Below are 205,000 nucleotides of genomic sequence, written 5' to 3'. Positions count from 1 at the left end.
TTTTTAGTTTTTTTACCTTTTTTTAGTTTTTTTTAGTTTTTTTAGTTTTTTAGCTTTTTTACTTTTTTTTTATTAGTTTTTAGTTTTTTTTGTAGTTTTTGCCTTTTTTTAGTTTTTTCAGTTTTTTTTTAGTTTTTTATTGGTTTTTACCTTTATTTTAGCTTATTTTTCAGTTTTTTCCTTTTTTTTAGTTTTTTTAGTTTTTAGTTTTTTTTAGTTTTTTTAGTTTTTTACCTTTTTTTACCTTTTTTTAGTTTTTTTAGTATTTTAGCTTTTTTATTTTTTTTATTAGTTTTTAGTTTTTTTTGTAGTTTTTGCCTTTTTTTAGTTTTTTTAGTTTTTTTAGCTTTTTTATTAGTTTTTAGTTTTTTTTTGTAGTTTTTGCCTTTTTTTTAGTTTTTTTAGTTTTTTAGCTTTTTTATTTTTTTATTAGTTTTTAGTTTTTTTTGTAGTTTTTGCCTTTTTTTAGTTTTTTCAGTTTTGACGTCACCTGATCCAGTTTTTTCAGGTGACGTCACCTGATCCACACATCCACAGACAGACAGACAACTTATTTTTATATATATAGAAGATATATATATATATATATATATATATATATATATATATATATATATATATACTAGCTGTTGGGGTGGCGCTTCGCGCCACCCCAACACCTAGTTGGTGGGGGCGCTTCGCGCCCCCCCAAGCCCCCCCGCGCGCGTAAGTCGTTACGCGCCATAATAGTTACGCGCCATTGTAGTTGTGTCCCTATGTCCCACCTGTGAATATAGATATATATATATATATATATATATATATATATATATATATATATATATATATATATATATATATATATATATATGGTTTTAACTACGTAAAACTTGCGAATATACAACATTCTTTGCTGTCCCATTGTCTTTGCAAATAAATAGATTGTCAGGTTTACCGACTCTTGAACATGCAACATATAATGGTCCATGGGAAAACAATCTGTATTCAGATCTATACCTCATGATTCTAATGATTGCCCTTGAGCTTTGTTGATGGTGATTGCTAATCGACCATTCCCTGTCCCTGGTGTCCCCGGTCGTCATTTACATCCCCCTGTTTCCCCCGGTGTCCCCGTTGTAGTTGTGTCCCTGTGTCCCGGTCGTCATTTATATTCCCTGTGTCCCGGTCGTCATTTGTATCCCGGTGTCCCGGTCTGTATATACATTCGTTTTTTAGTTTTGTTTTTCTCCTTTATTTTTTTCCTTTTTTTTTAATTTTTTAGCTTATTTAGATTTTTAGATTTTTTAGTTTTTTTATTAGTTTTTAGTTTTTTTTTCTTTTAGTTTTTTTGTCCCGGTCGTCATTTATATCCCCCTGTTTCCCCCGGTGTCCCCGTTGTAGTTGTGTCCCTGTGTCCCGGTCGTCATTTATATTCCCTGTGTCCCGGTCGTCATTTGTATCCCGGTGTACCGGTCTGTATATACATTCGTTTTTTAGTTTTGTTTTTCTCCTTTTTTTTTCCCTTTTTTTTCTTTTTTAGTTTATTTAGATTTTTAGATTTTTTAGTTTTTTTATTAGTTTTTAGTTTTTTTTTCTTTTTAGTTTTTTTGTAGTTTTTACCTTCTTTTTAGTTTTGTTAATTTTTTTTTTTACTTATGTCCTGGTCGTCATTTATACTCCCTGTGTCCCGGTGCTTTGTTGATTGCTAATCGAACATTCCTTTTGTCCTGGTCGCTTTCTCTTTGAGTGTCGTCATTTATTTTTTTCTTTTTTAGTTCTTTTAGGTTTTACCTTTTTTAGTTTTTTTTAGTTTTTTAGATGAAAATTTTTATTAGTTTTTTCCTTTTTTTCTTTTTAGTTTTTTATTGGTTTTTACCTTTATGTTAGCTTATTTTTCAGTTTTTTCCTTTTTTTTTAGTTTTTTTTATTTTTTATTTTTTTTAGTTTTTTACCTTTTTTTAGTTTTTTTAGTTTTTTTAGTTTTTTTAGTTTTTTAGCTTTTTTACTTTTTTTATTAGTTTTTAGTTTTTTTTGTAGTTTTTGCCTTTTTTTAGTTTTTTCAGTTTTTTTTTAGTTTTTTATTGGTTTTTACCTTTATTTTAGCTTATTTTTCAGTTTTTTCCTTTTTTTTAGTTTTTTTTTAGTTTTTAGTTTTTTTAGTTTTTTACCTTTTTTTAGTTTTTTTAGTTTTTTTTAGTTTTTTAGCTTTTTTATTTTTTTTATTAGTTTTTAGTTTTTTTTTGTAGTTTTTGCCTTTTTCTTAGTTTTTTTAGTTTTTTAGCTTTTTTATTAGTTTTTAGTTTTTTTGTAGTTTTTGCCTTTTTTTAGTTTTTTTAGTTTTTTAGCTTTTTTATTTTTTTTATTAGTTTTTAGTTTTTTTTGTAGTTTTTGCCTTTTTTTAGTTTTTTCAGTTTTGACGTCACCTGATCCAGTTTTTTCAGGTGACGTCACCTGATCCACGATCCACAGATCCACAGACAACTTATTTTTATATATATAGATAGTTTTTTTTTTACTTATGTCCTGGTCGTCATTTATACTCCCTGTGTCCCGGTGCTTTGTTGATTGCTAATCGAACATTCCTTTTGTCCTGGTCGCTTTCTCTTTGAGTTTTGTCATTTATTTTTTTCTTTTTTAGTTCTTTTAGTTTTTACCTTTTTTAGTTTTTTTTAGTTTTTTAGATGAAAATTTTTTTTAGTTTTTTCCTTTTTTTCTTTTTAGTTTTTTATTGGTTTTTACCTTTATTTTAGCTTATTTTTCAGTTTTTTCCTTTTTTTTAGTTTTTTTTTATTTTTTATTTTTTTTAGTTTTTTACCTTTTTTTAGTTTTTTTAGTTTTTTTAGTTTTTTAGCTTTTTTACTTTTTTTATTAGTTTTTAGTTTTTTTTGTAGTTTTTGCCTTTTTTTAGTTTTTTCAGTTTTTTTTTTAGTTTTTTATTGGTTTTTACCTTTATTTTAGCTTATTTTTCAGTTTTTTCCTTTTTTTTTGTTTTTTTTTTAGTTTTTAGTTTTTTTAGTTTTTTACCCTTTTTTAGTTTTTTTAGTTTTTTTAGTTTTTTAGCTTTTTTATTTTTTTTATTAGTTTTTAGTTTTTTTTGTAGTTTTTGCCTTTTTTTAGTTTTTTTAGTTTTTTAGCTTTTTTATTAGTTTTTAGTTTTTTTTGTAGTTTTTGCCTTTTTTTAGTTTTTTTAGTTTTTTAGCTTTTTTATTTTTTTTATTAGTTTTTAGTTTTTTTTTGTAGTTTTTGTCTTTTTTTAGTTTTTTCAGTTTTGACGTCACCTGATCCAGTTTTTTCAGGTGACGTCACCTGATCCATCCACAGACAGACAGACAACTTATTTTTATATATATAGATATATATATATATATATTATATATATATATATATGTTTTTAACTACGTAAAACTTGCGAATATACAACATTCTTTGCTGTCCCATTGTCTGTGCATATAAATAGATTGTCAGGTTTACCGACTCTTGAACATGCAACATATAATGGTCCATGGGAAAACAATCCGTATTCAGATCTATACCTCATGATTCTAATGATTGCCCTTGAGCTTTGTTGATGGTGATTGCTAATCGACCATTCCCTGAGTCGCCATCGTCATTTATATATCCCCCTGTGCACCCCGGCGTCCCCTTTGTAGTTATGTCCCTGTGTCCCGGTCGTCATTTATATTCCCTGTGTCCCGGTCGTCATTTGTGTCCCGGTGTTCCAGTCTGTGATTTCTCTTTGAGTGTCCCGGGCGTCATTTATATTCCTTGTGTCCCGGTGTCCCGGTCGTCATTTATATCCCCCTGTGCCCCCTGGCGTCCCCATTGTAGTTGTGTCCCTGTGTCCCGGTCGTCATTTATATTCCCTGTGTCCCGGTCGTCATTTGTATCCCGGTGTCCCGGTCTGTATATACAATCGTTTTTTAGTTTTGTTTTTCTCCTTTTTTTTTCCTTTTTGCTTTTTTTTTCTTTTTTAGTTTATTTAGATTTTTAGATTTTTTAGTTTTTTTATTAGTTTTTAGTTTTTTTTGTAGTTTTTTACCATTTTTTTTACTTTTTTATATTTATTAATATTTTTTAGTTTTCTTTTTCTCTTATTTTTCAGTTTTTTCCTTTTTTTTTTAGTTTTTTCTTTTTTAGTTTTTAGTTTTTTTTTGTTTTTTACCTTTTTTTAGTTTTTTTAGTTTTTTTAGTTTTTTAGCTTTTTTAGTTTTTTTATTAGTTTTTAGTTTTTTTTAGTTTTTGCCTTTTTTTAGTTTTTTCAGTTTTTTTTAGTTTTTAGTTTTTTTACCGTTTTTTAGTTTTTTTTTAGTTTTTTAGCTTTTTTAGTTTTTTTCTTTTTAGTTTTTTTTGTAGTTTTTACCTTTTTTAGTTTTTTTTCTTCTTTTGTATTAGTGTGAAATAATTCAGACGTCATATGCGGACAAACACGACGTCACTCGACAGACAGACAGACAGACATAACCCACAATCAACTTATTTTTATATATATATATTCATATTTTTTTAGTTTTCTTTTTCTCTTTTATTTTTCAGTTTTTCCCTTTTTTTTAGTTTTTTTCTTTTTTAGTTTTTAGTTTTTTTTAGTTTTTTACCTTTTTTTAGTTTTTTAGTTTTTTAGCTTTTTTAGTTTTTTTATTAGTTTTTATTTTTTTGTAGTTTTTGCCTTTTTTTTATTTTTTTCAGTTTTTTTTTAGTTATTAGATTTTTACCTTTTTTTTAGTTTTTTTAGTTTTTTAGCTTTTTTAGTTTTTTTTTCTTTTTAGTTTTTTTTGTAGTTTTTACCTTTTTTAGTTTTTTTCTTCTTTTGTATTAGTGTGAAATAATTCAGACGTCATATGCGGACAAACATGACGTCACCTGATCCACAGATCCACACACAGACAACTTATTTTTATATATATAGATAGATAGATAGAAGATATAATGTGGCGTAACAGACAAAGTGTAACAGAGTTGTAAGTGTAAGTTGTCTGTGTGTGGATCTGTGGATCAGGTGACGTCATGTTTGTCCGCATATGACGTCTGAATTATTTCACACTAATACAAAAGAAGAAAAAAACTAAAAAAGGTAAAAACTACAAAAAAAAACTAAAAAGAAAAAAAAACTAAAAAAGCTAAAAAACTAAAAAAACTAAAAAAAGGTAAAAATCTAATAACTAAAAAAAACTGAAAAAAATGAAAAAAAAGGCAAAAACTACAAAAAAAATAAAAACTAATAAAAAAACTAAAAAAGCTAAAAAACTAAAAAAACTAAAAAAACTAAAAAAAGGTAAAAAACTAAAAAAAACTAAAAACTAAAAAAGAAAAAAAACTAAAAAAAAGGGAAAAACTGAAAAATAAAAGAGAAAAAGAAAACTAAAAAAATATGAATATATATATATAAAAATAAGTTGTTTGTGGGTTATGTCTGTCTGTCTGTCTGTCGAGTGACGTCGTGTTTGTCCGCATATGACGTCTGAATTATTTCACACTAATACAAAAGAAGAAAAAAAACTAAAAAAGGTAAAAACTACAAAAAAAACTAAAAAGAAAAAAACTAAAAAAGCTAAAAAACTAAAAAAAACTAAAAAACGGTAAAAAACTAAAAACTAAAAAAAAACTGAAAAAACTAAAAAAAGGCAAAAACTAAAAAAAACTAAAAACTAATAAAAAAACTAAAAAAGCTAAAAAACTAAAAAAACTAAAAAAACTAAAAAAAAGGTAAAAAACAAAAAAAAACTAAAAACTAAAAAAGAAAAAACTAAAAAAAAGGAAAAAAACTGAAAAATAAGAGAAAAAGAAAACTAAAAAATATTAATAAATATAAAAAAGTAAAAAAAATGGTAAAAACTACAAAAAAACTAAAAACTAATAAAAAAACTAAAAAAATCTAAAAATCTAAATAAACTAAAAAAGAAAAAAAAGAAAAAAGGAAAAAAATAAAGGAGAAAAACCAAACTAAAAAACGAATGTATATACAGACCGGGACACGGGGATACAAATGACGACCGGGACACAGGGAATATAAATGACGACCGGGACACAGGGACACAACTACAATGGGGACGCCGGGGGGCACAGGGGGATATAAATGACGACCGGGACACCGGGACACAAGGAATATAAATGACGCCCGGGACACTCAAGAGAAATCACAGACTGGAACACCGGGACACAAATGACGACCGGGACACAGGGAATATAAATGACGACCGGGACACAGGGACATAACTACAAAGGGGAAGCCGGGGTGCACAGGGGGATATATAAATGACGATGGCGACTCAGGGAATGGTCGATTAGCAATAACCATCAACAAAGCTCAAGGGCAATCATTAGAATCATGAGGTATAGATCTGAATACGGATTGTTTTCCCATGGACCATTATATGTTGCATGTTCAAGAGTCGGTAAACCTGACAATCTATTTATATGCACAGACAATGGGACAGCAAAGAATGTTGTATATTCGCAAGTTTTACGTAGTTAAAAACATATATATATATATATATATATATATATATATATATATATATATATATATATCTATATTCACAGGTGTGACATAGTGACACAACTACAATGGCGCGTAACTAATATGGCGCGAAACGACTTACGCGCGCGGGGGGGCTTGGGGGGCGCGAAGCGCCCCCACCAACTAGGTGTTGGGGTGGCGCGAAGCGCCACTCCAACAGCTAGTATATATATATAAATAAGTAGTTTGTTTGTGTATGTCTGTTGACTGACGTCATGTTTGTGTGTCGACTGATGTCATGTTTGCCGACAGACGTCATTATAAGGATTTAGCTGTATGTCGTCTTGAAGTTGTTTGTCGACTGACGTCATGTTTGTCAACTGATTAAATTACAGGCCGGGACACACATGACGACCGGGACACCAGGACACAAGGAATATAAATGACGACCGGGACACTCAAAGAGAAATTACAGACTGGGACACCGGGACACAAATGATGACCGGGACACAGGGAATATAAATGACGACCGGGACACAGGGACACAACTACAACGGGGACGCCGGGGGGCAAAGGGGGTATATATAAATGACGACGGGGAGACAGGGAATGTTCAATTAGCAATCACCATCAACAAAGCTCCAGGGCAATCATTAGAATAATGAGGTATAGATCTCAATACGGATTGTTTTTCCCATGGAGAATAATATGTTGCATGTTCAAGAGTCGGTAAACCTGACAATCTGTTTATATGCACAGACAATGGGACAGCGAATAATGTTGTATATTCGCAAGTTTTACGTAATTAAAACATATATATATATATATATATATATATATATATATCTCTATTCACAGGTGGGACACAGGGACACAACTACAATGGCGCGTAGCTAATATGGCGCGTAACGACTTACGCGCGCAGGGGGGGGGGGGGCTTGGGGGGGGGGGGGGGTTGGCGCAAAGCGCCACCACCAACTAGGTGTTGGGGTGGCGCGAACCGTAGGAAGACTCTATACCATTCACCCCAATCAACATGAATGCTTCTTTCTCCGCCTGCTTTTGGTGAATGTTCCTGGTCCGACGTCCTTTGAGTATTTGAGAACTTTAAACTGTACTATGCATGACACTTACCGTAGTGAATACCAAGCTCTGAATTTATTGGAGAATGACCAACACTGGGATAACTGCATCAATGACGCGTGCAAAACGTCAACTCCAAGTCAAATTTGTGCATTGTTTGGAGTCATACTAACAACTTGCTCTCCGTCAGCTCCTACAGAGTTATGGGAATAATATAAATCGAAAATGGCCGATGATATGCTCCATCGAAAACGGCTAGAGATGTCAGATATGACTTTTGATTTTACATCAGAAATTTATAACTACACTTTAGTTGTTATTGAAGATTTGTGCGTATGTATGGCAAACAAACCTCTTCAGGATTTGGGAATGCCTTCAACTAATCGTAACGCTGCTGTTTCAACATGTGTAGAATTGGATGGTGATCAAAGTTAAAGCACGAGTGATCTATTGTCGTATGTACAAAATAACATTTCTAAGTTAACGTCTGAGCAAAAGGACATTTATTATAAGATAATGCATTGTGTCGATAACAACTTTGGAGAAATCTTCTTTTTGCATGCGCCAGGAGGTACTGGTAAAACATTTGTGATAAAATTGATTATGGCATCAATTTGATCAAAAAATGACATAGCGTAGGAAATTATGTCGTCCGGAATAGCCGCAAAGTTGCTGCCTGGTGGAAGAACTGCTCATTCTGCTTTGAAATCGCCTTTGAATTTTTGTTCTACAGAAACTCCCACGTGCAATATTTCCAAATCATTTGGGATGGGTAAAGTATTGCAGCAATGCAAACTTATTATTTGGGACGAGTGCACAATGGCACACAAAAATCGCTCCAGGCTCTGCATCAATCATTACAAGATTTGCGAGGAAATTCGAAGCCCTTTGGCAGCAGATTTATATTCCTTGCGGGAGATTTCAGGCAAATATTACCTATAATACCTAGATCAACCCCTGCAGACGAAACGAATGCTTGCCTGAAAAATTCAAATTTATGGGCACACGTAAAGGCATTAAAATTAACTACAAATATGCATATCCGATTACAAAACGATGACTGTGGTCAAACATCTTCAGATCAATTGCTGGCAATTGGAAACGGAAGGCTCCCAGTAGACTCAATGGTTGAAAAAGTATTTCCGAATATTCTAACCAATTATAAAAATCATAAATGGCTAACTGAACGAGCGATTCTAGCAGCTAAGAATAAAGACGTCCACGAAATCAACAATATTGTTTTGACCAAGATTCGAGACCAGGCAGTCCTTTACAAGTCAGTCGACACAGTTCTGGAACCAAATGAAGCAGTTAATTATCCATCTGAATTTTTAAATTCTCTGGATCTCCCAGGGTTTCCACCACACGTGCTACAACTAAAAATAGGCGTACCAATAATACTGTTACGAAATATCAACCCACCAAAGCTTTGCAATGGCGCGTGACATGCCGTAAAAAAAGCAACAATGGAAAACATAATAGAGGCAACAATCTTGACAGGGCCTTTTGAAGGTGAGGCTGTTCTTATTCTTCGCATTCCCATGATTCCAACGGATCTGCCTTTTCAATTTAAAAGATTGCAATTCCCAATTCGATTAGCATTTGCAATCACCATCAACAAAGCTCGAGGTCAATCATTAGAAAAATGCGGTATAGATCTTAATACAGATTGTTTTTCCCATGGACAATTGTGCGTTGCATGTTTGAGGGTCGGTAAACCTGACAATCTATTTATATGCACCGACAATGGGACAGCGAAGAATGTTGTATATTCGCAAGTTTTACGTAGTTAATTTGTATTGTATATGTATATCAATCTAACTATCTATCTATATAAAAATAAGTTGTATGTATGCATGTTTCTTTGTTTGTAAAAAGAGCGTTTGCATATGACGTCATTATAAGCATATGAGGCTTTGTATATGCACAGGCAATGGGGCAGCCAAGAATGTTGTATATTCGTAAGTTTTACGTAGCTAAAAACATATATATGTCTATCTATATTCGCAGGTGGGACACAGGGACACAACTACAATGGCGCGTAACGACTAACGCGCGCGTTGGGGGGGGGGGGGCTTGTGGGGGGTGGCGGGGGCGAAGCGCCCCCACCAACTAGGTGTTGGCAAAGTAAACCAACAGCTAGTTTACTATAGATGTCGGTACCAGACCAAGTCAACGGGAAGCAACTACTCGTTCTATTTTGTCCTAGCCTGTATCACTGTGCACTTCCATCACAGGGTTTATCTGTATTCTCTTTATTTATCATGCTTGCCCTTTTGCAATATTTTTACAATATTTGCAATATTTTGCAATATTTTCCGGGGTTAATTGATTACGGCTGAATTTTCTGCCAACGGAATGGTTCACGAGAGGGGGGGGGGGGTATTTTGTGGAAGGAACTGTCCACGATGAGAACTTTTTTTGGGGGAATCAGCATAGAGCAAAATGGTAAAGAGCGGAGAAAATATAAAAAGAACGATTATTACCAGTTTTGATTTTGATGCGCTAAAATTTTAATAATAAGAAAAAAGATTCCAAATAATTACAAAGACAAATTACAAAGACAAAATTCTCTGCTATTGGAATTAATAGAAGTGCAGTAATTTTCCGACCAAAGTAACCACTTTTTGCCTTCGTGAATAAGATGCAAATATTCCATTATGTGGATTGACATTGAGTTTTCATGCTTGAATAATAACCAACAGCATTTTGTGCTGCTTGTTTGAGAAAACTTCGAACATGTTTAATACTTATGCCTTTTTGTTTCTTTTGTAGTTACTGCAAGTTTTTATTTTTCAGTCTCTTAAAGCTTTTAAACCTTTACCGCTTGGAAGATCTGAAAGAAAAGTGGTGGACAGAAAATCCTAATAAAGCAGAGTGTCCTCCAGACGTTTCTGTTACCGAAGGAATCTCTATTGAAAATATAGGTAAATATGAGTTTGTTTTTTTTTTAAATCAATTTTGCGCATTAAGCTTTATGCTGTGGCTGCTGTTATGCTGTTTTCTGTTTTGTTTTTTTTTACATACAGAATGCCTTTTTTTTGGTATTTTCAATAGGAAACATTGAAAAATAACAAATTCAACCCTCCCTAAATTTTGAAAATACGTTTTGTCACCACCCTCAAAATCTTCATGAATTGACGCCTCTGACGCTAGGCTGCGTCAATCAATACAAACAAAAAGATAGACAGGGGTGTAGAGTATAAGCAACATACTCAAAAGCCTAATTCCTTTTCCAAATTAGCTGTTGGTAGTAACAATATTTTTACTAAACCTCATTTGCTTCCATGGCCCCTGAAGCGATATGTTAGCTGTATCCTATCTCTGGGTTTGGTTCTATAAATAATTTTTCTTCATGGCAAATTACAATACCCTTAGCAAATTGTCTCTATTAATTGGAGCACAGTATCGTTGAGACAAAGTGTGCAAAGTAATTATTCTTCAGAGAAGGGCTAGTGCTCATTCAGCCTAACACTCATGGGTAGAATGCGAGGTCTTTTATTGCATTGCTTCCCTGGAAATTTCCAAGAACTTAATGTATATTCCCCATCATTCCCATATGCAAAACATGGATACACTGGCTTTGTTTTAGGAAATGAGATTTACCCCCCCCCATTTAACTGGGCTTTTTGTTGTTGTAGGTAGAGCTATATGTTTGCAGCCTAAAAATAGATACAAATGAGTGCTATAGAGCCTTATCAAACATTTACGTTAAAATGCACGACTTCAAAACTTTTTTACGGTAACTCGAGCCTCCAATTCCCACAAAGTTTGCATCTAAACATCAGACTGTTAAAATAATCGTCTAAACAACTTTCCGCAATAGAAATTTGTGGATTGTGGACCTTGGATGCCATCCAAGGTCCAAAATAGGATTGACGCTAGACTAGTTTTTTTTAAGACTCCAACATTTGTGGATCTTGAAAATTACTAAACAAAGCTTCAACATTTAAGATCACCGTCTAAGCAACTTTACTGCACTTTAGCCATCTAAGGATACAAACATAATTAATGTTTAAACAAAAGGGTTCCCTGACAATCCAAGCAATTGCGGCTGTTGGAGCTTTTGGATAACGAAAGTAGGTTGTTTACACCTACGTTTCAGGCTGTTAAAATCATCTTCCAAGTAACTTTTCCGCACTGGAAATTCCTTTAGCCATCCAAGGTCTCAAATGAAATTGACGCTAGACTAGTTTTCTCACGACTCCACCAATTGTGGATGTTGAAAATTGCTCAACATAGCTTCGACATTGCTGAAGCTTTCAGAGAACAAGAATAGACAGTTTGCGCCTACGGTTCAGACTGTTAAGATTACTGTGTAAGCAACTTCACTGCACTGGCAATCCGTGGCAATAAACGAGAATATGCTGTTTGCACCTAGAGTTCAGACTTAAAATCACCATCTAAGGAACTCTGATGGACTTTTAAGCGTTTAAATTCTCAAGCATAATTGATGCTTAAACATAAGAGTTCTCTCATGAATCCGGCAATTGTGGCTCTTGGAGGTTTTGGAGAACGAGAATTGGCAGTTTGCACCTACGGTTCAGACTGTAAAAAAATCACCGTCTAAGCAACTTTCTAAGCAACTTTACTGCAATAGCAAAGGGTCTAGCCATCTAAAGTATGGTCCCGAAAAAAAATAATGATAAACATTTTCTCACGTCTCCAGCAATTGTGGCTCTTGCAGTTTCTAGAGAGCAAGAATAGGTAGTTTGCACCTACGGTTCAGATGGTTAAAATCAACGTCCAAGCAACTTTACCGTAGTGGCAATTCGTTCAGCCATCGAAGGTCCTAAAATTAATTGATGCTTAAATATAAGAGTTCTCTCATAACTCCTGCTATTGTGGCTTAGCACTTTTTAAAGAACGAGAATAGGCCATTTGCACCTATGAATAAGACCTTTGAAATCGCCATCTAAGCTGCTTTACCAAAATGGCAATTTGTTTGACCATGTAAAGTCACAAAAATAATTGATACTTAAATATAACACCTCTCTCACTACTCCGGCAATTGTGACTGTTTAAGCTTTTAGAGAACGATAGAAGGTAGTTTACATCAACGGTTTAGAGTGTTATAAACACCATCTAAGAAACTCTACCGCACTGGCAATTCATGTAGCCCTTTAGGGTTCAAAGCATGATTGATAATCAACATTCTCTCACGTGTCCTGTGATTGTGGCTGTTGCAGCTTTTAAAGAGCGAGAATAGGGTGTTTCTATCAACGGTTGGACTGTTACAAACACCTTCTGAGAATCTTTACCACACTGGCAATTTCACTAGCCCTTTAGGGTCCCAAACATAATAAATGATAAACATTCTCTCAAGTCTCCTGTGATTGTGGCTGTTACAGCTTTTAGAGAACGAGAATAGGCTTTTTGCACCAATGGTTCACAGACTGTTAAAAACAACGTATGAGCAACTTTACAGCACTGGTGATTTGTGTATCATTCTAAAGTCCCAAACATAATTAATGATAAAAATTCTCTCACGTCTCCTGTGATTGTGGCTGTTGTAACTTTTAGAGAACGAGAAAAGGCTGTTTGCACCAACGGTTCAGACTGTTAAAAACAGCGTCTGAGCAACTTTACAGCACTGGCGATTCGTGCACCCCTCTAAAAAAAGAATAAAGATCCTCCAGAGCCATTGCTGGCAGATAGGGCGTCGAATCGAAGTTTCAGTTGCGTGTACCCCTCTAGAGTCCATAAAATAATTAATAATAAACATTCTCTCACGCCTCCTGTGATTGTGACTGTTGCAGCCTTTAGAGAACGGGAATAGGCTCTTTGCACCAATAGTTCAGACTGTTAAAAACATTGACCGAGCAATTTTACAGCACTGGTGATTCTTGTATCCCTTTTTGGGTCAAAAAATAATTATTAATAAACATTTTCTCACGTTTCCTGTGATTGTGGCTGTTGCAGCTTTTAAAGAACGAGAATAGGCTATTATCGGGCCAATATGAGAGTTAGCGTCATAATCAGATATCGGAAATAAATATCAGTCATCAACTGGTATATTTTTTTCCGCAACTTGTCATGAAGATAGCACTGGATTCCTCAGATAATTTTTTGCTTGCCCAGTCCTTGGGGGTGGAGCCACTAGCTAAGTCTGACCATGATGGAGCGAGCAGCTTAGGCGTGTCAAAGTATATTTGTTGCAAATACATGTCAATACACACCCGATGTAGCTCTGATGTTCTGAATGTATGGTCGCTTCAAGAATGTACCTTCTCTATCAAAACAACTAAAAAGAATACAATAAACTATACATTTTGTTTAATGAATGTTCACTAGCGTGAGGGAAAGATCCTAGATTCAATCGGGTGAAACCATGATATCCAGTTTGGGGTGCAGATAAGGAGGAGAGGGGGTGTTTTAAGGTGGGGAGGGGGAGTTTCAAGGTGTTGCCGCAGCGTGACAACACCTTGAAAAAATAGCTTGCGTGTCTGCATTTGTCAGTATTCTGGATGATTTAGTCGACATATTCTTAAAATCGAAACTTAAAACTCTAGTTTCATCCCTGTAATCAGTGTGCCTAGCCTGGATTCGTCAGTAAGAGACCATATCATATGAATGTAAAATAATGTTTTAACATTAACATGTGAACAATTAAAATTCAAAGTCCCACTATTGAAACTTGGGTTTTGAATAATCAATTTCAATAAATATTTTATGCTGTATCTATGATAAATATCTATTTGCTATCCGCAAATATCTGCCATTTCGTTTTTGTGCTCAGAAGCTGCTGATCAGAAAAGGTAAAGAAAATCAAACAGCTCTTGTAAATGGCCTAATTTTCAGAATCCACAGTTAATTATTGAGGCTGTTCTTTGGTTCAATAGACTAGGAAGAAACATATAAGTATGAATATGAGCAGAGAATGGTAGGCTTAAACTTTAGTTAAGGTTTTTCTCCGGAGGGAAATTTATCGGCAAATTACTTTGTATCGTGTCGGTACGCTACCTATATATCGGCATCGGCCTCAAAAATTCATATCGGTCGCACTCTGCTAGAGAGTAAGTAATTATTATCTCAAGATAGTTTCTTATTATTAGTCAATGGCTCTAGTTTGTATGTCTATTTCGTTCTATTAATATATGTAAAAACCTTAAAAGGAAAGTCACTAAAGTCCGTCTTTTAAAATTACCTAAACTGTGGGAACTTTTTCCGCGTGATTTCCTATTAAAAAATACCTTTGCTATTTTTCTTAATAGCTTTGCATAAATGAATAGCTTTATCACTATCAAATGAATCTCTGTGCTACAGCGATTTTTATCTACCTGGTGTAATTGATCTCTGCGTTGCATTATATTTGAGTATATTGATCTCTTATGTGGAACTAGTGTTTCGTCTAATAAGCTAAGAGAAGCTCTTTGACAGAAAGGTTTTTGTTGTTGCAAAATATGCGTTTCAACTTCCCCTCCTCCTCCTCATTCTTACTCGCTTTCACAAAGCTAAGGTTACAGGTATACTGGACTTTACTTGGACCCAGTCTTGGTTGTTACCAAGGCACGAGGCAGCAAAAGTTTTGCCATAGGGCAAGTTTAATATACACAACAGGATAAACCTCTCCCCCAACATCACTCTCTCTCAAAGTTTTAGGCCCCAAAAAATTTAAACACAGAGTTTCATGTTCATCAATAAAAAAGAGCGTAGAAACGACATATCTAATCACATTTGCTGGTATTTACTGAATCAATATTTTTTCCCTCATCCTCAAATTCAACCTTAAAAAAGTCAAATTTGTGAAAAATTTAGAGCAGCAAATTCTTTAGATTTGGAATCAGCACATATATTTTGCTCGGGTAGAGAAATAATCATTTATATAGCAATTTGTTTGAGGTTGACCACTTTTTTCACAGTTTTCCTAGACTAGAAATCCGCTTTGTTTGATAAAAAATTTCACTTTGCAACGTTTTCAATAATGGGTAAATTTTACGGACAACTACCTAAATTATAAATTCAATAGCCACCATTGTTATTTTAAAACAAGTATTTTCTCAGGCTCCAATTAAATTGTTTTTATGCGATTGGAACTCATCAGAATGTTGAGAGGGATGTTGAACGAAGAGTCTCTACTACTAACTACTACTACTAACCCCTATTACTAGCTACTACTAACTACTACCTATTAGCCACTACTACTTGTATTAACTACTATTACTAACTACTACTACTGACTACTACTAACAATTACTACTACTAATAACTACTGCTACTTATTACTACTACCAACTAATATTACTAACTATTGCTGCTAACTGCTACTACTAACTACTAATACTAACTTCTGCTATTAAGTACTGCTACCTATATAAATAGCAAGTCAAAATCTTGATTTTTAAAGAAATAAAAAAAAATTCTTTTATTAATCAATGAAAAATATGTCAACAAAAACGAACAAAGTTACTTTCCACAAATGAAGTTTTTCAAAGAAAAGTAAAGAGCTATATTAAATCCAATACGAGCCGGAATAGAACTCAATTCAAGTGTAAAACAAACGCAAGTCATTTTCAATAAATAAGTAAAACCCATAATAAACAGAAATTGCAATAAATAATTAAGTTAAAATTGAAATTAATAGAAATTACCGAAAGCAAATATAGGTCTGACGGATCGCTACCTTGTAAAGACAAACACGTCATTAGTGGCCAAGACTCTCATGAATTAACATCAATGTATATTAAACTCTACATCCGGATTTCATTGGATTTTGTCGTTAATCCTGTTAATATGGTTATTTCTTTTCTTTTTGTCATTGATGAAAAATAGTAACTCTCAGCTCTCAAAACATAATTGTTTCTTGCAATTTGCAAGTGACGTTCCGGTTTTTAAAAGGCATTGGGGGCACCAGATCTACTCCTGTTCATGATAATTTCCGTCGGTTTTAATTTTAGCTTCGGTACTTGTCTTTTATGCAAAACACGCTCGATAAGTGAAATTTGGTGACAACAAAATATAATGAAAAAAGAATACTTTATTAGCAAGATTGTGAAGGTCAATTATGAATTATTAAATTGGGAGCTTTGACGTCGGCTGACCATCTCAAAGACAAAGTAAAGACAACAGAAAAACCGTTTGCAGACAGTCAACAGAAACATTTTGCTAATAATGAATTATATTTTCATCATATTGTTTTTTTTTTATTGGCATTAACAAACTTCACTTCTCGAGTGTGTTTTATATAACAGACAAGTACCTCAGCTTCATGATTCATTGTAATTCCTGCTCATTTATGGTTTCAGTTGTTTATTGATAGTCATTTATGTTGTTTTTACACTTGAAATACAATCTGACTTCAGTTCCACTCGTCCTAGGTTTAACGTAGCTCTTTACTTTGGTTTGCAAAAACTTCTTTTGTAGAGAAAGTTTTTAAAGTAATTTAGGGATAAGGCCAATTAATCCTTGACAGATGAAAGCATTACGAAATACCATTTTATTCTGTCTTTCTAAGGATATTTTTCAAAAATCAACTAGTGGCGAGCCTAATGAAAAAATAAAGTAAATCTACCGTCTGAGTTTTTGGACTATAAGAGTTAACTAATATTGAAATAGATGTATCCAAGCCTGTTAAATACTCATAAAGTAGACCAGGTCATTTTTACGGAATCTCATTTTGATTTACCACTTTTAGGTCGAGCTCAAAGAGTACAAGAAACCAATAATTGAGGAGTCTTAAGCCTTTAACTCAGGTTCAATTGAGATTAAAGTATTAGAATGCTTCTTACTGTGGAGTTCCCGCCATCCAGACAAGAAAAATTCAAAAGAGTTTAGTTTAATAAAATTTTAAAATAAAAATGAAAACTAATATTTATTCTGCTTCTTTGTAAAAAATAAATTTGTAATTTAATAATTACAGAAAGATATAAATTAAAGTTTTAACTATTAATGGAAATTTTAATTTTACTTTGTCACTTTGTTGGTCAGCAATTGCATACCAAAGATGGTAATTTAGATGTTTAATTTTTTCAATTAGCTTTTATTATACCTGATTTTCGTAGTTTTAAATCCATGCTGGTTAAATGACTTTTCTCAATCTGCTCTGATTAAACTCAGTGTTTTGGAATGGTTTTAGTAATATTTAATAGACTCTTTCCAACAACTAAAGATAGTACTACATATATCAGATTTACTACAGATATCATTGAAGGAGTTAAGTTGACTGTCTTAGAAAGAAAAGTACCATCAGAAACTAATAATAATCCTCATCAACCTCATTACAGACATGTTTGTAAAACTTTGACAAACCAAGCTGTCTAACAATTCTAAATAAGAAAATGTTTATGTTTCACTTTCCATTTTAGGTGGAGTGTTCGTCATCATTTTTATTGGAATTGCTCTATCTATAATCACTTTGATTATTGAGTACATATATTATAAGTACTTTTACAAAGAGGATAAAAATGATGACAAATCTGCTGTCAGTGCATCTACGGTAGTTGCCACTTCGAGTGAAAAGAAGAAGAGCAGCCATTTTGACCAAAAAATCACGTAAGATAATCACGTATTTGTTTATCTAGATTAACAAAAATGTATTAGATTCCTGAATATATTCCTGAATATGCTCCTGAGTATATTCCTGAATATATTCCTGGATATATTCCTGAATATGTTCCTAAATATATTCCAGAATATGTTCCTGAATATTTTCCTGAATGTATTCCTGAATATGTTCCTGAACATATTCCTGAATATGTTCCTGAATATATTCCTGGATATATTCCTGAATATGTTCCAGAATATATTCCTGAATATGTTCCTGAATATGAGAAATATTGCGTGTCATTTAACAAAGGTAAACAGTAGAAGATCATGTACAGAGAGTTTGCAACAAAACTTTTTTGTCATCTCCTTTTTGTCATTGATGTTCTTGTCAATGTCCAAAATGCTGTTACAAAAAATTAGCCTCTGACTCTGTAATTAGATAAAGTGCCCTTGTTTTTTCACGTTAAAATGTCATTGTTCTTATCTTTCATTGCGAGAAGCATCATCGTGTTTTTCTCATTAGACACAGTGTCACTTTTTTAAATTTTTTTTCATCACAAAAAGTGTCACTTTGAATTTCCTTTTCTTCGAATTTTGTTTTCGAGATTATTCATCTGTATGAAGCTTCCGGCTGATAACGGCATGCCACCTGTTCCTTGTAGTAGATTTGTTGTAGTAAAGAAGGGGTCAATCAAGGACCAGTCACATCACCGGGATTTTTCAATAACTGCGTTATCGACACTATGATCTTCGCTCAACCTCACTGATTTTATCCTCCGTCAATATGTCTTTGGTACACTATGCGAAGACATTTTGAGTATAAGCTGGATCATCCAATGGTTAACAAAAACTTTCAAAACTCTTCAAGCTGAATGCCACAAAGTTGGTTGAATTGGAAAACCAAATCCAGTTTTATATGTAGATTTTGGGAATAGCTGCATTCATCCAGTTGACCGACTTATTTATTTTGGCCTCCCCATATTGCTTCTTATCCGCCACACCCATTAAATTCTTCTTAATCTGCTCAAATGTCCAATTTCAGTACTTTACATATTTGGTGTTTCATGTCAAACTTGGGTTAACTGGGCGCTTCTTGCTAGGTTTCAGAGTGTTTTTATTTCCTCGCGTTCTGTGTACCCCTCCCTTTTGGAAATTGTTAACAACAGCAGATCCTATCAAAATAAGATCAAGGTCTTTCCAATTTGATAAGTATCTGCTTCGCCTCTCTCCATGCTTTGCTATGGCCAACGCGGTACAATCGTATCGTTTTTTGTACAATTTAGAGGTCCTGGTACAATGCGGTATATTTGGAACTTGTTTCGTAAAATCCAAATTTTTCGTCAGATATTGGTTTCATTTGGTTCTTTCTGAATTGTAGGTCTGGTCATGTTTATCGAAAGTTTTCGAAAAAAGGCTTCTGTGCTTCTTTTAGGGATTTTTGAAGAAACACAACGAGTCATTCCAGACGAGTCTGTTAGTGGGCTCGAAGTTTTCCTTTCAGTGCATATTATACTGTTCCATACAGAACCCGAAATGTCTCTTACCGCTATCAGTAGAAAAAAGAAAATGAATACCAATTCATACCTAACATAAATGTATACTTTTCATCATTACTACAGAGTAACTTGAACTTCAATCCTCCCTCTCCAGAGGAGAGATACATAGCCTCCATAAACGTAGCTGAAATCCTGTTGGCACTTGCATCTGACAGTGATGAGAAGACAGCATAGCATCCCTGATCTTTTGATGGAAGACAATGAATAGGTAAACTAACCAGCTTCTCCCTAGGGATATCAAAAGGACTGTTTTTCTTTAATCCAAATTAGGTTCCACATCCTTTTTCGTCAGCAAATTCAATGGACAAGCTATGGTGGTAAAACTAGTAACGTATTTTCAGAACCACGAAAATAATCCTTACACAGCTCTCAGTTCCTTCAAATTAGGCGGGTATTGCAAATCCTGGACAGACAAATTGTTTTGAGGGGTTGATTTGATAATACCCTCCTCCAAAACATAATTAGAAATGAAATAGACATTGCCAAAAACTTGTATTTTAAAGAACACAACTGCAAGCCAGAGTTTTGAATTCTAGAAAAGACCTCCTACAAAACTACGAAAACCGAATCATAATCCCCAGTATACGACGTAACGTCATCCAGAATAACCCCTAAGATATTGTGCCGTAATGGGTAGAAAATTTCCTCTATTGGTATCGTTCAAAAGACGACAGCATATTGTAAAATCAAGATAAAATCTACCATAACTGCAGAAAAAATCTATCTTATTACGGTCAGACTCCTTCACTAACATATGATAATATCCTGGTAAAAATTATTGTTTTCGTTTTTAATAAGGATGACTGACGAACCAAAGGGACCTTCACCCTCTTTTACGATTCCAGCCTGTAATAACGAGCTGTATTTTTCCCTTATAGTCAAGGCAAACTAGAGTTTGACCCCAAACAAATTGCAGTAGAAATAATTTTTACACCATGTTGTAGATAAAAAAAATTTGAACAACACATCCAAAGTTGCACATTCTAGGTCGAAGCAAAACCAGTTTTGTTGTATATCGCGTCAGTTTTCTCATTTCCTAACAAAAAATTAAGCTCCGGTAATTGTTCGTTTTTCTTGAACTGAATTATTATTCCGATGCATAAAGACAAAATGAGCGCAAAAATGTAGTGAAATTTGGTGTACGGTATGTAAAAAAAAGTTTCATAGTCATCAATATCAGAATTTTTTTTACGCTTCTCGTCGTTGTGAACCACTTTTTTTTTACCAGACCATCTTTTGCTGGCTAAATTGTCGGTTTTGGTGTCTAATAATTAGTTAGCCTGAATCTGATCATTTTTGGCTCTATCAGCCAAAACAAGTGATTGCAAGATGTTTATTAAAACATGCAAAATATTAGAAAAGGGAAATCATCTATGAAACTAGTTTAAAGTAGCTGACATTTAAAATCACTCTTAGAATAAACTATTATCAGCGAACTGACAAGTATTCACAACTAATAAAATTAACGTATCAACTTTATGAATATTTGAAATACATAATCAAACTCCAACTAATATTCACAACTTATTCTCATGATTACCTTAGATATATGAAATATCTCACGGCACATTTTACACGTTGTCTTGCAAGTTAAGCCGTTTTTAAAGCAACTGCATCTAATTGAGCTACATTCCAGATAGCAGAAGCACTTCACAATTTTCAAAAGTAGACGAGGGGATGGTGGGACGTCAGTATTTAATGTATAGGGGTTTATTTTTATAACCCCTTTCCTCGGCTTTAAGTTCAGAATAAGGATCTCCACTCCATACCTGGACATGGTAGAAAACCCTGTAACTGTGGAATTTAGCCACATCAGAAGTTGGTGGTAATTGTTCTGGGTGCACAAACGTGTTAACAGTAGTCACCTTCTTTTTGAAAACTTCTCTGTGGAGTTCATTTAGATTTCCCCATTTTGCTGAGCCATATATCATGAGCAGAGAGTCTTCTCCAGCAACCCTTACTTCCTCCTTAGAAGCTGAATTCAGCATGAAAACTGCAGCTGATTTGCGAGAATTGGAATCTGCCATTAGCTTCTTCAGAGCTTGGTCTTTTCCCACTCTGTGGATCCGTGAAGTAGAGTCACAGCCTGGGATGGCGTGAACAAAAAGAATCAGATGGCTTGTCTCTTGGCCCAGCTTTTCTTTCAATTTTTGAATATCCCATATTCGTGGAGCTTTGTTGAACTTTTGCTAAGGTGAAGAGAATAGTTTTTTGCTTGATTGGTCACCATGTCCCGGATACGTCCCTGATGCCTATACTTTGTCCTTGATTGCCAACTCATCTTTACATAAAGTTCACATGATGAATGCTATTCATTCTAGTTTTTCAGTCATTTCAATTAAGACTTGGTTCAGAAGCTATTTGTAATGGTGGTAGAAGAAATCCAGACATGTGAATGTTATCATTTTCTGAATGTAGGAAGGATGTGAGGAAGACATGGTATTTAATTAATTCAGTTCTTAGACCTACTCCCCCTCTGCCTTCAGTTCCATCAATGCTGAAAATCGATGGTAAGACCGTCCAAGAAGATGTAGATGTTCAGCTAGAGCTTACCTCTTATTTTGATAATATAGGAAAGGTAACTGCTTCCTCTGCAAACTGTGCAACTTCTCGTTGCGATTTCAGAGCCTTTCTTGGACCCTCATGTTTGAAGTCGTGGTCTTGAATTCTGTTTCTGAGTTTGAGGTAGCTCGTATCGTGAACGCTCTTAAGGGATTATCCTCTTCAGGACCAGAAAAAATTCCTACAAGGGTTTTCCGTGCCATTCTGCCTGCTATTCTGTCACCACTGACTAAGCTCGCCAATCTGTCATTCGAGAAAGGTATTTTTCCTGAATTTCTTAAGCGAGCTAAAGTTATAGTACTCTATAAAGGTGGTTCTCGGAGTGATCCTGCTAATTATAGGCCGATTTCTCTCTTATCTGTTTTCAGCAAAATTTTTGAGAAGGCTATGCTATCCAGGCTTCATAGTTTTCTGGATGCAAAGGATTTTTTGCATGATTTTCAGTTGGGATTCCGAGCGAGTCACTCTACGGAGCATGCTTGTGCAGCTTTATCGAATTTCATTCCTTCTGCTATAGATTCTGGTCATATCCCGGCACCTTTATTTTTGGATGTTCGTAAAGCTTTTGATTCCTTGACTCATCGGATTCTTCTTTGGAAACTATCACGTATTGGTATAAGATCAAACGCTTATTCTTGGTTTGATTCATATCTTTCTGGTAGGCTTATTTCAATTGATCCACTTTTCCGGAGCCCTTCTGAAGTATATTATAGCGTCCCGCAGGGATCTGTTCTTGGTCCCATTTTATTTTTGATTTATTTTAATGATCTGATTTTGGCTGTGGAAAACACCAAGCCTCAAGCATGTTGCAAGCTGTGTCAGTGTTCCAATAATCGTTTTCCAATACTTCTTCCAATGAAGATTTTCTTGTTGCTTTTACTGATGATACCACTCTTGGGACCCTTGGGAAGACCGAATGTGATGTCAAGTCTAACCTTGTGGCACTATTCGATAGAGTTATGTCATGGTTTAATGCCAATTACTTAGTCTTGAATGTTGGTAAATCACATTTTCTTATTTTTTCTCGAATTGGTATAGCTTTCCCTCCACTTACACACCTTCAGGTGTCACAAGGCTCCTTGTGTAGACCAGAGAATCGGGTGGTCCGGTTTCTTGGTATCCTGCTTGATGAGAACCTTTCATTCAGAAACCATGTAGCCATGATAAAACAGTTCGTGGTAACGAACTGTAGTAAGGAGCGATCCGGCTCAATAGTAACAAAAACTCTAGAAAATTTAATTTTGATATCAATAGCTACATCAAAAGAATCGCATTTTAATGCTGATTTTAAATATATAAGTTTCATCAAGTTTAGTCTTAGCCATCAAAAGTTACGAGCCCTAAAAGTCGTAGGATCTTAACGAAAATGACACCATCAGATTCAGCGTATCAGAGAACCCTACTGTAGAAGTTTCAAGCTCCTATCTACAAAAATGTGGAATTTTGCATTTTTTGCCAGAAGACAAATCACGGGTGCGTGTTTATTTGTTTGTTTGTTTTTTTTTTTCCCAGGGGTCATCGTATCGACCAAGTGGTCCTAGAATATCGCAAGAGGGCTCATTCTAACGGAAATAGAAAGTTCTAGTGCCCTTTTTAAGTGACCAAAAAAATTGGAGGGCATCTAGGCCCCCTCCCACGCTCATTTTTTTCCCAAAGCCAACGGATCAAAATTTTGAGATAGCCATTTTGTTTAGCATAGTCGAAAATCATAATAACTATGTTTTTGGGGATGACTTACTCCCCCACAGTCCCTGGGGGAGGGGTTGCAAGTTACAAACTTAAACCAGTGTTTACATATAATAATGGTTATTGGGAAGTGTACAGACGTTTTCAGGGGGATTTTTTTGGTTTTGGGGGTAGGGTTGAGTGAGGGGGCTATGTGGGAGGATCTTTCCTTGGAGAAATATGCCATGGGGGAAAAAATTCAATGAAAAGGGCGCAGGACGAATCTGGTCACGTTAGAAAAAAACGTCAAATTAAGAGCTTAATATACAATGCTGGGTGTTCGGAGCCTCTCTATTATGGAGTATAATTTGAAAATAAAACAACTATACGAGCGATAAAGCATATATACCACAACCATAACTCAACTAACGAAAGAACTGCTAAGAGATAACACAACTATAAAGCGAAAACAGGTGAAAACTAACGGGAAAATAAACGAACTAAGAGGTGGAAGGGGCCCAGAGAAAAAATATAATCCTTTTTCAATTTTGAGCCTAACTTCCGCAAAGGAGTAATAATGTCAGAAGCCCCGAAATACCGAATTATTTTCTTTTCAAACAGTTCGTGGTAAGGAACTGTAGTAAGGGGCGACCCGGCTCAATAGTAAACGAAACTCTAAAAAACGGAATTTTGATGCTAAAAGATACATCAAAAGAATCTAATTTTTACGCTGATTCTAAATATATAAGTTTCAATTAATTTAGTCTTTGTCATCAAAAGTTACGAGCCTGAGAACATTTGCCCTATTTTGGACAAAAGGGGGAAACATCCCCTAAAAGTCATAGAATCTTAACGAAAATCACACTATCGCATTCGGTATATCAGAGAACTCTATAGCAAAAATTTCAAGCTCCTATCTAAAAAATGTGGAATTTTGTATTTTTTGCCAGAAGACAAATCACGGGTGCGTGTTTATTTGTTTGTTTTTTTTTTGTTTTTTTCCCAGGTGTCATCTTATCGACCAAGTGGTCCTAGAATATCGCGAGAGGGCTCATTCTAACGGAAATGAAAAGTTCTAGTGCCCTTTTTAAGTGACCAAAAAAATTGGAGGGCAAATAGGCCCCCTCCCATGCTCATTTTTTTCCAAAAGTCAACAGATTAAAATTTTAAGATAGCCATTTTGTTCAACATAGTCGAAAACCATAATAACTATGTCTTTGGGAATGACTTACTCCCCCACAATCCCTGAGGGAGGGGCTGCAAGTTACAAACTTTGACCAGTGTTTACATATAGTAATGGTTATTGGGAAGTGTACAGACGTTTTCATGGGGATTTTTTGGTTTGGGGGGTGGGGTTGATGGGAGAGGGCTTTGTGGGAGGATCTTTCCTTTGAGGAATATGTCATGGGGGAAGAAAAATTCAATGAAAAGGGCGCAGGATTTTCTAGCATTACTGTAAAAAAAACAATGAAAAAATAAACATGAAAACGTTTTTTCAAATGAAAGTAAGGAATAGCATTGAAATTTAAAACGAACAGAGATTATTACGCAGTCCCACGCTCTTTACGCTACAGTTTTAATTGTTTTAAAAAGTAGAATTGTGGCAAAGAGTCAAACTTTAGCGTAAAGAGCGAGGGACTGCGGAGGGGACAACCCATTTCATATACGGAGTAATTTCTGTTCGTTTAAAGTTTTAATGTCGCTCCTTACTTTCAGTTAAAAAAACTAGTTTTTTTTATTTAATTTCTGAACGTTTTTGAATCAATGCATGTTTTGATTTTGGCTCTCCGCAGAGAAATAATCAAAACGAAATTTGCATTTTTTTTTAAATAAAATATATTTAAGGCTTCATAATTTTTTACGCAGAGGAATAATCAAAACGAAATTTGCATATATTTTTTTTTTGGCTCAATGGCTTTCTCATAATAGCCTTCGGTCTTCAAATAATATCTACTTTCCGCCTACCCCTACTATTCGATCAGATTTCAATCCCCACATTGCTTGTCAACAGGTATGGAATTCACTATCTTCTTCAGTGCAGAAATTCCACTCGTTTGGGACTTTTAGAAGGATTCTTAAGGATCATTTAGTAAAGAATCAAATAGATTAATTTTTTTTCCTCTGAGGAGTTGATGGCCCCTGAGTTTTGTTAGTGGTGTGTGGTTTTCCTCTCTGCACTTTGCTTCTAGGCCTCAGGTATGTTCTCTATGTTTTTTTTTTTTTTTTTTTTTTTTTTTTTTTTTTTTTTTCTCTTTCTAGTCGTTGCTTATATTGTATCCCCAATAAATATATTGCCTGTGAACTGCTATATGTGATTTCCTATATTGAATTTATTGCTTGTATCCCTGGCCATGGAGCCTTTCGAGGGGAGTTATGTGGATTGTAATTCGATTTTGAATTGTATTTTGTATTGTCTTCCATTTAATATTAATAAACTTCTCTCTCTCTCTCTAAGTCATATAAGCCGCCTTTACGATGCTGAAAAAATACCTAAAAAGGCGTATCTGTTCAGAAGTTGGTGGTAACTGTTCTGGGTGCAAAAAAGTGCTAACAGTAGTCACCTTCATTTTAAAAACTTCCCTTTGGAGTTCGTTGAGATTTTCCCCATTTTGATGAGTCATATATCATGAGCAGAGAGTCTTCTCCAGCAACACTTACTTCCTCCTTAGAAGCTGACCTCAGCATGAAAACTGTATCTGATTTGCGAAAATCGACATCTGCCATTAGCTTCTTCAGAGCTTGGTCTTTTCCCACTCTATGGATCCATGAGGTAGAGTCACAGCCTCGGATGGCGTGAGCCAAAAGAATCAGATGTCATGTCTTTGTTGAATGAGCTTTGTTGAACTTTGGCTAAGGAGCAGAGAATAGTTTTTTGCTTGATTGGTCACCATGTCCCAGATAAGTCCCTGATGCCTATACTTTGTCCTTGATTGACAACTCCTCTTTACGTAAAGTTCACATGGTGAATGCTATTTATTCTAGTTTTTCCAGTCAATTAAGACGTGGTTCAGAAGCTCTTTGTGATGGTGGTAGAAGAAATCCAGGGATGTGAATGTTAGTCACATAAGCAGCCAATACAATGCTGAAAAAATACCTAAAAAAGGCGTATATGTTCCCAAGGGAACCAAAAGAACCCCAATAGAACCAAAAGATGAGTATCATCTCCAGTGACGGCAGTGTCATAATACTGGGAAGAATCAACAGCAGCTTGCTCATTTGGGACATCTGCATCACCTTGTACCTGGACTACAACGAAGCCATTTGATCGGTGATAAACAGCCGACGCGCGGATCAACATGGCCTTGTTTTTCATGCAGAACACCAACTCATTATTTTTTACCTTCAGCTGCATATCTGATGCGAAGAAGATTTAACAGCAGATTATACGACTTCTCTTCGACTGGGCCATATCCTTCATGGTGGCTCCACCATTGTAGCCGTCGAACACAATAGTGAGAGATCGATGCTTTTGGTCACGTAAGTAGCATAATGGTCATTGATTATGGAGTATTGTTCGTTCTTGGCCCATGGGATTCTGAGAAGAAGAGCTCCACCGTCGATGATATATCGAATACCTTTGGGAAGGGGAGTAGAGCACTCCTCAAGATTACAAGCTTGTGCCTATAGCCTTGGCCAACTCTGGCTTGTTCGGACACCGGAGCATGCAAGAACTGTGAAAAGTGATCTCAGGTAGGAACACAGTTCGTATTGAAAGTACTCAGACTCCGTATGATTGATCCTCTTTGCTGAACCTCTGAAAAAGGAGATTGGGGTCCAGTCTTTTGAAATCTCCACCTGGATTTGGCTTTGTAGTAATTTAAACTGTCTGTTGTTATTGTCGAAACACAAAATCAGCGACCAGCTTTCCAGACATGGATTCAATAATTTTTAGGGCCTAAATCTCTAGCAAAATCAACATTGTCAAATTCGTCGGCTGTCAGACTATTGGTGATATTTCTTAGTTGAAGATCCCCATCAAATGGAGATTCTTTTTCTAGGAAATTGATAAGGATCTGGGTGTCTTTACAGTCTCTTAGCTGCCTCTGCTCAGACATTTCCTTATATTGTCCACTAGTTCCCTAAAAACTTGTGATGTATCCTACATTGGAAGATTTAGAGAAAAGCATACTGGTCGAGACACAACCCATAAGAACCTTTGAACCTCTGTCATACCAATTCCGTTGGTAGGGCCACCAGCTGTCTGAAGACAACGCATGAGCTCCTGATCAATGACAAGATCCGTGGAGAGGCCAGCCCAGAATCTATTAGAACGCCTGATCATATACATCCCATTCTGGAAGGCTTTATAAATGGCAGGATGGGTTTCATGGAGCTTGATTAATCGCTCAAGGTAAAGCTCACCTAATTTTTTGTAATTGTTTTGCCCAGGTGCCGCTAGATAAGGTAGCATGTCAGAGGTGGATTTTAAGTGGAGATTCCATGACCCAGATCTTTCGGCTCTTAAAAAATTTCGTTTGGCTCTTCTAAACGACTCAACTATAATTTTTCAACCCGCTTATTTTTTTTTACAATCAATCGACAAATTGGTGGACAATAAGTGATACGAGAAACATATCAAATAAAAATAAATAAGTGCAAATGGATGAATACGAAACGGGTTTTCTAGTAGACACTACATCAAGTTAATTTGATTTTGGGCTCAGCTCATCATTTTATGTCAGAATAGTTGCCTTCTGATAGTTTGGTGACAAAGAGGTCACAATGATGAAAACGGTAAAATCATATATTGATGATAATGATAATTTTTCTGTTAAATTTTACATCCAATTTGCTTTCATTTTTGGGCTCAGCTCTTCATTTTACATCGAGACAGTACTTCATACACAGAAAAACTAACATTTACCGACAATTCAAATTTTTAGAAATAACTGAGAAAATTGACGCGAAAAAAAAAAACAACAAAAAACTAGTTTTACGTCGACCTAGAATATACAACTTTAAATATGTTTTTAAGTTTTTTTTTCTCCAAAACATGGTATAAAATTATTTCTGTTGCACTTTGTTTGGGGTAGACCCATATTTTTGGCCCGTTCGCCTGTACTAGTAATACTGGCTATAAAGCATGGGAACAATTATAGGGACGACTACGGACCAGAGGAGAAGCACTTGCGTTTACTTCATGCTTAATTAAATCCCAATTACCAAAATGTGCTTCATGTGTTGCCAATAATTTGCAGTATTTATAAGAAAAGTCTAAATGTTGTTCCCTCAAAGAAACAGGCACACTCACACACACACACACACACACACACACACACACACACACACACACACACACACACACACACACACACACACACACACACACACACACACACACACACACGCACACACACACACACACACATATACACGCACACACACTTGATTATTACAGTTGATTTGTTGTAAACTGATTCAACCAAGCCAAACTTATTCAGTTTTTAATTTAAGTAAAAATCTAATTTCTTATAATTGATATATTTTTTCTTTTCAGGAGAGATGAAGTTTACCCAGTAACAGCTTGGTAAAAAGAAAACAAGCTTAAGAAGCTTTTGATGTAGTAAAGAAAAATGCTTATTTTTTAGCTGAAGAAGTATAGCTACCCCACTTCTTGTGTAATCTTATATAATAAAATGATGGTAAAAATAATTGCTTCAAAATCATTCTTTATTTAAATGCATCGCTTCTGTCATCCCATTCGTTGTTGGAACCATCTCTGGTTCGAGATGACCTTGATAGTTGTGGTTATTCTTTTTGGGTTGTTGCTTCATCCTTTTCTCTCCTTTTATATTAAACAACTACGTGATAGAACACTGATTAGAAAAATACTTTTGAATCGCGCAGTATCGTGACTGAAAGTTTTTTTGGTGTTTTTTTTTAAAGGGTCCACAATATTGCGGTTTCCTTCATTATGGGTTTTCGTAATGCTCCCTAATTGTTTAATGGATGAGCTCACCTTTTATGTGAATTTTGTATACGGAAAAAAGTATTAACACGAAAATGCTTGTACACATTAAAGTACCTCCTCTCGCCACCCTAATCAGAAGTTCAAAGTTCACCTTTTTATGAAACAAGCGTCGCTGTGTACTTGGAGGCATAATGGAACAGAGGAATGCTACGTGTCAGAAAAAGGAACAATTAAAAATTTAGCTTTTCTCAATTTTTAAAAACAAATACTCAAATTAAAATAAATTATAAAAAATAATAAAATATATCAATTATTCCTATTGTTTGAAATTTGTATTTCAAATGCCTTAGTAATACAAAAAAAAATATAAAATACGAATAAAAAGAAATACCAAAAAAGACATTTATTTCAAATCTAAGGGGGATAGGGAGAACATCGTGTTTCGTAAATACTCCCTAACTTTACTATGGATGAGCTTTATTCTTATACCAGTTACGTATGTGAATAGAAATATTAACACAAAAATCTTGTAGACATTAAGGCCCCTGCTCCCCCAAAAATGAATGTGGATTGACAGTTTAATATAAGCACCGATATTCATCTTGAATGTCTTAATAATTCTGGATTTATTAAGGATAACAAATAGAAAATGTTGAAATTTTTTTGAGTTTTAGTAAAGTGTAACTTTTTTGGGGGTCCTTATGAGACGCGGAGGTGGGGGGGGGATTATCACTACTACTTCTTGTGTCAGTTTCTCCTCGTTTTAAGCTTGACTTGGCTATTTGTTGCAATTACTGTTCCTTCTTGGTTTCTCTTATTTATTAATGGTGATTTATGGTATTGTTATTTAAAAAAAATTATTGGACTTTTTTTGCTCATCTTTGGTTTAATGTAGCTCTTTATTCTTCTTTGAAAAAACTTATTTGGTTTAAACAGTTTTAAAATCACCTTCTATTTGTTATTAAGTGACATAGTATTTTTCATTTATTACAACTAGAATATTTTAAATCATTCCGGTTTTCCTCTATAAGAATCAAGATTTTGGCTTACTATTTATACACGAGACAAACTTTGAAACAATGCTTAATAATTCCAATATAATGATAGGGATTGACGGCTATGGAAAAACGTTCAAGTACTTGGGTTGGAAATCTGAATAGTCTTTGGGACTCTGTAGGACCGATGAAATTCTGATCCCCATTACTTTTCAACCCTGAGTATAGATACGTATTATTCAACTATCATCCTACACATGTCATGAAAGTTTCTACTTCATTCCCTTAACATTTCCTAAGATATCACAGATACATCTTTTTAACATCCTTAGCAACATTTTGATTTGGTTCAGTTTCCTACCAAAAAGGCCCTAACAATTTTAATTTGCTACCATTAGCCATTCCTGAGGTGTCACAGATACATCCTTTGGATAAACCTTATCTATACCATTTCGACAGCCTGGATACACTTAAACTCTTTTGATTTAGTTAAATAATAGCATTAGAAGTAGAATTCAGATACATCCTGCGCAAGGTGTCTTTTTCTGTAGGTTAACATCCAAAAAGCACACCCCGAACGTCCAGTATAATACCACTAGTTTCTTCTAGGATAACGCACAGACACTCTTCTGACAATCTTATGCACACAGTTTATTTTGAAATAGTTTTACGTCCCTTCCAGCTTTCACTAATAATTAAAACTTAATTACCTATTCTATAACTGAGTTATTACATCTATGCCATTTTGACAACTTGGATACACTTAAAATCTTTTGATTTAGTTCAATAATAACATTAGAGGTAGAATTAGAAGTAATATCCGTACCTGTAGTAGTAGCAAGTATCAGTAAGTAGTAGTTAGTCAATACGGACGACGGGAACAAAATTTGCCTATACTCCAAAATAAACGCCTGAGGCTCTAAAGATCTTAAGCGAATACGAGTGCTCATGTGCATATTACAGACGGTAACCCCCATTAGAATATTACAGAGAGTATATCTCATTAGCATATTGCGGCTGATATATAATGTCTATATTCCAACAGGCAAAAAATTTACACATTTAAACGGGGACATAATTTACATATACCCGAGAGGTCCTATCAACCACCATTAGCAACCACATCCAATATAAGACCGGATTTTAAATATATTTTTTACTAATAAGAAAGTAGAACTCAGAGAGAGAACAGTTTGAATATACTCTTTTTCATCGAGTTTTATTTGACAAGACATAATAGAAAAAACGAGTGGCTTGTTTACACTATTGGAAGTTGATAGTGGAGTTGGCAGCAAAAAAGGTACAAAGACAAGACTGCCAAACGCGGCAGTAGAAATTACAAGGGGATGTCGACTAAGCCTTGAATCGGATGAGATGATTGCGAGATATGTGATATCAATGAGCAAACTCAAATTGAAAGAACAGTTATGTTTTTCAGCAAAAATTAACATATTGCTTATACATTGACTTCAAGTTTCTTTAAATGCAATAGTGAAACACATTGACGACAATAACTTAAATCAGTATGTGAAAAATTAGTTATTTATATGAGTGATTGAGTGATTTGTGATGAAAATGAGTGATGAGTGATTAATGTGAAAAAAAATTGTTTGTCAATCGAAATTTTTTTCTTGTTAAATATTTTTATTAGGTTACCACTCCTATCTCTAGGTATACCTCAAAATATAAAAAATAATTGGATTCGTTATTTAGTCTGTAATCAACTGTAAGAGTGTTTTGGATAAAAAATGGATCGATTTAGGAAACATAAAATCATGTGGAATCTTCTGATTTTGGAAAAATGCTTGAATCTAAATGATCAACTTCAAAAGTTAATAGTGTAAAAGAATATATTCTCTCAAAGAATGCTTAACGATATAATGAAATATCAATCTCCAGCTTTTAATTATTATAAGATACTTAAGAGTCGTGGTTCAAACACACATTATCAATTCTCTAACATACTAATCGAAACAAAGCAAAATGTTATTATGGATTTTCTTTTTAACGGTATCTTAGATATTCAATTATGATTTAAAACTCTATCCAAATGATTTTTCAATCCATGATTTTTCATGACACTAACAAATAAGTAGACAGTTTAGAAAAACCTGTCCAAATGGATTTAGTTGATTTGGAGAGTGATGTCTCTCGATTACCCCTCCTTTTTCTCTAGAACTAGAAAAAAACACTCTTTTTATCGATCGCAAGTCAGTTTCCTTTTGACAGTGAGAGAGTCAACTTTGAATAAATGTTCTCTACATGTCCACAATTTATGTGTATGCTTTGGGCAGCTCGTCATCTTAGGAGAATTGTACAATTTTTGACAAGTATGATGAACAGCTTAGATTATGGAATCCATGTATATTAAATAGAGGATATGCAACGCAAATTAAAGACTGTAACTCTTGTATTGAAGAGATTTGTGACTCTCACACTAGACGATTCCTATGCTCCAATGGTCAATATGATAAATGTCATTAGCGGGAGAAAACCTATCCTGGTATAATTGGAAAGAACCCTAAACAGGATTTTAGTTTATTTATAAAAGACTGGCATCGTCGTAGTTTTAAACTCATTCGGGAGGAAGAATCAGGTCTATTCTTAAACTGCGGGAATGACAATAGGATCTGATTTCTATGACATCGCTATGAAAACAATTGCTGCTACTATGACTATAAAGTTACTGATTTTTATTCGGCTGTTACAGAAAGGGAATCTGTGATATTGCACATTCTGTGAGCCAATTGAAACACTTAAATTTTACAATATGAATGTAAAGTGTAGCTGTGACATAACAAAGAGATACAATAAGAGTGAAGTTACTTTTTACTGTAGAAAATGTGACCATGACTTTGTGCATCAAGATCAATACACAGTGAATTCAGATAATCTTCTGCCCTTGGTTGTTCTTGATGGCTACCTAACTCTGAAGATGATATGTCAAGAGGAAAAAAGCCATTCTCATGTATATACATTTTTATATAAACAAACAAATCCACGAAAATTATAAGAAAATTTTATTCGTAGGGCCCTAAAATTAATATTATACAGGTATGAAAGTGTATTCTCCACAAGAAAGTCATTGAGGCGAGGGTTGTCTATGTAAATGTTGAGAAATTCACTGTAAGTATTACCACGACGTTGGAAAATGAAATATAATAGTTCATGAAAACCACAGCTTTTAGTTGTTAAATCCTGCTTTCTCTTCTGGTTTTGAATAATAGATTTACCACTGCTTTTAATAAAGGTGTTTATGTGCGGGGCTTAGAATGTGTATGATATCCAAAGAAGATCAAAAGATTTATATTCTTTGTTGTTTGAAAGATTTATAGCCAGTGAACTGTCCTTACCTTTGAAAAACTGCTATTAACAATGATAAGGATATTGTAAAAACTTTGAATTTGTTCAAGGAAAGTCAAGGGTATACAAAAGGACCTGCATTTGGAAATGTATGGATCCAAATTAAACACGTTCATGGTGTTCATCGTGTGTAGTTTGTTTTAGCATTGCCTTAGGGGGTGATTTTCCAATAAGTTTTAAATTAATTTAACAATATTAAATCATTAATCTCAGCTAATGGCTCGGCAAGAATTTACTATAAACGTGCACTTCCTGTTCGTAGAAAAATTACATCTTGAGTGCCAGATAAGTCCATTGTAATGATACCTTAAGCTTTTGCAAACATTGTGTTGGTTATACCATTTTCAAGTAGTTGTGGGTCTAGATTTAGCAGCTGATTAACCACTCATACAGTGTCCTATAGGATTTATTCTAGGATAAACAGTAGAATGGGATAACATTTACTTTACACAAAGGAGAGGAAAGTCCAAACATTTCAAATTTGTCTTGGGAACTTGTCCACGATCTTATAGCACTAGGACTTTTTACAAATGTCAATGCAATTTTTGATGGAATTTAGCCAATGTTAAATGAAGAGTCAGTGAAGGTGCGTAAACCGTGGCAATATGAGGCTGGTTGGTGATAGTATGAGGAACAAGTAGTTTGACAGTATTCTAACTAACTCCAAGTTTTTTCCCCTGCCAGAATAAGAGAAATAATACCAAATTTATTTCGTGCATGACGTATTACCAAGGTGAGAGACACTGTTACGTCAGGTGCTGTAGTAAATATCTTTCGCAAAGTAAAATCGGATGAGAAAAGCGTTAATTTTATGTCCAAACTAATATTGGGGTGGAAGCTATTAGGGTATATTGAATATATCATGATTTATTTTCCCAAATAAATATAATTCCATAGTTGTAGCATTACTAACTGTATTGGTCTGTCTTTTATTCATAACCCTTGACTAAGCCCCTCAATTCTTTATATGAATTTGGTGTCATCAACATATACTGAATGTATCTCGTATAATTTGAGAGATTGTTATCACTCCTTAATATTGGGGTGGAAGCTTTTGGGGTGTATTAAATATCTCATAATTTATTTTCCCAAATAAATGTAATTCCCTAGTTGTAGCCTCTCTAACTCTATTTGTAGACTCAGTATCTGTCTTATATTCATATCCATTGGCTAAACCATACCATTCCTTATTCGACTTTGGTGTCATCAACATCAACTGAATGCAGCTCGTATGAGAGATAGTTACTAGTACTCTCCAATGTTCCCTTTATGTAGACACTGACTTGTCTAAATTAATAATACCATACACAATATTCATAGGATACTCCATCAGTAGGACTTGACACTTCACCCTCAGATTTCTTTACTAACAAATGTAAGTCTATAAATGTGGAAAACGAATCCAAGAATTAATCTCCATTGGAATAAATTTGGAAATTGATGTTTTCAGAGTGTGGTTGTTGTGGGTAGAATTGATCTTAGTAATCATATTTTACACTCACATCAACATTTTCTGCATTGGAAAGATTTAAAGATGAAGTGTTTGACGGATAGGATTCCTTGTGTGGTAGAAATGCTATTTCGCCCTAGGAGAAGAAATCTTTTTTTGATCTAAAAATTTTCTTCCTTTGTGTCCTTGATTTCTTTTTCTTTTACAAGAGTGATATCTTTTGCTTCTGTCCTGAGTAGAGAATGATTAGTGAGGCAGCATTTTTAACTTTTTACACCTTTTCAACTTTATCAAGATTTCAATCACTCGCCAAGGGATCGTTTACTGGACCTGCTATTTTTCGACAATACTTTTATGAATTCTTGCCAGGGCCCAAATCGCGTAGAGGATGGAAAATCCACATCATCCGGTAAAACATATTTTTAGCCGAAGGTAGTTCAGAGAGAAATAACTTAGCAAACAAACCGCCAAAAGCATAGGCCGACATTGATGAACAACCTTTATAATATTCTTTTCCATGACCCATCTGTCTTAGACCAAGAGTAGGAACAGAGAAATCAATATCAGGACAAACGAATGACATCTTGTTATTCGGTTGAAATCTTGCGAATGGGTTGAAAATGACATGACATTACAGCCAAGACTTTTGTTTTTACTAAAAGATCACCTAATTCAGTCTTATAATTAACTGGCAGAGTTCCAAATAAGAAGTGTTTGCAGCGATATAATTGAAGATGCTTTAGATTGTGATGATGAATGTGATATTGATTAGTTTTTCGTTCAAAAACACGTAGGAGAAGAACGTCGCTATTGCCAACTCTCGATGCTTCGACGAATGAAGTTTAAAGTAATATACAACTGTCCGAATAGAATCCCGGGGAATAGTCGATGAAAATAACACGATCCTTGCTACTGGTGCTTCCAGCACTTGTACCATTAATTATATTTTATTTAAAACCCCAAAAAATCCCTTTGACTATCATTGAGAATAATCTTTTCATTTTCAACGGGAGAACTAATGTAGATATTGCCCTATTCCGTTGATTAGTTAAATTCAATGGTACCATTTTTACGAGCGGAGGTTCTTCTGTTACTAGAACGAAACAAATCGTTTATTCTAGCAAATTCGTTGTATGGTAATGTGATGAAGACATATTCACCCGAGTTAATTAACTCCATACATTCCTCGGTAATGAGTGGTGAATCATGTGGTCTAACTTTTATGTCAAATGTATTTTCTTTTCTCAGAATATCATAGTTTCAAGAATACAATCGACATGAGCATCTTCATAATCCCTATCGAATATGATGGTATAAGGGTTTTGTCTAAAAGTCACTTGTTTGATTCAAATCATTGTAGGGAGGATCAAAGACATTGGACATGAATTTCACATATAAATCATTTGTCATTGTATATGTTTTCAAATGCTACTCAAGAATCAAAATCAGAATTATATCCTAGTCAATAAACAAGCAACTGTATCTGGCCCCTATGTGTACGACTCTTTAATTTCTTTTCAATTTGATAGATTTCACTGTTATTTTCAACTTTTTGAAGTTCTTAGTCATAAAACTGTCGTTACGGGTATAGTGTCTAGGGTTTTTGAAACTTTAAAAGTTTACTGGACAATAAGTAATTCCCCTTTTCAAAAATGTTTTCAAAAAGTAGTTTGATCTATTTGAACTGTACCACCAACATTGAATTTTTTTTCTTCTTCACAATATTTTCACTGGAATATTGTTTAAGAAAAGTGTCTAGTGTGTCATGATCTCCTCGATGAACTTACTGTAGGCTAATGTTGTACAAAGATTGTTGGGGGCGCTGATTATAAATTTGCATGATTTTATCTAAATCTTAATCATTCAGCCAATGCAGCCTTTATGAATATGATAGAGCATTGTGCTATATTATCTACAATACCTTCTTTACATATGGATTAACAAATTCACCACCTCGATTCGTTTAAATTTTTCTAGAAAAATATTGATATACTTCCTATACATTTAGTAACTTCAGCACCTATCTTTGTCCGCAATGGAATAGCATATGAATAGCGACTAAACACACTGATTGAAATTAGAATATTTTTTTAGGGTGTACTCTGACGTCTTTGAGTCTCATCTAGCGTTTAATAATCTGCTTGCATTATATGCAGTGGGAAAAGGCCTTAGTGTTCTGATAATGATTATCAAGAACCCTATGATTTCGATATATAGTGTAACTTGGTTGATTTTGTAGATGCTATCTTGTGAAATCTTTTTAATGTCCAGTGACTTGAAAAAGTGTAGCGGGGGAACTTAGACTTCCCACTTCACCAGAATTTTCATGAACACGTTTCAAAACTTCACCTATTTTGAACGCAAACACGTTGCTTAGGGTCCACTACCCTTTTGCATACTAGTGGGTTGTGAGGATGGTGATGCGTTAATATCAAGAGGTTTTCGCTTTTGTCTCCCCACCAATGGTGTCATCAAAACATTGTTTTCACTACTAGCAGCGGTAAGTGTGCTAGTGTTTTCCAAGATAGGCTTAAATTCGTCTTTTTCTTTTAATGTTAGACTGCTGCTATCTTCTAAAAATATTTTTAGAATTTGGTATTAAAACTTTTCAGAAAGTTTAATATGATTAAAACGTTATATAGATGTTAATTATTGGGAAATCTTAAACGTCCTTTATGATTTGTAACCATATCGTATATTAAATCAAGTAGATTAAAACTTTTCCACTGAATTATAATTCAATGCCCTGTACTATCAACTTGAGTGTGTTCACTTTCCATGGAATATATAAAGAGTCATTTACTTTACTCACGATATGAGCATTATAGTATGTTTTCAACACTTGAGAAAACATTGGACAATGTTGAATCTTCCTCTTTTGGTTGTGTTGCTGTTGTTCCAGAATTTTGAGGCGTTTCCTTTTTATCAACGACGATTACATTGACCGGTCTCACATTATTGGGCTTAGGTTTGTCCATTCGTCGAAGTGCATCTTGCAGCAAGAGTAGGTTTTATCGTCACCTTTTCTTATTAAATTTATTAATTTATCATAATTAATAAATTTACTGAGATTGTCCTCAAGACGTTCCATTGTCAAAAGGGCGAGTTCTATTAGAATTGATTTGTGGGTTTTAGCCATTTTTCGAGAGAAAAGTTTTTACAAATCCCACAATTATTGGTAGTAAAAGTTAAAAACGCTACCGCCCGCTTGGAGAAGACGTTTTTTAAAATTTGAAATCTGTTTCTTTAGGAGGGCTTTTTTAGGGCACTTATAATTAAACGATGTTGCTTTTCCTGCTGCTTCACTACTTCTGGCAATCCAACATTGCCCTCGGTTAATTTAAACAAAGTTCAGATGAGAGGTTAATAAAATTCTTTTTCAACGCTTTGTTTGAGTATGACTTTCCTAAGTGCCGGTTTTGAAATGCTTAGGACCGAAAATAAATGTTTATTTTCATATAGTTTGTTCTGTGTCATGATGACAACTAATGACCTTTTTTACTTTCGACTGGAAGATATACGATACTTTTATTGTCAAAAATATATGTGACTAAACGCAAATCCTCGGGTTTATTCTGATTAAGATTCAATAGAATATAAGCAAAGGATTAACTTGTTGCCTGATAGTGTGTTCAAAGTAGAAATATTGGAGCACTGGGATATATTTGTTTATTGAGAGCTATTAGAGAACAGGAATCACAAACAACCCTGTAGATAATATAGTAGGTTCAATACAAAGCAAGTGTTATCATACATGTGTTTTGATGGAAGAGATTGAGAAGGAATATTGTTACGGAGACTTCCTCATGATGCAAGCGGATAGTAAACAATTATAGTATCCCTTGAGATCATTGTTCAATGGACCCTCATCAATTGCTTCATTGTTTCATTGAGATCATTGTTCAAGCTTAATCATCAATAATAAAGCAAGAGTTTGGTTGAATAATGTTGAATACATGAAGTCCTATTGCTGAATTTGTGTCTGGTGCAATCGCCTTTATTTTATCATATGATTCTTGCCAAACACTAGTAGCAATGTAGATTTTTAGTGGCTTTAAAAAAAAAAATCTGATTACGATTTTGAGTTATTTTGTATATTTTTATTGCTGCAGTCAACGTCTTCAACACCTGGAATACAACTAACAGTAAAATGTTGTTTTATAATCAATAAATAATAATTTCTCCATCAGTCCTACTTCTACGATATTCAGAAAAAATTAGAATCATATATTTTCTTTTATTTTACAGTAAATACACAACATTTTCAATCAACATTTTACAAAAAAAATCTCAGTTTAAAAAATAATTAGAAAAGGGTCCTCTTCACTCCCCCCCCCAGAAAAGCAAAGCTGTCACTAGAGGCGGCCGGCCAGTGACCGGATTCAACTGCTTTCCGGGCCGTGCGTGAGCGTGGGGATTCAAGTAATTTAAAAAACGATTTTATTTTAAAAGTGTATAAATATACATTGAAAATATAACAATACAACAAAAATATAACAAATACATTGAAAATATAAAATATAACAATAATTAACGAAAAAAAAACGGAAAATAGGGTTGAAAATCTCTCCCACTTCCCACCTACTAATATTATTGAATTTAAAGGATTTTCTCCAAACGGAGACGTTGTCTTTATTCTTACGCATGCGTCTTGATCTGAAGTGAGACAGTGCCTATGATAAAATACCTTCACACCACCTCACATTCATAGACTTCATCTGATATGTCTGACATGGAATTTTCTCTACTATAACCGTGTAATTTTTATATTTTAAAGAAAGAATCACCATGACTTTCACTCTTGGAACCAAACTACTTTCCACAAGGTTTCTATAAACTTTTCCACAAAGTCTCATATCAAAATTATATTTAACATAGGGAGGAGGCACCCACTTGCAGAATTTTTTGATATTCTCATTCAGAGTTTGCACATAGTATGCCCTGGGACCAGCAAGTAAACTATTGGATATCAAGTCACTCCCCGTCTCAGATTTTAGATATTATAATTTATTTGGGCCTGGCACTTCAACAGCTCTGGATAAATTATTAAAATCCCAATGGGTAAAATCAATTCGAGAGCTATTATGCTCACCATTTTCCAAATCATTTAATAAATTGTCACTTTTAACTTTTAACAGGAGTGAATCAGTGTCTCCATAATACACTTGTTACCATCAACAATATTTTTTGAAAATATATCTTTTTTCTTATGCAAAACAACCATTTTGAAGTCTATTAGGGTGGGCTATGTATAATTGGGATCGGTAATGATTCGAGCACATTCTTTTTGGTTGGTTAAAACGTCACAACGACTGCTACTGTGCACACTCTCCCACATTTTACCGAAGGCTGAATTTAAAATGAGCTTAACGATTCCTTTTTCAACCTTCTCTTTTGATTCTGAATGTTTACTGACCAAAATGTCAATTCACTTTTTCATCTATGCATTTTGATCAAATTGGAGGTTTCTATAGATCTTTGTGACCCTGAAACCGTTGGCCACCATCAATAGCAAGAGATCATGGTGAAAAGAAGTATTCTGTTTCGGATCAAGGTCGGAAACGAGTTTTTGTTTTGAAGGTGTCCAGTGCATACCCCCATCATCTACAATAGAAATATTATGTGGACTGAAAGAGGCCTTAGTCATCGGTCTGCTTATGCACAGAAAAACGAAATCCTTTACCAAGTCATGTAGTTTCAAAGGTATTTCACCATCAATTTCAAAAAAACAATCCTTGTGGTCTATTCTCTTCAACGGTGGTAATGAAGGAGAAATTTGAAGCACAAGGATCGTAAGACCATTTGTAATTACCACGCAACAGAGAGTATTGAGACATTGCCGACGGATAAACAGAATTCCTAACTAGACAAAATTCATCCGACTTGTCACCGGTGCGTTGTCCAGTAGGGCATGTTTCTAAAAATATGATCCTCGTGAAAAAATTCCCTCTTTTCATCAATCTCTCTACAACTGGAGGCTGATTGACGTCGGCAATAAAACCAATTTCTTGTTTACTTATTTTTAAAATTAAATCCATCACCAGATGACGAGTTGAAAAATAACACCCCAAATTCAGACCTGATTCCTGAGAGATTCTCTCCGTGCTTTTAAAATATCCATCAGCGTCCATACAACACTTGTCAGCCAAATTTCACTATAATCCTATCCATTTCACACTCTCCCTTTGGCAAAACTTTTTAGCAAACTAATACTCACTCAGTCCTGAACTAACGTTCATTCAGTAAATATCGGTATTTGCACTATACAATTTTTATCCGGATTAACTCTGACAAGTAAATTCTTTGATATTTTTTCAATGAATACGGAGTAGTAGCATCATTTTTACGAGCACTGTACACAATTGGATGTGAATCATCTTGGGCGTTTGTTTGTCTAGTTTTTGAAGATTATAAACATTATTGAATATAAATATGGTTAAGAAAAGTGGGAAGCGATCAAACCAAAGTGACTTAGAGGATTCAAGAGGATCCACGGAGTCGACTAATAATATCTCAAAGTCAGATAAAATCCTTGACATAGTCGAAGCAACTAAAAATGATGTCTTAGAAATAAAAACGGAAATTGTTGACATTAAATCTGGTTTAGAGTCCTTAAATTCTCGTGTGGAAGATCTAGAATTAGCAAGAACGGCCGAAGAAAATGAATTATATATTGGCATTACGAAAGCAAATTGAAAAGGAGCCTAGTTAGGGTGAATTAGTATCTAGATTCCTTGTGTTAGAAAACATGAATAGAAGAAGGAATGTTATTATATGGAACATTAAAAGTGAATCTAAATCAAGGGCTAAAGTCCATGTTGATACTTTACTTTCCCACCTTGGATTTAATATCCAATTTGAGCTACTTGAGTTTACGGATAGATTTATCAAAATCCAGTTTCAGGATGATAAGGACACATTCTGTATGCTGCAAGGAAACAAGAAATTACGTGAAAATCCGTTTGAAAGAGGAGCCGGACGTGAATCCCCTTATATGTTTTTGACAGATGATGGGTGAATTGCATAACATATAACTCTTGCCACAAGGGCCTTGGAGGGGATCTTCTCCAGAGGCGTAGCTTCTGAACCTTTCAATTATGATCAGTAGGATAGTTATCTTAAAATCTTGATTGGAGGTCTTTTGGGGAATAAGTGGTTTAGGGAGGGGGTTGCTTGATCTCCAATTACTTTTGTCTCTTAAATAAGACATTAGTTCTTTCAATTTCAATCGATTAAACCCCCCTCCAAATTTTCTACGGCAATTCCTTCATACGAAGTGCCTTGGTGAAAAAAATATGATACTTCCACTTCGGTCATTACTTAGGCAGTGCTATTGCGCTACCTATGATGAGTATTGCTGTTTACTGGTAGGCATAGTCGAATGGGGGATAGCTCAATGTAAGAAAAAGGAACCATTGAAAATTTCTCTTTTTTTATTATAAATACTGAAATGAGAAGAAATTATAAAAAAGAATCATGCATATCGATAACTCCTTACACTTTCAAAGTTGAAAGCTCTGTATCAATGTGTTAGTTATCAATAACAAAAATAAAGAGAATATGTCTTAGTCAGTGATATGAATTCGCTAAAATGTAGCCCCGTAATTTTGTTTTGTATTGGTGCCCATATTTTGACAATATATTTTTTAAAGTCTTGCGAGAAGTGATTTTATTCCTTTTTCTTTAGTGTTTTTTCAACTAAAATGCCGAAATAAGGCATCTTCAATGATAATACCAGGAAAAGTATTCTTCAAATCTTAAGGAAATTGAGGGAAATATAGCGGCAAACACCCCTCTATGGCCCAATTGGCGCTACTGCACTGAATATATTCCAATCTCTCTATATTTGTGTATGGGCAGTATACATTTCGTTCAAACGTTAGTTTTAACTATAAAAGAACCTGAACGATAAAAATCTAAATTTCTTGAGCACATCAAAATAAAAATGTGTATATCTTTAGTTCTGGGCTTTCCAATTAATTGGTGCATCTTACTTTTTTGTTTGACTATTCGATACTGAAAAGTGCCTGTTAGTTCTATGGCCCACTAGGAACTAGTTTTCTTATACACATGTCAATTTATATGTTTATCTATCTGTAAGCAATGCGTAGTATTGCATAATAACCTACAACAATTTCTGCTAATTAGAACACCGTCTATTTAAAGAGTCAAGAGAACTTAAATTTCAGGACGAACACTTTATTTTTACCTTCGGGTGCATATTATCCCACTAGGCGATCTAATGAAGACTAACACTCATTCCAAACAAAGCCAGATTTGAAATTGAAAAGTATGTGGGAAAGTGAATTCTCTTATATACAGCCCGCGTTTCCCTTATAAATGTTACTTCTAGATTTATATACGATAACTAATATAAGAAAATACGTAAGAAAATGAACAATTTAATAAATTAACTGCTCAATTTAAGAAATAAAATATTAAGTAATAAAGTAAAAAAAGAAGTAATTTATGACTTTAATTAAGAAACAATTTAAGGAAGTGAGAAAACAAATGAAGGAGACATCTATCTTGGTTCATGCCAGGAATATTTAAGCTAGAATTTAGCCTATCAAATAAACCCGTAGCTGACTCCACTTTATCCCAACATAAAGAGGAAGCGAGAGGTTCTCCACAAGTTTGGTTTTCAGGTGGAATTTGTTGACAGATGGCCAAAAAATAACCAATAAGAGAAGCTGTTATCTTTAAAATTAGCCAATAACGAATTAGCCAAAAAGCCAAACAAATTATCTAATAACAAAACATTATACTGAAGATGCTTCTACCGCACTTCCATAGATACTAAAAATGATGTTTCTAGGAGTGCCTGAGGTCGAACCAATTTAGTTGTACTTAATGCATTCAGAAGACAAATAATTTATAAAATGTGTATTTTGAAGAAACTTAGAGTGCTTTTACTTTGCATTACTTTGCATTTATTGCATTTTATTTTGCATTACTTTGCATTTAAAAACACCGCTTACAGTGTCGTCTTTAAATGCAGTATTTCTGTACTCAAAAATTTATAAAAATGAGAAATTGTTTATTTGCAAAAATATAAAAAATTGGTGGGGAAGCAACAGAGAATTAATTGGGATGGGCCAAAATAGCCTTTTCCCATCCATATGTGTCTAACTTTTGGGGTTCTTTCCATTTACTGGATTTGGTTCTTTCGTAAAAGGTAGTAAATTTAAACAGGAAATCAAGTATTTTCTTACAGTTTACCAGAAGCTTAGTTGAAAAATTATTTTCGGCAAGATTACTCTCTTTTAGAAATTTTTGCTAATCATAAACTTACTTTGGGCATAGTTATTAATGCTCTTATTCAAGAAAGCTTAGTGATTTCCTGCTTCTTCCTTATGATCAGTGTTAGCATCAATTGTAAATTAAAATTTATAAAAGAAATATGTTGCTCAAATTTCCTACAATTTCTTAGCAATTCAGTAAAAAATTAAATAAAACAAGTTTTTGCAAATGAAAGTAAGGAGCAGCTTTAAAACATAAACAAACAAAAATCATTTCTGTATACGAGGAGGGTTGCCCCCTCCCCAATCTCTTGCTCTTTATGCTAAAGTCTTATAGTGGTTTAAAAATACTTACCATTCTGATTCAATGGCCCTTGTTGTTCAGTGGTGTCAAAAAGCAAAACTTTAGCGTAAAGAGCATAGGAATATTTTAAAGCAAAATTTAATATTTTTTTTAAGAAAGAAAAAAGTCTTCTGAAATAAGCAGGAAGGTATCATCCTGCAGTATTTATATTCAGGCTTAATGTTGACTAAAAAAAAAAAGAACGAGAGAGAGATAGGGATGGCCATAGTAAACCTCTTGCAGCCATATAAATTGTTTGTTATTTTAATTAAATTTTTGCTCCTTTATCCGGTTAACCCATGCATGCTAGTTTTCCAAAAAAAAGTAAAAATTGAAGTAAAAAAGAAGAACTATATAGATATTTAAAGCCTGGACTGCAGTGATTAGTACGGGAGTAGTCATTCTTCAAATTTTTTACTCTACTTATCACATCTAATAAAGAGTGACAGTCATATCATAGTAAGCTTAACTCTAAACCAAATATACGAATGAAGGAATACACTGTAATAAATAAAACAGTGTTAGTGTTAATTCCATTGATTAATTTTTAACATTCAAAAAATTTAGAACTTTGTTGAAGCTGGAAACTAAAAAAAAAAAATACAAAGCATTCAGCAAGTATAGGGCCCTATAATTGGCTGTCTTTGGTTCTGTGCTGGAAATATTTAATAGGAAAAAAATTCCAAACAAGGACCGAAATTTCCTATATTGTACAAGTAAACAATTAGGCTTTGCTATATAGTTTTCTTCCTTTAAAATCTTTCATCGTAATTTACTTCTACCAAGCTGTTACGGGGTAAATTTCATCTTTCCTAAAAAAAAGAAAAGAAGATTAGATTTATTTATAAAACGTATTTTCAATTGTTACATTTCCCCAGTGGACTCTAAAAGCTTAAATTCCAGAAGTTTTACCAGACAACATGTTCACAATAAAGACTCAACACTAAGTTAGACTTTGCCGTCGAAGAAGCAAAAGGTATTTATTCTACCAGTGATGTTAAAGCTTAATTCTGTCAGTAAATAGCAACTACTGTTGTACATCAAAATCAAACAAAAACAGCATTATTGAGAAAAACTATGTTTTTATTTTTATTTTCGGTAACTAGTCAAGATTTTAACACTAAGAAAATACTTAGCTCTTATTTTTCCAAAAATATATTGCAGCACATGTCATATTAAAAGTGCACAATATGCCACTAGTTCCTCAAATTAGCCAGACTATATCGTTAGTTTGTATACATCTGCTATACTTTCACAGAAAGTAGCCAACAACGCCAACCGAGACTGTTTTTTAAGTACTGTTTCCTATATGTTTTATCCTTTAGATATTAAGAGAAAACTATCCTACCTTTTCTGTCTTGAGGTCTTGTCAAACAGGCCACATGGAGGAAATCTCGTCGAAAGAAAATGAGCAGATATACCTGCCAAGGGAAGTTGTTAAGAAAAAAAAAGTTTGCTGGTAGTGAAAGACGTTTGCACACTGTAACTTGAAGTGGGTAATTGTAATAGGTCTTACGCTTTTTTTCGTAGGGCAATCAGAGCGATGGACTACTGGATGGAATAAGGTCTCTCGAGTAAAGAATCATTTCCATTTTTCTATTTCAGGAGGATCATATCCTATTATGGCTGACGCAAAAATTACATGAAAGATGAATCCCCAATAAACAAGTTTTATCAAAACACAATTGAAAATAATGTTATTTAATAAAACTTGGAGTTTAAGGAAAACTTTAAAAGATTTTTTTAACAGAAAATCAAAGATGATTACACGCGATTTTCCAGAGACAGATACGCAAGTCGTTCGGGTTGAGGCTCATATACTTTTCTATCACATTTACATAACAAACTAACTGTACAAATATCTGGCAGAGAAACAAGTTTGTCTTGCATAGATAAAAAAAGAAATAGATGAATCTTCAGTCAAAATGAAAGATATGATAAACAAACAAGGAAAACAATCAATAAGCTTAAAGGAAATTAATCACCACACCAAAGCAGAAACCCCACCGTACTAAAGATAAAAAAATTATACCAGCAGTGAAACAAGAAGAGGGAAATCAAGAATCAAGAGAATCCCCTAATAATAATAATAAAAATAATTAGAATTAATACTAACTACCCAAAAGGATTTGATTTTATTTTTCAAATTTCCAAACGATACATCAAAATTGAAAGTTCCTTGCTGCAACCACTTAATCTCGTAGAGAAAAACGGGGACTTTTTTTGAAATTATAAACAGTTTAAGCAGTTTGACTATATTGCGAATTAGACGTGGAGATGAGAAAGCGAATGGGAACAACTTAAATGAAATGAAATAACAAGGCAGTGTCAAGATATTGCGCTTAACCTTGAATACAAACAAATATGAACCCTTTGCAGAAGACTTACTGAGAAAAGATGCTGGGGAAGAAGAAACACTTTTCAAAATACGAGTCAACTAGTAACAATGGCAATCAAAGGGGTAAAATTACCTTTGACTAGCCGCCCACTTAATTGGACAATCTGTCTTGGCTTTTTCTACAATTGGCCATGACTTTGACTTTTCCCACAACTATTCCCTTTTTTTAATTCAAAAATCAACGGATTTTATTAAATTTCATTTCTTTGGAATTGAAATTTAACGGAATATCAAAATAAAAAAATTGAATTTTGTTTTGATTTTTGGAATATACGGAAGATATATTATGTTTGAGGGCTTATCAGGAGCCTGATATTGTGAAATATCTTTTATTTTAGGAGAATGTCTGTTTAGTCTACAGTAAATTTTACTATTGAAAAAAGGAATGGGGTATCCGTTTCCAAAAAAAATATCTCTGATCAAATTTATTTCTGCATTTATATACCAATCGGAGCCAATATTCAGGGTACGATCATTGAGAGAAATTACAACTGCTCTTTTAACTAAAAGGGGTGATTTGAATTAAAATGAAGATATCTTTTGTTTTGCGCTAGTTTTATAGATAGTAAAATCCAGTTTATCAGCATTTCGGATAATTAACACGTCTAAAAACGGAAGTTTGTTTTCAACTTCAATTTCTAGGATAAACTACTAATTTCTATCATAAGTATTAATATGATCTAAGAAACTCCGAAGTTCAGTTTCCCCATAATTCCAAAGCCAAATTACCTCATCCATACAGTAGCCCCAATAGACGTGTTTAAAAAAAGAAAGCATTTAATACCCAATTTCCAAGATTATCGACAAAAATATTTTCTAGTAGCCTGGATAAACGTGCTCCCATAGGTAGCCCATTTATTTCTTGATATTTTTTTTTGGTGTTGTGCTGAAGATGGCCCTTTGACATAGGGCAAAAATATTCACTGAATTTAATTCCACTGTCTTGAGAAAATTTCTCTATTGCATCTAAGTTGTTCTTGTTTGTTAGTAGAAGATCTGTCAGTTCCTTCTTACTTTCCATTTTTGAGTTAATGAAGTGAAAGCATCAATTCAACAGACGACAGTGTGTGAGGTATATGGATCTTTCAGTTGAGGAGAATAAACTTGAATGCTTTAAAAGAAGTTTGACTTATCTAATTACTATTTGATAAATATTTTCAACACAGCCTGTTCTTTGATTGGATCGCCCTAAGTAATCCTCCTGTAACCTAAGGCTTTTGGGTGTCATGCAAGGTCTTAAACGGGTTGAATATATGGGACAACCCAGACTAAGTTATGTGAGGAATTCGTTGACAAAATACTGTGAAGCTTTATTTGTATACTCACAGTCTGTCTTTACAATTGATAGCATAATTGGATCCAGTGATAAGGATTTGATAGTGGTAAGAGAGTAGGCGTAAAAGTGTTGTTTGTTCTAATATTCCTTTTTTACGCTCCCATCTTGAAAATCACCTTGAACGCAGGTCCATATCTATCTTAACTCTGGAAAGACTCATGTTCCTCTGTAACTCTGACTTGAGCATGCTTTTCTTTAACTCAAGGTCTTGTAAAGAAGATTCTAGTGACCTGATGATGATCTAAGATCAATTACGGTTATTACCGATTTTCGGAAAATAAAATCGGTATCTTGGGATACCGATATCTTGGGATCGCATACAAAAAATGATCTAGATAAGTCAGAAGGCTGAGAAAATTCGTTAAGAGCCTTAATTTTTGGTTTTGCAAATGTAGTCATGTACTATGTTAGTATATGTATATTAGTATATGTATGTTAGTATATTCGTACTATGTTAGTACACGTACTATGTTAGTATATAGGCATTTCTTATGACATCATATCCGACATCGTGTAAGAATTTTCTTACACGATGTCGATATGACATCGTGTAAGTTTCCAATACAATAATACAATGTATTATTGTTGAGTTTATTGTATTGAGTTTCCAATACAATAATACAATGTCTGTTGGAAGGCCCAAAAACCAAAGATTTGCAGTTACTATAAATAATGATTCTTTGGAATCCAAACCTCAACTATCAAACTTAATAAGATGTAGAAATCGACAACCTAAACCATTAATCGCGAAAACACCAATACGGGCAGCTAAAGCAAAGGCCATTACTAAATAGTCTGAAGTAACCATAATCCATAATGATTTCGAAAATGAAAATTACGAGCAAAGGCACGGTTCATTAGAAGATATGCGAAAACTAAAGCGTGTCAAAATGAAAATGAAGAGCAAAGACACACGCGGTTAGTAGAAAAGCGACGGCGTGTCAAAAATGAAAATGTCGAGCAGCGACACACGCGATTAGAAGACATGCGAAACCGAGTAAGTGAGCAAGTCAAAAATGAAAATGAATAGCAAAGATGCACGCGGTAAGAAGACATGGGACACCGAACATGTGAGCGAGTCAACAAAAATCAACCTGGATAGCCAGTATCAAAACGTATTAAAATTGAAAATGATAGCGATGATGATTGGGTTTGGGATTTTGACATGGATAAGGTCATTAATTAATAGTTTTGTTTCAGAGTTCAATGCGTGAACTGCTAAAATTGGGTATTTTATGAACACTGCTAAATCAGTGAGTTTCTTGTCAAGTGAATTAATTTAACATTTCACAATATTTGGTTTGGGATCATAGAGTCTTTTAATCCTGACCTAAGCTTCATAATTAATTCAGTGACCTTGTTATTTCGCAACAATTGGCTTGGTATCATAGAGACTTTTAATCCTGACGTATGCTTCATAATTAATTCAGTAACCTTGTTATTTCGCAACAATTGGCTTGGGATTGTAATGACATATAACAGTGACCTATATTTATAAATTGAACGGTTTAAATGTTTGGTGGTTGAAAACAGGTGCATTGAAAAGATGCCAAGTATTAGCGAACAATCGGAGGATCTGAATGACTTTGAACTTATATATTTGCCTGTGTTAAATTTTGTCCAAAGTAATTGGCTGAATTCGATTTCTGAGAAGGAAATTATTGAAATGGAGTGGATTATTTTGCTTCACCAAAAATAGTTGAAACTAAGGCTGATTTATGGTCGAAACTTGCGCCTGATGAAATTCCCCCTCGCTGCAGTGGTGCAAAGTCTGCAACCAGTAATAATGAGGACATGCTCGATCTTTTGAAGAAGTGTGATGAAGCTAGCATCACTATGCCAACTTATGGTATTAAACTTCCAACTGAAGTTCCAGTGTTGCCGGCTGTGGCCTAATCACAATTAGCCTCTAAAGTTTCCAAAGTTCATCAACTTGTTCAAATTGTGTCAGCAAAGTTGGACAATTATAGCCTCAATTACCCTCAGTTACCAAAACCTGTAGGCTCTAATCGCCAGTCAACCACTATTGTCGTTTCTCAAGTGCCGTATCATCTATCAGATCCTATTAAAAGGAAAGACGCTATTGATAAAATCAGTGGCCATGAACTTGTATCCAGTATTCGCCCTGTTCACGATAAGTGGTATGCAAATATTGATAAATCTGCTGCCGAAGACTTCCGTGCATCTGTTCCCGTCATTCTCGCCGGTACGTCAACCAAAGAAATTTCTAAGAAATATTCGGCCATTATAAAAGGTGTTCCAGAGGATTATCCGATTCAGTCTTTCACAAATTGTAGCGGTATTGTTGCTGCCAGAAGGCTGGGCTCTTCGAAAACAGTTAAGCTTGATTTTGTGGATTCTTTTGCTAAAGCTGCTTATTTCAAAGACGGTGTACGAATTTGTTATGAATTCTTTAGACTGAGCGAGTTTAAGGAAATTCCAAAGTATTGTTTTAAGTGCCGATCGCCCCATCACTTCTAGTCTGCTTGTCCCCAGTCCTGCGCCCAAATGTGCTTGTTGTGCCAGCCCTCATACTTGTACAAAAGAAAATCCATGCAATGCCTCACCAAAATGTGCCAATTGCAATGGTGAACACGTATCCTTTAGCATGTCATGCTCCGTTCTCCGTGGTTTTGCTAGTCAACAAACCTCTAAATGACTTTACAAATTTCAATCATATCGCACAATATCAATGGCACAAAAAATAAAGATGCTTATATTGACGATCTGTACGAGATACTTTAAAAAAAAAGTATTTATCTTTCGAACCCATCCCTTTTTTATTCGGATAAGCACATTCTTGCTGTTAGAGTAAATAGTACTGTGTTTGCTAATGTTTATCTCCCACATAAAAATAACACAGTGGAGTCAATAAATAAATTTGCTATTACATGCAAGTCTTTAAAGTCCGTGATGATTCGTGTCAAGGAAAATAAACTTGATTTTATAGTACTTGGTGACTTTAATACGGATTTGGATGAACAAAGTTATCGATCTCAAGAAATATTGGAGTGCATGCCCTCTTACGTGATTCTGAAGAAAGATTTATCATACTCCTACATCCATCAATCTGGTAGTGTTTCTAATATTGACCATATAATCAGTTCGTCATAGCTAGAATGGTCGATTATTCATGTTGATATTGAGTCTGATGACATTGACCATCTATCGCTTTCATTTACTACTAAACTGAAACGTAACCTTTGCAATGTTGCCCCTATTGGGAATTCTAAATGGTTTAAATTTAGTAATTGGAAAAGAGCCGATATTGCTTTATATATATTGTCTTTATCTACACTGCTTAATTGTATTCGTGTGCCTTATCATCTACTCCAATTGCAAGTAAAGGGTAGTAAGCGTGATCTTGATAGATATTATGATGATATAATTAGATGTAGGAAAGAAGCTGAAAAAATTGCGGTTCCCGAAGAACGTATTCGTATAAAAACGTGGAAATCTATATGGGCTGCCGATCCTGAATTAAAGAATTTTAAAAATAAGGCAAAACTTTGGCTTCGAATTTGGGTTGATTGTGGTAGACCTACAACGGGGTCTCTTGCGGATATAAAGCAGAAAACAAAGAATGATTATAAAAAGTTCCTTAAATCTATTCGTTATAAGGGTATGGAATTTCCAGCCTCTAAAAAGGATTGGTCTAAATTGATCAATTCTGAGATGCTGGATAAAAGTGATCTTTATAATAGTGATTCGATTTCTAGTTCAACTTGGTATGTTTACTATTCGGGAATTTTTTCCAAAATTAATTTTTTCGTGCAGTCACATTATTCTCAGTTACTTTCTAAAATTCTTCCACCTTCGCTTCATCAAGGCCATATTATTCCAGTATCAATAACTGCTGTTGAAAATGCAATTAAGCAACTGAAATCTTCATCCATTGATATTGATGGTATTAGTATAAATAATATAAATCCAAAGTGTGTTGTTCTTTTATTTCACTTGCAGTTGTTGTTCCAAATGTGTTTAACATCTTCTCTAGTTCCAGATAGCTTTCTTTGTGGAAATGTCACCTCAATTCTAAAGCGGGGAAAACTCCCTTCTCAATGTTCATCTTATCGCCCTATAACCACTACGTGTATCTTGAGTAAAATCCTTGAATATATTTTAATTCCTCATTTAAATGAAAATATGAATTTCGGATCGAATCAATTCGGGTTTCAATCTGGTATTGATTGTCAACATGCACACCGTGTTCTTTCTTCCGCCCTTAAGAATAACATGGCTGAGGGGTCGCCACTTTATATGTGTACTTTGGACCTTTCTAAAGCTTTTGACAATGTAGTTCACAGTCAAGCTTTTTTCCCCTTTTTAATAATGGTGTAAATCTTTCAGTCATTTTTCTTCTTCGTTTTTGGTATGAGAATTCTTTCCTCCGAATTAATAAATCTGGATCTCCATTTGTCCGTTTATGTCAAGGTGTCGAGCAGGGAGGGGTTTTATCACCTAGTATATTCAAAATGTGCATTTCTGGTATTTTAGATGAAATTAGATCAAATTATTTTATTGGACTCTCAGATGTTTCTTATCTTGCTTATGCAGATGACCTTTTACTTTTGTGTAAAAATAAGCAAGGTCTCTCGTTTATGGTCTCAAAAGTTTCACGTCTATTTTCTAATATTGGTCTTTCTCTTAATGTTGAGAAACGTGAATTTCTAGTTTTTAATGGTCCGACTTCCTCTAATGGTCCCTTAGCTTGTCGCGGTTTTTCTATACCCTTTGTTTCCACCTTTCGGTGGTTGGGTATTATTGTTACGAATTCAATTTCTCGCCTACGGCAGTGCACTGTTCGTGATGTTCAAAAGAAAATTCAATTGGGCTACTCTAAGATAGTTGCTAATAGAGGGAAGTATAATAGACGTGCACTCGGTAGACTATATGCTACATTCTGTGATCATTCTGTCCTTTTATCTTTCTGATCTTTATCCCCTTCTAAAGAAAAAAGATATTAATCAGATTAGAACTTTTTATTTCAGATATGTAAATTTTTACTTTATCTCCCCCCTTGGTATAGCAACGGGAAGATAATTCGTAAGTTTGATGTCCCTGATATAAAAGTGCCATAGCTTGTTATGATGTGGGTTATAAATAAATTACTATTATTATTATTATTATTATAATGACGAAACACAAGCCAAGATAAAACGAACCAAACAAATTGAAAATGATAGCGATGACTATTTTTCCAGGAACCCAGGCAGGGTAGGAAAAGGCTTCACGAGAAATACCGACGTTAGTATATTGACAGGAGGGTCCGTTTACCCTCTAAAGAGATATCTAAAGATATTAGGGATGACCCATGTGGTGGCACCCTTGGCCTAGAGTTTGGCCCCTTTAATCGTTCGATCACTTTACCATACTCTGGAACAGGGTATACAGTAAGGGTATTACCATACCCTATATTTACGGTACAATAGTGGTGGCGGCGGGGATTTCCACTCCAATAAGTGTGACCAGTGGCATTAACCACTAATACTTGGTGGCATCCAGCTAAGGAAAGTTATCAGAACATAGCTAAAGGAATCTGCGTTTCCAGAAGATATGATTAAATTTAGTGTACGCAGTAGCCTTATTTGAGTACATATAAACAACTGTGGGAAAAAGATGATATTAATTAAAAATATAACGAAAATCTGAATGGGCGTTGCCTAGTTGGAGTAAAATAAAATTTTAAGATTTAATATATCTAGCAACTACGGGTGGATTTAGCCTAGAAGTAATAGGCTTTAAAAACATTATGAGAATCCTAATGGGGGTTGCCTAGTTGAAATATAGAACAATTATACGAATCAATATATCAGGCAATTAATGAGCTTGAATAAAGAATCAGTAAAGTGAGCCATAATAAGTTTCACGAGACTAGGGAAGTTTGACATTCGAGAAGGATTCTCGTTTAGATTGAGGAAGTATTTTGATTTTACCTGAGTTTTTAAATAATTGCGGATAGACAGAAGATTCACACAAGGTCGGGAAAGGAACATGAATTAATGTAATTTAGAAATTAGTTTGAGAAAAGCTACCGCGGTGAGTCAGAAAAAATCGTATTCAGATTCAAACTTTTATGCGACTCCTGCTAAACGTCCCCTTGGGAATTCACCATCAACTGGAACCTTATACTTTTCAGGGGGTGAAACAGACATTTTTGACACTTGTAAAGGCGGACCTTCAACACCCGTTCAAGAATAGGACGATCTCTAGTACGAACCGTAGAAGGAGAAAAGAATATACTGCAGACTCAAAAGGAATGATTCTCAGATAGAGAGACCCAGATAATGGAAACAGAACTGGGAGCAAAAAAACAACAACAACAACACAATCGAAATGGAGCACACCCGGTAATATGAGAAAACATGAAATAGAAACAGTCAAAACCATCTCACCCCTCAGATGCTATGCAAAATGAAGGGGAGTTGCAGGTAAGATAAAATACGAATAGAGAACGAACAGACTAAGAGAGAAACAAAGTGGACCGAGTAGCAGGGGTAGTAGGAGCTCAATGTCCAGCAGGGGGTCATAAAAAAGAAATCATATTCATATGACACAATATATACTAAATTTCTTGAAGAAAGAAAGAATAGCTACAGAAAAAAATGGAGGAGGGAGATAGAAAAGAGAGAGAGAAAGAAAGAATAGCTAGAGAGCAAAAAGAGGAGAATATTAGAATAGCTACAGAGCAGAAAGAAGAGGCTACTGAGAAAAAAAAGAGGAGGCTGAAAGAATGGCCAGAGAACAAAAAAAAAGAGAATGATAGAATAGCTAGAGAGAAGAAAGAGAGATCTCACCGAGAGTTTAAGAGAACCATAATAGGCCTAACAGAAGCCTGCTGGGGAATTCCAGAAAGTGAGATTTTATCACAACTAACATCTAGGCTATTGGATGCCCATAATGATTTGTGTAAGGATCAATTGAGTAAGTGTAAAAATTATCAGACATTAAATGCTAAGACTGAAAACATACTTCTTCGTTGACTATGCGGGGAAGTGAACTAGCCAATAAAACAAAATGGGAGGCTAAGCCACCCTGTAAAAAAAAAAAAATGAAATGCTTGATACTCCAGTTCATAATCTTGATAATCCGCAAAAATGGGATGCAGAAGCGGCTAAGTAACATAATATTGACAACAAGACATGTGAAATTGATTTTGGGTGAAATTTTCCGAAAATAGTAGACTTCAGAACACTTTTACGGAAAATTAGACAACGACAAGTATATACCAAATTGAAACCATCATTGTGCAGAAACAAATGAGATAACATTTATTGTACGCGCTTTGCCTCGTAAAATTCGAGAAATTTTGGTGCGATATTGAGAACCAAATATCGGAATTCAGTTCCCATTTGATGACGAATTATTTGTCTCGGCCGTAAAAGTAAAGAAAACTTAAAGTTAGAAAAAAGACACAAAGAGAAACTACAATTTAAGAATTCAATTTAAATTTAGCGATTCCTACTACGACAAAAGAAAATTCCTACTACGACAAAAGAAAATAAAAATAAAAAGCAGAATAGAAGTATTAAACGGAAGATTTGATGATGATTCGTTTTGCGCAATGGCAAAGTTTAGAAAAGATGAAAAGAAATAAGTAATACAAAAACGAAACAGAATTTGCGGATTCAGCCTGCAGTGGCAAAAAATTAAAAATTAAGAGAAGTGCAAAATGACGAGAGCAAAAAAGAGCTTAGGAGACAGGAAAAAGCTTAGACAGGAAAAGACAACGATAAAGCTTAGGAGACAGAAGTAGATCATGACCTATTAAGAAAAACTATAGATACTTTTAATATAAAATATAGACTACAGCGGGTTGCGGAAAGATTGAGAGATAATGAATTTCGGGTTGGATTGGAAAAACTCGGGCAGGAATCTGAGATTAATCCCATCCTAACTTTAAAGGAGATTTGATCTATTTTTTTTGGGGGGGGGGAGGAACCCATTTGGAGAATCATGAATGATGGACGATTCGCTCAATTTACAACTGGTGTGTAAGTTGTGACCCAGTTTTCGAGATTTTATTTCTCTGATCTGGAGTCTGTGGTTTTCAGTTCTTGGTTTTTTAACCCTATTCACGGTTTTAACACTTCACGGGGATCGACAATTATTTCCTGAAAACCTTTATTCGTTGAGCAAAGTATCCAAATTATCTCTTCATTTAGTATCAATGCCAATTCTTCATTTGATTATCCCAGGTGAGGGGACCCAAAATGAACTGATTAATGATTCACCCAAACTTTTAGCTGTTTTCCCTGTACCCTTATTGTTTTCAAAGGCCTTTGTATTTTCATCCATGGGTTATTTCAAATTATACCAAGGGGCAATACGCGTTTTAATTGAGATGTGGTCTTCTCTCCATCGATGGAGATTAAGAGGCGAGTTCAGCCAATTTTTCATGATGACTGCCATCACCGAATGGAGAACCTGACCCTACGCTCCTCTAAAATGTAAAATTGAGAGAACAAGAATATCTTTGTTTAATCATACTAACCACCATTATTGTCTGCTAAACTTGTGGACTTTAAGTTTGCCCATATTATCTAGCATGGCGGTTCTACAGTAGAGACGTGTAGATGGCGACAGATCCAGAGCCAAGTGGTGGAAGCAGTAGCTAGTAGCAGTGGTGGTAGACGCTGGTGAAGAACCAGCGTGACGAAGGTGGACCAGCGTGGCACGTGGGTGGTGGGGGACTATCTAACTACCTTATTTCTGTTTCCCTAAGAATGACACATGGACGGATAATAGATAGACTTATCTATTAACAAATGAACTAATACCGTTTTTATACAATCCTAATAAGGGGGTTAATGCCAGATTTGCCTCTCACTCAATCGGACCATCTATCTTGCCTTTTTCTACAATTATCTATGGCTTGATGACCGCAACTACTTGATTAGAATTAAATTTTAACTCTTCTTGAGTTTCTTTTCTTTTCCAGATAAATGACTCGTTTTTGTTTCCGTAATTACATTTGCTTAAATTTGGCCATGGTATAATTTTCAATGATACGTTAAGTTCTCATTGCTCAACTATAGTTGTTTTACAATAAATAAGCTTTAAAGCTAAATTCCATTTTTGTCTTCCTGATCAGGGCCATTGGAAGATAATATTATTCAAAAGCAGCCTGTCCTTTGAACTTAATTTAGCAGATTGGCCAGGGCCAATCTAAGGTTCACCCTTACAGAAAGTGCTTGGTACACAAGTGGTGTTTTTGTTTTTAGTCTGAATTGAGGCCTCGTTTAGGGACTGTCTTAAGAGTTTATGAATGTTATGTTTTGTTAAAATATGTGGAAAGAATACAAGTGAGTAATTTTCTACAACCGTGTTAGATTATTTTTCCAGGAGCCAAGGCAGGGTAGGAAAAGAGTTCGTAAGAAAAATCATCATTAGTATATCGACGGCGGGTTTGTCTACCCCAAAAAAAGATGGCTAGAGATATTAGGGGTGACAAAGGTGGAGGCACCCTTGGTCTAAAGTTTGGCCGTTTTGGTTGTTCGATCACGTTACCATACGCTGGAACAAGGCATACCTTGGAAAGTTATGATCATACCCAATATTTACAGTACAGTAGTGGTGCCTGCGAGGCTTTCTACTCCAATTAGTGGGACCAGGGGCATTCCAAACCAATGAATATATATATATATATATATATATATATATATATATATATATATATATATATATAGCACCACCCCAAAACCTAGTTGGTGGGGCGCTTCGCGCCCCCCCCCCCCAAGCCCCCCCGCGCGCGTAAGTCGTTACGCGCCATATTAGTTACGCGCCATCGTAGTTGTGTCCCTGTGTCCCACATGTGAATATATATATATATATATATATATATATATATATTTATATTTATATATATATATATATATATATATATATATATATATATATATATATATATATATATATATATATATAAATAAGTTGTCTGTCTGTGTGTCTGTCTGTCTGTCAGGTGACGTCATGTTTCTGTGTCGACTGACGTCATGAAGTTAGTTGTCGTCATTTTTGCTATGACGGTGACGTCATTAAAGATATTTAAGACATGCGTTCACGGAAAAATGTTTAATTGTAAAATGACTGAAGAACCTACAATGGCAACAGCCGAGGAAGCTGCTCAAAGAGTCTATGCCAAAAAACTTGCTGCTGATAGAGAAAGTAAGAAAAGAAAGCGTGCCGAGGAATCACAAGAACAGCAAGAAAACAGGCTTGCAGCTGATAGAGAAAGTAAGAAAAGAAAGCGTGCCGAGGAATCACAAGAACAGCAAGAAAAAAGGCTTACGGCTAAAGAACGCAAAACCGCGCAGTTAGATGAAAATCCACCTGGAAAGCGAGAGTCAAAACATATCAAAACTGAAAATGATAGCGATGATGATTTGTTGGGGTTTGGGATTTTGACTTGGATAAGGTCATCAATGCCTACCAGATTTAAGTTAAAAAACAAAGGTTTGGCGATATGTACTTCATAGTGACGCTGAAAAATAAAGAAGAAAAAGTAAATGACGACCGGGACACAGGGACACAACTACAACGGGGACGCCGGGGGCACAGGCGGTATATATAATTGACGACTGAGACACAGGGATTGTTTGAATAGAAATTACAGACCGGGACACAAATGACGACCGGGACACTGGGACACAGGGAATATAAATGACGACCGGGACACTCAAAGAGAAATTACAAACTGGGACACCAGGACACAAATGACGACCGGGACACAGGGAATATAAATGCTATTTATATGCACAGACAATGGGACAGAGAAGAATGTTGTATATTCGCATGTTTTACGTAGTTAAAAATATATATTTATATCTATCTCTATTCACAGGTGGGACACAGGGACACAGCTACAATGGCGCGTAACTAATATGGCGCGTAACGACTTACGCGCGCGGGGGGGCTTGGGGGGGCGCGAAGCGCCCCACCAACTAGGTGTTGGGGTATATATATATATATATATATATATATATATATATATATATATATATATATATATATATGTGTGTGTGTTTTTAACTACGTAAAACACGCGAATATACAACATTCTTCGCTGTCCCATTGTCTGTGCATATAAATAGATTGTCAGGTTTACTGACTCTTGAACATGCAACATATAATTGTCCATGGGAAAAACAATCCGTATTCAGATCTATACCTCACTATTGTAATGATGTGTCCCTGTGTCCCGGTCGTCCTTTATATTCCCTGTGTCCCGGTCGTCATTTGTGTCCCGGTGTCCCAGTTTGTAATTTCTCTTTGAGTGTCCCGGTCGTCATTTATATTCCCGGTGTCCCGGTCGTCATTTGTGTCCTGGTGTCCCGGTCTGTAATTTCTATTCGAACAATCCCTGTATCCCGGTCGTCATTTATATATCCCGCCTGTGCCTCCAGCGTCCCCGTTGTAGTTGTGCCACTGTGTCCTGGTCGTCATTTATATTCCCTGTGTCCCGGTCGTGATTTGTGTCCGGGTGTCCCAGTCTGTAATTTCTCTTTGAGGTTCCCGGTCGTCATTTATATTCCCTGTGTCCCGGTCGTCATTTGTGTCCCGGTATGTAATTTCATCAGTTGACAAACATGACGTCAGTCGACAAATAACTTCATGACGCATACAGCTCAATCCTTATAATGACGTCAGTCGAAAAACATGACGTCAGTCGACACAAAAACATGACGTCACTCGACACACACAGACAGACAACTTATTTTTATATATAGACTAGCTGTTGGGGTGGCGCTTCGCGCCACCCCAACGTCCCACCTGTGAATATATACATTGTAGTTGCGTCCCTATGTCCCACCTGTGAATATATATATATATATATATATATATATATATATATATATATATATATATATATATATATATATATATATATAATATATATATATATATATATATATATATATATATATATATATAAATATATATATATATATATATATATATATATATATATATATATATATATGTTTTTAACTACGTAAAACTTGCGAACATACAGCATTCTTTGCTGTCCCATTGTCTGTGCATATAAATAGATTGTCAGGTTTACCGACTCTTGAACATGCAACATATAATGGTCCATGGGAAAACAATCCGTATTCAGATCTATACCTCATGATTCTAATGATTGCCCTTGAGCTTTGTTGATGGTGATTGCTAATCGACCATTCCCTGAGTCGCCATCGTCATTTATACATCCCCCTGTGCACCCCGGCGTCCCCTTTGTAGTTATGTCCCTGTGTCCCGGTCGTCATTTATATTCCCTGTGTCCCGGTCGTCATTTGTGTCCCGGTGTCCCAGTCTGTGATTTCTCTTTGAGCGTCCCGGGCGTCATTTATATTCCTTGTGTCCCGGTGTCCCGGTCGTCATTTATATCCCCCTGTGCCCCCGGCGTCCCCGTTGTAGTTGTGTCATTTATATTCCCTGTGTCCCGGTCGTCATCCCGGTATAAATTCGTTTTTGAATTGGTATATGATGAAATAAATTTTTAATTTTTTCCCTTTTTTTCCTTTTAGTTTTTTTTATTGGTTTTGACCTTTTTTTAGGTTTTTTAGTTTCTTTCTTTTTCTTTTTAGTTTTTTTGAAGTTTTTATCTTTTTAGTTATTTTACTTTTATTTATATTTTTTTAGTTTTCTTTTTCTCCTTTATTTTTCAGTTTTTTCCTTTTTTTAGTTTTTTTTTTCTTTTTTAGTTCTTTTAGTTTTTACCTTTTTATTTTTTTTTAGTTTTTTAGATTAAATTTTTTTTTAGTTTTTCACCTTTTTTCTTTTTAGTTTTTTATTGGTTTTTACCTTTTTTTTAGCTTTTTTATTTTTTTTTTCGTTTTTCTTTTTACTTTATTTTTAGTTTTTATCTTTTTTATTTTTTTATGTTTATTTTTAATTTTATTAGTTTTCTTTTTCTCTTCTATTTTTCAGTTTTTTCCTTTTTTTTATTTTTTTTTAGTTTTTAGTTTTTTAAGTTTTTTCCTTTTTTTAGTTTCTTTAGTTTTTCGGCTGTTTTATTTTTTTATTAGTTTTTATTTTTTTTGTAGTTTTTGCCTTTTTTTAGTTTTTTTCAGTTTTTTTTTTAGTTTTTAGTTTTTTACCTTTTTTAGCCTAACCAGGATTTGAACCTGGGACCTTCATTCTCCGTTCTGACACCCTCTCTCACCGAGTGACTACTCCAGCATGTTCATTTTGGTGTTTTAAATGGTATATTATTAACCAAATTAATGTGTTTTACAATATACTAAGCATCGTCATAACAAAAATGACGACAACTAATTTCATGACGTCAGCCGACACAGAAACATGACGTCACCTGATCCACGATCCACAGATCCACAGACAACTTATTTTTATATATATAGATATATATAAAAATAAGTTGTTTGTGTGTCAACTGACGTCATGTTTGTCGACTGACGTCATTATAAGGATTGAGCATCATGCCGTCATGAAGTTGTTTGTCGACTGACGTCATGTTTGTTAAGACGTCAAAGGCTTTGTATATGACGTCATTATAAGTATATAAGAAGGTCTTTCAAAGATAAATTTTTAATATAGATCTTAAAATGACAGAAGAACCTACAATGGCAGAAAAAAAAGCCGAGGAAGCTGCTCAAAGAGCTAATGCCAAAAGGCTTGCGGCTAATAGAAAAAGTATGAAAAGAAAGCGTGCCGAGGAATCATAACATCATACGGCTAGAAAGGTCAGATATGACCTTGGACTTTACAACAGAAATGTATAGCTGCACTTTAGTTATGATTGAAGATTTGTGCTTATCTATTGCAAACAAACTTCTCAAGCATTTGAGAATGCCTTCACCTAATCGTACTGCTTCTATTTCTACAAGTGTAGAATGGGATCGTGAACAAAGTTAAAACACAATTGATCTATTGTCGTATGTTACACAACAGGACAACGGGACACAAAAAATATAAATGACGATCGGGACACTCAAAGAGAAATTACAGACGGGACACAAATGACAAGCGGGACACAGGGAATATAAATGACGACCGGGATACTCAAAGAGAAATTACAGACCGAGACACCGGGACACAAATGACGACCGGGACACAGGGAATTTAGATGACGACCGGGACACAGGGACACAACTACAACGGGGACGCCGGAAGGGCACATAGGGGATATATAAATGACGACAGGGACACAGGGAGTATTCGATTAGCAATTACCATCAACAAAGCCCAAGGGCAATCATTAGAAAAATGCGGCACAGATCTGAATACGGATTGTTTTCCCATGGACAATTATATGTTGCATGTTCAAGAGTCGTAAACCTGACAATCTATTTATATGCACAGGCCATTGGACAGCGAGGAATATTGTATATTCGCAAGTTTTACGTAGTTAAAAACATATATCTATCTATATTCACAGGTGGGACACAGGGGCACAACTACAATGGCGCGTAACTAATATGGCGCGTAACGAATTACGCGCAGGGGGGCTTAGGGGGCGCGAAGCGCCCCACCAACTAGGTGTTGGGGTGGCGCGAAGCGCCACCCCAACAGCTTGTAATTAAATAAAGATACAAAATTTTATTTGACACCAATATCCTCCTGTGCCCCCCGGCGTCCCCGTTGTAGTTATGTCCCTGTAACCCGGTCGTCATTTATATTCCCTGTGTCCCGGTCGTCATTTGTATCCCGGTGTCCCGGTCTGTATATACATTCGTTTTTGAAATGGTATATGATGAAATAAATTTTTGTATTTTTCCCCTTTTTTTCTTTTTAGTTTTTTTTTGGTTTTACTTTTTTTTAGTTTTTTTTCTTTTTTCTTTTTAGTTTTTTTATTTTATTTTTTTTTTAGTTTTGTTTTTGTCCTTTATTTTTCATCTTTTTCCTTTTTTTTCTTTTTTAGTTTTTTCAGTTTTTTAGCTTTTTTAGTTTTTTGTATTAGTTTTTAGTTTTTTTTTTCTTTTTAGTTTTTTTTGTAGTTTTTACCTTTTTTTAGTTTTTTTTTAGTTTTTTTTTTTTACTTATGTCCTGGTCGTCATTTATACTCCCTGTGTCCCGGTCGTCATTTATGTCCCGGTGCTTTGTTGATGGTGATTGCTAATCGAACATTCCTTGTGTCCCGGTCGCTTTCTCTTTGAGTGGCCCGGTCGTCATTTATATTCCCTATGTGCCGGTGTCCCGGTCTTCATTTGTGTCCCGATGTCCTGGTCTGTAATTTCGTCAGTCGAAAACATGACGTCAGTCGACACACAAACATGACGTCACTCGACAAACACACACACACACACACAGACAACTGGTTTTTATATAGATAGATAAATAAGTTGTCTCGGTGTGTTTGTGTCGAGTGACGTCATGTTTGTGTGTCGACTGACGTCATGTTTGTCGACTGACGTCATTATAAGGATTGAGCTGTATGCGTCATGAAGTTGCTTGTCAACTGACGTCAGGTTTGTCAACTGATGAAATTACATACGGGGACACCGGGACACAAATGACGGCCGGGACACAGGGAACATAAATGACGACCGGGAACCTCAAACAGAAATTACAGACTGGGACACCCGGACACAAAACGACCGGGACACAGGGAATATAAATTACGACCGGGACACAGGGACACAACTACAACGGGGACGCCGGGGGCACAGGCGGGATATATAAATGACGACCGAGACACAGGGATTGTTCGAATAGAAATTACAGACCTGGACACCGGGACACAAATGACGACCGGGACACAGGGAATATAAATGACGACCCGGACACTCAAAGAGAAATTACAAACTGGGGCATGTTTTACGTAGTTAAAAACATACATATATATATATATATATATATATATATATATATATATATATATATATATATATATATATATATATATATATATATAAAGGTAAAAAAAAATGTAAAGGATACGGCATTAGACTTTACAGTCCCTACCGGCGGTGCTGATCTCCGTTTCTTGGCCCTTCAGCCAGGAAGTGCAATGGGGGGTTGGGGGCCAGCCATCCTGTGCTTTCACACACCCTTCCTGTTTACCTTTCCCAGATTTCTCCAGGTACCCATTTAGAGCTGGGTCGACTCTGGCTAAGCTTACAGAGTCACGCCACTGACCCCCGTCCCAACTGAAGAATTGGGTACACTGGGATTCGAACCCGCGTCCTCTCAGACAAAGGATCCCGAATCCAGCGAATATATATATATATATATATATATATATATATATATATATATATATATATATATATATATATATATATATATATATATATATATATATATATATATATATATATATATATATATATATATATATATATATATATATATATATATATATATATATATATATATATATATATATATATATATATATATATGTGTGTGTGTGTGTGTGTGTGTGTGGGACACAGGGACACAACTACAATGGCGCGTAACGACTTACGCGCGCGGAGGGGCATTGGGGGGGCGCGAAGCGCCCTACCAACTAGGTGTTGGGATGGCGCGAAGCGCCACCCCAACAGCTAGTTATAAATAAACTTAAAACCTATTGTTCTGGTTTTAAAAAAATTTCGAATTTTAATCCATATTGGAGTGCTAATAATTCACTGCAGGTGATAGATTCTTTAACAATGGTTTCAGCTAAAAGAATTGAGTCTTTCGATTTCGCGACACTGTATACTAATTTATTACGTAATGTAATGTTAGATAATTTAAAAACGGTTATCAAGAAATCTTTCCTCTTATCTAGTGAAAGGTTCTTAAAAATAGACACTTATAATAAAAAGCTATATGGACAAATTGCTTTAAGACTACAGTTAGCTTGAGATGTTACAGCTTGGATATGATTTTTGAGTTATTAGAATTTGTTTTATACAATACTTATATAAGATTTGGTGGTGATTTGTACAAGCAAATCGTGGGAATTCCCATGGGGGGGGGAATGCCAGCCCATTTATAGCTGACTTGTTTTTAAGTCAACTAGAATATAAATATATGATGGATAAGAATAATCCAAGTAATTTAAAACATGTTTTGTCAAATAATAAAAGATATCTAGATGATATTTTGGTCTTAAATTGCAAGGATTTCATTGATATTTCTAAAAATATATATCCATCAGAGCTTACTCTTGAACCTAGTCATGGCGCTTGTCTTGAAGATCATTTCTTAGATTTGAATATTAATATTTCTGATATTCGGCGTTTTTCTCACAGTTACTTCGTTATACAAGGATTTGTAGTAATTATATTGATTTTAAAAATAGATGTAAAATCTTAAGCCAAAAATTGATATTAAGAGGTTTTTCTGCAAATAAATTAACTTGGCAATTTAAAAAATTTAGTTTTCATTATAAATAATTTTTAAATAAATACCAAAAAAAAAAATATCTGGAAATACTTAGGGAAATTTTCGGCTAATTTCGGAAGTTCGCGAAAAGTTGATGCAGCGCCATTTATTTTGAATTGTGTTTCTAATAGAGCGGATTTTTCAAAAATAGCCACATGGTAATGATGAATTCTATATTTGTTTAGTTTATTCAGGTTTTTTGTAAAGAGTTAATATTTGTGATTTGGTAAATTTTATCACATATAGTTTACCTATTGTTGCTAAAAAGAGGAGTATATTAACAGGATAAGCTTGTTTTGGTGTTACTTGGTTGTTCTACATTTGCTGTTTTTTTTTCATAGGCATGTATTTTGGGGGTGATACCTGACACGGGGATGCCATGGATATTCTGTGGTAGGCACAACACTTGACTGGGTAGAGAATTTAAAGTGCCGAAACCCTATAGGCAAGTGTATTCTCCTGTTGGGTTTGTTGCCTTTGAATTATTTGTCTTTACTGTTTTATTGTTTGGTAAAGACGACTTATACTTATTGACGACATGACTGCCTGTCCATGGATTATTCTTTATGGTTGATTGTATATGGCTATGCTGTTTGACCTATGTGGTTGTATGGATGAGTAGGGTTAAGGCCTCATTCAAGTGCTGATCTATATTAATCATTAATTTAGGAAAACAGTTTTCCCCTTCTCCTTCTATCTTCTTTCTTTTTTTTCTTTTTTTTTAATGTGTTTGTGCTGTTGCATTGATGATTTCTCTTTTCGTTATGTAAGGCATGCGATTCAAAGATAATATTTAGTATAAATCCTAAAATGGCAGAAGAAACAGCCAAGGAATCAAATCGTGCCGAGGAATCAAACAGGCTTGCGGCTCAAAGAGATAATGCCAAACAAGAGCAACGTAAAAACAGGGTTGCTGCTAAAAGAGAAAGTAACAAAAGAAAGCGTGCGGAGGAGTCACAAGAGCAACGTGAAAACAGGCTTGCAGCTCAAAGAGATAATGCCAAAAGAAAGCGTGCCGAGGAATCACAAGAACAATGTGAAAACAGGCTTGCGGCTCAAAGAGAAATTACCAAAAAAATCGTGCCGAGGAATCACAAGAGCAACGTGAAAACAGGCTTGCGGCTCAAAGAGATAATGCCAAAAGAAAGGGTGCCGAAGAATCAAATGAGCAACGTGAAAACAGGCTTGCGGCTTCAAAGAGAAATTACAAAAAAAATTGTGCCGAGGAATCACAAGAGCAACGTGAAAACAGGCTTGCGGCTCAAAGAGATAATGCCAAAAGAAAGCGTGCCGAGGAAACACAAGATCAATGTGAAAACAGGCTTGCGGCTCAAAGAGAAATTACCAAAAAAATCGTGCCGAGGAATCGCAAGAGCAACTTGAAAACAGGCTTGCGGCTCAAAGAGATAATGCCAAAACAAGGGTGCTTAGGAATCACATGAGCAGCGTGAAAACAGGCTTGCGGCTTCAAAGATAAATTACCAAAAAAATCGTGCCGAGGAATCACAAGAGCAACGTGAAAACAGGCTTACGGCTCACAGAGATAATGCCAAAAGAAAACGTGCCGAGGAATCACAAGAACAACGTGAAAACAGGCTTGCGGCGAACGGGACACCGGGACACGGGGAATATAAATGACGACCGGGACACAGGGACACAACTAAAACGGGTACGCCAGGGAGGCGGCACAGGGGGATATCTAAATGACGACGGGGACACAGGCAATATTCGATTAGCAATCACCATCAACAAAGCTCAAGGGCAATCATTAGAAAAATACGGTATAGATCTGAATACGGATTGTTTTTCCCATGGACAATTATATGATGCATGTTCAAGAGTCGGTAAACCTGACAATCTATTTATATGCACAGACAATGGGACAGCGAAGAATGTTGTATATTTGCAAGTTTTATGTAGATAAAAACATATATATATATATATATATATATATATATATATATATATATATATATATATATATATATATGTGTGTGTGTGTGTGTTTGTGAGTTTATGTTTATATTTAATGTTTAAAAATTTTTCAATATATACTAATTTAAAATTTTGATTTTTTTTTTACCATGGGCTTTTAATGAGCTTCTGTCACACTGTTCATTTAAGGCATTTAAGGCATCCTATACTTTTTGTTAATTTAGGAAACGTAGAGAAATGAACAAATGGATATCTTAGAGAATACTGACTACGATAGAATTATTTCTTGTTAAAATTTTCAATTGTTCAGATCAAATCGGAGCAATTAAATAAGGGAAGTTTGTATATCCCCTAAGTGAAACTGCAAAAGAATTGTTCTGTACATTAAATATCTTTTCTTTTCATTTGATTTCTGAAGGAACAATGAACATAAATAAATAAATCTTACATAATTTTACTATTCCAATCATTGTTTTTCGTCTTATCACTGGGGCTGGCAACTGCTGTAGATGTGCTGGCAGCATACTCATCATCTTCACCATCCTCTTTGTGATAGTACTTGTAATATATGTATTCGATAATCAAAACGATGATCGATAGAATAATGCCAACAAGAATTACGATGAAAACTCCACCTAAAAAACAAAGCTAAAATGACGTTAACGATGGAAGTTGAAAACGATAGGCACAAGAAAAAAACAGCCAAATAGACTCCAACTAGAAAGTAAGAAAAACACTGAAGATGAGGAACAAAAAGGACAATAATACACCCAAGAACGATGGATGTTTTCTCTAAAGATAAAAGTTTAAGAGCTTTGTAAAAGAAATGACACAGACAGTGGAAGTCACTTCAATATTATAGGCCAAAGGGGCAGCGAAATCAAAAAGTAAAAATGACAATGAAGGACAAAATAATGTATCATTTTTAGGTGCAAAAATTTATGACAAAATGAAAATTACAGTGAAAAAAAAGAAGACAAGGAAAACTCAACTTAAAAACAGCAGTCAAAACTGCACTAAACAAATTACAATACTAACTTAAAAATAAAACTGAAGATGACAAAGAACAGCAAAAATGATAATAAAACTCCACCTAAATATATAAATTCTTCTTCAAAACGGTGGAAAATGGTTGAATTTTTAACGTAGAATGCAAGGATCAGTTGCAACGTAACAGCGAGCTTTAAAAAAATAACTTTCCATTAGCCTAATTTATTTCTGGTCATTTGCACCTTTTGCAATAACTGGGACGGATTTACACTGGATTTCATGGAAAATCTCAAGGTTGATTGAAAAGAGTTTGTAAAACAATTTTAAATTAATTTCAAAGCTTTGAGGAAAGCTAAAGCTAAACTACGAGGTACGATGGAAAAGCCATTCAACCCAAATAAATTTAAAACCTAATTAAGCCTAAGAAAATGCTCGGTATAAAGTTCAAAATTTTATACTGCCGTTCCTAGTGTATGATCCATATTCCAGATGAATGTTAAAGGCACCATGAAGACTTAGGCCATTCTCCCTATTGTAAATTCAAAGATAACTTCGAGGTAGAAATCTATATAGCACTTTGGATTGTTTTAAGCAGTCCCAATAATAACTAATTCATTTAGAGTGTTCATACTACCCACAGAGACTTATCCCTTTTGAATTGAAAACATTTGGATGTCTAAAAGGAATGTAGTTCACAATATTCACGACATAACTATTTCTTGGTAATTGGCACCTTTAGGTTCATTACAATGTTTCATGGAGAAATAAAACCTTTGTACGGAAACCTTAGCATCCATAATTTCTTTATTGATATTTGTTTCACTGGTACACACATTGGGTTTAGGAGAGTACTTAAGCTTAGAAACTTATCAAATATTATTCAAAGATCTTACGTATTACAAAGGGACTTGTAATACGTGGACTTCCCTTGGACTTCTATTTTGGGTCGCTGGAGATAAACCATACGTCTTTTACTTGAATTTAATCTCGCCCGAGGCTTTTTTTTAGATGTACTAACTAGTCGAAATCATTGTTCTTGATGGTTAGACCAATTCTAAGTAGACAGAGATGAAATACAATTGATTTATAAACCAGAAAGACAGAAAAAAAATATATATCCTTCAAGCTAGCAAAGAGCTAAGCTCGAACAAAAGATTTTCTTAATACTAATATCTCAGACTATCTATTAGGCTTCACCAAATGTCTACACAACATGGGCCAACGTGTTCCTCGTGTTCCTCCGACAATTTAATTGTTGTGGATTGAATAACGCTCCACACTCGCTTAGATTGGATCGGACAATGCTCAGCCTGCTCAATGTCATTTAAGAAGCCCAATCATCGGATCGAATGGCTTATGTGGTTTGCAAAATATTGAAGTGAGGAATATGTGAAAGCATCAACAGTCTCTGTTAATATGACAAAATTCGGTCAACCTCTAAAACGCAAAGATAAAAAGAATTTTAGTGAAATAAAATGACAAAAGAGGCTATCTGGCATGGTAAAGATAATTTTTGGGATATTATAAAATGAAAATAAAACCTGTCATCAAGGGCAAGTAACAAATTCTACTACTTTCTCAACAAATTAAATACACTATTGTTAAATGAATCACTTTAATAAATTGAAGAAACGTCTCTGATTAAATTTAATGGCTTGGATTTTATTAAATTTATTAGTTTCTTCTTTAATCATTAAAGGATATTCAAACGCTGAAATTTGGGGTTATGTCTAAACTTATCAACTTTAAGGAGGACATAGCATTCATAAGACGTTCAATATTCAACAAAAGTTTTGTGGAACCCCGAAGAAAGGCTGGCTGCTTTTCCTTAAAGACATACAGCAGCTAGCATAACTAGGCTCTCAGATATTTTTCAATCCTTTGAGTGATTAACCTTTGTTAACTAGAGAAATACCAGCCACCTGGGTAAGGTGTGAGCAGAAGTACTTCGAGGTATTGTAACTACCACAAAGACTTGTGTAAACGCCACAACGTGTCCTAAGAGAAAGGGCTTGACTGATTTCTTGGTTTGGACGCTGTTGATTCTAAGAAGGGCCTTTGAAAGCATAGTTCGTTTCATTATAAAAATATGTATTTACAGCACTTGGACACAGAGTTAGCACTCCTTCACAGTGGGGTTTCAGGTTTTGTAGGTCAGGAATAGCCCATTATAGCTGTCTTACACGTACCAAATTTTCTTATGCAATTGAGAATAAACAAAACAATTGAATGTATAGTTACCAATGTTTTCGATAGAAATTCCTTCTGAAGTAGAGGCTTCTGCTGGACACTTTGCTTTACTTGGGTTTTCGGTCCACCACTTATCTTTCAGACTTTCTAAGCGACGAAGATTCAGGAGCTTTAAAATGCTGGAAAAACAAGAGTATTTTATAAACAAAATATAAATTTTCTCGTAAACTTATTTTATTTAAAATAGCTGCATTGAGGTGTGGAAATTTTTAGGGAAAAATGTTACAATTTCACAAATATACCGGTTCTACGGAGGAAGGATGACAGATTACCGAAGATTGTCCTTTTTGGCCAACCGTCTGGGGCTACACGGAAAGCAGGTCGTCCTTGTCTGGGTTGGGAGGATGTCATAAATAAAGATTTAAAGGAAATGGGAACTTCCTGGGAGGGTGTAAAGAGGGAGGCTTTAAATAGATTAGGTTGGAGGAGGAGCGTGCGTAGCTGTGTTGGCCTCAGGCGGCTTGGTGCTTCAGTGAGTTATTAGTAGTAGTAGTAGTAGTAGTTTTGACCTTGAGATATAACTTTCTAAAGATCGAAAAATTCTAGAAAGCCTTTTTGACTCCCTCCCCCCTTCTGTCTTTGTATTTTGTCCTAGACAGGGTGGGAAATAGGTTTATCTCATGGTGACATAGATCTACCAGTAAAATGAATGAGAAATAAAATTATAAAAATATAAACAGCTAGATGGAAAAAGCAATCGTAACAAACAGTTACGCTAACTTTTTAATAGTAGTTGAAACGGTTCATGGCAGTGAGCTTTTCATAGACTCTTTTAAAAGGGAAACCAAGACTGAAAACAGCATTTTGATCGTAAGATATGCAAAAAACAATTGACTTTTATTCTTACTGATATACATAGCTTTTTAATTTTAATTTCACCGACAAAAAAGTTGATAACACCAGACCATTTTCATAATTCTTAGAAGTGAGTCCCCCCTCCCCTAAAAATATGTACTCTTGATGAATATTACACCGTCAATAAAATATTTGTCTGCAGATTGTCTAGAAATTAGGTTTCAAGCCTCTATATATAAAACACAGAGTTTGATATTTTTCTTTGGAAAGATGATCAAGATATGTTTTTTTTCTTGGATGTTTGTGTCCATCCCCTACTTGAAATATTTCAAGTAGTTTTAATGGTGAATGGGTATGAAAAAATAATAGAAAAAAAACTTTTGTATTGAAAAAACTCAGGTACTAGGAAAATTCCGAAGGTTTTAGTTGCTTATTGAGCATAAAAATTCTAATAAAAGCACTTTTTACGACAATAAAATGAGGGCTTCGATAAATTCCGAACGTTGTGGCTGCTCTCTGAGTACCAAAAAAATCAATAAAAGCACTTTTAGCTGTAACAAAATCAGCTACTTCGTAAATTCCAAGTCTTTTAATTGATAACTGGGAATAAAAATATTAAAATAAACATTTTTTGCATGGAGCAAACTTGGATGAAAGGTGAATTCTGAATACCTTAGTTGCTGAATGAACATCAAAAATCAAACAAAAAAAAACAACTTTTGTTGTAGTCAAAAAAACTTTTGACTACAACAAACTGAACGGACTTGATAAATACCAAGCATTGCAGTTACTGAGAGAAAACCCAAAAAATAATAGAAAAGCACTTTTGCATGGAAAAAACTCAGCTAACAAATAAATTACGAAAGTCTTAGTTGCTGACTGCACACCAAAAATCTAATAAAAGCACTTTCAAATACAAGAAACTGATGGAGGTGATAAATTCCGACTCTTTTAAGTAGTGACTGAGTTAAAAAAAAAAAAAATCAATCAAAACACTTTTGCATACAAAAAACTCAAGTACTCGGTAAATTCGAAGTTTCTTAGTAGCTGAATGGGTATCAAAAATTTAATAAAAAGCACTTTTTACTATAATAAAGTAAGGTTGTTGATAAATTCTGAGTGTTCTAGTTACTGGATGAGTACCATATAAGAGCAGTTTTGACTACAACAAACTCAGCTACTTGGTTAATTAAAATCCTTTAATTCGTGACTCGGTATCAAAAATTTATAGAAGAGCACTTTTGCATGAAACAAACTCAGATAGCTGGTAAAACCCGAATTTCTTAGTTGCTGACTTAATATAAATATCAAAGAAGCACTTTTGAGTACAACAAACTCAGCTATTAGGTAAACTCTGAATCTTTTAATTCGTAACTGAATATCAAAAATTAACAAAAAGCACTTTTGCATAAAACAAACTTAGCTAGTAGGTAAATTCAGAGTGTCTTAGTAGCTGACTGATTATCGAAAAGTTAATAAAACGACTTTTGACTAAAATAGACCAAGGTAGTTGACAAATTCTGAATGTTTTAGTTGCTGGATGAGTACCAAAAAATTTAATAAAAGTAATTTTGACTAAAACAAACTCAGCTATTAGGTAAATTCCAATCCTTTAATTCGTGACTGGGTATCAAAAAATTAATAGAAAAGCACTTTTGCATGGAACAAACTCAGATAGTAGGTAAAACCCAAATTTCTTAGTTGCTGACTTAATATAAAATATCTAATAAGCACTTTTGAGCACAACAAACTCAGATACTAGGTAAACTCTAAATCTTTTAATTCGTAACTGATTATCAAAAAATTAACAAAAGCACTTTTGCATACAACAAACTCAGCTAGTAGGTAAATTCAGAGTGTCTTAGTAGCTGAATGATTATCAAAATATTAATAAAACTACTTTTGACTATAATAGACCAAGGTAGTTGATAAATTCCGAGTGTTTTGCCTTATTTTGCCTTAAATTTTGCCTTATTTTGGAAAATAGGGGGAAACACCCCAAACCTTCTTTTCTGGCTATGAAACCTTCGAGGAGATCAGTGCTTTGTATTTATTAAATGATTTTGTTTCCAATCAGTTCGTGTTTTGATTCGAAACTTAAAATAAAAAACATAATTTTGACAACAATAGACACATAAAAAACAAGAGCTAAAAGCTCATATGGCACTTTTGACGAGGCTGGAAGAGCCAAGAGCTCATATGGTATGAGCTCTAGCAAAATTCTAAGAATCTATATATTGATTTAAAAGGAAAATCAGAGGCTTAATGCCGGCCGGGAATTAAAATAAGAGCTCTGAGTAACGAGGTCCTTCTAAACATCAAAATTCATTAAGATCTGATCACCCACTCGTAAGTTAAAAATACCTCGATTTTCTTATTTTTCCTTTCCCTTCAGCCTCCCAGATGGTCGAATCGGGGAAAACGACTTTATCAAGTCAATTTGTGCAGCTCCCTGACACGCCTACCAATTTTCATCGTCCTAGCACGTCCAGAAGTACTAAACTCGCCAAAGCAATGAACCCTATCACCTAACTTCCCCAAAGAGAGCGGATCCAGTCCGATTACATCAATTATGTATCTAAGAGATTTCTGGTTCCCCCCTCCAACTCCCCCAAATTTCAACAGGTCTGGTCGGCATTTGAAATAAGAGCTCTAAGACATGAGTTCCTTCTAAATATCAAATTTCATTAAGTTCCGGTCACCTGTTCTTAAGTTAAATATACCTCAATTTTTCTAATTTTTCCAAATTAACAACCTCCAGCTCCCCCAAAGAGAACAGCTCCATACCGATTATGTCAATCTAGTACCTATAGCTTGTGCTTATTCTTCCCATCAACTTTCATCCTAATCTCTCCACTCTAAGCGTTTTACAAGATTTTCGGTTTCCAAGATTTCTGTTTCCCCCTCCAACCCTCTATGTCCCCAGATCCGATTCGAATTAAAAATTGAGCATCTGAAACATAAGATTCTTATATATATCAAGTTTCATTAAGATCTGATCGCTCATTCGTAAGATACTTCGATTTTCACGTTCTCCAGGAATTCCGGTTTTCCCCTCCAACTCCCTTCAATGTCACTGAATCTGGTCGGGATTTATTATGAGAGTTCTAAAGCACAAGATCCTTCTAGAAATCAAATTTAATTAAGATCTGATCACCCTTTCGTAAATTACAAATACCTAATTTTTTCTAATTTTTCCGAATTACTCCCCCCCACTCCACCAAAGAGAGCAGATCCGGTCCGGTTATATTCTTTCCACCAAGTTTCATCCTGATCTCTCTGCTTTAAGCGTCTTGCAAGATTTCCCCCCCCCCTAATGATACTGGATCCGGTCGGGATTTAAAAAAAGAGATCTGACATTCGAAGTCCTTCTAAATATGATATTTCATTAAGATACAATCTAATTTTTTAGAATCAACCCCCCCCCAACTCTCCCAAAGAGCGAAGATCCGTTCCAGTTATGTCAATCCCGTATCAAGGACTTGTGCTTATTTTTCCCATCAAGTTTCATCCCGATCCCTCCACTCTAAGCGTTTTCCAAGATTTTAGGCCCCCCCCCATTAACCCCTTCACCAGATCCGGTCGGGATTTAAAATAAGAGCTCCAAGACATGATATCCTTCCAAACATAAAATTTCATTAAAATCTGATCACTCCTTTGTAAGTTGAAAATACCTCATTTCTCTAATTTTTCAGAATTCACCCTCCCCCCAACTCCCCCAAGGGGAGCAGATCCGTTTCGGTTATGTCAATCACGTATCTAGGACTTATAATTATTTTCCCAATCAAGTTTCATCCCGATCCCTCCACTCTAAGCGTTTTCCAAGATTTTAGGACCACCCAACCCCCCACCCCCAATGCCACCGTATCCAGTTAGGATTTAAAATAAGAGCTCTGAGACACGATATCCTTCCAACCCTCAAATTTCATTAAGATCCGATCACTCCTTCGTAAGTTAAAAATACCTCATTTTTTCTAATTTTTCAGAATTAACCCCCCCCCCCCCAACTCCCCAAAACAGAGCGGATCCGTTCCAGTTATGTCAATCACGTATCTAGGATTTGCGCTTATTTTTCCCACCAAGTTTCATCCCGATCCCTCCATTCTAAGCGTTTTCCAAGATTTTAGCCCCCCCCCCACTCAATTCTCCCCAATGTCACCGGATCCATTCGGGATTTAAATGAAGTGCTCTGAGACACGATATCCTTCCAAGTTTCAAATTTCATTAAGATCGGATCACTGCTTCGCAAGTTAAATATACCTCATTTTTCTAATTTTTCTGAATTACCGCCCCCCCCCAATTCCCCCAAACAGAACAGATCCGTTACGGTTATTTCAATCACATATCTAGGACTTCTGCTTGTTTTTCCCACCAAGTTTCATCCAGATCCCTCTGCTCTAAGTGTTTTCCAAGATTTTAGGTCCCCCCTCCAACTCCCCCCAATGTCACCTGATCTGGTTGGCATGTAAAACAAAAGCTCTGAGACACGATATTCTCCCAAACATCAAATTTCATTAGGATCCCATCACCCGTTCGTAAGTTAAAAATACTTCACTTTTTCTATTTTGTGCGAATTAACCGGCCCCCCACTCGCCCCCCCCCCCCACATGGTCAAATCGGGAATACGACTAATTTTAATTTTATTTGGTCCGGTCCCTGATACGCCTGCCAAATTTCATTGTCCTGGCTTACCTTGAAGTGCCTAAAGTAGCAAAACCGGGACAGACAGACCGACAGACAGACTGACAGAATTTGCGATCGCTATATGTCACTTGGTTAATACAAAGTGCCATAAAAATTGGCTTTTTACGCCAATTCCAAACCTAAAGATTTCATTAAGTTTAACGTTACTCATCAAAAGCTAAGAGCCTTAGATTCGAAAAAAGGAAGGGGGAAATAACCCCAAAAAGCTATTTGATCTTAACGAAAAACTCACCATCAGATTCAAAATAATGGAAAAGCCTAACTAGAAATTTCACGCTCTTATCTACAAAAATGTAGAACCTTATATTGTGACAGGAGAAATATCCCAAATAAGTGTTTACTGATTCTTTTCCCCAGAAAAGTTATTGTAGGTTATTGTATCGCAGGTTATTGCATCAAACTAATGGTCCTAGAAGATCGGAAGATAGCTCATTCAAGCGGTAACAAAAAGTTCCAGTATCTTTTCTAAGTGACGAAAAGATTTGAGGGTAGCTAGCCCCTTATCTCGTCCATGTTTTCTCAAGAGACATTCGGTTGACATTTTAAAAAAGCTTTTTATTTAAGCATAGTCAAAAGATCCAATAACTATGTTTTTGTTGATGACAGAACCCTTCATATTCCCCGGGAAAAACGGTTTAAGTCAGACTGTTTACACATATTGTTCACATATAGTATTTGTTATTGGGAAATGTACGAACCATTTTCGGGATAATTTTATGCGGGGAGGAGGGATCTCCTACGGAGAGAATTTTCTATGAGAAGAGAATTTTCTGGGATATTTACAGGAGAAAAATTACATGGAGGACTATTAAATTCGAGTTAAAAATCAAGTAGTTGTGGGCATAAAGCCATGGATAATTGTTTAAAAAGCCAAGACAGATAGTCCGAGTGAGTACTCGGACTTAATAACTCGGACATAAGCACTTTTTAGGATCGTATAAAAATGATGTCAGTTCATTTATTGATAGATGAGTCCATCTATCATCCGTTCATGCGTCATTCCAAGGGCAAAACTAAGGTAGATAGTCATAAGACTAATTGATAAAAGAAGAGGGATGAAGCGTCGAAATTCAATTAAAATCAAGTAGTTGCGGGCATCAAACCATGGCTAATTGTAGAAAAAAGCAAAGAAAGATGGTCCGAGTGAGTGAGAGTGATCTGGCATAAGCCTTTTTAAGGATTGTAAAAAGACGTCAGTTCATCTATTGATAGATTAGTCTATCTATCATCCGTCCATGCGTCATTCCTAAGGCAGAACCAAGGTAGATAGTCATAAAACTAAGGTCATGAATTAGATCGTTCATTTTAAATTAAAATCAAGCAGTTTTGGGCATCAAACCATGGCTAAGTGTAGAAAAAACCGAAACAGATAGTACGAGTGAGTGAGAGACAAATCTGGCATAAGCCCTTTTAGGATTGAATAAAAATGATGTTAGTTCATTTGTTGATAGATAAGTCTATGTATCATCAGTCCATGCATTATTCCTAGGGCAGAATTTCCTAGCATTTGAAAAACAGTCAGAGGGCAAAAAAAACAATTTCTTCAAATGAAAATAAGCAGCAAAATTAAAACAAGCAGAAATTGATACATGAGGAGGACTACCACTTCCTCAACCCTCGCTCTTTGCGCTTTGTTTTGACTTTTTGACTTTTTTTTCTGGTTCCTTAGGAAAATTACTCAAAGACAAGAGCCCTTAATTCTGAATGGGAAGTATTTTTAAAGAGCTTTAAGACTTTACCATAAAGAGCAAGGGTTGAGGAAGGGGCACCCCTCCTTCATATACTAAATAATTTCTGTTGGTTTTCAGTGAGTTCCAAAGGATTTTATTGTCATTTAAATTGTTTGTTCTGGAATTTCGGATATTAGGTTTTATGAGGTAACATTTAATTGACAAACTGTTGTTTCATTTGCAGAGCCTTTTTGTGGAGTCGGAATTTAAGTGTTCTAAATTACTTTTAAAGTTACGGCTAACTGGAAGGAAACTAATTTTTATTTTCCTAATTTTTCTTCCTTTTAATCATCTTTAACTCCGTGTCTATAATTAAATTGTTTCTAGCATTTTTTAACGGGATTGCTTCATTTGAAAGGACCAGAGAACCTAGCGAGCAATCCAATTTGGAGAACCTAGTCCAGTCTTAAACTTCTCTACATAACCTAAGATAAAACACAAAATTGGCTAAAATGAGCATTGCCTATTTCACAAGCCTATATTTTGGGTCAAGATGGAAATTTCTTAGAGACAAAGAGCAACATTAGAAACGGGGTCATCCGTGAGTTTCAAAACGGGACTAGCGGCTATTTGCAAATGGTAGTTCACCCCCACCCACTTGTTCTCGAGGGTGTACATCAAGTAGACTCTATATATTTTTTGTTCTTGTTCGTACTCGCAGAGTTGAAAGTTCCATATACTCACATCTTCATAGGATTTTTTTTCATGGCTTTAGCTTATGGAAGCCATGACATATCACTTTATCCCCTTTATCATTTCAGCACTTTAACTATCTTTATCCCCCCATATCTCCCTATCTTTAATTAAATTGTTTCTGGAATTTTTTAAGGGTATTGCTTCATTTGAAAGTACCAAAGAACTTATCGAGAAATCCAATATTGAAAACTCATTCCGTTCTCAAACTTCTACGCATAACCTACGAAAAAGCATAAAGTTGGCTAAAATGAGCACTGTCTGTTCCAAAAACCTATGTTTTGGCTCAAGATTCAAATTTCTTAGAGACAAAGAGCAATATTAGAAACGGGGTCATCAATAAGTTTCCAAATGTAACCAACGGCTATTTTCAAATGGTAATGCACCCCCAACCCACTTGTGTTTAAGGGTTTATTTTTAGTAGACTGTATATCACTTTTGTTCTTGTTTGTTCTAGTAGAGTAAAAAGTTCCATATCCTCACATCTCCATAGGATTTTTTTTCTTTCATGGCCTTGGCTTACGGAGGCCATGACATACCATAAGTTACTCCAGCAGCGATTTTGCTATACTAGTTTTTTTGCGACTATCGCTATAATGTAATTCAGTCAGAATAAGGAACTGGGTAAATTATTATTGAATTCATGTCAAATACTTTGCCACATATATTTCAACCATCTTTTGAGTCTAACTTCAACAGAAACTCTCCAAAGCCTTTATAAGTAACCAAATTTTCTTGCGTTTTGTTTGGTTTTGCCAAAAACACAACCGAACGGTTTCTTAAATTCTTGATTAATTTTTAGATGTTTATTTTTATTCCTTTTGTTTTTTCTGAGTTAAAAACTTGTGATTTTTTATTGAGGTTTGAATCGGTTAATCAATTTTCCGATTTTTTTTGCATTTTTTGGTTATTCTCAACCTCACTCTCTTATATCTCCCTTCTTGGCCCACTCTTGCCCCCTCTCTCTCAGTTAGATCATTTATATATATTATTTTAACAGGAGTTTTACGCTTCATTTAGTTGGTCTTTCAAGGGTGAGCCATCCTGGACGGCAAGAGCATAAGGTCTTCTACTGAATTCCTCACCAACCATCACCAAGTCACAGTTCTTCATAACCAAATAGCGGATGTCGGTAGCGTCACCTACAATAAAAGGATTGGGCTTTAAATATGGATCCAAAATTTAAAATTAAAACATATAGATTTAGTTCTTGAGCAATTAAAAAAATCAAGAGTAAATTTCATGAAAAGTTTGCCCCTTTTGGGTTTCTTGTACATTATCACTTTAAAAAACTTTCCGTAAAAAAAGTTTCCAAAGAAAAATAAAGAGCCATATTAGGCCAAAGACCAGTAGATGTAAAATCCTGTAATAATCGAAACTCAAAACGATCATAAATAACTATTTAAAAACAAATGAAACCCAAAGGAGCATAGATTAAAATAAAAGATCATAGCAAACATAAAGAAAACAGGTACTAGTATAAAAGAATCAATAAGTCTTAAAAGGAGTAAAAATTAAATTAAATATGCAAGTCAAACCTAAAATGAACAAAAATTGCCACAAACAGGAGTTTGGCTACTGCACAGATCCCCCTCCCGTAACCGTAAAAGTCCAAACTCTATTGCGTCAGTAGTGTTTTATTGAAAACTGTATGTATTTTGAAGAGTGTGATATAGTTTTTCAAAACATCGACGACAAATAAGAAAATTATGATAATCGAAACGACTGGAAAGAACTTATGAAAACAATTTGAATATTTAATATATAATAATATTGATCTATGGAATCTCAGTAATTCAAGGTTTTATTTTTTTTTCAATTTTTTAAGCATAAAAGAAAATATTTTTTAATTTTAATTATTTTATATTACAGGGACACTAGACCTTTCAATTTGCAATAGAATGAGCCCCTTCAAAGTTTATAAGACCTGTCCTTCCATATGGATTGGCCCTTGGAAAATAATTATAATAATAATAATAATAAATAAATAGTAATACAGAACCCTTATGGCTCTTTCAAACAGTTCGTGGTAACGAACTGTAGGTAAGGAGCGAACCGGCTAAATAATAACCGAAACTCTAAAACACAAAATTTGATACCAATAGATACATCAAAAGAATTAGATTTTTATGCTAATCTCAAATATATAAGTTTCACCAAGTTTAGTCTTGCCCATTAAAACTCACAAGAAAATTTGCCTTATTTTTGAAGAAAGGGGGGAAAAGGACTGAGGGATAGTAGGAGAGGTTAAAAAGGATAAATAAAGTTTTTACGATATAAGTACATTCTTTAGTGAGACAACACTCTAAATATATAATTATAAAATAAAATCAAACCGCCTTTTTTTCTGTTGTGGTCTAGTTTACCCAAAATATCTTCTGCATTGACTGGAATATTTCTGATTGTGGCTAATAAAGCCAATCCTTTAAGCCGTTCCTGACCTGAGGCACTCACGGAACAAGATTTAATTCTTTTGAGGGTGTAAAAAGAACGGTCGCATGTAGTTGTAGTGACGGGAATCATTGTACCAATCATCAAATTATTCGTTGAGGGAAATACAGTGCTGAGGAAGTGAGTATTGCAGTGACTCCAGAAACCGCCTGTGGCTAAGAAATTACCGATGCAGCAACTGCAGCAAGTAGACCATAAATACGATAAACAAAGAAAGTTGGTAATATGTCTCAGGATTCTCCTACGCTGTTGCGTAATTTTCCCTATATTTTTGTTTTGGAGCACATCTCGACACTCTAATACTGATTTCAGCATCTGGACACAGTTCAGCTACTTCAGTAAAGAGTGGAAGAAACATAGCTTCACTCCTCTCTCTCATGTCTCAACTCCACTCTTAAGATCGTCAGCTTAAGTTTAAAAAAATATACGTGATCTATAGTTTCTGATTGTATAGATGTCGATACATTGTATAACAGACTAAAAACTTTACTGACAGTAACTGTAGCTGCAGAAAAACAAAACTGTATCCTCACAGCCTTACAGATAACAATAAACATCTCTTTAAACGAAATTATTGCTTTTAATTCCTCCACCTTTCTAATCTCACAAAATTTGTTCAGTCTTGTTCTTTTTGTCCCTGTGATAGGATTACTTTCTTGAAGAATTTCTTTGAAAATTGCAAATCGTTTAGGTGAAATTCTAAAGAAATCAGTGACTTCCTTCAAAGTTCTTAGACAATTTTTATTACAGGTATGTTGTACAAATGACACATGCCACAGGGCTAAGATTAAGTCGTGACTTGCACAATGAACATAGACTGCACGGGAAAAACTTTCACGGACAATAGCAGCACAACCTTGAAACTGGCCACTCATAGATTAAGCTCCAACTTAACCTTGCTCCTTAAGTATTTTATTTTGATTCCTATTTCATATAAAGTTTGCATCAACAAACTAAGGTCTGCTATCAAACAACTGTTTCTTTTTGAAAAATTCCATTGATTTCTGAAAAAATTGTTGATTTCTGTTTTGAAATGATGACGACTAATTAACAAACAGGGGCGTACACTTCTATATGAACACTGGAAAAGCACACGCGTGATTTAAATGAAGTTTAACGATCTTAGGAGCCCGAGGCTATAACAGCACGTGGCTAACTTGGTGGAAACCTGGCATTGTCCCAGCTGCATTTTCGCAAAACAAAACTCTCACGTGGAGATCGTTACAGATTACCTACTTGTTGTGCATACATTACTTTGTGTTAATTTGATTAAAAACCGTCATGACTTTGTTTATGTTTTGAGACAGTTTCGTTTTAAGTCTTATTTTGTAAAATAGACAAATTATTCATTTTCTTAACCTCGTCACACTATGATTTGTGGCGTACATTATCCTTTCGTATTAGTTAAGATCTATAAGAATGTCAACCCTATAAGAAAATATTTCAGAATTTTGGCGGGGGAGAAGGGGAATGTATCATTTTCTTAACCTCGTCACACTATGATTTGTGACGTACATCATCCTTTCGTATTAGTTAAGATCTATAAGAATGTCAACCCTATAAGAAAATATTTCAGAATTTTGGCGGGGGAGAAGGGGAGTGTATCCCCGTTATCCCTCCTAAGTTAGCCCCTGAACTCACCTAAGAAGGCAAATCCACGACCATCAGGAGACATATCCCGAACGCGATCCAGAGCTTCGCTAATGTTTATTGGCATTTGATTGTCTTGAATTGTCTGCCACATTTTTGTATATTTGTCGCTGACAGGGTAATCCCAAACAGCTAGCTCGGACTTTTCAGATTCTGGCATACTATCGTCAAAACTCAAATTTTTCCATATTCTAAAATAATATGAAGGAAGTGCAAGTATATTTCAGCCTAATATTAAACGAATGAAAACCCTACAATGAACTGAATAGCCAGAAAGCAACTTGAGTTTACGAAATAGAAACATGGAAGTCACGTTTTAAATATACAGCGTGTACCAAAAAGTAATACCAGAGTCAAAATCACTAATAACAACACCATTATCAATGGCAACAACACAATTATCAACGGACGAGGGCCACCAATAGTTTACATTGTACATAATTCACCCAGAAACATTTTGTACCCTAGATGCATAATTTACGTGATATTCTCCCCTTGTATAGCTGATTAGCGCTACGTTGACAACAGCAATGCAGAGGCAAAACTGTTTATAGGCAATTAGATCACGCATCCAAAGTGAACTACTGTTTTGCTTCAAGTCCGTTATTATAAGTTTTACGATGAACAGTTTTGTTTTAAATTGGATGTGTTGGGCGATAATTTGATTAAACGATATATCGATGTTTTTATTTTCTGTATTTGTTATAATGATTTCGATATCTCCGATCATTTTTTTTTGCTCAAATTAAATTAACTCTTCGCTTTGCCCAAGTTCAATAATAAAAATTATAATTAAAGAGTATTTTACACAATTTTTTTTTCCAAGCATTGAATATTATAAAAACAGGCTTTGATGACATAAATGCTTACCATAGAAATCTATGTTTAAAATTACACGGGCTCAGCCTCAGGATAAAGCAAAAATAAACTACTGGCTATTTTTGGCTATTCAAAATATGCGGCATTTCAATGGTTTCTCCTGAGAATGGTTTCTGCCTTTTCGAGATTAAACAAAAAAAGGAGGTTTTTCAACTGAAAGTAAGGATCAAAAGTTAAAAATTAAACGAACAGAAATTATTACGATACGGGGAGGACAACCCCTCAACAATACCTTGCTCTTCCCGCTAACATCATTTAGAGTGCTCAAAAAGCTATCTAATTCTAATTTACCTAACCTTGTATTTTACTTTTTGATCGTAAAGGATTGGGATGCAAAGCCATACTTTAGCGTAAAGAGCAAATTATTTAATAGGGGGGCATCCCCCGCATCCCACTTTTGAAAATTCCCCCAGAGAAAATTCACCTAACGAAAAATGTCTGTTTACTTCTCAATAACAAATGCGATGTGTAAGCAATATGCAATAGGCTTTTCTTTTTTGAATTAAATAAAAAAAACAAGCTTTTGAAATGAAAGTAAGGAACGACACTAAAACTTAAAACGAGCAGAAGTTATTCCGTATATGAAAGGTGTTGTTCCCTCCTCGACGCCCCACTCTTTACACTAAGGTTTGACTCTTTGTCACAATTCTACTTCATAAAACAATAAGAAGGTAATCCATAGCAGATAAATTAGCTATAAAGATTTTTCCGCCTGAAAACACCCACCAAAACAGACCAAGCCCAGAGGAATTGTCCATTAATTAGAATCCTGTGTTACTGATGTTTCATTTATTTCACTACAGTAACCTTTTTAGTAAATTAGATAGAAAAAACAAGTTTTTTTAACTAAAACTAAGAACCTACATTACAAATTTAAATTAAAGAAATTTTTCAATATATGAGGGGGCTTCCCTCTCTTCAGTCCCTCTCTCTTCACGCTAAAGTTTGACTTTTTTCCAATTCCTTTAGAAAGACTTCATAAACATTAGGACCTTTTAATTAGAATAAAAAGCTTTGTAAAATAAATAGAGACGTTAGTTTGATGAACATGGGATTTAGGAGTGTATAACCCCACTCATGTACCGACTAATTTTAGTCTTTTTTAATTTGTTTCTGTACTTTAAGTTGAAAAAAAGTGTTTTCAAAAATTTAATCAGATCAAGCCGGAAAATCTGGCTCCCTCCCCCAGTAGTTTCAGGCACCATCCCCCTTTCCCCACTCCGCACCCACCCACACTCTTTCATGACAGGTGATTGCAAATTGATAAAAAGTTTTTTATTCCTATTAAACGGCCATTGTGTTTTAGGAGTCACTCTTAAGGAATTGGGACAAAAATTCAAAACTTTAGCGCAAAGAACAAGGTTTTGAGAAGGGGGGACCCTTTCATATACGCAATAATTTCTGTCCGTTTAAGTTTTGATGTTGCTCCTTACTTTCAGTTGAAGAAACTTTTTTATAATTTAATTTCTGATCGTTTTTAACAAAACGAGAAATCTGACTCCCCCCTCAACGAAAAATTCCTTTACCCATGGAAAAATCCACCTTGGAAAGATGTTTTCACTTAAAAACGGCCTCCCCCTTTTACAAGGGAATTTCCCCAAGACAAATCCATTCTAGTTGAAAATTCCACCCAGAAAATTTCTTGCAGATGATCTGGGGCGAAAAATTTTTCTTAGCACACTTTCATTTGAAAAGGGTTTTAATTTCTGATTGCTTTTAAAATCATGTCGGTAATCCCCTTTTTGGTGGAAGTTTCCCAGCTAAAAGGCAATAGGCTAAAGGGTGTTTTCCAGCAAAGGTTTATTAGGGCTGAGGGGTACAAAAGAACCTATAAAAACGCATCAAAAATGTGAAATCGATATCTACTTCCTTACGATTTCTAGGAACACTTCTGGTCTATGCTGTTATTATGAAAGTAAAGAATAACACTAAATTCCCGAAATAAGCAGAATTCATTCTGTAGAGGAGGAGGACTGTCCTTTCCTCGTCCACACCTCCAACTCAAGATCGCAGAAACTTGGGAGTGTGCTCATTGGATCAGAAATTGAGAGTTCTAGTCCTTTGCATGGGGGTGGAATTTTTCGGGTGGATCCGTGGAGGGCTATTTTCTGGGGGAGGTATTTTCTGAGGGGGGTATTTTCAGCAAGGGTGGGCATTTTACAGGTGGGTTAACGCCGTCTACCTAAAAAGGATAAGTAAAGATACAAAAAGAACGCTAATTTTTTATTCAATAAAAATTAGTCTACGCGTTAAACGAGGTATGTTTAATGCCGATAAAAACCAGAAAAGGACAGAAACGACTAGCAATCAGAAAAAGAGATTGCGAGTAATTAAAATCTAACTTGTATTAGGCTGGACTCTTATTACCTGGATTTGGTTGGAGTAGCTTAAATACATTTGGTTTGCTTTTTTTGCGGCAGGGGGGGGGGGGTAGCTGTTTTTGGTTTTTCTTTTAGAAAAATGTTGTTTCTAGTTTTCTTATTTCTTCTTGCATTATTCTTGTTGTTCCATTCTTCTGGTTTAATATTCCTTTTGTCTTTATTCTTTTGTTGTATTAAAAAAAAAAAAAAAAAAAAATGAATAAATAAATCTTAAAGCGAGTATAGCTTGAATTGAATGTGCAAATCAAGCTTAAAAGGAACACAAATATTTTACTATTGCAGCATAAATGAAACCCAAAACGTACAGAAACTAAATAAAAAATCATAGCAAATAAACATACCATGTAGTAATATAAATGAAGAAATAAACCTTAAAATGGATACTTCTTTAATTAAACATGCAAATCAAGATTAAAACGAATAAAATTCAATTCAAAAAAGAGTATGGGTCCTTCCCTAACTATAAAAGTCTAAATCCTATTGCGTCATTGGCGCTTTACGCTAAAGTTTGACTCTTTCTCTTAACTCTAATTCTTAAAACAGCGTAAAGAGCGGGCCGTTGAAGAGGAAAAGCCCCTTTCGTATACGGAGTTATTTCTGTTCGTTTTAAGTTTTAATGTCGCTCCGTACTTTCATTTAAAATAAAATTGTTTTTTTTTTATTTAATTTCTTTACGTTTTTTAATTAATGCATGTTTTGATCTTGGCTCTCCGCACATAAATAATTAAAACGAAATTTGCATATTAACTTTTTTTGCTAAATGGCTTTCTCATAGTTTTAATCGGAAGATTTTGAGAAAAAGGAGCGAGGGAGGAAGCCTAGTTGCCCTCCAATTTTTTTATTACTTAAAAAGGCAACTAGAACTTCTAATTTTTTACGAACATTTTCATTAGTAAAAAATATACGTAATTTACGAATTAACTTACGTAACGAACTTCTATATTGGTATGTTTTATTGCGTATATGAGGGGGTTCACCCCTCGTCGATACCTCTCTCTTTACACTAAAGCTTAAATTTTGTCCTTATTCCATAAGAATGACCCTTGAATCATAAAGGCCGTAGAATAAATAGTTGAAATTACTAAAAATACTTTAGCGTAAAGAGCAATGTATTACGAGGAGGTAAGCCCCTCGTATGTGTAATAATTTCTGCTCGTTTAAAGTTTTAATGCTGCTCCTCACTTTCAGTAGAAAAAAACTTTTCATATTTATTTTTTCATTGTTTTTTTAAATAATGCTAGAAAAACCTGCGCCCCCTTCATTGAAAGTCTCTTCCCCCATGAGAAGTTTTTCCATGGAAAGATCCTCCCACGTAGCCCCCCACCTCAAGTCTCCCCCCCCCAAACCAAAAAATACCCCTGAAAACGTCCGTACACTTCCCAGTAACCATTACTATATGTAAACAGAGGTCAAAGTTTGTAACTTGCAACCCCTCCCACGGGGACTGCGGGGGGAGTAAGTCGTCCCCAAAGACATCGTTATTAAGTTTTTCGAGTATGGTGAATAAAATGGCTATCTCAGAATTTTGATCTTGTGACTTTGGGGAAACATGAGCGTGGGAGGGGGCCTAGGTGCCCTCCAATTTTTTTGGTCACTTAAAAAGGGCAATAGAACTTTTAATTTCTGTTAGAATGAGCCCTCTTGTGACATTATAGGACCACTGGGTCAATATGATCACCCCTAAGAAAAAAAAACAACAAAAAAACAAATAAACTCGCATCTGTCTTCTGGCAAAAAATGCGAAATTCCACATTTTTGTAGATAGGAGCTTAAAAATTCTACAATAAGGTTCTCTGATACGCTGAATCTGATGGTGGGATTTTCGTTAAGATTGTGTCACTTTTAGGGGGTGTTTTCTCTATTTTCCAAAATGAGGCAAATTTTCTCAGGCTCGTAACTTTTGATAGGTAAGATTAATCTTGATGAAAGTTATATATTTAAAATCAGCATTAAAATACAATTTTTTTTTATGTAACTATTGGTATCAATATTCCATTTTTTTGAGTTTCGTTTACTATTGAGCCGGGTCGCTCCTTACTACAGTCCGTTACCACGAACTGTTTGAAAAATATTTCATTCAGATGGTAACTGGTAGAGATATTTTAGCCCACTACTTTACTGCGCGTGTGGGTGGTTCTAGCAGACAACAAGCTAATCGTAATCTATGAAACCAGGTTCCAATCCAGGTTTTTAGCCTGTTGTTACAATAGGTTCTGACCATAACCGATTTGAGGCTGTTTCTGACCTTGAAAAGGAGCGGACCGGCTCAACAGTAAACGAAACTCTAAAAAACGGAATTTTGATGTTAAAATATACATCAAAAGAATCGGATTTTTATGCTGATTTTAAATATATAAGTTTCATCAAATTTAGTCTTTGTCATCAAAAGTTACGAGCCTGAGAAAATTTGCCTTATTTTGGAAAATAGGGGGAAAAACCCCGTAAAAGTCATAGAATCTTATTATCGAAAATCACGCCATCGCATTCGGCGTATCAGAGAACCATAGAGCGAAAATTTCAAGCTCCTATCTACAAAAATGTGGAGTTTCGTATTTTTTGCCAGAAGACAAATCACGGGGGGCGTGTTTATTTGTTTGTTTTTTTGTTTTGTTTTTTCCTCAGGGGTCATCGCATCGACCAAGGGGTCCTAGAATGTCGCAAGAGGGCTCATTCTAACGGAAATGAAAAGTTCTAGTGCGCTTTTTGAGTGACCAAAAAAATTGGAGGGCATCTAGGCCCCCTCCCACGCTCATTTTTTCTTCAAAGTCAACGGATCAAAACTTTGAGATAGCCATTTTGTTTTGCATAGTCAGAAACCATAATAACTAAGTCTATGGGAATGACTTACTCCCCCACAGTCCCTGGGGGAGGGGCTGCAAGTTACAAACTTTGACCAGTGTTTACATATAATAATGGTTATTGGGAAGTGTACAGATGTTTTCAGGGGGATTTTTTGGTTTGGGTGCGGGGATGAGGGGAGGGGGCTATGTGGGAGGATCTTTCCTTGGAGAAATATGTCATGGAGGAAGAGAAATCCAATGAACAGGGCGCAGAGTTTTCTAAAATTACTATAAAAAAAAGAACAATGAAAAAATAAACATGAAAAAGTTTTTTCAATTGAAAGTAAGGAGTAGCATTGAAACTTAAAACGAATAGAGATTATTACACAAATGAGGGTTTCTAAAAATACTTTAGCATAAAGAGCGAGGTATTTAGGAGGAGATAAATACCTCGCTTTTTATGCTAAAGTATTTTTAGTAATTTCAACTATTTACTCTACGGCCTTTCTGATTCAGGGGTCATTCTTAAAGAATTGAGACAAAACTTACGATTTAGTGGAAAGAGCGAGGCATTAACGAGGGTACAAACCCCCTTATGTACATAATAAAAATATAAGAATATAAAAGTTTGTTACGTTATTTAATTCTTAAGTTACGTATATTTTTTACTAATAGAAACGTTCATTAAAAATTAAAAGTTATAGTTGCCTTTTTATGTAACCAAAAATTGGAGGGAAACTAGGCCTCCTTCCCCACCCCTTATTTCTCAAAATCGTCTGATCAAAACTAAGAGAAAGCCATTTAGCAAAAAAAGGAATTAATATGCAAATTTCATTTTAATAATTTATGTGTGGAGAGCCAAAATCCAACATGCATTAATTCGAAAACGTTCAGAAATTAAATTAAAAAAATAGTTTTTTTAACTGTAAGTAAGGAGCGACATTAAAACTTAAAACGAACAGAAATTACTCCATATATGAAATGGGCTGTCCCCTTCTCAACGCCTCGCTCTTTACTCTAAAGCTTTTAATTGTTTTAAAAAGTAGAATTGTGGCAAAGAGTCAAACTTTAGCGTAAAGAGCGAGGCGTTGAGAAGGGGACAACCCATTTCATATACGGAGTAATTTCTGTTCGTTTTAAGTTTTAATGTTGCTCCTTACTTACAGTTAAAAAAACTAGTTTTTTTATTTAATTTTCATTATGCACCAAACAGTATGTACATTTAAAACCAAGTTATCCTAATTATATACTGATTCTGTCAAAAGACACAGTATCAATGAATTATATTTCCAGTAGTGTCAATTCATGGAAATTTAGTGGAAGGAAAGGGGTTGTTGTGCGAATGTAAGTTTCAAAATCTAGGCGGAGGGGGGTGCAGATTTGTCAGTTTGTTGAATATTTTTAGTTAAAACAAACAAATTTTTTTAACGAAAAAGCACCCGGAATATACATTTTTTTTTCAAATTTAACGCGGAGGCCATAATTTAGGGTGTATATACCCCACTAACCCCTTCTTTTTCCATTTGACACCACTGAGCTTTTTCTACTAAGTTCTGCCATTCGAAATTTTCACTTCCGTTTAAAAGAATATTTAAATCAGTAAGCCTTGGTCTTATTTTGGCAGAAGCGGGAATGACATTGCTTGGGCATCATCTTGATGATGCTAGATATCTTGAAAACCACCATTTTTATATGAAAATCATACTTCTCTCTTGAATTACTTCTTCTACATCTACGATTAAACAGTCTGAAACTATATTTTAACAGCGTCAGCGTTTAAATCGAAACACAGAGACCAATTAATAGGTTTCCCAAGCTCACTTATATAGTGGTGATCAATATTCAGAGCACAATCTCTGGAAAAAATTAATTGAAGTTAGAAATCACTAGATTACATGAGAAATGATTAAACTAGTATAAAAAATTAAAGAGGATATTTGTCACTTCTGCAGGTTCAGCAACTAATAGATCAGAGCGAATAGTTGGATATGCCACATGATACCCAAGGTTTGCTTTGCAGGGAATGTATTTAGATATTCAGTAACCGATATACCAAATTACTCAATAAGGCAGACAAAAATCTTACTCATAAAATCTATTTTCTATTCCGGCCATTCTTTCAAAGTATGCCATTGCAGATGATCCTTCAAGAGGAGCATATTTGATTTTGTACTGGGTGACAAGGTCATCTAGCGATTTGACTGGAGTTTCTAATCGAGAAACAGTCAAAAATGCAGCCAAATTTGCAGTATAAGATGATACTATGATAAAAGCGAATAGCCACCATGTGGCCGAAACAAGGCGTCCGCTTAGGTGCTTAGGAGCTTCACCACCGCCCTGTGGAAGAGAAAACATATATAAAAATAGAGGATTCAGATTTAAGTTAGCTTTACCTACAGAGTATAAATGCTAAGTATCTGACCCAAACATATATGTACATATATGAGTTAATTTTTACTCCATAGAATAGTCACCTCTTCTTCCCTCTCTTGTGTATCTTTCTTGATGCCAAGCAAAACAATCTGCACCACAGAGCCTTATAGATCCCCTTAAACCGCACTAATTGTCCCGAAAAAAATATGATTTAAGGTTTATTTAAATTGATGGACACAAAAAAAGACATCAGGAATCTAAATAAGATTGAATGATGGCTGGTGCAGAGTTTTGGAAGTGTGACTAGACAATATCACCCTCAAATTCGTGCCGTGTGGCAGCGTGTATTGTCTTAGATATTTGTCATTGATTATAATTTCATTATCATCCCACTTTGTCCAGTCTTTCCATCTACTATCACAAATACTCTCTCAACTGGTGACCATAATTCAAATTTTTTGAATTTTAATTACATCTCATTTGACGTTTAATGTTGTAGATCTAGTGCTCTAGCGCGCATACTATCATCGACTTCTTTCCTGTCCTTTCTTAAATGTTTTCTTTTTAAAATAAATTAAAACTACGTTCTGGACATGATTTGGTCATTCCAGGCCTCTTGGGTATCACCAATGTCAGAACTGGTCAGTATAACGTGAAAATCTGACTGTATAACTTTGCTGAATGTTTCCATTTCGAGCAAGATAAACAGACAGCAGCAGCAAGGACGCAGCTGCTATAGCTTTTCTTGGCAAAACCAGCCATCTATCACTTCTAACCATCCCGCCCTTTCCCTAACCTAGAAAAATAGCTCCATATGTGCATTGCATGGAATCTATAAAATATTAGTAAAGCACGGAACGTATACTCGAATGGCAAAAACATAATTAAATATTAATAGTTTAATATTCTTAACACGACATTTAAAGCAAAAAACATTAACTAAAGCCAAGGCCAGGAGAGTCGTTGGGGGAGGGGGTAACTGTCCCCAATAATTTATAGAAAAATTATTATATAGCCTGTGCCCCTTGATTCTCCCGATGTAGACCCCTTTTGCCCCCTTTCCCGAACAAAAAGCCTGGAGTTGCCTCCCTGGCTGTGGCATTTGTGATAGAATTTGTAAAAGTTCTCGGCTTAATTTATGTGCTTTTGGCAACTCGTACAGAACAAAGAAACACAAAAACAAACTCATGTATAGAAACATATATAAACATAATAATATACAGAAACTTGCTGGACACTGTGCATTTTCTAAGAATCCTTCTAAAAAAATTGAATCCATATTACATTCCACCTCGTTTCTGAATCAAATGATTTATGCCGTCCTGGTGAAATTAATTTTTCAGTTAGTATAATCTGTTCTTGAATAGGAAATCTGTTGAAAGTTTTTTTTTTATTATGAAAGTTTTGTTCCTTTCAAAAAAAAACCTGCGGCAGTAAACTGCATTATCAAACAGTTCGTGGTAACGAACTATAAGTAAGGAATAACCCGGCTAAATAGTAATTGAAACTCTAAAACACAGAATTTTAAAACCAATAGATACATCAATTTTATGGGAATGTCAAATATATAAATTTCGTCAAGTTTAATCTAGCCATCAAAGATATGAGCCAGATAAAATTTGCCTTATTTTCGAAAAAAAGGGGGAAATACCCCTAAAAGTCATAGAATTATAAAAATCATATCATCATATTCAGCGTACCAGAGAACTCTACCGAAGAGTTTCAAGCTTTTATATGCAAAAATGTGGAATTTTGTATTTTTTTGCCTGAAGAAAGATCACAGATGTCCGTTTATTTTTTTTCCACAGGTGAACGTGTCGATCCAGTGGTCCTCGAATATCACAAGAGGGCTCATTTGAAAGGAAATTAAAAGTTATAACGCCCTTATTAAGTGACAAAAAATGGAAGGCAACTAGGCCTCCTACCACGCTCAGTTTTGCCAAATTCAACTGATAAAAATTTTGAGATAGCCATTTTGTTCAGCGTAGCCAAAAAATCTAATGACTATGTTTTTCGGGGATAGCTTAACCCCCAAATTCCCGGTAGAAGGGCTGCAAGTTGTGAATTTTGCCTACTGTCTACATATAGTATTGGTTATTGGGAAATATAAAGACGTTTTCAGGGGGTTTTCTTGGTGGGGGGCTAGGGGAGGGGATTACATAAAACAATCTTTCCTTGGAGGAAGTTTTCATGGGGGAAGGGAATTTTCTATAAAGAGGACACCGGATTTCCCAACATTATTTAAAAATCGATCAGAAATTAAATTTAAAAAAAGAAGTTTTTCAACTGAAAGTAAGGAGCAACATTAAAACTTAAGACGAACAGAAATTATTCAGTATATGAGGGGGTTTGCCCCCTAGTCAATACCTTGCTGTTTATACTAAAGTATTTTTAGTACTTTCAAAGGAGATATTTTTTTGAATTAAACTGCCTTTGTGATTCAGGGGTCATTCTCAAGGAATTGTAACAAAATTCGGACTTTAGCGTAAGGAGTGAGGTATTGACTAGGAGGTGAACCCCCTCATATATGTAATAATTTCTGATCGTTTTAATTTTAATGTTGCTCCTTACTTCCAGTAAAAAACCTTGATTTTTATTTAATACTTATCTAGGACTAGTTTGTTCTTTTTAATTTATTTGGCTAACATTCGATAGACAAAGATTTTGTCAGAAATTGTCGATGTTAAATAGATTTGGACCTGCGGGAAATTAGAGATGCATCTTAATCCCTTTCGAGCTAGAGTAAAACAACTTGGCTTTTTTCCCCCAAGGTGAATTGAATGTCTACCCTCCCCCCCCCCAATAATTCCAATTTCCTTCAAATACTTCTTTGTGATCCCCTCCCACTCCACTTGGGGACGATATGCTTATAGTTTGACCCTAGATGGTTTGCTGATAAGGATATCTTTTGCAGCATTCCGTTCTTTATCTGCAGAGCGTGTCCGAGTTAGCCTATCCTTTTTCTCATTATAGCCCTAAAAAGCAGGAGAGAAATACATTTTCATATAGTTTACGGTTTTAAGTACAATTAGTCAGACGGTTACCCCAACAATCCGTTCCGGAAAACATTCAACCAATCCTCTTCCGTCTTTCGGAGCACCCAAAGAAGTTTCAGAACTATACTTGGTACTTGTATGTTAGCCAGTGCACAATCAAGAATTTACGTCTATGCAAACAAACAAAAACCGGTTTATTGCTGATTTGTCCGGAGACAATTAGCTTCGACTTCCTATAAATTTCAGAGGGGGGTCATTCGATCGGAAAGCGGAAATTCTAGTGCCCTTTTCAAAAGTCAAAATGGTCGGAGGGAAACTGCCCCCCTACACCCTTTCCCCCAAAAGTATCTGATAAATTTATGAGATAGCCATTTTATTAAAAATAATTAGTCAAATAAAATAAAAACTCCAATGTCGACACAAACCCTCAGGGCCCAAGGGCAGGTTTTCGAAATTTATGCCCTGGGGGCATGCATGGTTCTTATGGAAGGGATGCTCATATAAACTTCACAAAGGGCTCATTTGATTGCTTTTTAGATCTAATTCACTTTTTAAGAGTAAAAAATGATCAGAGAGCAGCTAGCCCCCCCCCCACGCCCTTTTTTCCACAAATGCATCAGATAAAAATTTTGAAATAGCTATTTTGTTAAAAATAGTTCAAAGTTAAGATAAAAGGTTAAAAGGTTAAACATCATATAACAAAAACTCCGGGTCAATACAACCCCCAAGAGCCCATGGGCAAGAGTTTTAAGCTATGCCCTGGGGGTGTATAAAGTTTTTATGTAAGAGGTGGTCATATACTTTTTGAAGGTGGCTCATTTTATTGCAAATTGAAAGTTCTAGTTACCCTTTTACGATTCAAAAGTGAACAGAGGTCATCTACCCTCCCCCCTCTTACACACACATTGCCCTTTTCCCCCAAATTCCTCCAATGAAAATTTTTGGATAGCGAGTTTGTTTGAAATAGTCCCAAAATCAGATAACAAAAACTTCGTTGCCCATACCCCCCAGTGCCCGAGGAAAGGTTGTAACTTTTGCCAAGGGTGCATATAAGGTTCTTATGGACAAGCGGGTCGTATAAACTTAGGAGGGGACTCAAATGATTAGAAAATGAAAGTTCTAAATCCCCTTCTAAGAGTCAAAAGTGATCTGATGGCGACTAGTCCCTCCCCCAGCCTTGAATTCCCCAATTGCGTCTAATCGAATTTTTTATTTAGCCATTTTTTACTAAATAGACCAAAGATAATATAACAAAAACTCCAGGGATAAAACAGCCCCCCCCAGAATCTGGTCGCAGGTCTTGTAAAATATGCGCTGGGGGGCATATAAGGTTTTTATGGAAGGGATAGTCGAATAAACTTTGGTGATGGCTCATTCGATTTTAAATCACAATTTTTAGTGCCATTTTAGAGTCAAAAATGACAGAGAGCAGCTAGCCCCCACCCCAAGGACCTTTCCCCCAAATACATCCAATTAAAATTTCGAGATAGATATGTTTTAAAAATAGTTGAAAGATCATATACCAAAAATGCAGGGTCCACAAAACCCCCTAAAGCCCGGGGGAAGTGTTGTGAGCTATGTCCCGGGGGCATATAATTTTTCATTTAAAAGGTGGTTTGTATAAACTTCAGAGATGACTCATTTTATTGGAAATTGAAAGTTCTAGTTGCCGTTTTAAGTATCATTAAAAGTTATTGGAGGGTATCAAACCCCATCCCCCTCACTTCTTCCCCAAATGCATTCGATAAAATTTTCGATGCAGCTATTTTATTCAAAATAGTCCAAGATTCAAATTACTATAGCTTAGGGTTGAGAAATACTCCATAGCACCCGGGACAAGAATTATAAATTATTTAAGTCGTTAGTTTTTAAGAATCGAATTCGACCAAAAAGTAACAGGCCTTGTGCCTTTTGTCTCCAAATGCAGCTTATCAAAATTTTGAAATAGTTTTTTTGTTCAAAGTAGTCCCAAAGTCAAATTATTATAACTTAGGGGTTGAAAAATCCTTCCTAGCCCCCCGGCAAGGATTGTAACTTCTGTAAGTTGCAAATTGTTAAAATATAAGGTTTCTGTGGAAGGGGTGGTCGTATTAACTTTGGAGGGGGCACATTTGATCGGAAATTAAAACTTCTAGCTCTTTTTTAAGAGTCAAAAGTGATCAATAGGCAACTAGCCCACGCCCAACTTTCCCAATGGGCATCAGATTAAAAATTTGAAACAGTCATTATGTTCAAAATAGTTCAGAGTCCTAATAAATATGCTTACTGGGTTGACCCCCCCCCAAACCCGGTAAAAGGGCTCTGAGTAACGGAACTGTGATTCAGGGGTCATTCTTAAAGAATTGGGATAAAATTTAAGCTTTAGTGTAAAAAGCGAGGTATTGACGAGGGGGCGAACCCTTTAAAATACATAACAAAAATATACGAACATAGAAGCTCGTTACTTAAGCTAATTCGTAAGTTACGTATATTTATCACCAATAAAAACGTTCGTAAAAAAATTAAAAAAGTTCTAGTTGGCTTTTAAAGGAATCGAAAAATTGGAGGGCAAATAGGCCTCCTACCCCACCCCTTTTCTCTCGAAATCGTCCAATCGAAACTATGAGAAAGCCATTTAGCCACAAAAAAAATTAATCATTTATGTATTAAATTATGTATCATATTTATGTATCATTATGTATTTATGTATTAAATTTATCATTTATGTGCGGAGAGCCAAAATCAAAACATGTATTAATTCAAAAACGTTCAAAAATTAAAAAAAAAAACAAGTTTATTCAACTGAAAGTAAGGACCGACATTAAAACTTAAAACAAAAAGAAATTACTCCGTATATGAAAGGGGCTAGTCCTTCCTGGACATCCCGCTCTTTACGCTCAAGTTTTTTAACTGTTTTTAAAAGTAGAGTTGTGACAAAGGGTCAAACTATAGCGTAAAGAGTGGGGCGTTTAGGAAGGACTAGTACCTTTCATATACAGAGTAATTTCAGTTCGTTTTAAGCTTTAATGTCGCTCTTTACTTTCAGTTGAAAAAAACTTGTATATTTATTTAATTAAACTTAAGATCAGAAGAAATAGAAAAATACAATAACTCATACTCAAAACGACCATAAACTACTATTAAACAATAAATGAAGCCCAAAATGAACAACTTCTGATCTTAAGTTTAATATGACCTTTACGTTTCTTTAAAAAAAACTTCTTTTTCAGAAAGTTTTTTAATTAATTTTAATAAATAATTAGTTGTCATTTTGGTTAGGTTACATTTTGCATACAGCCCCGCATAGCTTAACTCCCAACCCCTCCCCTATTATAAAAATATACAGCCTAAATTTTATATATATATATATATATATATATATATATATATATATATATATATATATATATATATATATATATATATATATATATATATATCCCAAACGTCTCAGGGGTTTCCACCCCGTACCTACACATTAAAATTCTCGAGTGTGTACTGGGTAAGAGATAAGTATCTTATACTTGACCACTGTCATTACTGTAGGTTCTAATATTCTAAACTTAGCTCCCAGACCCATCTTCCTATTCTTCCAAAAAAAATTTCACCCGTTAGATTAAATAGCATAAACGCAAAAATTATTGTTTCTTTTAGGTAAAGCTGTTAATACACAAATTGGTTCAGTTGGACAAACTGTAATGGCTTTTACTTGTTTTATGTTTTATTTTGATAATCTGTTGTGGCTTCTTTAAAACAGCAGAGTATTTACATAGGAAGAAAAATATTTTTGCGTGTTTTTTTTTCCATTCCTTTACTCGACTGTCACGTATTATAACACTGAAGTTGCTTGTTTCGTATTTATTTTTACAGCATTACTTCGTTTTAAAGCAGAAATTACTCAATACAGCACAGAGAAAAACAACCAGAGATCCAACAATGCAAAAGAACACAGGCAATCTAGATGTAAGAACACTAATCAATCTAGATGTAAATTAAATAAAAAAACTAGTTTTTTAACTGAAAGTAAGGAGCGACATTAAAACTTAAAACGAACAGAAATTACTCCGTATATGAAATGGGTTGTCCCCTCCGCAATCCCTCGCTCTTTACGCTAAAGCTTTTAATTGTTTTAAAAAGCAGAATTGTGGCAAAGAGTCAAACTTTAGCGTAAAGAGCGAGGGATTGCGGAGGGGACAACCAATTTCATATACGGAGTAATTTCTGTTCGTTTTAAGTTTTAATGTCGCTCCTTACTTTCAGTTAAAAAACTACTTTTTTTATTTAATTTCTGAACGTTTTTGAATTAATGCATGTTTAATTTTGGCTCTCCACATATAAATTATTAAAATGAAATTTGCATATTAATTCCTTTTTTGGCTAAATGGCTTTCTCTTAGTTTTGATCAGACGATTTTGAGAAATAAGGGGTGGGGAAGGAGGCCTAGTTGCCCTGCAATTTTTCGGTTACATAAAAAGGCAACTATAAATTTTAATTTTTAACGAATGTTTTTATTAGTAAAAAATATACGTAACTTAAGAATTAACTTACGTAACAAACTTTTATATTCTTAAATTTTGTTATGTATATGAGGGGGTTTGTACCCTCGTTAATACCTCACTCTTTACACTAAATCGTAAGTTTTGTCGCAATTCTTTAAGAATAACCCCTGAATCAGAAAGGCTGAAGAATAAATAGTTAAAATTACTAAAAATACTATAGCATAAAGAGCGAGGTATTTATCTCCTCCTAAATACCTCGCTCTTTATGCTAAAGTATTTTTAGCACCCCTAATATGCGTAATAATCTCTGTTCGTTTTAAGTTTCAATGCTACTCCTTACTTTCAATTGAAAAAAACTTTTCCATGTTTATTTTTTTTATTGTTTTTTATAGTAATTTTAGAAAATCCTGCGTCCTTTTCATTGAATTTCTGTTCCCCCATGACATATTTCTCCAAGGAAAGATCCTCCCACATAGACCCCTCCCCTCGACCCTACCCCCAAAACCAAAAAAAAATCCCCTGAAAACGTCTCTACACTTCCCAATAACCATTATTATATGTAAACACTGGTCGAAGTTTGTAACTTGCAGCCCATCCCCCAGGGACTGTGGGGGAGTAAGTCATTCCCAAAGACATAGTTATTATGGTTTTTGACAATGCGGGACAAAATGGCTATCTCAAAATTTTGAACCGTTGACTTTGGAGAAAAAATGAGCGTGGGAGGGGGCCTAGGTGCCCTCCAAATTTTTTGGTCACTCAAAAAGCACACTAGAACTTTTCATTTCCGTTAGAATGAGCCCTCTTGCGACATTGGAGGACCACTTGGTCGATACGATGACCCCTGGGGGAAAAAAAAACAACAAATAAACACGCACCCGTGATTTGTCTTCTGGCAAAAAATACGAAATTCCACATTTTTGTAGATAGGAGCTTGAAATTTTCGCTTTAGGGTTCTCTGATACCCGAATGCGGTGGTGTGATTTTCGATAATAAGATTCTATGACTTTTACGGGGTGTTTCCCCCTATTTTCCAAAATAAGGCAAATTTTCTCAGGCTCGTAACTTTTGGTGACAAAGACTAAATTTGATGAAACTTATAAATTTACAATCAGCATGAAAATCCGATTCTTTTGATGTATATTTTAACATCAAAATTCCGTTTTTTAGAGTTTCGTTTACTGTTGAGCCGGGTCGCTCCTTTTCAAGATCAGAAACAGCCTCAAATCGGTTATGGTCAGAACCTATTGTAACAACAGGCTAAAAACCTGGATTGGAACCTGGTTTCATAGATTACGATTAGCTTGTTGTCTGCTAGAACCACCCACACGCGCAGTGGAGTAGTGGGCTAAAATATCTCTACCAGTTACCATCTGAATGAAATATTTTTCAAACAGTTCGTGGTAACGAACTGTAGTAAGGAGCGACCCGGCTCAATAGTAAACAAAACTCTAAAAAATGGAATATATATACCAATAGTTGCATAAAAAAAAATTGCATTTTAATGCTGATTTTAAATACATATCTTTCATCAAGATTAATCTTACCTAACAAAATGAGGAATTTCGCATTTTTTGCCAGAAGACAAATCACAGATGCGTGTTTATTTGTTTTTTTGTTTGTTTTTTTTTGTTGTTTTTTTTCCTAGGGGTGATCATATCGACCCAGTGGTCCTAGAATGTCAGAAGAGGACTCATTCTAACAGAAATTAAAATTTCTATTGCCCTTTTTAAGTGACCAAAAAAATTGGAGGGCACCTAGGCCCCCTCCCACGCTCATTTTTCCCCAAAGTCACCAGATCAAAATTCTGAGATAGCCATTTTATTCACCATACTCGAAAACTTAATAACGATGTCTTTGGGGACGACGTACTCCCCTGCAGTCCCCGTGGGAGGGGTTGCAAGTTACAAACTTTGACCTCTGTTTACATATAGTAATGGTTACTGGGAAGTGTACGGACGTTTTCAGGGGTATTTTTTGGTTTGGGGGGGGGAGAAACTTGAGGTGGGGGGCTAAGTGGGAGGATCTTTCCATGGAAAAACTTCTCATGGGGGAAGAGACTTTCAATGAAGGGGGCGCAGGTTTTTCTAGCATTATTTAAAAAAACAATGAAAAAATAAATATGAAAAGTTTTTTTCTACTGAAAGTGAGGAGCAGCATTAAAACTTTAAACGAGCAGAAATTATTACACATATGAGGGGCTTACCTCCTCGTAATACATTGCTCTTTACGCTAAAGTATTTTTAGTAATTTTAACTATTTATTCTACGGCCTTTGTGATTCGAGGGTCATTCTTATGGAATTAGGACAAAATTTAAGCTTTAGTGTAAAGAGCGAGGTATCGACAAGGGGTGAACCCCCTCATATACGCAATAAAAACATACCAATATAGAAGTTCGTTACATAAGTTAATTCGTAAATTACGTATATTTTTTTGTTCGTACAAAAATTAGAAGTTCTAGTTGCCTTTTTAAGTAATCAAAAAATTGGAGGGCAACTAAGCTTCCTCTCTCGCTCCTTTTTCTCAAATCTTCCGATTAAAACTATGAGAAAGCCATTTAGCAAAAAAAACTAATATGCAAATTTCGTTTTAATTATTTATTTGCGGAGAGCCAAGATCAAAACATGCATTAATTAAAAAACGTACAGAAATTAAATAAAAAAAAAACAATTTTTTTTTAAATGAAAGTACGGAGCGACATTAAAACTCAAAACGAACAGAAATAACTCCGTATACGAAAGGGGCTTTTCCTCTTCAACGCCCCGCTCTTTACGCTGTTTTAAGAAGTAGAGTTAAGAGAAAGAGTCAAACTTTAGCGTAAAGAGCGGGGCTTTGAAGAGGAAAAGCCCCTTTCATATACGGAGTAATGTCTGTTCGTTTTAAGTTTTAATGTCGCTCCTTACTTTCATTTAAAAAACTTGTTTTTTTTATTTAATATATTACAAGGAGGAACATCTAATTGCCACAATGTATTGAACGCATTTAATATGCATTTAGCGTTTAATATATTATAAGGAGGCTCATGATTTAATTCTAGTTAAATAAATAAAATTGAAAAAGTAAAATTCTTTGTATAATAAATAAAATTGAATAGGTAAAATCTGAATAGCGTAATATGTATTTTCATTTCAATGCTATAATACCTGGAAAATAGAATATTTTTAATATGATTCGCTTTCAGTGAAGCGCCAATGGCGCAATGAGCTTTAGACTTTTTAAGTTATGAAAGGAGGCAGTAGCTAAATTCTTGTTTGTAGTGGAACCAAATTTGTTGTGAACGGCCTCGGGAAGAAGTAAGGTTAAATTAAATATTTGATATTTAGTGATATCAACTGCTGAAAAGCCAATCAGTTCAAATTTTGCTTTTACAGTAATTTTATTTTTCAATGTTGTAATAACTAAGTATGAAAATATTTGTAAAGCGCCAATGACGCAATAGGATTTAGACTTTTATAGTTAGGGAAGGACCCATACTCTTTTTTTCGCAATTAGCAAAGCGCCAATGACGCAATAGGATTTAGACTTTTATAGTTAGGGAAGGACCCATACTCTTTTTTGAATTGAATTTTCTTTGTTTCAATCTTGAATTGCATGTTTAATTAAAGAAGTATCCATTTTAAGGTTTATTTATTCATTTATATTACTACATGCTGTGTGTTTATTTGCTATGATTGTTTATTTAGTTTCTGTACGTTTTGGGTTTCATTTAAGCTGCAATAGTAAAATATTTGTGTTCCTTTTAAGCTTGATTTGCACATTCAATTTAAGCTATACTCGCTTTAAGATTTATTTATTCATTTTTTTTTTTAATACAACAAAAGAATAAAGACAAAAGGAATACGAAACCAGAAGAATGGAACAACAATAATAATGTAAGAAGAAATAAGAAAACTAGAAACAACATTTTTCTAAAAGAAAAACCAAAAACAGTTGACCCCCCCTCCTGCCGCACCAAAAAGCAAACCAAATGTATTTTTGCTACTCCAACCAAATCCAGGTAATAAGAGTCCAGCCTAATACAAATTAGATTTTAATTACTCGCAATCTCTTTTTCTGATTGCTAGTCGTTTCTGTCCTTTTCTGGTTTTTATCGGCATTAAACATACCTCGTTTAACGTGTAGACTAATTTTTATTGAATAAAAAATTAGCGTTCTTTTTTATCTTTACTTATCCTTTTTAGGTGGACGGCGTTAACCCACCTGTAAAATGCCCACCCTTTCTGAAAATACCCCCCACAGAAAATACCTCCCCCAGAAAATAGCCCTCCACGGATCCACCCGAAAAATTCCACCCCCATGCAAAGGACTAGAACTCTCAATTTCTGATCCAATGAGCACACTCCCAAGTTTCTGCGATCTTGAGTTGGAGGTGTGGACGAGGAAAGGACAGTCCTCCTCCTCTACAGAATGAATTCTGCTTATTTCGGGAATTTAGTGTTATTCTTTACTTTCATAATAACAGAATAGACCAGAAGTGTTCCCAGAAATCGTAAGGAAGTAGATATTGATTTCACATTTTTGATGCGTTTTTATAGTTTCTTTTGTACCCCTCAGCCCTAATAAACCTTTGCTGGAAAACACCCTTTAGCCTATTGCCTTTTAGCTGGGAAACTTCCACCAAAAAGGGGATTACCGAGATGATTTTAAAAGCAATCAGAAATTAAAGTCTTTTTCAAATGAAAGTGCGCTAAGAAAAAATTTTCACCCCAGATCATCTGCAAGAAATTTTCTGGGTGGAATTTTCAGCTAGAATGGATTTGTCTTGGGGAAATTCCCTTGTAAAAGGGGGAGGCTGTTTTTAAGTAAAAACATCTTTCCAAGGTGGATTTTTTCATGGGTAAAGGAATTTTTCGTTAAGGGGGGAGTCAGATTTCTCGTTTTGGTAAAAACGATCAGAAATTAAATTATAAAAAAGTTTCTTCAACTGAAAGTAAGGAGCAACATCAAAACTTAAACGGACGTAAATTATTGCGTATATGAAAGGGTCCCCCCTTCTCAAAACCTTGCTCTTTGCGCTAAAGTTTTGAATTTTTGTCCCAATTCCTTAAGAGTGACTCCTAAAACACAATGGCCGTTTAATAGGAATAAAAAGCTTTTTATCAATTTGCAATTACATGTCATGAAAGAGTGTGGGTAGGTGCGGAGTGGGGAAAGGGGGATGGTGCCTGAAACAACTGCGGGAGGGAGCCAGATTTTCCGGCTTGATCTGATGAACAACCAGATATTAAATTTTTAAAAACACTTTTTTTCAACTTAAAGTACAGAAACACATTAAAAAAGACAAAAATTAGTCCATATATGAGTGGGGTTATACCCTCCTAAATCCCATGTTCATCAAACTAACGTCTCTATTAATTTGACAAAGCTTTTTATTCTAATTAAAAGGTCCTAATGTTTATTAAGTCTTTCTCAAGGAATTGGAAAAAAGTCAAACTTTAGCGTGAAGAGAGAGGGACTGAAGAGAGGGAAGCCCCCTCATATATTGAAAAATTTCTTTAATTTAAATTTGTAATGTAGGTTCTTAGTTTTAGTTAAAAAAAACTTGTTTTTTCTATCTAATTTACTAAAAAGGTTACTGTAGTGAAATAAATGACACATCAGTAACACAGGATTCTAATTAATGGACAATTCCTCTGGGCTTGGTCTGTTTTGGTGGGTGTTTTCAGGCGGAAAAATCTTCATAGCTAATTTATCTGCTATGGATTACCTTCTTATTGTTTTATAAAGTAGAATTGTGACAAAGAGTCAAACCTTAGTGTAAAGAGTGGGGCGTCGAGAAGGGAACAACACCTTTCAAAAGCTTGTTTTTTATTTAATTAAAAAAAGAAAAACCTATTGCATATTGCTTACACATCGCATTTGTTATTGAGAATTAAACAGACATTTTTCGTCAGGCGAATTTTCTCTGGGGGAATTTTCAGTGGTGGGATGTGGTGTAGGGTTCTTTGCTGTAGGGTTCTTTGATACGCTGAATGCGATGATGTGATTGTCGTTAAGATTCTATGACTTTTAGTGGGTGTTTCCCCCTATTTTCCAAAATAAGGCAAATTTTCTCAGGCTCGTAACTTCTGATGATAAAGATTAAATTTGATGAAACTTATATATTTAAAATCAGCATGAAAATCCGATTCTTTTGATGTATATTTTAGCATCAAAATTCCGTTTTTTAGAGTTTCGTTTACTATTGAGCCGTGTCGCTCCTTACTACAGTTCGTTACCACGAACTGTTTGATATGATTTCACAATACAAATGTTAACCAATACATGGACACATACACTGTGTTATCAAACATACCTGAGGCGTTAGAGAAGTCATGCAAAACCAGAGTGATTCTTTTATATTAAATTTTCTTTTTTCTTCATCATCAACATATCTTTCAGGATCATTTGTGTAAGAATATGGGCTAAAGCGGTCGAACAGCCAAAGAATACTCCTGGAAACAAATTTTGAATGCAATTGAGCCAAAAATGGCGATATTTCGTCATGAAAATATCATAACTTGCGGACAAAGAAATATATAGTTACCATCTCATATAATATGCTTTAAAAAGCCTTTTCATCCAAACGAAAGAAGAAAATGACAATCAAATTTTAACAAGTATCATTTATCCTAAATAAGTAAAGGTACTTGTATGATAAACCCCCTACCGCTCAAGTTGTTCATTCATTGACCCATTATAGAACTGTTTGTTGTTTTTTTTTCGTTACTTTCTTTCAGCTTAGCGTGAGACAAGAGAAAGAGAACTGACGGAATAGATGGAAAATAAATAATTTGGGCTATATATTCACATTAGGGGAGGGGGGGATAAAGTATTTGGACAGTTTGAAGCAAGAAAACAATTCTTACTACATAATATACAGAATAATTGTACCTAACACACTAGGCATTCAAACCCACAATACATTACCCCCCACCAACCCCCACCTAATGTACAAATGTATAGTAAAATTTTGTTTCTGAAGTATCATATTTTTATCTTCCTTTGGCATATTTCATGAGGATTGAGTGTCAGAGACAAATATTAGAAAAATATTATGTAGGAGGTATATCATACAAGTACTTATATATATATATATATATATATATATATATATATATATATATATATATATATATATATATATATATATATATATATATATAATGATGGCAATTGTTTTATCTTAAAGAGCCAAATAACTGTTTTACGGCTGTAAAATATTCAATTAACACCCTCAATTGGGTGTTAGTTATTATCCAAGTAAATGTTTGGATTACTTAATTTGTAACCATCTATTTTAGTTGAAAATATCTATTCAAAATCGTGTATAAAACAAAATATCAAACATTTAGTTTAAAAAATAATTTGTCATAATTATTTTCAGCCTAACCTTTTTTTTTCGTTTAAGTTTTATATTGTTAGGCATGAAACATTTATGAGTACACTTGTGCTAGAGAAGTTGCTGTTACAAAATTGAGAATGAAAAATTTGAAGTTTAGCGTTAAACAGCAGCGGTTGACAAAGGATCCCCCCCACCTCAGACGCAAAATAATTTATGTTAGTCTTAATTATAAGTTTATTGTCACTCTTTATTTTCATTTAAAAGAAACCTATTTGCATTAATTTTTGTTCGTTTTTAATATAATATCCAGGAATGCCCTAAGTGTAAGAAAAGCACCGCTCCCTCTAATCCGACCGTTTAAATCGAAGTTTAGCTTTTGGAGACACAATACTCCAAAATTAGTGCCTCATGTAGAGTATTTGGTTTTGGAACAAAAAACCGAAAAAAATAAAAAAAAACTCGCTTATACAAGCTTGTTTCAAATTAAATAAAACAAAAACAAGTTTTTTTTCTATTTTAAGTAAGGAGCAATATTGAAACTTAAAATGAACAGAAATTATTCCGTATATGTAAAGGGCTGTCCCCTCCTCAACACCTCACTCTTTACGCTAAACTTTTTTAGTGTTTAAAAAAATAGAGCTATGAGAAAGAGGCAAACTTTAGCCTAAAGAGCGAGGCGTTGAAAAGGGGACAGCCCCTTCCAAATATGGAATAATTCCTTTTCGTTTTGAGTTTTAATTGCGCTCTTCACTTTAGCAGAAAAAACTTGTTTTTTTTAAATTTCTGATCGTTTTTTAAATATTACTAGGAAATCTGACCCCAGCTCAATGGAGAAACCCCCCTCACTATGGAAATCTCCTCTAGGCAATTCAATCCTGGTGATAATTTACCCAGGACAATTACTCTTAACTACCCTGCGCGTAAAATTGAGATGGAAAAGAGAAAGCAAGATATATAAAAACAATTATGTATAAAAATTCCCGTGGCGTATAAAATAAATCTGACAAGTTCACTCCCTGGAAACTTCCTTCCCCATAGAAAATCCCCCAGTGGAAGAGAAAATGTGTCCTTCCCCCACCCGAAAATGTATGAATGCATCCCAATAACAAATACTTTGCGTAAAGAATCGGCAATTGTTATAACTTAAAGACATTTCCCCTGGGGCTGCGGGGAGGGGGTCATTTTGTGTCCGACGGCATGGTTATTCGGCCTTTCAAATATGATGAACAAAATGGTTATCTCAGAATTTTGATCGGACGATTTTGGGGGGAAAAGTGGCAGGGGAGGTGGCCTAGTTGTCCGCCAATTTTTTTGGTTACTTATAAAAGGCACTAAAATTTAATTTCCATTCTAACGAACCCTCTTCTAATATTCTAAGACCTCTGGGTTGATAAGATCACCCCTGGGTAAAAAAAAACAAAACAAATGAAAAAAACAGATAGGAGCTTTAAACCTATACAGTTGAATTCTCTGATACGCTGAGTTTCTCCCTTTTTTCGAAAATCAGGAAAACTTTCTCAAGCTTTTAACCCTTGATAGGTAAGACTAAACTTAATGAAATTTATATATTTGAAATCAGCACACAAAAGCCAATTCCCCCGGGGGAATCGGAAGCTGGGGCCCCCGATGAAATTGGATTCTAGGGCGCCCATGGAAGTGAATGTTAGGGGGTTGTGGAATTGCTCACTACGGGTCCGTTGTCTTGAAGGTCCCCACTAGCGGGCCCTGAAGGTTTTTTCCTATTCTTCGCGGGTTATTAAGAAAAAACACTCTATTATGTAACAACCAAGCCCTATTTCATAAAACCCAAAGAAATCCTGAAGTAAAGAAGCCCCTGAAGATTTTTTTTAAAGATTCTCTATTATTTAACAACCACGGTAATGCTGCAGCAAGCTAGCCCTGGCTCTCATAGATTTTTTAAGAAACCAACGCTTGCGTCTCCTAGAAAGCATTCCCTATGACATAACAGACACCTATTTTCTTTAGAAATTAGTAACACCTTCGTCTTGAGAGGTCGCCGTTCAACTTAAATCATTAAAAGAAGATAGGAATAGCGGCTTTGGACCATTTTAAAACCAGTGAGGCCTCACTACTTTTATCAGACCCACTGCTAAATATAGATCCCTGCTATATGCTGTATGCGCTATATGTGTACTGAAGTAAGAGTACTTGAGCAAGAGCTTCATCCGGTGCTGCGCTGGAACGATTTGGAACGATCTTCCTTGGGATGTTGTTCCTGCTAATCTTTCTGTTCACTCCTTGAGAAGAAGCTTCAACTGACAATTGAAATCTCTCAGAACGAGGTAATTGAATAGCGGCATATCAGATATCCTTAAGCGGCCGACGCCGTGAATATAGGAATTATAATAAAAAAATAAATTGTTTCAAATTCAGAATAAAAAAAGTATGAACAAAGTAAAAGGGGGAGCAACAAGAGGGAAACTCCAATTTCTGAATTCTTGGCTCTATTTAGAAACAATTCCCAATTGTTTCTACTTTGTGTTTGTTTGGCTCTATTTTAGAAGTTCACAGCACCATCTTTTTTCTTTATACATGAATGATTTACTAGGAATCTCGATTACTATTTTTTTAATCTCAATTCAACTAAGTGGCAACTTGGTGTTTTTTCTGGAAATTCTCAGTTACGATTTCTATATTATGGCCTCATTTTTGTAACTCTCGAAATAAAATTGCTTGATATGTGGTTATTTTTTTACTGGTATTTTTGGCTTCTATTCTCTCTATCTCAGTTCCGTTTTTACATTCTCGGTGAAAGTTTTTACAATCCTCGGTTATAATTCCTGGCTCCGTTTTTGTAATTCCTAATAAAATGTTTCTTAAACATGCAATTTCTCTTTTTACTGGGGATTTCGGCTACATTACTTGTAACCTCAGCCCCATCTCTTTTATTCTCGGAGGCACTGCTTGGAATTATCTGAAACAGTTCCTACAATATCGGTTCTAGTTTGTGCCCTCTTGTGCACAAGATTTCTGGCCTTGGTAACATGTAGGCATTTCTGGGTATTTTTTTTCACAAAAAATTCTAGGCTCATAAAAGGCTATTCTTGGCTTCGAATAATAAAATATTCGTTTCGTAATAAAACCCGGGTGATGTAAGCACTAATCTTGGTTAAATTTTGCGTCTCGACGGCCATTTGCATTCCCAGCTCTTCTTTGCCCCATTTTGACTAAAAGGAATAGCATGATGTATAGATGTCTCTCTGTGTTTCGTTAACTGACCTGAGTTTTTTCTACATCGAGCATCTTGGGATGAGGTGCTGAATATGAAGTTACTCGTATTAATTTTTCTCTGTTGAATCTACCGCGCTCCCTTATCTCTTTTTTTTAATTTTGTGAATGGAGTTACCTGACTGGGATTCTACAGCATTACACACAGTTGAATCAACTCTCAGATTTCAGTGTTCGTTCGCTCCTTTTAGTTGTTAGTGTTGATTTTTCTGTTATTGTAGAACTGTGCGTGGGTAAGATGGTTTTGCTGGAATATTAGTAAGCATGAATGAGAGTGGCAAGTGAGGGCGAGTGTGATTGAATGAAAGTGTTATTGATTACTATCGAGATTGATGAATAAATTTCTGAATAATCCAGATTCAACAGCTGCATAAATGTTTGTACAGGCAGAGCTGGGGATGACTCTGATTCATAACCAAACATGACTTTGATTTCAGCAAGGTATAAGATTTCGAACTTTTTGCAAAAGCTTGTTTATAATGCTCAGTTTTTGAATGGGGCTATGCAAATAGCTTTGGAACCTCATGTTGAATTGGCGCACATTATATTACTCCTGGAAGCAAGGTTTTGACACTTTTTGACTGTTATAATTGAAATAAAATGGCCAAAAAAACAACGTTGACATTCTCTACTAAGTGCAGTATATCTCGAAAACTATGACCATAAAACTGCGCTGACTAGGTCTGTACGAAATCTGTTTGAATAATGAAACCACAACTGGACACTTACGAGCTTACTTTAGATTTGCCTTTAAAAACTTTTGCCCTCTTATGTTCAGAATGCAGAAAAAGGGGACTGGTATGTTGGCCGATGAAACAGCTATAAGGAAATGCGATGAGCCACCCCAAATGTTATAATCTGATTTACATTAAACATATAGGTGTATATAGCGTTCTATGCTAATATCAATATCTGAAACTAAAGATTGGTATCAAAGATTGGTTAGCCCCAGATAGCTAAACATAGCAACAAGCTATATTGGCAATGGTAGTTGTAAATACACAAACAATACTGATGGATATTACCCCTAGTACTCTTGTGTTTGTCTCATATTTCATAATTTTAGCTTGCGAAGATACACAATGAAAATATTCCTATAATATCGTAATTAATCACACATGTAAAAAGCTTTAAGTCTGTCTCCCTAACTAGTACTGAAATTGTATTGACAATACCTTCCTCATGTCGTATATACTTCACATCTTAAATAGTGCATTTCTTGGCTGATGAAACAGTTTAATAGAAGGACAGAATAGTGTGCAATATGCTAATTTTATGGACTTACGAGGTCAGAAAATATGCTCCAAGAATACAACCCCAGACTTCATTTTCTAAGACAGTCAAAAATTTGAATAATGAAGTTGGAATAATTGGTTTCTTCATGAGAATCGTGATTCCTACAAGATCATAGTAGGGTATTGTAAAATCGATGACCGTTTCTCTTTCTGCTGTTACGGATAATGCTCCAAGTGCAATGTCAGCTTTCTGGAAGTATATTTTTCAGTTACTTTAATTTATCACTAACATTAAAAGCCTACTTTAATGTCATTGGCAGTAAATTCTCTGACAGCTTCAGTAAAAAAGAAAACAGAACAGAGCACTAAACGATGTTTTCGACAATGTCTTTGTTTTAGCCTATGATATTTTTTTTATCCCACCCTTTCTGTTTTGTTTTTGACATTAATCGCATAAAGTTCATTTTATTTCTTGTACTTTGACCGTTTTTCTTTTTCATTTGCGTTAAATTTTTCTTGATCATTTTTATTTTCTACTTTTGTTCTGCTGTTTTAGTTGTTTCTTTGTTTTGGCTTTTCTTTTTGGACTTGTGAAACGAATTCGGCTCTATTAGAGCTTGTGATAGCCATTTTGAAAATAAATACTATCTTATAAAACGATATCTTGGTTACAATTATTTTTTTTTATATTCGACATAGTCCAAACATTACTAAGATTAAAATTTATTTTTGTGGAAGAGACAATTGTAAACTTTTTCAAAGTGAAGTATGTGTTCACTTTTGTTTCAGAATTATTCTTTTAATCAATTCAACCATTTTTGTTTGTAGAAATTTCATCGTTCTCAAAAATCATGTCAACTTCGAGAATTAGAGACAGCCATTACATTAGTGCTGTTATTGGCAAAAACAATAAATCTCAAGGTACGTTTTTACATTTCTTGTGGCACAAAAATTGAATGAGAAAAAAACATGACTTAATGGCATAGATCGCAAGGAAAACTTTGCGCACTAAAAATTTCTTATCGATAAGAATTTCTTCTTCCTTCTTCTCGTCTTCTGTCAAAAAATTTCTTCTTTAACATTTGTACATTTATAATAAGAGGTAATATCTCTCTGAAATACTTGTAAACTACTATATGCAGTTTTAAGAATCAACTTATTTCGGAGGTCATCTAGTTAGGTTGTGGGGAAGAAGAGAATTACCCGATGCTTCTCTAATTTCAAGGAATATATCTATATTAAATATTAATATAAAACGTTTTGATAATACAATAAAAACGAATAATCGGTATATTAACACACTTCTTTGTAAAATGAAAGAAGAAACTTCCAATGCATTTGATCGCGATCGTAAAGTCAATGCATGACAAGACTTGCCATGTGAAATTTGTGAAACGGCAGATGAGCTCAGGAAGCCTTGAATAACACCGGGAATTCCTGAAGCATTAAATTTAAGAAATCACTTGTATATGGACTACTTAAATAGTAAGTGTGTCAAGAAACTAGGAGAATTCAAAATGATAGGCAGCATAGCAAACTTGATGAGAAGAACAGCTTATAAAACACCAAAGCAAATAAATGCCAACGTAGCGAATCAATTGAGTTTAGATAAGGATAATACTAATGGAATTTTGGAAGGTTGTTAATGACGAATTGGAAAAGAAAAGAAAATCTCCACCCAGTTAGCTGATGATTTAAGCAGAAATTGTTAATGAGAAAATGATTAATACTAATAATTCTCTGATTTTTCTTTTCAAGTATAGTTTAAAATATACAGGTGGAAGGGTAGAAAATTTAAATAGGGGTTTTTCCGAAAGATGAAATTTTGAATGACAGAGGAATTGGAAATGAAATCAAGTTTCCGGCGTGAACTAGAGGTGAAGTTTAAGAGGTTGAGAAAACGATCAAGTCTAAATAAGAAGGGACAGATGGCATTAATCTAAAGTCTTTCAAAATAGCGATATTTTATTTACTACTATTTTTCATCTACAAATACAATAAGTCCTCTCGAACCGTTGTATTCCCTGGCACACTTAAAAGGAAAAAATTCATTGCCTTTCGGAACAGTAGTAGTAAGATAGATGTTGTGAATTATAGACCCACAACAAACCTTCCCCATGTCTCAGAAAATGTTTGTGCATAAAAAGATTCATAATAACTTTGTAAAAATGTGGATGTTGAGATCCAGCTTGAATTTAAAAAAGGCCACTCAATGCCCAGCGCCGTACATTGTCTTTTTGATACTATAAATGAATATTTCCAATTTAGTGAAATTCTTTTGATTTTAGAAAGATCTTTGATAGAGTGGATTTTAAAATTTAACTCAAACGTCTACGATCTTTTAAATTTCATAGTATCTATCTAAAGTGTTTTGATAGTTTTCTACGTAGTGGATCCATTCAAATTGGACTAAACGATATTTTTTCCTCTCCTTTTCAAGTAAAGTGTAGACTACCTCAGGGCTCTGTTTTGACATCTCACACTCTGTCTCTGTCTCTCTCTCTCTCTCTCTTTAGTTGATTTATAGTATGATGTCACTCGATTGCTCTCTCTCTCTCTCTCTCTCTCTCTCTCTCTCAAATGATTTTTCGACCTATATTTTTCTTGAGAACAACAAATAAGTTTTTATCTCTTTCTGTCTCTCACTCTCTCTCTCTCTCTCTCTCTCTCTCTCTCTCTCTCTCTCTCTCTCTAGTTGATTTAAATTATGATGTCACTAGATTACTCTCCCCCCCCCTCTCTCTCTCTCTCTCTCAAATGATTTTTCGACCTATACTTTTCTTGAGAACAACAAATAAGTTGTTCTCTCTCTCTGTCTCTCTCTCTCTCTCTCTCTCTCTCTCTCTGTATGTCTGTCTGTCTCTATCTCTGTCTGTCTGTATGTCTCTCTCTCTCTATCTCTCTCTCTCGCTCTTTCTCTGATGTCACTAGTGACATCAAAGTGTGATGTCACTTGATTTCTCTCTCTCTCAATTTATCGTTCAAATGATTTTTCGACCTATATTTTTCTTGAGAACAGCAAATAAGTCGACAATTTATCAAATCCAGCCCAAACAGCTCTCTCTATCTCTCTCTCTCTCTCTTCAGTTGATTTAAAGTATGATGTCACTAGATTGCTCTCTCTCTCTCTCTGTCTGCCTGCCTGCCTGTCTGTCTGTCTGTCTGTCTGTCTGTCTGTCTCTCTCTCTCTCTCTCTCTCTCTCTCTCTCTCTCTCTCTTTCTCTCTCTCTCAAATGATTGTTCGACCTATATTTTTCTTGGGAACAAAAAATAAGTTTTTATCTCTTTCTGTCTCACTCTGTCTCTCTCTCTCTCTCTTTAGTTGATTTAAAGTATGATGTCACTCGATTGCTCTCTCTCTCTCTCTCTCTCTCTCTCTCTCTCTCTCTCTCTCTCTCTCTCTCTCTCTCGTTCTTGCTTTTGAACACTACTTAGAAATTCAGTGAGGATTTAAGACTCTATTCAAATGACTTTTCGACCTATATTTTTCTTGAGAACAACAAATAAGTCGACAATTTATCAAATCCTGCCCAATCAGGTTTAATTGATTTAAAATGTGATGGAGAAAGAGAGAGAGAGAGAGAGAGAGAGGGAGAGAGAGAGAGAGAGAGTGAGAGGGAGAGAGGAGAATGCGAGAGGGGTAGAGAGAGAGAAAGCGAGAGGGGTAGAGAGAGAGAGGTTTAGTTGATTTAAAGTGTGATGTCACTAGATTACTCTCTCTCTCTCTCTCTCTCTCTCTCTCTCTCTCTCTCTTTCTCTCTCTCTCAAATGATTTTTCGACTTATATTTTTCTTGAGAACAACAATTAAGTTGTTCTCTGTCTCTCTCTTTCTCTCTTTTCCTCTCTCTCTCTCTCATTCTAGTAAGATCAGAGGATTCTCCTTGTGTGCAATTGGTTATCATGTAGAATGTATTAGCCGAATCATTAGAAAGACTTGTTGGTCCTAATGTCCAAGGCAGAAATCCATTGACGGGGAATCCATTTTGAAGTGTATTGGAGCCAAAAATCGTTGTTAATATAAAGGTTCCCTGAGAAAAACCCCTTGAAAGAAAATGAGATTTCCTAAAGAAAAAACCCTGAAAGAAAAAAAAACGCCTTGAGAGAAAATGAAATCTCTTAAACTGTTTTTAACATTCCGCGCGAGTGCCCTCCACAGTTAAAATTAGGGGTTACCCTTGGTGCCTGAAGAAACAAGTTATGTGTGAATACATCATCCTCAACATTCGTAAACATTCCCCTATTACATAACAACCAACGACATCTTGAAGCGTCTTGAAAAACGTCTTAAAAATTCTTAATAAGTTCCCCAGCTTCACTAGTGGACTCTAACACATCCTATTACGCAACAATGAAAAAAAAACTATGATATAACTTCCAAACCCTATTACATAAAAACCAAAGTAAACATTCCCTGTTATATAATTAACACCTGCACCTCTTTGAAAAGTTTCCCTATTACGTAACATGCACCTGCTTCTCTGAGAAAACATTCCTTATGACTTAACATCCAAAGAAATCCTGAGGTGAAAAAGCACTGAAGGTATTTTTAAAAAGAAACTATTACGTAACAGACAGTGTATGTCTTATAGAGAACATTCCCGATGATGTAACAAGCAGACCCTATTACGTAGGTATAGTATGCACTTGCGCTATAGTATTGCCCAGGTGTGCGTAATAACGTCTTGAGGAAAAAGTAGCTCCAATAGTTAACCCCCTATCTGTGTTGTTAAAAGAAGAGAGGCATCACTACTGACCCCAAGCTAGACCTTGGAATGACAGCCTCAGGGAAACCGCAGGAAGGGTTGACCAAAAAACACCTTGCTTCACATATATAGACGAGACCTGTCCAATATTCAAACGACGATACAACCTCAATGGGTCGATGTTTTGGCGGTTGTGCACATGCGGGACGACTGGCGGTTCTTCGTGGATACTTTAGGTGTTTCTGCCGGCACAGGAGGATTTAAGGTCTAAGGTAAGGACTAAAATAAATTCTAACTGAATTTCTACATCTGCAGGTAAATCACGATGACCTACGCCATCATTCCAAGAATAAGGCTTTCCCACTTTTCTATTAATTATTTAATCTGAAATTGCCCAAAACTTTTCTGTCTTCATTTTTTAGCTTAATCAACTTCAACCCGAATCTACGCATCAAAATAGACCTACGTAGAATTATTGAAAACAGCTTATATTCCCCTTTGGAATCTGCAAATGAGTTACCTGATGTAGTCCAAGCGCTTTTTTATATTATTAAATATATAAATATTTTTTAACTGAAAGTAAGGAACAGCGTTAAAACACAAAACGAACATTAATTATTCCGTATATGAAGTGGTTGCCACCCTTCTCAATACCTTGATGTTCACGTTAAAGTTTTTAGCACTTTCAGAAAAGCTTCCTATGCTAATTAAACGGCCCTTGTGTCTCAGATGTCCTTCTTGTGTTTCATCGGAAACACAGTCAAACTTTAGCGTAAAGAGCAAGGTATTGATGAGGGGGATAATCCCTTCATATTCAGAATAATTTCTGTTCGATTTTAGTTATAATGTTGCTTCTTACTTTCAGTTGAAAAAAAAACCTGTTTTTGTATTTAGTTTCTGATCGTTGTCAAATAATGCCGGTAGATCTGTCTCACCCTCCATGAAAAATTCCTTTACCTAACAAGAAACACCTCCGTGGAAAGTTCCTCCTACGTAAGGTAAACCCCCTGTAAAATTCCTTCCAGGCAATTTCATCCTCGCTGACAATCCCTCCGCCCTCACCAAAAAGTTTCTTGCAGAAGATTATGCCCAAAAAGTTGTTCTTTACATATTGTTTTTTTTAAAAAGACTTTAAGTTCTAATCTTTTTTCGATCACTCCGGAAACCCCCCTTTTCCTGGAGATTATTTGCCGGAATCCAAACACGCAAAAGACTTCCCAGGGGAACTACACATGCAAAACTGAGTAGGCAAAGAGAAAGTGCGATAATCAAAAAGAATTTCGTATGGTATTTCTGTCAAATCCACCCTGTGTAAAATTTTCCCTATAAAGTTTACCTGGAAAGCTTTCTCTACACGGAAAATTATCCAAATGGAAACCCATCCCAAGCACAAATCCCCTCCACTCTCTTGAAAAATTTGCATAGCTTCCCAATAACAAATACTATATGAAAACAACGGGCAAATTTTACAACTGAAAAACCTATCCCCAGGGGAGGGGGAGTTCATGTTATCTCAAAAGACATAGTTTCAGAAATTGATGTAATTTAGGGTTTTGCGTACTTCTAATAATCGTCAAACTTTTAAAAATTGCTGATATGACAACTTTTCTTTATGAATTACCTCAGAGACATGAATATTGTAGTACCGATAAAAATAATCACGACTGTTGGCTTGTCAATTTTTGTTAAAACCAATGGATTCCAATTTGTTCCTAGTTAAGGCCTCTAGATAATAATTCTTTTAGTTCTAACACAGTTTTCGGCAGTTCAATTTATAGTTGTTCCAGTTTTTCATAATCTATTAGGCAACATTGAGCGACCGTTAAGAATTTGTTTATGCAACATGTTGCAGAAAAGGGGGGAGGGATACTATTAGATTCTAAAATTAAGTACTTCCGTTTTTAAGACATCACCCTAGTCTATCTTGAAGAGCGTCTTTGGACAATTAAAAAAGAGAAGGATGGTAAGTGGAAAGTAAATATTTTTTTTTTAGTTTAGCCACTATTGTTGTAGATTGCTCGCAGACACTGAAACAAAAGGGTTTTGTTAGAAACCTAGCCATCCAAAAAAAAGGACTGTATTACTGAGAGTAAGTATATGGGCTAGAGAATTCGTTCCTAATACCCTAGAAAAAAACCCTAAACCCTATCTAAAACTCCTAATACGTGGGAGACGTAGTGCACATTGCAGGAAACGATAGTACAGGGCAATACTGCGTCGCTACTAATTCGGGAGAGAAAATAAGCGAAGAAAGACTGTTTAAAAGCTGACTAACAATGTGTTGGAATTTTAAGAGAATATTCCTATTTCCCCATTATTTTTACCCTTTCTCAAAAGGAAAAAAATTGGGGTCTTTTGATACAATACCTTTTTTTTAACAATACCTAAAACCTTTGTTCTTTATTTTTCAAAGGTTTCTAACTACACTTTTTGACCTTCAATTTCGACTGTTTTGTCTCTACTTTTGTTTCTGATTTCATTCTACTGTTTCTACTAAACAATTAGCTATTTATAATGTTTGGTACAAACCTTTTCCATAACTTCCTTTATCATTCCACTCCAAGACCCGTTTTCAGCAAGAGAGCCGTATAGACCGTCAGGAGACTCGTACACTTCATATTCAAAACCTAAGAAAATACAAAAAAAAGGAGCTTTCCACAGAAAAAGCGTAAATTTAGATTTTCTCTACCTTTTCCACCAAGTTTCTAATTTTGCTGCTAAAATATAATTTAGTTGTTGAAATACGTAAAACACAAAAAAGTGTGTAAGATTTTAAAAGAGGGATGGTTTCCATTATCCAATTATAATTTCAGCTGATTTTCTTTTGTCGATACAATTTTAGAAGTTTCTGTACAAATCCAACTGCATAATTTCAGCTCGTTTCTGAGACAGGACGAAGTTTTAAGAAAACGAGAAAATTGTAGCAAAAAACTTTTGATTTCATGAGAAATTTCCAACATTCCTTCTGAAAATGTAGGGAAAAGCTAAATTAATGCATAGTAGAAGAAAAAGTATTAAGCTTGAGCTCAAAAGAAAAACATAAATTAAAAAAAAAATTTTTTTTTCTTACAAGAAATTTCTTAGAAAGAAATTTCGGGGAAAAGTGCATATAATTTTTTTTTTGGGGGGGGGATAAAATATTGGCAAACACTGTGCACTAATGGGCTGTATTAGGGTGCCTTATTGTCTAAGTATTATGGAATTCAGCCTTTTATCTTTGCATAATTTCAGTCTTCTAAGACTGAGACAACTGCCCCGTCTCCCATCTCTTGGAATCCCTCCTAATAAATTTTGTCTCCAATAAAAAGAAAAAAAAAGAAAAATGGGTTTACGATAAATTGGGTGTTGAAGCTGACTGTATTGTGTAGGTTCAAGAAGAATTATGAGGGGTTAAAACTGCGTGGACGCCAATATTGGCTACAACATAATTTATTGTAGAGTTTGAATTTTTTTTTCGCTCATGAAATAGAAGTAAGAATATGAAATAGAAATAGAATGAAATAGAAGAAATAGAAGTATAGAGCTCGGACTTTTTTTGTGCGTTTTGATCTTTCAGGGGACGTCGCTGTATCTTTTCACCCTATCCCCTTTAGTCAAGCCTTTTATTCAGTAGAATAAAAATTAAACAGCGTTAGCTATATATAGTACTGAAGTTGATTACATTGTCTAAATTTGAATGAAATTGAGTTGCGTGAGGTCTAATATTACCACAGAGCGGGGAAAACGAAATAAATCCATATTAATGTTGTCTGCTGCTCGATAATTCTGCTATCCGAGAGGAATTGTACTAAGTGGGCATTTGGATTTTATGTCAAATGATAGAGTTATCGAATAAGAATATTTTATGGAAAACTACTTTTTATTGCTTGTTTTTATTTAAATGTCAATTATCTTACCTCCTAAATGATATCCTACAAAGTATTCCACCTCCTAAAAGATATTCAATAAAGGAAATTTATTGTCAGTGTTCAGAGGTCAGATATTGTCACAGAAATTTGAAAATCAAATTAAGTCACTTGGGTTATCATCACTGTTTCTTGTTGTTTTTTATCTTTATAATTTAAAGGAAGATAATTTTTGTGCAAGAAGGTTATATGTAAACTATCTTACCAAGACGCTCCTGTAGTTCTTTTAGCAAATCAATGCAATATCCTTCAAAAGTATCTGTTCCGTTGGGACTCTCTATTTTCACCACAAACGGAGCTTGCTAGAACACAATGTACAAAATTAACAATAATTAAAAGGGTGATCAGAAAAGGGTATCTTGCGTACTTTTCCATAAAACATTATATGGAAATAGATGGCAGTAAAACAGTAGTTGTCAAGTCAAAATTTTTAAAATCATTTTTGTTGCATGCTGACGAATGGTCCGCATAGCGCAGGTTTCGATCTAACGATTTTCTGACTTCGGTCAGAAGTGCTATGCGTGGTTGGGGAAAATCATATTTTGTTGAGCAGTATTTTTAGATACGCGAGAAGCTGCTCCTTTTTCGGATCTTACAAAATACAACAAATCCCCCCCCCCCCCACCAAAATGTCTGTAAACTTCCCAATAATAAATACTATATGTAAACAAGGGGCAATTTCCATGGCTTACAGGCATTTGTACTGTATTAGATCTTCAAACTATACTGAAGAAAATCGTCATGTCAAAATTTTGATCAGATAACTCCGGGAAATACATTGGCGTGAGATGGAGGGCCAGTTGCCTTCCAATCTTTTTCTCATTTAAATAGACTACTAGAAACTTTAATTTCCGTTTGAACAGGCCCTCTCCCAATCTTCTAGGACCATTATCTCAATACAATCATGAGGAAAAAAACAAATTCTGCCAAAATTAAAAAATTCCACACTTTCGTATAAAGGAGCTTGAAACTTCTTCAAAAAGGTTTTCAGGCACGCTGAATCTGATGGTGCGGTTCTTATCAAAATTCCTTGACTCTTAAGAGGTGTTTTTTTTTTATATTTCAAAAATCGAACAAATTTTCTCGGGCTTCTAACTTTTGATGGGTAGAACTAAACTTAATGAATCTTATATATTTAGATTCAGCATAATAATATGATTCTTATAATGTATCTATTGATATAAAAATGAGCATTCAAAGGGGGCTATCTTAAGGGGTTTTGCCAAGCTTTCATTTTGTTGAGCAGTTTTTCTGCTTTCGAAAAGAAAGCTTGACTCAAGCAAGCTGCGGGCAGTCCAAAACTTAAATATAAAAGTGCTTAAGGTTAGCGGCGGCTCCCTGGACCCATTGCCAAAATAGTTTCTTTGTAATCTAAACAGAACAATTTTAGAGATCCAAAAAAGGAGCAGCTTTTCGCGTATTCGAAAATACTACTGTCAACTATTCAATAGCCTTTTCTGTTTGGAATTAAATAAAAAACACAAGTTTTTGTAACTGAAAGTAAGAGCAACATTAAAACTGAAAACAAACATACATTATTCTGTGTATGAAGGGTTGCCACCTCCTTAAAACTTTGCTCTTTACGCTAAAGCTATTAGCACTTAAAAAAAGTTTAAAGTAAAAAGTTTTCTATTTAATTAAATGGCGTAAATAGCAAGGTATTGAGGAGGGGCAACTCTTCATATATGGAATATTTTTCGTTTGTTTTGAGTTCTAATGTCAGGCCTACTCCTTATCTTCAGTTAAAAAAACTTGTTTTTCTTCTCATTTAATTTTTGTTTGTTTTTCAAGTAATGCACGTAAATCTGGCTCATCTTCCATGAAATTTACCCCCCCCCCCGTCACGGGAAACTCCTCCGTGAAAACTGAATCCAACTTAAAGTGCACCCACTCCCCGTCAATTTTTCTCCAGACGCACGATTCAGCCTGAAAAATCATCCACAGCATACTTTAATTTGAAAAAGACTTTAATCTTTAATCGATCTCTTGATCGCCTCAGAAATAACCCTTCGGTAAATTTTTTTCTGAATATCAAAACTCGTAGAAAATAAGCCAGTTATTTCCTCTGAAACATATTCACATGCAAAATTGAGTTGGAAAAGAGAATGTAAGACAATTAAAAGATTTTCACATTGGATTTCCTTCAAAATTGAAGATGCTATGCTTCAAAACTGAAGATGATATGCAAATCGACACTTCCATAAATCAATTGAGTTTAAACACTATTTTAATCAAGAAAATGTCTGAAAATGCTTTAAGACTGATGAGGGGTCCCAGACGGTACCACGGGGTAAATCATAGAGTGGCACAGGTTTGTTATTAGCAGAAAATAATACCAACAATAAATGAACAAAATATCAAATGAAGTCTCATTTCTTGTGTCCCCTTGAATATACCTCTAATAACTTACCCCCTCTCTCCAACGGATCTAGATTCATCGATTAAAAGCTACTTTTTTCATACGGTTTTATATTTTTGATATCGTGGGTATACTTACTGCAAATTCCTTTGGCTTACAAAAAAAATAGATTTAATGTATTATATTTGTTAGGAAAATATCTTAAAAATGGCTTAGGAATGATAATATGTGCCAGATGGTTTCATTTGCCAGCCATAGTATGAAACATTTTGCAAATTACCAGAAAATTCTACCAACAAAAAATGAACAAAATAGGGAATTAAGTTGAATGTCACGTGTTACCTTGAATTTACCTTTAATAACTCACCCCCTACACCACCTTGAATCTGGATTTATTGATAAAAATTTGTGAATTCCATGCAGTAATATATTTTGGTGTCGCTGGTATACTTACGGTAAATGTCTCTGGTTTGTGAAAAAAAATGTATGGATTTAAAGCATAATTTTTATCAAGATAATGTCTAAAAAATGCATTAAGAATGACAGTGTGTGCTATAAGGTGCCAAAGGTAATCCAGAGAGTGTCACTGGATGGGAATTGCCATTTACTATCTAATGATAAAGTGGTATGTTCCTATTGTTCAAATAAAACATATCTATCAGGATATTCAAATGTCAGAAAAGGCTTAAATCATGACGACAGGTGCCAAAGTTTGCCATCAAGCAGCCAATTTCTACAAAATCACTTGAAATAAGGAGAAAGCTTATCCAAGAAAATATTTTAAATTCTACGTCCTTTTTAATGATGAGGAAATAAAAAATTAATGTAATAGATAAAATGTACTAGATAAAATGTTTGCTAAAGGTAAAGAGCAGTGTTAAAACTTAAGAGCAAGATCTAAAATGCAAGGAAGGGGTTACTCTGTTTTTAGAAGGCGTTTTCTTTATTTTTTGAAGGCTTTAGTTTTACAGAGAAAAATTTTGAAACCACTGGATGAACAGAATAAGGAAAAGGTATATTCAAGAAAATGTTTAATGCATTATATGGTTTATACTTGTTCTCGTTGGATTACAAAGGTTTTCAGACCAAATTTGAAAGCGAGTACAAGATTTATTGATTAAAAGTAACATTTTTCATGCAGTATTATATTTATGAATTCGTGGATATACTTATGGCAAATTTCTCAACATTTATGCAGACAAACCTCGATTGAACGATTTTCTAGTTCTTTCTAGAAAATATCTCTTTTCGGCCTGTATAATATAAGCCTCGGTGCATTAAGAATAATGTGTTTCAGTAATGTTTGTGAATTTGTCTATTACCAAAACTTGTATGAGCAACAAAAGTGTTCATCTTTTATCATGTTTCATCTTCCATCAAAGTGTTCATCTTTTATCATGTTTCATCTCACTGATTCAATACCCAACTTAACCTGTCTAGCTGACATCAAAAAATAAAGGCCATGTAACAGCCAGGGTGCTTAATAAATTAATAACATTGTTGGAGTCTAGTACGCTCAGGAACAATTGATGCAAAACAGCAATCCATAGCTTGTCGACTCAGAAACTTTACAAATAATTCTCCGAGCGGGGAGACATTTTATCTCATAGAATTTATTTCCTGGAACTTAACATTATAAATGAAGTTACTCTTCCAGGTGCTTAAGGCACCGTTCCATAGGGAAAATCTCTGGTCTTGGGTTCGATTCCTACAGCAGACAAAAATCTTTGATGATGGATTTAAAGGTTCCTTGAGGGAAAAATCATGAAGAAATTATCTCGAAGAAAAAAATCTTTAAGAAAAAATTGAAGAAAATGAAATCTCGAAAAAAAACTCCACGAAGAAAAAAATACCTTCATAAAAAAAAAAATCTCGGTCTTAATGTTTCAAACAAAAAATATCTTGAAGGAAAAGGAAATATCGACGAAAATGTCTTTTAAGAAACGCTTTGAAAGAACAAAACGCCTGGAAAAAAAGTTTTGAAGGAAAAACCGCCTTGGAGGAAAATATCTCTTAAACTATTACGAAGCACCCACGTATGCGCCATCCCAAGTTACAATCGAGGCTTCTCCACTTGACTGGTGGGCCCTGATCCCTAACAAGTCATGCGAGACTGTGTCATCCTCAATGGACAAGTCACGCAACTCCTATTATGTAACAAACACCTGCATCTTGAGTGAATCCCGTTAAACTTCTTCATAGACTTAAACCATTTAAGAAGCAACGAATAGCGGCTATGGCACCTTTTAAAGCTATCAAGACTCCACTACCAAATTGAAGTCAAGAAAATCAAATAACGCTCACCGGATCAACTTTTGGATTCTTAGAATAAACTTGGGCACATTACGCCTTTTTTTCAACCAGAATCGTACAAAGATTTTTACCAAAATCCCCTCCACCTCCAACTTTATAGCAGAAACATATTATGTTAGACCCTGTTTCAAGAAAAGATTCATAATATGTATTAACTGAGGCATAATATTGGATCATAACCCCTCCAACAAGCTCCCTTCTACTTACCAACTTTAAGCAGAAAGTTGGCACCTCGCATCATGTTTAAAGTGATATGATATGGGGATTATCAATGCGTATTGATGAAAGCAAAGATTGGGCCTTCTGATTATTCAATACTCTCCCCCTAGCCCCTTACAATGCAAGTTGTTTAACAGAATGGTAGGCACTTCTTGCTTTTGTTGGAACAGAATCATGCAAGACATTTTCTTCAACTGAAATATTAGTGTAGAATCAAAGTGGGGCAGGACCTAATTAAGCCCCCCTCCTCTTTCACTTCCAACTTTAAATTGAAGAATCAGGCATCTTGGACCTTCCTTGAATGAAAAGTGTAATGATCTAACTTATAAGATTTCAGGCAAAAAGTGAAATATGTGGTCCTTCAAAGTTTTCTTTCCCTTCGGCGCAAGCCTTAAATCGTGCAGACCCTAAGCAATAAGACATGAGAATGACATAACATTTCCTTCCCTGACCTCTAATATGCTTTAAACTTATGGGACACATACTTCTGGGCCCAAGGGAGAGAGCTCTGAGGACTTCTGAGGCAACTACCACTTCTGAGCCTCACCTACCATCCATACCAAATTGTTCGCATTCAAATAAAACTGCAACCAGTGAGACTTAAATCCAGAAACTGCAGGCCGTTAATCTTCACAATTCTATGCTGACAGGCTAAAGAAAGAATAAATATCCAGCTTACCTCAACAACTACCACACGATAAATGAGAGCTGCTCCATAAACCGTTAAGTTTGTTTCATTTTCTGCTACCCATTCATTGTTTGACCATTTCCCCACTTCTTCTTTGTTTATTTTGCCATCAGAAATGTTGTATCTCTCCAAAATCATGCTCATTCCGACCTTAAAAAAACAAAGGAAATATAAAAATAACTTAAAACTTGATAACTGTCACCTGCTGTCACTTGATAACTGTCACCTGCTGTCAGATATTGCATATGTGGTAAACAGCCTACTTGTTAGAGGCTTAATCTCTAGGTTTTAGCATAGAAATGCCTTTTGACCAAGACCCGCATATATAAACCATGGTATTTGTAGCAGGGACTTAGAAAAACAATAGATTTAACATAATAAATTCAGGTGGAGATAGAATTTATCTAAAAACGTGTCAAACTAGAGAGGTCAAGTCAAGTGCTTGGGCGGGGGGGGGACACCAACTGGCCATAGACACATTAATTTATAATTTACTAAGAATCAAATTTGTTTTCTTGAGCTCCTTGTTGTATTCTCTTGTATCACCGGTAGGACTTCCCTAAGGTTTGTTTCCAGGTGTTTACCATCACTTCAATGCGCAAAGATTTGCTTGTCTGATCATATAGACTTATTTACTATAAATGTGTTGCCATTATTATTATCAAATGCCTGATAGGTGTTCGCCTGCTCCCTTTTTGTAATGTTTTTTCTATGTCATCTTGTATCAAACAGTTCGTGGTAACGAACTGTAGTAAGGAGCGACCCGGCTCAATAATAAACGAAACTTTAAAAAATAGAATTTTGATACCAATAGTTACATCAAAAGAATCGAACTTTAATACTGATTTTAAATATATAAGTTTCATCAAGATCAGTTATACCCATCAAAAGTTACGAGCCTGAGAAAATTTGCCTCATTTTAGAAAATAGGGGGAAACACCCAGTAAAAGTCATAGAATCTTAATGAAAATCACACCATCAGATTCAGCGTATCAGAGAACCCTATTGTAGAAGTTTCAAGCTCCTATCTTTTAACAGTTTTAATGTTGCTCCTTACTTTCATTTAAAAAAAACCTTTTTTTTTTATATTTAATCTGTTTAAGATAACTCTTTGCAGAATTGAACTTGTTGTGCGAGTGATGACCTCTGTTTAATTTCTATGCACATCCTTCTATTTTTTCTTTGCCTTTCGCTGCTTTTTATCGTTTTTCATGTGCTATTATTTATCATTAGTTACGAAAATGCCATTGGGTGATTAAGATTGGCTCCAACTCTATTCTGTCTGCAAGGTTGTCCTTTCCCTATGTTGGAGAAAATTTGAGCAGCAAAATAGCCCAGTCAATAATTTGACAGTACCCAACAAGCCAGTATGGATCCTTTTTTTTAGGGAGGCAGGGGTCAATGACCACCTAAATTACCCCGCCTTTCTTTAATTTTGAAAAAAAGTGGTATTTTCATTGAAAGTTGGGGCCTATATTTTACGGGCGTGTTGAAAGTATATCTTTTTTGTTATTTTCATTGGAAACAAACTAAAAAAACCTACAATAATGACAACCTTAGGCTTTGAAAAATACATGCCCTTACCATATTTTTCGTGAACTAAAGCCCCTACTAAAGAATAAAAGAGTCGCTCAATTTTATAGAACTTTGATTAATTTATATCCTTCATTCAATATTAGCTTTATTTTAAATTAGAGACAAACAGCCAAGAAAACATTACGTTTTAAAGTGTTATACCAGGAGACGGTCTTTCAGAGAATCTTAGAGAGGGTGTGAGGTGTACGTGAAAAACGTATAGAAATTGTCGAACAAATTATTTTGGCCACCTATATCATGCATAAAGTCTCATTTCTTTAGTAAGTACCGGCCTCTGTTTTGCTTTATGACAGCCATTTGCCATTTTTCTTATGAGATAAATATGCATCTCTATGCAGTCGTCGACATAAAGGCGGTACGTTCATTAATTAATTGTGTTGATAACTTTAATTAATAACTTTAATCCTATCATACCCCCACCAAAAAAATCCATACAGATACACCAAATATAGTGTATTCTGCTTCGTAAGAAAAAAATAATCTCAAATAATCCATCAATCCTCAACAACGCATGCAAATAAAGTATCCGTCAGTTCTGTGAAAAAGGCGAAAGATTTAGTAGATACTTCACCCATATTCTAATTCTTAACAAAAAATCAATGTATGGCAAGCCCCAAATCCAGTTTAACTGAATACTCAAATACCTGAAATAGATGGTCCGAATCATTTGACCTTTCGAAGGATTTGTCCTTGGCCATTTTCTCAGAAAACTCATCCAGCATCTTTTTAGCCTCTGCTGGTGCAGCTGAAAAGTTCCCAGTTGAACATACATTTGAATTCCACGGAAGCTTAGTAGATCCCTTAGCTTTTGTTGATCTAACAAAAATAGATAGAGAAACACTAAAATGGACAAAGCCAAAAAAAAACTTTCAAGATGAAGGGACCCAAAGCTAAGTGACTGATTAAATCCTTTACTGTAGCTATATTTAAGACCAGTAAATGATAGTAAAACCAATTTTCTAACAATAACTTCTAATAATACTCCTACAAACCATTAAAGCATTAAGTCGCCTGAGAGTTACACATTCAAGGATATTCCTTCTTCATAAAATTGTGTCCCAAGCTTGGGCTTCAGCAATTTCTCGGGAAAATGCCCAATCTAAAACGTTGTTTATAAGTCATCGTAGTCTAGCCTGGTGCACAAAATTGTTGACATTATGTTCCTGAGATAGGTAAGAGCCTTATAACTAGTATTGGAGACGTATAATGGAGCCAAAGTGGCACAGAGGCTTTCACTCCACTCCCTAAGTAAAACAAACAATTAAAATTACGACTAGTATGATTGTATTCTTATAGCCTCTGGAAGCCTTCCTAAAGGAGAAGAAAATCTTGTCTTTGGAAATATTCTTGTGACTTCTCTACTCAGTGCTTACTTCAGGCCACCGCAATCGGTACAAGGCTCGAAAGGGGGGGATGTCCCTAAGGTATAACAGAACTAGTAACATTATCCATACTAAAAAAATCTTGGGACTATTTTATGACATAGGAAAACCTCGCAAAAATAGGAGACAATTTCTCATGAAGCAAAATATTGTATAAAAACCATGAGGTCAAGGTAAATGCAGGCAGTATAAAGTGTAAGAAACTTACTGTTTGTCTTCTTGTAAATATACATCACATAAGAGGTATATACAAGTAGCGAAGTGTTTCCCCAAACATGACACATGTTTCATTGCGCGTAATTCAGAAATTGTCCGGACCGTCAGAGCAATAGATTCAGTTGCTACTTGGTTTTCCATCGAAAATATTTGTCATTGTGCTTGCGCGAAAGCGGGGTCATGAAGCTTATATGGGTTTAGATATGTGTCAAAAATTTTCAAAGGAGAGCATAGTACTTTTCACTACTGTATATTACCTCTACTGCAATACAAATATGAAATACATTCAAAGTATAAAACAAAGAAAAAACAAAAGGCCCTGTATCTCTTCAAGGCGGCTTCCTTTTGACATTCCGGCCAATCACGGCAGTTCGGACTAAGATTTTAGCTACGAAACTCATTGAATTTTCGATAGAAGCTTAAATACATCTGGTAATGCTGTATTGCAACCGTTATGATTTACAGATGAACCAATGGCATTCATTGGCTTGTCTTAATAGCTTTTTCCTTCGAGATGTAAAATATTATCACGGAAACAAAGCCAAAAAGAAAAACGAGCTTAGATGGGCTTAATGAAGAACAAAAAATACTTTTAACCAAATTAGGGTGAGGGAACCAACAACGAGTTTAGACAGACAAAATAAGTCACAATGTATCTGATAATTAAAGCTAGGGGCCCAACAACTAGTCAGAAAATTTTCTGATAAATCTTCGAACCAAAACAAAACCAAATCCGAGGGAGTTTTTTCCAATGTTACTTGGAGAGCAAGTCAAACCTAGGATATTTATATCACAAACTTGAGTTAGAGTCGAATATTCATTATAGTTTAAGCAAATTTAAAACCATACCGGAATACATCAACAACACTATTGGCAGCCTGGTTCCAGAAAGCGATGTCCACCGGATTCATTGTGTCTGATAAGCCGAGTTGTTTGTCATCGGTGAGGAGTGTTTTTTTCAAATCAGCTCCAGCATATAAGAATTGAGCCTCCTCAACCTTGCAATTTGGTAACTGTCGAACCTGGAATTTTTCAGAATTTACCACAACTTTTATGAATATTTTAAGCCGTAGGAGCCTTTGAAAGAGTTAATGTCTAGACCACACTTTTTACTTAAAGGGAATGTCCATATCCCCCGCTTTATCTAAATGTGATATCAAATACCAAGAGGTTTATTGAAGATGCATAGAGCAAAGATAAGGCTTGCTTATTGGGGATTATTTTCCTACAGAAATAGTGATCATTATAGCTATTTCGTTTTTGATATTGCTGGGTTTCGGTTGAAATCATTCACGATTTCGCAACAAAAAGTACATTATAATTCATACTCGTTTACATTTAGTAAGCACAGGTCAACATATTTGATACATCCCCTATTACACTCACCAAACAACCGATCTCATCTCCCACCACTCTTCCCATAAAATAGTTCTCTTTCTTAACAAATCTATGATATGTACCCATGACTCTAGTGACTGGTCTAAACTATTTTCTCATACCATATTAGAATGTCTTGGCTCCAAAGCCTCTCTTTCACTCTTTCCGCTATTACATTGGCATACTCGTTCAAACGCACGTCTAAGGGTTCGTATTTCACGCAAATGACATCAATCATAAAGCATAAAATCGAAAAGACAGAAAGATAACGATGACAATAAACGACCAGTGAAATAAATCGAAAGATTATGCAAATGTTTCAGTAAAGGCCTCTGCTTGATCGTCTTCAGTACAGAAATAGAACTGATAAAAATAACAAGAGCTAAGGGCTCATATGGCCCTTGTGACGAGGTTGTAAGAGCCACGAGCTAAGAGCTCGAATGACATGAGCTCTAGCAAAATTCTAAGAATCAATAGATCGATTAAAAAAGAAAATCAGAGGCTTAATGCCGGTCGGGATTTAAAATAAAAGCTCTGAGACAGGAGGTCGTTCTAAATATCAAAATTCATTAAGATCCTATCACCCATTTGTAAATTAAAAATACCTCATTCTTTCTATTTTTCCTCTCCCTTCTGCCATCCATATGGTCGAATCAGGGAAAACAACTTTATCAAGTCAATTTGTGCAGGTCCCTGACACGCGTACCAATTTTTATCGTCCTAACACGTCCAGAAGCACCGAACTCGCCAAAGCACTAGACCCTCCCTAACTCTCCCAAAAAAGCGGATCCAGTCAAGTTACGTCAATCTCGTATCTACGACATTTGCTTGTTCTACCCACCAAGTTTCATCCCAATCTCTCCGCTTTAAGTGTTTTCCAAGATTTCCCACTTTTTCCTCCAACTCTCCCCAATGTTACCAGATCCCGTCGGGATTTAAAATAAGAGCTCTGAGACATGAATTCCTTCTAAATATTAAATTTCATTAAGCTCTGGCCAGCTGTTCTTAAGTTAAAATACCTCAATTTTTCTAACTTTTCCGAATTAACACCCCCTCCCAACTCCCCCAAAGAGAGCAGATTCAGTCCGGTTGTGTCAATCACGTATGTAGGACTTGTGGATATTCTTCCCACCAAGCTTCATCCTGATCTCTCTACTCTAAGCGTTTTACAAGATTTCCAGCCCCCCCAACTCCTAATGACGCTGGATCCGTTCAGAATTTAAAATAAGAGATCTGAGTTATGAGATCTTTCTAAATTTGAAGTTTCATTAAGATCTGATCACTTCTTCGTAAGTTAAAAATACCTCATTTTTTCTAATTTTTCAGAATTAAACCTCCCCCAAATTCCCCCAAAGAGAGCGGATTCGTTCCAGTTATGTCAATCACGTATCTAGAATTTGTGCCTTTTTCTGTTCAGTTCAAATTATGTGCAAAAATGCTCGGTTTAACGAGATTATGTTTAGTAAATTCATTTATCAATTACAGCGAAAAAGATAGAGAAAAAAGAGATAAAGAGAAGTAAAGAGAGATAGAAAGAGAAATAAGAGAAATGAAAAATTTTGTACTTTTAATAAGAAAGCTTACCTTTGAAAAGATAGCCCATGAAAATCGGCGGGTGAACATGCCCAGATTTTCTACGGCTCGCAAAATTGGACACACTGACAAAGGATGCGCAAAGATGATGAAGTTCCTAATACTCAAAGACGCAAGAGTTTGAAATTGACTTTCTAAATCAAATAATAATAAAGATTAAAACCTTGGATTTAAGAAATTGACATATCCAGATATCCCTTCTCAAAGGAGGGGGATTAAAATTCTTGAATCTTTTCAATTGTCAAGTTGTCAGATTATAGACTCTGAAGCGATCAAATAAAAAAAATTAAAAAAATAAGAAAACAAAAAAACAGGCCTTTTGAAGCGAAAGTAAGTAACAACATTAAAACTTAAAACGAACAGTAATTATTACTTATGTGAGGGAGTTCGCCCCGTCAATATCTCACTGCTTACGCTAAACTTCAAATTTTGTTTCAATTCTTTAAGATTGACCCTTGAATCAGAAAGGCCGTTTAATTTGAATAAATAGCTCTTTAGAAAGTACTAAAACAAACTTTAGCGCAAAGAGTGATATATTGACAAGGGGTTCATCCCCTCCATATACATAATAATATCTGTTCTTTCTAATTTTTAATGTTGCTTCTTACTTAAACTCGTTTTTTTGTTTAATTTGTGATCTTTTTTAAATAACACCGGGAAAACCCGCGCCACTTTCATGGATAATTCTCTTTTCGTATGAAAAGTTCCTCCATGGAAGGATCCTCCTCTTTAACACCCTCTCCCCGACCCCTCACCCACCAGAAAAAATCTCTCTGAAAACGACTGTGTAGTCCGCAGTACCTTACACTATATGTAATCGATGGGCAAAGTTCACAACTTGCAGCCCTTCTTCCGGGAATTGGGGGGGTGGGTGGGTGATTAAGCAATTCTTAAAGACATAGTTATTCGACTTTTCGACTATGTTCAACAAAATGGCCATCTCAAAATTTTGATCGGGTGATTTTGGAAAAAAATGAGCTTGGGGGGGGCCTAGATTCCTTCCATTTTTTGGTCACTCAAAAAGCACATAGAACGTTCAATTTTCGCTTGAACAGGCCCTCTTGCAATATTCTAGGCCAACTGGATCGATAGGATCACTCTTGGGAAAAAAACACGCATCCAAGATCTTTCTTCTGGTGAAAAAATACAGAATTTCACATTTTTGCAGATAGGAGTTTGAAAGTTTTACAATAGGGTTTTCTGATAAGCTGAATCTGATGATATGATTTTCATTGAGATTTTATGACTTTTAAGGGGTGTTTTCCCCTTTTTTAGAAAACGAGGCAAGTTTTCTCAGGCTCGTAACTTTTGATGGGTAAGACTAAACTTGAAAAAACTGGTAAATTTGATATCCGAATAAAATGTGATTTTTTTAATATGTCTATTGATACCAATCTATATATATAAAAATAAGTTGTTTGTTTGTGTATCTGTCCGTCTGTCCGCGTATGACTTCTGAATTATTTCATCATATACCAATTCAAAAACGAATGTATTCAAGCCGAAGTAGCTGAGTTGGTACAGCGTTATGTTCCAGGTTCTAGGTCCGAGTGGTTCCAGGTTCGAACCTTGGCTTTAGCATTAATACAAAAGAAGAAAAAAACTAAAAAAGGTAAAAACTACAAAAAAAGGTAAAAACCAAAAAAAAAACTAAAAATAAAAAAAGGAAAAAAACAAAAAATTTATTTCCTAAAAAAACTAAAAAAGCTAAAAAACTAAAAAAAACTAAACAAAGGTAAAAAACTAAAAACTAAAAAAGAAAAAAACTAAAAAAAAACTAAATGAAAGGTATAAACTACAAAAAAAACTAAAAAGAAAAACAAAACTAAAAACTAATAAAAAAAACTAAAAAAACTAAAAACTGAAAAAGAAAAAAAAGAAAAAAAGGAAAAAAACTGAAAAATAAAGGAGAAAAAGAAAACTAAAAAAATGAAAAAAAAATAAAAAAGGTAAAAACTACAAAAAAACTAAAAAGAAAAAAGAAAAAAAAACTAAAAAAGCTAAAAAAAAAGGTAAAAACCAAAAAAAAAAAAACTAAAAAGAACAGAAGGAAAAAAACAAAAAATTTATTTCATCATATACCAATTCAAAAACGAATGTATATACAGACCGGGACACAGGGAATATAAATGACGACCGGGACACTCAAACAGAAATTACAGACTGGGACACCGGGACACAAATGACGACTGGGACGTGTGTGTCGACTGACGTCATGTTTGTGTGTCGACTGACGTCATGTTTGTCGACTATAAATGACGACTGGGACACAGGGACACAACTACAACGGGAACGCCGGGGGCACAGGGGGGATATATAAATGACGATGGGGACACAGGGAATGTTTGATTAGCAATCACCATCAACAAAGCTCAAGGGCAATCATTAGAATAATGAGGTACAGATCTGAATACGGATTGTTTTTCCCATGGACAATTATATGTTGCATGTTCAAGAGGCGGTAAACCTGACAATCTATTTATATGTACAGACAATGGGACAGCAAAGAATGTTGTATATTCGCAAGTTTTACGTAGTTAAAAACATATATATATATCTATCTATATTCACAGGTGGGACACAGGGACACAACTACAATGGCGCGTAACTGATATGGCGGGTAACGACTTACGCGCACGCGGGGGCCTGGGGGGCGCGAAGCGCCCCCACCAACTAGCTGTTGGGGTGGCGCTTCGCGCCACCCCAACAGCTAGTATTCTATATTTTAGAGTTTTGATTACTACTGAGCCGGGTCGCTACTTACTTACAGTTCATTACAATGAACTGTTTGATAGAAATAATATCTTAGATTTTATATCTAGGTAACAGATAAACAGGCCTTGCAGAAGCCAATATGACCAAGTTCACTATTTTTTTCAACGGATTATACATTCTGAAAAAATAATCTCGAAGGTAACATATACAGATTACAGAAGACAGATTACAGATCTCAGTGGTCTTGAAGCAAAAAAATTAAAATAAAATAACTCATGGTAAATGACAAATGTAACCCACAAAGTCAATTTTTACTTATTTGGCAAACTGTCAAATAATAATATCTGAACAGAGATTAAATAAAAAGAAAACTAAGGCTACATGTATGAAACAGTTCGTGGTAACGAACCTTAGTAAGGAGCGACCCGGCTCAGTAGTAACCAAAACTCTAAAAAATGGTTTAAAAAAAACGAAATACGTCAAAAGTTACGAGCCTGAGAAAATTTGCCTCATTTTAGAAAATAGGGGAAATACCCCCTAAAAGTCATACGATCTAACGAAAATCACACCATAAGATTCAGCGTATCAGAGAACCTTATTGTAGAAGTTTCAAGCCCTTATCGACAAAAATGTGTAATTTCGCATTTTTTGCCAGAAGACAAATCACGGATGCGTGTTTATTTGTTTTTTGTTTTGTTTTTTTTGGTTTTTCTTTTCCCCAGGGATGATCGTATCGACTCAGTGGTCCTAAAATGTCGTGAAAGGGCTCTTTCTAGCGGAAATTAAAAGTTCTAGTGACCTTTTTAAGTGACCAAAAAAATTGGAGGGCACCTAAGCCCCCTCCCAGGCTCATTTTTTCCCCAAAGTCACCTGATCAAAATTCTGAGATAGCCAGTTTATTCACCATAGTCGAAAAACCTAATAACTATGTCTTTGGGGCAAGTTACAAACTTTGACCTGTGTTTACATATAGTAATGGTTACTGGGAAGTGTACAGACGTTTTCGGGAAGATTTTTTTGGTTTGGGGGGAAAGTTGAGGGGGGGGGTCACGTGGGAGGATCTTTCCATGGAGAAACTTCTCATGGGGGAAGAGACTTTCAATGGAGGGGGCGCAGGATTTTCTAGCATTATTTAAAAAAAAACAATGAAAAAATAAATATGAAAATTTTTTTTCTACTGAAAGTGAGGAGCAGCATTAATACTTAAAACGAACAGAAGTTATTACGCATATGAGGGGTTTATCTCCTCGTAATACCTCGCTCTTTACGCTAAATTTTTCTTAGTAATTTCAACTATTTATTCTACGGCCTTTGTGACTCAGGGGTCATTCTTAAGGAATTGGGACAAAATTTAAACTTTAGTGTAAAGAGCAAGGTATCGACGAGGGGTGAGCCCCCTCATATACGCAATGAAACATACGAATATAGAAGTTCGCTACGTAAGTTAATTCTTAAGTTACGTATATTTTTTACTTATGAAAACGTTAGTAAAAAATTAAAAGTTATAGTTGCCTTTTTATGTAATCAAAAAATTGGAGGGCAACTAGGCCTCCTCCCTCGCTCCTTTTTTCTCAAAATCTTCCAATTATAACTATGAAAAACCCATTTAGCAACAAAAAATTAATATGCAAATTTTGTTTTAATTGTTTATGCGCGGAGAGCCAAGATAAAAAAAAATGCATTAATTTAAAAACGTCCAGAAATTAAACAAAAAAAAACAAGATTTTTTAAATGAAAGTAAGGAGCGACATTAAAACTTAAAACGAACAGAAATTACTCCGTATATGAAAGGGGCTTTTCGCCCTCAACGCCTCGCTCTTTACGCTAAGGTTTTTAAAATTTTTAAGAAGTCGAGTTAAGAGAAAGAGTCAAACTTTAGCGTAAAGAGTGAGGCGTTGAGGACGAAAAGCCCCTTTCATATACGGAGTAATTTCTGTTTGTTTTAAGTTTTAATGTCGCTCCTTACTTTTATTTAAAAAAACTTGTTTTTTTTGTTTAATATCTAAAGGATTGAGTCTAGTGAATGTCTTTGACTCTATCAATTACAATTAAAAAGTAAAAATTGAAATGTTCGTATTAACTTGTGAAGGATTCAGTTATTTATTGCCATGATTTAAAATTTATTGAGTTTTTAATAAGGCATGAACCCTTTAGTTAATGCACTTGCCAAGCCGCTTGCTATGAGTGGTGTCCAAGGTCAAAGTGGTTACGCAATCATTTCGTTTGCTTTTCTTGAGTAAATTTTCTAGAGTAAAAGGTTAGCTTTGAGTTTCGTTAGTTGAGTCAGATTTCACAAATCTTTTGTACGATACAGTCATAAAAGTTGAACGAAATTATTCCCAGTATTTGCGTCTGATTATTGTTTCACACGGAAAGGGAATAAAAACTGTAGTTTAGATTTGGTCTATATTTAAATAAATAACCTCAAGAGATAGTGGCTTACTTTCTAAGGAATTAATTCTGTTACGTTAGGTATCAAGCAGTTCATGGTAACGAACTGTGAGTAGCCCAAGGAGTGACTCGGGTCAATACTAAACGAAACTCTAAAAACGGAATTTTTGTATAAATAAATCCACCAAAAGAATTGAATTGTTGTGCTGATTCCAAATATATAAGATTCGTTATGTGCAGTGTTACCCATGAAAGTCTACGACCCTGAGATAAATTGCCTGATAGGGGGAAACATCCCCTAAAAGCCAAAGAATCGTATTGAAAATAACACAATCAGATTCAACGCATCAGAGAACCCTAATGTAGAAGTTTGAAGCTCCTATATACAAAAATGGGGATTTTGCATTTTTTACCAAGATTGGATGCGTCTTGTTGTTTTTATGGCACTTGGTATCTTCCAAGTGACATATAGCGATCGCAAATTCTGTCGGTCGGTCTGTCTGTCTGTCTGTCCCGGTTTCGCTACTTTAGGCACTTCCATGTAAGCTAGGACGATGAAATTTGGCAGGCGTATCAGGAACCAGAACGCATTAAATTAGAAATTGTCTTTTCGCCTATTCGACCATCTTGGGAAGGAGAAGGGGATGGTTAAATCGGAAAAAATAGAAAAAAAGAGGTATTTTTAACTTACGAAGGGATGATCGAAACTTGATAAAATTTTATGTTTGGAAGGATATCGTGTCTCAGAGCTTTTATTTGAAGTCCCGACCGGATCCGGTAACATTGTGGGGAGTTGGTGGGGGAACCTATAATCATGGAAACTTGAGTTAATGAAAACTTGAGTTAATGAATTTTGATATTTTGAAGGACCTCGTGACTCAGAGCTCTTATTTTAAATCCCGACCAGCATTAAGCCTTTGATTTTCCTTTTAAAGCAATCTATTGATTCTTAGAATTTTGCCAGAGCTCATACCATATGAGCTCTTGGCTCTTGGCTCTTCCGACCTCTTCACAAATGCCGTATGAGCTCTTAGCTCTTGTTTTCAGGGGTGATCGTATCGAGCTAATGGTCCTAGATGATCGGCAGCGAGTGCATTCGAAATGAAATGAAAAGTTCTAGCATCCTTTTTAAGTGGCCGAAAAGATTCGAGGGCAATTAGCACCCCTTTCTTGCCAAAGTCGTCTTATCAAAATTTTGAGGTAACTATTTTGTTCAGCTTAGTTGAAAGATCCAATAGCTATGCCTTTTGAGTTAGCTTGACTCCCCCCCCCCCCAGCCCATGGGGAAAGGATTGTAAGTTATGAAATTTACCCATTGCTCGCGTATATTATTTGTTATTAGGAAATATACAGACATTTTCTGAGGGGATATTTCGTGCTTTGTGTGGATTTCCATGGGAAGAATCTTTTATGTAGAGGGAAATATCTGAGGTGAACTTTCCGGGGGAAATTTTACACTAGGGGTTTTTGACAGAATTCCTATAAGCAATTCTTTTTATTTGCCCAACTTTCTCTTTGCCAACTCAATTTTGCATGTTGAGATGTTTCGGGGAAATTTTCTAGGGAAAATGTTCAGCTAGTTTGGATTTCCAAGACAAAATTCCACGGAGGGGGGATTTTCGGCGTAATCGGAAAAATAATTAGAAATTAAAGTCTTTACCAAATGAAAGTATGGTAAGCAGACTTTTCCGGACAGAATCATCCGCAAGAAATTTTACGAAGGGGTTTGAAATTTTTAGCGAGGATAGAATTGTCCGGAGGGAATTCTACGGGAGGGTGTATTTTATTTAAAAGGAACTTTCCAAGGAGGAGTGACCCGTTTCCGGGTTCTTTTTTCAACATATGTATAGAATACCTTAAAGGATCACCCAATCTCTTCCTTTATAGACTTTGTTGGTTTGCGCGATATGATATGTGAAATATTTCCTCGGTATCTCTTAAAAGTTGATATGTGAAAAGCGTTTCTCCTAATGGAAAATATTAAAAAGGAGCTATAGATTTTGCTGTGAATACTTACATTAAATCTGATATTCAAGATGCAGTAGCATCTGGTCTTGCATCATTTGGTTCTCAAATCAATGCATGTTAACAAAACATTTACAGTATAAATCAACAAATTAAGTCAATTTGTCTAATTACACGTAAGAGGAAGGATCATTTTGTTAGCTAAGTCACATATAAGGGTAAAGAAGGATGAAGAGCTTAAGCCAGTACTCTTTACTAACATAGTTACTAGTATAGGTAGTTGCAAAGAACGAAGTGGCTTCAATACAATTCTTTTCTTTTTACCTTAAGTATAAACCAACTTCAGGCAGAAGAGTCACTCAAATAATGCATCACATCCCAGAGAAGGAATTTTGAAATGATAGCCTACATGTCTTATTTTGGTTTCCATTCAAATGAACTCCCTCTGAACTTTTTATAATGGTTCCATCCATTTGAAATGGTCATGTCAAAAAAAAAACAGAAATTGAAGCCAAAACGATCTTTACTTGGGTAGCACTATTGTAATGCCAATGACTTTCACTTGGCTGTGGCTAAGTTACCTTGTCTCCTCCTCCGATAAAATTGTCTATATAGAATCTAAGTGGTTCAAATGGTAAAGGTAAACATAATTTGTTGATTTACGTCATTACTGCCTAATGCCAAATATAAGAAAACTGAGAAGTAATTTGCAAATACCTGCTGTTTCCACGGCCTCTGTTGCATTAGGCTTTCGATAAACTGTCGAACCGAGTCGTAAAGCGAGGTATTTAACAGGCAGGTCCACCAAAAGAAGGTCTGCAGATGTATCAAGTGTGTCTAAATTGTATTTTTTAAATTAATTTTATAAAAGGAAAACTCACCATATCGTAAATTATTATGATGCGACAAACTATGACGCAATGGTTTTTTCAGGGTAACATAAAAATTATAGATGAAGTTAAAACCATTGTAACATCAAGTATACTAACAAAATTTGAAATAAATTTGACAGTTATAAATATATTGTAAACATTAAAGATATAATCGTTTAATGAAACTATACTGAATAATTGACGAAAATCATGCCTAAGTGTTTCTTTTCTCTTTGCTGATAAAATAGGAACGAAATGTTTGAAAAAAGTTACACGTTGAAAAGTTGAAAAGTTAAGAAGAAGAGGTTGTAATTTTCAAACGAGCCAAAAAACATTTGATTGTGCAGCAATACCTTGAATGCAAAATGGTTTGGCTTGACGTGCTGCCATCACAGTTGTAGTAGTTGCTGCAATCTAGTTAAGAATAATGACCCACAAAGTGACCAAAAATAAAAAGAAACACGTAAAAAATCTGGTTAGACCGAAACAATTGTCAATTGTTGCTAATTTAGGAATGGTAACTATTATTTCGATTACATCTTAGCAGAAAAACTTTTATTCGAAAATAAATTTATCGGATCATTTTTAAATGGGCTGAAACCCATGAAAAAAACCCGTCAAAACGAAACAATAAATGCAAACTGGAATGACGATGGATTAAAATTTTATTCAAGAAACTCAAAGTCACCTGGCTTAAACAAGAAGGAAAATCCCATGTTTTGCAAGGGCAGCCCTGACTACTGAGGTGTCGTCTTTTTTCTGTTTGTCTTTCTCCACTGCCAGCAGGGCAGTAGAACATAGCATTTAGATGAAAATTTCAGGAAGTGTTGAAGTGGAATTTGAACTAAATTATACCACTTCATAAGTAGTAAGCTACTTTGGGTGAACATACGCTGATAGGGCATATCGGCAATATCACGGCAATGGCTAATCGTATGAAGTTGAAACTTCCTGGGCTTGATGATGGGGATGTTCAACTGACGAAAAGCCACCCCATTAGGACTAGTGCTGCTACTAACAATTGTCTTAATACTGTTAATACCAATAGTAGTCCTATAACTAGCACTACTAGTAACCCTACTATTACTACTGTGACTACTATTACAACTATGGCTACGTGTATAAAAGTGAAATTTTCAGGATATACTAAAATAGGAAGTTGAGCTGAATTAAATCATATTGTCTGCATGTAGATCGTCAAAAAGGTACATCAGCAACATCTTAGGAGCGCCTTGGTGTGTGAAGTTGAAACTTACAGGGCTCTTTGTAGGGGATGGAACTAACCAAAATGCAATATTTGCATCTTACTACTACCACTAATGCTATTAGTACTACTGCTAGTGCTATTACTACTGCTACTGCAGCCAAGGCTATAAGTACTAATTGCGCGTACAGATTGTCAAGAAGTGATATCAGCAATGCCTCAGGAACGATTTTTGGCATTAAGTTTAAAGTTTCAGCCTGTGTTATGGGGGATTCAAACAAAGGTGTTGTGTGCATACTGCTATTAATGTCACTACTACTACTACGACAACTATTACTATATCTAAAGATAGGGGTATTAAGGTGAAGCTTTAAAGGATAGTTTAGGTGGACTTTCAACAAAATCAAAACGAAATATGATCATGTATATTGTGAAAATACTAACACACTGAAACCTTTCTTTGTCTTAAACTGCATGGAGAGAGGGATTTTTTTAACTTAATGAGCTCCTAATTAATGAAGTTCAATAGTTGTTAGATTCCAGTGACGTAATTTCTACAACATCCAGTGAAATTGTAGAAATAAATAAGCCAACATGCATAGTGGAATTTTCTTTTCAGGCACCAAAAATACTCGATGTGACCCCTAGTTTTTGACATTTCAAAATCACTAGGTTTTTTTTTAGCATTTGTCAAAAATTTTCATCAGGGAGTCAACAAGCGGCTTTAATTCAAACTTTCAGAAGACTTAAGGAGGAGTAAAAATAAATTAAACAATACTGTGTGTGTTGAACCTTAGACCAAAAAAGGCACAATGTGAATATCATTACTGTTTGCTGCTAATGTTACTACTTCTATCACTAATGCTGCTACTACTTCTGCTAGGGTGTAGAGTGTAGATTAGGACATAAAGTAGAAACATTCGCAGAATGTTTATGTTGTTTCAACACTAAATCAAAAGCCACTATGTATGTACTGGTCTTGCAGTCTTGCATTATTAAATTGGAACTTTTATTGTACGTTGTAGCGGATTTTGAACTAACCAAATACCCTATTTGTATCCCACTAATGCAACAATTACGATTGCTTTAACTAATGAGATTAATGATATTAGGTGATATTTCTAGGTAGTGTTCAGGGGAAGTTCAATTGAACAAAAAAAATACATGTTTGTAGGTTTTCAAAAGGGCACATAAGCAATATCATAGACAGCAGAGGGCTATCATGTTTTTTTACGAGTCAAAAATGATCGAAGCAAGAAGCCCCCCTCCCAAGTCCTTTGATTCTCCAAACACATCCATCAAAAATTGAGAAAAATTTTTGCTTAGTATTGCTGAGACGTCAAGTAACTATGTTTCTGGAATGCTGTACTAGACCAAGAAAAGGCAAAATGTGAATGTCATCTCATGTGAATGTCAATATCTCATGAACGAATAAGGATATTAAGTTGAAGCTTTTAGGGTCACAACTATTACTACATCTATTCTTACATTTGAACAAATCAAAAGAGTTTAAGGGTATCCAAGTTGTCAAAATGGCATTGATCCAATGTTTTGGGAATAGGATTTATTTTTATTATTTTCGTTAATTTATTTTTTTTTACCAGGCGCTTCGTATAGAAGATTTTGTCGTAGAAAAATAGCTCAAAAATACGAAAAAGGCTCATTCAATTGGAAACTGAATGGACTAGTGCTATTTTTCATAGCCAAAAGCGATTAGAGGACAACCACCCCCCTCTTACGCCCATTATTTCCCCAAACGCGTCCAATCAAAATTTTGAGATAGCCATACTATTCAGCGTAGTTAAAAGGTATATAGATTACATCTTTGAGGTAGAAACCCCACCCCCGAATCCCTCAGGGCAATAGTTATAGGTCATGACATGGGGGTATATAAGTTTTTTATAGAAAAGATGGTCCTATAAACTTCAGAGGAGGCTCATTGAATTGGTAATCAGAAGTCTGAGTGCTCTTTTTAAGAGACGAACTGAACGGAAGGCAGCACTTCCCCCCTCCAACATTATATTTTCCAAAAATACATCTGATAGAAATTTTGAGCCAAACATTTGTTCAAAACAGCCCAATAATCACGCAATAAGGCATTTTCGGTTGACGCAACACCCCAGAATCTGGGGGAAAAGATTGATAGACATACCCCAGGTGCATATAAATTTTTTGTGGAAGGAGGAGTCCTGTGGGAGGTGAAACGAAACTATATAATAATAGGTGGGAGTTTTGAGAAAGGAGGAATCCCTGTGGAAGAAAACTATATTTAATATCCTTCTTCTCTTGAAGCTCTTTAGGTCTGTCTCTGTTAGTTCAGCCATCTTGCTACAAAAGTGCTACCAATTGTTGGTGACCACCCTATTAACTCAGTCTGTTACCCTCTCTATGGCAGTAAGCCTCCCGTGTTTCCCTACCTTAGGGTGGATTCAACGTGGTTACCTCACCACACCTAGTGGTCGTAACCCTTTCCCTTTATTACATCTGCTGGTTACAGCCTGTTTGCCTTACCACAAAACTCAAAAGAAGCAGAAACTAAGATGGGAAGAGCTGAAACCCTCCGTCAGCCCTGCTTCATTTTTTTATGAAAAAAAGCCAATTTTGAAATCTGATCAACCATGCTTTCGATGGATAATTTTTTCTTCCAAGATAATTTGTATTAAAAAGAAAATAATTTGTAGGTTAATAGCTAAAAGTTGTCTTTGCTACGGAAGCGCCATCATGCCAAAGATTCTTCCAGTAGATACCCCTCTCTCTCTCCCATAAAAACAGTAGCTTAAAAATATACTTTTCCGGATTTTTCGCCCTAATAAAAATATTCTTAATATCCTACTTATCCTACTTAATATCCTACTTAATATCCTAGAAAAATCCAGAAAAAATGATGCTTGGGTAGTCATAATTTTATGAAGTTGTTGTCCACTGCAGTTTTCTGTTTTCCTGAAAAATGTTTTGCAGGAAATAAAGTAATTCTTATGTTGATAATTTAAAGCTATCATCACTGGCTATAACTGCTTCTATTATTGTTCTACTTACAATAAGAATCATCATACAAAATAGCTGCATCTGTTATGTTCATATTGCTAACAAGATCCCTCATTGCAATTCCTTGGACATCACTAGGGGATTGGATTGTAACCACAAAATTTCCTTTGACCCTCGGAAGCCTGAAAAATAAAGCCAAATGAGATGCTTTCTTTAAAAATTACTATGAGATTAAGTCTGTTATTGATTAGATTGTGGCAGATGCAGAATTCTTGATTTAGTCTTCAAAGCAGCAGACAATATAGACACTAAAATTAATATTTCTATCACTATTAAGAGTTTTAGAGTTAACCCTAGTTCCTTTCTAAGCACTGAAATTGAAAAATTGGCCCACCTCAAAGAAATTTATTTTTGAACAAAGAAAGCTACAATTTTTCTCAAAATTCTAATCAGTAGTCCTTGAAGAGCTGATGAATATGCATTACATCAAGCTTTTGCGGCAAAAAAAATCGTTCGTTAGATAAATAATTCGAAATTTTCCACGGCGTAACAGCTTCATTGCTGTTGCAAAGGTCGGAAATAATGGAATAATAACTGCACAAAACCAAACTAAGTTCAGATTCGATGCTAAATAGCCTGAAGGAATTGAGTATATTAGCACTCCCTCCATCCCCTACACCTGTCAACTTTTTATCAGAATTGTAGGTACGTATTGCCTTACTTAAGGCAAAATCATAAAAGCAACTTCAATCTGTGCTATTTGAAATGTAAAGCTCTTGCTTTTCATCAAAATTGGTTCTGTCGATAAAATTGTCGATCGTCTACATGTCACTAATAATTTAACATGTTTGAACTGGAATCATGCAAGACTTTACAATATACATCACTTGGCAGTCAATGAGGAGCTATGGCCCCTTCAACACTCACCACCATTTTTATCTCTAGCTTTTTAGCTGAAAATTAGGCAAGTTGTACTTTCATTTAGCAGAAACACTCGATGTTTTTCAATCTGATGAAACTGAAAATCGAATCTTCCTTCATAAAGGAGCAGTTACCAAAAAAAATAAAAATCCAAACCAAACTCTCTCAAAAAATTTTCCAGTCCCCTTAAGTTTTGCCTATCCTTACTTGGTTGAGATGCTCAGTGTTTTCATTTAACTAGTTATAGCCTATGAGACCTTAAACTTCCAAACGATACTTACTCAATTTATTCAGATAAAGTGGCAGCCAACGTAATGAGTTGCATGTCGAGAAGCATAGTGAGTAATCTTGCCATTTGACAAAACCCTCAATCCTCAAAATAATACTTACTCAATGTGTTCAGATAAAGTGGCCGCCAGCGTAAAGAGTGGCATGTCAAGAAGCTTAGTGAGTAATCTTGCCATTTGACAAAACCCTCAATCCTCAAAATAATACTTACTTAATTTGTTCAGATAAAGTGGCCGCCAGCGTAAAGATTGGCATGTCAAGAACCTTAGTGAGTAATCTTGCCATTTGACAAAACCCTCAATCCTCAAAATAATACTTCCTCAATTTGTTCAGATAAAGTGGCCGCCAGCGTAAAGAGTGGCATGTCAAGAAGCTTAGTGAGTAATCTTGCCATTTGACAAAACCCTCAATCCTCAAAATAATACTTACTCAATTTGTTCAGATAAAGTGGCCGCCAGCGTAATGAGCGGTATATTGAGAAGCTTTGTGAGTAATCTTGCCATTTGAGTTGAAACATGTCCAGTATCAAGCACCACGGGGACACTTTTCCGTTTATTGACAAGCAAACTACATACTGAAATTGAATAGTGACATTGAAAATTTACAAATTTACATATATGTCAAAATTTAAAGGAGTAGGGTCAATTCCTTGGTATACGAAAATTTCCATCGTTCTAAATAAGCAGTGAAAGAATTTTCGTAATAGGCTAGTCAGGCTAGACTAGCCAAGCATTAAAACATTCCAGGTTTAAACTTTTCATGTCATAAATTATTTAAGTGATAAGCCTAGTTTAACTGCTTTATTGTTTGTAAAATTCCCACGATTTGTTTTAGTGTTACATGAAACAAAAGTTGATCAAATTTAAAATGTATGATTTTTACTAGCAAGTGGAAAGTTAACTAAAAATATTGAAGTCATGTGAAAAGTAATTATTTTAAAGCAAGTTTATGCTTTAAAACTGATTCTGGTAGCAATTGTGACAAAAAGGCAGTAAAAAAAACTTGGCCTTCGTTACCCGAGCCCTTACTCCTTTAGATCAAGTTGACAGTTTCTAACTTTGGGACTCAAAGGTGTTTAAAGTCGAAATAGCAGCTTGCTTAGTCGGATAATAGCATATAATCATTATATATATATATATATATATATATATATATATATATATATATATATATATATATATATATATATATATATATATATATATATATATATATATCCTATGCAATCCTATACAATTCTAAGTAATAATCTCTGTAAATTAGATAGGAAAGCCATCAATTCTTTCAAGCTAGAAGATAGGAAAGCCATCAATTCTTTCAAGCCAAAAAAGAGCCAGCCCAGCAGAACAATAGTTCCACTCATTAGTTTTAGCTGAAAACTTGAAAAAATTGTAGTAACAAGGGATTGTATAAGTCAACTAATGGTAACCATATAAGAAAGGCTGCTTTGTTGATTGAACAAATCCTTAGAAGGAACAAAAGACTTTGTATTACTTAGCTCCAAGCATCAGTATAATTAAACTGGCTACTCCAAGATGACTTATTTGCATGATAAGAATTGTCGAGTCGTATTTTTCTTTCTCGCTGTGTTTTAGCTCCAACTCAAGTTAGAAATAATAGCAAGGATTTGCACAACAGAGGTACATTCCTCCTGCAAAGAAAAGACGCACGGCGAACATTTAATATAGCTAATTTAATGGTTACATTAATTTAAGGTCTTTGCAGGGTATCCACACGGTAAAGCTAGAGCCAGAGCTTCAGTCTCCGGGTTGGGCCTCAATAGATCTAAAATTTGGACAGTAGCTTACTAATTTCAATACCTAAAAAATTGAAACTTTCTAAAATCGAGGTCACTAATTTTGCCGTTCAGAAAAATCAGTAAACTATTTTGAATAGTATGATTTGCATACGACGGGTACCGAAAGGGCTATTACATTTGAAAACTGTTGGAATAGGAAAACGTAAGTCAATATTGTCGATGGTGAAAATAGTGAACAAATATCAATTATGCACTACCTCCACCTCCCCTTAAGAACAAAAATTGAGAAGACCTGAGGATGAAAATCTTTTTCGTCTAGTAAGAAGTGTCTAAAGTTTCTCTCACAGAGGAAAATCACAGGCAAAAACATCCTAACCAAGATAATTGGCAGAAGGGTTTATAATTGCGCCCCCTAGATATAGGGAAAAAAATTTTGTCTCTTTATTTCGAAGAGATCGAAATAATTCCTTGCCCTGAACGCATTTTTGTGAAGTGGTGTCACTGTTAATAATCAAGTTATAAAAACAAGTCGGTAAAGATTTAGAATATTGGCTCTCCAAAAGGAGACACGCTTAAAGAAAAAAAAATTAGATTGTTAATTTTGTCATTTTATGGTTTACGGGTCTCATATAGCTCTAACTATATAAAAAAATCTAACCAAAAACTGATAAATTCTTATTTTATTGTAAACACTTTCAATTCAGAGGTAAAAGTGTAAACATCAAAATTTTATAATGTATGGATTAATAATTCAGCAAGTAGCGTTGAAGAAAACAAAAATTTCGCAATAGAGATCAGTGATGTATAATTCTGACATATTGTTATTGACCAGTATATGTGTCTACTGATCTAATGACCTAGTTTCTGAACATTTATATATATATATAGTTAGAAATGTTTTGAAGAATCTTTAGAAGAATACTTATCTGTTTCAATTGAAGTTATTCGACAACACTGTTTAGCTAATTTGGTGCAAATTTCAAAGGTGCTGATTGTCATAAACAGGAAACGATTAATTACGACTCAGGAATCTAAACAATCTCACTACTGAAAATCTGCGGGTTTTTTTGGTGCCACAATTTCCTGTGTGCGCACTTTCACTGTTGTACAAGAAAGATTTATTTCACGATCTTCAGGACATTTATTCCCACCAGAATCATTTTACACAGTGGCGTCAGAGTTTTCTTTGTGTCATTTGCAATTATCCGCTGAACCTCCTCATCACCCACAGCGGGAGTTATTCTGTCCAAAGGAGTCAATGTTTATGCCTTTTACCGGAAATTGTGATTATGTCGAATAAGCAGAAGCATTACTGCCCTGAATGCCGATCACTAGTAACATCGAACGCCGTCCAGTGCCAATAAGGTTGTGGCAGGTGGTATCATGCCGGTATTAATAGGTGCGCACGTATAAGCCTTAGTGAGTACACAGCCCCACCCAACTCCACTGCCCCACCCAACCCCGTTTCTCAGACTATGCTCAGAAGTGATAACGATAACACGCTATCCTAAATCTGCTGCGAAATCAGAAATCTAAAGAACGATATTGACAATTTCAGAATTGAAATTCAGGCTAAGGACGCGACAATTGCGCAGCTCCATGAACAAGTGCTGATACCTTCACCAAGTGATTTAGAAGTAAGTGAGATCACAATGTTACAGGGAACAATCAGCTCGCTCAAAAAGGACCTCTCAGTAGCTCAGGCAGAAATTGTCATAATACAGACGGACCTTGTTAATGCAGGATCTCACAATAAGACTTTGGAAAATCACTTTGAACTTAACGAGTACCTCATTAGTAACCTGAAAAAACTGCCAGTTACTGGACAACTTTCTTCCTCTAGTGCTACAGTCGACTCTCAAACTCAAACATCAATTGTTCCACTCTCAGAAGTTTCCAACCCCTCGCAATCAAAAATGAACCGGAAAACTGTTACAGTGCAAATCGTCGAACGTAAGCCCAATTGCAATGATCCTCCGCTAGCCGAAGCAACTTTTAGTGTTGTAAATACTGCATTGCAGAGCGCAGGTCATGTTGCAATCACCTGCGATTGTGAATTGTGCTCAAATCTTTTCTCTGATGCAAGCGTTCATAAGGCTACTGACCTAATGCAAGCAAACCATGCAATTAGTGCGACTGATGCAACTGACAATTAGGCTGGAAGCCTTTCAGTTAGAGGAAAAAGTGCCGTTTCCTTAGAAAAAGCTCATGAGAGAAAAGTGATAAGAATGACGTTCCTGCGCCAAGCCCAACGAACGAACACCAGCATAGTAAAAAGAATGTGAAAGATGCTTCCAAATTTAACACGATATGTCGGTGTTTTAATAAAAGTGGTCTCTGTAAGCGCAGAAAAAAGTGTCGTTTTTGCATATATGTCCGCGTTTTATTTCGAAAGCATGCAGTAATAATGAGTGTAATCTTGACCACGTTGATTTATGTTGTGTTTTATAATGTACTGACAAAGAATGTGTTTTCGTTCATGCGTATTGCGGTACATCAAAAAGACGTAGCTCCAGTCATACAAATCGACAGGAAAACGCTTTTCTGAATCCGAGCACGGCATTAAAAAACAAAGATGGATGGGGGTTACAAATTGACACACACCACGGACACACCTCTCGTGCACCTGCGAGGCCCCCCTTGCCAACAATCCCTCCCGCACATCAGCAAACCCCCAACCAAGCGTGTGTTGCACCTTCTCAGTCGGTCGGAATGTTTTTTTCGGATCTGTTACCTCAGAAGCATCAACTTTTCCATCCCCCACAAAATAAAACGTCCCCAAGCCCCCCAACAGTGCTTTGAATCTTCTTACCTCCCCCTTCTGTCAACTCTTGCAGCCCCCACTGGCGAGGACACAATTTCTAGGTTTATTTACGCAAATGCTAAGAGTTTACATTTTGATAAAATGGATGAGTTAGGAAGTCTAGCTCAGGCAACAACCGCATCTGTCTTAATGGTTTCTGAAGTTCATCGACAAAACTCGGAACTCCTGAAAATAGGTGTTTTGATGAATTAATAAAAATGCGACCTGATGACCACCCACTGGGGAAAAGGTGGTTGAGCTCTTATTTATGTCAATGAAATTTTAAGAAAAGCTAGACATGATGTCCTTTTTTTAACTCAGTATAACGAAATAATTTGGGTCATTCTAAAACCACAACGTCTCCCCCGGAAATTCACTGGTATTGCTGTCTACGTGTATTATTACTCGCCGGGTCAGGCGAGTGAATACCGCCAAGTCTTCGTAGAAAAGCTGCAACTCAGTTTGGATTTTGTTTTGGGCAAATACCCATCATGCGGAATTTTCATGATGGGCGATGCCAATGAATTAAAGCTTAATCACCTGGACGCCGGAATCGGCCTGAAGCAACTCGTCAATTTTCCCACAACCAAAGGTGGTCTTAATGGAATCTTAATTCCATTAAGATTGGCTACGCTACAACTGTAACTATCAGTCGACCAATCACAGAGGAGGGACTTCTGACTTTTGGCCAATGATGAAGCTGCAAGAAATGGGAAAAATTTCAAGATGCTAAAAGTAGTAATGAAAAAGCTACTATTTTCCAAGAAACTTTGCTTCAAAATTACAAGGCCTGTTTTCCTGAAAAGTCAACAAAACGTTTCTCGTCAGATCGACCATATATTGCACAAGAAGTTAAGACTATGGTAATGGAAGAAAGATGGCTTTTCCGTCATGGTAATACCCAACAAGCCAACAGGTTGAAAAACAAACTAAGAAAAGTCACTCGAAAACATGCGAACAAATATGTTGAATGTGAAGTCAATCATCTGTACGAGTCCAAACCAAGCCAGCTGTACGACCGACAATCAAAACGATGACAGGCAAGGTGGAAAAACGAGTCGATTTTGGCATTGATGAAAAAGACGTTGTAACAGCCAACTCCCTTAATAAACATCTTGGTAACATTGTGCAATCCCTCCCGCTTTTTCTGAGCGAGGAAGTACCCGCCCCTTCTCCTGAGTCTTTTGATTTCCCTTTAATATCAGAGGCTTAAAAGAGCAAGCTTTACCCATGTAGATATTCCCATCGATCTCATCAAAGCATTTCTAGATTATCTTAGTGGCCCCCTAACACTCCTGTTTAATCAGGTGACAAAAACAGGTGAGTATCCATCAATTTGGAAAAATGGATTGATCGCACCAATACTAAAAAAAAGATGTGCCTACTGATTTTTCGGGCGTCCGACCGATCACCATGACAGCCATTTTTTCCAAGTGTATGAGAGTGTTGTTGCAGCATTGTTGATGCAACGTATTCTGGAGAAAATTGATCCGAGGTAGTTTGGAAATATGCCGAACACCTCTACATGTTATTACTCAGTAAGTATAATTGAAAGTATTTTACAAAAACTCGATGGACCAGATTCTTACATTCATCTTATTGCAATAGACCTAAGAAAAGCTTTTGATTCAATTTGCCCCAATATTCTTGTAAAAAATAACTTCTTGGACTAGGTATACGCTCATTTCTTCTGCGTTTAATTGCTAGTTTTTTTTCTGGTAGATGTCAAAGGACAAAATATAGTCCACCTACTCCGACCCACTGCCCATTTTTTGTAGAGTTCTCCTAGGTACCTTCTTGGGACCACTTTTGTTTCTTGTCATGATAAATGAGTTGGCAACAATACTGGATGACCGCTGGAAGTATGTCGACGATCTGTCACTCATTGAATGTTGTCGAAATAACCTCCCAAGCACAGCAGGTTCACTGATAAATGATATATGTCAAGAGGCAAAGGTAGGCAAAATGACTGTCAACTTTGACAAATCTGTAATTCTAACCATTTCTTTTTTAAATTTTATGCCAGTATTTAACCCACTTATTCCCAGCGCCAGTCACGTGACCAAAATTAAACTACTTGGTGTTCATATCACTTCTGATGTGATGTGGAACAAACGCGTTTATGGCATGTTAAAAAAAGTTAATTTGGCCATCAAGTCTCTGAGGTTGTTGGCTCTCCATGGAATCCCTGCACCACACCTTCTAAGCATCTATTTTTCTTTTTTATTCGTTCCACACTTGAGTATTGTTGCCCTGTATGGCTAAGGAACAGTCGGACCGAGTTGAGAGGGTGCAATACCGTGCCCCCCTAGTGATCTCAAAAGCCCCAAAAATACCGTATTTCCCTCCTTAATCAGTTTCAACTTCAAACCCTTCACTCCCGTAGTTTAAAACTCACCCTATCCTTTGGTAATAAAATCCTGTCCTGCCTTATACACCGAAATATCCTCCTGCCATCAACCGGCACGAGTAAGGACAATCAGGTCCGTTGCAGAGCCTGTACCGAAACTTCAACCAGTGACTGTGTCACATGCTCGTTATGAGCTTAGTATTGTGCCCTCGTTTGTTAAGCTGTTTAATACCGGGTCGACTTTTTAATCCAGATTATTGTTGTTAATTGTATCTATATATATATAAATAAGTTGTATGTTTGTTTGTTTGTACGCATATGACGTCATTATAAGTATATAAGGCTTTGTATATGAAGTCATTAATTTTAGTATAAATCCTACAATGGCAGAAGAAACAGCCGAGGAAGCGGCTCAAAGAGTTAATACCAAACGGCTTGCGGCTAAAAGACAAAGTAAGAAAAGAAAGCGTGCCGAGGAATCACAAGAACAACGTGAAAACAGGCTTGCGTCTCAAAGAGAAATTACCAAAAAAAAATCGTGCCGAGGAATCACAAGAACAACGTGAAAACAGGCTCACGGCTCAAAGAGATAATACCAAAAGAAAGCGTACCGAGGAATCACAAGAACAATGTGAAAACAGGCTTGAGACTCAAAGACAAATTACCGAAAAAAATCATGCCGAGGAATCACAAGAACAACGTGAAAACAGGCTTGCGGCTCAAAGAGATAATGCCAAAAGAAAGCGTGCCGAGGAATCACAAGAGCAACGTCAAAATTATCGCCTGGCATTCAGGTACAGCCCAGTCGATGATTATAGCTTGAGTAGATGTGTTCAAATCGGGACTATGTCTAAAATTTGTCCCTATTGCAAGGCCTTGAAATTTAATGGTGAAACAATGGGAGTGTGCGCCTCAGGAAAAGTTAAACTTTCTCAACTGGCTGCACAACCAGAGCCATTGAAGACTTTATGACGTTACAGACCGGGACACCGGGACACAAGGAACATAAATGACCACCAGGACACTCAAAGAGAAATTACAGACCGGGACACCGGGACACAAATGACGACCGGGACACAGGGAATATAAATGACCATCGGGACACTCAAAGAGAAACTACAGACCGAGACACTGGGACACAAATGACGACCGGGACACAGGGACACAACTACAACGGGGACGCCAGAAGGGCACAGGGGGGATATATAAATGACGACGGGGACACAGGGAATATTCGATTAGCAATCACCATCAACAAAGCTCAAGGGCAATCATTAGAAAAATGCGGTATAGATCTGAATACGGATTATTTTCCCATGGACAATTATATGTTGCATGTTCAAGAGTCGGTAAACCTAACAATCTATCTATATGCACAGACAGTGGGACAGCAAAGAATATTGTATGTTCGCAAGTTTTATGTAGTTAAAAACATATATATATATATATATATATATATATATATATATATATATATATATATATATATATATATATATATATATATATCCACAGGAGGGACACAGGGACAAAACTACAAAGGCGCGTAATTAATATGGCGCTTAACGACTTACGCGCGCGGGGGGCTTGGGGGCGCGAAGCGCCCCCACCAACTAGGTGTTGGTGTGGCGCGAAGCGCCACATCAATAGCTAGTACATTATAATTTTGTGTGTGTTAATTTTGACTTGTCGACTGATTTTCGTGTGTATATGACAACAAAAACTAATCTCTAGTTTTATAACTAGGCTAATCGGCTCTGTCCGTCGCATTTTTTTGAATAAAGTGAATTGAATTGAGTTGTTACTTCATTAAGTTTTGCGAAAATCATATCCCCATGTCGGATAGAGTATCCAGTTTATTGTGTTGCGAGAGCAACACTTAACCTATTTTGTTTTTACGAAGAGTGTGGACCTCAGGCCAGATTGATGACATAGGCATTACATTTTGGAGAGCTCTGCAGAACTCTTGCCTGGGGCCAAAAAGGACGGTTTTTGCTTGTCCACAAGCCAGAGACTATGACGTGCGAAGTGAACTGGAGTTATACAGGCTATGTCAGAGAGGAGTATCTGAAGTTGTGCAGCCAAGCTTTTGTTTCATCCAACCTTGTTTCTGCTTTCAAGTGGAAAGCTCCATTCTAGCAGGCAAGCAGGCAGGCACCATTTTCAAATTGAAGATGGGACTAAAATCTATAAGTGTTAAATATATGTGGCAGTTACCGGGCCCCACAGCCAAAATATCTTCTTTGAGTGATAAATAGAAAAACTGACAGAAGCAAAAAAGTGGCATTTTCCCAAGGGTCCGAAAGTGCTGCCATCTATTGTTTCTACCCATTTCTGTTCGTGATTTCGGCTGGGTTTATCATTTGGTTTTTCGGACTTGGGATTGAGGTAGAGAAATGTTATCAGATGTACCTCTTAAACTTTAAAAGTTCTGTCATTGCTAAAGAAATTGGAGCTTATCCTTTGCTCCTTTCTAAGTGGTGACGATAGAAAGTTGGCCTACGGCAAAAAAATCAACTTTTGAAATAGGACAGATAGACTTTATTTCGATGGCAATCGATAGCTCTTGATGAGCTGATCAAAGAATATGTCATCCATTTTTTGGTACAAAAATTTCTGCATGAGATATACTAATTTGAAAGTTTCAAGGGGTTGACAACTTCAGTAGTAGGGTACACACTGAAGCCAAAAATAGGCCGATACCAAATGTAAGACAAGTAGAGGACTTGTAAGCAAGAGTCAGCTGTTAGACAATAATTATCTTCGGCAATAAGGGGTTTGCAACTTTGGCTAGTTGATGTACCTATTATTTGTTTCCGGTGTATTTGATGGTAAGACCAATTCGGTTCCAGTGATAAGACATGCAGGGGACTTGTAAGCAATAATTGTATGTTAGGGTACAATCATCTTCGGTGAAGAGGGGTTTGTAACTTTTGCCAGTTGGTGTAGCCTATCCATACTCACTGTAACCTAGAATTAAGTGTTTACGCAACGGGTACAAACGATAACGTAAAACAACGAGGCAGTTTCGTAACAATTAATAGAGTGTCATCTATGGTATTTTGATCATGAAAAGTTACGGGTAGCTTTATAATACCAACTAGATCATATAAGATACTGTTTCAAGTTTTCATCCGTCACGATGTCTACGATTGGTAAGGATAACGTTCACCTAGCTGCAAAGTCAATTTAGTCCCTTCTTTCGGTATTATCGATAGCTCGTGATGAGCTGATAAGAAATATTTCATAGTAGTTTCTTCATAATTAATAGCGTCATATATTGTATTTTGATCCTGAAAAGTTACAGATAGCTTTATAATACCAACTGGATTTAAAGATTTTGTTCTAAGCTCTCATCCGTCACGATGTCTACGATTGAAAAGGATAAAGTTCAACTGGCTGCAAAGTCAATTTAGTCACTTCTTTCGATATTCTTTTGTTATTGTTGTTTTTTCAACGCTGAGGAAAAGCCTTTGATCATGTGATTACTGATTGCGTTCTTCTTTGAATACAACGTTTTAAAAGGTTCGATATGCAGACAACTTCAGCGTTTAACCGATAGCAATGAAACAAAACCAAAGTGTAACTCTCGCAACACTTTATTCGGCGAAGCCGGACAAAGGTTGCTGCAACACTTCACGTTACTCAGGCAACGTAGGCCTACTTACCTTTGACATTGACCCCTAAATACGCTCCATTTTGTTTCAGTTAGGGACAGTCTAAGTGAAAAAGTTCCTGTAACCTGTATATTACCGAACAAGAATTTGAACTATTTGAAAAATGGAGATTTAAACAGTAAAGTTAATATTAGTTTTATCTTTAATATTATAGTGAATGCTGCTTGATTGTGGTATCTAAACTATCTTTTTACTTTTTTCATAAGAAGTGTAAACTTATGCTTGCTTCTAAAATTTGGTATTCACTGCTTAATGTCAGTATTGTCAGTAAACCTGGTATTCACTGCTTAATTTGCTAAAAGTCAACTTTAGCAAAAAGCTGAAATAAAGAAGTTAAAATAAAGAAAAAGTTTGGATTCTTACTCAATCTTAGATATTTAGCTAGTTCGAAGCAACCTTTAGATCTACTCACATTTATCTAGGTCCACAACATGATTAGCATCATTTACAGTGAAATTGTTGATGGTATCATCATTATTTCCAATCTTTGCAAAAGATCTTCTTAGTGTCTCCAGAGGAGGGCTGTTTTCAACTCCGAAAATGACTAAAAACAATCGAAAAAAATGATTAGTTGGAACACATCTATCATTGCAATAGGCTAAGCAGCTCTTCGTGAAGGGCGTGTTTTTCTAGTATTACTTCAAAAACGTTTTCCCCGAAGCAAGTTTTTCAAAGAATGGCAAAGAGCTCCATTAAGACAAAAATGAGCAAAAATAAATTAAAATTATCTTCCAAGCATAAAATTACCACAATCACCATCAATAAACAAATGAAACCCAGAACGAACAGAAATCACGATAAATAACCGATTCTAACTTAAAACGGCCAGAAATTACATGAGTAGGGCTGACAACTCCCATGCTTTCTCAAGAACAGAATATAATTTGCACTTTATTGAAATAAAATATTTTTAAAATTTTTCCACCTTTTTAACTTTAATAAATAAAAAATATCAAAAGTTTAAGGAATAAATATCAGTATATGTATATTAAACTAACAATCTACGGTCATCTGTTTTTTTTTCAGTAGAGTGAAAGTTATATTCTGGCAAATTTTGATAGGATATGTTTGGCGAAATGATGGACGTGGGGAAGGGGGCTGGTTCCCCTCCAATAACTTCCGGCTACTAGAGAAGGCACTAACCCTTGTAATTTTCAATCGAATGAGCCCTTGTCAAAGTTTTTACGACAACTTCTTTAGGATGCACCCTAGTCTAAAGCTGAAAAATAAATATATAAGTAAATAACACGTTGTACCAAATCAACCTCATTGAAAATATCATAGATGGACGGTTAAAAAAAAGTAAATCAGGAAAATAGTGAGCCCACCTCCTTCATTCAGTTACTTCGGTAATTGAAAACAAAACTTTCACCACAAATACCATACATCTTGAAACTCAGAGACAAACATGCAAAATTTCAAAAAAATAACGTAATCTCTCTGTTTTTCCAAAACTAAACAGAAGTTTGAATATTTTTTTAACTCGAAAAAGAATAAAATCGACCTCATACTGGGTAGTGGTGTCTAAAGAGTATCGTGTTCATGGGGGGAGTTTTTGGTAGAACCCATCAACAACTGGAGAACGATTGCATAAACACGAAATTTCAATAGATAAGTCCTTGGGGTTCGAAAATAGGAATGAAGACTTAGATCCTGCTTTAGCCCTCCATATTTTTGAAAACCCTGATCATTTAGTTATTTTTGAAGAGGTAACTTTAATATATGCCGTAAATGGCCTACCACAATCTTTTAGAGAGACAACTGAGTTCAAAAATATATAAATAGACATTTCGCTTTTCAATTGTCTCACATTCTCTTTGCCAACTCAATCTTGCATGTGGAGATGTGCCGGGGGAATTGTTTTGTTCCGGGCTATTTTCCACTTGTTTTGATTTCCAAATTGTTGTTGAAGGGGGCTTTTCCAGAGTGATTTTAAATTCCCCGAGAAAGAAATTTAAAGTCAAAATTACACAGGAGGCTAAACTTTAAGTTGGATGATATTTCCACAGAGTAGTTTCCTGTGAAGGGGGGTATATTTCATGGAGTGTGAGCCAGATTTACCGGCATTATTTGGAAAACGATCAGAAATTACACAAAAAAACAAGTTTTTGACTGAAAGTAAGGAGCAACATTAACACTCAAAATAAACAGAAATCATTCCGTATAAGAAGGTTTACCACCTCCTCAATACCTTGCTCTTTACGCTAAAGTTTGACTATTTGTCCCTATTTTTTAAGAACGGCTACTGAAACGCAGGGACCATTTAATTAGAATAAGAAGTCTTTTTAAAAGTGCTAACAGCCTTAGCGTAAAGGGCAAGGTATTAAGGAGGGGGCAACCCTTCATACAAGGAATAATTTGTGTTCGATTTGAGCTTAAATGTTGCTCCTTAGTTTCAGCAAAAAAAAACCTTTTTTCTTATTCAATTACGGTTAAGAGGGACATAAATAAAACAGTATTACTCCATAATCGAATTTGAGTGAATTATTTTTTTCACTAGGCTCTTATTTTCAGAATGGATATATTGGTTGTCAATTAGGTTGAATGGTTGGGAGAGTATATAAAGAAGCGAATCTATAAAACTCTAATTAAGTATTCCAGATAAATGAGATCATAATGATATCCTTTCTATACTCCTCAGTCTTTCAACTCAAGAAATGGCACTAAAAGTCCCATTTAGAAAACCAAATGACATTTAGTTATAGCGTTTCTCAAAACAAATTTAAAAAATACGTTCATTGATCAAAAACTTTGAAATGAGAAATAAACGATGACCGAAGAAATTAATTGGAGCTTACTAAGGAGGTTTGGATGGGGAGTACACAAGAGGGAAATTATAAGCCTCTTTTAAAGGTTTGTTTTATTATGGATACTTTGATAGCACCCTTTTTATGCTTACCACCCTTTCCTAAGAAAATGGCACCAAAAAATGGCACCTTCGGTGTTAAATAGTACTTACCAATGGTGTTATCAAGACAAATCTATAAGAAAAAAGAAACTTAAACGTGAGCAGGTGCCTACAAATAGGCTATTAAACATATCTCTACATTGTTGTAGTAGCCTACTAGCCCTACGAGAATAAAAAAAAAGAGACACATCAGTGCTACCCATGCAAAACCGTTATTTCCCCCGTTGTTCAAGCTGAGGGACTGGCATTTCCTTTACGATGTTTCCGACCATGTTGATTTTTATTGTGCATTTAAAATTTTAATTTAAAGATAATTTCGAGAGGTATCAATATCTTGTTTGGAATACCAATAAACATTATTTTCATAGTAAAGTGTTACTAATAAGAATCAACGAAAGAGTAGCCGCTAAACATCAATCAGCTTTAATTGGCAACTGTATCGTACGGACAGGTTTTTTTTTTTTTTTCAAAAACAGTTCGTGGTAACAAACCATAAGTATGGAGAGACTTGGGCTAATAGTAACGAAAACCTTAATTTAGGGAGTTTTTATATAAATTAACACAAAAAATGGCTTTTGATGCCTATTTCAAATATATAAAATTTATTAAGCTTAAAGTTAATCGTCGGAAGCTACAAGGCTCAGGAAAATTGCCTGATTTTCAAAAAATGTGAAAATACTTCCAAATGGTAAGCAAGTCTGATGAAAATCGCGTGATCTAATCGGGAATATTAGAGAACGCTACTGCAGATATTTCAATTTCCATATAAAAATGTAGAATTTTGCTATTTTTGCAACCAGTTCGTGGTAATGAACTGCAAATAAGGATCAATGCAGCTAAATAGTAACCGAAAATATAAGAAACACAGTCTGTATAACAATGAGTGCATCAGAAGAGTCAAATTGCAACGAATTTTCAAAATATATAAAATTCATTAAGTTTAATGTTATAATATAGTATTGACTATTGGAAAGTATACAGATTTATTTTCAGGGGGGTCTAGATGTCGGAGTTCTTACACATTAGGATATTTCCATGGATAAATTTTTCGTGCAAGAAGGGAATTTTCCATGGAGGGGAAACTGGATTTGAATAAAAAATAAAATTTTCAACTAAAACTAGGGAGTAACATTAAAACTTAAAACGAACAGAAATTATTGCGTATATGAAAACAGCTTTCCCCTCCTCAATCTTTCGTTCTTTACGCTAGATTTTTTTCTCGAACTTTTAATAAGGCTTATTATTCTAATTAAACTGCCCTAGTGTTTTCAGGAAACATTCTTAAATAATTAGAACAAAAATTCAAACTTTAGCATAAAGGGCCAGGTATTAAGGAGGAGAAACCCCGCCATATACATAATGATTTCTGTTTGCTTTAAGCCTTAATGCTGCTCCTTACTTTCAATTAAAAAAAGGATGTTTTTTTTATTTAATCCAAAAGAAAGGTCATGGATGCGTCCTTTTTTTTCCTGTGGGACATAGTTATCGAACCAGTGGTCCTATAAGATCAATAAAAAGCTCATTTTGAGCAGAAATTGAAAGTTCAGTTGCCTATATAGGTAGTCAAAAAAATTGTTCCATGAGAGTGGCGTTTTTGACATTTTTTTAAACCAAATTAAAATTTACCACAAAGATGGTCAAATTGTTGAAAAAAATCTTGCAATCTTTAATAAACGTTTTGCAATAGAACTATAAAAGTTTCTATAGAAAAATAAATGCTATTTTAGGTGATTCAGGAATTTTAATGATTGCCCCACTTTTTTCAATTTTTCCCTTCACTGCTAGCTGGGCACTGGAACATCATATAGAGCTGTCGATAGGCCTTATTTTAGAGGAAGTTACTATATCTAGTGCCTTTTGTAAAAAAAAAAAAAAAAAATATTACTGCAATGATAATTGTAATGACGGTAATTGCAAAAGGTACTAGATATAGCAATTTCTTTTTTTGGCTTAATTTATTGATTCATAGTAACCTCAGTTCGTTTTAAGTTGTATTTATTGTATTACTTGAGTATTTCTCTGCTTGGGCCTTAGTTACTCTTCTTGGCCTTGTTATTTTCCTTGAAAAACATTTTTAGGGAAACATTTTTCAAATAAACTGATGGTTGTTTTTCGATGGGATGCTTCTCAAGTTAATTATAGGAGTATTTGTAAAAAATTTCTCAGTTTATCGGCCTAAGAACTAAATGTTTGATTGTGCTATTGAATTTTTGGCAAAACTATACATTCAGTAAAATGTCCGATCATCTGCGGTTTTCTTTATTAATGCTTTAATGATATTGTAGCTTTGAATTCTATCAACTATGGCAGGGAATTTAATCATATAGATCGAAGATATTTGTAATAAGCCCTCTTTCAACATTAAATAACCATTAGCTTAATACAACCACCCTTGGAAAAAACTATATGGTCACACTTAGAATAGATTTGAACTTCTTAAGATAGGGCCTTCAAACTCCTCATTTGATTCCTGTATATTTTGAACTCGATGAAATAAGATCAGAAGATTTTTGTCATGGGGGCGGGGATCCCATTGCAAAACAATACATTTTCTGTTAGACACTTTCAATTTTTCTTGTTCAATTGTTTTTTTTCTCAAGAATATCAGGCGCAAGCCTCAAGGGGAATACCCACCAGTTTCCATATGTCCGCCAGAGTGATTTAAAGACTCAGATGCTACAGTTACATGTAACGTATAAGAGTACTTACTATAGTCCAATGTAAGACAAAAATGTAGAAGACTTCCAAAAACCAGAGTTTTTATTGGAGATATCATTTCCGCTCCTTCAATAGAACTTCTGAAACCAAATCAAAAAGAAAACAATTTTCGAGAAGGTTGAACATTAAATATTTACTTCGTTTTCCATTTAATTTTTCAGGACATTCTCCATAATTGATAAGAACTGTAATCTTCGTTCTGATTTAGATCATGCGAAAGAATCAATTAATTTTGTATGGTTTATGTGGTCTATATTGTATACCAGTACTGGTCTAATTACCTACAGGTTAGGGGTACTAATGACCCCTGGGTTGTCTTTGACTTTTTAATGAGCCAACAGTAAGTTGTGCATTACTAAAAAGCGTTCGTCTGGAAAATCCAGTTCTACCGCAAAGGAAGTCAATGCCTACATTTGCTGTGTAAATCCATTTTCCATATCATATTTTTCTCATTTTGCTTTCAATCAGTTTGAGTGAACACTTCAGATAAAAATCCCAGAGTCCAAGAACAAACAATCTCGAGTGCCGACGAATGTTCACTTGTGATTTGTCACACTTCTTGATTTCAAACATTTCGTTTCATCCAATCTTTTCTAAATTTAATTTCAATTTACTAATAGGGCTTATTTAAAAAAAAAACAACAACAAAAAAGAAAATACCAAAAAAATAAAACAAAGCAATTAGCCCTTCATAAGCTTTCGCATGCTTAGAGTAGCCCCTGAAACATAGGAATAAAATTTGAAAAAGGTAAGAAAAGAAAGAAAGAGAAAAAAACTGAAAAATCTGCACTTTCCCTACTCCTGTTCGCGATAACCCTTCAAAACAACTCATTCCACCTTCCAATACACTAAAAAGAATCCCGTTTCCATCCAAAAAAAAAAGAATTAAACAATTTTTTTGAGAGCTTGAGATTGAATGAAATTCGATCTAACTATTCTTCAAAATCAAGGAGCTGCAGACAACCTGTTTTAAGATGTCTATGGAAATCGCACACACTTGCCGACTTTTTAAAAAATTCGGACGAAATATTCCCAACATTTGGCCCAACGTATTTAAAAAAAAAAAAAAATCTAGTTCTAACAACTTGCGGTGTCCTCACATTATTAGCATACAGTGTATGAGTATTGGGTATTTCTTCACCAGAAGCAAATCAATTTAGGAAAGACTTTCCTAGACCTGACACAGGGATAATATTTCACGCTACATATTGAGATCTAACAGATGTTCCTTTAGTATCTCTAGTCAACACTTAGAGTGCCGTGTTCTGCATCACATGTAGTTACTTCTAGTGAACTCAAAACGCACTAGAAATATTCTCAAAAATATACCAACTGTGGGTGGACTAAACAGACCTAAATTAATCTTGCCACAAAGTTCTAGAATAAATTCTTTAGCTTTCTCATACTTCCAACATTTCTTATTTTACTACTAATAAGACCTATATGATTTTTAAAACTAAGGCATTCATCAACAATACTACTACTACGATTATTACTACTTCCAGCAACACATCGTAGTACCAGGCCGCCTGAGGTCAGCACAGCTAGGCACGCTCCTCCTCCATCTCTATCTATTCAAAGCCTCCCTCTTTACACCTTCCCAGAAAGTTTCCATTTCATTTAATCTTTAAGACATCCTCCTATCCCAGACGAAGACGACCTGCTTTCCGCTTAGCCCTAGCGGTTGGCCGTAAAAGACTATCTTCGACAATCTGTCATCCTTCTTCCACAGAAGGTGATCTAGCCATCTCAACCTTTCTTTCATTATAGCCCTAAGAAGTGGCATTGAATCACATTTTTTGTACAGCCTACTGTTTGAAATACAGTCTATAAGCTGGGTACCAAAAAATCCGTAGGCATTTTTCTGGAAAATATCTAGTAATTCTTCATCAGCCTTTTCGAAGCGCCCATGCTTCAAGCCATATTTGACCACCGTCATCACTCTACCTTCCAATATTCTAATATTGGTTTGCAGACTTATCTTACTATTCTTTCCAGTTTTTTTTAACTGTCAAAAAAAAACTTAGCCTTGGCTGTTCTACTTTTAACATCTTCACTGCTTCCACCGAGTGGGTTGGTGCGCTGGATTCGGGATCCTGTGTCTAAGAGGACGTGGGTTCGAACCCCGGTGTACCCAATTCTTCAGTTTGGGACGGGGGTCAGTGGCGTGATCCTGTAAGCTTAGCCAGAGTCGACCCAGCTCTAAATGGGTACCTGGAGAAATCTGGGGAAGGTAAACAGGAAGGGTGTGCGAAATGGCCTGCTTCCTGGCCGAGTGGGTTGGTGCGCTGGATTCGGGATCCTGTGTCTGAGAGGACGTGGGTTCGAATCCCGGTGTACCCAATTCTTCAGTTTGGGACGGGGGTCAGTGGCGTGATCCTGTAAGCTTAGCCAGAGTCGACCCAGCTCTAAATGGGTACCTGGAGAAATCTGGGGAAGGTAAACAGGAAGGGTGTGCGAAAGCACAGGTTGGCTGGCCCCCAACCCCCCATTGCACTTCCTGGCTGAAGGGCCAAGAAACGGAGATCAGCACCGCCGGTACGGACTGTAAAGTCTAAATGCCGCATCCTTTACCTTTTTTTTTTTTTACCGTCTTTACTAATAATACTACAAAGGTAAGTGAAGCTGCCCACCTGATCAATCTTTTTGTTACCCAACGTCACCTTTTCATCTTCACTTATTCCTAGCCTTGATCACTTCATCTTGTAAACATTAATTTTCAAACCTATTCTAGCACCCTGAACTCCCAAAACGTCTAAAGGTTATTTTCCTCAAACTTTCACGTAGGATACTAAAAATCATCAGCATAATCTAAGTCCAGTAAATTTGTTCCTCCCCATTTTATTCCGTGGTCTCCCGTCGCCATTCCTAGGCTCCGTAAGACAAAGTCTATGAAAATCTTCCATATATAGGGGAATAGAACACACCCCTACTTAACTCCTGATTTAATACAAAACCAGCTGCTAACCTGCTGCCTAACCGCAGCGGTATTATTCTCATACATAGCACTAATCACATTAATGTATTTGTCTAGTATACCATACAAGGATAAGACCTTTTCTGAAGCTCTTCTACCAACAGAATCATACGCTTGCTCATAATCCATAAGACTGGGGACCAAAGGTGTTTGGCAACTAAGGCATTTCTCAAGTATTAACGCTAGAGTAAAAATTGAGACGACACATCCTCTACCTTTTCTTAAACTGCACTGTTCTTCTCTTAAAACTTCATCCACAGTATTTCTCAGCTAAAAAGTATCATATTACTAAGTAATTTCCTACCTACAGAGACCAGACAATGCCTCAGTAATTACGACACTAACTCTTATCACCTAGTGGTTTAATTAAGGTTTTCTTAAAATCGTTAGGTACTCCCCCTTTTCAAACTATTCCAACCATCTTCCACATTGTCAAATTTGAAACTCCCATGTTAAATATTCAACTGTTCCTAGAAAGTTTCTCTCGAATTCTCACCCTTGAGTCTACCAACATCATAACTTCCCGGGAGGTAGTTAACCTTCCGAAATTTCAGCTTTAAATTGACCCTAGACACAACTGCGTGGTGATCTTTCTATTTAACATTATTAATAGAATAGAATAGAATAGGTTTTATTTGCACAATCTCTCGTAGTCATAAAACTAAATGGCGCTTGTGCTTACAAAAAAGAAAAAAGGATTAAATCAAACGACAAAAAAAAATCAGAAGACAAATAGTTTAAAATCAACAATTGTTATACTTTGATACAAAGAAAGGGATGAATGAGTTGGAAAAACGATTTGTGCGTGAAGGAGGTGCTGCTAATCTGTCAAATTTCTTCAACCTAGTACTTCGATGTTTTACTAAAACTGGTGGTAGTATCGATCTGTATTTATCACTTCTGAGAAGATATTGGCCAAATTCAAGGATCAAACTGAGACGACGCTCTTGAAGAGAGGGAATTTGTAAAGTGGATAATGCTAACTTATATTCGGTAAAAGCATCGCACAATATTACTTTGACTGCTCTTTTTTGTATTGACTCAAGCTGGTCACTTAGGTAAATAGTGTTATTGACTTGTGGGCCCCATACAGGACATGCATACTCTAAAATTGGTCGAATGTAAGTAAGATAGGCTATCCTTAGTTGCGTCACTGAAAAACCAAATCGACGCATTAGTATAAGTGTCCGCATCGCACTATTTGCCTTTTTGATAATTGTATCGACATGGAGGCTGAAAGAGCAGTCGATGCTAAACTTGACACCAAGCACTACTGCCGAAGATTCACTAGGATAAGGAGGAGGAGGGCACACTAAGTCTCTCTTCAGGGATTAAAGCGAAGGATTTTAGTCTTTCCTTTGTTGATTTGGAGGCTGTTTGCAGTACATTCATCTTTGAAGTTGTTGATTATTTCGTTACAGAATTGGGGGACAGCCTCAGACTTCTCAACAATGTACTTCAGTAGGACTGACAAGTCGTCTACATACTTAAATCTTTCTTCATAGCCGGAAAGAATGGAATTTATCACTGCCAAAAACAGTAGACTAGCGAGCTTAGTACCTTGTGGGGCTCCGCATGTAAGCTCGACCCATTCGGAGTCGGTATCTCCTGGGAAAAGACTGTAAACGCACTGATAGCGGGCTTGTAAAAAATTGATCACTAAAAGGAGAATATGTTTTTGCGCACCCATGGTGCGCAAAAACAGGAGAAGGTCGACTATAGCACTTCCTCGGTCGAGCCACTCGACAATGAGATGGTACATCCGTACTAAATAAACAGTTGTGCTGCTGCCTCTTAAGCATCCATACTGATACGGGTCTAGATGTGCAGAGACCTGTGACATAAGTTTGCGGTAAACAAACGTTTCTGCAACTTTAGAAAGGTTCGGAGTTATTGATATAGGCCGGAGTTGATCACAAGATTTTGGACACCTTACTTTTGGAATAACACGGACATATGCTCTTTTCCAAGCACTAGGGAATACTTGCTGAAGGAAACATTGGTTGATTATAGAAGAGAGTGGCTTAGCAAGAAAAATGGCGAATTCACGTAACAGCTTTACTGGTAGTTCACCTGGGTAGGACGCACAGTTCGCTTTCAGTCTTAGGAGTTCCTTATAAACAGTGAATTCAGAGACCTCACATACGTCCTCAATCTCTGCACCAGCAATGATAGTATCAATTTCTGATTTGGTGATTGATGGAGATGAGGTACAAATGTCAGCAAAAAAAGAATTGACTTCATTAGCTGAGGTTAAGGTACCGTCCTCTTTGAGGAGCCTTAGATCTCTGAGTGTTGTCTTACCGGTAAGTCTTTTTACTGAGGAATGCCATTTGTGGGGGTCTATTGTGAGTAAGGGAGTAATTTTATCCCTCACATACTGCCTCTTGGCACGCTTGTTCAGTTTAACAATATGATTAAGCAACTTGGCTGAAGCTACGGTATCACCAGCGATATGAAGGCGACAACGGGTTTTTATTAAATTCTTTAGATCATTGGTTATCCACGGTTTATCAGTGTCACTCACAGTAATGACTTTTACGGGAAAACAAGTCTGAAATTGCTCCTGAAGCAGAGTATTCAGCTTATTGACTTTAATATTAATATCCTGTTCAGAGCAAATGTCCTCAAACTGATAATTACCGATCCAGCGACCAAATGTAGATATCGAGTCCTCAGTAAGTGGTCACACCGTATATTTGACTCGTTTTGGCTTCGGAATTGCCGAAATGGCTCCCCAGAAGATGATAAAGTGATCAGAATTCAGAAGGGGTCCTAGGGATCTCGGTGCGTAATAAAAGTCTGTCAAGTTTGTAAAAATCAAGTCAAGTATGCTGCCACTTTGATGGGTAGGTATTGTAACGGCTTGTCGCAAATCTAAAATATTTGAAACCCATTGCCTATTAGTTTGATTGTAGTCTCCGGCAATAACAAAGCCAGGAGAGACATTCTTGCGGCGCATTTTGTCTACGAAAAACTGAATGTGTTCAATCAAGTCTTTCCTGTTTTTAGCACTTTCAGGATAATAGACCGAAGCAACAATTAAACATGAAAATCTTTTTGATAAGCGTGCAGGTTTGCATTCGGTCCATAATATTTCGTGGTCGGAGTCAATAGGCTCACTTACCAGCCTTGAGGATAGGTCATTACGAACCTAAAGTCCAACGCCTCCTCCTCGACGATTCAAGCCACGATCGTGACGCGTATTAAAGTAGCTTGAGTAACCTTTGATGCGCGCCGATTCGTCAGAAGTGTCCCAACATTCGCTTATTATTATTATTGAGGCGTTGTTCTGCCTGACAATAACTTCAAGTGCATCAGTTTTGTTGTTCAAAGATCTAGCGTTACACACAAGTATATTTGGCAACTTACTTTTAGCTAAAGGACGTTCGGGCTTAAGAACAGGCGGGCTATCCTGGATGGGGCACAAGGGAGTTTAGTCAAATCTCTTCAGACTTGGTATTTTAGGTGCTCTGGATATCTTGATTTTCACCAGGTTTCGCTCAAACCCTTGTTTTGGCAAAGAACAATAGTCCCGGCTTGTCACTAGTACCGAAATAGCACACCCCGTACGCCTTCTCCTTTCATTTTTCTTTGCCCGACATCCACGTTTCTTTCCTGTCGGATTGTTTCCATTGGTAGACGATGCGCCACCTGTGACTTCTCGCAGTAAGTGCAATGCAGTTAGCGTAGTCAAGACAGATGGCGCCAAAAAGGTAGAATGGAAACGCAACTTTATTAAGTCATTTTTTGGCACAGCGACGGCTTCAACAGGAGTGATTCTGGTACTCAAAAATAGAGCGAAAAAAACTGCATAGGTCAATATCATTCTCACCATGAAAAACCAACTTCCGCGCACAAATAAAAAGGTAAACTATGGTAGGATGTTTTGCTAGCCGGACGGCGCAAGTGACTATATACCTATATACCTTAGTATCTTGTATAGATCCTGCCAGTCTTCGGTTTATTATAACATAATCAATAAGGTTTGTTGTCCTACTATAACGAGAATACCATGTGAACTTATGGGCCATTTTATGTCCAAAAACTGTATTAATTATAAGTAGATTGTTATATCTAAGAAATTATAAAAGTCTGTAGCCATTACTGTTTTCTAATCCTACACCAAATTTACCGAGGCTAGGATATCATCGATCCCAACTTCTACGAGCCTGGGTATTAAAATCTTCTAGTAATAACACCGTGTTTCTACCTGGGACTCCTGGGTACTGTTACTGTAAGTAAAATTCATCTGTGTCCCTAGTATCTCCGGCAGTCAGTTCAACATGGACATATACTACTATAAACAATACCCTGAAGTTTTTAGTCATATATGAGCAATGAGTATTCTGTAATCAATATTTTCCCAGGCTTAACAAGACTTAGCAGTTTCCTTATTCCTCATGAGCCCTACTCCCTGTTTATGTACCCCATCCTTTCTGCCTCAGTAAACAAATTCTATATCACCTAATTTGATGCTTCCTACCCCTGAGATATGAGTTTCTGAAACTCTTAATAAATCTAGCTCGAATCGTCTGAATTCGTCAGTCAAAATTTCGATACGATGGTCATTTTTTAACGTCGTAACATTCAAAATTCCAATTTTCATGTTCTTTCAATCATTGATATTCTTTTGGCCAAAGAAAAGCAATGATCCCGGATAAAGTGCATGACGGGGATCAACAGATCTTCTTAAGTCTTTACCAGAGCACTTAAGATGGCTTCGAAATGGACAGCAAGAAGTCCCTGGGACCTCCAGTATGAATGGAGGCTCTGTTTAATCCTTGGCCCATCTTTGTTACAATATGTTTTTCAGCACTTGGCAATGCTTTTCTATCAACAAAAGTCAAAATCCTTCACAGACAGTCCCAAGCCTACTACCTCCGACTCATTATATATTCATACCTGCAAATATTATGCTACTACGAGGAGGCAACTCATAGTAGATATATTAGCTAGGAAGAGGTTTTTTAGCCCGAGAACTCCCGTCAAAACAGACCAAGCCCAGGAGAATTATCCATTATTCAGAATTCCATTCAAATGCTGTGTCGTTTACTAGGCCATACTTTCCTTGACGGGTGCCACCCCTCTAGTGGGAATAGAATTTACCATAAGGTCCCCAGTCTTGCAGGTACTCCCCCTAAAGGGTTGAGGCAGCCGTTTTTAGAGGTCGTTGTCCATAGATTATGATCTTACACCCTACCTCAGTTTTCCTCCTATATAGGATCTTCCAACGATGGTGTTCTGCGTCACCACGTAATTTAACCCATTACTGGGAAAAGTTTTGTAACTCATGGGGCCTGTGAAAACGCCTGTGGACCCTGTTGAGTGTGAATTTGGGGGTCCCTCTTCGTCCTTCATCCGTATTTATTCCTCCGGGCGAGATTGCCCCGGTTTCTATTATGGAGCCCTAGGGACAAGGTTCCTTGGTCAGTGCTTCCTATGGAGGTACCCTAAATGTCTGTAGGACGTTTCCCTATCGCCACCTTGGAAAACACTGAGTGGCTTGGGAAGGCCCCTAAATAGCAGTAGACTCAGAAAGTTTTTTTTTGAATAGAGGAAATTACAAACACATCGATGACATCATTTTTAGCTTTTTGTCTTTATGTTTATTATTCTCTAATTTTTTAATGGAATATCGAAGAATAGCCTGAAACACAAGAGATTATCAAGGGCGGGGCTGCAATGTTGGCATCCCTCCCCCCAAAAAACATCGCCCCGCTCGTAAAAGCGGGGCAAAAATAAATAGAAACTAACATTTGATACGTTTTTGAATTGAATTTATTTATAACCCGTTATAATACGCATGAAAAACGGAGTATAATGTGATTAAAAGAAAAGAGGAAAAATAAAATGACCTAACAAACTAAACAACACTTCACCTTACTTAAGAACAATTAAAACATACAAAATCAAAACATTCATTGAATCAAAATTGCGCTCCATGGATGCCGACCAATTCTACTATTATAAGCTTCTATGCTTTTTCTGATAGAAGCATGCGGGTCTATGATGCCGTATCTTTTAATGACCCAGGAATTGCTTGACCGTAGTGGAAGGGCAAGCAGGTATTTGGCGTACCGGAAATAGATTCGCCGAGGCTCTTTCGTCTCGGTTATCGTAAATGTACGTCAAAAAGGTGCAAGGTATAGGAAATTTGGGAGTGCAGAAGCATTGTACAGTTTCGCTAGCAGTTTGCGGTAGAGTCGAAGTTTGTTTGCTACCAAGCATCCGTATGCAGTTGCTGTTTGATGTTGAAATGAAGGATCAAGAGCCTTCTAGTTGCTTTAAGAGTGTCACCGATAGGAAGCCCTAAATATTTCATTTGTGAATTTGAGGAAATTGGTGCGCCGTTGAGAATAATAGTGAATCCTGCTCGAGTTTCACCCCAGTTGAACAGAACCACGTCCGATTTTTCTCCATTGAATGTAAGGTTAATTTTAGCATATTCCTTACTTAAAATAGCAAAATTTATTTCGAACGACTGTACTGTTCGACTGGGGTTAAAAATATCATATGCATAAGCGATAAGTGACACATCAATCCCATTTAAAATTAAATATAAAAAAACAAGTTTGTTGAAATGAAAGTTAGGAGCGACATTAAAACTTAAACGAACAGAAATTACTCAGTACATGAAAGGGGCTTTTCCTCCTCGACACCCCGCTCTTTACGCTAAAGTTTTTTATTGTTTTAAAAAGTAGAGTTGCGAGAAAGAATCAAACTTTAGCGCAAGGAGCGGGGTGTCGAGGAGGAAAAGCCCCTTTCATATACGGAGTAATTTCTGTTCGTTTTAAGTTTTAATGTCGCTCCTTACTTTCATTTCAAAAAACTTGTTTTTTATTTATTTAATTTCTGAAAGTTTTTGAATTAATGCATGTCTGATTTTGGCTCTCCGTACATAAATTATTAAAATGAAATTTGCATATTAATTCTTTTTTTGGCTAAATGGCTTTCTCTTAGTTTTGATCAGACGATTTTGAGAAATAAGGGGTGGGGAAGGAGGCCTAGTTGCCCTCCAATTTTTCGGTTACTTAAAAAGGCAACTAGATCTTTTAATTTTTAACGAACGTTTTTATTAGTAAAAAATATACGTAACTTAAGAATTAACTTACGTAACAAACTTTTATATTCTTATATTTTTGATTATATATATGAGGGGGTTGGTCCCCTCGTTAATACCTCGCTCTTCACACTAAATCTTGTTTTGTCCCAATTCTTTAAGAATGACCCCTGAATCAGAAAGGCCGTAGAATAAATAATTGAAATTACGTAAAAAATTTTTAGCATAAAGACCGAAGTATTTATCTCCTACTAAATACCCCGCTTTTTATGCTAAAGTATTTTTAGGACCCCTCATATGCGTAATCATCTCTGTTCGTTTTAAGTTTTAATGCTTCTCCTTACTTTCAAATGAAAAAACTTGTTCATGTTTATATTTTAATTGTTTTTTTTTAATAGTAATGCTAGAAAATCCTGCGTCCTTTTCATTGAATTTCTCTTCCCCCATGAAATATTCCTCCAAGGATAGATCCTCCCATATAGCCCCCTCCCTTGAGCCCCACACCCAAACCAAAAAATCCCCCTGATAATCATTGCTGGTTATCAGTAACCATTACTGGATGTAAACATTGGTCAAAGTTTGTAACTTGCAGCCCCTCCCTCAGGGACTGTGGGGGGTAAGTCATCCCCAAAGACATAGTTATTATGGTTTTCGACTATGCGGAACAAAATGGCTAATTTTGATCCGTTGACTTTGGGAAAAAATGAGCGTGGGAGGGGGCCTAGGTGCCCTCCAATTTTTAGTCACTTAAAAAGGGCACTAGAACTTTTCATTTCCGTTAGAATGAGCCCTCTTGCAACACTCTAGGACCACTTGGTTCTAGGAAAAAGAAAATGCTATAACATTGATAAAATTTATTTATCCAATTTAATTGTAGAAAATCTGTGCTTGTGGATAATATAACATTTAAACAATGGATTATAATGAAACAGTAAGTTTGAGTCCAATGTTTTAAAGTCTGAGACCAAAGTTTTAAGCCTATTTTATACCCCATAATTAGGTAATTTTTAAGAGGTCAAAAAGTGCTTAAATCTGAATTTCCAGTAGAAGCAATTATTATATTTGTAAAGAGCATAAAAAAGGCATCATGTGGTATATTCACTTTATACAAAATCTAGTAATTCTGTTTGCTATAAATTTACCAACATACTTTAGCCTGTAGACACAACCCTGAAAGTTTCATTTTCCTAACTTAACCTCTTTCAAAGATAGCCAAAAGTAGCTAAAGCAAAATTTTACCCCACTTTACCTTACAAATCCAGTTTAAACAGTAATCTCAACAAATATAGACTATAGGTATTGACCTAATCATTCTAAAAAAAATTTCAACTAAAAATTATAGGATGGCTTAGAAACTAGGCTTGTTTGAATTGGTAATATGTGACTAAATCACTAATGTGATAGCTGCCTTCCTAAAAACAAACCTTTTTAATAACCAAAAAACTTTTCTCCTGACTCCTTATTATGCTTAGTTGATGCAAGACGGGCCTAGAACACCAAAAACCCTTTAGATCCTCAGGAATATGCATAAGATTACTTACAGGTCACTAAAAAGCTAAGATTATTTCCACTATTTACAGCTTCCTTGTCTTTTCTTTAGACTTGACGATTTCACATGTTTATCCATTTTTTTTTTTTAAATGTAATCTTCAGTAATCTTTTTTATTGGGGTTAGCAAGTCCACGGACAAATAAAGCGTTCGAGGGCAATCTGACTAATTCACTCGAAAAAGTTAACTTAAAAGTTAACTTTTTCCTCTGCTGCCGTTTTATTTAGTAATAAGAAGTTGACCTAGCAAGTCAACAACAGATTTGCCAATCGAACGCTTCACTGGAAAAAAATTATAAGTATGAAATCGTTTAGTCTAAAGAAAAGACAATGAAAGTGTTAATAGTGACCATAGTGTTAATAGTGAAGTGTTTTCAGTGACCCTTAATTAATATTGTGCATATTCCTTAGGATTTAAAGGGTTTTTGGTGTTCTAGGCCCACCTTGCATAGGCTAAGCTTAATAAGGAATCAGAAGAAAATTTTTATGTTGTTAAAACGTTGGTTCTTAGGAAGGCAGCTATCACATTGGTGAGTTATTCAAATATTACCAAATCAAACAGGCCTAGTTTCTAAACCAACCTATAATTTTTAGTTGAAAAAAATTTAGAATGGTTAGGTCAATGCCTATATTATATAGTCTATATTCATTGAGATTGCTGTCTAATCTGTATTTTTGACATAAAGTAGGGGTAAAATTTTACTTTAGCTACTTTTGGCTATCTTTGAAAGAGGTTAGGTTAGGAAAATGAAACTTTCAGGTATGTGTCTAGAGGCTAAAGTATGTCCCAGGAAAGTATTTAAAGTACCTACCTCCACTTCTTTTCCTTCTAGAGGGTCCAACAATGATTTTGTTGGACACAAATGATTTTGCTCGAGTGAGCTAGTGGAAAACAAATAGAACATATAATTTTTCTTTTTTTTTATTTCAAGACTAGAATATCACAAAACTGAGCATTCATATTGCTAATTGTATCCTAAGTAAATACAATCCCTGATGGGAGTTTTGTTGATACCTGTCTCAAAATTAATTTGTCTAAATAAAATAGATATTGTTTATGGGACAGCACTGAAAAATGGTAGGAACTATGACTGAGTTGTTTTTTTTTACCAATATTTTCTTTTTTCAAATAATTTTTGTTTTCTGGTCACATTTGTGTTCCTTCTTAAGTGGCTGGCACTCTAGGTTGAGAATACTTTGTCCAAAGGGCACAGGTTTAATTCCTGGCATTACCAGTTTATTTGGTTTGGGAAAAAGGTCAGTGATGTGACTATGTAGGTTCAGCCAGAACTGGCCCAACCTTGAAAGGTTACCTAGAGAAATCTAGGGTCAGTAAGCAGGAAGGGCTTGCAAAAGCATAGGATGACTGGTCCCCTGCGTCTTATTGCACTTCCTGGCTAAAGGACCACCTGGTTTTTTACTGTGCTTCTGACTTAGCCATAGAAGTTTTCTTTTAAACCCATTAAATAAGAATATAAAGGAAAAAATGCCAGTAAGGTGGGCCTTCCTTTTCAATGAATTGTTGATGTATAGACAAGAGTGTAGGTCATAAGAAATGGCTTGTGAATGTTTTGCAAGGTTTGAAAATTTAGGACAATTCCTCAGGTTGGCAACTGAGCACAAAAGTAAAATTTTGTGAATGATTTTTCTTTGTGACTGTTATATTTATGTATTGTCAAGTGTTTTAAAGTTTATCTTCATTGTTTTGTTTTAATTGCCATGGCCTTGGAAATTTAGTGTATTAAAACCTATTTATGTCCATTTATTTTTTTTTAAACAGGCAGGATTTCTATGTTTCATAGCTTCAATAAATGTATATGCAATTTTGAGACCAGGGGTTAAAAAGTAGGTCAAAACTTGCAAATGGAACTGTGGTGTGATTAATTAATTTGTAAGAAATGTATATCAATTCAAAGATTCAAAAAAACAATCATGTAGAAAACAAACAAGACAAATAAAAAAAAGTATCCCTTTACAACCATTTAATGAAGTGTCACAAATGTAGGTCACCCTTAAGATTGAAATTAACAAAGCTTCAATTATGAATCTGTTTTCTTTAAACAGACTGAAGGGGCAAACCTCCAAGCTATGACAAATTCAATCTCACTTTTGGGCTCTTTCCTTTTCAATAGGAACTTTCTTTGGATTTTTTTTCCAACCAAGTAAAAACAGTAGGGACACAATCAGGTGTAAGTGACCTTCCATTTAGCCTGTATACCCAGGAGAAAACCATGCAACTCTTTACTAATAATTGGTAATTTTTTTGTTCTTCATATATTTGACTTATAAAGTGAACATACTCCTTGATGCCTTTTTTTATGTTCTTTACAAAGATAATAAGTGCTTCAATTGCAAGTTCAAATTTAAGTGCTTTTTGAGCTCTTGACAATGACCAAAATATTTCTAGTTTTTGGGTATAAAAAAAAGCTTAAAACATTGGTCTCAAACTTACTGTTTCATTCTTAATCCATTTTCTAAATGTTATATAATCCAAAAGCACTGATGTTCCACAATTAAGTTGAATTAATAAATTTTACAATATTATGCTATTTTCTTCTTCTTTGATGCCAAATTTTGAATTAAAGTATGTATTTTTGGTCATTTTTGACAAAATAATATAGGTTTTTCACTGTCAAAATTTGTTAAGTTAGGTCAAAAAGTGCTTGAATTCGAATTAGCAATATAAGCAATTATTATATTTGTAAAGAACATACAAAAAGGCATCAAGTGGTATATTCATTTTATTTTTAAGTCAAAATATGAAAAAAAAAAATTTACTCCCAACCTGCCAAATTTGCAAATATATAGCCCAAACTATATATTTTCAATGTATTCTGCCACCTTTTAGCCTACTTGTTTTTCCAGTTCTCATTTTGCCACAGTTGCTTCAGTTATCAGGTACTAGGGTTGAGGGATAGATTGGCAGAATCAATAGAAAATATGTAATTTCAGCTTTAGATTTCCATTTTAGGAGGGTTGTGGCTAAAGTAAAGCAGGGCTGCATGTAGAACATGTTACCTATAATTTTTATGTAAATTATAAAGAGTCACCTTTTTTAACAGGTTTTCTTCTATAGGCCTACAGGTCCTTTGGAATTTTACCACATCAGCGATTGTATACCCAGAGAAGAATAAGTAGCAACAAGCTATATATAGGCTACATAAGCATATGTTATCTAAAAATGACTTCTTTAAAGCTTAACTATGAACCCTTAGTAATATTGATAAGAAATGAGTAACAGCAAAAATGAAATTTAGGCTAAATGACAATCAGGAATTGGATACAGGCTAAAGGAGACAAAAACAGGGGCCCCTTTCACTTTTTATACAGTGATAAGAAATATTTATACAGTGATAAAAAATCACTGTATACAAGTGATTTTTTAGTGAAGTAAACACTTCCCTTGCTAATTTAGGACTCTAAATTGATTAGCCTACTGAAATTTTCCTATCCTATGCAATTGAAGTATTTTCCCTTTTCAGAGCATTAAGACAATCTATCAAAATAAAAAAAAATTATCCAAAGCATCTTGAATGGAATGACTAAAAGAAGACAAATGAAAATCACAATTTGCAATCTAACAATTAAACTTCTGGCCCCACAAATTGTATTAAGATACCCAGCTCTGAAATAGTTGCTCAAGTAGCTTAGTAGTAACTTTAACTAGGCTAATATTGCAATAACTTTATAAGATTTTTGTTAACCATTTTATTATCTACCTATCCCATCCACCCAGTAAAAGAAAAAACCCACCCATCCACACAAGAAAAAAGCCAGTTTCAACTAGGCTAATAACATAGTTTAGTGCAACCTACCCAACAACAAAAAATCAAGCTCAATAACTCACCACACTGGTACACAAAAGTGGTGCCTTCATCTTGGATTCATCTGAAGATATACTCCATGATTAGCTATAATTGAAACTTCTGCCTTCTTTCCGAGTTAACTTGAGACGAACGTACAAAATGTAAAAGTTGTTAAAAGTGAACTTTTCATTAACTTTCAGTCAACTTTTACAAATCGAACGCTAAAAGTTAACTCAGAATCGTAAATAAAACGTCGGAATGCTGGTTTGAGTCAACTTGAAAAGTGAATCAAACGCAACTCAACGTCATGCGCATCTCATAAAACATTGGGATTAGTCGGATAAGTAATCGGACAAGTAAAAGACCTCGGGTAATCTGTTGCTAAAGCAAATAATTTTGAATTGTCAACTCGAGAGAAAAGTAATTTTGTTTTCCTATTTAATTTCTAGGTCCAAGAATGGGTAATATTGAAGTTTAGTGACTTTTTGCTAACTGCAAGTAGTAGTGTTCTAAATTTTGGGCTCTTTTCTATCCCAGACAGTAGGCTAGTCTGAAATGTTCAAGAATTAATCCAGAGCCTAAACTAGAGGCCTTTTTTCGCGTCAACCAAAGAGACTGTTTGAGCTCAACCACTCGGTGTGGTTGAGCTCAACCGCTGTTTTTGCGTGAAACAGTGACAAACCAGGTTGTCATGAAAAGTGATTTTGCGTGAAACAATTGACTGGTTGAACTCTAATTTAACCAGAACTGTCATTGTTTTTAACCGTAGGGTTCTACCATTCATAATTGTTGGTTGACCTTTTCAGGCGTAGATTTCGAAAAGAAGAATTCGTAGGCTATAAATAAGTCTATATAAAATAAGAATTATAAGCTGACAAATAGAATTCTAGCCTCGCAAAAGTAAGGTTTAATTTTTTTTTTTTTCATATTAGGGCTATTTGGATAAATGTTGGGTTATATCCTGCAATTTGATTCACATAGGCCTTAAGACAGGAAGTCAAGAGTTTGAATATGCTTTTGAAAACTTATGTAGATACTTGAAAATCTTTGTTTCATCCTTTTGATGCCCTAGGCTTGACCTTAGCTTGGTAATTTGGCTTCAGAGATAAAACCTTGATGAAGCAAGACCCTAGTGGTTATAAAGCATTGTTAATCCAATTACTATTCTTACTAGATGCTTCAAGATGTGTTGCATCTTTGTCAGAACTTTTTACATTTCAGCCTTACCCTATAGGGCCATGGATAAATTTTCAGGTCAAACTCTAGTTTGGCTACTGTTTGCTATCTTAGAAATGGGTTAAGTCAGGAAAATAGAACTTCCAATAATGAATCCAAAGCAAAAAATACGTAAAATTCTAGTTTAGCTAATTTTCATTATCTTGGAAAGGGAATAGGTTACAAGAATGAAACTCAGTAATTAATCCAGGGTCAAAAACACTCTGGGAAGGTGCTGCCAGGCTTCTATGTCAACCCTTTTCTGATTTCTAAGTCTTAGATAATTGCTTACTCAAAAGGTCTGTACCTATACTATTGAAATTTTGACAAAACAAGATTTACCTTAATTTTTAATTATCAGTTTCTTTTACTCTGGCTTTAGCTCTTAAAATGCAATTCCTTTTATTTAAGTAGCATTTTAAGCCATATCAATATTTTTTTTTCAAAATTTAGGAAATGTCTTTGCATATCTTTAAAACCTTATAAAGTGGATTGAGGAAAGCTGTGAAACTGTTTCTTTGTACTCCATGTAAGCAGACCTTCCCAGAACATACTTTAGCCTTTAGACCCATCCCTGAAAGTTTTTTTTCATTCTCACCCCTGGTGCTCTTTTACACATTGTATAAATTGTGAAGAAATGCCTGCCCCCTTGCTAAGAGTCTTAGAAGTATCTTATATCAAAATACACCTGATACAGTTTAATTTTTTAGAGATAACACAGAATAGCATTAAAGCTGAGTATTTGCTTTGCAAGAAATGTGTCCCTTCTGTTGTAAAGCATTTTGGATAGACACTAATCTAACCATGGATGTATTGCTGTTGCAAATGGTTTTGCTTAAAATGGTTTGGAAAACAAATAGCAAATGTAAATTTGCTTTTTTATCATTATTTAAGACTAGAATATCACAAAGCTATGCAATCACATTGCTTGTTGTATCTTAAGTAAATACAATCCCTGATGGAGTTTTGTTGATACCTGTCTTAAAATTAATTTGTCTAAATAAAATATATTGTTTATGGGACAGTAGAGAAAATGGCAACAACCATGAATTGAGTTTTTTTCAATATTTCTTTTTTCAAATAATAGTTCTCTGGTCACATTTGTGTTCCTTGCTAAGTTGTTGGCACTCTGGTTTGGGAATCCTTTGTCCAAGGGGTACAGGTTTAATTCCTGGCATTGCTAGTGTATTTGGTTTTTACCAGCTAAGTATTCACCATGCTAGTTTGTATCTTAAGTAAAGCAATCCCTGCTGGAGCTTTGTTGACACCTGCCTTACAATAACTTGTCTAAGTAAAATACAATGTGTATTGAAGATTAGTGAAAATGGCTGCAAATCCATCTTGTTTTTTTTTTCAATATTTTTTTTTTTTTTAATAGTTGTTCTACTCTGGTCGTAATAATGTTCTTGGCTAAGTGGAAAGCACTCTTAGTAAGAAATCATTTGTCCATGGGGTACAGGTTTGATTCCAAGTATTGTCTGTTTATTTTATTTAAATGGGGGTCAGTGATGTTAGACAGATCTAAACCAGCTCTAAATAGGCAAATGGAGAAATATGCAAAAGGTAAGCAGGGAGGGTGTACAAAAGCACAAGATTTCTGGCCCCCAGCCCTTAATTGCAATTCTTGGCCAAAGGGTCACAAAGTGGAAATTAGCACTGCCAGTTTAGACCTTGATGTGTCAGTGCTGCCATATTTACTTACTTGCATATTGGTGTTGAGTTTGCCCACATTTTATCTTCATTACTATCTAAAATCATTTAGACATTCAGCAAACTGTCTCAAACCACAATTAGTATCGAATAGTTTTTGGGCCTTACTGACTTTTCCTTTATAGCAAAGGTTTATTGTTGTGTATAATGTAGATATTTTAAAGTAATCAATCATTAAGAAGTCCCTTTTAGTTTTATCAAGTTTTTGAGTAATAAACCTTTTTAATTACCTTAAAATATTTATTCAGGTCCTTTACTATTGGCTGCCCTTTATATTACAATAATGATTGAAATATATTGTGGTAACTAAAAATTTGGATAATCCAACCTATTTTACCATCTTAAGGTTGTTTACAAAGGTGTATGAAATATTTAAGTACTGACTTAGCTACAGAAAACTTCTAGATATAATAAAATCTAAGCAAGATGGCTCTTACTTTGACCATATCTATGGAAGCACTAATGAGAGAGTGGGTCATTTGATGCATTTGTAGGATTGAGTGAGATGAGAAATGAAGTGTAGGTTTGATGAGAGATGGCTGGTGAATGTGATGAGGGATAAATGTTTTGCAAGATTTTAAAATTTTGGACAATTTCTCATGTTGACAGCAGAGTGCAGAAGTAAAATTTTATAATTTTTCTTCTTTGTTTCTGTTATGTTAGACAATGTTGAATATTCTAAAGTGAAGTTTCTTTTTTGTTTGGAATTGTGATGGCCCTAGGGCTTTAGTGCAATACAAATTACTAATGTTTATTCACTTTCTTTAAACAAACACAAGGTCTATGTCTCCTAGCTTTAACAAAGTCAAGTGTAATTTTAAAACCAGGGATTTCAAAGTAGGTCAAATGAACTTGTGGTAAAAATGAGCAATTTATGAAACATCTAGATTAAAAAAAAGTCTTTTAGACAACAAAGAAGACAATTGAATAAAGAAAAGTACCTTATATCATAATTGTTGTGTACCCTTAAGATAGAAATGAACAAAGCTTCAATTAAGATTCTGTTTTGTTTAAACAGACAGAAGGGACAAACCTCCAAGCTTTGACAAATACAATCTCACTTTGTGGCTCCTATCTTTTCAAAGGGGACTTTCTTTGGATTTTTTCTATCCAACTAAAACTGAAAAGGACAGCATGATATACAAGTGACCTTCCAATTACCCTACATAGCAAGAGAAAATCATTAAGTTAGGCTATGCTTTATCTCAATCCCCCTCCCAATGTGCAGAAATATGGCTCAAATTTCATATTTTCAATGCATTTAACCTCCTGTCACCTGTTTTTCTAGTTATTGTTTGTCACATTTGTTTAATTTACAGCTACATGGGATGAAGTTAGAGAGACAGATTGACAAAACAAATGGAAAATAGGAAATTTCAGCAATACATTTTTATATTGGGAGGATTGAGGGGTAAAGTAGAGCAAAGTTGAATATAAAATGTGTTACCAGCTATTATTCTAAAAATTATGAAGCATGAATTTTTTTTTTTATTATGTTTCTTTCTCTTCAGGTCCTTCTCTAGAGCTTTACCAAATCAAACATTCTATGCCCAGAAAAATTAGCAACAAGGTATAGTCTATATACAAAGGCTTATGTTATTTAACTATGAATATGGAATTTAAATGGCAATCAGGAACTGGATACAGGCTAAAGCAAGTAAAAAAGAAAGAAAAAACTTCCCTAGTTAGCTCAGGAGACTTTTAATAGATTACTCTTCAGATAATTGCCTATGATACATAATTTAAATATTTACCCCTGTACAGTAGGGCATTAAAACAATCTATCACAATGTAAGATACAGTATATTTAGATATGATGCTGATTTACAAATTCCAGGATTCTTTGTTGTGGTTTTCATAATTTTGTTGATAAAGTTTTATATATTCATCATTTTTTATTTTATGTCATTAACATTAGCCAAACTAAACTTCTCAATAGAACTTGAATGTGGTGGCTATAATGCACAAGTACTGCAAAAATCTTACAACACATTATGTGTTATGGTAACTGTCAGTGAGAAAAAAACTATTTTCCTAGTTTAGCTTAATTTGTTATATTTTTGTGCTTATCAGAAATATTTTGTTAATTTTAGGCAGCTGTCCCCCCTCAAAAAATTCTTAAACATTTGCTGGTTTATACTTAACCAGTATTCTACTGAATACAAAAATTAATATATATTTTGTATTGAAGAAATATAAAGTCCTTTGGATTTTTTTTTATTAAGATTAAGCAGTTTGCTATTTTCTTTTGTTAGGCTAAGCCTGTAATAGTGCTTTATTGTGAAGAGTCAAAATTTGTAGGGATTGCAAAGGCTAGCCTGAACAATATGTTATTACAAATTATTAGGTTAAACTTCTGTTTGGTAAAATTCTAGTTTAGATAAATTTGTATTATCTTGAAAAAAGTTTAGGTTAGGAAAATGAAACTTTTAGGGATGGGTCTAGAGATGAAACTATATCATGGGAAAGTATTTTGGAGCATCCAACTCTACTCTTTCTCTCTCTTAAAAATGTTTGCCTTAAATTACCTTAAATCACATTGTCTAATGAAATAAGGATTAAATCCTGTAGAATTGCTGGTTAGTGATGATGACAGTTGGAAATCTCAATATTTGGTCCACACCCTTAAAAACGCTTGTGTTATAAAAGTGAAACCCTTGCAAAATAAATCTTCCACTTAAATGACAAGAAAAAAGCATTTTTAGTGTCATAACTTTGCTCAATTTCAATTTATGAAGTTTCCAAGATTTGGAAACTTTCAGGATATACATTTCCCTATATTTAAATACGAAACACTGATATGGCTTAAAATTCTACTCAAATAACAAGAATTGCATTTTCAGAGCTAAAACCAGAGAAACAGAAACTGCTTGCTGAAAATTAAGGTAAGATGTTGTTTTACCAAAATTTTAATAGTTACAGACCAGTCCAGTATGCAAAATTCCCAGATTTAAAAACAGAAGAGGGTTATCACATAAGCTTAGCAATAGCTTCTCAGAGTATGTTTTTAGCTATGGATTAATCACTGAAAGTTTCATTCACCTAACATAACCCCAATCAAAGATAGCAAAAAGTAGCTAAACTGGAATTTGAGTGGAAATTTAATATATAGCCTGGTAGGCTAGTAGAATTCCAAATCAAAACAAAAAGAAGTTAAACTAGAATTTTATCCTCTGTTTAGGGTAGCTCAACAAAGCTAAAGTCTTATCATTTAGGACTTTTTTATAGATAATTTTGCTTTTACAGTATGAATACAACATTTTCCAATATATTACCTGAACAATTTAACCAAAGATTCCACTAAATCAGACCTTTCCTATCTCTTCAAATATACCAGAGAGTATGCTAGATCATTTTTCAATTCTCTCTGACCTCAAACTAATGTGAAATATGTCAAATCCAGAGGAAATTAAGCCAGTGCTAAATCATTTAATTATAATAGAATGACACTCTTAACACTATACGGATGTTTTATGTTTGAAATTTTTTGCCCAAACCGACAAGTAAAAAGATGTGTTTTCGCGAACCAGTTTTGTTTGAGCTCAACCATATGTAATTTTTTCCGTTTTCGCGTTAAACATTCAAGCTGGTTAAACCAAAGCTGTCATTGGTTAAACCAGCTGGTTGACGCGAAAAAAGGCCTTAGGCATGTCCTGGAAGTATCCACCTCAAATGCTTCTCCTTTAAAATGTTACATACTTTCAATAACCAGGTATGGAGTTTATACTTTAAAGTGAAACTTGGAAATAAATGTTGCTCTAGGTATAGCTTAGGCTACAGTGCAAAAAAATCTGGAGGAAAGGTAGGCTATTTTATTTGAAATGCTTTTTGCTAGGGCCTTGCTTCTGAAGTGGTTAATGGTAAAATTCTAGCTAATTGACTTCTTACTATCTTGGAAAGGGTCTAGGTTAGGAAAATGAAACTACAGACTAAAGTATGTCCTGGGAAGGTATTTTGAAGTAAATACCTCCACTCCTTCTCCCTCTAGAGGGCCCTGTCCTTTGATGACCTTTAAAAATATGCATGATATAAAAGTGAAACCTTGAAAAATAGATCCTCTGCTTAATTGAAGTACAACAAAATTGTTTTCTAAAATGACAGGAATTGCATTTTCAGAACTAAAGGCAGAAAAAAAGCAACTAGTAGGCTAACTGAAAATTAAGGTAAAATGTTGTTTTGTCAAAATTTCAATAGGTATAGACCTGTCATGTAGGCAAATTTCAGGGCCCTCTAGAAGGATAAAGAGTAGAGGTGGGTGCTTTAAAATACCTTCCCAGGACATACTTTAGCCTGTAGACCCATCCATGAAAGTTCCATTTTCCTAACCTAAATCCTTTCAGGGATAGCAAGAAGTCAATTAACTAGGATTTTACTGTGGTTAATTATAAAAATCAACCTTCTGAGAGTAAATTCAATACCATTACTGAACTTTTACTAAATCAACCTTCTGGGAATAAATTCAATACCATTACTCAGCTGTTACAAAGGCAACCTTCTGGGAGTAAATTCAATGCCATTACTGAGCTCTTACTTGTGAACATGTAACTTGATGTCTACTGAATGCTCATTCTGGATCTAAGAATTGTTTTACTCAGAACAAAATTTAAGCCCTTTATAGACCCTTAATAATGATACATTTTCCTCTTATTTTTGCTATAGGAAAGGTTTAACAGTAACAATTCTTAGGCTATTGAATAATAGGCCTATGCAGAATAATTATAAGTTTAACACATTTTGACTACAGATCCACTATACTTTACCCCTCCCTCTTATAGCCTGGAATTATATATTTCCTATGGTTCTTGATTTTGTTACAGTGAATACAATTCATGGGTACATGGATTTAAACAAGAGTGATGCTAATGATTTTAAGTAAACATGCAATTTTTTATTCAATTGGATCATGATATATAAATACTTGTGGATTATACAACTTTAACAAAATGAAATTATAAATAATAGTAGCTTTCAATCAATATTTTAGCCCTTTTCTGTAGCCAAAAACAAGATAAAAGGGTATGATTTTGTAAGGGTCCATAAAGGGTTATTGAACTTCCAAGAATAACAAGTATTATATTCAAAAAGAGCATACAAGATATTGGGTGATATAGACTTATTCATCTAATTATCTACCTGGTCTCTTCTACAGTTTCTTCAACCTTAGTTGCTAAAAGATTCAAGGTAATTTAAGGTAATTCATAGCTCAGCTCAATAAAAATATCTTCAAATTTACCAATACAACTTCTAATACTTTTTTTTGCAAATACATTAATGGTAATTTTTTTTTGTATTAATTACACTAGCTAGAAAGAATATGGACAATCCACTTGATGCATCTTTTAAGGTAATTATTAAACTAACTTATTTTTTGGAGCCTATCTTTGCTCCTTTCTAAGTGGTGACATTAGAAAGTTGGCCTACAGCAAAAAAATCAACTTTTGAACTAAGACAGATAGAGTTTTTTTTCGGCAGCAATCGATAGCTCTTGATGAGCTGATCAAAGTATATGACATCCATTTTTTGGTACAGAAATTCTTTCATGAGGTATACCAGTTTGAAAGTTTCAAAGGATTGACAACTTCAGAATTAAGGTACACACTGAAACGAAATCTAGGCCAATACAAATTGTGAGACATATAGAGGACTTGTAAGCAACAGTTGGCTGTTAGGTGTCTATTATTTGTTTCCAGTGTATATGATGGTAAAACCAATTTGGTTCCAGTGGTAAGATATGTAGGGGACTTGTAAGTAATAATCTGCTATTAGGCTACAGTCAACTTCAGCGATGAGGGGTTTGCAACTATGCTAGTTGGTGTACCCATTTATTTGTTTTCGGTGAACTTGATGCCTATCATGGGAGATGGACTTATAAGTAAGAATTGGTTCACTTTGGGCGAGAAACGGCTGTTAGCTCATAATAACCTTCGGCAATGAGGGGTTTGCCACTGTTGCTAGTTGGTGTACCTATTATTTGTTTCCGGTGTATTTGATGGTTAAGCTAATTGGTTCCAGTGGTAAGACATGTAGGGGACTTGTAAGTAATAATCGGCTGTTGGGCTACAATCTTCTTCAGCGACAAGGGTTTTGCAACTTTTGGTATTTGGTGTACCCATTTATTTGTTTCTGGTGAACTTGATGTCCATCATGGGAGAGGGACTTGTAAGAATCTGTTCACTTTGGGCTAGAAATTTGTGCAAATTGGTGCAGATTGTATTCGATCTCTTTAAATCTGACAGAATTATGTGTTTACGCAACGGGTACAAATGATAACGTAAAACAATGAGGTAGATTCGTAACAATTAGTGTCACCTATGGTATTTCAATCCTGAAAAGTTACGGATAGCTTTATAATACCAACTAGATTATATAATATATTGTTCCAAGTTTTCATCCGTCACGATGTCTACGATTGAAAAGGATAAAGTTCAACTGGCTGCAAAGTCAATTTAGTCCCTTCTTTTGATATTATTTTGTAGTTGTTGTTTTTTCAACGCTGAGGAATAGCCTTTGGTCATGTGATAACTGATTTCGTTCTTGTTTGAACATACCGTTTTAAAAACTTCGATAGGCTGACAACTTCATCATTTAACCGATAGTGAAAAAACAAGCACAAACGAGAATGTAAAACAATGAGATAGTTTTGTAATAATTAATAGAATGTCATCTATGGTATTTTTATCCTGAAAAGTTAGGGATAGCTTTATGATACCAACTAGATTATATAAGATATTGTTCCGAGTTTTCATCCATCACGATGTCTACGATTGAAAAGGATAAAGTTCAACTGGCTGCAAAGTCAATTTAATCCCTTCTTTCAATAATATTTTGTTGTTGTTTTTTCAACGCCGAGGAATAGCCTTTGATCATGTGATTACTGATCAATAGCGAAGAAACAAAACCAACGTGTTGCTCTCGCAACACTTTAGTCAGCGAAGCCTGACAAAGGTTGCTGCAACACTTCACGTTGCCCGGGCAACGTAGGTCTAGTTTAGCTTGTTATTAAGCTGGTCAACGTTAGTGATAAGAGCAGAAAAATCTATACTTACTCTTTTTAGGTCTTTTTTACTGTGGTAGTTTGTCTTGCAGTTGGGTTCATCTACATTCTCCTGTAGTGAGACAAATGTTGGAGTATCCATTGTGGATTTTGCCATCCAAAAACTTTCCAATTCCGTTTCATATTGAGTTAAATCTGCACTACAGTTGATAGTTTTTCAAGAGATGCAACACTAATATTCACGCTGTTTACATAATCCAAAGTTTTGGGTTCTACACTTGCATTGGGGTCTGCCCCATTGGTGGCCCATTTTTTGTAACGATCTTGAAATCACATATGGCAAGTTTTTTCACCTGTTTGTGCTTTCAGCTGTTCCACAATCTTTTTATGTTTTTTCATGGTCCTGCTTTGAGTGGAACTAGATATCCTCTTTTGTATCAAACAATTCTTTCAGGATTTGTTTCTTGAGTTGGAAAGAAGACACTGTAGATAAAACTGACAAAATAGTATTGCGTGATTTGCTTGTTCCACTCAGCACATGTAGATGTCAAACATTACTAATAGGGCCTCTTGCGATCCCGTACTTGCTTGAAAGGAAATTTTTGAGAGCACTGCCATCATTCTTTGATATTTCAAAGCCATAAGTAACAATGTTGTTCTTTCGTGCTTTGCAATCTTTTTTGGCATAAATAATTTTACAAGCATCTGTTTCAAATGACTTCTGGACATTTACACTCAAAGCCCACCTCTTCCTGTACAATTTGCTTAGTTTCAGCAGCACTGCACTTAGATAATAGGGCTGCTTCTACACTGTTAACCTTGTCTCTTATACCACTAAGTTCTGCTCTAAGGCGCTTTCAGATTGCACAATTGTATTTACCAGGCTTGTTTACAAGCTGAACATTGCTTGGGAAATTACCTTTGTAATGTCCTGAATGGTGGCTGCAGGCTGGACAGGACCTGAAAGTATGGGTGCATTTGCCTTACAAGTCCACTTGAAGCCATCTTTATCTTCCATCTTGTTTAGGAGAGTATTATAATAATAATAGCATTTAATCACCCACCATCTACAAAAATAGATTATAGTGGAGCGCTGCAAAAGAAAAAAAGAAAAAGAAACCAGCTTCCAAGAAGATAAAGATAAAAACTGAAAAAATGCACATGAGAAGCGTTGTCCATCTAATTTAACTTTTTAGCACTGTATGACCAGTAAAAATTTTGTATATTTATAGTAGCACTTTTTGACGTTTTCAGTTTCTCTCACAGACATAATAGATAGACATTTCTATTAAAAATGAACTAACGTCATTTTAATACAATCTTATAGGGGGGGGGGGGATTAATGCCAGAACTGCCTCTCACTCAATTTGACAATCTGCCTTGACTGTTTCTAAAATTAGCCATGGCTTGATGCCCACAACTATTCCATTCTAATTCAAAAATCAATGGACTCGGTTTATAATAGCATCTTTTGACGTTTTCAGTTTCTCTCACAGACATAATAGATATACATGTCTATTAAAAAATGAACTAACATCATTTTTATACAATTCAAATAAGGGGGAGGGGGGTTAATGCCAGAATTACCTCTCACTCAATTGTATTAACTGCCTTGACCTTTTCTACAGTTAGCCATGACTTGATGCCCACAACTATTCTATTTTAATTCTAAAATCAACGAACTCGGTCAAGGCCTTCAGTAGGTTAGGTTCGGCAAGGTAGATTATGTGTGTTAGGGACACTGAACAATAAATCGAGGGAAGAGATTTCCTGGAGTACCGTCCGCACTTCGGCACTACAGACGCATAAGCACGTTGAATGGCGGAATTTGTTTATTTGCTTATTTATTTATTTGAAAATCCATCATACAAAAGCAAGAAGACAGAGCATTAAAAGAAAACAAAAGGGTAAAACAATAAAGACAATAATTTAACACTTTGCAAAATACAAGACAAGCAAATATACAAAAGAAACCAGAAAAAAGACTTTTAAGTGAACAAGTATAATTTACATAATATGTGTGCGAAAACAAATCTTCAAAGTGGCGCGACATACTACATATGCTGCAGAACAATAACGTTAAACAATCTTACAAGAATTAAAGTATCATTATTATTAAAATTATTGAAAAACATGTGTCGATAGACAGAGCATAAGAAAAAAGAAAACACAATACATCACTGCTTCAGAATGTGGGGCAATTATTTAAGCTCCTGTCTATTTTTCATTATTTATTGCTATCTGTCTATCGAGGGTAACCTAGGGTTAGCAACCTTGAATTTCGCAATAGCAAACGAATTTCATAGGGAGATGAAGCAGATGTTTGCCAAAGTAGTAAAACATGGATCAGTTTTTTATGGCACTTGGTATTAACCAAGTGACATATAGCAATCGCAAATTCTGTTGGTCTGTCGGTCCCGGTTTTGCTACTTTAGGCACTTCCAGGTAAGCTAGGACAATGAAATTTGGCAGGCGTATCAGAGACCAGACCAGATTAAATGAGAAATAGTCGTTTTCCTGGTTTGACCATCTGGGGGGGGGGGACCCGGTATCGTGTCTCAGAGCTGTTATTTTAAATCCCGACCGGATCTGGTGATATTGGAGGGGGGAGTTGGGAGGGGGAAACGTAAAATCTTGGAAAACACTTGGAGTAGAGGGATCGGGATGAAACTTGGTGGGAAAAATAAGCACAAGTCCTAGATACATGATTGACATAACCAGAACGGATCCGCTCTCTTTAGGGTAGTTGGGGGGGGGGGTAATTCTGAAAAATTAGAAAAAATGAGATATTTTTAACTTATAGATGGGTGATCGGATCTCAATAAAATTTGATATTTAGAAGGATATCGTGTCTCAGAGCTCTTATTTTAAATCCCAACCGGATCTGGCGACATTGGGAGGAGTTGGGAGGGGGAAACCTAAAACTTGGAAAACACTTAGAGTGGAGGGATCGGGATGAAACTTGGTGGGAAAAATAAGTACAATTCCTAGATACATGATTGACATAACTGGAATGGATCCGCTCTCTTTGGGGTAGTTGGGGGGGGGGGTTAATTCTGAAAAATTAGAAAAATGAGGTATTTTTAACTTACAAACGGGTGATCGGATCTCAATGAAATTTGATATTTAGAAGGATATTTTGTCTCAAAGCTCTTATTTTAAGTCCCGACCGGATCTGGTGCTATTGGGGGGAGTTTTGGGTGGGGGAACCTTAAATGATGGAAAACGCTTAGATTGGAGGGATCGGGATGAAACTCGGTGGGAAAAATAAGCAGAAGTCTTAGATACGTGATATGCATAATTGGAACGGATCCGCTCTATTGGGGGGGGGGGGGTTAATTCCGAAAAATTAGAAAAAATGACGTATTTTTACCTTACGAAGAAGTGATCAGATCTTCATGAAACTTCATATTTAGAAGGACCTCGTAACTCAGATCTCTTGTTTTAAATCTCAACCGGATCCAGCGTAATTGGGGGGGGGGGGGCAGTTGGGGGGAACGGGAAATCTTAAAAATACTTAAAGCGGTGAGATCCGGATGAAACTGGATGGGAAGAATAAAAACCTGTCTAAGATACGTGTCTGACATAACCGGACAGGATTTGCTCTCTTTGGGGTAGTTGGGGGGTGGGTTAATTGTGAAATACTTAAAAAATCAGGTATTTTTAACTTACGAACAGGTGATCGGATCTCAGTGAAATTTGATATTTAGAAGGATATCGTGTTTCAAAGCTTCAAAGAATATCGTGACGTTGGGGAATTTTTGGGGGGGGGGAACCTAAAATGATGGAAAACGCTGAGATTGGAGGAATCGGGATGAAACTTGGTGGGAAAAATAAGCAGAAGTCTTAGATACGTGATTTACATAATTGGAACGGATCCGCTCTATCGGGGGGGGGGGCTAATTCTGAATTACATAAAAAAAACTAGTTTTTTTAACTGAAAGTAAGGAGCACATTAAAACTTAAAACGAGCAGAAATTACTCCGTATATGAAATGGGTTGTCCACTCCGCAATCCCTCACTCTTTACGCTAAAGTTTTTAATTGTTTTAAAAAGTAGAATTGTGGCAAAGAGTCAAACTTTAGCGTAAAGAGCGAGGGATTGCGGAGGGGACAACCCATTTCATATACGGAGTAATTTCTGTTCGTTTTAAGTTTTAATGTCGCTCCTTACTTTCAGTTAAAAAAAAACTAGTTTTTTTTATTTAATTTCTGAACATTTTTGAATTACTGCATGTTTGATTTTGGCTCTTCGCACATAAACTATTAAAATGAAATTTGCATATTAATTCTGTTTTTTGGCTAAATGGCTCTCTCTTAGTTTTGATCAGACGATTTTGAGAAATAAGGGGTGGGGAAGGAGGCCTAGTTGCAATGCAATTTTTCGGTTACATAAAAAGGCAACTATAAATTTTAATTTTTAACGAATTTTTTATTAGTAAAAATTATACGTAACTTCAGAATTAAGTTACGTAACAAACCTTTATATTCTTTAATTTTTATTATGTATATGAGGGGGTTTGTACCCTCGTTAATACCTCGTTCTTTACACTAAATCGTAAGTTTTGTCCCAATTCTTTAAGAATGACCCCTGAATCAGAAAGGCCGTAGAATAAATAGTTGAAGTTACTAAAAATACTATAGCATAAAGAGCGAGGTATTTATCTCCTCCTAAATACCTCGCTCTTTATGCAAATGTATTTTTAGAACCCCTCATATGCGTAATAATCTCTGTTCGTTTGAAGTTTCAATGCTACTCTTTACTTTCAATTGAAAAAACTTTTCCATGTTTATTTTTTCATTTTTTTTATAGTAATTTTAGGAAATCCTGCGCCCTTTTCATTGAATTTCTGTTCCTCCATGACATATTTCTCCAAAGAAAGATCCTCCCACATAGCCCCCTCCCCTCAACCCCACCCCCAAAACCAAAAAAAATAATCCCCTGACAACGACTCTACACTTCCCAAAAACCATTATTATATGTAAACACTGGTCGAAGTTTGTAACTTGCAGCCCATCCCCCAGGGACTGTGGGGGAGTAAGTCATTCCCAAAGACATAGTTATTAAGGTTTTTGACTATGCGGAACAAAATGTCTATCTCAAAATTTTGATATGTTGACTTTGGAGAAAAAATGAGTGTGGTAGGGGGCCTAGCTGCCCTCCAATTTTTTTGGTCACTTAAAAAGGGCACTAGAACTTTTCATGTCCTTTAGAATGAGCCCTCTTGCGACATTCTAGGACCACTTGTCGATACGATGACCCCTGGGGAAAAGACAAAAAAAATAAACACGCACCCGTGATTTGTCTTCTGGCAAAAAATACGAAATTCCACATTTTTGTAGATAGGAGTTTGGAAATTTTGCTATAGGGTTTTCTGATACGCCAAATGCGATGATGTGATTTTCGTTAAGATTCTGTGACTTTTAGGGGGTGTTTTCCCCTATTTTCTAAAATAAGACAAATTTTCTCAATGTCGTAACTTTTTGTGACAAAGACTAAATTTGATGAAACTTATATATTTAAAATAAGCATGAAAATTCGATCTTTTTATGTATATTTTAGCATCAAAATTCCGTTTTTTAGAGTTTCGTTTACTATTGAGCCGGGTCGCTCCTTACTACAGTTTGTTATTACGAACTGTTTGAAAATTAGAAAAAATGACGTATTTTTAACTTACGAAGGAGTGATCGGATCTTCATGAAATTTCATATTTAGAAGGAACTTGTAACTCAGATCTCTTATTTTAAATCTCAACCGGATCCAGCGTAATTGGGGGGGGGGGGGGCAGTTTTGGGGAACCGGAAATCTTAGAAAATACTTAAAGCGGTGAGATCAGGATGAAACTGGATGGGAAGAATAAATACCTGTCTAAGATACGTGACTGACATAACCGGACCGGATATGCTCTCTTTGGGGTTGTTGTTGGGGGGGGGGGGAGGTTAATTCTGAAAAACTAAAAAATGAGGTATTTTTAACTTACGAACGGTTGATCGGATTTCAATGAAATTTGATATTTAGAAGGATATTGTGTCTCAGAGCTCTTATCTTAAATCCCGACCGGATCTGGTGACATTGGGGGGAGTTGGGAGGGGGAAACCTAAAACTTGGAAAACACTTAGAGTGGAGGGATAGGGATGAAACTTGGTGGGAAAAATAAGCACAAGTCCTAGGTACATGATTGACATAACCGGAACGGATCCGCTCTCTTTGGGGTAGTTGGGGGGGGGGGGGGTAATACTGAAAAATTAGAAAAAATGAGGTATTTTTAACTTACGAACAGGTGATCGGATCTCAATGAAATTTGATATTTAGAAGGATATCGTGTCTCAAAGCTCTTATTTTAAGTCGCGACCGGATCTGATAACATTGGGGGGATTTTTGGGTGGGGGAACCTAAAATGATGGAAAACGCTTAGATTCGAGGGATCGGGATGAAACTTGGTGGGAAAAACAAGCAGAAATATTAGATATGTGATTTACATAATTGGAACGGATCCGCTCTATTGGGGGGGGGGGGTAATTCTTAAAAATTTGAAAAAAAATTGATCGGATCTTAATGAAATTTCATATTTAGAAGGACCTAGTAACTCAGATCTCTTATTTAAAACCCAGCCGGATCCAGCGTAATTTGGGGGGGGGGGGCAGTTGGGGGGTGCTGGAAATCTTTGAAAATACTTAAAGTGTTGAGATCTGGAAGAAACTGGATGGGAAGAATAAAAACCCGTCTAAGATACGTGACTGACATAACCGGACCGGATCTGCTCTCTTTGGTGGAGTTGGGGGGCGGGGGGGGTAATTTTGAAAATTGAGGTATTTGTAGCTTACGAAAGGGTGACCAGATCTTAATGAAATTTGATATTTAGAAGGATCTTGTGCTTTAAAGCTCTAATTTTAAATTCCGACCAGATCCTGTGACATTGGGGGGATTGGAGGGGGAAACCGGAATTCTTCGAAAACCGAAAACGTGAAAATTGGGGTATTTTTATCTTATGAATAGGTTACCAGATCTTAATGAAATTTGATATTTAGAAGGAATTCATGTCTAAGGACTATTTTTTTCAAATCCCGACCAGATCTTTTGACATTGGGGGGAGTTGGAGGGGGAAACCTTGGAAAACACTTTGAGTGGAGGAATCGGGATGAAGCTTGGTGGATAGAATATGCAAATGTCCTTGGTACGTGCTTGACGGAACCGTACTGGATTCGCTCCCTTTGGGGGAGTTCGGTGGAGGGGTTCAGTGATTTTTCGAGTTTGGTGCTTCTGGACGTGCTAGGACGATGAAAATTGGTAGGCGTGTCAGTGAGTTGCACAAATTGACTTGATAAAGTCGTTTTCCCAGATTCGACCATCTGAGGGGCTAAAGGGAGAGGAAAAATTAGAAAACATTAGGTATTTATAACATACGAGTGGGTGATCGGATCTTAATGAATTTTGATATTTAAAAGGACATCGTGACTCAGAGCTCTTATTTTAAATCCTGACCGGCATTAAGCCTCTTATTTTCCTTTTAAATCAATCTATTGATTCATAGAATTTTGTTAGAGCTCATACCATATGATCTCTTGGCTCTTGTTCTCTTGTTAGTTTTAGTTAGGAGTTTCCAGAAGGGTGCTGAGATCCTATGTCTGATTTGTTCAAGAAGAAGTTTTCGGGCGTGTCGGATAGAAGAAGAAATGGGCAGACCTAGATACATAAGGTGATCTATAAGTTGAACAGAGCTAGATCCAAGCTGAATCCAAGTTTTCCAGTTAAACAGGACAATACAGATTTGGAGGAGTTGAATTCAAGCCCAAATTTCTAATATTATGCTTCAAGGCTTCCAAAAATTTTGAAAGGCTTCCGAAATGTTGAAGAGTTTAACTAAGGCTTAGGATGTCGTCAGCTTAGCATACCAAGGAAAAGTTGACATAGGACAAAATCAGTGAAAGTGGACAGAAATCTTGGGCTTCCTGTACATAGTTATTGAAGAGGTCCGTAGAGATGGCAGCTCCTTGACGAGCCCCTTTCTTGACTGGGATAAGGTGGGTAGAACTCTTGGGCTTCCAGTGCTTAGCTATTAAACAGGTCAGGAGCGGTGACAGCTCCTTGATGGGCCCCTTTCTTGACTGGGATAAGTTGTCTGTGCGAAATCGGGGGCATGCCTTTATATGGGGGTAGTTTCAGGCAGATATGTAGCCTTGAATGTAAATCCCAAAGAGATCCACATTTACCAGCTTTCAAAAGCATCACTGCATAGATAAGAGAAACGAATGCATGTCTGATGTCATGTCCCCCAAAACAAGGTTTTCTCCCAATGATTCCCCATTAATCAGGGCAGTTGCAACAGCAGTTAAAGCATTAGCACACCCGGTACCTCACTTAAATCCAAGCTGTTGAGGATGAGTATAGCAGACTTTTTCAAGTCTCCTAATAAATAGTATCTCAAACAGCTTGCAACCTTCAGATTTTCCTGAAAATCATCTGGATAATTAGAGATAGATGGCTTGAATCACACTGACGTGGTCAATACCAGCAATTCCGTTTTAATTTTTGGATGGCATCTTAGACAGAACTGGTACTGACCACATAATCTTCATTGGGTTGAGCATCTAGAAACTGATCCGAACTACTTCATAAGATTGCTCTGTGATAGGATCAGGGGCAGAAAACTCAGATTCGTAATTTGCATACCATTCAGCTTCTGGAGTGCCAGCTGATGATGGTGACAAAGAAGAGGGTGCTGAGGAGCAGACACATTTAAATACCATATTTTGATCTTGTTTTGCACGGGTAGAATAACTATTAATAAGATCTCTACAATGCTGAGCTAGGATTTTGGAAAACTTTTGCTTCATAAAGATCCATATGCCATTCACGTGCCTGGTAGTAGGACGCCCACACTCTTTTCATGTAGAAAACCAACACTTCGCTTGTCCACATGAAGTAAAAAGTTCTGGATTTATGGAACATCCAGGAACGATTCCTTTGAAGACATGTTGCATAGGGACAGCTTGTTTTTCGGCAAAGCATAGGTCTTAACAATTGCTTTTCCAGTTTTAATGATTGTTTCTGCTGTCATAATACCAAGATATCTCAGCTCCGATTTCATAGGGACAACATTATTTCCAAGAGTAACAGAATCACTTAGCAGTGCATTAAAGGTGGAAAATTCACACTTATCAATATTAATAGAAAGCCCAATAGATTGAAAGTCACTTAGGAGTCAATTCAGGTTGTCTCGTAAGTCTGCTTCGGATCTATTGAGCAGGAGGTCGTCATCAGCGTATGGCAAGTGAGACAGGTCAGTACCATGCAATAGGAGAGAGGGAGAGATACAGTCCAGAGTCTTGGAGATTGCAAGAAATCTAAGAACGGTGCCTTGCCTCAAACGTCTTATGATTTTGCAGGATCTAAAATTGCACATTTCCCTTTGGACAACACAGTCGAATTCTTGTACAAAAATTTCAGAGTACTCAATATGCTCAAACTTACTCCATTGTGCAGTAGAGCATTTATTGCTTGCATGTGATTGACGCTATCGAACGCCTTCAATATAGCCAAAGTGCATGTATATAGAGGCGCCTTATTTCTTTCCAAGTCCATAAGTACGTTAGCCAGAAGGCAATGAGCCTCTGGGCACCCGAGACGTTTCGGGGATCCTAGCTGATTGTCCCAAAAGTGTCCAGTGTCAAGCTTGGAGAAGATCACATATCAAACACTTTGCTCAAGATGCACGAGATGGTTATTGGTCTATAAGATTTGTATTTGTTTGGATCTTTTCCTATTTTGGCGATAGATGAAATGACCCATCTCAGGGAAGTGTTAGGAATAAAACCGCTGGTGATACCCATCTGGAAGATAAGCTGAAGATGGGAATAGAAACATTCAGGCAAGTCCTTGAGGTATTTTACTGTAAGATTATTGCTTTCTGTCCCATTCTTTGCTTTGGAAAGTACTTTTCTGACAGCTAGCTTGATCTTCTCAAGGGAATGGTAACAACACAATTCTGCCCTGAAAAACGTACAAGCCAGCTGAAAACTTCCGTTTCATACTGTTTGGTCATAGTAAGATTCTTATCTCCATACGTGGAAATACAGTAAAAGTGCCAATCATCCAGTGTCAGAGAAGTACTAGATGGACGATCGTCTGATCTGATTAGGCTTAGCCGTGATTTCTTATTTCCAGTGAATTGTTGCCTGATAATTCGGCACCTCTTCATTTCAGCTTTGAATTTGCGTTTTACGCTCTGTTTCAGCTCGAGTACAGTCCTGCGTAGTGGTCTACCACAAGCAGTCCAAATGTTCAGCCACGTTTTTGCAGATGATTTTGGCCTGGAGTTCGGTGGATTCGGACCAAATTGGTTTCTCTGTCCCAATCTCGGCTCGTCTTGTTGGAACCACTTTTGATTCGGCAGCTTTCAGAGCATGGATGACTTGATGGTGATAAGCATTGAAATCAATAGTGACTGAGACATTGGAAGGGGCTGAGCAGAATAGACGAAACGGAGTTTTGATGCAGCTTAGAAGCGAAGCAATAGTGACAACATATAGGGGTATATTGCATTTTTCCCAATTGAATACGTTTTGCTGATGAGGAATGACATATTGCCAAAGATTTTTTGGAGCTTATTCAACAAGGGCAAAACGAAAAGTAGGTCGTCTCCTGATGGGATAGGAAGAAGCCGTAAGGCAGGATCTAAAGGAGATTTATAATTATTGGGAGGGTTCGGTTAAATAGGGAAGCTTTGGATAGATTAGGGTGGAAGAGGTCCATGCGCAGGTGTGCTGGCCTCAGGCAGACTGGTACCACAGTGAGTTGTAAGTAATAGGATTTCCAAGAATTAACTGTCAAAGCTATGAAAAAACGCAAGCTTCGAAAACATGTTTCTGAAACTTTGACACATTTTCAAGACACCAGAATCAGTCAAAGAGTTTTATAGAACTTACATCACAAACAATTTATTTTCCAAAAATCTAGATAAAAGGTTGACTGGTGGCATATCAAGGTCTAAGTAGATCAGCTGCCTGGCGCTATGAGATCGATTTGCAAAAGCTAATTGGAAGAGTGGAGAAGTAAATTTACAACTAGTAAAACAGATATTTTATAATGATCCAATTTTTAATATATTTAACTTTTACTATTTATATTTTTCTATTGCCATCCCCACATTTTATTGACAATTCAGCTTTAGCATGAACGCTGTAATATTATCTGTGTTTGAATTTAAGAATAACAGTAAAATATTAATGATTTCTTGTTATGTTTCCGTTTGTCACTCAAAATAATGTCTGCAGTGGTTCTAAATCTAATATGGAAGTGAATAATTCTATATGCAGCCTGTGGGATTATGATGCATTTCAAAAATGGTTTGCAAAATTATTTGAGTTTTCCAGATATGGCGTAGAGTCTGCTTCTCATACAATATAGGTTTTGAAGTGTACCTCCTGTGATTTCTGTGATTTCTAAGCCTGATTTGACTTCTAGAGCATAATAGAAACATTAGAGTTTCATTTTCAGAGTTTCAAACATCATGCTAGATGTTTCTTTTGTGGTATATTACTGTGGAATGTTGTTCTTCCATGGATGTCTGTGTTGAAAGATATCTCGTACTAATGCTGTATGTTTTGCGTATAATCCTGAAGTGTTGCTGTGCTTAAGTATTATTGTGAGAATAAAAATACGCTTCTTTGCAGAATTTGTTCTGGTCTCCCTTTGGCTTCGAGATGAAATCTGGACAATTAGAAACAGTTAAGGTAAGTACCATATTGTAGTGAGTAGCTTCAGTAAGTGCTTTATTTTGACTACCCAGAAGCGCAAAACATTACTGACAAACAAACTAGTTGATAGATGCGTTATTTATGATTATCAGCTTTGCGCTATTGATTGGTGTCATCCTTGGAATTTCTGGCTGGCACATTTCTTTATTTATGCTTATTTGAAACATAATATTTGTGATCACGTTCCATAATGTCTAGTAGCTTTAGGCTTTAGTTTTCTGCAAAAAGGCTCATTTTTGGAGAGAATGCATTTTGTTTTTGTGGGATTGATTCATTCCTTTAAAAGATTTCTAGTTATTACTTTGAATTGAATATTCAAAATAATTTCCTGAACAAAAATCGTGATAGTCTCTATTTTATTGAATATTAGCATACCAAAATGTTTTGTTTGGTTTTGCCATAAATGTTCCTTGTGATTTGGTATGGATTTAAACTATTTGTATTGACTAGTTTGTGGCTTTTTTTACTGGAGTCAATAGGCTATTAAAAAAAGAAGAAGAAGAAGTTTATTATTATTCAATACAATACAATACAAAATACAATTCAAAATGGAATTACAATACAGTTATTCCCCCTCGAAAGGCTCCATGGCCAGGGATACAAGGGGGGTACAAAAAAAAATACAAATAACAACTACAATAAAAGTGATATATACAAGTGGTATACAGTATAAGCAACAACTACAAAAAAAGAGAACAATAGAACATACCTGAACATAGAGAACATACCTGAGGCCTGGGAGTCAAAGCGCAGAAGATATACACCATGAACGGAACTCAGGGAACATCAACTCCTCAGAGGGAAAAAAGTTATTCTATTTGTTTCTTTATTAAATGACCCTTAAGAATCCTTTTAAAAGTCCCAAATGAGTGGCATCTCTGTGCTGAAGAAGGTAGTGAATTCCAGACCTGTTAACAAGCAATGAGGAGATTGATATCTGATTGAATAGTAGGGGTAGGTGGAATGTAGATATTATTTGAAGAATGAAGGCTATATGGAGCTGAATCAGAAATAAACATAGGAGTTTTCCGAAGAGATTTTGGAAGATTGCCGTGAAGCTGGTGAAATTCTAACGAGGGTACAGGTCACTCCCTTTGTATTTTCTTTTGAATATTAAATCGACTTAACATTTTAAAGCTACATTTTACCCTAATTTATATATGGATTAGAGCTGAGATTTTTAATTTTTCGAATTTAAGTATTTTAATTGGTTAACGTACAACTTTATATTTGGTTGCACACTGTCGTATTTACATCCATTAGAGATTACCTTATGTTCGTTCTAGTTGTGGTATCTAGTGGCACTCCAAAAATATCTCAAAACTTAGTTACTCAAGTCAAAAACAGGGAATTTCTAGTATTTTTTTATTTGTTTGTCCTAAGCTTGATTTACCATTTGGAAGTCACTTGCCAACCCTCGACAACCATTTCTCTTTATTTTTTTCAATTTCATCAGGTAGTGAACTAATTTGTTTTTCGTGGATTTCTTTCTGCACTAGTAGGTTTAATTACGTATTTGTTTGTTTCTCACTACCGTCAATAAGGAATATCAAAATTTTTCTCTGTAAACTGTATGTTACGTAGAACAGGGAAAAGATTAAACCAATACTAGCCGGATACACAAATTTCCTGCCAAAAGATTTTTTTGAATGTAGAATATCACTGGTGCTGTGACTAAAGAGACTTATTTTAGAGGGGTTTCTCCTGTAAGATACAAGGTTAATTGTACATCTACTAAAAAGGGACAGGTTTACTTACAAAGAAGTAAATTATATGTTGGGGGTCCTATTCCCCTCTGAAAAAAATGAAATGAGTTCCATGCGAAAAGGCTTAGGTTCTAAAATATAAGTTCTGTACTTTCCTTTTGTTTGCTTATTAAGTAATTGCTATTTTGAATACTGTTGGTGGGATAGGAGAAGGTCAGTAAGGTACTTCTGTGAAGAAACAATATTTAGCTTACATTAAACATTTGATTTTTTGGCGTTTTCCTCTGTTACTCCTGACATTTATCCTGACTAATAGTTAATATAAGTAGATTTTTCCTGATATTAATTTATTACATCACTTATTTGGTTATCCTATATTTTGTAGTAATTTTACTACTTAAGTAATGCTTGGGATTGACTACTTTTAACCTGCGAATATCGCAATTTGACTAAGCTTAGGTAACTGAGTCGAATTGCACTGCAGTGTTGATTGCTATTACTAATTCATTCAAAACTCTGGTTTGATATCTTCCCTGTCCCAAAGCAAAGATATATTCTGGAATACTCAATTTCTGAGCCAAATGTGCCATTTTCGTCCGTGCTGTATAGATTCATGGTGCCTTTAGAGTTGTTCTATACCTTTTTGTATTTATCCTTTATCCAAAATATAGTATTTACTGTCAATCCCTATACAACATCGAAACTTTGTGCTGTAGTTGCTCGAAATTTGTTTATTGTAGGGGATACATTTTCATTTGGCTTGAAAGGTCTTTCCCCTTTCTCTCTTGTTCTACGTAACCTCCCTTCTATTTTCCTCTTTTCAATCAGATACATAACCAAAAAATATTTAAAACAAAATAATTATTAGCTGGTGTGCTTTTACTTTTTTGACAGAGTGGATTACCAAATTATTGGGCAGGGTTAGACATCAGAAAGAGAAGCTTTCTTTATTTCAGACAACGAGCTTCAGGCTTGGCATTACTTATTAGGAATTACATTATTTAAAGACAAATAGGGGTGATCAATATTATACTGAAAAATATATAAACTAGGTGACAAGCTTAAGCTTAACCTGAGGCTCTTTAGGCGTTTGAGGCTCTTGATAAATTGTGATAATTCGATTGACCAAATTTCCTATTAGTAATGGCACCAATATCTTTAAACGTGAAGGAGTTGGCTTACAGTATGTTAAAGGATGCATAAGCTGGGAATATTAAAAATGGTTAAACTTATGTTTAGCACCAGGTATCTTTCTTATTCTGCTGATAGATTATCCAGTGATGTTTCTTGCTTGGCCTGTATTCACTTCTAGTTAAAGCCAGTGGAATTTTGACAAGTGGTGCAGAAATTTGGTTCTATGTGTAGGCCAACCATAAAAGTAACATCAAAGCATCTCCCAGGAAATAAATAGCAGCTAAGATTGAATAAAAACATCAAAACAGGGCATCTAAAGATTTATTTCTTTTTCTTTTTTAGATTTTATTTTCTTTTTTCTTTTTTGCTATTATCAAGCCTTAGCAAAACTTGGGAGTGGGAAAAATATACTTGCTTAAAATTCGAGACGTATACAGGCACAGAATTCAGTATTATAATCTGATACTGAATGCACAAGTAAACATAGACATGCAAAGATTCGATTTTCTGTAAAGGATCTAACCAAAGAGGTTGTTGGGTGGCAGGCATAAAAAAGAATCATAGTATATATACTCTTTTTAGGATTAGTGAAAATTTATTTTGCCTTCATCCCCCCATCACAAACTTTTTGGTCTCTCTATCCCTTCTCCCGCTAAAAACATTTCCTAAAAGTTTCAACTTGATCCATGGGTGGTAAGACAAAACTGTGCATAAAATTTGTCACGTTTTAGAGAAAGCTACTGATTGTATATAATCTCTTCCAACTGTATGCAGTACCCTCTTGCGTTCAAGCCTGGGAAAAAAGCTCTTTCTGATTGTTTAACAGAAACCCGTTGATTCTGATGTAAACGTATATGCGCTTCAGGTTAATACCAATTCTCCATTGTTTTTTCATTAGGGATTGGCTCTCAATAAGCGTTCCGGGAAAAACTTCAATTAAGAAGTGGCTACGTACAGGGTAAATACCCCACGGGTGGTATGTTCCTGCTTGGTGGCGCTAAAGAACTAAGACTAGAATCTTTGGAAGCAGGATTAGGTCTAAAACAGTTAGTTAATTGCCCAACAACAAACGGTGAAACGGCTTGGGACAGCATAGCCACTAACATGTCTCAGTTCTATAGGAGACCCTCACCAGGTCCCTCAATATAAGGAAGCTACCACTTCACCCTTGAGCTACACCCTACAAGTAGAGTCCGGGTCACGTACAGTACAGAAACAACTACGAGTCGGCCAAACACAAATGGCAGATTGTTTGGTTACGGCGACTGGCTCACGACAGAAAATTGTGACGGCATAAATTCTACTGCTAATGCTGATGAAATGGCCACTGCTTTTCAAGAAGAGTTTCTCGGAAACTACCATTTCTATTTCCCTGAAAAAATTAACAAGCGCGTTTCTGCAGATCATCCATACGTTACAAAAGAAATCAAAGCACTAAGCAGGAAAATAAAACAACTTTTCAGGAAAAAAAAAACACAAACAAGCGAGCACCCTGAAGAATAAATCAGAGGAATGACCCGCCTGGCAGCGGCAGTGTACTTTCAGCCTGGACAGTAATACTAAAGGATAAAGCAAATGACAGGTAAAAAACAGACCGGACTGGATTTGGGCTATGATAAGCCGGATAAAGAAACTGCAGATCGCCTAAACATTCACCTGGCAGCGATTATTCAGTCACTTCCACCACTAAACTCGGATGATTTTTTCGCATCCATCTCCAGATTGGATGGATCTCACAGTCATATCAAAATCCTAAGTTTATCTGAAATTGAAAAACTGAAGAGGACCAGTATTGCAACATTCGGTATTCCTGATGACCTCATTAAGGCTGTTTTGAAGGCTCCGTTAACTTTAATATTCAACAAGATTTCAGGCCATTACTCACAAAACTGGAAACAGGGATTCATAACCCCTATCCCCCAAAAAAGGAGCCACCCGTGATTTTTCTGGTGTGCGGCCTCTTGCAATAACCTCTATTTGTACCAAGATGTATGAAAGTTTCATCTCTGGGTGGCTAAAAATTTTTATTCTGCATAAAATTGACCCTCAGGAATTTGATAATATTCCCAAAGTTTGACAAGCCATTACTTAGTTAGTTTGCTTGATAAGATTTTGAAGCATCTAGATGAAGCGGAACGCTTGGTCAACCTCGTCGCGATTATCGTAAAAAAAGCAATCAATTTGATTTGCCGTAGAACCCTTATCTAGAAAGTTATTGAAAAATTTTAATGTTGATGCATATTTGGTAAGAATAGTTGCAAATTTTCTTTCAGGTAGAAATAAAAAAATTAAGTACAAATCAAAGCCTCTACTGATCCCCAGCCAATCTACTGTGGAGTTCCTCGGGGAACAATTTTAGACCCTCTCCTTTTTATGGTTATGGTAAATGATTTGGCAAACGATGAGTCGGATCGCTCTAAGTTCGTTGATGATTTGTCCATTATTGAGCTGGGTGAAAAGAGTGTTTCAAGCGAGGCAGATAGAATAATGGCGGGTTTGTCACGCCAAGCTGAGGAGGGCAAAATGATCGTCAATTGCGAAAAATGGCTCATATTAACTTTTCTTTTTTGATGGACAACTCATCCCTTGCTTTACAGAATGTTTCAGGCGTCATCGATATCAAACTCTTAGGAATATATCTCACAGATGACCGGAAGTGGGAAAAACAGACACGGGAAATGATCTAACGGGCAAACCTGGGTTTCCTTTATTTAAAAACTCTTTGCTCGTCATGGTGTTCCAACCCCCCCCCCCCCCCCCCCGCCCCACTAATTGCGTTTTTTCTTTACTTCTATCATATTGCTGGTAGAATCTGCTTGTCCCGTTTGGCATTACGATCTAACTTCGACCAGAAGGATTGCCTGGAAAGGATCCAATACCGAGCTCTTCTGGTAGTTTCTAAATCACCCAAAGTCCCTTATTGCTCCCTTTTAAACCAATTTTGCCTTACAACTCTTTCGGCACGTCGTGATAAATTGTGTTTTAAATTTGTTGTAGGTATTTTAGCAAATCCGTGGCTTCATGAAATCCTCCCCCCTGAGCATATCCCTTCGCGCCCACGGCTCCCGCGACAAGTAGCTGAACCGGTACTTAAACATTGCCAGTACCAGCTCGACATATGCGTTACGCAAATAGTTTTATTTCCTCGTTTGTCAAGATTTTTAATACTACACTCACTAGTCAATAATTGTATATATTTATTTGTTTTAGTTCATTGTTCTTTTTACTTTTTGTTGAGTATAAAGGTTTTTTTTCTTTAATTTTTACGTGGATTTATTTTATTGTTTTTACTGATAGTTGAATATTTTAATGTCTTAGGTTTTAGTTTAACTCTGGGGTATTTCGAATCAGCATATAAATTTGTATGAAGATGGCTATGGCTGCGATTGCTATATTTTTAGTGCCTTATCTTTTATTATGACAAGAACTATCACTGATTTTTTTTTTTTTATTCCGTGTCAAATGCAAGAAGAAGTTGATTTTATTCAATGCTATATGCAGAAACTATTATATGCTAGTTGAGAGTAATTAGTATATATACTTCAATAGCCGTTATAAAATTTAAATTTTTATTTGATTGTACTTATTTATAAAAGGTTATAACCAGTGATTTTTTTTTGTGTGTGTATTGCAGCTGCATTTTAATGTAATAGTATTTGCGTTAGCATTGATCAGAATTTTTTTTTTTCGGGGGACTTGGGACTCGATTTCTTATAAGTGGTGCCTGCTGTACCCTAAACATATTTAATTTTTATTTTCTATGATGCATTGTTTTGACAATCAAGCGGAGAAGTTAGAGGGCTATATTGAAAAAAGTCTTTGTGATCAAAGTGTTGAACTTATCACCCTTTTGATCTTTATGTAAGCTTTATCTAAGCTATGTTTGAACTATTTAAGTCTCTTTTTAGGCCACAGTAGACAGGGTTCACATAGATGGCGTCCGAAAAACGAAAGAAGACATCCTTGTCAATGCTGTTAATCAAATGTTTGAAGTTAACGATTTTACATCGGTTCTTTTGAAGTCAAAAGAGACCAAGTCAATATTGAGTGGTTTGGGCTGTTTCAAAAAGGTTGACATTCTTATTGATACCAGTCAAGGACCTGGCGCGTCTCCTGATGGATTTGAG

At 35.4% G+C, this 205,000-nt stretch overlaps 2 protein-coding genes and 1 long non-coding RNA gene across 6 annotated transcripts in view; 1 reads left to right on the top strand and 2 right to left on the bottom strand.

Annotated features, from left to right (window-relative positions):
- The window catches only part of LOC136024947 (uncharacterized), a 1,543-nt gene extending 962 nt beyond the window's left edge, over positions 1–581 (bottom strand). Inside the window, exon 1 of the long non-coding RNA XR_010616982.1 lies at positions 1–581. This exon is cut by the window's left edge and continues 306 nt beyond it. This is a non-coding gene — a long non-coding RNA (uncharacterized LOC136024947).
- The window catches only part of LOC136024953 (ionotropic receptor 25a-like), a 106,889-nt gene extending 77,466 nt beyond the window's left edge, over positions 1–29,423 (top strand). For both annotated transcript variants that reach the window (XM_065700548.1, XM_065700549.1), the window contains exons 12-14: positions 10,316–10,443; positions 17,821–18,007; positions 29,282–29,423. In XM_065700548.1, coding sequence (XP_065556620.1) covers positions 10,316–10,443; positions 17,821–18,007; positions 29,282–29,315 — 349 coding nt within the window. In that variant the 3' untranslated portion in view covers positions 29,316–29,423. The remainder of the gene's footprint in view (positions 1–10,315; positions 10,444–17,820; positions 18,008–29,281) is intronic.
- Positions 29,424–45,731: 16,308 nt separating this feature from the next.
- Positions 45,732–172,645, bottom strand: LOC136024946 (ionotropic receptor 25a-like). Of its 3 annotated transcripts, none has more exons than XR_010616981.1 (19): positions 172,546–172,645; positions 155,751–155,882; positions 145,179–145,323; positions 143,592–143,722; positions 139,197–139,316; positions 131,400–131,542; positions 129,288–129,460; positions 127,485–127,656; positions 125,236–125,394; positions 119,871–119,967; positions 118,290–118,387; positions 111,107–111,306; positions 105,544–105,682; positions 91,490–91,740; positions 83,355–83,554; positions 80,272–80,404; positions 71,332–71,459; positions 68,549–68,748; positions 45,732–45,900 (listed from the first exon to the last, which is right to left on the bottom strand). XR_010616981.1 is itself a non-coding variant. In XM_065700538.1 (19 exons), exons 3-19 carry the CDS (start codon positions 145,250–145,252, stop codon positions 45,867–45,869), a joined length of 2,439 nt encoding a protein of 812 aa, XP_065556610.1. In that variant the 5' UTR covers positions 145,253–145,323; positions 155,751–155,882; positions 172,546–172,645; the 3' UTR covers positions 45,732–45,866. The 3 variants fall into 3 exon arrangements, 2 of the variants coding, with proteins under 2 accessions (XP_065556610.1, XP_065556611.1); XM_065700538.1 differs by having other exon boundaries at positions 68,549–68,735; XM_065700539.1 differs by lacking the exon at positions 145,179–145,323 and having other exon boundaries at positions 68,549–68,735.
- Positions 172,646–205,000: the final 32,355 nt, after the last annotated feature.

The sequence above is a fragment of the Artemia franciscana genome, chromosome 3 (genome assembly GCF_032884065.1).
Source record: "Artemia franciscana chromosome 3, ASM3288406v1, whole genome shotgun sequence".
NCBI classification, from domain to species: domain Eukaryota; kingdom Metazoa; phylum Arthropoda; class Branchiopoda; order Anostraca; family Artemiidae; genus Artemia; species Artemia franciscana.
The sequence above is the reverse complement of the archived record's forward strand: the minus strand, read 5'-3'. Positions and strand labels throughout refer to the sequence as shown.

Excerpts from the sequence above, each read along its gene's own strand:
- LOC136024946 (XM_065700538.1), bottom strand. The coding sequence starts at position 145,252 with ATGGCAAGATTACTCACAAAGCTTCTCAATATACCGCTCATTACGCTG. Across the intron at positions 105,683-111,106 it reads GGAGCATATTTTCTGACCTC|GAGTATTCTTTGGCTGTTCG; the intron begins GTAAGTCCATAA and ends ATTTGTTTCCAG. Across the intron at positions 80,405-83,354 it reads TCGTGGATTTGCCTTCTTAG|GTGACGCTACCGACATCCGC; the intron begins GTGAGTTCAGGG and ends CTTTTATTGTAG.